We start from the raw sequence: 280954 nt of genomic DNA, 5'->3' as shown, positions 1-280954 counted from the left end.
GAAGCGGAGGCTTGATCACCTTTCCTTCGTGTGTTAACGATCAAGATCCATCTGTATTTATATAATGCAGTGCCCTATGCACCATTGGGGTGCGGATAAGGGTTTGAATAGAAAAAACATTTATGTATAAAAGACTTTTCTATCTTTTGATAAAATATTATGAAATATAGAATTTAATTTTTTTTTTAGATTTTTTTTCAGTATTAAACAGAACATGAGACACAAACCGATAATCACGTCATCTTAATTTTTGACGTATCCCCGCTCTCTGATTGGCCGATATGGGTCAGAAGAGCAAGTTCCATGTATATCGCAGAATTTGAAATACAACGCTGTTTTTAAGTCATTTTTAGCATGGTTTTCAAGTATATAAATATTTTAAACAATAAAACCCACAATTGGCATTCCGATAGAGTATTTATTTTAAAATCTTATAAAATTGGATCTGGCGAATTTTGAAAGTAGGCGACACATATCGTAGTCATACAGGAGAAAGTGACCAAGTGCAATTTTTTACAAAAACGTGATTATTGACTATTTGATATTTTACTAGCTTAATATTGCCCTGAAAAAATCCCAAAGCGATTTTAAACTTGAAAGTATAATATATTGACATGTTAAAAATGACTAACTGCATTGAAGTTTATTTTGTTGCCAAGCAAAAGTGACTTAGATGGCCCTCCTAAACATTTTACGCTTTGTTTGTTGGTCACTTTCTCCTGTGCGACTGCGATATATTCCTTATATAAATATTACAGCGTTTGGCTAGCATATATGTAATTTCTTCTTCCTTTAAGTGAGTCTCGTCATGGGCAATCGTGTATAGATGAGGCTGTCGCCTTGCTGCAAAAGGCACAGTACTGGCTCACTGATGATGGAACGGATAACTGGATCATCAACAGCATTCGGATCAGTCAAACGGCGGATGGACTTGTCAGGTACATATCGCTCACTCCTTTCAAGAACGTCACAAATCAAAAATCGTCAATTTTCAGTTGTGCATGTTTTCGGAATGCCCAGAAAATACACTATATCCCAGCAAAAGCGGCATATTTTTAACTTAATATTTACCCGCTACAGGGCAGAAAATTTTGTTTTTGCATTTTAAAGAAAAGGTATTGTTTAATATTTTTTTTAAATATACTAAATAGTTTTCAAATGGAGAAAAAATTGTTTTCCTCTTGTTCTTCCATTCTGAATAAAAATATACTCCCCAAATAGAGTATATATTAGAAACGAAAAGGTATTTTTTTTTAAACAATATCTAGCAAAACCCCTAATATGACAATGCCGTAGGATTTTCAATTATGCACAAAATCCGTATATATTTATTACGTTTTAACAGCTTTTACTTACGTCATTTAAATATGGACGGTTAGATTAAAAAAAAACAACCTCACCAGCAAAACATTGCCTTTTCAGTTAAATCGACCAAAAACACACCCGGGATAAGCCAACTGACCGCAAATGGTCAGTTTGCTCTACAATATCCAATATTCTAAAAGTTCTTCTTCTTCTGCTTTGTCAGCGGTCTCTCTGGATGCTGGATGTCACCGCTGGATGCAGACCTCTTCTATTTTCTTCCAGACTTCTCTCGATGGGCTTTTTCAATCCACACCCGCAACGGGGACAATGTCATCGGCCCATCTTTTCTGAGTACCGTGTCGATAAATTGGCCTGTCTTAATTTTTACATACTAAAGTGTATTTTTTTCCAGGATCCACAGAAACAACAACAAATACCAAGTCAGAACAAGTCCGATATTCGGATCGGCATCCATTACCAGTCCATTCCTGCACTGTACAGCTTCCCTCGGCCAGACTCAACACCTGTTTGTCAGGTAAATATCTTGTCTTCCGTAAATGGTAAATTGTTTTTGTCGCTGATCTTGTTAGAACGTTTTTATATCTCGTGTTGTTTTATTTTTCATTTATGTTTTGTTGAACAACACCTTTTATTTTCATTTGAAACTGGGATTACAGATGTTTTGCGGCTGAAATCATTCTGATAAAGAATGAATTAGTTCTGAAATGTTTATATCTACATAATGATGTTGGGTGGTTGTTATACAAACAGCTTTACCAATGATTGTTTTTAAAAGTATTCGTGAAATTTTAGTTTACAACTACAGGTTTTTCATTTCAAATAGGATATTTTACAAACTAAGTAAGATGCCTGACAAATCTAATTTGACGTTTAAGAAATCAAATTGGGCGTTATAGTATATTTTATAAAAAAAACTAGAATTTTGTAAAATATATTCATATTAGTACCGTAGAACGGGGCTACTTGATCTTTGATGTGTTACTTGAGAAATATTTAGATCTGTATTTGTCTACAATAATGAACGTATCGACACGATTCATTGCTTCCTTGACAGGTGACACTTATTGTCACGATACGTTCATTATTGTAGACCAAATACAGATTTAAATCTCGTTTTTGTACTGGGCTCAAGTAACACTTCAAATTTCAAGTAGCCCCGTTCTACGGTACAACATACAAGTATACCGTCAGTGCGAATACCTGCCCACTTATTCATTCTTATGACTAGTGCGTTAGTCGTCAAGTTGGCAAGCCTGCGTGGCGCGCTGTTATAGTATGTGCGCGGGATGTGTACCCAAGTTTTCAAACAAGATTTTACCATATATAAGTTCTTCCTCGTTTCCCGTGTGTCTTAACATATCTTGGTTTCGAACTCTTTCACCCCATGATATTTAAGCAAATTTCTAAAGCTTCACATTTAAAATTTTGCTTTTATTTTCTTTATGGTAACTTGAGTGAAGTCTGGTTTTGATGCCATTGAGAAATACTAAAAATATGTAGGATCATAGAATTTTTAGCAGATTGTGGTTATTCTTTTTACTGCTAAGGAGATCGATCAAGAATTAAAGATCGTTTTTTACAAGTATGTCATTTTGATTTGATGTTATTTTGTTTTTTAGACGCGGAGAGCGCAGGATGCATTTTGACGGTAGTGCCTTCATAGTCCGTAACGCAGGACACTCGGCCGGCTTTGATTACAAGAACCAGCTCAAAGTCTATTAGAATGTTCCATTGCCTAGTTTCACTACATTTCATTTGAGAAGGTTGAGTCAAAGTCCTTTCTTGAACTGCATCCGTTTTCCTACCTTCAATCAACTGAAATATAATAACTTTTGTATTTGAGGGATGAGTTCAAGAATGGAGTTTGAATTTCCTCATCGATGGAAGTAATAATTTTACCATACCCAGTGCAAATGTGTAATTTTTGCTTTATTAATATTATTCTTTGTTTTTCATTTTATTTGCTCCCGTGAATCAGTGCTAATTGTGTTTATTTTTTATTTAATATTTAGCTTAGTGAATTTAACAATTGAATGGTAAATTTTAATAAAATTCTCACTTTTTTCGACAATTCTTCGTACATATTCTTTTCTTTACCTAGATACTGGCGTGTGAAATGCTTTTTGTCATTCGAAAAATATATTTTAGATGTTTCAAAAATCACAGTAAAAATTTGCAAGTGTTTTTACCAAGGATTTTATACTCAATAATAACATGAAATTAAAATTTATCTTTATACAAATGTCAGATCGTAATAGTTTTATTTTATTGACCTGATGATAGAGTCATTTTCTGAAACCGGTAGTCACGAATAAGTGTTTATAAAAGTGGTATTACTCAAAGTGAACAATGGATGATAAGAAGTGTTTTATTACCATACCACAAAGTTGTCGATGCTTTTAATATACTAAATATATATTTAAATTATTAATATTATTTATGCGCCTCCGTAGTGAAATGGTCAGCACGCTCGGCTTTCATCCTGGAGGTCCCGGGATCGATTCCCAGAGGGGGTCAAATAAACATGAGTGATTTTTTCTGTGACTGGTACCTGAAGCGTAGGGCTGATCACCTTTCCATCATGTGTTAATGATCAAGATAACATTGCGTTCGTATGATGCAGTGCCCTATGCAACATTGGAGTGCGGGTAAGGGTTCGAAGAATATTATTTTTTATATCAGACACGTGAAAGAGATCACGTAAGCCAGCCAATGACAGATCTATAGTCCTTACTTCCTAATCCCCTTATCTTAATAGACTTATCCGACTCCATTACGATCCTTATGAAGAAAAAACTTTAAAAACTAGTTTATAAAAGGGTTTAAAGGATTTTAAAATAATTTTACAAGGCAATGCGAATTCATATTAATACACGGTTAAGGAATGAAGACCCAACACAAGAATTTCTTATAATAAAAATCCTTCGATAAAAACTATTTTAGGTTAGATACACCGGTACAAGCGTTGCTGGTGAGCGCGTAGCCATGTAAGCGACGCGAGGTGTTTCTAGCCGCTCGTTTTGCAATGGAAAGAGCGGTAATTGTTTGCAAAAAGCCCGCCATTTATTTGACATGACGTTGACAGACGCGCGTCAACTTTTTGCCGGTCTCGCTAGCTATAACTTTGCAAGATACGGATAGATTCGAAAAACACTGCAATGATTTCTAATACATTGTAAGTTCATGAATATATTCATATGTAACCACAATTTCAAAGTCAAAACGAGATTGAATAATAAAAATCACATGTAAAATTACAGGTGAACTCTCCCTCAGACGAATGTGTGAATAATCATTGTATGACAAAATTAAAAACGGTGATATAAGAAAGGAATGTGAGGCTGAAATAGGGTTTGGACATGTGAGCGAAAAGATAACGAGATAATGACCAAGAAAAACTATGTGACGAATGTGAGCGGAGAACAGAACGAGGACGGCCGAAAAAGACTTCATACATTTTTGATCTCAACATAGATGAAGAAGAATATTATCTGGGCATTTACAGGGCTGACGACCGTCGTAAGCCTTGTAAATTTCCAGGCAGTATTTTTTTGACAAAGACCAGTGAATTTCGGAAGAGGCATTTTACCTCCAATTTATTTGTATTCATAACTATTTTATTTTATGTTCAAAATTATTTTACTTCATACTTATTTATTTTATTTATGTTCATATTTATTTTACCTCTGATTTATATTTAGTTAGCCAACATAACATTTAGTTATATTTAGTTAGCCAACAACTGTCCGCCTCCGTAGTGTAATGGTCAGCACGCTCGGCTATCGTTCTGGAGGTCCCGGGTTCGATTCCCAGGGGGGGTCAAATATATATAAGTGATTTTTTCACTCTAATATTTATTCTATATTACCCTGGACTGGTACCTGAAGCGGAGGGCTGATCACCTTTCCTTCATGTGTAAAACGATCAAGATAACTCTGCGTTTATATGATGCAGTGCCCTATGCACCATTGGGGTGCAGATAAGGGTCTAAAAAAAGTTTTCTAAGGTTGGAAAGATAAATTAAAATATAGAGAAGAGAGTGAATGCTGAAAACTATGTGAATTATGTACTAAAATCAGTTATGGCAGATAAAATCCTATGCACCATTGGGGTGCGGATAAGGGTTTTATTATTATTAGCCAACATAACAACTAGAGGTAAAATAACTGTAGATTCACTGTACTTTGTGACTACCGGTTTCAGAATAATCGTTCTATCATCAGGTCAAATGTAGATTAAATAAAAAAAAATACGGTCCGTCATGTACACAAAAATGAAATTTGAATCGGAGAAAGAAGACGAATGAATCATAATCGGAATATGTTGAAGAGTGGACGTGAAGTTCAATCGGTTATTTACTATGTGTAAGTCTTTACACAAAGTGAACGATGAATGATGATGAGTGCTATGTAACCATACCATAAAGTTAACAATGCTTTTAGAATAAATAAAAAAAATAGTTTTTAGCGTTGGAATTATTCCGTGTGAACGCCTCCGATCACTGATCAGATCTCAGATGGTCCGCTATCAGTCGGCTTATAATAGCATCGTCTCAACTGACCCCTGTCTTCTCCTCTGATGGACGCAGATTGGACATCCACATCTACCCATCTAGATTGCCAGGGAATAAAGGGTTTCACGTATCTATCTTTCAAATGTGTGAGATCGAAATCACTAAACAACGATATATACATTTCATTGGATTTAAGTTTTGTGCTGACATTGCTTTGTGGAACTGCATTTTATATAATAAAAGAATAATATATTTACAGCTTTTTGAGTGTGTTCACAAATCCGGATTATCTTGAATTAGTAGTTATTTTTCATGTATTTTTGTCCGCCTCCGTAGTGTAATGGTCAGCACGCTCGGCTACCGTTCTGGAGGTCCCGGGTTCGATTCCCAAGGGGGGTAAAATAAATATAAGTGATTTTTTCACTGTAATATTTATTCAAAATTACCATGGACTGGTACCTGAAGCGGAGGGCTGATCACCTTTCCTTCATGTATCAACGATCAAGATAACACTGCGTTTATATGACACAGTGCCCTATGCACCATTGGGGTGCGGATAAGGGTTTTATTATTATTATTATTAAATGTTAAATCAAACACTTATTTTTTATTGCTTACATTTTTAATTAAGTTATATTTTACATTATTGTTTAAATCTCATTATAGATGGAAGTCTTGGCATTTACAGGGCTTCTGTCAAAGATTAAGTGATCACTTTACTCACGTGTGACATTCATCAATTCTATTCATGATGTACAACCACACTACTCAAATTCTTGGAACTTTTATATAATATGATTCAATTTTCGAAACATAGCGCTTCAATCACTAGAATTTCACTAGAGACATTTATTGGTGAAATAAAAGAAGCTTTTTATTGATCAGAAACTCTTTCATTTGTATGTGAGGTCCGAATCCTGGATTATAATCACATACATGAGAAACACTATAAAATATGCTTTTCAGTTTATTATTTTGACTTATAATTTGACCAGTTAATCTATGACGGTCGTAAGCCCCGTAAATGCCCAGACTTCCATATTCTTCTTTGAGATTTATTATGAGATTATGTGAAAAAATAAAAATATATTACGCGCGTGTTATTATTTTATTTTTTTATTTAACTTGACTGAGACACAGTTGTAGCACATGGGATGGGTCAGGAACAGCTCGTTGAACATAATTGATTCTTCAGAATGCTGCACTAATTAAAAGTAAATAAATTCCGAATAATAGTGGAAAAATAATGTAATTTTACATGTCGCGTGTTCCGCGTACATTGTAAGGCCGAAAGATTATTTAATAAGGCTAAGGAATTTGAAATTAAGACTTATTAAGAGATTAATCACGAAACACGATTATTGTTCGCGGAATTGAAAATAAAATTTTAATTGTTTTTTTTAGTTATAACATTCAAACTGTGTGCTAAGTTAATTAGTGTGAAGGCTAAATTATTTGTAATCGTTTTTTCTCTCTACTACTACTACAATTACTACCATCACGCTGTTTCCCCGCAAGGGTAGGTAGAGAGGATAGAACGCCACACTCTTCTGACCTGACATACACTCCTCGCCTCCTTCACATCCATACATCTAGTCATACATGCCTTCCGATTACGCAGACTTTTGACACCGCCAGATTTTAGGTTCTGATTGATCTGATCGTGCCAAGTCTTTTTCGGCCGCCCTCGTTCTGTTTTCCCTCTCATATTCGCCAGATATATTTGTGTTCTTCTCTCGTTATGTAAAATACAATATGACGTCCAATTTCAATTTGAACGCACCCAAAATGTTGTAACTAAATAAAAGTATTTTTCCATTAATTGATTCAGCAGTCACTTTACGGTAATATCTACCCTTTTTTAAGTTACCTTTTACTTAGTAAATACCAGTTTTTCCCATAATCTATTGCGACATGTTTTCCGATTCCCCATCATTTGAAAACCCGTATTTTTACACTGTTCATTTTCAAATACGGCTTTTGAAAATTACGCGGAATGCATCGAAACACGTGTCACAATAGATTTTTAGATATAATAGTATTTAGCAAGTAAAATATCAATAAAAAACCTTAATAAACTTTATAAAACAATAAAAAGTTATTTTAACCACTTTTTTCTTGGTAAATGGCCCTCCTGAACATTTTACGTTTTGTTATTGGTCACTTTCTCCTGTACGACTACGATATATGAGCATAATATTAAAAAGACGTATTTGATTTATTTGACCGGATTTTTTGTTCGTTATATCGAGGTTTTACTGTACTATCCATTGATTATCTCCTCAGCTCACCTCACGTTTGTTCCTCTCTCGCATTTCTTTCTTCTGTGCAGTTTGCACAAAAGCCGCCAGTTCTGTGCGATGTGCACTGTATACTGTATAGTGTATAGTGTATAGTGTAGCGCATCCGTAGGCTCTATAGTTCACAGCTGAGTGGCGAACACGTCGCCGGCTTTACATATTCAGACAACTTCTTTTGTTATAAAGCCGCACCTCGCCGCCACACATCAGCTACTGCGCGACTCCAAACGCAACTAGAGAACGAACCACACATGCTCGAAAAAAAATCGGGAATTTTTCACATACTCATCTTCTTAGTATGGAATTTCAAACAATTTCATACTAAAATTAATACATTTATAATTAAAATACTTTGTTTTAAAATCACTTTAAATATTTAATTATAACTTAATTATAATGTCTACTGGTTTCGAAGCTAACCGCTTTTTTATTAAGACTGATTAATAAGACTGAAAATTAATAGTATAATAATAGTATTATAAGACTGATAGTAGTAGTAATAAGTAGTAATAAGACTGATAATTAATAGTATAATAATACTGATAATTAATAGTTAAATAAGACTGATGATTAATAGTTTTAATCAGTCTTGACAAAGAAGCGGTTAGCTTCGAAACCGGTAGACATTATAATTAAGTTATAATTAAATATTTATAGTGATTTTAAAACAAAGTAACGTTTTGATTATAAAATGGAAAAATCACAAAGTTAGTGCTTCAAATATAAATTATAAAATTAATACAATTTCACTCTAGTGCAGTGCTCTACAAACTTTTTTCACCTACGACACACCAAAATTCTTCCTAGAATTCTGAAAAATTGTTTATTGATTTGGCGTTTAATTTGTAGAACTCCATTTTAATTTATGTATTATTTGTTCAATGAAACACAGATTTTTTGAGTCTACCAAGTTGTATTTTATTGCTAAAAAACACAAAAATTAACATTATGACAATTATTTCGACTAGCATTCGTTTGAAAATTTCATAACTAGGCGAAACAATTGTCACAATATTAATTTTGATATGTTTTTTTAACAATCAAATACAACTTAGTAGACTCAAAAAATCTATGTCTGATTTAACAATTAATACATAAAATACATTGAAAATTTATTTAGTTATAATTATTTTACAATTTAAAAAAGAATTACAATATTTTATTTATTGTTTCGGCATTAACTTTGTGGTAAGACATGTTACAATGATTAAAGAAAACACTTGTTTTTTACCACTTGAGTTTTATTATAGACTACATGTTTCAGAAGTTAAACTTCCATCATTCAGGTCTGTATAATAATGATGGAATAATAATGATAAATGATGGAAGTTTAACTTCTGAAACATGTAGTCCATAATAAAACTCGAGTGGTAAAAAAAAAAGTGTTTTCTTTGATCATTGTAAAGAATTACAATGTTATGAAAAACAATTTGTCATTGTGTGTTATAACACATAATGACCAATTATTTTTTGTATTTAATTACATAATGTAAAATTTAAAAAAAATGTCAAACACATTGAATTTGATCGTGGCACACCGTAATCATGCTCACGGCACTGACCTAGTGTATGGATCTGAAGCATGGAGTTGGAAAAAAATAACGAAAGTATTACTGAATGCAGTTGGAATGCGATCACTCTGATGAATGTGTGATAAAACTGTATCTGGATGTTCGAATGATGAAATTAAGAAATGCAAGGCAAGGAAAAATTATTTTTCTATTTCTACATAAAAATAAGCCGCTTAGGCTCACAGAAATAGTAGAAAAATTGAAGTATTTTTGTAAATAATATTATTAAAAAAACACAAACATTTCTCTTTTTATTTTTTCGCAGATACTTTGTGGAACATTTTACAAACTTTATAAAATAAAATAAAAATAATTTATAAAAATAAAAGTACGTGTTTAACCCTTATGACGACAGATATCCATCTCATCCTGGCGAGCAGGAGCCCAATTATCTACAAACTTTAATTATTATATTTTTAATTGAACGTAATTAATTTAAAGTTAAATAATAAGTCTATCATATTTTATAATTAAGTAATATTATTTAATTAACTTGACATTGGCAAAAGGAATATATTTTATATGCAATGCCAATATATATTTAAAAAAAAAACCCTAATGACGACAAGGTTATTATCGAAAGCGGTTGGAGAAAAAATGTACCAATAAAAAAGTGTTTACAACATTTTGAGTGTGTCCAAATACTTGTTCACAAAATCTGAATTATCTCCAATTACAGAGGTTAATTTTTTTAACAAGTATTTGGACATACTCAAAATGTTGTAAATAAATTAACTGGTCAAATTATAAGCTTAAATAATAAAAATGAAAATGGTATTTTTTGGCGTTTCTCATGTGTGTGATTATAAACCAGGATTCGGACCTCACATACTATATAAGAGTTTCTGCTTAACAAAAAGCTTCTTTACATCTCACCAATAGATGTCTCTAGTGAAGTTCTAGTGATTCGAGAACAAGGTTTCTAAATTGGTTCATATATATAGAACTTCCAAGAATTCGAGTAGTGTGGTTGTCAATAATGGGTGGAATTGGTGAATGTTACACGTGTGTAAAGTGATCACTTAAACCAGCCTATGACGGTAGTCACCCCCGTAAATGCCCAGACTTCCATATTCTTCTTCATCTTTGATGAGATGTCTAAAAATAATATAAAACTAATATATATTTTGAACGTAGGTTTGGGATTTTAATATCTGGATTAGAATTGTAGTATACATCGCTCACTCCTTTCAACAACTTCAAAGATCAAAAAACTTGATTTTCGGGAGACCGTTTTTAAAGTTTAAAAATATAATAAAATGTATTAAATATAAATATCAAACCACTTTTTGAACTTTTCACTGTGCAACAGATCTTTTTAGGTAAAACCTGAATGTTTTTTCTCCATTTGAAAAATATTTAGTTTTTTTAAAAAAATAATTAAACAATACCTTTTCTAATAGATTTATATTATCCACTGACACTTCGTAATGGAATTGCATTTTAATATATATTTAGATTAAAACCAATATTTTTAGCTTTTCCACTTTATTTTTATTTGACCAGCGTCCGGGTTTTGTCGTTACTGACATCAGTGACCAGTCTGATGATGTCGGTAACGACGAAACCCGGTCGCAGGTCAAATAAAAATAAGGGGAAAAGCTAAAAATATTGGTTTTAATCTAGTAAATACCTTTTCTTACAAATTTTATAAATATCTTGCATCGAAAATTGTAATGAGTATGTAAGTTTTTCTCTATAAAGCAGGAAAACGCATTGCCATAGCGTCTGGCGTTGGCTTTAGACAGCGGCAGACCTAAGGAACGAATCCCGTGTCGTAGGGTGATTTCATCCGCGCTGATGGATGGTCGTGTGCACCAACCGCCTCCTACCGGCCACCGGAGGTAACAATAATAATTATTATTTTGGATGATTTATACAGCGCCATTTTCTAAAAATACTACGTTATACAGATATGGATTATTTTATGAAAAAGACATTGAAAGCTGTCCCACCGCATGCCCAGATCTGATACAGAAGCATCTAGGCATCCTGACAGATCTGCTCTTGCAAAGCAATTTTTTAAACTAAGTTACGAAATTTATGAAAATGTGAAACAATATAAAATTGTATCTCGATTTTACTGTGATTGCCCATGTATTCCATAAAGTTTAATGATTTGATGTGTTTTTCACTGCAATGATATTTTTTCATGAAGCTTTGATAATAAATTGAACAAACAGAAGTTGGAGCAAGCACATGTTCTCCGATGGCAGTGGAAGTTCGCTAGATATCGGCCAACTGGCTACCACGTTACCTTACCACTTTACACCATGACTCGTCAACCCGGTCCGTACCACCAGTAGTTGGTGGTAAAGGCTTCCATTCTGGGCGGTAGACATTTTCGGTTTTACCTCAAAATCTATGAAATTTTGGATTCTGCATTCAGGCCTAGTACTCGTTAGGTCTCAATTTAATTTACTCTTAATCCAGCATTGAAGAAATAAGTATTTCTTGGAAATAATTATATGGTTTTGAAAAGGAAACAGTAATTGAAAGGAAAGGAGTTAGTAAAAATATTTTTTTCAATATTTATTCTAAAACATAAAAAAATGAAAAATACTTATGTTTTCAATACAGAAAGGTAAAATTTTACATAATTGTTTTTTTTCTTTCAACACCGTTTTTGCATTGAAAAAGAAGTTTTTATTTGAAATAATTACATGGTTTTGCAAAGAAAAGAGTTATTAAAAGGAAAGCAGAGAATAAAAATATTTTTTCAATATAATCTAAAAAAATAAAAATACATATCGCTCACTCCTTTCAAGAACGTCATAAATAAAAAAAACTTGATTTTTCAGAAGAACGTTTTTAAAGTTTAAAAATATAATACAATGTATTAAAAATAAATATCAAGCCACTTTTTGAACTTTTTACTATGCAACCGATCTTTTTTGGTAAAACCTGAAGGTTTTTTCTCCATTTGATAAATATTAAGTATATTTTAAAAATAATTAAACAATACCTTTTCTTCAAAATGCAAAAACAACACTTTCTGCCCTGTAGCGGGTAAATATTAAGTTAAAAATATGCCTCTTTTGCTGGGATATAGTACATTGTATGGGCATTCCGAAAACATGCACAACTGAAAATTGACGATTTTTGATATATGACGTTCTTGAAAGGAGTGAGCGATATGTTTTCATTAAGAAAATTGTGTTTTTATAAAAAAAATATAATTACGTCAAATGTTACCTGGGTTTAAAAAAATCAAGTTGCGGGCTATCAATTTTCCCCGCCTTAATAGACAACTGTCTGTAATGAGTTTAAAAAATAAATATAAAAAAAAAACAGATATGTTGGCACAGTAATTGTCGATACGAGTGACGAATAAAAACGATATATTTTCACAGTTGATTCTCCCGTTGCAACAAAAAGCACTAAATCGTCAAACGAATTGGAATAAACTTGTAACGGCTGTTGCTAATTGTGATCCGTTCAGCAAACCGTTAGAATCACAGCTTTTTATATAGCGGCCGTTATTTACAAGGGTATTCTCGGTGCAATTCTCAAAACGTCGTATCATTTTAAAATTTAAATTGATCGTCTAAAACTTAAGTAAAATGAAAATATACAAACCAATTTGTTCGGCCAACGGGATTATGGGATTGAGGCAAGAGCAGATACTCCTAGAACAAAATCTCGACTTCGAACCTCCGAGATGAAGACTCTCTGATCCATAACCGGAAATACATTGCGAGGCCGAGTAAGAAATACCGACATCCGGAGAATGTGTAAGACAGAGGATGTCGTGAGGTGAGGACGAAATGAAGGCGATACTGGAATGATCATGTAAACAGAATGTCAGAAGACAGACTTCCATGTATCGCCCTTCAAGGAATCCCTGAAGGACGCAGACCCCCAGGCAGACCTCCAAAAAGGTGGAAAGACAGCTGGGAGTCAACATCCCAAGAGCTACAAGCGGAGGCACAAACAGATCCTTAGGATCTAGAAAAGGAAGAAGAAGAAGTCTAAAACTTATGCAGAATCTTACTTTAGTATCTGAGATCCTAAAAAATTGACAACATATTCTTAACTTATCTGAGATACGTAAGGAATGTGTGTATGTTGGTGACACATTAATGATAACAACATAGCCGCAATCATATCCATACCCACGATGATTATGCCTGTAGAAAGAGCTACCGGTATGCTAAACAATATCATGCCGGATATTGATATGTTGCATGTGTCTGAGGGGGTATTCCGAAATGGGAGTTTTCTACTACTTAAACAAGAGTTCTTTTTTACTTACTTCGTACTTTATGTTATAAATGTATACGCCTTAAATGAAAGTTTGTCATGCATATGTTAATTATTGAAAACATCAGATAATTTAAAATGTTACAACTACATTCATCTAAATTTGCTTACAATTTTCTGAATAGCTGCCCAATGCAGTCAAGTCCCCCAAAGAATCAGTTACAGAATGTGTTTCTACGTCTTTTAGAATGCTTTATGAGCTCATTGTTGGAAGGCCAGAACTACTTTTTTGATGTTACGGCAACTAGTTGTAAGTAGTGATAAGTTATATCTCCTGCAAGAAATTTATTATTTACTTACCCTCAGGTAATATATATACATATATATATATATATATATATATATATATATATATATATATATATATATATATATATATATATATATATATATATATATATATATATATGTATATATAAATATACATATATATATATATATATATATATATATATATATATATATATATATATATATATATATATCTTTGTTAATGTTTTTACCTGTAGATGGAAGTATATGTCAAAAATGAGCGAGTGTTTTTGCCTAGAATTTTCACTCACGAATTACATGAAATTATAGTAACTTTAAACGTATAGAGTAAATCTACTAACGAGTAGGCATAGGCTATGAAACTTAAAAAGTTGAAGCCTGAGTAGGGTCATGATAAGCGATGTTGCATAAGCCGTAGCTGGATTTCAGAGTCACTTGGAAGTTAGGTATTTTAAAAAAATGTTAAAAATGTAAAAATTACGATTGAAAAACTATTATCAACAATAAAATCAATATACCTACAATGAAATTATAAAAACAACATAAATACACTACGAAAACATCAACGCCCGGTCCAGTTGTGCTCAAACCTGAGAAATCCATTTTAAGTACTCTCAACCATGTAATTTATCCCTCTTATAAGGTACATGACGCTGAACATATCCCTTAGGAATCTAAAAACTAATGTTTGGATAAGGGAAAAGCCCAAGATAACAGTTGTGGCCCAAATAATCGCGACACAAAAGTGAAACTGGGCAGGTCATGTGGCACAAATGTCTGAGGATAGATGGACGAAGCAGGTGCTTGACTGGAGGCCTAGAACAGGACGCAGAATCGTGGGTAGGTCCTTGATAAGATGGTCCGATGATATAATAAAGTGGCGGGTCTGCACTGGAGGAGAGTCGCGTCAAACAGAAAACTGTGAAAGTCCAAGAGGGAGGCCTCTGTTCAATACTGGATACAAGAAGAACGCTGAAGTAAAAGTAAGTACTATATAATTCATTAGGACTGCGATATTCTCTTCTTCTTTCAAATATTATCATCACTCAATATATCATCGACGCAGCGTTATATTGATCGTTAGTGATGGTTGATAACAAGGTTATTAGTCCTGAGATGCAAGTGTAAGTCCACGGTGATAAAAAAATATATGTTAGAATGGTTCACTTTATAAGATATTATTGGTCGCTAAAGATTTCAACTATTTAGAGATCCTTAATTTCCTAATATATATATATATATATATATATATATATATATATATATATATATATATATATATATATATATATATATATATATATATATATATATATATATATATATATATATATATATATATATATATATATATATATATATATATATATATATATATATATATATATATATATATATATATATATATATATATATATATATATATATATATATATATATATATATATATATATATATATATATATATATATATATATATATATATATATATACATTATGGACGTGGCTTTACGACGTCCAATAAAACGAAAGAATGCCTTTCATTTTATTAGCTCAAATATATATGTATATAAATATAAAAACCACATGTCGGTAAAAGGTGAAGAATGAAATTGGGGCAATTCGCGTGAATTCCGTGCAAATTCCAAGATAAGAAGGAATTGCCCACAAAAACGGCTAAAGCGAAATTTTATGTGGAGTGCTCACATTTCCGCGTATCGTAATTTTATTTAATGCTCTTGCCATGTTTTGATTGAGCGAAATAATTCCGTACTGAAAATTCACTAGTATTGTATAATTTATATTTGAAGCAATAACTTTGTGATTTTCCATTTTAAAATTAAAATTTAACTTTGTTTCAAAATCACTAAAAATATTTTATTTTAACTAAATTATAATGTCTACCGGTTTCAAAGCTAGCCGCTTATTTTTCAAAACTGATTAATACTATTTCTAGTAAGTATTCCTTCACTGAGTACAATACTAGTATTACTAGTATTTCTTCACTACAAGTACAATACTAGTATCACTAGTAACTAAGTCTCGGTAGGATATTACAGGGTTTGTTTTTTTTTCTTAGTTAGGAGTTGCATTTATTATTTACCTTGCTTATTATGTACAAGGTAAAAATCGATTATTAACTGAATTTTCGTTTCTTCTAGCAAAAACATATTTTCCCATGGATTGATCGGCAGTCACTTTGTGGTAAAATACGAATAGTAAATCTTATAACTACACTCTTATTAATTCCTACCTCTCCCCTTTTCCTTCCTGCATATTTCATTTTATACCATACCTACCCTTACCTTTTGACTTCCACTCTCTCACACACACACACACACACATACACATACACATAAACTCACACACATGCACCCTCTCTTCTATTTTCTCTCTTAATATACAACAGTATTCTTTTTAATTGGCTTCCCATCATTGTCAATTGTAACTTTTTTATTTATATTTTTTATGTACAAGCTGCAAAATTCCCAAACAAATAAATAAAAAATACATCTATCCCTTTTTAATTTAATTACATAGTAAATACCACTATTTCTTAAAATTTATTGTGACACAGCTTCAGCTTCTTTTTCAAGCACCGTATGAAACCCATTTTCAAAAACACCCATTTTCAAAAACACTCATTATCAAAGACTAATTTTAATTTTTAGTTTTACTTTATAAATACCACTTTTTCTTAAAATCTATTGTGACACGAGTTTCGATGTATTCCGCATCATATTCAAACGCTGTTTGAAAATAATGCACATTTGATTTCGCAAACGCTGTTTGAAATAGTGCGCATGATTTGTGAATAAAGATATTTGTGAATAAAATACACTATTGAGTCCATTATTTGATTTAGAAGTAAATTTGTGAAAATTGTTTATTTTTAGTGAAAACATTCGGTGGAGGTGTAATAAAGTTTGAAAAAATTGTGAAACAATTTTGCTAATGACTAGTAACGACACTCGGTCAGTGCTGGAGCTTTGAGCGGCGTCCGCCTCGCGATAAGGTGCGTATTTCCAAAGCATACAAGGCCATGGCGTACCCATAATAATTGAAAAAGTATTGAAAGATATTTCAATACTTATATACAATTGAGATGGTATGGGCACATAGGACGCAAAGATCCTGATAATATTATGAACCAGGCAACCGCCATGGATCTTCCTCAAAAATCATCTAGAGGAAGATCAAAGAATTCATGGATGTCACTGAAATACAATATGATTTGAAGGCATGGCCATTGACGTTGTCGATGATAGATGGACCTACAATCTGAGGATATGAGAGGTCGTAAGCCCTGTAAATGCCCAGACTTCTATATTCTTCCATATTCCTCTTCATCTTTTTTGAGACATTTCATTAAAAAATATATAAAACACTTAAATCGAAATTTATGAACAATAATTTAGTGATATTTAATCTGTATATTGTGAAAAAAATCTGTTTTATTTTTATAATACATATTGTTTTGCGTAGGTATATGTTTGGAGCTAAGTCCTCTTGTGATAAAATGAGATATAATGATACTCGTGTATTGTACTTTATATGATATTGAAATAGTCACAATTACTTTTCAATTGTATTTTAAAATATTTTATTATGTTAACTCAATTCTGCTGAGCTGAGACAAGCTGAGACAAGCATTATCGATCAAATTAAGAAAGGTGTGTTGAGATGGTTTGGACATGTAGAACGAATGAGTGAGGAAAGAACGGTAAAACAAATTTATGAGGCGAGTGTAATTGGAAAAAGGAGCAAAAGAAGACCGAGAAAAACTTGGCACGATCAAGTATGCCAAATACTTGAAAGTGGTCAGGTAAGGAGTCGAAACAATCGGCGGTTATGTATGAGGAGATTCATGAACGTGGAAGTGGCGAAGAATGTTTGCAAGGACAGAGTGGTGTGGCGTTCTATTCTCTCTGCCTACCTCAGCGAGGAAGCGGCGTGATGGTTAGTTAGTTAGTTAGTTTACTCAATTCTAAAGCAAGCATCCGAAATCATAACGTTTCGCTGCGCTTTGATACTCTGTGCTTTGGAAATACGCCGCATAGCCTTCATTGCAGTTTTTGTACTCCTTATGGAGAATTGTGAAATGGCCTCTCTTTCACATGCACTGACTGATAATTATCGTTAAGTTTTATCACCAAAAAAGACTCACGAGAGATTTAAGAACAGAATTGTCACCAAATTCGAATGATTTTATTGTTCTTAATTTGGGTTTGATCCGTCTGAAAAGAGCTATATATTGCAAGAACGGACCAAGAATAATACTTCCATTTTTAGTTTTTATTTTCGATGATCAGATAATTCAGAGTGAATATCAAGGACGCGTCACGTTTGTTAGGGACATTTCGTTACATGAGAGAGAAGAAAGATGTGTAACGTAGAGAGAGGGCGAAAGAGAGATATACATTCCAATGCCACGGGAATGGACCAAAAGAGAGCGACGATAAAACGCAATGGAATACGATAGTGTCTCATATTTGATCAAACATATAGCTCATATCTCTCACTCCTTTTAACAACGTCATATTTAAAAAAAAACTTGGTTTTTCAGAAGATCGTTTTTAAAGTTTAAAAATTTAATAAAATGTTTTAAAAATACATATCAAGCCACTTATTGACTTTTTATTGTGCAACAGATCTTTTTGGGTAAAACCTGAAGGTTTTTTCTCCATTTTAAAAATATTCAGTATATTGAAAAAAATCACTAAACAATACTTTTTCTTCAAAATGCAAAAACAACACTTTCTGCCCCATAGCAGGTAAATATTAAGTTAAAAATATGCCACTTTTGCTGGGATATAGTACATTTTCTGGGCATTCTGAAAACATGCACATCTGAACATTGACGATTTTTTATATATGACGTTGTTGAAAGGAGTGAGCGATATATTAATTATCACAAACCGTTAGTATCAGTAATACCAATTGAAGCACCCATCAAAGTCAATGTAAATATTGAATAAATGTGATATCTTATATGGAAATTTTGTATTTTAGTATTTTATTTGATATTCTCTTTCTGTCTCTGACACTACATCTCTCTTATTTTTATTTTTTTAAGAAGTTTCCCTATGTCATGTGTACGGTGCTGCGTTCGTATTAAAAAAGTTTTTGTTTTTTAAATTGATTTTTTTTTATTCACAAAGTTTTGAGTGTGTCCAAATACTTGTTCTCAAATGTGGATTTTCTCCACTTATTTTCACAATTTTTGGTATCTCAACATAGACGAAGAAGAATATGGATGTCTAGGTATTTACAGGACTTATGACCTATCAGCTGGTTAATTGAGTACATTACAAAATTTAGATTCACCATTCTACCAATGTACCAATGTGATTTTTTCACTGTAATATTTATTTAATATTACCCTGGACTGGTGCCTGAAGCGGAGGGCTGATCACCTTTCCTTCGTGTGTAAACGATCAAGATAACACTGCGTTTATAGGATGCAGTGCCCTATGCACCATTGGGTTTTATTATTATTATTATTCTACCAATGACATTTGACATTGACAACCATACTACTCATATTTTCGGAAGTCCTAGATATATTAATTAGTCTCATAAGACAGTACATATGAGTTCACAACAGCCATCTATGTTGGATTGAGAAAAAGTTTTATTAATTTTTAACAAGTATTTGGACATATTGAAAGCTGTTCTACCGCATTCCCAGATCTGATACAGAAGCATCTAGGCTTCCTGACAGACCTTCTTTTGCAAAGAATTTGGTTGTTTTTGTTTTTTGAACTAAGGTGTTAAATTTATAGAAAATTATAACCCGATTTTACTGTGAATTTACATTTAAAAGCTTTCAATATCTCTGTCACTGCCAATCTAAATAAATACAAGTTAAACCCTCTCATTATCATTCATCGTTGACTTTGTGTAATATCACATTAAAAAACACTTTTTCGGGACTACCAGTTTCGTAATAATCATTCCAACATCAGGTCAAATGTAGATTAAAATTAAATTGTTACGGTCTGACATTAACACAAACAAAAATTCAAAGAGAGAAAGAAGACAAATGAATCACAACGGGAATATTTTTTACAGTGCTCTTAATATACAAAATACAAGTTTGTAAAACCACCACCAGTATAATTAAAAGTGCTCCAGTGTAGGCAGCGAAAGGAATTAGCAGTATTTGGACATACTCAAAATGTTGCGAAGAAAATAATGTTGTAAATCGCTCACCCCTTTCAACGACGTCATAAATCAAAAATCGACAATTTTCAGTTGTGCATATTTTCGGAATGCCCAAAAAATGTACTATAAAAGCGGCATATTTTTAACTTTATATTTACCCGCTACAGGGCAGAAAGTGTTATTTTTACATTTTGAAGAAAAGGTATTGTTTAATTATTTTTTTTAAATAAACTAAATATTTTTCAAATGGAGAAAAAACATTCTGGTTTTACCTAAAAAGATTTGTTACACAGTAAAAAGTTCAATAAGTGGCTTGATATTTATTTTTAAAACATTGTATTATATTTTTAAACTTTACAAACGATTTCCTGAAAAATCAAGCTTTTTGATATAAGTACGACGTTTGTTGAAAGGAGCGAGCGATATATGCAGATTATTACCATGAATCTAGCAGACGCGCGTCCTTGGCCATCCGAATGCAGGCTCCCATAGACTTGGAAGAAGCGATGTGACACAGTGACCGAGCGCCCATAAAAACGTTATTTAGCAGGAAGCTGGCTGGCAGGAGACAGCCTATTGTTTGATTCCTAGTACAGGAGAAACACGCGACTCTGCGCGCCATTTCCTAGAAATTTTGGCGCCGGTCCGCTCGCGAGTTTCTTTCGTCTCGTCTGATAATTTGTCCTTCTTTTTCCCCTGTCTCGGTATTGGTATTGGTCGGATATCATTCCTGTGTCTTGTCACGACTACACGTGTTCGGCGTGACTGCATTTCTAACCGTTGATCTATAAATAAAAATGTTTTTAAGAGATTCGTCGATAATGTTGTTTTCAATCAAATGATCTTTATTTATTGATTTGCCGTTAAATTGTAGAACTCCATTTTGATTTATGTATTAATTTTTAAATCAATTACAGTTTTTTTGAGTCTACTAAGTTGTATTTTATTTACACATAAGCTTACAAAGTTGTATTTTATTAACACATAAGCTTACAAAGTTGTATTTTATTAACACATAAGCTTACAAAGTTGTATTTTATTAACACATAAGCTTACAAAGTTGTATTTTATTAACACATCAAAAATCATATTGTGACAATTTTTTCACCTAGTTTGTGTTTGGGCATGTGGATCAATTCCCTAAAATTTTACGCGTACCTTACTTAGGAGACTACTTTTCTGGAGGATGAAAAGCTCAAAAAGATTGAGAAACACTATTCTAATGATACCTTCGTTAAAGCAATCATTATTTTTAGAAATAATCGAACTTAGAGTTTCACACTACGCGTATACATATATATTTATTGTATAAAAAAGATAAGTATTTGTGTTTTCATTATTCACACAAATATTTCAATTTCATACTATTTCTGTGAGCCTGAGCGGCTCATTATTAGAAATATGAATCAAATTGTGGTAGAGTGGGTTCGAAACGAGAAACTCTGACTCAAGAATCCGCGACACTAACCACGGGACCAAACCCGACACGCCCAAATATATAATATATAAGCCATGAGAACGCAGTGCAAAAATTCGAGTCCAGATTCCATATATGACCTCTCGCTCATAATCTTCCATAAAATGACTGAAACTACCGATAAACAACTTTAGATGACATTTTAATATATTTTAATACCGGGGCTATCGTTTAGCGGCGCCTGGCGACAAAGGGTTGAATTAAATCCCGGCCATTTGAGGCGAGCATTTTTCACGCATTCAGTACCGTAATCTGTTTTATGTCCTGTTTTAATAAGTGATAATCTCGAACGGGGATAGAGTTTTAACGGCTCCGTAATAATGTATTTGGTGACATTTAATTACGCCGAGAAACCGGATATGAAGAAGGCCGCCAATGTGTTTAGTATACGATTATAACACCGGACTAAATGCCTTTAACCGTTACTAATTAAGCAGTTCTTGCTGTGATTTATTCATTTTATTGCGAACACACACGCCCCGCTCTATGTTCACATTTCCCATCACTATTGATTTATTTATCAATTCTTTAAAACTGACAATTTATCAAAAATCTTATCCCAGCCTTGCATTCATTCCTTATTTCACCATTCGAATATCTATCTACCATAATACATGTATAGGCTAAGTAGCCATGGTGACATTACACGTTCCCGTTTAACACCTTTAAGACGCCAAACTAGTATGAATATATATATATATATATATATATATATATATATATATATATATATATATATATATATATATATATATATATATATATATATATATATATATATATATATATATATATATATATATATATATATATATATTTATATATATATATATATATATATATATATATATATATATATATATATATATATATATATATATATATATATATATATATATATATATATATATATATATATATATATATATATATATATATATATATATATATATATATATATATATATATATATATATATATATATATATATATATATATGTATATATCCGCCTTTGTCCGCCTTCGTAGTGTAATGGTCAGCACGCTCGGCTACCGTTCTGGAGGTCCCGGGTTCGATTCCCAAGGGGGGTAAAATAAATATAAGTGATTTTTTCACTGTAATATTTATTCAATATTACCATGGACTGGTACCTGAAGCGGAGGGCTGATCACCTTTCCTTCATGCGTAAAAACGATCAAGATTGCGTTTATATGACACAGTGCCCTATGCACCATTCGGGTGCGGATAAGGGTTTTATTATTATAATGGTCAGCACGATTGGCTACCTTTCTGGAAGTTCCGGGTTCGATTTCAAATCACAAAAATTTTCCCGGGTATTAAATTTTTTTGTGATTTCTCACTCTTATATTTATTCAATATTACCCTAGACTGGTACCTGAAGCGGGGAGCTGGTCGTAGCAAATTCAGCTTAGTGTATATTTGACCTCATGATGGAATAGTTTATTTTGATGTCATGAAGTAATGATTTTAAGTGATATTACGCAAAGATTAGCACTGTTCTAATAAATTAATGTATGGCCAAGTAAATATGTGCATTTTACGATTATTATATGAATTTGTTGTCCGACATTTTTATCCCATTTATCTCGAGTTATCGAGTATTCTGATGCATAAATCGAGCATTGTGAGTATCCACCTCAGCGTGCGGTGTCCAGCATCCATTGCACCTAATTGACGACAAATTTCTCGTAGATATATCGCAGTCGGCTGCAGGTAATGTCCGCTTTCTTATATTATCCCCACATTCCGAGGGATTTATCGGCGTCTGTCCTCTGGCCTGTTTTATCTGTCATTTTATCTTAATGGTCATTGCTTCGGCTTCTAATTGGCTATATCATTTCAAAACACATTATTCTATGGGTCGCGAACGAATAAGAACGAAAATTCATTCGTGTACCTTTGTAAGCAATTGTATTTTGTAAAATTCGCTCACACACATACACACCCACACAGATAAACACTCTCTCTCTCTCTCTCACACTCACACACACTCACACACACTCACACTCACACACACACACTCACACACACACACACACACACACACACACACACAAATATACACCCACATACACACCCACATAGACAATCACACACACACACACACTCACACACACTCATACACACTTACACACACTCACACACACTCACACACACACTCTCACACATACATGCATACATAAATTCCTTTTCTGTGATTGCCAGACTAAAGAGCGAAAAATGTGCTGTGACGAGCTTCGGGTAATATCTTAAACTATCTATCCATCGCACTCTAAATATTCATCATTTCATCCTTTCCTTATATTATTTTCCTCTCCCCCTCCCCCCTGAACTCCTTTCCTGATCCTTCTCTCCAGGTCTCCCTTGATCCCATCAACTTTCATAAGTAATTATATAATCATTGATACTTCAAATATTTATAACACAAATTACATAGGACGACGACGACTTAAACTACACGGGCCAAATTATCACCGACATGATAGAAGCAAGTCAATCATTAAAATATGTTTATACAAATTTTATATTATACATTCAAATATTTCAAACTTGTATGCGGTCCATCATGACATATGGGATCGAATGCAGAGCGGACACCGCAGTCACAAAAAACGCGTTAAGAATATCAGAAATGAAGACTCCAAGAAGCAGATCTGCCAAGAGTCTACGAGATAGAATAAGTACAACCAGAGTAAGAGAAATATGCGAGGTCGAAGATGTCGTTAGGTGGGGAAGGCAACGAAGGAGACAATGGTATGCGCATGTGAGGAGAATGGAACCATCCAGACTCTTCCAACATTGCACTGCATGGCCAACCCTAAGACCACCACCAAAGAGATGGATTGACAGCTAGGAATCGACATCGCAGGAGGCTTATCCCTCCTAAAAACAGGCCACAAGACTTACACTTAGCAGAAGAAAAGCAAAAGAAGAAACTAATCATCACACAGATTGTTACCTACGAAGAATACGGTATATGCATTTCTACATTTTGTACATTCCACCTATCGGTACTCTCACTTTAATACCCAATATGACAAGTTTTAACTGTTTCGAAAATTCCACCGTCATCAGATTATGTTTATTTATGTTATTACAATATTTCTCACAATGTGGGAAAATATTCCCTAAGTGACCACACAGCGAGAAGTAAATTTACCTAGACGCGCGTAGAAAGGGTTGAATTGTTACATGAATACATCTGAAATCACGACCGCGTAAAATCGTCCTTTTTATCGAAAATCCAACTTTAATTAGTATTGGGATATTTCGGAATCGAATTTGCCGACAAACGTTTAGTAGTTAATACTCCGTAAAGAGGGGTAAATGCGAACAGGTGAGAAAATAAATAGTAGTTTTGTTTTTTAACTATGTTTACAATATCCACATACTATGTAAATGTTGACCATATGTAATTATGAAGTAGTCACTTAAGATGATGTTGGAGCTTTATCTTTATTATATTTATTTATTTCATCTTACACATAACTACAAATCACAGATAACGGTAGTTTTCCCGTATTGAGGACAAATTTTAAAGTGAAAAATTTAAAAAGTAACTAATACATAATTTCATTTATTGTTTCGGCATTAACTTTGTGGTAAGACATGTAACAATGATTAAGGAAAACACTTGTTTTTTACCACTTGAGTTTTATTATAGACTACATGTTTCAGAAGTTAAACTTCCATCATTCAGGTCTGTATAGTAACATATATGTTACTATACAGACCTGAATGATGGAAGTTGTTTATAATAAAATTATAATAAAACTCAAGTGGTAAAAAACAAGTGTTTTCTTTAATCATTGTTATTTATAATTTCAATGAATAAAAATTGATTATACAATTAAATATGAAATGGCCAATTAATACGATCTATTTAGCTCTGCCCAGTTCAATTATCCATGTATAAATACTACTATCATATTTCTTTATATTTTTAATGACTTTATGGATAATGATCGCAGGTTATACAAATTTATTGCATAATAATCCATGACCATTGCATATATACTGGTTTCAAGAGTTAATGCGATATGATTAAAAAATGTTCAAAATGGTGAACGTTACAGAAGTGTATATAGTGATCGCTTAAGTCAGCCAAATGCCAGGTCGTAAGATGCTCAGACACCTTCAAATCATACTAGCTAACTAGCCAGCATACCGTTTTCCCGCAACGGTAGGCAGGGATAATAGAACGCCACTCCAATCTGTCTTTGCAGATAATATTTGCCCCTTGCACTTTCATGCATCGCCTCATACATACCCGCCGATTGTACCTATTATTTTTACTGTTAATTTTACTTGGGAAATATAATTTTTCCATTAATCTATTGTGAAACGTGTTTCGTAGGATTCATTGCCATTTTTTTTTGTTTTCTTTTATTTTCAAAGTGATATTAGGATTTACATTTTCCCCACTTTACCTCGATTTAACCTTGCATAAGTATTTATATCATTTCACGCATACAAACGTCAATACAATGATTCAGTGCAAAACGGCGGACCACACGGGCAGGGAGATATCAAACAATCGGAAAACCTTTGAGTATTCGCTTCTTAGCTACTAGATTACACTAACTATATAAATTGACCATCAAAGTCCATAATTATCCTTGAAAATTAATTAGTCATGTCGTGTAGGATAATGTAGGATTGCACTTAGCTCGGTGCGAGTATAAAACGCATTGATATTTTTAAGACTGTTAGATATTGAAAATGAGAATTGAATGAAAAATACTCATTTGAAAATGTCAAACATAACTTCAAAGTACATAGTATAAAATTTCTAAAGACCACATGTAAAGAACGATACAATACAAATATACAATACAATATTCGATTAGAAAAAATTGAATGATCAATTTAAAGGACGATACTATATAATGATTTGTCCGCCTGCGTAGTATAACTACCGTTCTGGAGGTCCCGGGTTTGATTCCCAGGGGGGGTCAAATAAATGTGAGTGATTTTTTCACTGTAATATTTATTCAATATTACACTGGACTGTATCCGAAGCGGAGGGCTGATCACCTTTCCTTTATGTGTAAACGATGAAGATAACACTGCGTTTATATGAAGCAGTGCCCTATGCACCATTGGGGTGCGGATAAAGGATATTATTATTTTTTACTATATAATATTACAATACATTATTAGAAAAGAAAATAATAGATGGACCACATTAAAACGGGATATAATATAGGTATCTTCACAGTGCATTATTTCATTGGAAAAATTTCCTTAGACCACTTTAAAGGTGGACATAATTTAACAATTCATTCTTTAACTTAAAAAAAATCGAAAGACCAGATTCAAAGGGGATAAAATACATTTTTTTATTTTTATTTATTTATTTTTTTCTTCAGAATACATTTTTTTATTTGAAAATTTTCGAAAGACAACATTAAAGCGGGATACAACATATCTTCACAATACATTCTTTGATTTGAAAATTTTGGAAAAATCACATTTACAACATAACTTGATAATACGCGAGTGTTTTTGCCTAGAATTTTCACTCATGAATTACATGAAATTATAGTAACTTTAAACATAAAGAGTAAATCCACTCACGAGTAGGCAAAGGCTATGAAACTTAAAAAGTTGAAACCTGAGTAGGGTCATAATAAGCGGTGTTGCATAAGCCGTAGTTAGATTTCACAGTCACTTGGACATTAGGTAATTTAAAAAAAATACTTGACAATACATTATTTGATTTATTGAGTTGTCTTATAAAAGTGTTTACTTTTATATTTAAATAAAACTAAAAATAATACATTTTGACATCTCAATATAGATGAATAAAATATGATAGTCTCGGTATGGACAGGGCTTATGAACTATCATAGGTAGGTTAAGTGATCACTTTGTACACACGTGTAACATTCACAATTCTACCCGTGATCTATAATACAACTACATCGCTCACTCCTTTCAAGAACGTCATAAATCAAAAAACTTGATTTTTCAGGAGAACGTTTTTGAAGTATAAAAATATAATACAATGTATCAAAAATAAATATCAAGCCGCTTATTAAACTTTTTACTGTGCAACAGATCTTTTTAGGTTTAACCTAAGAGTTTTTTCTCCATTTGAAAAATAACAAATATATATTTTTTTAAATAATTAAACAATACTTTTTCATCAAAATGCAAAAACAACACTATCTGCCCTGTAGCGGGCATATATAAAGTTAGAAATATGCCTCTTTTGCTGGGATACAGTACATTTTCTGGGCATTCCGAAAACATGTACAACTGAAAACTGACGATTTTTATTTATGACGTTCTTGAAAGGAGTGAGCGACATGTGAACATGTAAATATAACTCCTTAGTGGAGAAAAACACATTTGTGAACAGTGATTTGGACACACTCAAAATGTTGGGAACAAAAACAGTATTAAAATGAAGGACAAATAAAACATTTTTTTAAATCCATGATACGTGGATCTTTTCAATATATATTTTAGGATTCTTTTGAAATAGGGTTTATTTTATTTTTCCTTACTGTGTGTATGACAAAGATCTCAGACCGCAAAGAAACAGTCGAAAGTTGTTTTATTTCAAATAAATATCTGTAAAATGTCCTTAACACTTAAGTAAGCGATATTCTGAGTGCAGTTATGCGATCCAGGAATAACGAATATTCCCGAAAGTGACATCCAGACAATGAGATATAAGCTACCGACTAACCGAATTGACAACATGCACATATCGCTCATTCCTTTCGAGAACGTCATAATCAAAAATCGTGAATTTTGAGTTTTGTATGTTTTCAGAATGCCCAGAAAATGTACTATATCCCAGCAAAAGAGGCATATTTTTAACTTAATATTTACCCGCTACAGGGCAGAAAGTGTTGTTTTTTCATTTTGAAGAAAAGGTATCTATTGTTTAATTTTTTGAAATAAACTAAATATTTTTCAAATGGAGAAAATACCTTCAGGTTTTACTTAAAAAGATCTGTTGCACAGTAAAAAGTTCAGTAAGTGGCTTGATATTTATTTTTAAAACATTGTATTATATTTATAAACTTTAAAAACATTCTCCTGAAAAATCAAGTTTTTTGATTTATGACGTTCTTAAAAGGAGTGAGCGATATAAGAATGAACGAAGAAATAACGAAACGGGTACTAAGTTACGTTTTATTGTTGTCTTTTACTTTGAAGTAAAAATGTTAATGCTAAAAACAAAACAGTTATATTTTCAACGCAAAATAGTTATTTTAATGTTACATAATAAGAGATCTGTGAAACTATTACGTTTTCTACGAGAGTACTCATATGATTTATTGTAACTGCAGACAGTTGGTAGAATTCCATATTGAATTGTTAGGTAATATATCCTAAATTAAACTCCGTTTGTTGGATTGAATTCTACATTTATTTATTCAAATATTAATACGTGACGCATTTCGTCTTCTTTGATAATGTCTAAAGACGAAACGCGTCACGTATTAACATATACAAAAATAAATGTAGAGTTCAATCCAACAAACCTTGTTTAATTTTGGATATATTACCCAACAATACACATATAATGTTTTTTGTTACTTATTTCGGTATATATTTCGTTCTAGCTTAAGTTTCTGATGTCAAGTTGTCTATTACGTTTTCGGATATTCTCATAGCAAGTTTTTCATTACTTTTTTGGTTTATATTTCTTTCTAGCTTATGTTTCTGATGTCAAGTTGTCTATTACGTTTTAGGAAACTCGCATATTAAGTTTTTCTTTACTTTTTTGGTTTATATTTCTTTCTAGCTTAAGTTTCTGATGTCAAGTTGTCTATTGCGTTTTCGAATACTCTCAAAGCAAGTTTTTCTTTACTTTTTTGGTTTATTCAATTTCAATTCAATTCAATTTCAATTCAATTTATTCAATAATTAATATATACATTACAAACAAACATTTAAGGCGTATATATCAAAAAAACAAATTAAAAATTACACAAGAAGACTCTTGTTAAATGTGTAGAAGAATCTCGCTTCGGAAAACTCCTTCGGACACATGGAACAGATCAATATCCAATGTGATATTGTTCAACATAGCGGTAGCTCTTCCTACAGGCATAACCATCGGCAGGTTGGTCCTGTGTATAGGAATCTGAAACAATCTATGCCGACGCTGTCTTAGGTAACTATCGGGAACATACAGACCAATGCTCTGGATAATTTCAGGATTATCGATCATACGGCGCAACAATCGATAAAAATGCGTAATCAAATACGCATTCCTTTATATTTCTTTCTAGCTTAAGTTCCTGATGTCAAGTTATCTATTACGTTTTCGGATACTCTCATAGCAAGTTTTTCTTTACTTTTTTGGTTTATATTTCTTTCTAGCTTAAGTTTCTGATGTCAAGTTGTCTATTGCGTTTTCGAATACTCTCAAAGCAAGTTTTTCTTTACTTTTTTGGTTTATATTTCTTTCTAGCTTAAGTTCCTGATGTCAAGTTGTCTATTACGTTTTCGGATACTCTCATAGCAAGTTTTTCTTTACTTTTTTGGTTAATATTTCTTTCTAGCTTAAGTTTCTAATGTCAAATTGTCTATTACTTTTTGGATACTCTCATAGCAGGTTTTTCGTTATTTTTTGCGGTTTGTATTTTTTTCTAGCTTAAGTTTTGATGTCAACTTGTCTAAAAATCTTATTACCTTGATCATGGGGTTCCACAATTACCATGTTTAATGACTCCTGTATCTTTAGTTGAAAAAATCAGAATAACTCGTAATATTCGTCACAGGAACCGAACAGTGTGAGCACCTTCTGGATTTTTTAAAGGAATAAATAACCTGCAAAGCCAGTTTTTTGACTGCTGGAGAATAGTAAGGATAAGGAAGGTTAATGTGAAAAATACATCACAAACACTCAGACCAATTGAAAATAAATCTTTCTTGAATTTATTTTGGAATTTATAAGTAGTGGGAATCGACACCGTGACGCTTGTTTCGCAGTCCAGCGTCTACCCAACTACGCAACGGCGCCCGTCATATTTGCTCCTGAAATGTTCTGACTTGCCTCTTATTTAATATCTATTACGCTTTGAGATAAATGCACTGTGGTTTAATTACCAATGGCAACTAGGACATAATTATTTTTTAATAGTAGAACTTTTTCTCTGCCTTTCCTTGTCCCGCCCTCTGCACGGGGTCCAGTTCGCCGGCGCTAGAGGAATATGTCTTGCATATGATTATTTACTGCGATACACATCGGCTAATGGCTGGAGCTGCTAATAAATTAAACAGATACTTTGGCCTCTTCACAGGAACGCAGTGGCGTATCACGATTTCGCAGACCATTGAATTAAAAATTTTATCAAGTAAAATAGCTCCGCTTCCGTAGTGTAATGGTCAGCACAATCCGTAACCGTACTACTGGATATATCGTAGTCATACAGGAGAAAGTGACCAAAAAACGTGATCATTGACTATTTGATATCTTACTAGCTTAATGTTGTCCTGAAAAAAAACCCAAAGGATTTTAAACGTAGAAGTATAATATATTGACTTGTTAAAAATGACTAACTGCATTGGTGTTTATTTTCATGCCAAGCAAAAGTAACTTAAATGGCCCTCCTGAACATTTTACGTTTTGGTAGTTGGTCACTTTCTCCTGTACGACTGCGATATGTATGTTTTTTTTACGACAATAAGTTAGTGAGATAAATAAATATGCGGATTTATTATTATTAATCTTTTTTCGCATTATCACGGAGCGCCCTTTGCTGTGCGGTAAGGATCAAAGGCGGCGGCTCGCGCGCGCCTCTCAATGAATCGAATCCTTTAACAATTACGCAATAATTTAAGCTTAATGGGTCCACATCTCCAGAGCAGCGAGGTACCTACCTGGTCACGAACAGAATACCTATTGATATAACGCGGAGTGATCTATATTCAGCCCAGCGCTAACAACATGCAGAATCATAACACATTTTTTTTCGAATACTTTTTTGCAATCCACTGATGTATCCGAATCAAAGTCTTGTAGGTAATCATTAGTTCTAGAAATAGGAATTACAGAACTATCGATTGTAGTTAGTAGTAGTAGCATATATGTACATATTTATATACTTATATATATATATATATATATATATATATATATATATATATATATATATATATATATATATATATATATATAAATATTTATATTTATATATATGTACATATATTTATATATATATATATATATATATATATATATATATATATATATATATATATATATATATATATATATATATATATATATATATATATATATATATATATATATATATATATATATATATATATATATATATATATATATATATATATATATATATATATATAAATATATATATATATATTATATATATATATATATGTATAATAATAAATAATAAGACCCTTATCCGCACCCCAATGGTGCATAGGGCACCGTTTACACATGAAGGAAAGGTGATCAGCCCTCCGCTTCAGGTACCAGTCCAGGTAATATTGTATATATATATATATATATATATATATATATATATATATATATATATATATATATATATATATATATATATATATATATATATATATATATATATATATATATATATATATATATCGCTCACTCCTTTTAACAACGTCATATATCAAAATACTTGATTTTTCAGGAGATCGTTTTTAAAGTTTAAAAATATAATGTATTAAAAATAAATATCAAGCCACTTATTGAACTTTTTACTGTGCAACAGATCTTTTTAGGTAAAACCTGAATGTTATTTATTCATTTGAAAAATATTACGGGTATTTAAAAAAATAATTAAACAATGCCTTTTCTTCAAATTTCAAAAACAACACTTCACCGGGTTTCGTCGTTGACGAGATCATCAGTCTGGTGGGAGGATAGATAAAATCATATACACAACATGACTGGACCTGAAAACCACGAGTTTATATGATTTTTTATGACAAAATGAATTTATATTGAGTTACAACATTTTGAGTGTGTCCAAATACTTGTTCACAAAATCTGGATTATCTCCAATTACAGGAGTTAATTTCATAATATGAAATTAACTCCTGTAATTGGAGATAATCCAGATTTTGTGAACAAGTGTTTGGACACACTCAAAATGTTGTAAATAAATTATCTGGTCAAATTATAAGCTTAAATAATAAAAATGAAAATGGTATTTTCTGGCGTTTCTCATATGTGTGATTATAATCCAGGATTCGGACCTCACATACTAATATAAGAGTTTCTGCTTGATAAAAAAGCTTCTTTACATCTCACCAATAGATGTCTCTAGTGAAGTTCTAGTGATTCAAGACCAAGGTTTCTAAATTGGTTCATATATATGTAGAACTTCCAAGTATTTGAGTAGTGTGGTTGTCAATAATGGGTAGAATTGGTGAATGTTACACGTGTGTAAAGTGATCACTTAAACCAGCCTATGACGGTCGTCAGCCCCGTAAATGCCCAGACTTCCATATTCTTCTTCATCTTTGATGAGATGTCAAAAAATAATATGAAAATAACTCCTGTAATTGGAGATAATCCAGATTTTGTGAACAAGTATTTGGACACACTCAAAATGTTGTAAGTTTATAGTTTATTCCACACATGTTTTATTTGACCAGTGACCGGGTTTCATCGTTGACGAGATCATCAGTCTGGTGGGAGGATAGATAAAATTAGATACTCAACATGACTGGACCTGAAAACCACGAGTTTATATGATTTTTTATGATAAAATTAATTTATATTGAGTTCATTTAAGCAGTGTATTTTAAAAATAATTATATGTAAGTGCATGTACGTACTTTCTGGCTACCGTTGGCTACCGTTCTGGAGGACCCGGGTTCAATTCCCAGGGAGGGTAAGAATAAATATGAGTGATTTTTTCACTGTAATATTTATTAAATATTACCCTGGACTGGTACTTGAAGCGGAGGGCTGATCACCTTTCCTTCATGTGTTAACGATTAAGATAACACTGCGTTTATATGACGCAGTGCCCTATGCACCATTGGGGTGCGGATAAGGGTTTTATTATTACATGAACGTAAATATGTGGTTAGGGTTTTCAGTATGATTTTTTTAAATTTTATCATAGATATTCAATATCTGTATGTAAATCCATTTCTTTAATAAAATAATATAAATGCATACTTAAAACCCTCACCATAACTTACATTGTAGGTTATTATCATTTTGTCAGAATGTTTTCCATGTATGTAATATATCGCTCACTCCTTTCAAGAACGTCATAAATCAAAATTTGTCAATTTTCAGTTGTGCATGTTTTCGGAATGCCCAGAAAATGTACTATATCCCAGCAAAAGCGGCATATTTTAAACATAATAATTAACCGCTACAGGGCAAAAAGTGTTGTTTTTGCATTTTGAAGAAAAGGCATTTTTAATTATTTTTTCTAAATATAATAAATATTTTTTTCAAATGGAGAAAAAACCTTCAGGTTTCATCTTCAAAGATCTGTTGCACAGTAAAATGTTTAATAAGTGGCTTGATATTTATTTTTAATACATTGCATTATATTTTGAAACTTTGAAAACGTTCCCCTGAAAAATCAATTTTTTTGATTTATGACGTTCTTGAAAGGAGTGAGCGATATGTGTGTGTGTGAACATAAAAACATATTTTATTGAGCGTACAATTTTGAGTAAACTTGATAGTATGTACATATGTTCATATATTGTTATTTGTTCAAATTGTTAATATGTGTACGTATATGTCCGCCTCCGTGGTGTAATGGTCAGCGCGTTTAGCTACCGTGCTGGAGGTCCCAGGTTAGATTCCCAGGGGGGGTGAGAATAAATATTTGTGATTTTACACTATAATATTTATTTATTATTACTCTGGAGTGGTCCCTGAAGAGCGGGAGTGATCACCTTGCCTTCATATAATTAACGATTAAGATAACATTGCGTCAATACGATGCAGTGCCCTATGCACCATTGGGTGCGGATGAGGGTTAGAAGAATATGATAAAATAAATTAACACGTTTTCCTCCTTGATTCTTCTGGAGTGAATCATGAATGAATAATATTACAAGGAGAACCCGCCATTATGAGTAGATGGTAGTCATGACACACTCATTCTACGAGAAGGAAACATACTATCATCCTGTACCATCATGACAAGATGCCTTGAAACGATATTCCCCATCTTCCAGCTAGGGTCACCGGGTCACACTGTAACTGGTTATTTTTTTAATTTTTTTTATACATAAGTATTTAATAAATGAACAAAAATATTTAAATTTTACTCATTTGATAGACATTTCTAAAATTGCTAGGTCAAAAGTCATGGGATGGTCAGACTTCTATCTTCTTTCGTATAACGAAGAACGATGGAAGTCTCATATCAAGGTGAGACACCTATAATATATGTAAATATGTGTTTATATTTTCAATTAGAATTACTAAATTTTTAATCATATGCATATTTCGTAATTAAATATTCTTACATAAATAATATGTTAATGATAAACTAATTTTAGTTCACAACGGAGTCCTCGTTACAATGAATGAAATTATAGCATTTGGCAAAAACTGTATGAAAATAGACTGAATGTAGTCGAAATGCGATCTCTCTAACAAATTTGTGGCAAAACGATCTTTGATCGATTTTCAAATGGTGAATAAGGATAGAATACAAGGCTGAGATAAGCATTATCGATAGAATTAAGAAAGATATCCTGAAATGATTTGGACATGTGGAACGAATGAGTTATAAAAGAACAGTGAAACTAAATTAAATGGCAAATGTAGTTGAAAACAGGAGCAGAAAAAGACCGAGGAAAACTTGACATGATCAAGTATTTGTAACACTTGAATGCGGTCAGGTCAGGAATCGGAATAATCGACGGGTTTGTATGTGGGGAAGAGATGCATAAATGTGGCAGAGGCGAAGATTGTCAGCAAATACAGATCGGTGTGGCGTTCCATTATCTCTGCCTACCCCTGTGAGGAAGCAGCGTGCTGGTTAGTTGGTTGGTAAGATATAAATTAATTATGTTAAAGCAATACAGTAGCACGTAAAGCAACAGCATCTCTACTCTGGTGGAGATGAATCATCAGGCCAGAGTCAGTAGGTACTGAGAGATTCGAGAACAGATACGGCATGCCTTGGGTCGAGGAAACTGATTTGTAACCAACGAGTGAAGTTGCTAAGGAGAATAGTTTCTAGTACCTACTGTGCTATCTTCATGAGTAATTATATGTCATATGATACCATACGTAACATACTAAATATAATAATATTTAGCCATCTTAATATAGATGAAAAATATATATGAAATTCTGGGTATTAACTGAGCCTATGACCTATCATAGGCAGGTTAAGTGATCACTTTACATACGTGCAATATTCTCCATTCTATCCAAGATTGACCACCCTGCTCAAATTTTCGAAACTCCTGGAAAATATTTTTTATTTAAAAAAGTTATTTCCATTGCTCATTTAGGGACACAAGATTAAGGTTAATAAGACTGAAACACAGATAAGACTAGATCTTATATCTAAATATATATATATATATATATATATATATATATATATATATATATATATATATATATATATATATATATATATATATATATATATATATATATATATATATATATATATATATATATAATATATATATATATATATATGAAAGCAGACTGAATGCATTCGAAATGCGATCCCTCAGACGAATGTGTGGCAAAACGATGTTTGATAGATGTTCGAATGATGAAATAAGGAAAGAATGTAAGGCTGAGATAAGCATTATCGATAAAATTAAGAAAGGTGTGTTGAGATGGTTTGGACATGTGGAGCGTATGAGTGAAGAAAGAACGGTTAAACAAATTTATGGGGCGAATGTAGTTGGAAAAAGAAGCAGAGGACGACCGAGGAAAACTTGGCACAATCAGGTATGTCAAATACTTGAAAGCGGCCGGGTCAGGAGTCGTAATAATCGTCGGGTATGTATGAGGAGATGCATGAATGTAGAAGAGGCAAAGAATGTTTGCAAAGACAGAGTGGTGTGGCGTTCAATTCTCTCTGCCTACCCCCGCGGGGAAGCGGCGTGATGGTTAGTAAGTTAGTTAGTTATATATTTATATATATATATATATATATATATATATATATACATATATATATATATATATATATATATATATATATATATATATATATATAAATTTATATATATATATATATATATATATATATATATATATATATATATATATATATATATATATATATATATATATATATATATATATATATATATATATATATATATATATATATATATATATATATATATATATATATATATATATATATATATATATATATATATATATATATATATATATATATATATATATATATATATATATATATATATATATATATATATATATATATATACATATATATATATATATATATACATATATTGGAGGGAACAGCGTTATTTAATTTTTAGTTTGTAAAGTATGAATTTCTAGAAAATTTGTTTATTTATTTTTAAAAACTCTTGTAACTATTATATATTAAATAAATAAAAATATATATTTGTGAAGAAGAAAAGTAGCATTGGAATCAAATTCCATATTACAATTCAGGGGACTTTTATGAAATACTTGGTGCATTACACTTATCAACCACAATATAATTTGACGTATCCACCCTCGTCCAATCCACCCTTATTGTACAACGATACAAGGAGATGTATCAACTTAGGGGTAGGACAGATACCGCACAATAATTCCAATAAAATGAATCTTGCACAAATTGCACTGCGCGTGTCTAAACCGTCGCGAATTGATCTTATGCTTGGACATTACTATTGACCAACCCAGTGGTATATTTTATTTTTATTTATTTGTTTTTATATCGAGAGGGTGTGATGTCATATGAAAATACGTCAGGTCAAAAAATATTTAAAATATTTTTTCCTTCTCTGTCCAAGCGGCCTGGCTATGGAATGAATTGCCTATACTTAATTGTAAAAAAAATGCAACTTATCTGATAACTTTTGAAAAATGTGATAACAACTTTCCTTTGACAGGCATAATAGCTGTCCAAACTTAAAACATAGTAAGGAACATAAAAAAACGTTTTTTCGCATTTTTGAACTAAGTAGAAAATTTTCTTGAACGTTTTTCGCAGAACTTTGTGGCACATTTTAAAAACTTTAGAAAATAAAACAACACTTTGTTTTAACCACTTTTTTATTGGTACAATTTATCCAACCGGTTTCGACAAGAAGCTTGTCATCATCAGGGTTTATATACTAAATTTTAAAAACATTGAAATACTCATAGTTAATTACCCTTTCCTTAACAAAAACTTCCACGCACTCTGTACACCATATGAAAATATGATTTAAAAGCTCATGAATGTTGTTTTTATTGTGCATTGCGTAGCAAATACACGTAACTCCAAATGACAACTACAAATGTAATCGCCCAAAAACAGTATGAAGCCGGTTGGATAAAGTGTACCAATAAAAAAAATTGTTGAAACAAAGTTGTTTTATTTTATAAAGTTTAAGTAGAATCTACTTAGTCCAAATATGCAACAACAAAAAAAGGTTTTTAAAAAAAAATGTCCCTTACTGTGTTTTAAGTTTGAACAGCCGATTAGCCCTTTAAACGATGAGATGAGCGATGCGAAGAATGAGACAAGGTAAGAAAAGGTGAGGTGTAAAGATGATGAAACATTTTACTGCATCCCTTAACAAAATAAACTCACAATATTTTGAGTGTGTTCAAATACTTGTTGACGAATCTGGGTTTCTCCGCTTTTTATTTTACATTTTTAACATCTCAAGATAGATGAAGAAGAATATGGAAGCTCGGTAAGTCTTGCGTAAGCCCTGTAAATAATACACAGACTTCCATATTCTTATTCATCTTTTATATATTGAGATGTCAAAATAGTTTTTTTTTCATTTAAACCCTTATCCGCACCCCAATGGTGCATAAGGCACTGCATCAAGTATATATATCACTGCATAAGTAAATTAAAAAATAGAGGTATTTACTAAATAAAACATAAAAAGATGGATTTTACCACAATGCTACTGCCGAATCCATTAATGAAATTTTTTTTTTTCAATAGGATTTCGAAGTGTAATATTATAATGTTATAAATAGTAATATTTACTAAGTAAAACATAAATAGATGGATTTTACCACAGAGTTACTGCCGAATCAATAAAAAAAGTAGTAAAAATAATTTTAAGGGTTTAAAAAAAAATCGCGCTCCATCAAAACCTAAAATCTGGTGGTGTCAAAAGTCTGCGTAATCGGAAGGCATGTATGATTAGATGTATGGATGTGAAGGAAGCTTGTGAGGGCAGAAGTGTGTTGCGTTCTATCCTCTCTGCCTACCCTTGAAGAGAAACGGCGTGACGATAGTAGTAAAATGGTATAACACAAATTGATCAATGAATGATAAGGACAGTGATATATATACCTATTATAAATATTTTTTCTTGTAAGATGTAATTTATTCGTACATATGTAGAGTGATGTAAGTGACGCGACGGGTCGGGAACGGGACTCGAACCCCAGGCAAACGAAAGCTTTAATCAAACGTCAACTGTCGCATCCACTGGACCGTGCAAATGGCCAATTTATCCTCGGCTGGTTTATAAGGGACAAATTTGCTGAGCCGAGCGTGCGTAATATTAGCAAAATACGCACACGCATCGAAAGGAACCCAATTCGGGGATTATTTATATTATATAATTTATATTTGAAGCACTAAATTTGTGATTGTCCATTTTATAATTAAAAACAACATTTTGAGTGTGTCTAAATACTTGTTCACGAAATCTGGATTATCTCCAATTACAGGAGTTATTTTCATATATTTTTTTTGACATCCCATCAAAGATGAAGAAGAAGATGGAAGTCTGGGCATTTACGGGGCTGACGACCATCATAGGCTGGTTTAAATCACTTTACACACGTGTAACATTCACCAATTCTACCCATTATTGACAACCACACTACTCAAATTCTTGGAAGTTCTCTATATATGAACCAATTTAGAAACCTTGTTCTTGAATCACTAGAACTTCACTAGAGACTTCTTTTGGTGAGATGTAAAGAAGCTCTTTATTAATTTGAGTAGTGTGGTTGTCAATAATGGGTAGAATTTGTGAATGTTACACGTGTGTAAAGTGATCACTTAAACCAGCCTATGACGGTCGTCAGCCCCGTAAATGCCCAGACTTCCATATTCTTCTTCATCTTTTATGAGATGTAAAAAAAAAAATATATATATTAGAATTAAAATGTAACTTTATTTTAAAATCACTATAAATATTTTATTATAACTTAATTATAATGTCTACATTATAATTAAGTTATAATAAAATATTTACAGTGATTTTAAAACAAAGATACATTTTAATAGTATTTATATATTTATTACAAGAAGTTATTTTTCAATAGGGTCCCGAAAACAATCCTTATTTACGAAATTTTGAGTGTGTCCAAATACTCGTTCACAAATCTGGATTGTGTCCAATTAAGAGTTATTTCTTACATTATTTTTTGACATCTCAACATAGATGAAGAAGAATATGGAATTGGTATAGATGAAGACAAACAAGAATATGGAAATGGTAGAATTGGCGAATGTGAGACGTATGTAAAGTGATCACTTAAACCAGCCTATGGTAAATGCCCAGAATTCCATATTCTTCATCGTAGATATAATAGTGCTATCCTACTTCATTTATTTATTTGTTTCATCATATGCATAATTGCAAATAACAAATTTAAAAAATGTCCCCTCACTTTTTTTTAGTCATCCTGTGCCGAGGGCACATTTTACAAATTTAAATAATTAATTAATTTTAATATAGTTGCGAAAATATTACAATTTAATGCATTTGTTAGACATTTCTGCTTTTTCTATTACTACTAGTACCATCAGGCTATTTGCCGCAGAGGTAGGTAGATAGGAAATCTTCTGTTCTGATATACACTCCTCGCTTTCTTCACATCCATACATGTCAAGTCATACATATCCTCCGATTGCGTAAACTTTTGACACTATCAGATTTTAGATTCTGATTGATCTGATCGTGCCAGGTCTTTTTAGCACACATTCGCCACACACACTTTCTTAGTCATTCTCTCGTTACCCATTCGCTCCACATGCCCATATTACCTTGTAGAACTCTTCCTTATCTTCCGTTATCTCTAGATTTTTAATGATTTCCCACACATTCCTCTGAGGGAGCGCATTTCAGCGGCGTTCACTCTGCTTTTATCCTTCTTTTGACAGTTCCATCTTTCGTTTCCATACATCAGTGTCGGTACCAGTACTCCGCTGTGAACCGCTAGTTTGGCACATTTTTAATTTTAACATACCTTAACACTTCAAAAAAGACTAAGCTCTTGTGTTTGTAGAGGGACTTACTTATGAATGAAATAAAAGTTTGTATTTTTTCTATGTATTAGTTTAAATGTATGTTTTAAAAATGTAAAACATGAGAATTTTTAATTGGTTTTACACAAAGTGCACGATGAATGATAAGGAGAGATTAGTTTTGTACTTAAATTTCTCGGTAGAACTGCATTTTATAGAATAAAATATGTAATTTTTTCCACATTAATTTATTTGAATTTTATTTGCTAATCAAATAAAATTCATGTGGAAAAAATTACATGGTTGTTATTTTATTAGATAAGGAGAGTGTTATATTACCATACCACAAAGTAAACAATGCCTTTAAAGAACAAAAAATATAATTTCACATTTTCAAATAAATCATTGATAAAATCGCATTATTTCATATACAAAAACCATTTTTCCGATTTTAAGATTTCAAAAATTCCACACAACATAAATTCAACATCTCGACACGCGATACAAAAAGTTAATTACCCTCATTGATAAGTAATTTAAAACATCTAGTTTGTGAACTGGCCCTTTTTGCTAGGGGGTGTATTTTGCTTGTTCGCTTGGTGAGGGCTTGTAGTGTTTCTAGGCCTCCTTTGTCCCGTTTTTTCCCCAATTTGAGAAATTTCATATGTTTGTCCTGTCGCGTATTATTATTCGCGTCACGCGGTCAGTGGCGAGCATTCCGGTGAGCAGGGGAAGGCAATCAGTGGCGCGTGTGCTAACCAGGGGCGCTAAACCATTTCAAGATTTGTGTAGGATAATTAAGAAAGGTGTGTTGAGATGGTTTGGGCATGTGAACCGAATGAGCGAGGAAGGAAAAGTAAAAAATAGTAATATGAAATCTAAAAGTGAAGAAGCTAAGAATATATCGTAGTCATACAGGAGAAAGTGACCAAGTGCATTTTGTACAAAAACGTGATCATTGACTATTTGATTGATATCTTACTTAGCTTAATATTTACCTGAAAAAAATCCCAAAAGATTTCAAACTTTGAAGTATTGTATAATATATTGACTTGTTAAAAATGACTAACTGCATAGATGTTTATTTTCTTGCCAAGCAAAAGTGACTTAAATGGCCCTCCTGAACATTTTTACGATTTGTTAGTTGGTCACTTTCTCCCGTACGACTACGAAATGCCTCTAACCCTTATTCGCACCAAATGGTGCATAGGGCACAGGACTGATCTTCAAGTACCAGGGAAATATTGAATTGATATACTAACTAACTAACTATTCACGCTGTTTCCCTTTTTGATGCAGTCTTATCTCGATCGTTACTGAAAGCAAGGTTATTACTCATGCGATTCAGGGACCATTCCAGAGTAATATTAAATAAAGTTATGTTATTTTTGATATTGTTCCAATTTCTGTTCCTAGAAAGAAAAATTCCGCTCACTAGGTTTTTTTGTGTTCCACTTTACGTGTGTGCTTCATACTGTTTTTTGTCTGATTCCATTAGTTGTTATTTGGAGTTGCTACGCAATGCACAATAACATTTAGGATTTAGTTTTTGGTAAGGGAATGTAATTAATTATGAGTATTTTAATGTTTTTTTGTTTTTAAATTTAATAAACCTTGACGATGATAAGGTTCTTGTCGAAACCGGTAGATTAAAGTGTACTAATAATAAAAAAAAGTGAATAAAAAAGTACCGATTACTTAGATAGTATATATGTTAGAATCCCAAACTTTAATTTTTCTAGTTTAATTCCTTAAATGAACCAAAATATCACTTTGATTTGATTGAACGATTGTGTATGAGGAGACCCAGCCTGAAAAATTGAAAATAAATATTTCTTGAATATGTTTTGAGATTGGCGTGGATCGAGCCCGCTACGCAAATTTCTCAGTCGACCGTCTACCCAACTGCGCCACGGCGCCTGTCTTATTTCTCAGATCTCTGCGGTCCACCAAAATCCCACGATTATCATTCATTATATAAATAAATCATTCCAAATCATCCCGAAATCCCTCTTTTTTTCAGTAGCATCAATTCCCGTCGGATTCAATTCGTGATATCGGGATCAAGAATTAATCAATTCCTCGGCATGCGATTACTCCTGCGTGATCCCCAAATCCACCTTCTCCCCAGTGCGCTGTCACTGGCACTGCTGGTGCCTACCCCACACACGAGGGCTGGTGTAGGGTAGGTGCCCGGCCAACGCCGGCGTCGCGACGCGTGTCAGACGCACTGGCCGCAAGAATCACGGGAATTAGAGGGATGTCTTGCGGAATGCGGCGATTGGCGTTGCTTATTGTTTTTATTAGGATACGACAATTTTCGATATTTATATGTTTATGTGTAGGTATATATACATACACACCAAATACTTGTTAAAAAATCTGGATTATCTCCAATTATAGGAGTTATTTTCAGATTGCAGATATAATCCAGATTTTGTGAACAAGTATTTGGACACACTCAAAATGTTGTAAATAAATTATCTGGTCAAATTATAAGCTTAAATAATTAAAATGAAAATGATATTTTCTGGCATTCTTCATGTGTGTGATTATAATCCAGGATTCGGACCTCACATACTAATATAAGAGTTTCTGCTCAATAAAAAGCTTCTTTTCATCTCACCGATAGATGTCTCTAGTGAAGTTCTAGTGATTCAAGAACAAGGTTTCAAAACTGGTTCATATATATAGAACTTCCAAGAATTTGAGTAGTGTGGTTGTCAATAATGGGTAGAATTAGTGAATGTTACACGTGTGTAAAGTGATCGCTCAAACCAGCCTATGAAGGTCGTCAGCCCCGTAAATGCCCACACTTTCATATTCTTCTTCATCTTTGATGAGATGTCAAAACACTATCTACTGAACAATATTTTTAAAAAAATGTTTAGTAATAGTGTTTTAGTATTAATCAGTCTTGATAAAGAAGCGGTTAGCTTCGAAACCCGCAGACATTATAATTAAGTTATAATATAATATTTATAGTGATTTTAAAACAAAGTTACATTTTAATTATACACATTGATTATTCGCGCTAATAAGAAAACCGACAGTCAAACATATAAAAATACTGCGATATTTGTGCGATAAACATATCATCAGATTTTAGACAGGATTTATTATTATTATTGCAGACACTAGAACTTTCACCCAATAGATAATATATCAATATTGAATCACAACTTGAAATGTACGAGCTTAGTGTACTTTCACAATTTACTACTACTTCTACTACTACTACTACCATCACGCCGTTTCCCCGCAGGGGTAGGCAGAGAGGATGGAACGCCACACTCTTCTGTCCTGACATACACTCCTCGCCTCTTTCACATCCATACATCTAGTCATACATGCCCTCCGATTACGCAGACTTTTGACACCGCCAGATTTTAGGTTCTGATTGATCTGATCGTGCCAAGTCTTTTTCGGTCGTCCACGTTCTGTTTTCCCTCTCACATTCGCTACATATATTTTCTTAGTCATTCTCTCGCTATCCATTCGCTCCACATGTCCATACCACCGCAAAGAACTCTTCCTAATCTTTTCAATTATTCCTCGTTCAGCCTTACATTCCTTTCTTATATCGTCGTTTTTAATTCTGTCATACAATGATTTTCCACACATTCGTCTGAGGGAGCGCATTTCAACAGCGTTCACTCTGCTTTCATCCTTCCTTTGCCAGTTCCATGTTTCATGTTTCACAATTCAAGTGAAATAAATATAAACTAAAAGAAAATGACAAAATTCTAGTATTCCAAAAATCGTTTTCCTTTTAATAAATATTATCTTGGTCAAAGATGACAGATAATTTTATAATAACATACGTATTTTCCAATATCCTTTATCTCTCGATGTCCTTCCTTTAACCCAAAGAGTCTGGGGAATTATCTAAAACTTATGTTTGGTCAACCCTCTTGGCGGAGATATTGCGTACATAAATGTGTCCTTTAGAAGGGGTGGAAAGGAGAACTGACCCCCGTATCGACCACCCCCCGGGGAGTTGGCCAAATAAATATGGCTTCAAAAGAAACGAAAATCGCTGTTTTATTGCTCTCTATTTGCTTATCTGAGGCTAATATAACTACCGACATAGCGCTTAGAAATAGGGAGGAAAATAATATGATTCATCAATTTATTTATTGGATATTTTATATAGCGCCGTTTTCGTGAGAAATCACTTCACGGGAGCTTTATAACATGCACCAAATTTAACATTTAAAACGATATAACAAAGTACTATATATAATATCTTTCGAATGTTTTTCGCAGATTCTTTGTGGCACATTTTATAAACTTTATAAAATTAAACACCATTTTTAACCACTTTTTTATTATTAGTACACTTTAACTTACCGGTTTCGACAAGAACCTAGTCATCATCAGGGTTTATCAAATTGTAAAACATTAGTAACATTAAAATATTTATAATTAAGGGAAATTTAGTAAGGGAATGTAATTAATTATGAGTATTTTAATGTTTTTAATGTTTTAGAATTTAATAAATGTTGATGATGACAAGATTATTGTTGAAACCGGTAGGTTAAAGTATACTAATAATAAAAAAAATTGTTTAAACAAAGTTGTTTAATTTTATAAAGTATATAAAATATATAAAAAAAATAATAATAAAAAAAAAAAAAAATATATATATATATATATATATATATATATATATATATATATATATATATATATATATATATATATATATATATATATATATATATATGTATATAATATATATATATATATATATATATATATATATATATATATATATATATATATATATATATATATATATATATATATATATATATATATATATATATATATATATATATAATATATATATATATATATATATATATATATATATATATATATATATATATATATATATATATATATATATGTATATATATATATATATATATAAATATATATATATATATATAACAATATATATAAATATATATATATATATATATATATATATATATATATATATATATATATATATATATATATATATATATATATATATATATATAATATATAGATAGATATAAGAGTCTACGAGATTAAGACTTAAAAGACGAGATTAAACAACGAACACCAGATTAATAACACCAGAGGAATATGCGAGATCAAAGGTATCGTTAAGGAGTCTGTACATTAAAAATTGTTTAATCGTTTTTTTTTCTTGTTCTTTTTTTTTGTTCTTGAATATCGTAGTCATACGGGAGAAAGTGACCAAGTGCATTGTTTTACAAAAACGTGATCATTGACTATTTGATATCTTACTAGCTTAATATTGCCCAGAGAAAATTCCAAAGGATTTTAAAATTGAAAGTATAATCTATCGACTAGGTAAAAATGACTGACTGCATTGATGTTTATTTTCTAGCCAAGCAAAAGTGACTTAAATGGCCCTCCTGAACATTTTACGTTTTGGTAGTTGGTCACATTCTCCTGTACGACTACGATATGTTCTGTCATTTTTTTCCATAGTGAAGTACACTTGTCGAGTTATAGGTAAAGCAAGTGTTGGATGTGGTTTGTAATGGCTACATAATTCGCATTATTTGTATGAAATTCGCTATCTGTTAATACGTAATACATATATTGACAATTTTCCATTCAAGTTTTGTTGGCAAGAACCGATCACTGGTATTAAATATAATGCAAACGGAAGCATAAGACTGTAAGAATAGGTTGTGTTGCATAACAAGTTATTCGTATTGTTCCGTAGTTGCGTGCTATGCAGTCACACCACCTTGCACTTCTATTGACAGGACAGTGTATAGTAATAAAACGTCAAAATAATCACACTTCACTGCAGACTGCAGGAAGTGGCTGAAAATGAGGATCGTTTCTTCAAAACTCGATATTCGCCTCCGAAAGCGACATAAAAAAAGTTTTAAAAAAATAAAATTATACGCGCAAGAACACATTCTGATAGAGCTGACAATACGTAGAAATTAAATTATAGATAATAATAATTAAAATACAAAAAAAACGTTATTTTATTTAAATTTGTGAATGGTATGATGGTTTGGGTATTTGAATGGAACGAGTGAAGAAAAAACAGCACAACAAATTATTGGAAATAGTAGCAGAGGAAGACCGACATAGTTAAGTATTTCAAATACATTTCTTGAATGTAGTCAGATCAGGAGTCGAAATATTCGACGGGTATGCATAAATGTGGAAGGGCCGAAGATTGTTTGTGATGACAGATTGATGTGGCGTTCTATACTCTCTGCCTACTCCCGCAGGGAAGCTTGTAATTTTTCTTGTGATAAGTAGAGTTTGAAAATCTCTTTTAACACATTTTGCGTTATTTTCTCGTATACGATGACTTTAATGGAGTCTGAGACATAATGAAACAAAATAGCAAGAAAACTATTTTCCCTTTTACTGATATGAATTAAAAAATATAAAAACTTTTAGCGTCACTATTTTACTGCCTTATGACTCAATAGCGTGACAGTTTTATTTTTTTAATATTTGTGAAATAATAAAAAATCAACAAATTTGGAAAATATTTTAATCTTGGTGAATGTCGAGTTTTGGAAGAACGGTCGTCAACCATAATATTTACTGACTAGTTTAACTGACTAATAACTAGGAACTTACCCTAGTAACGATAATCGTCGAGAACAGACGTTCACTCAATATTATATAGCCGTGTTTAACACCTTTCGTCGAAATAGTATTTATTATAGACTTCAGAATTATATATATGGTCAGAATTGCATGGAGGGTTCACCACTGCAATATAACTGAAGACAGTTTCGATCGGCAAGTGATTTGCCTTGGGAGATTTTTAACTATTTTAAAACTAATAATGATAGACGTAAGTTTATTGTTTTTCATTTTTAAACTAATTTTAATAGAAGGAAGTAAGTTAGAAATTAAGAAATTAGGAACAGAACCAAAATAGCGGATATCATGGATCGCGTAGCAAAACTCAAGCAGCAATGGATAGAACATATTGCAAGACAGGACGCCGCAAGATGGACCCCAAAATAGTTGAAATGGAGACCTAAGGAGAATAAAAGAAGCGTCGGAAGACCTCAAAAAAGATGGTCCAACGACATTGCCGCTGTGGGGTGTAGAAACTGGCTAAAATCAGCAACTGACTGAAGGAAATGGAAGGATACGGAAGAGGCAGTGTATCCAGCAGTGACAACAGAAGGCTAGAGAAGAAGATTGATAGACTAAATCCAAGACATGAACCGAAGCATTGTTACATAACGTCATGATAAACAATACCTTAGATCTCCAAAAGTGGAGATTGATAGTACTGTCGTCAAATCGGATATAAGGACTACGACACTCACTGATAAATAAAACGACAAAGACTTTGAATAAGTTATGATTCTCAAAGTTTCGTTTTGAATCAGTAATCATAGTTTTAAAAAAACGTATTTTTTAGTACTTGGCCTAGCCAAATACATCGCCTTTCTTAGCGACAGTTGTGACTGAGGGTTGCTGTCTCCTACACTGTATTTAAAAGTCAAGTTCTCACGTCTAAAATTGTTCATAGACATCCATTCTTTGAACTGAGTATACGGCTGCTCTTTATCCTTCTAAGGTGCCATGCTACATTAATATAAGAGAATAGGAGTAATGCAGGCATTATAAAGGTGGCATTTGGTATTCACCGAGTACTCGCATGTCTCCCAAGAGCTCTTATCAAGCTTGCCTCTTTTACAAGACATCATGGTACCTACAGGTGATGGACCTCAGTCAGCAGTTTGGGATGAAAAAGCTGATTTGGGAGGATGCAGGGAAGCTGGAAGATGACAGAAACTCCTGGAGACAGTTTGTGGACTCTATATGATCCGTGCAGAGAGCAGATATGCCTAAGTAGTCGATTCGTAAGTTTGAGTAAAAAAATGTATTTTTAGACTGGTTCCTTCCTATAACATGCCAATTAATCTGCAATTGTTCCAAGGAAATGAACATAACAATGATATGGAAACCAGTGTTTTAATTACACGCAAATTGCTAAAAGCAGTCGAAATTATATAACAAAGTTAACACAATATATCATCAGAATACCGTGTTATCTTATTACATCTAATTTATTTCATCTCTCTCACCCTGCTGGATTCGCGACATCAACTCCATTAATTATTTTTTACCGACATATTGTTGGAGTCAGATAATAAGCACGTGTGAAGGAAAACACAATTCCTGCAAAACTGCGTAAATTATGGTTTACACACTACTTTGGTTCTACAGTATGCAAAGAATCAAATGAGTTATCTAAAACCGAGACATAAAAAATAATAAAAAATATATTTTTTAAAGATAATATCTCCCCTATTTTTTAATGAATGTCTCGTAGGTAAATATGTAAAAATTGTACCAGTACAAAGATTTCGTGGCCGTAAATTCCAGTGGTGCTAATTGCAAATTTGATTTAGTGTTATTTGATAATCCGTGCGAAGGTGTTACCATTGAAATGCGAAATGTGTCATTATATATATCACTGAGTGAAAAAAAGATAAAAATTTAACATTTAAAAAAAGAATTTAACACTTTCAGCACCGATCTCAAGCTTGATTCTGAATGTGTTAAAGCTCAAACAATTCTTGTATTCAAATAAACCCTGTTCGTAAAAAAAATCAATATTAACAATTTAATTCATATATATATATATAAATATATATATATATATATATATATATATATATATATATATATATATATATATATATATATATATATATATATATATATATATATATATATATATATATATACGTATATATATATATATATATATATATATATATATATATATATATATATATATATATATATATATATATATATATATATATATATATATATATATATATATATATATATATATATATATATATATATATATATATATATATATATATATATATGTATATATATATATAAATATATATATATTTTATATATTATATATATATATATATATATATATATATATATATATATATATATATATATAAATATATATATATATATATATATATATATATATATATATATATATATATATATATATATATATATATATGTATATATATATATAAATATATATATATTTTATATATTATATATATATATATATATATATATATATATAATATATATATATATATATATATATATATATATATATATATATATATATATATATATATATATATATATATAAATATATATATATATATATATATATATATATATATATATATATATATATATATATATATATATATATATATATATATATATATATATATATATATATATATATATATATATATATATATATATATATATATATATATATATATATATATATATATATATACAATTATTACTTGACAACCAACGTGCGAACTGTCCCATAGATCGAAGCAAGGCACAAGTACCCAGAAAACAAAGGCACATAACACGGAATAGATACGAGGTGGAGGGAGGTTCAACCGATTCGCACCAATTAACAAAAATATATTATTACCATCCATGCATGCCGTCCGTTAGGGCACCACGTATGTATTTTTACACCGTTTATTCTGGCGATTACACTCTGCGACACTCGATGCAGCGCGTCACGCGACGCACAGAGACTTTTTTTATTATTGTCGGCTTATTACGGAATGCATTTAACGATTAATTCCATACTAGAAATGAAGACCTCTCTACTTTACGGCGTTCCAGTGCAAGCAAAAGTCTCCAAGTGCAAAAGAACTCATTTCAATAATATGAAACACGTTGATACTATTATTTTTTTAACATCTCATCAAAGATGAAGAAGACGGGGCTGACAACCGACAGGCTGGTTTAAGTGATCACTTTGCACACGTGTAACATTCACCTTTTCTACCCATTATTGACAACCACACTACTCAAATTCTTGGAAGTTCTATAAATCACTTACTACTTTCAACAACGTCATACATAAAAAATCGGCAATTTTCAGTTGTGCATGTTTTCGAAATGCCCAGAAAATGTACTATATCCCAGCAAATGCGGCATATTTTTAACTTAATATTTACCCGCTACAGGGCAGAAAGTGTTGTTTTTGCATTTTGAAGAGAAGGTATTGTTATAAATAAGTATTTGAACCAATTTTGAAACATCTACTGTATGTTAAAATTCTTTATTTTAAATCTATAGCTTCCTGAATATGCGGTCATCGTTTGAAAATGTTTTTTTTTAAGATAAATATTTGTGTTTTTATTAATTACACAAATATTTCAATTTCATACTATTTCTGTGAGCCTGAGCGGCTTAATACTTAAGAGTCCGTGACACTTACCACACCGGACCACAACCCGACACAAAATGTTATTTTAAAATGGTGAAATCAAACAGGTTTGAATTTTTTTCTTGGTCCCACCTATACGCATGTGAAATTGTCATTTTTGTACTTAGTTCCTTTTGCCTGTGCAGGGACGACATCATATTATCATGTCCGTAATTTCAGGCTCATATGATTATAAAATCGTTGCAACATGTCATTTTTATAGAATGCACGTACGTGTTATTAAAATCGTGATATGCATTGCGAACTGATACCGTGTTATTTCGGAAACAATAAGATTTCTACTTATTAGAAACACGACCGACTGCATATATAGATAACGCAGTGGTTAGCACGTTTGGCATATCATGTAATTTGTAATGTTTGATACAATTTTTGTAATGTTAGCACGTTTGGCATATCATGTAATTTGTAGTGTAATGGTCAGCACGCTTGGCTACCGTTCTGGAGGTCCCGGGTTCGATTCCCAGGGGGGTCAAATAAATATAAGTGATTTTTTCACTGTAATATATACATATGTATTCAATATTTCCCTGGACTGGTAGCTGAAGCGGAGGGCTGATCACCTTTCCTTCATGTGTAAACGATCAAGATAACACTGCATTTATATGAAGCAGTGCCCTATGCACCATTGGGATGCGGATGAGGGTTTTATTATAGGAGTTATATAAATTATTTCTACGCATGACTTAGTGGAATATCACAATGAATTACGCATATAAAATAAAGCACTTGATGAAGAAACTTTTGAGTTTATTAATAATACCATATTATTTTTTGACATCTCATCAGAGATGAAGAAGAATATGGAAGTCTGGGCATTTACGGGGCTGACGACCGTCATAGGCTGGTTTAAGTGGTCACTTTACACACGTGTAACATTCACCAATTCTACCCATTATTGACAACCACACTACTTAAATTCTTGGAAGCTCTATATATATGAACCAATTTAGAAACCTTGTTCTTGAATCACTAGAACTTCACTAGAGACATCTATTGGTGAGATGTAAAGAAGCTTTTTACTAAGCAGAAACTCTTATATTAGTATGTGAGGTCCGAATCTTGAATTATAATCACACACATGAGAAACGCCAGAAAATAACATTTTCATTTTTATTATTAAGCTTATAATTTGACCAGATAATTTATTAACTATTTATTTTATTTTTTATTATTTTTTATGCATTTATTTTTTAAAATAACTCCTGTAATTGGAGATAATCCAGATTTTGTGAACAAGTATTTGGACACACTCAAAATGTTGTAAATAATACCATATTTACGTAATAAAATTTTTGCTTAAACTTTATTTTGTTTAAAGTTTGTGTACTGAAATGATAAGTTTTTTTTTCGAAATAAACATATGGTTTTGAAAAGAAAAGAATTATTGAATGGTAAAAAAAATTGACCTAAAAAAGAAAATTTGAGTTAGTTAATAATACCATATTTACGTTATTGAATTTTTTTCTCAAACTATTGTTTTCTTAAAATTTGTGTATTTAAATGATAAGTTTTCCTTCGAAATAAACATATGATTTTGAAAAGAAAAGAGGTACTAAAAGGTAAAGCCAAGAAAGGAAAATTATTTCCATAAAATATGGACATGAGTACCAGTGGCGGTACTTCCCTAGAAGCCCAAAAGCCCGACTTGCCTAACAACTCCAAATAAAAATGACTAAATCTAGACCAAATGATTAAAAATACATAATTAATGTATGACTGTTTTTTAATTATCGCGCGCTTATATGATTATTAAACACTATGCATGCCATTATATGGTGATGGTACTTATTGGTGATGGTTGATATCTGAGGAAGATATTTTACTTTAGTGAACATTTTCTTTATTTCAAGGTGATTGCTATACCTTACAAAAGTTGCATGTATACATATTTTTACAATGATTACAATACATTGTTTATATTTATAATACTGTCTGGGTGCTTATTATACTGGGAATGATATGACGTGAAGAAATTATAGGTACATCATGTATTCACGAATGTGAAAAATAATGGACTTGCCTTACTCGTAAACCCTAGGCACGCCACTGATGAGTACCTACCCATGTACTGAGTAAGCAAGCATACTTTCAGCGCAAAGCAGACGTCCTGACGGTACAAAATCCAGTCATAACTCATTTGAATACCTGTTCTGTAGTTGTAAGGAAGTCGGAAGGGGAACTAGTTTTTTCCTCGTCGTCCTTTCCGCTTTTAGGCTGTCTTCTTCCTACAATTTTGACTGTCAAATACGTAATTAATTTCTGATGATAATTTTCACCCCACACTAGCAAGCAGCCTTTGACATGCGATATGCCATGTCCCTTGTCCTACGCCAGACCATCCATATAAGAAATACGTTCTCTCAGACAAATGTGTGGCAAAACGTTGTATGATAGATGTGCGAATGGTGATTATGAGGAAAGAATGCAAGTCTTTTTTTTTATTTGTATACATTTATTTAAATCACAATTTATACATATTTAGAACTTTTTTTTGCTGAGACCCACCAAGCCACTTCGTGTGATCTTTTTTAAATATTTTTTTTTATTGTTTTTAACGATTTTAACCTTATATAGACACAAAAAAGAGAAAAAAATTAAAAATATAAACATTTTACAATTTTCATAAAATTAACTCTTATTATTTTTTGACATCTCATCAAAGATGAAGAAGAATATGGAAGTCTGGGCATTTACGGGGCTTACGACCGTCATAGGCTGGTTTAAGTGATCACTTTACACACGTGTAACACACGTGTTACCAATAGATGTCTCTAGTGAAGTTCTAGTGATTCATGACAAGGTTTCTAAATTGGTTCATATATATAGAACTTCCAAGAATTTGAGTAGTGTGGTTGTCAATAATGGGTAGAATTGGTGAATGTTACACGTGTGTAAAGTGATCACTTAAACCAGCCTATGACGGTCGTAAGCCCTGTAAATGCCCAGACTTCCATATTCTTCTTCATCTTTGATGAGATGTCAAAAAATAATATGAAAATAACTCCTGTAATTGGAGATAATCCAGATTTTGTGAACAAGTATTTGGACACACTCAAAATGTTGTAAATTAACTCTTAATCATTTACCCATTCCTTTATTTTGCCTTTGTTCCATATTTTATTTTGACCTCTAACATCCGGTGAGATAAGTATTATCGATAAAATTAAGGTGTGTTGAGACGGTTTGGGCATGGGAGTCGAATGAATAAAGAAACAGTAAAACGAATTTGAGTGAAACTCAAAATATTGTAGAGAGTTTTTTTATTTTTTTTATTCTTAAGCGAAGCTTATTTTCTGGAAGTGATAATTGACCGCCTTTAAATTTAAATAATATATTAAATAAAATAAAATACGAGAAATATTTGTGTTTTTATTATTTACACAAATATTTCAATATACTATTTCTGTGATCCTAAGCGGCTCATTACTAGAAAAGTAGTTGGAAAATAAGCAGAAGAAGACCGAGAAAAACGTGACATGATCAGGTATGTCAAATTCTTAAAAGTTGTCGATCAGGAGTCGGTATAACCGGCGGGTATGTATGAGGAGATACATAAACATGGAAGGGGCGAAGATTGTTTGCAAACACATATTGGTGTGGCGTTCTATTCTCCCTAGCTATCCCTGCGGAGAAGCGGCGTGATGGTTAGTTCGTTTTTTTACAAAAAAAAAAAACATGGGTAGGTATTTTTTTATTTTATTTAAACTTCATGTACAGAAAATAAAAAGTACATTGGCGGGCTTATTGCTAAAAAGCAATATCTTCTAACCGACCAAAAACGGACAAGTGATATTGATCAAAACGTTTGATACCATATATAGCTGTTTGCAATCAGAGGGTAGATAGTACTTGAACATTTAAAGAAACATAAATTACAAATTGATATTTAAAAAAAAAACATAAATTACCAAAAGACGATAATAAGGAGGGCAAAGGAAGAAGGGAGTTTAGGGAAGGAGGTAGAGGGAGGAGGTTTGATCGACAGTTAGGATTCTAATGACAGATAGTAATGTCTCAGACCTTTTTAAAAGTTAATACATATTATTGTCTGATGTAATAGATTTTATCAAAAAACTAAAAAACAAAAAGATGAAAATGAAAAAAAAAATAACAAAAAAGTATTCTAGGATTCTAATGATAGTAGTGCACAGAAAGAAATCCATAGCATGTATGGAAGGAACAAGTCTCATGGACATCCCTATTTCAAAAATTACATATGCGATATGCAGCTCGTGTGCACACGGTTTCGAATCCTGTTTTATGCAAGTTTTTAACCAATAAACATGTGTGAATTTCATTTCAATAACATGTTGAAGTGTCGAGTTTTCGATTGTTATTCTGAACATGTCTGACAATTGAGCGTGTTAATAAAATTCAAAATGATCCAGTTTTTATTTAAACACCTGCATATCTTAAGTAATGCTAAGGGTTGCGTTAACATGCTATATTACCGATCACATCATTGATCTTGTTTCACGCAATAGAAGATTACTTATACATAGAAATAAAAAAAGATCAAGTCTCCCTTAATATATTAAAATATATAAGACACAAACGCTCTAAAAAATAAACTTAACGAACACTACAAACATATATCGCTTACTCCTTTCAACAACGTCATAAATCAAAAAACTTGATTTTTCAGAAGATCGTTTTTAAAGTTTAAAAATATAATAGAATGTACTAAAAATAAATATCAAGCCACTTATTGAACTTATTATGTGCATTAGATCTTTTTAGGTAAAACTTAATGGTTTTTTCTCCTTTTGAAAAATATTTAGTATATTTTTAAAAAATAATTAAACCATACCTTTTCTTCAAAATGCAAAAACAACACTTTTTGCCCTGTAGCCGGTAAATATTAAGTTAAAAATATGCCTCTTTTGCTGGGATACTTATAATAAATTTTCTGTGCATTCCTAAAACATTCACAACTGAAAATAGACGATTTTCGATTTATGACGTTCTTGAAAGGAGTGAGTAGTGGTTATTTCTCATTTTGTTGTTACCTTATGTTTTTTTCTCATTTTTTACATTTTCTCATTTGTTATATTCTCTCATTTTTCATATTTTCTCATTTGTTTATTTTAAATATGCTTCCTTATTTTAAATATGCTACCTTATTTTTTTCTTATTTATTTCTTTTAAATATGCTTCTTATGCCTATGTATTAAACGTATTTATTGTTTTTATATTTTGCCATGTATTAGTTTCGGTTATTTTTTTACAATCGTTTTTGTAACTTTATAATTTGTTCACCTTAATTCCATATCCCAAAATGAGAAATAGAAATTACTCATCGGGAATATTATACCATATATATGACTTATGTATGTAACATGTTTTGAAAAATAAATAAATTTATGAGTGTGTCTAAATACTAGTTCACAAATCTGGATTATCTCCAATTAGGAGTCATTTTTACATTATTTTTCGATATCTCAACATGGGTGAAGTAGTAGAATATGGAAGTCTGTGCATTTATGGATTAATCCAGGATTATAACCCAGGATTCAAACCTCATATACGATTGAAAGAGTTTCTGCTGTACATAAAGTGAACGATGAATGATAAGAAGAGTGTTGTATTACCATACCACAAATTTAACAATGTTTTTAATATACAAAAAAAATATTTGAAGTTATAAAATGGATTGTCACCATGTTAGCGATTCAAATATTGATTATATACGCGTATTTCATATTTATTGACCACCTTTTATACGAATTTACATCATTACATCGCAACAGTTGGTTGAATAAGACGTCACAGCAGTTATTATTTATTACAAGGTACTTATGCCGCTTGCTGTTGTAACTTGTAACAAGCTAGATTGAAAAAATATCGAAAAGGGTGTCGGCACATTATTTTAACACCTGTTCTGCAGAAATGATCCGTTGTACTTAACCCGTCGTCTGCCGTAGCTTGGCTTAAGCTTTTTATTTATTTACAACATTTTGAGTATGTTCAAAAATAACTACATAAATAAAAATAATACACCTTAAAAATAAAACTTGAAAGATTAGGCTTGTCTGTTAAGGATTTTTCGTGTGCGCGCGCTACTTGCCAGATGTCCAAACTATAACTGATATTTCAAATATGAAAAATCAAAATATTGACAGTAAAACATCACATAAAGCATGGCTGCAGTGTTGGCAATATTAAAAATTAGTAATAATTGAACCAGTGTCTTATTATCTGTTGTTACTTTGAAATAGGTCAGTAATAGGGGCTAGGTCAGTATTATAGCCACTTACCTTATGTATCTTTTTACACGCGAATGATTTATTTCAAAGTTGAAAAATTACATAGTTGTTATTTTATTCTATGAAATGCAGTTCCACCAAGAACTGTCAGTACTATTTTTGTTTTTTTTTCAATTTTTTTTTAAAAGTTTTTAACTTAAAAATATATTTTTTAAAATCTTGGTATTTACAGGGCTTATGACCTGTTATAGAATATTATATATGGACATAAAACACAATATTTACAATAGATAGATGGCTGCTGTGAACTCATATGTAATGAGATTGATCGTCCTTTTCATGGGTTCAAAAAAATTACTAGGGTGGTTGTCAATCGTGAAGGTGGTTGCCAATGTAGTTGATGTGTTACTGTGTTTTGAATCTTGTGGGTCCATAAAGCGTGTTAATTTATCAATAATATAAAGCACACAAACCACAATAAACATACTTAATAGAAACGTGTATAGAACATGAAATATTTGGGAACCAAGTACTTCAATAACCTCCTTACAGATATTAAAAAAAAAAGATATTACTATGCCATAAAATAAGTTACATATATTAATTTTATACATTTTAATCTTTAAAAAAACACACGTTAAATTAATCATACTAAAAAAAATTATCACCCACAAACACAAACAATAAATAATAATTGTCTCTCTCTTTATTGGAGAGAACTGCGTTATTCATTTTAAGATTGCTACAAAGAAAAAATGTCTAGAAAATTAATTAAATTATTAAAAAAAACTCGTGTAGTCATATCGCTCACTCCTTTCAAGAACGACATAAATCAAAAATCGACAATTTTGTTTTGTGCATGTTTTCGGAATGCCCAGAAAATGTACTATATATCCCAGCAAAAGTGGCAAATTTTTAACTTAATATTTACCCGCTACAGGGCAAGTGATATTTTTGCATTTTTAAGAAAAGGTAATGTTTAATTATTTTTTTAAATTTATTAAATATTTTTCAAATGGAGAAAAAACCTTCAGGTTTTACCTAAAAAGATTTGTTGCACAGTAAAAAGTTCTATGAGTGGCTTGATATTTATTTATAATACATTGTATTATATTTTTAAACTTTAAAAACGTTCTCCTGAAAAATCAAGGTTTTTGATTTCTGACGTTCTTGAAAGGAGTGAGCGATATGTTTATATTAAATAAAAAAAAATAATAAATTAAAACAAGTAAAATAGAGAGGGTACATTATTGTAATTTGTGATTATATGTATCATAAAATGTAAATAAATAAATAAAAGAATATCACATGTTGATGACATTGGTAGCGAACGGGTTAAATGCGATATGCATCGCGTTGCCCGAAGTTTTTTCAAGCTTGTTTTGTAAGTTTATATTCTCAGAGCTTTTGTTCAGCCACCTTGCTCATCATTGTTCACGATGTATTTAAAAATGTTGCTTGACGTTGTACGTTTGATTTCAACTAAGTTCGTCGGGAGTTCAAATATTGTCCTTAATTATTTTCTAAGTAACTAAATAACAAACCACCACGCCGCTTCGTAGGCAGAGAGAATAGAACGCCATATCAATCTGTCTTTGCACACAATCTTCGGCCCTTCCACATTCATACATCTTCTCATGCATAAGCGCCGATTATTCCGACTCTTGACATTTTCAAGTATTATACTTGATCATGTTAAGTTTTCCTTGGTCTTCCTCTGCTTCAATTACCAACAACATTCGCCTGATAAATTTGTTTCACTATCCTTTCTTCACTCATTTATTCACATCCCCAAACCATATTGACATTGTTTTCACATGTGTTAATTTTCTGGGTAATCATGCCGTGCGTCATTTATCCTCCTGGACTAGTTAGAGTACCTACTAATAGTGACAACAAGAAATACTAATACAATTCGGGTAATATTTAGTAAGTAATTAATGGTGCATGAATGCAAGGCTGAGATAAACATTATCGATACATCGCTCACTCCTTTCAAGAACGTCATAAATCAAAAAACTTGATTTTTCAGGAGAACGTTTTTAAAGTTTAAAAATATAATGCAATGTATTAAAAATAAATATCAAGCCACTTATTGAACTGTTTACTGAGCAACAGATCTTTTTACGTAAAACCTGAAGGTTATTTCTCCATTTGAAAAACATTTGGTATTTTTAAAAAAATTATCAAACAATACCTTTTGTTCAAAATGCAAAAACAACACTTTCTGCCCTGTAGCGGGTAAATATTAATTAAAAAATATGAATCTTTTGCTGGGATATAGTACGTTTTTTGGGCATTCCGAAAACATGCACAACTGAAAATTGACGATTTTTGATTTATGACGTTCTTAAAAGGAGTGAGCGACATATGAAAATGTACGTTTATAATAATTACTAATTATATAACTAACTAACTAACCATCACGCCGCTTCCCCGCAGGGGTAGGCAGAGAGAATCGAACGCCACACCACTCTGTCTTTGCAAACATTCTTTGCCTCTTCTACATTCATGCATCTCCTCATACATACCCGACGATTATTACGACTCCTGACCCGGCCTCTTTCAAGTATTTGACATACCTGATTGTGCCAAGTTTTCCTCGGTCGTCCTCTGCTTCTTTTTCCAACTACATTCGCTCCATAAATTTGTTTAACTAATTATATTACCAATATAAATACGTTAAGCGGTCGTGGCCATGTGTATACTGGGAGAACTCCATTCCAATATCCAATTCGAAATTGATGAAACCTATTTACAATTTACATTATTTGTCAGTAATATTTTATGCGTAAGTAGGCGGTCATAATTCGAATTGGTTACATTTCCATAAATAAACCAGTCTGCTACCGGGTGGGTGTGTGTTCGCTCATTACCAATATTACGTCACACTTTTACCGATGCTAAATACCGCAACAGGGTGATCACAGGGGAATTTAACAATTTATTCAGTCAATTTAACTATGTGAAAGATATCCACCATATATGTATATTACTAAATCATACACTTCAAAATATTTCATACATACATACAATCAGTTAGCTATATGTAGTATACATCCGCCTCCGTGGTGTAATGGTTAGCGTGTTTAGCTACCGTGCTGGAGGTCCGGGTTCGATTAGTGAATATGTACAAGGTTTATATTATAGATCATTAAGTGGATTTTGGTCTCTTCTAACTTTGCTTCAAAAAAACTTCGTACAATGCAATGCATATCGTATTTAACACATCAGTTACCAATGTCACCAAAAGGTGACATGACTTTATTTATTTATTTATATTTCATTTAAAAAAAATCGCGAATAGTTAGATTGATAATGGTAAAAGCCAATTAAATAATTCCACATTTATATTAAGAATACTTTTGAACATTAATAAAAAAAAAGAACAAAGGGTTGGTGTGTGTGTATGTTTGTGTGTCTTATTGCATTTCAACTTACAATTATGTGCAGTGCCCTATGCACCATTTAATGCTGATAATATTTTGTCTGAATGACTTTACCATGGATCTGGGCAATATGGTATCAGGGGATCAGGAAGACCCAGGATGTGACGTTCCGGTAGAGGAGACAATTACGAGTATATTGAAGTAATGAACACAGTGCTTACATATTGTAGACTGTATATTGATGACGCTTGGGGCCACTTGGGGCTATTGGTTATGATGCAAATTAAACAATATTTTGTTAACTGATAAAATGCAGTAAGTCACTTATTCAAACTTAAACACAAAAAGGTTTTGATCAACAAGTCAAAAAATCCAACGAATAAATTTATTAAAAAAATTCTACTGACATTTGGCTAAAATTTGGTTGCATTTGTTGATTATTGTTTTAACTACCAAGAATGATTTGAAACCTTTCCAGGAGTTCGGACGTAAATGAACGTCGATGCTAATTTTCCTTAAAGGAGTATCGACGTTAATGAACGTCGAAGTCCGTCTGTCAGTTAGTATGATGTAACTTGTATAGCAATGACGTCTGTGGATATTTGTGTGTAAGTTTGTCATAATTGAAAAATACTTCGAAGAGGTGTTTTGTTTTTTTTTTTAAATTATTTGAACATAATTTCTATCTTCATAATACATGGATTTAATGAAAAAAAAATTCATATAAAAAGAACCCACTCAAAGAAAGTCTGACATCAATTTTCGTACTCCCGGAAAGATTAAACCGCCATTACATCCAAAAACTCGATATTCTCCTTCTTCCTGGCTTCATTCCAACTTATCGTATTCGAAGACTGTTGCAGTCAGCTCTCCTCATCCACAAATTGTAGGTCTTATAACATACAACGTCACATAGGTCATGCCTACGAATCATGTTATCTTCCATTTCCATTTCTCGAAACAAACAACACGTGTTAAATGCATTCCTACCTTGTCAATATTGTGTATACAATAAACAATAGCGATCCAAAAACATTAGTCCAATTTCTATTTGTGATTTTTATTACTAAAGCTTAATATTATTTATTGATTCGGCATTAACTTTGTGGAATGACATGATTGAATTTGTACCAAAAGATGAAAACATCTGTCGTTTTCGAAACTAGTCGTAAATAAAAATAAAACTCGATAAAGTGGTATATTCAAGTGTTTAATTTTAATAAATTAAAGCTTAACGTAAAAATATCCTTGCCGTAAAAAAAAACACATAAAATTATTGACTTCATGGAATGCAGGGTCAATTTTAAACTCCCAAAACACGCCAGCTCGCATCTACTGCATCTACTGAATTTATTTAGAGCATGTTCAGACTTGACACTTACTTCGTTCGAGCGTAGCATCGTCCCCCAATCGATTAATGCGCGCAATAATTGGTCATGTGTGAAATGGGCCCGAAATATTCCACAGTTGTGTAAAGGCAATAAGCGATCACGGAATTAGCATAAAATGTAGTCGCACCCATCTACCGGGTACAACGTACGCACTTTATATACCTGTCTACGGATAAATTATGGGAACTCACAAATGCAGGTAGGGTGATCCCACAGGCGCTTCTATCTTTACTCAGTCGTGTCAAAAACGACTGTTTTTTTTAATGATGGCTTTTTGCCGGAAAGAATAATGTAAATCCTTGATTTAAAGGAAGGTTGAAAGAAAGCTAGGAAGACAGGAATGATAGGCAAAATGAAGATGGTTCAAGAATCCTTTTCACAAGGTAAAAAAAGGTCTTCTTCTTCTGCTTGGTGAAGGCCCTGCGGCCTGTTCCCAGTTGTCAATACATCTCTTTGGTGAGTCATCTACCTTTGGGCTAGCCGGACAGTGCAATGTGGGGGAGTTTGGATGGTTAAATTATATTTTTCATTTTCCATTCATTGTAAAAAAAAGTTCAAGGACTGAGTGTACGTTGTGTACATATATCCTATGTACACAACGTACACTTCATCCCCACCCCTCAAGATCCCCTTAATGCCAATTTTAAAAAAATACAAAACTTACAACGGATAAAGGATTATTTTTTAAAGTTTTTGAATGGATGAGTCCGAATGGATGAGTCCAAATGGAAACCAAAAGCTTATAAGGCCTGGTAATGTGTCGGGAGCTTTCAGAGACCGCAGAGAAACGGCCTCTAGGTTGTCAGAACACACACTCCTTCCCCGTTCCAGCAGTCGCGGTGAGCAATGCGCGTCCGCCGTGACTGTCGTGAAAGCTCTGGGTCGCATTTCAGTGGGCGCCGAATTGAAAATGACTATTGTATCAATCGCGTCGGCCCATTAGGTGTTTATTGTGCACTAAAATATGGAAAGATATTGCCCTATTCAATGGTCTCCATTTCCCGGCGATCCATTACTGCTGTGCGCATTCTTGGCCAGTCAGTCGTGCGATTGTCGAAGGAATGCAATCACTGATCGAGAGGGATGGCCATTTTTGTACTAATTTGTAGCTCTCTCTATTACCAACATTGTTTTTTTTTAATTATTTCAATATACATTTTTTTTTTAATCGGGCAGGCAGAACTGTTTGAGATGTCGCTCATTCCTTTCAAGAACGTCATAAATCAAAAATCGTCAATTTTCAGTTGTGCATGTTTTCGGAATGCCCAGAAAATATACTTACTATATCCCAGCAAAATCGGCATATTTTTTACATAATATTTACCCGCTGCAGGGCAGAAAGTGTTGTTTTTGCATTTTGAAGAAAATGTATTGTTTTTTTTTTTAATATACTAAATATTTTTCAAATGGGGAAAAAACCTTCAGGTTTTACCTAAAAAGATCTGTTACACAGTAAAAACTTCAATAAGTGGCTTGATATTTATTATTAATACATTGTATTATATTTTTGAACTTTACAAACGTTCTCCTGAAAAATTAAGTTTATTGATTTATGACGTTCTTGAAAGGAGTGAGTGATGTGGTGCTTGCTAAACACTCGCTACCCGTCAGCAGTTTGGGATCTAACTTAGGAGGATATAAGTAAGGTGGTGCCTGACAGAAGAGCCTAGAGGCAGTTTGTGGACCCCATGTGCTCCACATAGGAAGCAGATCTTCTTCTTTTTCAGCCCTCTGTCCTCTACTGCTGGATAAAGTATCTAGCCTCTTCGTCTAGTCGGTTTGCGATTGGTTTCGGTTTTCTACCGGTTTCGAGACGTACCCGTCTCTTCGTCAGGACAATCACTAACACAGCATGCAAACAATACTACCCTTCACCACCATAGCACCATTTACACACTCAAAACTACACAAAATGTCTAACACATGCGATTTTTGGTCGACCCGAAGACCAACATGCACTATAGTTTTCAATACAGACATGCGTTACGAGCCGAGGTTAAACGTACGTCTCGAAACCGGTAGACGTAAAAATCTCGGTGAGTGGTTATATACTAATTTTATTAACATTTTTGTAAAAAAATAAATAAGTAAAAATGACTAACCACAAAGTAAATGCTTTAAATATTAATAATATTGAGAATACCTACATTATTACCTATAAAGATCAAGATATCTCACAAATACGAGAGGAGAATTTATGTACTACAAACAAGTATATAAAATTGAACGGCTAAAGAATCCTTGTATATATATATATATATATATATATATATATATATATATATATATATATATATATATATATATATATATATATATATATATATATATATATATATATATATATATATATATATATATATATATATATATATATATATATATATATAATTTTATTTTTATATGAATACGAATATTGTATACATTGTATTAGTATTATAGTGTTTTGAAAAAAAAAATGGTAAAAAAAAAGATTGATAAATATAGACACTAAAACATCGCAATAGTTGAACACAAGTGTTGAAAAGGCTACCCATTTATTGACATCTTCCTTAATTGTGATAATCAAAAGCCAGCAACTTAGAGAAATAGGTAATTTCGTCTACACAACCATACCAAAGTGAGGCGGCTAAATAAGGATAGTTTCGGTTTTAGAAAACACCCCATATACTGATTGAAATTAATAATATTTCTTGCCATCTTTTCGACTGTTTCGATTCAATTTTCACACACAACCCGACACAGTTTGAAGAAAAAAAAACATGTAACGTTTAATGTAACGAGTGTGTTCTGTAAGTGTAAACCAACCCCTGTTTTTCCTCCCCTATGTCCATCACCAAATGTCACCCCCAGATGCAAAACATTTTATTGCCTGTAAATCGATGGCCGGCTATTACAATTGGTAACTCTGTACTGTTAGTGCAATGAAAACAAATACTTATTTATAAATAATTTTAAATATTTTTTTATTGTATTTATTTATTTACTGAAACACCAAACAAAATATATACAAAAAATAATAAAATTTAATTTGAAAAAATAATCCAATTACAGGTTTTCGCTTAAAAGTAATCTAAAAAAACTGTCATATACTTATATCAATATAACTATTTAATTTTATAGCTTACATTTTTCAATCAAATAATTAAATCGTCTGATTGACAATACTTCACTTAAACGTTTTAAAATATTTAATTTAAGCATTTCATTGCACATATCGCAGGCTCTGTTAAAAAATGAATTTTGATAGGACTTGGTGTGCATTTTAGGGATTTAGAATAAAGTTTTGTTTCCGGTCTGTGCTACCGGAACTCTAAAATTAATAAGTGGTAAAAGCTCTGGGCAATCTAAATAATTATTAAAGATTTTATAATATTATGTGTTGTTAATTGGGAAGTACACGAATAAAAGGGCAGTTGTATCAGTGATTTATTTAATCAAATATACTTTTATAACCGTATTTTACGGACTGTTATCTCCAAGTTATTTATTTACATAAGAATCTACTTACAAATATTTTTTTACAACTAAAATTTAATAAATCATATATCGTAGTCGTACAGGAGAAAATGACCAACTGACAAAACGTAAAATGTTCAGGAGGGCCATTTAAGTCACTTTTGCTTAGCAAGAAAATAAACATCAATGCATTAAGTCATTTTTAACAAGTCAATATATTATACTTTCAAGTTTAAAATCCTTTGGGAGTTTTTTCAGGGCAATATTAAGCTAGTAAGATATCAAACAGTCAATGATGACGTTTTTGTAAAAAATGCACTTGGTCACTTTCTCCTGTATGACTACGATATATGTAACGTCTACGGTAAAAATTATCTTTTAATTGTTTTAGATATACTTTTAAACTGTGTAATAACAATTTTAAAAAACTTGGAAACGTACTCAGAACCACAAGATCTTAAACACAGAAGCACGTCAAACAGATAGCTCTTTGAATCAAAATTACAAGTAATAAATAACAAAAGTAAGTATAAATAAGCTATTCATAAACGGATATTGGAGGTGGATAAATCTAAAAAAGATAGCGAATTTCTGTCATATCGTATTTATGGTATACATGCCATAAACAATTTTCATTTCATATATTTTTATAAATAAGTATTGTAAAATGTGCCCTCGGTACGACAAAACTCAGCGGGAGCACACTATTATAATTGGTTTTACCTGTATAACGAAAAACAAATAAATAAATACATATTTAATGACATAAATATCGATCACTGAATTGGTGCGTACACGAATCAAAAGATCCGTTCTTTCGGTGATTTTCCAAACCGATCCGAATTGTGCATTTGTCGTCTTAACGCGCTGTGAGTCAGGCAATCTTGATCAATGGTTCCCATCAACATGTCTTACTGAATCTCAAACTACGATCTTAATTGATCGGTGGCGGGGTCCCGCTATCTGAGTACTCGGAAGGATAATAAAAGAGAGGATAATTGCTTTTGGATAGGAGTATTCCCGGATTCCCATTGGCAGCTCGTTTAATGACCACCGGATCCGTTAAAATGGTTTATTCGGAGCTATTATACGACATCTAGACAAGGATTAAATTATTATTTATCGCGGTACATCGTGGAACCCATGACTAAAGCCGAATTTACACAATCCGGCCACTTTTCGTGTCGCAAACGATCAGGAGTTTATTATTGTTTGACATCTCATCAAAGATGAAGAAGAATATGGAAGTCTGGGCATTTACCAATTGACAACCACACTACTCAAATTCTCGGAAGTTCTATATATACGTATTATATATTTGAACCAATTTTGAAACATTGTGTTTGAATCACTAGAACATCACTAGAGACATCTATTGGTGAGATGAAAATTAGTTTTTACTGAGCAGAAACTCTTTTATTAGTATGTGAGGTCCGAATCCTGGATTATAATCACACACATGAGGAACGCCAGAAAATACCATTTTCATTTTTATTATTAAGCTTATAATTTGACCAGATAATTTATTTACAACATTTTGACTGTGTCCAAATACTTGTTCACAAAATCTATATATATATATATATATATATATATATATATATATATATATATATATATATATATATATATATATATATATATATATGTATATATATATATGTATAAATATATATATATATATATATATATATATATATATATATATATATATATATATATATATATATATATATATATATATATTGTATATATGTATAATATTTTATAAAAGAACCTGATCATATTGTGAACTAGGCAATCACCATGGATCTTCTTCGAAATCAGCCTATGACGACCGTCATAGGCTGATTTCGAAGTTTTTGTGAATCGAAGTGATTTCGAGTTTTTTTTAAATAATTTTATTCATTTTCCATACATTTTTTCTTTGAAATCTTAAAATTATTCAATAAAGAAACTAAGCTCTTGTGCTTGGAGAGGGACTAACACTCATTATGTATTGTTTATGTTTGGGAGCGATATAAAATATATTTTTTCATTGTGTTTTTTTTTATTTTGGTTTATATGTATTATGTTAAAGGCATTAGCCGTTCAATAAATAAATAGATGTAGTTGGAAAAAGAAGTAGAAGAAAGATGAGGAAAACTTAAAATGATAAAGTGTTTCAAAGACTTATAATCGGCGCGTATGTATGAAGGGGTGCATGAATTTGGAAGCGGCGAAGTGTGGCGTTCTATTGTCTCTGCCTACGCCTGCAGCGAAGCGGCGTGATAGAAGTCAGTTAAAGTGTAAAGCTGGAAAACAAGATATACTTTTTGTAATGAAAACAAGTCGTAACATCTTCATCCCTTAACGATTCCCTTAGATACCCACCCTCCGAGTATGTACAACCTTCTACACCAGCCCGCATCCATCACCGATGGTTCCACGCTCCACTTAGCACGACTACCGACTACCCCTGTCAACTACCCTAAAGTCTTCCTTGTTTGTCAATGCCGAAAATGAATTTGTGTGATAAATCGATTTTATTCAACCAGTTTGGAAAATCATTATCAACTTCCATTAATTGATTCGGCAGGCACTTTGTACTAATATAATAGTATATTTATCAGTTTTTAATAAAAGTTTTACTCGGTAAAAAAAACTATAACATATATACAAACACAGTGTTTGAAAATGATGTAATTATTAAAGAAAACACTTTTTTTACCGTTTGAGTTTATTTTATGACGCCTAGTTTCGGAACCTAAGCTTCCATCTTCAGGTCTAAATGCATGAATGTGGAAGAAGTGAAGAATGTTTGTAAAGACAGTGTTGTGTCATGTTCTATTCTCTCTGCTTACGTCTACGGGGAAGTTTAGTTTATCTAGTCTTGTAAATGCCCAGATCTCCAAATTCTTTTTGTTCTTTGTTGAGATGTAGTATTTTCATTTTTAGTAATTTTCGTTTTCAATTCAAATCATCTTCCTGAATTGCTTTTGACAAGAAAATTAGAAAATGATTTTTCGTCCCCCTTTTAAGAAATGTTTTTATTTCTAAAGTTGCCAAAGTATTCTTTCTACACAGTCACAACCGTTTATCGTTGCTGTCATACTACTCGTGTGTATTCCAGACGTAATATTGTATATTTAGCCAAGCTCTGAAATGAATCCAATAAAATCCAAATGAGTTGTTCATAAGGCAAACAAAAGTGTAGGGTTGTGCTTGGTGAAGAAAAAACTAATCTATTATGACGGTAATTAATTTTTTTAGAGTCAAGAAGTCATCAGGAAAGATGTATCCGTTAGGAAATATAATTTTTTTTTATGAACATAAATTGTATACATTTATTTAAATAACAATTATAAACATGTTTTTTTTTAAAAAGCAGAGACCCACCAAGCCACTTTGTGTGTCTTGTCGGTGGAGTTCTTTTTGCATACATTTTTTTATTGTTTTTAACCAATTTAACCTATTATAACACAAAAAAGAGAGAAAAATTAAGAATATAAACTTTATGTAAACAAATATGAACGTTTTATTTGTAAAGAATATGCCTTGCACCTTTGTTCTGCAAAATGTGTGCCACGACACACTGGTGTGCCGTGGTGATTAGTTGGTGTGCCGCGGAAAAAACGTCTAGTTTTGTGAAAATAGCACAATAGCTCCAAATTTTGATTGCCTGTGCTCAGTTCAGTAGGCTCACGTATTGCATTAAACATAAAATGAAAAATATGTTACCATAATATGGTAAATATGCACCGCTGAAATTTCTTAACTTGGTAGGTGTACCTTGAACAGAAAAAAGTTGCGGAACATTGTCTTACACTATTTCTCTATATAGTAACGTAGAAAATTTGAGCATTTTTCGTATCGTGTAACTATGTATTTCAATACACTGGCGGCGGAGTAAACTCATATTAAAAGTATTTTAAATACTTGATCATGCCAAGTTTTCTTCAGTCTTGCTCTGCTTCTGTTTCCAACTACGTTCGCCTCATGTATTTGTTATACCGTTCTTTCTTCATTCATTCGTCTTACTTGCCCAATCCATCTCAACAACACCTTTCATAATTTTATCGATAATACTTATCTAAGCCTTACATCCTCTCCTTATTTCACCATTCAAACAGCCACGGTGACTTAACGCACGCCTGTTCATCACTTTTAGAGATGCCAACCCATGATGAAAATAAACTACTTACTTTATTATATAATATAAATAATTATCAATGGCCATAATTTCTCCATTTACTACTATTTCACACCCAAATCTATATTAATCTATTTCTTTAATTAGTTAATTTGACGATAAAAGCTAAATAATTACCCTTCTTAGAATACCTTGACTTTTTTATTCAGAAAATATGTCAAGGTAATCACATCTATCTATTAGCCAGTAAATTGTCTTATCCATAACATAAAAATTACGGAAATCCAAGTCGGAAACCAATTTGAAAAATACGGAAATCTCGGCATAATTGGCAACCCTAATTGCGTTTTAATGCAGCCGGGTAAAAGCTTATTTGTATGACATAAAATCGGGTAATGTATTTAGCTGGAAATTCAAATTTCGTGGGAAGTGGCCAGGTGTCGCCGCGGGACGGGCCCGACGATGATTTGGGCGAATTTCCCAAATGAAAATTTGACATTCTGACAGAGATATGCTCACAGGGGTGGATCCATTTCCACAGCTCATTTGTCAGATATCATGACGTCTCGTGTTATTACCTAAATTGCAAGAAATTTACTTTTCACTGTTTATTCTTGTAATGACTCGATGAAAGTTTTTCAGCGCTTGTTTCCTGCTAGTTGATAAACATGAACGCAGCTTTGAAAGGAAATGCAACTTATACGATTATAATTGCCACTAAAAACGCAGAGCATTGTTTTTTTTATAAGAATTAACCGGTGAAGTCTCGGAAGAAAAGAAGGAAGGTAGAAATGAAAAATATACAAAAAAACATCTTAAAATAAATATTTTTCGAATTAATTTAGAAATAAGCGATAATCTAATCCGCAACGCCTGTTTTTGCTGTGAAGCAAATATTAAACAAATATTAAAATTCCATGAAGCAACAATGCAAGTGAAAACGCTATAAATGTGTTTTGTATATTAAAAGCCTTGTTAACTTTAGTAAGTATAATTTTGTAGTAACACTCTCTTTTTCATTCATCGTTCACTTTATGTTTTACACAAAATATTAAAAATATATATATACTAATACTAAAGGAATCCATTTTTTTAATTTAAGTTTTACTTGATAAATACCACTATTTCGAAAGTTGTATTTACCAAGTAAATATTAAATTAATAACATTATAAAAGATAACTGACAGCAACGTTTTGTCATAATTTCAAAGCTTTACTTGGGAGTAATTGTCCTTGCCTTGGGCAGCTCTAAACAGTGCCTCGACGGTCCAGAATCCCGTCCAATCTCTTGAATTCCATAGCCAGGAGATCTGCATTCTGTCTACACCTTGTCGACCCTACATTTTGGTTTTTACGTTTAGGTGTAATAGTTCATACATTTCTTCTGAAAGCACATAACATTTATAAGAAACCTTTGATTAAATCTCTTGTCTGGGACATACAGTTATATGGAAGCGATTCGTGGACTATCTGGCAGGCAGAATGGGGGCGGTTGGAGATGTTTGGGATGTGGGTCGTCTGTGTACCGGCCAACGTCGGGTCGGAATTGGATCTAGCTGACTAACTGAACTAAAAAAAAAAATATTTGTTAAACCCTTTGACATTTTAATTTCAAAGTTTGAAACGGGAAGCATGATAGCCATTTTCGTGAAACATTTACTATTGTTAGTTTTAATTTTGCGTGTCCTGCGCGAAACGTGACGCTGTACTAACTTTGACTTAAGGTATTCTGTCTTTTTCTCGTTTTTGGATATCATGCAAATATATTTTAATGAGGCTTCGGTTTACTTAGGAAAGAATTACAAATCGTTATTTTCCGGTTATATGATTAGTGTCATCATTATCGATTAAAAAAACTAAGGGCATACTCGGAATTACAGAATTCAGTTAGTAGGTATCTGATAACGCTAACTGAATTCTGGTTAGATCCGGACGCCTCTTTTCTTCTTTTAAATACTTAGATTTTGGATTTTATTTGGTTTTTAGAATACGTTTACTCTTTATGTTTAAAGTTAATATAATTTCATGATTGAAAATTCTAGGCAAAAAGACTCGCATTAACCAGCTTATAATGGTCGTTAGCCCTGTAAATGCCCCAGACTTCCATATTCTTCGTCTTGATATTGAGATGTCAAAAAAGTAATGTAAAAGGATAGCATCCATTTCTGACGAAGAAGAATTTATCAAACAAATTGTATCGAGAGCAATTTCCAAATTGGACCAATATGAAAGATAAAACTGTTAGCATTTACGACATAGGGCGGAACATACCCCACATAAAAAAAGCGGATAGAGTGACCACGTATTAGCGATCATTTCACGGGCCATTTAACCCTGCGAAACGTCTAACCCGAGGCGTCCCGGGGCGCTTTGACATTGTAAATTATTGTCACACAATTCGGTGGGGTAAGGAAAGCCCCCCGCGAAATTAATACCAGAATTCGCAGACGGGCGCAGTAAAGTATAGTTTTTATTACGTTGAGTAATGGCTGTTTCAGTCTTGGTTATTTATTCCGTCGACTTCGAATGGCGGGCAAGTTTGCAAGCTATAAATGTGTTTGTTGTTTGTTCGGAAAATGCATAACTTTCGTTTGTAAAAAAAATCGTAACTCTCTATTATATAACACCCTCCTGCATCATAAGGGTGTTTTCTTTATGTAATGTGCTGCATTTTTTTCAAAGATAGGAGTTGCATTTATTATTGATCTTGCTTATTATGTACAAGGTTTATATATCATTAAGTGGATTTATTTAGCTAAAAAACATATTGGGAACAGGGGGATAGTAAATTTACCATATAAAACTTAAATTAAAAATGTATAAATTTTACCACAAAGTGACTGCCGAATCAACATTTGCCCACAAATCTACGTTTGTCCATTTAGGAATTATTTATATTGACATATAAATAACTCATAAGTGGAAAAACATAGATTTGTGAACAAAGGATTAGACACACTCAAAATAGTGTGAGTGTACACATATCGCTCACTCCTTTCAACATCGTCATATATCAAAAAACTTTAATTTTCAGGAAATCGTTTTTGAAGTTTAAGAATATAATGAAAAGTATTAAAAATAAATATCAAGCCACTTATTGAACTTTTTACTGTGCAACAGATCTTTTTATGTAAAACCTGAAGGTTTTTTCTCCATTTGAAAACACTTTCTGCCCTGTAGCGGGTAAAAACTAAGATGAAAATATGCCGCTTTTGCTGGGATATAGTGCATTTTCTGGGTACTCCGAAAACTTGAACAACTGAAAATTAACGATTTTTGAAATATGACGTTGTTGAAGGGAGTGTGCGATATACCAACTACGTACATGCTACATTGATTCAACTTAATGAAAAAGCTTAAAAATTTCAAAAATATCATATAAGATTATAAAATTACTATTTAGTTGAGAACAACTACATATATACAGACACCAGTTTGATGTCGGTTACGACGAAACCCAGTTGCTGGTCAAATAAAATTAATGTGGAAAAAATTAGATAGTTGTTATTTATTCTATAAAGTAGATAGTTGTTTCCATTTTTATTTATTTGACCTGTGACCATCCCTTGTGAGTCCAGTCTCACGATGGCAGTAATGACAATTGGTCAAATAAAAATAAATGTAGAAAAAAACATTTAGTCCTTATTTTATTCTGTGAAATACAGTTCCACCAAGAAATGTCAGCACAAAGCTTAAATCAATAATATAACTTGTATTTTTGATCAGTAAGTAAGGGATAGTTCAATTAGTTTTATTGATATAAAGTTCTGATGCGTGCTATCCCGTCTGCTGGCTGAATACATAAACTGCCCGCATCCTGAAGGACGGGGAGGGTTACACAGCCCTGCAGGACACCGAACTTAGTCCTTCGAGGAGGTGAAACTCGGAAAAGTTCGGCAAAGAATGAAGGTAAATACTGCCCTCACGAACACGGGTAATCGGTCGTGAACGAACGATCAGCTACCCGTTGCAGGAATAGCAAAGTGTGTCCGAACGTGGTACCAACAACGATCAAAAACTGAAAAATCAGTTTTTACAACATTAAGGGGATTACAATGATTAAAGAAAACACTTATTTTATACCACTTGAGTTTTATTGAAGACTACATGTTTCGGAAGTTAAACTTCCATCTTGTTCCACAAAAAGCCCAAATTATGAATTATTTAGAGAATTCAAAAATCCACAAAAACCTAAATTCTAATAATAATTTATTAAATAATATATTGTTTCAAAATTCTTCACCTTTGCTTTCCATTTTTCCATTGTTTTCAAACTCCGTCCCTTGACTAACCCCCTCCCCCTAACTTTACCCTCTCCTTATTTATAGAACAATTTTATATTTTATATTTTAGTTATTATACAGAGCTGAATGATGGAAGTTTAACTTCCGAAACATAATCTTTAATAAAACTAGTCTTTAATAAAACTCAAGTGGTATAAAACAAGTGTTTTCTTTAATCATTGCATGTCTTACCACAAAGTTAATGCCGAAACTGCAGACAGTTGGTAGAATTCCACATGGAATTGTTGGGTAATATATCCAAAATTAAACAAGGTATATTGGATTGAATTCTACTTTATTTATGTATATGTTAATATGTTTAGTATTAACATATTAACATAAATAAGTGTAGAATGCAATCCAATAAACCATATTTAATTTTGGATATATTACCCAACAATTAAGGGGATATTAGCAAACACAGAATTCATTCCACGGGAGACAACCAGAGATGTCACATGTCTGTTCAAGCCCGATTTTATAAAAATGTATTTGGATATTTTTTTGATTTTTTAGGATATATTTAGAAAAAATATTTTTTGTATTTCTTTTAAACTCCTAACATTTCAATAACTGTTTTCTTTACAAAATCGTTTGATGATTTCAACGAAAAACTATTTTTTTAAATGCAAAACGGTATTTAAAGAATAAAATCTATTGCGTAAAATGTTACCTGGGTTTAAAGAAAATTATGTTGCGACTTATCGAATAATAGTGTTTTACCACAAAGTGAATGCCGAAACAATTAATAGAATTAAGAATTATTTCGAGAAATAAAAATACTGTGTGTTTTGATCCACTCACATAACAAATGTGAGTGGATCAAAACACAAAGTATTTTTATTTCTCGTAATAATATATCAATATGATCCACAAAGTTAATGCTTTCAATATTCAGAACATAATAAAATAAAAAAAATAATAAAAAAAATAAAAAAAACTCTTATCCGCACACAATGGTGCATAGGGCACTGCGTCATATAAACGCAGTGTTATCTTGATCGTTTACACATGCAGGAAAGGTGATCAGCCTTCCGCTTCAGGTACCAGTCCAGGGTAATATTGAATAAATATTACAGTGAAAAATCACTTATATTTATTTTACCCCCCTTGGGAATCGAACCCGGGACCTCCAGAAGGGTAGCCGAGCGTGCTGACCATTACACTACGGAGGCGGACAAAATTAAGAATATGTTTTATTCCAAAAAGACAATAAAGCCTCGTCTCGATTCCGTTATAAACTGCGCGATTAGTTTTTAGGAAGTTCTCCTTCGTACCTACTTACTTCCGTAATTGAATTACTCTAGTCACTCGTTGTAGCTCAGTTAGGGGGATGTGTAGGAAGAAGATTAGGGCAGTGGAGCGTCCAGGTGATACTCGACAAATTGCTTTAACTTGTTTTACGACGCACTTATCCCTCGTTTACCCCATCTTACGCTTATACAGTGATACTAGATAAATTCTCAATTATTTAATAATATTTAATACTAAAAATAAAAATATATTTTTTGCATCCCTCTAGTAGGTATATTTTATTTAAAAATAGGAAAATAAATCTCTAATGTGGATTCAATGAAGATTGTAAGACAAATCGACGTACCCTACGTAAAGTACTCTAACTACAATTTTGTCCATTTTGAGATATTTGGTGTATGTTATCAACTGACCGTTATCTACAAATGTAAACAAACAATATATGTATATATATATATATATATATATATATATATATATATATATATATATATATATATATATATATATATATATATATATATATATATATATATATATATATATATATATATATATATATATATATATATATATATATATATATATATATATATATATATATATATATATATATATATATATATATATATATAACATAAATTATGCCTAGTTTTCAGGCGTATCAGACGCTATCTACATCGAATTTTCGAAACGAACTGAACTCCTAAAATGTTAACTACTCAATTTTGACAAAGCATAAAGTTTTAAAACGATTTGAACATTATTTTATCGAATTTTTGAATGAATAATACTAGTTTAGAATTTCAGATAAAATCGTTAATTAATAAAAAGAATACGTTGAAAAAATCTTCTTGGCTGTCTCCTGTAAAGTAACAGATTTGCAGATAGAGCAAACGTTCAAACATTCACACATTCAAACATTCAAACATTCACATTCACCATTCAAACATCGATCGTACACCGTTTTGCCGCACATTCGTTGGAAGGATCGGATTTCCACTACATTCAGTCTACTTTCATACTTCTGTAGCTAACTCGATACTTCCTTTATATAGATTAATGTTGGAACCAGAACTATTTATTAGGAATTTTCCCAGAGTAATAACAGTATTTGTTGTAATATTCAACTATTCTACTATTTTTTTCAGCATATAATTAGATTATCAATTAAGTGCGTTTTGTAGGTAGAAATGAAAACCAGAATTTGAATAGAAATTGATAGTTATTTTCAGTAATTCCTCCACGCACTCGTATAGGTACTGTCACCCACCGTGAAGACATATCGAGGCCCTACTCCAGGCCGGGACACTGCTCCAGACGGGTGAGTCCGCGCGTACATTAGGGTGAGCGGGAACACTCGAGGAGGGATGGTCGTTAGGGCATTATTTATGGTTCATTCCGAACCGGCCCTGTTAACCAGTGCCACCTTGTAACAATATAATAATAATAATAAACCCTTATCCGCACCCCAATGGTGCATAGGGCACTGCGTCATATAAACGCAGAGTTATCTTAACCGTTTACACATGAAGGAAAGGTGATCAGCCCTCCGCTTCAGGTACCAGTCCAGGGTAATATTGAATAAATATTACAGTGAAAAAATCACTTATATTTATTTGACTCCCCTGGGAATCGAACCCGGGACCTCCAGAACGGTAGCCGAGCGTGCTGACCATTACACTACGGAGGCGGACAAAAATAAACAAAATAATATCTGCGTAAAATAATGTAAGTAACTATAACACTCTCCTTATCATCCATTGTTTACTTTGTGTAATACCACTTTTATAAACACTTATTCGTGACTACCGGTTTCGGAAAATCATTTCATCGTTAGGTCATTAAAATAAAATTATTACGGTCTGACATTTGTACAAAAATAATGTTTAAAAGAGAGAAAGAAGACAAATGAATCTCATTAAGAACATTTTTAAAAGTGGCCCTGAGGTTAAATTTAGTTTGTAATTTTTCATTTTATTTTTGTACAAATGTCAGACCTTAATACTTTTATTTAAATGACCTGACGATGAAATGATTACCGAAACCGGTAGTCACGATTAAGTGTTTATAAAAGTGGTATTACACAAAGTAATCATGAATGAAAAGGAGAGTGTTTTATTACCATAACACAAAGTTATCAATGTTTTTAACATGCAAAATATAATGTAAGTATATTTAAAATTCTTCTTTTTATTGAATGTATTACAGATAAAATGCTTTTTATCTTCTTCTCCTTCTTCTTCTTCTTCTGCTAGGTGAAGGCCATGTGACCTTTTTTAAGAGGGACGTTGATTCCCAGCTGTCAATCCATCTCTTTGGTAGTCTATCCGGGAGTTGTTTAGCTTGGGATTAGCCGTGCAAAGCAATGTGGGGGAGTCTTGATGGTTCCATTCTCCTCACATGCGCATACCATTGTCTTCTTCGTTGCCTTCCCCACCTAACGACGTCTTGGATCTCGCATATTTCTCATATCCTAGTGTTCCTTATTCTATCTCGTAGTCTCTTGCAAAATATGCTCCTTAGAGTCTTAGAATCTTGAAAACCTTTTATCATTCAGTAATTTAGCAAATCACTAAAATTGAAGAAAAAAAACGTCCCTCGACATATTTATTCACAACATTTTGAGTGTGTGTTCAAACGCTTATTTTTCCACTTAGGAGTTATTTATGCATCTTAATATAGATGTGGAAGTCTGGGAATTTACAGAACTTACGATCTGTCAAAGGGTGGTTTAAGTGTTCACTTGTACACGTGTAATATTTCCCAATTCAGTCAATCGTGGGTAAAGTGGTGAATATTCTCTCTAACCCTTATCCGCAACCAATGGTGCATAGGGCACTGCATCGTATTGACGCAATGTTATCTTGATCTTTAATTATATGAAGGCAAGGCGATTACTCCTTTATTGGGTGAATATTACACGTTCATAAAGTGATCACCTGAACCAGTCTATGATAATTTGTAAGGCCCTGTAAATTACCCAAACTTCCATATTCTATATTATCAAGTTTTATCCTTTGGATGCTTGAAAATTTAAAAAAAAGTGTAGTAAGAGACAAAAAACTCTTTTTAATAAAGTAATTGTATAAAATAATCACTTAAACCATCCGATGATAAGTCATAAGTCATGTCCAGACTTCCATATCCTTCTTCATACATATATGGTGAGATATCCGTAAAAATCTTGAGTATTTTTAGCACTTGAGTGCTGCCAATTTTTAAATAATCACGTTCTCCTCTGTCTCGAGTCTTGAAGATACATATATTCGCCTAGAGTAGGTACTCCGTTACAATTTGCCCCTACTCGTTTAGCGCGAGACAAGAGGGGAGGATTAATTCATTTTATTTTATCTCTCTGGGAAGGGGGGGGGGACTCAAACACCCCACACGAAGTAGTTTCACACGAGCTATCTTCGAGCAATGAAAATAAAGTTGGCATAACCCCATTACGTTTTATTTGTAACATAAGTTAATGTGTTATTGTATTTTTGCAACTGAAGGAAGAGGGGGAATTTTGATTAGAACTTACTTTATTTGATTCGAATATGCTCAACATATAACAGCCACACAAAACTATTTCACTAATGTAAAATGCTAAAAAAAATACTCCGCCTCCGTAGTGTAATGGTCAGCATGCTCGGCTACCGTTCTGGTGGTCCCGGGTTCGATTTCCAGGGGGGTTTAAAAAATATAAGTGATTTTTTCACTCTAATATTTATTCTATATTACACTGGACTAGTACCTGAAGTGGAGGGCTGATCACCTTTCCTTCATGTGTATTCGATCGAGATAACACTGCGTTTATATGAAGCAGTGCCCTATGCACCATTGGGGTGCGGTAAGGGTTTTATTATTTTTATTAAAAAAAATAGTAATACAACTTCTTTTTCTTCTTTTTCTTGGTGTATACCTTGTGGCCTGTTTTTAAGAGGGATTAACCTCTTGCGATGTTGATTCTCAGCTGTCAATCTATCTCTTTACCAGTTTTTTTTAAGTGGTCTACCTTGGAGTTGGCCATGCGGTGCAATGTGGTGGAGTCTGGATGGTTCCATTCTCTCCACATGCGCATACCATTTTCTTCTTCGTTGTCTTCCACACCTAACTGAATTTTGTTTACTGACATAAATATCCTCCATAAAAGCCATATCGAGCCAAAAAAAGGACTAAAGGTTAATATCATGGTGCTAAGTGTGGGTTAAGAAGTAAAATAAATTCACACATATTAACACATTTTAACTATCTTATTTATAAAATGATGGGTTATAAATGCAAATAACTATCCTTAAATAAAAACTAATAGATTTTTTTTAAAATTAAAATTAAGTTAAAATAAATTATCAAAACAGTTTAATTGAAAACAATCCTAGATCAATTTTATAAAAAATAAATTCATACGCTCACTTTAATCTCATACAAACTCTTTAACTGGATCTAAAATGAGTGAATAATTTTTCCTTTATTTGTGAATATAAAAATTGTTTTCAAAAGGCAAATATTTTTTTTTAAATAAGGCAGTTTCTTTTAAAATAAACTCTAAATAATAGAAAAAAAGATCATTATTTTATACTAAAGAAAGTTAAATCATAAGTTGTAAAAAATACATATTTTCTATTAATAAATAGAAAAAATCAGGTTTGTTTTTGTGCACAAATATTAGTTTTTGACCTAATAATCTTTGGTAAAATGGTTGATATTACGCAGTGTACTAAACGAAATCACTTAAATCAGTCAATGACAGGTCATTAGCTAATAAAGTCGTCATTGACCAGCAAAACATGTCCTTTTTGTTGCGGTTTCCATAACTTTTTCGAGAATCTCAAGAAACATGTTTAAAAAAAAGTAAAACTAACTAACTAACCATCACACCACTTCCCCGCAGGAGTAGGCAGAGAGAATAGAACGCCACACCACCCTATCTTTGCAAACATTCTTCGCCTCTTCCACATTTATGCATCTCCTCATACATACCCAACAATTATTTTGACTATAAAAGTCAATCGGTTAATAAATGTTGAAGTTATTTAATGTTTACAAAATTGAAATAAAATGAATACGAAAACGTGTTTTCAATTCTATTTTTTGTTGAAAATCGGGTATCTATTTGATTTTTAAATAAAAAAAATTAAAGATAAGTACTTCACGGCTGATAATTATTTTTTATACTCCTGGCAATATTTTTAACGTGCCTAACTTCACGCTCGTGAATAACGTCAAAGTTCTTTGACAGTTATTCAATTTTGTGATTGTTGGTTTGCCGCTATATTTCTGGCGATTGAATTTTGAATCAATATCTTGTTTACGTCGATTATAATCGTTAAATTTACTTCATATTTAATAAAACTTAATTTCCGGTGAGTTTTATGTGACTAAGTTGCATACTTCCTATAATATTTACTTGTCCGTGTACTGGTTTGTAAACATAACCTGTAACTTATGGATTGATGTTTTTACCCATATTTATTTTAAAATATGCTTGGATAATATATTTTTTTACGTAATACTTTATGATATTGGTAATTTTTAAGTTGACGACTCTATCAGAAGCGATAATAATCTCTACGAAATCTAAGTTCTGTATTAGTCGCAGTTGTGCAAGACGAAATTGAATTCGTGTTAGCTGCTATTTTTTTTAAATATCTTGATCCTTATTGTAGGTGTATTGATTTGGATATTCCATTGTGCATATGGTATTTATATAATCGTAATATTTAACGATGAATTAATTGATTCTTTCATTTTAACTCACATCCGCACGTAAAAGGTGTACAGGGTACTGCAAAGCATCGACTTAGTATTATATTGATCGTTAATTAGATAAACGCAAGGTGATCGGTCCTGCACTTCAGCTACCACTTAAGGTGGTAATAAAATGGTACTTATTTTATTTTATTAATAAACGAACAGAATTTAGAAAAAATATAAATCAGACACTAATTTATTAATTTTTTCATTAATTGATTCGGCAGTCACTTTGTGGTAAAATTTATCCATTTATATATATGTATTACATTTTATAAAAGAACCTGATCATATTGTGAACTCGGCAATCACCATGGATCTTCTTCGAAAGACATCTAGAGTAAGATAAAAAAATTCATGGATGCTACAGAAAGATAACATGATTCAAAGGCATGGCCTAGGTGACATTTTCCATGATAGAAGGACCTACAACCTGAGGACGAGGAGAGATGTCCCCGATAGTCTACAAAGATGACAAGTTGGGATGGAGCCAGGAAGAATTTTTTTTTTATGTATAAATACGTTTAGGAAAAGATATATGTATAGATGGTATTAGAAAAATATATATGCATAAATATATAGGTGAATATAATTAAAAAAGGAGCAGAGGAAGACCGAAAAAAATATGGCACGATCAGGTATGCCAAATACTTGAAAGCAGTCAGGTTAGCAGTCGTAACAATCGGCGGGTATGTATAAGGACACGCATAAACGTGGAAGAGGCGAAGAATGTTTTGTAAAGACGGAGTGATGGTTAGTTTTTAAAAAAACCCTTATCTGCACCCCCATGGTGCATAGGGCACTGCATCATCGTTTAAACATGAAGGAAAGGTGATCAGCCCTCCGCTACAGGTACCAGTCCAGGGTTATATTAAATAAATATTAGAGTGAGAAAATCACTTATACTTATTTGACCCCCCCTTGGGAATCGAACCCGGGACCTCCAGTACGGTAGCCGAGCGTGCTGACCATTACATTACGGATGGTTAGTTAGTTAGTTTTAATTGTTTTTAATTGTTTTTATTTTTTATTTTACAGTTTTCCTGGAAGATTGTTTGAAATGCTTGCCGATGAGGACAGTGACGCAGTTGTTGTCATTTCCGATGCGTCAAGTCCGGAGAAAAGTGAAATTGACGATATCGAAGTGATGGAATCGCCTAATAAAACAATTACCCCCACAAACAATGATAATGTTTCGTTTAAAGATTTTTTCAACAAGTACTCGTATTCAAAAAACCGACCTTCGACGTCACGCATTCAAGCTAATGCTATGCAGAACAAAATGAAATTATTTGCCAATAATGCAGTTGAAGAGCCTGCTGTCGTAGTACCTGCAGATGTGATTAACGGCTCTTCGAAATGTGTTGATACACGAATGATCAATGGCGTTACGGTCGAATTCCCCGTCAAACCTTACCCTGCGCAGATATCGTTGATGAATATGGTAAATTAAATCCCATATATTCATACAATTTATATTTGAAGCACTAACATTGGTATTTTCCATTTTATAATTGAAATGTAACTTTGTTTTAAAATCACCACAAATATTTTATTATAACTTAATTATAATGTCTACCGGTTAGCTTGGAAACCGGTAGACATTATAATTAAGTGTTTTATTATAACTTTATTATAATGTCTACCGGTTTCAAAGCTAAACGCTTCTTTATCGAGGCTGATTAATACTAAAACAGTATTAATTGTTTTAGTATTAATCAGTCTTGATAAAGAATCGGTTAGCTTCGAAACCGGTAGACATTATAATTAAGTTATAATAAAAAAAAAAATAGTGTTTTATTATAACTTTATTATAATGTCTACCGGTTTCCAAGCTAACCGCTTCTTTATCAAGGCTGATTTATACTAAAACAGTATTAATTGTTTTAGTATTAATCAGTCTTGATAAAGAAGCGGTTAGCTTGGAAACCGGTAGACATTATAATTAAGTTAAAACAAAATACATATAGTGATTTTAAATCAAAGTAACATTTTCATTATACCCTTATATTCATATTATTTATTGCTTTGGTATTTATTGTGTGGAATAACATGATGATACATTTTTTTAAAATTAAAAACACTTGTGTAATTACCACAAATTTGTTGTTGTTAATGTAACATGACTAGTTTTGAGAACTACAGGTATTCTCATCAATAGGTGAAAATATTTTTTTTTAAAAGAAGTTTGTATTTTCATCTGTCAATGAGAACATCTATAAACAAGTTGTGTTTAAGTGATAAATTAAAACAATAGTTTTATATTTTGACATCTCAACATAGATGAAGAAGAATATGAAGGTCTGGGTATTTGCAGGGCTTATAACCTGTCATACGGTGGTTATGTGATCACTTTACAAACATGCAACATTCAACATTCTACGTATTATTGACAACCACACCATATTAATTTTCAGATCTCCTAGATAAATTGATCTACAGTCCAAATTTTGTGAACAAGTATTTGGACACACTCAAAATGTTGTGAATAAAGATAACTGGTCAAATTATAAGTATTAAAAATATACTCATATTTTCAGGCATTTCCCGGTATGTAAAAATAATGTAGGGTTCGGATCTTGCATACATCCAAATAAAAGAGTCTGCTTAGTAAAAACTTTTCTCAATCCAACATAGATGTCTGTTGTGAACTCATCACTGTTTCATTAGATTGATCATATATGTATGAGTTCCAAAAATTTGTGGAGTGCGATTATCAATCATGGTGAATGTTGCATGTGTGTAAAGTGATCACTTAGCCAGCCTACGACAGGTTAAAAACCTTGTAAATACCCAGACTTCCATATTCTTCTTGATCTTTATTAATATGTCAAAAAAAAGTAACAGTAATTTGTTTCTGTTTTTAATAAAAGGCAGCTCAGGCTTACAAAAATAGTATGAATGTAAAACATTTGTGTATGTACTGTAGAGCGGGGCTACTTGAACTTTGATGTGTTACTTGAGCCCAGTATAAATAAAATATTTAAATCTGTATTTAGTCTACAATAATGAACGTATCGTGACAATAAGTGTCACCTGTCAGGAAAACAATGAATCATGTCGATACGTTCATTATTGTAGACCAAATACAGATCTAAATATCTTTTATACTCGGCTCAAGTAACGCATCAAAGTTCAAGTAGCCCCATTCTACGAAACAAGAAACATAGATATGTATATTTTTAAAGTAAGGAATATACTTTTTTAATGTAATAAAACCATTTTTTTATATTTTTTGTTTTAAGGTTATCAAAGGAATAAAATTTAGTCAGAATGCATTACTGGAAAGTCCTACAGGATCCGGGAAGACCTTGGCGCTGCTCTGTGCTTCCCTAGCTTGGCAAAAACAGGAGAAAGGTAAGTCCTTGAGCTATAATTTCATTGATATCTAAACATAGATGAAGAAGAATGTGGAAGTCTCTCTTTTGAAAGTATAGATTTATTTAATATATCGCTCACTCCTTTCAAGAACGTCATAAATCAAAAAACTTGATTTTCATTAGAACGTTTTTAAGTTTTTAAATATATAATATAACAATGTATTAAAAATAAATATCAAGACACTCATTGAACTTTTTACTGTGCAACAGATCTTTTAAGGTAAAACCTGAAGGTTTTTTTCTCCATTTGAAAAATATTTAGTGCATTTAAAAAATAATTAAACGATACCTTTTCTTCAAAATGCAAAATATAAAATATTATGTTAAAAATATGCGTCTTTTGCTGGGAAATTGTACATTTTCTGGGCATTCCGAAAACATGCACAACTAAAAATTTACGATTTTTGATTTATGACGTTCTTGAAAGGAGTGAGTGATATTATTCTCCACCTTGTAGTCTGTACATTCTCATAATTTCTTCTCCATGTTTTAATGGATAAATTTAAACATTGTGTTTCACTCTCTCTCGCTGCTCGCTGATAGTGTGTGGAGACGTGTATTTACCAGTGCTTACTATTTGATATTTTATTATTATTTTATGTTTAAGACTTTTTGTTTCTCTATTAGTGTATTTTTATATTAGATACTGTTTATATGCAGTATGTTAAAGGCTTTAGCCGTTCAATTAATAAATAAATATATAGCGCTTGCAACGGTGCCATCCATAGTTTAGTTTCGTTCAGAAACCTTCAGGAAACGTGTGTAAGATTCTTGCAGAATTATTGACCGTTTATTTATTTATCTTTATTCTAATGTAGAGATGAAGTGTACAATACTCTTAGTTTCAAATGATGTTTACATTATATAAAATAAAATAAAAAATATAAAAAGATTGTTATATAAAATCGATTACAAGAATTAACATTATACTTAAAATAAAAATTAAGTAAAATTAAAGATGTATAAAATTAAGAAGAAAAATTAAGGATAAACTTAAGAATGGTGTGTTGAGATGGTTTTGATATGTGGAATGTATGAGTGAGGAAAGAACGGTTAAACAAATTTATGAGGCGAATGTAGTTGGAAAAAGAAGCAGAAGAAGGCCGAGGAAAACTTGGCACAACCAGGTATGTCAAATACTTGAAAGCGGCCGGGTCAGGAGTCGTAATAATCGTCGGGTATGTATGAGGAGATGCATGAATGTAGAAGAGGCGAATAATGCTTGCAAAGACAGAGTGGTGTGGCGTTCGACTATTGAGAGTAGAGTGATCTTGCCAGCTCGCTAAATTTGTCGAGCGTGTCTTTGCTGTTGTAGTAAGATGACATGGAACGCTATCCCACCAATAGTTACCCACACACCCACACAGTGAGAGTATGATCATCTTTAGAGAAAAACTAAAAACGCATTTATTTTCTGAATACAACATTTTGAGTGTGTCCAAATACTTGTTCACAAATCTGGATTATCTCCAATTATAGGAGTTATTTTTCATATTATTTTTTGAGATCTCATTAATTATTCATCTTTGATGAGATGTCAAAAAATAATATGAGAAATAACTACTTTAATTGGAGATAATCCAGATTTGTGAACAAGTATTTGAACACTCTCAGAATGTTGTGAATAAATTAACTTGTTAAATTATAAGCTAAAATGATAAAAATTAAAATGATATTTTCTGGCGTTTCTCATGTATGTGATTATAATCCAGGATTTGGACCTCACATACTAATATAAAAGTTTCTGCTTCGTAAAAAGCTTCTTAACATCTCACCAATAGATGTCTCTTGTGAAGTTCTAGTGATTCAAGAACAAGGTTTCTAAATTGGTTCATATATATAGAACTTCCAAGAATTTGAGTAGTGTGGTTGACAATAATAGGTAGAATTTGTGAATGTTACACGTGTGTAAAGTGATCGCTTAAACCAGTCTATGACGGTCGTCAGCCCCGTAAGTGCCCAGACTTCCAAATTCTTCTCCATCTTTGATGAGATGTCAAAAAATAATATTTTCTAAATAATTTCCATTTTCTCCTTTTCCTAATTCAATCACAGTTGAATCGCCCTTGAGGCAGTATTTTAAGAAAATGGCGCTGTATAAATCATCCCAAAGTATTATTATTATTATTTGCGCCGTGTCGCGTGAAAATGAGAGAACGAAGAAGAAAATGAGGCGCATTTGATTAAAATTGATGAGTGAACGGCACGTCTCGAGTTATATTTCATCACATTTACGATCGCATTTAAAATAATGTTAATTTGTCGAACCGGGAGTCGCGTGTTCGCGGAAATCGACAAATGTCGTGCCTCAAATAAAGCCTGACTGTTTATTTAAATTTGAATCGGAATGAAATTAACTTTATACTGCTGTGTTAATGCTATCTGGTCTTAATAAATAGCATGCCATAACTGGTAACTCCGTATTGGGTATCCACCCTAACCCTATCATACCTAAATAGGGTATTTTTGATTTATTTTTAAAATACAGGAAGACCTCGAAAATAACGGACCTCTGTTTGACGGAATTCGGATGTAACGGACAAAAAGATCTCGTCGAATGTACAAAAATCAAAGGGGAATTCGCTGAATTCGATTTCAGAACGCGGAAGACTGACGGTTTCAACACATTTTGTGTCACAACACAGTTTCAACACATTTCAACACTAAAGGTTTCAACACGTTTTGCGTTGAAATCATTAGCGCATGTTGGTCTTCGGGTCGACCAAAAATCGCTAGCGTCAGACATTTTGTGTAGTTTTGAGTGTGTGAATTGTGCTATGGTGGCGAAGGGTGGTATTTTTTGCATGCTGTAGTAGTGATTGTCCTGGCGAAGAGACGGGTACGTCTCGAAATTGGTATATAAAAACATAAAAATCTCGGTGAGTGGTTATATACTAATATTATAAAAATTAAAAAAAATAATAAGAACCTATTTATTGATTTGGCGTTTAGAACTCCATTTTAATTTATGTATTAATTTTAAATCGAACACAGTTTTTTTGAGTCTACTAAGTTGTATTTTATTAACAAAAACACATAAAAAATTATATTGTGACAATTGTTTCGCCTTGTTAGCGAAACAATTGTCACAATATAATTTTTTATGTGTTTTTGTTAATAAAATACAACTTAGTAGACTCAAAAAATCTGTGTTTGATTTAAAATTAATACATAAAATAAGAACCTTATTGAAATATATCTGAAAATTAAGGGTTAGGTCTGGAAAGTTAAATTCTTCGCGGTCGCCCGTGGCTGGTTACTCTCGACGCGTTTACGTTCCGCCAAGTCTTAGAATAAAATTATAAATGAATAACCATTTCTCCCCCTCCCCTCGCGACGAAGGGTGGTTTCGAACCGTTACTTTTGACAGTTTAAGGGAGTCGAACAGCCACGATGGCTCTAAAATCGTAAACTCCCCACCCCTTGACGCGCTGAAATAAATGTCTCGAAAAGTTATGACTTCTTCTTTTTCTTCTTCTGCATGGTGTAGGCCTTGTGGCCTGTTTTTAAGAGGGATCAGCCTCCTGCGATGTCAATTCAATTCAATTCAATTCAATTTATTCAATAATTAATATATACATTACAAACAAACATTTAAGGCGTATACATTAAAAAAACAAATTAAAAATTACGCAAGAAGACTCTTGTTAAATGTGTAGAAGAATCTCGCTTCGGAAAACTCCTTCGGACACATGGAACAGATCAATATCCAATGTGATATTGTTCAACATAGCGGTAGCTCTTCCTACAGGCATAACCATCGGCAGGTTGGTCCTGTGTATAGGAATGTGAAACAATCTATGCCGACGCTGTCTTAGGTAACTATCGGGAACATATGTCGATTCCCAGCGGTCAGTCCATCTCTTTGGTGGTCTGCCCGTGAGTCGTCTACCTTGGAGTAGACCGTACAGTGCAATGTGGATAAATAATACCATAATACCATAATAATAATACCATAATAATTCGGTGAGTGGTTATATACTAATTTTATTAACATTTTTGTAAAAAAAATAAATAAGTAAAAATGACTAACCACAAAGTAAATGCTTTAAATATTAATAATATTGAGAATATTAAAAATATTACCATCTTGAATAAAAAAAAAATCTCGAAGGCAAAGAAATATATCGACGTGCCCTACGTAAAGTGCTCTAACTACATTTTGGTCAATTTTGAGATATTTGGTGTATGTTATCAACTGACCGTCATCTACAAATGTATACAAACAAAAATACACGAAAAAAAATATGCCTAGTTTTCAGGCGTATAAGACGCTATCTACATCGAATTTTCGAACTGAACTCCTAAAACGCCAACTTCTTAATTTTGACAAAACATAAAGTTTTAAAATTATTTAATACACTATTTTATCGTGTTTTTATATGAATAATACTATTTTAGAATTTCAGATAAATCCGTAAATTGATAAAAAAGGAATATGTTGAAAAAATCTTCCAAGCTCTCTCCTATAAAGTAAGAGATTTGCAGATAGAGTACTTTACGTAGGGGCCATCGATATATCATAAATAGTCTATGGGTATTCGTTAGGTATCTGTAAGTTATGGCATCAATGTTGTCTGATTAAACTCCCTACTGACCTTTATCTGCACCTAATGGTACATAGGGCACTGCATCGAATTGATTCAATGTTTAATTGAACATTTTTATGACTATCCTAACAGCACGCCATAGTTTGACGTTGTCGACGACGACGATTCTCTATATTGAGATGTCAAAATAATGTAAAGAAATAACTTTATCAACTAAAATATAAAAATAAAAAAGACAGTCGTTTGAAAATGCCGTAACTAGGCGAAACAATTGTCACAATTTACAATATTTTGAGTGTGTCCAAATAATCTGGATTATCTCCAATTACAGGAGTCATTTTCATATTATTTTTGACATCTCATGAAAGATGAAGAATAATATGGAAATCTGGGCATTTACGGGGCTGACGACCGTCATAGGCTGGTTTAAGTGATCACTTTACACACGTGTAACATTCACCAATTCTACTCTTTATTGACAACCACAATACTCAAATTCTTGGAAGTTCTTTATATACGAACCAATTTAGAAACCTTGTTCTTGAATAACTAGAACTTCATTAGAGACATCTATTGGTGAGATTTAAAGAAGTTTTTTGCAGCCTATGACAGTCGTCAGCTCCGTAATTGCCCAGACTTCCATATTCTTCTTCATCTTTGATGAGATGTCAAAAATAATTGTCACAATATTATTTTTTTTATCTGTTTTTGTTAGTAAAATGCAACTTAGTAGACTCAAAAAATCTGTGTTTGATTTCAAAATTAATACATAAAAAAAACTCGTAATTGGAGATGATCCAGTTTTGTATCAACAAATAAGTATTTGGACACACTCAAAATGTTGTAAAATTTTAACAGTATTACTGAATACTGCCGAACGTGAATCTACCACGTAGTGTGATAGTTTAACGTAAATGTACCGACTCTTCGCTCTACGTACTACGGAGTACCTCTGTTTAAACCGAGGTTGAATTTACGTTATAAGTTAGAACTTAAAACCGGTAAATTTACGTTTTCTAATCACGCACTATCTGTAATCTACGTTCTGTTATATTGTTCGACTTTTAATTGCTATTCACGATTTTACTAAGCGCTTCAAATTCAATGGATAAAATTATTATTAAAATTCAAGCGAAGTGTTTATTTAGGGGACTTGTGCGCAATTATATGCACTGAACTCTTGATTTACACGGTGGACACCTTGTATACGATACCGTGTAAAAAAAGTATGTATATTAATATTTTTAAATATTTGGTGGATAAGTTTTCTTTGTATGAATATCAAGTGCGAAAATGAATATCATTGTTAACAACATTTTGAGTGTGTCCAAATACTTGTTCACAAATCTGGATTATCTCCAATTACAGGAGCCATTTTCATATTGTTTTTGACATCTCATCAAAGATGAAGAAGAATATGGAAGTCTGAGCATTTACGGAGCTGACGACCGTCATAGGCTGGTTTAAGTGATCACTTTACACACGTGTAACATTCACCAACTCTACCCATTATTGACAACCACAAATTTATTGAAAGAATTTGAGTAGTGTGGTTGTCAATAATGGGTAGAATTGGTGAATGTTACACGTGTGTAAAGTGATCACTTAAACCAGCCTATGACGGTCGTCAGCCCCGTAAATGCCCAGACTTCCATATTCTTCTTCATCTTTGATGAGATGTCAAAAATAATATCATTATTTATTATTTTATCTTAATTTTAATTAAATTAAATTACATAAAAATTGAGTAAGTGTCCTCCATAGTGTAGTGGTTAGCGCGCTAGGCTACCACGCTGGAGGTCCTGGGTTCGATTCCCAAGAGGGTCAAAATAAATATTAGTGATTTTTCAGCCTAATATTTATTTAATATGACCCTGAACTGGTACCTGAAGCGGAAGGCTAATCACCTTTCCTTCGTGTATTTAACGATCAAGATAACACTGCTTGTATACGATGCAGTGCCCTATGCACCATTGGGGTGCGGATAGGGGTTAGAAGAAGAGAAAAAGAAGTGTAATATTAAAAAAAAAATACAAATTCATAATTTACACCAAGTAAAACTTATTATTTTTTTACATCTCAACAAAGATGAAGAAAAATATGGAGGTCTGGGTATTTAAGTTATGTACTTACGATCATAGACCGTTTTCTTCATCTATGTTGAGATGTCAAAAGATAATATGATATATAACTCCGTTAATTGTTGATAATCCAGATTAGTGAACAAGTATTTGGACACACTCAAAATGTTGTTACGTAAAACACTTACCCTTTTTTTAAATCTCTGAATGTTTTTTAATACTTATAACATTAACGTGGAATTGTTTAATTGGCTTTTTTAACGTAACTATTTTTGTTCATGTTATGTAATGTTAACTAACTAACTAACTAACTATCACGCCGCTTCCCCGCAGGGGTAGGCAGAGAGAATAGAACGCCACACCACTCTGTCTTTGCAAACATTCTCCGCCTCTACCACGTTCATGCATCTCCTCATACATACCCGCCGATTATTACGACTCCTAACTTGACCACTTTCAAGTATTTGGCATACCTGATCGTGCCATGTTTTTCTCGGTCTTCCTTTGCTCCTTTCTCCAATTACATTCGCCTCATAAATTTTTTTAACCGTTCTTTCCTCACTCATTCGTTCTACATGTCCAAACCATCTCAACACACCTTTCTTAATTTTATCGTATTTATTTAATTTTATGTAATGTTTATTATTGTTAATGTAACTATTGTTTATTATGTAATTTTTTTATGTAGTAAATGTAATGGTCAGCACCTCCGTAGTGTAATGGTCAGCACGCTCGGCTACCGTTCTGGAGGTCCCGGGTTCGATTCCCAAGGGGGGTACAATAAATATAACTGATTTTTTCACTGTCATATTTATTCAATATTACCCTGGACTGGTACCTGAAGCGGAGGGCTGATCACCTTTCCTTCATGCGTAAATGATCAAGATAACACTGCGTTTATATGACGTAGTGCCCTATGCACCATTGGGGTGCGGATAAGGGCTTTATTATTTGTATTATTATGTAAAGCTGTACAATTCCCGAACAAATAAAATAAAAATTAAATTAAAAACGGATAGACATTCCTACAAAATGACTGCAGAATCAATTAATGTATTATTTCAGTTTCAAATAGAAGTTTGTTTGAAGTTGCGCCTGAAAACTACCCTTTCACTTCGCAGTGTAATGGCTTGGGCGGCGCTGAAGCCATCTATGGGATGTTAGATTCGATTTTATCGGAATTTCATGCTAATGTTTCCTTTAGTTCGAGCAAGGGTTGATATCCCAACTTCTCCCGGTAGCTAAATTTCATTTCCGTTTTTTTTCTTCTTCTAACGATTCCGGAAGGATGAAGCTCAGGTGTCACACCTAAAATTTTACTTATTTTAAATAAAATTTTGGATTAATTCATTATTTAAATCAGATAAATGCTCAACTTCTTCCCTTCTAACTCTTATCCGCACCCAATGGTGCATAGGGCACTGCATCGTATAGAAGCAGTGTTATCTGGATCATTAAATACACGTACGAAAGGTGATCAGCCTTCCGCTTCAGTTACCAGTTCAGGGTTATTTTAAATAAATATTAGACTGAAAAATCACTAATATTTATTTTGACCTTCTTAGAATCGAACCCGGGACCTCCAGCATGGTAGCCTAGCGCACTAACCACTACATTATGGAGGCTCAACTCACTCTATTTAAAAAACTCTCCTTATCATTCATCGTTCACGTTGTGTTATACCACTTCTAAAAATACTACTTCATGACCACAGGTTTCGGGATAATCATTCCATCATTAAGTCATTAAAATGAAATTGTTACGGTCTGACATTTGAAAGAGAGAAAATAAAATTTGAAATAGAGAAAGAAGACGAATGAATCTTTCTTTCTCTTCAAATTTTATTTTTGTGTAAATGTCAGACCGTAACGATTTCATTTTAATCTATATTTGACTTGATGATGGAATGATTATTCCGAAACCAGCAGTCCCGAAAGAGTGTTTTTTTTAAAAGTGGTATTACACAATATGAACGATGAATGATGAGGAGAGTGTTATATTACCATACCACAAAGTTAACAATATCTTTTAATATACAAAATATGTTTTTTTATTGCTTCTTAGAATACGCTGTTTTCGATCGCCAACGCGCTAACCACTGCCCTACGAAGGCGGATAAGATACGAAAACCACCCTCTAGTTTATGATGCAATAATTTCTAGATATCCGCCTCCGGTTCTGGTTTGAGATTGTTCCAACTCCAGAACATTCTGTGTCCACTCCACCTTAACATATAAGGGATGTAACACCCTTCGGCGGCCATATTATACGTACTACCCCTTTCTTAAAGGCGACACGTTCCCCGAATACGCCCTTCCCAACCCTTACAAGCTTCTCTGAGGAATAAACTCTTAATTTTTTTTATTTTATTTAAGTATTTAATGTGGTTACAATGTTTTTACAATTTTAATTAATTTTCTAAACATTTCACACAATATTAAAATTAAGAACGCAGTTCTCTACAAAAAAAGAGACAGCTCTTGTGGTTGGAGAAAAACATACACTTGTTGTACAATTTACAATTAATTTTTATTGAAATTATTATTATTATTATTATTATTTCTTTCTTAGATTAACATTTATACTTATGCTTAGTAAATTTAATAATGATTAATGAAAACACTTGTTTTTTACCACTTGAGTTTTATTATAGACTACAATTATTTAATTTTTTTATTTTGTAATTATTTTTCGGAATTTGCAAATCGCATAATAGATACTAATCACTCATTTCACTCTCATAAATTAAAATTATTACACCTTGTTCCATATAAAGGCCAAATTATGAATTATCTTGAAAATTTAGAAATCCAAAAAAACCTAAATTCTAATAATAATTTATTAAATAATATATTGTTTCAAAATTCTTCACCTTTGCTTTCCATTTTTCCTTTGTTTTCAAACTCCGCCCTTGACTAACCCTCTCCCCCTAACTTTCCCCTCTCCTTATTTATAGAACAATTTTATATTTTAGTTATTATACAGACCTGAATGATGGAAGTTTAACTTCTGAAACATGTAGTCTATAATAAAACTCAAGTGGTAAAAAACAAGTGTTTCATTAATCATTGTAACATGTCTTACCACAAAATTAATGCCGAAACAATAAGTAAATTTCATATATTATAAATTATAAAATGTGAATTATAATATGAAATCGAAATAACGATATTTATTTCTAATACATTTTGACATCTAAAATGAGAGGAAAAAAATATAGAGGGCTGGGTGTTTATAGGGCTTACGATCTGTCACAGGCTGGTTTATGCGATCACTTTAAACACGTGTAATTCACCATTCTAACCATGATTGATAACCACACTACTCAAATTTGCGGAACTCCTAGATATAGGAACTTGGAGATTTTTGAACTACAATAATATAGGTAAAACATTTTTGAAAGATCCTCACCGATTTTTTTTACACACCAGGAGACGCCTGAAAACATAATATTTAACTATATTTGATATATCTATTGATATTTAATTATATCTGTCCGCCTCCGTAGTGTAATGGTCAGCACGCTCGGCTACCGTTCTGGAGGTCCCGGGTTCGATTCCCAGGGGGGTTTAATAAATATAAGTGATTTTTTCACTCAAATATTTATTCAATATTACACTGGACTGGTACCTGAAGTGGAGGGCTGATCACCTTTCCTTCATGTGTAATCGATCGAGATAACACTGCGTTTATATGAAGCAGTGTCATGATAGATTTCAACAATTTATTTTTTTTCATTCAAACCCTTATCCGCACCCAATGGTGCATAGGGCACTGCATCATATAAACGCAGTGTAATCTTGATCGTTAACACATGAAGTAAAGGTGATCAGCCCTCCGCTTCCGGTACCAGTCCGAGGTAATATTGAATAAATATAAGAGTGAAAAAATCACTTATATTTATTTGAATCCCCCCGGGGAATCGAACCCGGGACCTCCAGTACGGTAGCCGAGCGTGCTGACGATTACGCTACGAAGGCGGATCGACCGCGGACTCGAATTGACCGACATCAAATTGATATTGGAAATACGAAGATAAAAATCGTACAAGCTTTCACGAATCAAGTCACAAATGGTAGAATAAAAAAACCATAAATAAATAAAAAATAAATTAATAAAATCCGCACGAATTTATTGAAATTATCATGAATGACAACCGGGAAAATTTTCAGATCATCCCTTGTGATAGGGAAATTATCAAAGTCATTTATATACGATTTTTCTTATTAAATTCTTATCGTGATTACGAGGGGGTGTATAGCCCGGCCGAATGAGAACCATACGACACGCGATCTATTTTTTAAATTTAAGTAAAACCATTAATATTAGATTTATGGTGCAGACTAATCGTACGCTTCCGTTTTATTTTTATTTTTATTATTGCTGATAATTTGAAATGTCTCCGTAGTTTGTCTCATCGTAGCGCCGTAGCACTAATAAGTAGCGGGTGGCACAAAACCGAGCGTACAATAAATGCAATATACCTACCTTTCATAACGAGCACAATTTGTTCCAGAATCTTACTCGTAAAGCGAAACACTCGTTAGCATTTTTTTCTTGTCGATCGTTAAGGGAGCAACTTTTTCACATTTTTTCGTTCGTTGTGCGAATTACTCGTTTTGAGAGGTTCCATTGTATAAACATATATATATATATATATATATATATATATATATATATATATATATATATATATATATATATATATATATATATATATATATATATATATATATATATATATATATATATATATATATATATATATATATTTATATATATATATATATATATATATATATATATATATATATAAATATATATATATATATATATATATATATATATATATATATATATATATATATATATATATATATATATATATATATATATATATAAATATATATATATATGTATATATATATATATATGTATATATATATATATATATATATATATATATATATATATATATATATATATATACATATATATATATATATATATATATATTATATATATATATATATATATATATATATATATTATATATATATATATATATATATATATATATATATATATATATATATATATATATATATATATTTATATATATATATATATATATATATAATATATATATATATATATATATATATATATATATATATATATATATATATATATATATATATATATATATATATATATATATATATAATATATATATATATATATATATATATATATATATATATATATATATATATATATATATATATATATATATATATATATATATATATATATATATATATATATATATATATATATATATATATATATATATATATATATATATATATATATATATATGCAATAACAATTTACAGTTAAAAGGTTTTGCAATAAAATAATCACACACGGACTTTAATTAATTCACTTTCTACCAACGAGAATTTTATTTACAATATTTAAAGTGTCTCCAAATCTTTGTCCACAAATCTTTAATGACCCAGAATTATTTATAACAAATATTTATAAAAAAATCTTTATTTGGAACAAACTCAAAAATTTTGTATTTCAGATACATAACGTATTTTTTCATAAATGAATTTGTCACGTATTTCGATGCATTCTGCATCATTTTAAAACACCGTATTTGAAAATAAGCGAAGTGCATTAAAACACTTGTGTCTCAATAGACTTGTCACAATAGAAACAGTAATTTCCGTGTAAAATTTAAATTAAAATTGTATTACGTATTGTTTTAAGGGGGTTGTTTTTATAAAAAATGGTTGGTGGTTTTGTCCGCCTCCGCAGTGTAATGGTCAGCACGCTCGGCTACCGTTCTGTAGGTCCTGGGTTCGATTCCCAGGGGGTGATCAAATAAATATAGGTGATTTTATCACTCAAATATTTATTCAATATAACCCTGGATTGGTACCTGAAGTGGATGGCTAGTTATCTTTCCCTTATGTGTTAATAATCAAGATAACATTGCGTTTATATGATGCAGTGCCCTATACACCATTGGTGTGCGGGTAAGGGTTTGATTTGATGTTTTTATGAAAGGCTATAGATTTCCTTCCACCCGTTACAATCATATGATCATATTTCTTTCCACCGTATCTGTTCGATCAATCTAACTCGTTTGAAGGAAGCTTTCGGGTAAAGGGGAATGCCGGATCTGATTGTTTATTAAGGGGAAAGGTTTATTAAACCGGAATTAGCATTTTGATGTTAGCCTACGACATGTTCCAGGCAACCACCCCTATTCTCATCCCCCGACAAACAAAAATAGTCATTTTTATCTGTATTTTAAAAGCAATCAGCAATAATGCGTTGCAGTCAAATAAAGATAATATTCAGGGTTTATTAAGTGAACTTTAGAAGTAATTCAACCTCTTCATTTTTAACATCCAATTTTATACAAATAATAATAAATTATTTACAATATTTTGGTTGTGTCAAAATACTTGTTCACAAATCTGGATTATCTCCAATTAAAGGAGTATTTTTCAAATTATTTTTTGACAAAATAAAAATAAAAGAGTTTCTGCTCAACAAAAAGCTTATTTTCATCTCACAAATAGATGTCTCTAGTGAAGTTCTAGTGATTCAAGAACAAAGTTTCTGAATTGGTTCATATATATAGAACTTCAACGAATTTGAGTAGTGTGGTTGTCAATAGTGGGTAGAATTGGTGAATATTACACGCGTGTAAAATGATCGTCAGTGATCGACGGTCATCAGCCTTGTAAATGCCCAGACTTCTGAAAGTCTAATTTATTATTAATAATTTTAATATGTATGTCAAAGAAATTTTGGGTATAGTCACAATTTTTTTCTATTGTAAAATTAATATTCTTATGTAATGTGTTGATGTGGGTGAAAAATTAATTTAATTATCTATCAATTATTTATTTTCAAACTCTGCCCCTTGACTAACCGCCCCCCCCCCCCTAACTCACCCCTGTCCTTATTTATTGAACAGTTAATTATTTATTATGTTCTAATTTACATTCAGCGCCCTTGAGGTATTTTTTTTACGAAAATGGCGCTATATAAGTTATCCAAATTTATTATTATTATTATTATTCAGACATAAAGATGGAAGCTTAACTTCCGAGACTAGTCGTCATAAAATAAACTCAAGTGGTAAAAATCAAGTGTTTTCTTCAATAACACTGGCCAACAATGATTTTGTAACTGAAATTTCGATGACTGATTTGGAATAAGTTGATCGTTCTTATTCAAAGTCTTTATGGTGACAAGTTTGTATCACGTCAAGTTTTGATGTTACAGTCATATTATTGTTTGTATGGACCCCATACGTTGAAACCGCAATAATGGTTGGTATCTAGACATGTTTTAGTCTAAGGTCTAAGGGATTAAAAAAAGTATTGATAGTATTTTTTTATTTTATTATTATTTCTTAAGTTAACTTATATTACAACTAATATAAACTATTATTTACACTTAATTTATATCATCTATATATATATATATATATATATATATATATATATATATATATATATATATATATATATATATATATATATATATATATATATATATATATATATATATATATATATATATATATATTATATATATATATATATATATATATATATATATATATATATATATATATATATATATATATATATATATTTACATCTCCTTACAGTAAACAAAACATTTATTTTTAAATTCTTTCAGACTCTCCATTCTTCATACATTCAGGCATGTCACCATACATTTTCAAACCCTTATACATTAAACAATTTTGTGTAAGTAATTTTGTATTTCATATTATGGAGTAACAGTGGAAAAATGTGAACTTATATTGAATACGATAGCATTATAGTTTTATATATATTTATACATAAATAATTTGATATACTTTAGTCAATATCAGAATTAAAAATATCCATAATGAAAAAATCTGACTTGCTACATTTTTGAATTCAGCTATGCAATGTGCATAAAGATCAGGTATTTTCATGCCAGTTACAAAATAAAACTTGTAAATTACAGTGTTATTACCGATAGGAATAAAGATTTCCCAAAATAAATTGAAACTTTGATATTGATATAACATGTAATTTGGCAGAATTGGATTGAATCCATTAGAATAATACATAGGTACGTCAGGAATAGAATTGAACATTCATGGCAAGTTAACGATCTAAAAATACTAGAGTAAAAATAAAATCGTCCTTATGGATAGTGATGAATATCGCAAGGTTAAAGACCAATTTGTCTTGTCACGATACAAAATATCATGTTGGGGGACATTGTAAGGGGATGTTCGCAAAGACAGAACTCATTCGCCGGCCAACCGCCGAAGATGTAACACGTCTTTCCACGCCCGATAAAAAAATGTGTATCGAATATTTCTATGTTTTTTAGAATATACCATACTTATATAGAAAAAAATATTTATATTGTAAAACACTCATCATCTATTGTTTACTTTGTGTAATACCACTTTTTTAAACACTTGTTCGTGACTTCCGGTTTCGGAAAATCATTCCATCGTCAGGTCATTAAAATAAAATTATTACGATTTGACATTTCGCTCACTCCTTTCAAAAATGTTATAAATAAAAATCTTAATTTTTAGGAGAACGTTTTTTAAGTTTAATAATATAATACAATAAATTAAAAATAAATATCAAGCCACTTACTGAACTTTTTTCTGTGCAACAGATCTTTTTAGGTAAAACGTGAAGGTTTTTTCTCCATTTGAAAAATATTTAGTATTAAAAAAAAATTAAATAATACATTTTCTTCAAAATGCAAAAACAACACATTTTGCCCTGTAGCGGGTAATATTAAGTTAAAAATATGCCTATTTTGCTGGGATATAGTACATTTTCCGGGCGTTGACATGAAAACATGCCGAAAACATGCACAACTAAAAATTGACGATTTTTGATTTATGACGTTCTTGAAAGGAGTAGAAAAATAAAATTTTAAAAAACTATACCACAAAGTAATCAATGCTTTTGTTATACAAAAAATAAATGAAAAATATTTTATATAAATTTCTTAACTCTAACCATTCAATAACTCTTTTCTTATGAAACCACAAAATTATAACTAACTAACTAACTAACCATCACGCCGCTTCTCCGCAGGGGTAGGCAGAGAGAATAGAACGCCACACCACTCTGTCTTTGCAAACATTCTTCGCCTCTTCCACGTTCATGCATCTCCTCATACATTCCCGCCGATTGTTTCGACTCCAATATTACAAAAGTATAACAAAAAATCACAAAATTATTTTGACTAAAAATTAATTTTTCAATGCAAAGACGGTATTTTAAGAAAAACATCAATTACGTAAAATGATACCTTGATATAGGAAAATTAATTTGCGACTTAACGAATACTGGGCCTACAGGATGTTACAAAATTATGTGTCGTATTGAATATTATTTTTAAGCCTGACAAAAGGTGTCGCATTGCATGGTGCAGTTTGCGTCTTGGATGATAATATGTCATCACAAAAAATGGGAAAGTTTTCTGCATTTGAAAGTTATGCCTTTTGCAAATTATTATGCACGAAATTCTGCGCCCACGGTGGATTTAGTTTTAAAATGTTTTGCACTCCCCGTATTCACAGTCGCATGTGGAGGAGGAATTATATGTAGAGAAGGGAAAGGAAAAAAAACGTTACCAGAGCAGTTGAAGTGCTGTTCAGCGCTGCCTTAGACAGGGACAATATATCTCAAGTGATTGTTGATATAGAAGGGACCTGACCAGGACATATATAGAAGAAGAAGGAAAGGGAGAAGTTGTAATCGCTAGGGTATTCGGGGTTCCATAGCCGTTCTCGTTCTATCTTGTGTAACTTATACACTGCTAATACTAGTATCTTGAGGTAATACCGTGAACAACCATGAGCTGTCATACACCGTCATATCATGACGTAGGGTGAATGCTTGGCACTTCGAGAGATGCTCTTGGGAAGAAATCTTCTTTCTTCCATCTGAGTCAAATAAGTTAAACTTTTATTCGAAGAATACGACCTTCTACCAAGCCTCCAAGGTGCAATTTTTTTGTTCTTTTGTCGAATTTAACCTAGCCTTTTACATTTTCTCCATTAAGAATCGTTTTTTCACCAAACTCCGCACGAGAAAAAAAAATCTAGCTGTCTTCTGGACACGATTTTCTCAGAAAATGTTAGAGCGCTAGCAGATTGTACTTGTTGTGTATTTTGGGTGCTGTTAAAAAACGATTTTCCATGACCGTTTTTTTTTCATACGATCTTTTCTAGAATTTTTTTCCGGTCTACAGATTCATTATCTTGAAAAAAAATATTAGACTTACCACAGTATATTTCGAGCACCCAACTCGACAAGTTGATTAGTCCATTTGATCGCGGCACTATTTTTCCTATATCTTCCCGTGTTTTTTATGTGATGTTTACGTTAACGCCAGTAAAACAAGACAGGTGTAATATTTAAAACTTAAAATTCTGTAGAAAGATTACCGGTAATATCCTTAATGCGACATACAAAAGAAACATTTATAAAATTATTTCTTACAAGAGCAGTTCAGCAAAGTCAAGGTTGCGGTAATAGGTAAATGCGATGGTTTTTGTGTCCGTAACTGTATATATTTTTTTACTTGTAATTATATTACATTGTGAAATGCAAAAAAATATAAAATAAAGAAAAAAAATATATTTAAGTAGTATTTGAGCCCCTGGGTGACGTTTGATAACTGTGAATACCAGGATACTGAAGTAGTTGCCTAGCCGAAAAGTGCCGCCCGGTTTTGACGCCCTGATTTGCATGTGAAATGTATCGCCAAAGTTTCGCGGCCATACTTTACTAGCAGTTTTCGCAGGAAATTAAATTTATCAAGTCGTCTGCCTGTAACGGCATAATCCATGCACAATGATTAATACTGCGATTCCTTATACTGCACTCGTATACAGGGTGTTCAAAAATGTCCCTCGTCGGTGAACAAAATTTTGCGTTGAAAAAGAGGATCAAGCTGAATATTATAAATGGTCATTCAGTCCATTCATGGTGAAATGGCGAAACTTACTGACTACAAATCAACTATCAACTGTCATATTGACAGTCTGTAGAAACAATGTTGCCAGATTAAAAACCAACTTCTAAAAAACATTTTTTTACTTTTATTCTGTGCAAGAAATTTAAATAAATAAATAAAACAAAAGGTTGCATATTAAATGTCAAAAGAAAACCTGATTTTTTGAGTCTTCTAAATTGTATTTTATTCAACAACAAAAAAACACATGAAAATAAATTTTGTGACAATTGTTTCGCCTTGTTATGGCATTTTCAAATGAATGCCATTCGTTTGAAAATGCCATAACAAGGCGAAACAATTGTTAAAAAAAATAATTTAAGAATATATTTTTAGATTAAAACCAATATTTTTAGCTTTTCCACTTTATTTTTATTTGACCGGGTTTCGTCGTTACCGACATCATCAGACTGGTGCATGTCGGTAACATGATGATGTCGGTAACGACGAAACCCGGTCGCTGGTCAAATAAAAATAAAGTGGAAAAGCTAAAAATATTGGTTTTAATCTAATAATATATTAAAAATGCAATTCCGTCACGAAGTGTCAGTGGATAATATAAATTATTAATAATTTAAGAGTTTTTAACAATTTAGCAGGCTCAAAAAATCAGTGTTTGATTTTAACATTTAAAAAATATATATATTTGGCAGTCACCCAGTGAAAAGATGTTTCTGCCAGCATCGAGTATTATTTCTATTTACAAACAAAATTGTAATAATAGAAAATAATAAATAAAATATATAAAACCCTTATCCGCACCCAATGGTGCATAGGGCACTGCGTCATATAAACGCAGTGTTATTTTGATCGTTTACACATGAAGGAAAGGTGATCAGCCCTCCGCTTCAGGTACCAGTCCAGGGTGATATTAAATAAATATTACAGTGAAAAAATCACTCATATTTATTTTACCCCCCCTTGGGAATCGAACCCGGGACCTGCAGAACGGTAGCCGAGCGTGCTGACCATTACACTACGGAGGCGGACAGAAAATAATGATTTAAATAGATGATGAAAATAATGATGGAAAATAATGATTACAATTAATACAAAATTTCATAGTTTAAATGCGTTAAGCTTTATCATTTTAGAAATTATGACCTTAATCGTATGTAGAATTACGTTAAAAAAGAAGGGAAGACACAATATAAGTATGTATAATTAAAATGTAGCTCTATAAATTAAACGCCAAATCTATTGATACAATAAAGTTCGTATTATATTGTTTATGGTACCGCTAAGTTCCTAATTTGTGCGACAATATATATTTTTTCAAATGGTTTAGAAATTAATCTGAATAATACAAATGTGGTATCCATAGATAACGATCGCTTCTAGATTTCTGCCTTCTTTATGCGGAGGAAAAATTAGATTTACTGTCATCGCGTGTAGGCTCAACCGGAGCTTATTAGCATTTTATTATTGTTCAGGCATTTTGTAATAGATGTCGAGTCTAATTCCCTGATTACAATCTTGGTGACTTTAATCCTTTTACATATGGATTTGAGAATTACTCGCATAAATCACAAGAAACCAATTTTAAACAATACACACATCGTTCACTCCTTTCGACAACGTCATATTATATATAAAAAACTTGATTTTTCAGGAGATCGTTTTTAAAGTTTAAAAATATAATAAAATGTATTAAAAATTAAATCAAGCCACTTATTGAACTTTTTACTGTGCAACAGATCTTTTTAGGTAAAACCTGAATGTTTTTTCTCCATTTAAAAATATTTAGGATATTAAAAAAATAATTAAACAATACCTTTTCGGGTAAATATTAAGTTAAAAATATGCCGCTTTTGCTGGAGTATGGTTCATTTTCTGGGCATTCCGAAAACATTCACAACTGAAAATTAATGATTTTTGAAATATGACGTTGTTGAAAGGAGTGAGCGACATGTCACCAATAGCACACTTTATGAAAACAAAATCGCACACCTGTTTTGATCAAATTGAATATTACACAATATAGCTTTACGAGTATAGTGGAACCTTCGAATAACGAAGAATTCGCATAACTAGCAAAAAAAATTGAAAAAGTTGTTCCCTTAACGAGCGACATTTCGTATAACGAGTTACAGAGAAAGGGTAAATCCCCTTTTCACGACATTAACTTGTGAGCCTGGACTTCTGCGCCAGTCAAAACAATTTTTTTCGCATAACGAGTGTAACGCTTAACGAGTAAGATTCCGGAACGAATTATCCTCGTTATGACAGGTTCCACTGTATATTTTCCATAAAGTCGTTATATTACGAAACTAAGTATAAATCAGCTTTTCTTAATCGGATAATGGAGGTGGGTAGATTTGATATATATCATCATTCATATCATACCATCAGCCACGTCATCCATAATTGAATAACTCATGATAGACCAATAACTAATCAATATATATACATAAATTACAAATTACTGCTGTATTAATTAAACAAATACTTTATAATTTATATTTGAACCACTAACTTTGTTTTCCATTTTATAATTAAAATGTTACTTTGTATTAAAATCACTTTAATTATTTTATTGTAACTTAATTATATGGTAAAAATAAACTAATATAAGAGTTTCTGCTTAATAAAAAGCTTCTTTACATCTCACCAATAGATGTCTCTAGTGAAGTTCTAGTGATTCAAGAACAAGGTTTCTAAATTGGTTCATATATATGGAACTTCCAAGAATTTGAGTAGTGTGGTTGTAAATAATGGGTAGAATTGGTGAATGTTACACGTGTGTAAAGTGATCACTTAAACCAGCCTATGACGGTCGTCAGCCCCGTAAATGCCCAGACTTCCATATTCTTCTTCATCTTTGATGAGATGTCAAAAAATAATATAATTATATGGTAATGTCTACCGGTTTCGAAGCTAACCACTTCTTTATCAAGACTGATCAATACTAAAACACTATCTACTTAAACAAAATTCAAAATATTCTGACGGTTAGGGAAAGAAGCTTGGGTAGATCTCAAGTGGCTTTTTTATTTTTGTGTTGATTAGCAGTCACAGTCAAAAGGGATCAGGGATGATGAGTGATTGGAAACATATTTAATAACGGACTTTTAGCAAAATCATTAACTTGGGTATCTATTAGTTGTAAATTATTATTAATTGCTTTTTTAATTTCTAATATTTCTAAGTAATCTAATTTGAGTCCTCTATTGCATGTGTGTACGTTTATTTTATCAAATGAGTGATTATTTTCTATTAAGTGATTGGCACTTGAATTTTGTTTAAGTAGATAGTGTTTTAATATTAATCAGTCTTGATAAAGAAGCGGTTAGCTTCGAAACCGGTTGACATGATAATTAAGTTATAATAAAATATTTATAGTGATTTTAAAACAAAGTTACATTTTGATTATGCTTTGTATTTTATTAAATATTTACGATCATTACAGGGTTTTCGTATTAAACTTCTTTTCCTTGATATTTCTTGGTTCTTCTGTTTTTCTTGTTTTTCCACGTATTTTTCTAACCCTCATTTGTACACAATGGTGTAATGGGCACTGCATCAAATTAGTGCAATGTTAAGTTGATTGTTAATTATGGTACATGTATGAAGGCAAGGTGATCAGTCTTCAGGTATTAGTCGAGGATAATATTAAAAAATCACCCTGTCAAAACGCACTACTGCTGTATATAAATAAATAATTCTTTCAAACAAGCTCAATAGTTACATATATAATGTTAAAATTGAAATTAATCTAAATGAAATAAAATATGATATGGTAAAAGCAATATTTTTTGGCAATGTAATATTATGTGCTTTGCAAAGCTTTTATTACGAATAGATTCAGAAATACCAAGGAGATAAAAGTAATCTTACTACTGCCATCTGTGATCGAGTGTTAGCACTAAAAAATCCGGGACGCGTTCCTTTCTGCGAAAGCGCGCTCTGTGAACGAGTAGCAAAGCTACCTCACCTATTTTTTTATAATACTTAATATTTTATTTATATAAATAAAATATATATTAATAAACAAATAAAATTAATCACAAATAAAAAGATATTAAGAAATAAAAAATATAATATACTTTCTCATTAAAATTCTTTAAAAAATCATATAAGTACTTGAACATACCACATAATGAGTTTTTTTTAATAATCAACATGTCATTCCACAAAGTTAATGCCGAATCAATAAATAATAAAATTCTTTCACGCCAACTAAAAAAAAATGTTTGTTAAATAATTTTATATAATTTTCTTAATACAGTTTTTTCTCTTAAACAATTTTTTAATCACTTTAAAATGAAAAAAATATACTTTGAAATGACATGACGATTTAAATACAATAATAACTTTACAATGCATAAATACTCGTTTCAGTATCGTTTTGAAACCATTAGTAATTATATTCAAATTATCCATTAAAGTTTTTGGCACAAAAAAAAAATTAGATATGTTTTTTTTAATAAATATTTTCTATACCAACTTTAAAAAACTGATTTATGTGAATTAAAAAAATACACTTAAAAATACTATTACTATTTCAATTCATCAATACATACTATTTTAACAACTATTCGTATACATAGATCAAGTATTTCAAATACTTCAATGTCAGGAGTCGAAATAACCGATGGATATGTATGAGGAGATGCACGAATGTTGAAGAGGCTATGTTTAAGATGTTGAGACCTCTAAAAAAATGTAAAGAGTACAAAGTTATATTATTTATTAATTGAGTATTTATTTTGTGGAATGACATGTTGATACATAAAATGAAGCACTTGTATTGGACTACTAATTGAGTTCTATTTTACACGACTAGTTTCGAAAACTATAGATGTTTTATTTATTGATTTGGCGCTTAATTTGTAGAACTCCGTTTTAATTTAAGTATAATTTTAAATCCAACACAGATTTTTTGAGTCTACTAAGTTTATTTCATTAACAAAAAATACATAAAAAATTAATATTGTTACAATTGTTTCGCCTAGTTATGGCACATTCGTTTGATAATGCCATAACTAGGCGAAACAATTGTCACAATATTAAGTTTTATGTGTTTTTGTTAGTAAAATTCAACTTAGTAAACTCAAAAAATCTGTTTTATTTTAAATAAATACATAAATAGAGATGTTTTCATCGACAGGTGATCACAAAATTTAACGAGCAAAAAAGCATTCGGGTATTGATAGAGGTGGTGGTATTATAACTAGACGGGAGAGTTAAGGGGGGAGGGGAATTGGTTTAATGGAAACATAGACAATATTGGTGAGGAATTTTGGAAAAGCACATTATTAATTAAGGTTTTATGCAGTAAAGTTGTGAGATGGATGTCTCTTCAGTGCATGTTAGACCTCGGCTTTTATTGCCTGTTGGACCTCGGGTCGACCAACAACGCATGTGATTAATATTTTATGTAGTGGTTTAATGAGAGCACAGAAAAAAAATTATGAGGGACTTTCGAAAAGCATATTATTAAACTAAATAACTAACTAACTAACCATAACGCCGCTTCCCCGTAGGGGTAGGCAGAGAGAATCGAACGCCACACCACTCTGTCTTTGCAAATCCATTCTTCGCCTCTTCTACATTCATGCATCTCCTCATACATACCCGACGATTATTACGACTCCTGACCCGGCCGCTTTCAAGTATTTGACATACCTGATTGTGCCAAGTTTTCTTCGGAACTTTCGGAAGCAAATACTGTAATAACCTTACTACAGATATAAAAAACAGATTTAAAGACATTAAATTCTAAAAAATAAATTATACTCGTATGCATGTTAATCGAAGGAAAAAGTACATACAAAATTTATAAAATACATATTTAAAAAAAATATAATAATCACCCACAAACATAAACAATAAATAGTAAGTGTAAGAATCTCTACAAGAACAAGAGCTTAGGCTCTTTTTTGCGTGAACTGCGTTATTAATTCTAGGATTGTATACTAGAAATATTTAAAAAATGAATTAAATTATAAAATTGTAAATGAAAATTAATTTTAGTTTTACTTTGTAAATACCACCACTTCTTAAAATCTACTGTGACACGTGTTTCGATGCATTCCGCATCATGTTCAATCACCGTATGCAGTGATGACGCGGAATGATGTGGAATGCGTCGAAACACGTGTCACAATTAATTTTAAGAAATAGTGGTATTTACTAAAAAATTTACTAAAACTTAAATTAAAAACGGCTCAAAGTGACTTCCGAATCAATAAATGAAATAATTCATTTATATTAATTTATTGTCCATACATAATTATTTTACGTAATTAATGAGAAATAAATAAAAACATTATTTATTGATTCGGCATTAACATTGTGGAGTGACATGATTATTTTATTAAAATTAAACACTTGAATATACCACTTTATCGAGTTTTATTTTTATTTACGACTAGTTTCGAAAACGACATAATTATGTTTTCATCTGCTGGTACAAATTAATTGGTTTTATGTTTTAATTTGTACCAGAAGATGAAAACATCCGTCGTTTTCGAAACTAGTCGTCAATAAAAATAAAACTCGATAAAGTGGTATATTCAAGTGTTTAATTTTAATAAAATAAAAACACATTTGAAATAAACAATATTTTTTTAAATAAAATTCATTCATAACGTAATTACATAAAACGAAAGATTTTCTTTTATATTAGCTATGATGATGATATATATTATGAAGAAAAAAAAGGTTTTATCAGTACAAAGTTTGCAAAGTCGAATTCGCAAGCCAGACGCGAAAAAGCGCACGGCATTCGGCGCACACGGGACGTCTCAAAGGGCAGCAGAGTCACGAAAATCCGAAATGACAATTGGACCACCCCGAGCCCAATACGGTCGGGCACAAAGACAAAAGCCGGCGGACCCGCGTCGCTGGACCATTGTCCCATCTCTGCGCTGGCGGCGCGTGCTGCGAGACGGAGTGAGCCGCCCTAATCTCGACATTCTGCGGTATTTTCTAACCTTTTAAACGCGTTAACTTTGTTCCTAAGAGACGCTCGTGCGCGGCTGTATTTCGCCGTTTTTTAAATTTTTACTTTTATCATGTATTTAGTTATGAAACGATTTATTTTCCTAAACAAAAACGCTCAATGGGATTCATTGTGCCTTTTTGGTACTCTATAATACACGTGTGTCACATTATTCTTGAAATATATCGTAATATAAACAAATTAGATCGTAACATAAATAAATCAAAGCACGCATCGTGTGTCACTCTTACCCACTGGCGATGCGTAACGTCAAGAGTGAGACAGATATAGGGCATGATTATGGCGCGGATTAATTACCGACCGCAAGAAAAATTAGGGATCTGTTGTTTTATTTATCCTTGTGATGTTACAAATTATTAGTCAGATATTTCAACAGATGTCATAAGGCCGAGGATTGACGTATTATTTTATCCAAAGTTCCACACCATGAAAAAATTCCTTCAAGTTGAACTGAGGTTCGAAACTTGGAGCAAAGTGAAAACACAAACTTAATATTGTTTGTATGAAGTACTCCGGTATGTATCGACGAAAGGGACTGTCTTTGTTCTATACTTAATGAGGTCTAAAAAATTCAGGTTTCAGCAGTCACTTTGTGGTAAAATTGATCCATTTTTAGTATAAGTTTTCCTTGTTCACAAATCTGGATTATTCCCAGTTGGGAGTTATTTTTTATATTATTTTTTTGACAATACAGATGAAGAAGAATATGGAAGTCTATGACGGTTCTTTAGTATGTAACTATTTTTCGGCATGTAAATATATCGGCTCAACGCAGGCTGTGCCTAAAAATCTAAAATGCAGATAAATTACATGTGCTTTTATTATTCAAGAAATAAATTAATAAAATAGAAATTCACTTTATTTTTTTAAAATTATAAATAAATAATAAAAATAAATGTATTATCTTTGTGTCGTTGGTTGTGGTCCCGTGGTTAGTGTCGCTGACTCTTAAGTGAGAGTTTCTCGGTTCTAACCCACTCTGCCACAATTTGATACATATTTCTAATAATGAGCCGCTTTGGCTCACAGAAATATAATAATAAATATATATATATATATATAAATAATATATATATATATATATATATATATATATATATATATATATATATATATATATATATATATATATATATATATATATATATATATATATATATATATATATATATATATATATATATATATATATATATATATATATATATATATATATATATATATATATATATATATATATATATATATATATATATATATATATATATATATATATATATATATATATATATATATATATATATATATATATATATATATATATATATATATATATATATATATATATATATATATATATATATATATATATATATATATATATATATATATATATATATATATATATATATATATATATATATATATATATATATATATATATATATATATATATATATATATATATATATATATATATATATATATATATATATATATATATATATATATATATATATATATATATTCCTCTTCATCAATGCTGAGATGTCAATACTCAACCCTTTTTTAAAGTTCAGCTTTCAGCAGCCTACTTGTATTTTTTTATCAGCGATCCATGCATCGTACATGCGTGTATCAATGGCGGACAGCTTCCGCGACCCTTCTGCGTTAGGGGCGAGGATAAAAGAACCCCCCTTCGTTCGGGGGGATATTAGCCCGTTTCATTAGCGGGCTCGCAGGCGCCCCGCTGACTTAATAAGCGACAGTTTTGTCACAACCCCCCGTGAGGACGTCAAAATGGCGGCCTTTTCATCCCTTACGTTTGTTTATTTATTTTATATTTTTATTTTTATTTCATCATTCGCATAGTTATAGATTATTAGTGAAGTGCCCTTACTTCCCGTTCTGAGGGCACATTTTACAATATTCATTTACAAAGTTATATTAATGAAAATTGTTAAATAACTTTTTGAAATAAAACAACTTTGTTTTTATTTATTGTTTCGGCATTAACTTTGTGGTAAGACATGTTACAATAATTAAAGAAAACACTTTGTTTTTTACCACTTGAGTTTTTATTAAAGACTACATGTTTCAGAAGTTAAACTTCCATCATTCAGGTCTGTATAGTAACTAATGTTATTATACAGACCTGAATGATGGAAGTTTAACTTCTGAAACATGTAGTCTTTAATAAAAACTCAAGTGGTAAAAAACAAAGTGTTTTCTTTAATTATTGTAACTTTGTTTTTCATATTATTTTTTGACATCTCATCAAAGACGAAAAAGAATATGGAAGTCTGGGCATTCACGGGGCTGACGACCATCATAGGCTGGTTTAAATGATCACTTTACACACGTGTAACATTCACCGATTCTCTCCATTATTGACAACAACCCTACTCAAATTCTTGGAAGTTCTATATATATGAACCAATTTAGACACCTTGTTCATGAATCACTAGAGACATCTATTGGTGAGATGTAAATAAGCTTTTTACTGAGCAGCAACTCTTATATTAGTATGTGATGTCCGAATCCAGATTTAATAATCCAGATTTTGTGAACAAGTATTTGGACACACTCAAAATATTGTAGAACAACTTTGTTTTTCATATTATTTTTTCTCATCAAAGATGAAGAAGAATATGGAAGCCTGGGCATTAACGGGACTGACGACCATCATAGGCTGGTTGAAGTGATCACTTAACATTCACCAATTCTATCCATGATTGACAACCACACTACTCAAATTTAATTCTTCATATTATCTACTTTCACATTCCTTCCTCATCTTTGTTGAGATGTCAAAAAATAATATAAAAAAATAACTTCTAATAAATCCAGATTAGTGAAAAAGTATTTAGACACACTAAAAATGTTGTAGGTTTTTTTTATGCCAATATCAATTTGATGGTAATTAAATGGGCATGATGAATCGCTTCTTCAACCAGCCGTACCTACCTGGTGACTTATATTCCGACTGATTTATGAATGGCCTCTGGTTCGAATCCCGCGGAGGCATAAATACATTGCTTTCCCGGCCGGCGTACAACAGCGACGGCGGCATCTATTGATATGCAAAATCCTCTCTGCATAATATAACTGCATACGTAATAAGTCATAAGATTATCTGCCATGTGTTTATTCCTGCGGATAACACCCGGTTGTACTCGAATCTAGGGGAATACCTCGCTCAGTCCTGATTTGATGTAATACCTGGTCGTCCTCGAATCTAGGGGATTACCTCGCTCAGTCCTGATTTATTATGTCCGGTAAAAAAACTAACTAAACAGCACGCCGCTTTTCCGCAGGAGTAGGCAGAGAGAATAGAACGCTACGCCAATATGTCTGCACACAATCTTCGCCTCTTTCACATACATACACCTTCTCATAAATACACACAGATTATTCCAACTCCTGACCTGAAGGTTTTCAAGTATTTGAACTACTCGATCATGTCTAGTTTTCCTCGATCTTCCTCGACTTCTATTACCAACCACATTCGCCCCATAAATATGTTTTACTGTCCTTTCTTCACTCATTCGATCCACATGCCCAAACCATATCAACACTCCTTTCTTAATTTTATCGATAATGCTTATCTCAGCTTTGCATTCATTCTTTATTTTACAATGCGAACATCTATCATACATGGTTTTATAGATAAAGAAGAACATAGAAGTCTGAGCATTTACAGGGCTTACGACCGTCATAGGCTTGGTTAAGTGATCACTTTACACAGTGAAACATTCACCAATTCTCCCTATGGTTGATATGATTTATGTAAGCTGTATAATTTTCAAATTTAAAAAGAAATATTTTTTGTTTAAAAGTGATTTTTACTAATAATGGTATTTTAAGATAATTATCACAAGTAGCTTAAATTTGAATCCGTTTTTCTTCAATTCTCACAGGAAATAGATTTACAATGAATTTATAGCCGAATGCTTTCGGAATCCTTGTCCGGGGGGCGTTCGCAAAGAACTAATATACACAAAGTGATGTGCTGATCTTATAAAGGCGCACATGCAAGCTGAACCCATACGAAACTACAACTAAAAACATACAAACAGCACCATTGTGTCCCACAAAACGACAATACTACTCGACAATGCCCCCAGAATCGGATAAATGCCGAAAAGTTTGAATTATCTGGGAAAAAATGTCTGAAAAGAGTTGTCATCCCGGTATTGTCCCGGTATTGTCTCCTTTGTGCCGGGATGACATGTTGTTGTTATTTCCCATTCAGCGGCCTAGTTATCTTGCCAATGGGGAATGCCGGGTACAGTGGGATTACACAATTGTCTGGTCAATTTACGAATGATCGTTTTAAACGTTGAATGCTCTTTTTTTGTGGATGACAACACTTGAGGCAGACATTCATGCATAGGTCCTTGTCAGCATTCGATCTATGAATGGATTTTAACGTAAATCTATTACGTTATATGAGTGGTTTCATTTCGATTATTGTTATTTCATTCGTAAACACGAGAAAATAATGCATTTAAAACTAATTAACATTTTTTTTTGAAGTTTTACTTTATTATTGTTATTATACAATTTTAAGTTTTACTTAAAATTGTTAAAGAAAAACACTGTTTTTTTAAACACTTTTTAGAGTTTAAAAATGTGAAAATTTTGTTAAAGTTATGAAATATATTAAAAATAAATATCAAGCCACTTATTGAACTTTTTACTATGCAACAGATCTTTTAAAGTAAAACCTGAATGTTTTTTCTCCATTTGAAAAATATTTAGTATCTTTAAAAAAGTAATTAAAAATTACCTTTTCTTCAAAATGCAAAAACAACATTTTCTGCCCTGAAGCGGGTAAATATTCAGTTGAAAATATGCCGCTTTTGCTGGGATATAGTTCATTTTATCGGCATTCCGAAAACATGCACAACTGAAAATTTACGAATTTTGATATCGTAGTCTTACAGGAGAAAGTGACCAATTGCATTTTTTACAAAAACGTGATCGTTGACTATTTAATATCTTACTGGCTTAATATTGCCGTGAAAAAATCCCAAGGAATTTTAAAGTTGGAAGTATAATATATATATTGACTTGGTAAAAATGACTAACTGCAATGATGTTTATTTTCTTGCCAAGCAAAAGTGACTTAAATGGCCCTCCTGAAAATTTTATGTTTTGTTAGTTGGTCACTTTATCCTGTACGACTACGATATATGACGTTGTTGAAAGGAGTGAGCGAACTATCATACATCGTTTTCATCTTACAACATCATCAAATTCGTTTCTTGTGTCCATGCGACCCATCTCAAATTATAATTAGTTAACCATTATTAAACTCTTCAATTTCCTGAAAGGACCTGTTTAAATATCCTAAAATCGCTTACACGCAGTATACCTCTCTGAAGTCTCTCGTCTGTAGGGTTATCACATTATTTCATTAATAAAAATAATTTTGGATAATTCATATAGCGCCATCTTCAAGGGTGTACTCTCAAATATACAAAGTCACTACGCAACCGGCTGTCCACACGTGTTGTCCACGCACATTTTTTTAGAACAAGTATTGGAATTTCATCAAACCCTTGGTGAAATTACAATACTTAATCTAAAAATAATGGTGCATAGGGCACTGCATCATATAAACGCAGTGTTATCTAGATCGTCAACACTTTAAGGAAAAGCGATCAGCCCACCGCTTCAGGTACCAGTCCAGGGTAATATTAAATAAATATTAGAGTGAATAAAAACGCTTTTATTTAATTAACCCCCGGGAATCGAATTTGGGACCTCCAGTACGGTAGCCAAGCGCACTGACCATTACACTACGGAAACGGACATTCATCACGGGTATACTCTCATATAAACAAAGCCAGTAAGCGACCGGCTGCGCGTGAAGCCACACGTATTGTCCACGCACATTTTTTTAAGAATATGAATTGGAATTTGGCTAATAAATCATTTTTGTTCTTTTTTTAACACTCCTTTCTTTTAATTCCCTGCAGGGGTAGGCGGATAGAATTGAAAGCCACACCACTACGTCCTTTCAAACATTATTCGCCTTATTCACATTCATTCATCTTCTCATACATACACGCCTATTATTCAAGTATTTGACACACCTAACCATGCCAAGGTTTTTTCTTGGTCTTCCTATGCTCTTTCTTCCAACTACGTACGCTTTATAAATTTGTTTTACCGTTCTTTCCTCGCTCATTCGTTCCACAACTATCTTAACACACCTTTCATGATTTTATCGATGATGCTTGGTTTTCAAAACTTAGGTCATAAGATAAAATTTGCTTTCAATGCAAGTTCCATCAAGAAATATCAGCAACATGTGTGTCCAAATACTTGTGCACAAATCTGGATTAGTTCCTTATTTATTTTTTTACATAAATGTTAATAATCTTAGTATATAACCACTCAACGAGATTTTTATGTCTACCGGTTTAGAAACGTACCCGTCTCTTCGTCAGGACAATCACTACCACAGCATGCAAACAATACCACCCTTCACCACCATAGCACCATTTACACACTTAAAACTACACAAAATGTTTAATCCATGCGATTTTTGGTCGACCCGAAGACCGACATGCACTAAAAGTTTCAGCACAAGCATGCGTTACGAGCCGAGGTTAAACATGTACTTTGGATTATTTCCAATTATGTATAGGAGTTATTTTTTATACTATGTAAAGTGATCACTTAAACCAGCCTATGACGGTCGTAAGCCCCGTAAATGTCTAGAATTCCATATTCTTCTTCATCTATGTAAAATAAAAACCATCTCTGTCGATACGTCAAAATAATAAGGAATATCATTAATTAACTAACTAACTAACCATCACGCCGCTTCCTCCCAGGGGTAGGCAGAGAGAATCGAACGCCACACCACTCTGTCTTTGCAAACATTCTTCGCCTCTTCTACATTCATGCATCTCCTCATACATACCCGACGATTATTACGACACCTGACCCGGCCGCTTTCAAGTATTTGACATACCTGATTGTGCCAGGTTTTCCTCGGTCTTCCAGTAATAATATCATTACTTTATAAAATAACAACTTTGTGTACCAATAAAAAATTTGGATAAAAGCAAAATCGTTTTATTTTATTAAGTTTATAAAATGTGCCACAAAGTATCTGCGAAAAACATTCAAGAAAAAAATATCATTACCCACTTTTTTTGTTCTTTTTTTTTTTTGTTGTGGCAACCCTGGACGTGTGTCAGCTTTGCATAGATTCCGGGCAGACCCTCCCGAGAGCCGCTTAGGCCCGCAAATCGAATGAGCCCCACACAAAGCGGCGGCAGATTGTCCCACATGACCCCGCCTCGGCCGTCTCTCCCGGACGAATTAAGTCTCGGCTAAGAACGGTCACGTGACCTGGTCCATTTCACCCCATCGTCCCCTATCTTGCAGGTACATCATTATATATATATATATATCGTAGTCGTACATGAGAAAGTGACCAACTAACATAACGTAAAATGTTCAGGAGGGCCATTTAAATCACTTTTGCTTGGCTAGAAAATAAACAGCAATGCAGTTAGTCATTTTTAACAAGTCAATATATTATACTTCCAAGTTTAAAATCCTTTGGGATTTTTTTCAGGGCAATATTAAGCTAGTAAGATATCAAATAGTCAATGATCACGTTTTTGTAAAAAAATGCACTTGGTCACTTTCTCCTGTATGACTACGATATACAAGTGCCTGAACGGCAAAAGAGCGTCCGTCAATCTTGCTGGCCGTTTCTAGGCCCCAACATGCTTCCGTTATCTACAATTCATTCGTCATTCGAACCCTTATCCGCACCCCAATGGTGCATAGGGCACTGCATCATATAAACGCAGTGTTATCTTGATCGTTAACACACGAAGGAAAGATGATCAGCCCTCCGCTTCAGGTAGCAGTCAAGGGTTATATAGAATAAATATAAGAGTGAAAAAATCACTTTTATTTTAGTAGCCGAGCGCGCTGACCATTACACTACGGCGGAGGTTATCTAGAGGGCAGAACTGATAGAGATTGCATCTTTCGGTCATGTCGTATTCGATTGAGTAAACAATTTTCTTTCTGTCTCTGTTGTGTAATGGTTAACGTGTTTAGCTACCGTGCTGGAGGTCCCGGGTTCGACTCCCAGGAGGAGGTGAAAATAAATTTTCACCTCCTCCTGGGTTTATTAAAGAGTGATTTTACACTCTAATATTTATTTGATGTTACCCTGGACTGGTCCTTGAAGCGCTGGAGTCACCTTGCCTTCATGGATGTAACGATCAAGATAACACTGGGTCAATACGATGCAGTGCCAATAGATGTTCTTATAGTGAAATAAGGAAAGAATAGAAGGTTGAGATGAGCATTATCGATAAAATTTAGAAATGTGTGTTGAGATGGTTTGAAACAAATGATTGAAGAAAAAACGGTAAAGCAAAATTATGAATCGAATGTCTTTGGAAATAGGAGCAGAGGAAAACTGAGAATAACTTGGCATAATCATGTATTTCAAATACTTGGGCGTGGTCAGGTCAGGAGTCGGAATAATCCACGGACATGTATAAGGAAATACATGAATAGAGGAGAGGCGAAGATTGTATGCAAAGACAGATTGGTGTGGCGTCCTGTTCTCTCTGCCTACCCCTGCTGGGAAGCGGCGTGATGATTAATTAGTTATAAAAAAAATATCCACCCATTAAAAAAATGTCGTTCAATCACCCCATATTCCTTGAATGTATATAATGTGCCCATGTACAAAGGCAGGTAGGTACATAGATATTACATGGGCGAGTCACCCTTGCGACATGTCACTCACAGTTCTCTCTAGATTAGACAAGGGTTGGAGGGGTATGTTTGGCTGTGACGTCAGTTGACGCCCCAAACTCGATTTCATCTCGCGTAAAACTCGGGAGTACAGAGACAAGAGTTTCGAAAGGGTGGCTAAAAACCTAAGGCAACCGAACGTAATTGCAATTAATAAAAAATAAAATAAAAACTTCAAAAATTGTTTATTTTTTTTGGTGAAGGATTCTTATTTTTTGGAAACGAACTGATTTCAGTTATATAGGTTATGCAAATAATTAATTTTATTTTTACTAATAATGTACGATTGTATCCAATCAATTCTTTAAATTGTCTCAGAAAGAAACTCATTCGAAAGCTGTTTTTTTGTTACTAAAAATATAATTTTGCAAACTTTATAAAATAAAATAACTTTGTTTTAACCACTTTTTATTAGTATTTATTTAACTATGAGTACCTATTTCAATGTTTTAGAATTTAGTACATGAACCCTGATAGTGACAAGTATATTTATATACTCGTATATATAGATATAAATATATATATATATATATATACATATATATATATATATATATATATATATATATATATATATATATATATATATATATATATATACATATATAAATATACATATATATATATATATATATATATATGTATATGTATATATATATATATATATATATATATATATATATATATATATATATATATATATATATATATATATATATATATATATATATATAAATAAATATATATATATATATATATATATATACATATATATATATATATATATATATATATATATATATATATATATATATATATATATTTATATATATATAAATATATATATATATATATATATATATATATATATATATATATATATATTTATAATATATATATATATATATATATATATATATATATATATATATATATATATATATATATATATATATATATATATATATATATGTTTATATTAAAACACACCATTTTTGAAGTAAAATTCACTGCCAGCAATCTCAGCCACTGCCCGCCTCTGAATCGAGAGCCAACTCAAGTACAAGTACGAGTATGTGCCCGCTATCACCTACGATGGCGGCGCGTGCATATTTTATCACCCCCTAAAATCCCGCCTGCAATTTCATTAAGTCCCCGTTCATCCCTCGAGCGTACGCCGGGGGTGGGGATGTCGCCGAGCCTTCTACCCCTGCTTGCTTATCTGCCCCCGGGACAAGGGGTAGATACTAAGCCCTCGTAATTAATACGGGGTGGCTCCGGCTGGGGTGAATCGTTTTCATTAAAACGTAAACGGTTGGATGGAGCCAAAAATCTCTGTGAATCAATTAGGCCCACACCCGGTGGTGGAGATTTCAGACGTGTGATTCGGCGGCTTCATTGTGAACTAATTAACTCGACGCCACTGGATTATATATATCATCTACTTAGTGATATATAAATCACCTTTGAAAAATATGCCTCACCCTGGAAAAATCTTTTTATCAGGTACGCTTACATTAGTGGTGATTTCAGACGTGTGATTTTGCGGCTTTAATTGTGAACAAATTACTCGACGCAACTGGATTACATAGGTCCTCACCTAAAAGTTACATTTCCAATATATTGTAGCACAAAAAATCCTTTATATGCAAATCTATTCTGTTTACTGTATTCTTATTTATTGTAACTGCAGACAGTTGGTAGAATTCCATATTGAATTGTTAGGTAATAAATCCAAAGTAAAACAAGGTTTTTGTTGGATTGAATTCTGCATTTATTTATGTATATCTTAATACGTGACGCGTTTCGTCTTCTTAGGACATTATCAAACACTGCTGCGTTTGGTGATGTGTTTGAGATAATGTCCTAAGAAGACGAAACGCGTCACGTATTAAGATATACATAAATAAATGTACAATTAAATCCAACAAAAACCTTGTTTTATTTTAAATATATTACCCAACAATTATTGTTTTTTATCGGAATCTTAATTAAAATTGCATTAAATCACACAAAAACGTAACAATTTTACAAGCTAGAATTTCTGATTACTTAGAAACATTTATAATGGAAATGTAACGTTTTGGCGAGGACCTCCACATAAATATGTGGAGGTCCTCGTAACACTGGTTTTAAACTATATATAGATTTTTTTCTGAGGGAGATATATTTTTCACATGTGTGTTAAATATCACCTAACAGAGTATATACTCTGTTAGGTGATATATAACACACCTGTGAAAAATATATCTCCCTCAGAAAAAATCAATAAATAATTTAAAACCAGTGTTACATTACCTCACACCCAGTATAGATTTCAGACGTGTGATTTTGGCGACTTCATTGTGGAGGTACTAACTCGACGCCACTGCATTACATATCGCTCACTCCTTTCAAGAACGTCATAAATCAAAAATCGTCAATTTTCAGTTTTCATGTTTTCGGAATGCCCAGAAAATGTACTATATCCCAGCAAAAGAGACATATTTTTAACTTAATATTTACCCGCTACAGGACAAAAAATGTTGTTTTTGCATTTTGAAAAAAAGGTATTGTTTAGTTATTTTTTTAAATATACTAAATATTTTTCAAATGGAGAAAAAACCTTCAGATTTTATCTAAAAAGATCTGTTGCACAGTAAAAAGTTCAAAAACTGGCTTGATATTTATTTTTAATACGTTGTATTATATTTTTAAACTTTAAAAACGTTCTCCTGAAAAATCAAGTATTTTGATTTATGACGTTCTTGAATCTTATATCATCTGCTAAGTAACATACTCGTATAACTAACCTGTATTATATCACTTATTTTAAAAAAAACATACGACTCACTCACTCCGAAGAAAAACATGCTTTTGAAAAATTTGATTCATAGGCTCTAATTTGATCAAATATATTTTATTACTTCCCTTGCCGTGTTTATCGATACTTTAATTGAACGATCACTTTAAAAATCAAATGATAAACTGCTTCATTAGCTGTTTATTGAAGACTTTTTGCGTGTTTCTTTAAAAAAAAATATTTATGTATATACGGGAGAAAAAAAATATTCAAAAGCTCATCATTTGCGTGCATCTAGTATTTATAATAGTCTTAATATTACATACATCTAGTAGTTAAAATAGTCTTAAATTCACGTAGGTACATCTTGTAGCAAAAATAATCTTAATATTATTTGCATCTAGTAGTAATAATAGTCCTAATTTCACGTACATCTTATAGTAAAAATAGTATTAATATAACAAACATCTGGTAGCAAAAATGGTCTTTATTTTACGTACATCTATTAGTAATAACAGTCTTAATTTTACGTATGTTCATCTAGTAATAAAAATAGTCTTGATGTAACCTACATCTAGTAGTACTAATAGTCTCAATTTTACGTAAAACTATTAGTAATAATATTCTGAGCATCTAGTAATAAACATCCAGTAGTAATAATAGATATATTATTAGATTAAAACTAATATTTTTAGCCTTTCCACTTTATTGAAATAAAGTGGAAAAGCTAAAAATATTGGTTTTAATCTAATAATATATTAAAATGCAATTCCATCACGAAGTGTCAGTGGATAATATAAATCTATTACTAATAATAATAATAATAATAAATCCCTTACCGCACCCCAATGGTGCATAGGGCACTGCTTCATATAAACGCAGTGTTATCTCGATCGATTACACATGAAGGAAAGGTGATCAGCCCTCCACTTCAGGTACCAGTCCAGTGTAATATTGAATAAATATTAGAGTGAAAAAATCACTTATATTTATTGAACCCCCCTGGGAATCGAACCCGGGACCTCCAGAACGGTAGCCGAGCATGCTGACCATTACACTACGGAGGCGGACAAAATAATGGACTTAATTTTTCCTACATCTACTAGTAAAAATGGGTTTTTATTTTACGTACATCTGGTAGCAATAATAGTCTTTATTTCACGTACATCTGGCTACCTGTGCTTGTAGGCAGGAACGTAATTTGTATACCTGCATTAAAGTTGCCGGCTTATTACGTAAATACAATACAATGCAACATCTGTCCATTATTCAGAAGGATACAACTCCAACTCTGGCCACCGCATTTTACCCGCTACAAAAAATACTGCTTACAAAATTGAGCTGTCTTAAACTTACATCATGTAGGTCCAATCTTACAAACAAATGTTTAAAAAAAAAACGAAAATTATCTCGAAAATATTTCATCGGAAATTTCGTCAAGAAATTTTTTTTATCCATAAAATACATTATAAACTTATCTAAATAAATAAAATATATTAACATTTTTTTTTTACAAAATACATATTTAAATATACAAAATACTTATCGTTATCGTTTATATCGTTTTTACCTGTCTAATAAAGTAGATGCTTGTGTTTAGAGAGAGAGTTCGTTTTACATTTTTTTTTACAATCAAAGTAAATTAAATGAATAAAAAAATATTCCTTTTGAGTGAGTCTTATATGTTTTTTAAATTTAGTTTTAAAGGTTTGATAATTTTTTATAGATTTTAAGTTTTCCGGAAGTTTATTTAAGTGTTGTTTTACCCACGTACGTATAATGATTTAACGCTGCTGTTATTTTACATCTGTGCAATTTTAAATTTTTAGGAAATCTAGAGTTACTTGTATTTTGCACTTCAGTTGTTTTTTCATTAAAAGTTTGTAAGATAGAGGCTTCATTAAAAAATTCTTAAATTGTTGGTACATTAAGTTGTTCAAATACTAATTTTTAAGGGTAAGATCTGGGCTTTTTAAGAATTATTTTTGCAACCTTTTTTTGAATAATTTAGAGCGATTTTAAATTTGTCCTATAAGCTCCTCCCCAGCCTACAATTCCTTACTGTAGAATCGATTGTATTAAAGCATGATAGACCGTTTTGATATGTTTTAAAGATAGAACTTTCCTTATTTTAATAAATATATAAATGAGCTTCCACATATCTATTTAATTTGTTTATTTGTAAAAATAATTAAAACAAAAACCACTTAATTTCAGGTTTTATTTTTACAACCAGTTTCGACAAGTATCCATATTACAGGTGTCTCAACTTGAGATAAAGCATCTTTCGTTCTTGTACGAAAAAGATGGAAGTCTGAGCATTCCAGGGCTTACGATCTGGCATTTGGCTGGCTTAAGTGATCGCTTTATTCACTTGTGTATCATTCTAATTTCTGCCCATTAGTGAACATCCATATTCCGTTAATTTTTTGATAATGTTTATATGCAACGATGTTGGATTATTTTAGTATGTTAGCTGTTTGATAATTTTGACTGTGGCGCCTTCTGTTGAAAAATTTACGAAGAATATAGCTTACTCTTATTTATATAATATTAATATATTATCCGTAGGGTGAATAGTCCTGTGTCTGGTGGAATAAATACAATTTGAAAATTCATACATTCCTGAAAAAGACAAAGTATTCGTCGAAACCGTTCGGAAAAAAAGTTTCATTAACTGATTCAGCAGTCACTTTGTGGTAAAAATCTATCCAAAATATCTATCTATTTTAAATTTTAATTTCAACCACCTTTTTATTATAAGTACACTTTAACCTACCGGTTTCGATAAGAACCTTGTCATCATAAGGGTTTAATAAATTCTAAAACATTAAAATACTCATAGTTGATTAAAATGTGCTACAAAGTATCTGCGAAAAAAAATCAAAAAAACAATGACCGCTATTTATTAGTAGAACTTATCAAGTAAAAATTTAATTCAAATTGTAAAAATAGTGCCTGAAATAAAGTGGTTAAAAAGGGTATTTTCGTTCCATAAGGTTTCTTAAAATGTGCCACAAATTTCAGCTGAAAACAATCGACGAAAAAAAGTTTTTCTTATTTAAATAATAATTATTCTCAAATAATATTCTTTACGTTTTCTTGGCATTACAAAGCCAAAGCGATGTTAAACGATCCAACTAAATAATATCTAAAAATTTCATTAAATCGTGCCGACATTGCTTTTCGAAATATTTTTCGCTCGGATGATTTCAAATTTTTTCATAGTTATTTGTAACAATGCCTTTATCCCGTGTATCAAGATGTAACAATAAAACAAGATAAACAATTATTTTTTACCCTCATTCTACAATATGATTCCCAAACATCCTTCCAACAGCCTCTTTTGTCCGATCCATCTTCTCTTCGGCTGTCTCATCCCCCGAAATATCATCCGTTCCTTAATCAGATCATTTTTTTCTGATCTTTTGCCCGAAGCAATTGTTGCGTCGTGAATGCTCCCGAAATTATTATTCCCGAATCAAAGAAATATTTCCGTTTCCAAATATAAAGCGATTCTTCAATTAGTCTCAATTTATCCTTCAAACGTTTCGCGTCGTTTTAAAACACATTTATTACTTTATAAACACAGTTATAAAACTAATTAATATCATTCTGTGAACAAATCAAATTACCAATGTTCATCATCATCATCATCAAACCCTTATCCGCACCCCAATGGTGCATAGGGCACTGCATATAAACGCAGTGTTATCTTGATCGTTAACACATGAAGGAAAGGTGATCAACCCTCCGCTTCAGGTACCAGTCCATGGTAATATTGAATAAATATTACAGTTAAAAAATCACTTATATTTATTTTGACCCCCCTTGGGAATCGAACCCGGGACCTCCAGAACGGTAGCCGAGCGTGCTGACCATTACACTGCGGGGGCAGACAAATCTTACATATACTTAATTACAAATTATAGTAATACGCCATGCTGAGTTTTCCCGTGCCGAGTGCACATTTCACAATGCATTGTTATGACACGCAATCAAATAAGACATGGCCGAATGATGCGATCTATTTCAGATCTACCCACTTCCATTATCCATTTATAAATAACTCTTTCATACTTAGTTAATTTTTTAATGACTTTGTGAATAATGGCGTCAGGTTGTACAACTTTATTGCATAATAATCAAAGCCCTTTTGACCAAAAGAGGTAGAGGTTTTGTTCGATGTGTTTCTGTGTTTAAGTTCGTGTAGTTCTATATATCGCTCACTCCTTTCAAGAACGTCATAAATAAAAAATCGTCAATTTTCAGCTGTGCATGTTTTTGGAATGCCCAGAAAATGTACTATATCTCAGCAAAAGAGGCATATTTTTATCTTAATATTTACCCGCTACAGGGCAGAAAGTGTTGTTTTTGCATTTTGAAGAAAAGGTATTGTTTAATTATTTTTTGAAATATACTAAATATTTTTCAAATGGAGAAAAAACCTTCAAGTTTTACCTAAAAAGATTTATTGCAAAGTAACAAGTTCAATAAGCGGCTTGGTATTTATTTTTAATACATTGTAGTGTATTTTTAAACTTTAAAAACGTTGTCCTGAAAAATCAAGTTTTTTGATTTATGACGTTTTTGAAAGGAGTGAGCGATATGTTACCATGAAGTGTGTAAATTGTGATATGTGTGCTTTGTCGGGAGGTGCTTTCTTGTGTTATGCGAGAGTTATTCTCAAATGTACTTTGGGTTACTCTAAGTGGAAAAATCGACGCTTTTTAAAGGTTGGTAATGATGTCACCACACTTGTATGTTATTTATTGATTCGGAATTGACTTTTTGATTGCAATGTCATGTTGATTTTTTTGTTTTATATAATTAAACAATAAAATAACCACTTAACGAGTTTAATTTCATTACACACGAATAGTTTCGAAAACATCTGTTAGTTTTTGAAACTAGGCGTGTAAAAAGTGTTTCGAAAGACGTGTTTGATTATTTTTAAATAATATCACCAAATATGAGTGTGTATCGATTTTTTAATATAGTTTGCTGAATGTATGCAATTAAATAACATTATTATTTAAACTTCTTGTAAGTACCATATATAAAAAAATATGTACATTGGCGGACTTATTGCTAAAAAACAATATCTTCCAACTAACCAAAAATAGACTAGTGATATTGGTCAAAACGTTTGATATTATATATATAGCTGTTTGCAACAGGGGGTAGATAGTAATTGAACATTGAAAATTGAAAAAAAACATAAATTACAAATTAATGTTGTATTAATTAAGCAACTACTTTATATTTTGTCCGCCTCCGTAGTGTAATGGTCAGCACGCTCGGCTACCGTTCTGGAGGTCCCAGGTTCGATTCCCAAGGGGGGTAAAATAAATATTAGTGATTTTTTCACTGTCATATTTATTCAATATTACCCTGGACTGGTACCTGAAGCGGAGGGCTGATCACCTTTCCTTCATGTGTAAACGATCAAGATAACATTGCGTTTATATGACGCAGTGCCCTATGCACCATTGGGGTGCGGATAAGGGTTTATTATTATTTATTATTATATTTTACTAAATATTCATGAAGATTACAAATTTATATTTTTATAATAATAATAATATTATAAAAATATTATAACTTACTAACCGTCACGGCGCCTCTCCGCAAGGGTAGGCAGATAGAATACATCTGCCGACCCTATAGAACCACACACCACTCTGTCTTTATTAACAATCTTCGGCTCTTCCACATTCATGCATATCTCCTCATACATACCCACCGATTATTCCGACTCTTGCCCTGACTAGTTTCAAGTATTTGTACCTAATTCTTTATTATTGCAAGTTTTTTTCGGTATCCTTTGTTCCTATTTTCAACTACATTCGCCTCATAAGTTTGTTCTACTTTTCTTTCTTCACTCATTCGTGACGCATCTACTGTGGTAAATCTTTTGTTCTGTTAATGTTAAATTTCTACGTAATATTTTTTCATTATTTATTTTGTATTAATTAACGCTGTGTTTGAGTGTATTTCAATGTGGTTTTGAGTTTAAATGTTCTGACTTTTATAATTATGGCAGCTTTTCTTAGCTCGTCGAGAATATTTAAAATGGAGTGAACAGTTACAGTGCTTTGTTAATTGAAAAAATATTTTCTTTAAACATAACTTTTTTGTGTGTATATTATGTTAAAATATCGTAGTCATACAGGAGAAAATGACCAAGTGCATTTTTTACAAAAACGTGATTATTGACTATTTGATATCTTACTAGCTTAATATTGCCCTGAAAAAAACCCAAAGCGATTTTAAACTTGGTAGTATAATATATTGACATGTTAAAAATGACTAACTGCATTGATGTTTATTTTCTTGCCAAGCAAAAGTGATTTAAATGGCCCTCCTGAACATTTTACGTTTTGTTAGTTGGTCATTTTCTTCTGTACGGCTATCTATCTAACTATAAATATAAATATATATATATATATATATATATATATATATATATATATATATATATATATATATATATATATATATATATATATATATATATATATATATATATATATATATATATATATATATATATATATATATATATACATACATATACGTACACAAACATAAATTTCCTTATCATTATCGAACTGTTTTAGTGCGGACAAATCAAACCATTGTATTTTTTAACCCTTTGTGTGCGGCCGATTTCTATGGGCACTAAACCGTGGATCTCTTTCAATTAAGAATTATTATAATAAACGCGAAACGTTTTGTGCCGCATTTAACCCTTTCCGGCCGAGTGCCGTTTATGATTGACGTCTATAGACGGATCACCTAATTTCTCCGACGCGTTTGATTGGCGTGTATTATTTATGCCATTCAATAACGCTGTTTTTTTTCTTCTACCATTTATAATTTGATTCATGAAAGCTTGTACCATTTTTATCTCATTTCCAATATTAATTTGATGTCGGTCAATCTTTAAATTAGTTTCATAAAATGCATGAAAATGATGCGAAATGCATCGAAAAACGTGTCACAAATCATAGACCTATTTATCTATGCTGAGATGTCACAAAATAATTTTAATTAATTAATTTTTAATTAAAAAAAGAGAAGTTTAGGGTTATTATTATTAACAAAAATTCTTGAATTTCATACAATTTCTGTGAGCGTAAGCAGCTCATTATTAGAAAAAGGTATTAAAATGTGGTAGAGTGGGTTCGAACTGAGAAATTCTGACTCAAGGGTTCGCAACACTAACCACGGGACCACAACCCGACACGATATGTTTCATATTAAGTTGAGACACCCATAACCCTTGATTTTTGTCGATATTCGAGTATTGCCATGGTATATCTTTAAGGGAGTTTTAAATTCAAGTTGAATTTGTAAAACTCCGTTTTAATTTATGTATTAATTTTTAAATCACACAGATTTTTTGAGTCTATAAGTTGTATTTTTATTAAAAAACACAACATAATTTTAATAACGTTTAATAATAATGTTTTTTAGTAAAATGCAACTTATTAGAATCAAAAAATCTGTGTTTGATTTAAAAATTAATACATAGATTTTAAATATATTTGAGCGTAAATGACAAACATCTATGTATGTATGTACATACGACAAAAAACACTCCCCCTGTACGCTTTCATATCCACCCTATTTTCTACTTCTTATATAAAACGCCCATTTCCTCTACAATGTTAATTTTCACCCCTAGATCCGTGGACTAAATCGAATTTTCAAACGCCCCGCTTTCAAGGGTGCAAAACAATCATCCCTTTCAAAGGTGGATTTGCTTGATCCACTTATACTGCGAGATTTTTGCATCATAATGAATTGCTCGGATATAGTTACTTACAGAAGAATACTCATCAATAATCATTCATAAAACTAAATACTTTTTTTTCGACATCTCATCAAAGATGAAGACGAATATGGAAGTCTGGGCATTTACGGGGCTGACGACCGTCATAGGTACGACTACGGTATGTACAATGACAATTGAGAATACACTTACAGTAATCATCGCTATCATACAATCGATTAAATACAATACAATAGATTTTCAAAACAATTCGTCACATAAACGACAGTTACATACTAGAAAGAAATCTGGAAATTCTCGATTGCGAATTCTCTCTTAGTTAAATATTAGTATTTACTAAGTAAAACTTAATTATACTTTGTGAACAAGTACTTGGACATTTCGCTCACTCCTTTCAACAACGTCATATATCAAAAAAACTTGAGTTTTCAGGAGATCGTTTTTGAAGTTTGAAAATATAATAAAATGTATTAAAAATAAATATCTATCCACTTATTGAACTTTTTACTGTGCAACAGATCTTTTTAGATAAAACATGTAAGTTTTTTCTCCATTTGAAAAATGTTAAGTATATTTAAAAAAATAATTAAACAATACCTTATCTTCAAAATGCAAAACCAACACTCTCTGCCCTGTAGCTGGTAAATATTAAGTTAAAAATATGGCGCTTTTGCTGGGATATAGTACATTTTCTGGGCATTCCGAAAACATGCACATCTGAAAATTGACGATTTTTGATATATGACGTTCTTGAAAAGAGTGAGCGACGTGTGAAATGATGCGGAATGCATCGAAACTCGTATAACTCAAATTAAAAATTGTAAACAAGTATTTCGACACATTCAGAACATTGTAAAGATTTTTTTTGGATTTAAATTTTTACTTGGCAGTCACCCAGTGAAAGGATGTTTCTGCCAGTGTCGAGTATTATTTTTATTTACAAACAAAAAATAATATAAAATAAAAATAACAATTCATACAAAATTTCATAGTTTAAATGCGTTTAGCTTTATCATTTAAGAAATTATGCCCGCAATTCTAGAATTAGGTTCAGAAAGAAGGGTAAAATTTCATTTCATTTTTTCATTTTTTTCTTACCATGTGGAAGCAACGCGCGATGCTGGCGTCATTCGCGCAGAAGCTCCGCGTAGGTACTCTTAATTTATGCAACCGAGAGATGATGTATCACTGCAATCAGCTAATGCATTTTTTGAATCTGGCAACCCTCGCGATTGTCGTCGCATCGCGCAACTTGAGCGAAGAGGCTTTTTGTCTACCAGCTGGGGAGGAATATTATCGGAATTACCCACTATCAGAAAGAGAGACTCGCTCACTTAATCCACGTTAGGGATATTAGAAATTTAAATGGCAATCACCCTGGGGGATGTAATGACACACCAACACACGCACGACCCCCTCCCTTATGTGCCATGCCATCCTCCTCGTATGTAATGGCTTCACCCCATGTGTGCTCTCCAACCCCGAACAACCCAAAGCCAGGGGTTTTGCAACTTCGTACATTATAGAGCTTATTTTTATTTATGTATTAAATTTTAAATCAAACAATGATATTTTGAGTCTACTTTGTTGTATTTTATATTATTTTTTGACATCTCATCAAAGATGAAGAAGAATATGGAAGTCTGGGCATTTACGGGGCTGACGACCGTCATAGGCTGGTTTAAGTGATCCGAACCCATTCGGGGATCCAGAATAAATGATCTGAAAAAATACTTTATGGAAAGAAATATATGTACTTAGTGATCACTCATATTGTCTGATTTTGTTTTTACCTTATATTTTTTATATTTTCTCGTTTGTTATATTTTCTCATTTTTTATATTTTTTCATTTGTTTACTTTAATATGCTTTTTACCTTATGTTTTTCTCATTTATTTCTTTTAAATATGCTTCGTATGCATATTTATTATACCTGTTTATTGTTTTTATATTTTGCCATGTATTCGTTTTGGTTATTTAAAAAAAACTTTTTTGTTACTTTATTATTTGTATTCCAGTCTTGTTAATCTTAATCCCATGTCCCAAAATGAGAAATAGAAATTACTCATCGGGAATATTATATGCATATATGACTTATGTATGTAATATGTTTTGAAAAAATAAATTACTTTTTTATGTTTAATTCACGATATTTTCAGTGTGAACAAATATTTGGACACCCTTTAAAAATATGTATAAAACGACATTTTAAAACATGTCTTGTTTTTATTCATATTATTTTGAGTGTAAACACAGATTGAAACATGCTTACACTGTTATTTTTAATGTTTAAGACGTTTTGAAAATGCATCTTATTTTTAATCACGATGTTTTGAGTGTGAACAAATATTTGGACACCCTAAAAAAAATTATAACGACATTTTTATATAACACATATTATTTTAATCACACCATATTTTGAGTGTGAACAAAAATTTGGACACACTTTAAATATTTTGAAAATTCATCTTGTGTTTTCTTTTATTATACAAACAAATAAATTATTCATATCCATTACTTATTTCTGTTCATATAAGTAGCTGTGTTAGTATTATCTACAAGAAAAACTGTCTTGATTTATATTTCTCGAAACTAGTCGTGTCTACATTAGTAAACTCAAAAGTGGTCTAAAATATCGTAAATATAAGATTTATTCATCGGGCCTAATGATATACCTTGTGGTACGCCTAAAATCAGATATCGTTTCAAGTATCTCGAGATCTGTTGGAGTTTGCGTCTTCGGATCTCGCTCGACAGCCCTTGTAACTCTCTGATGCCCTGGTACTCCGAAGTCCTAGAAAACACACAGCAGGCCTCGGGGTCGATTCCGAACCCCTGGTTTCGACACCCCATCTGCCACCCGACGGGCTGGCCGGGAGGGGGTGACACAAAGAGCTTTTGGACGCCATTTTGTCGTTTGTCGTAGTGGAGTCAATATTATGTGTACGTAGACTCACGAGCATATGGGGTTCAGAGCTATACCGGGGTATTTATAGTAATACATTAGTCATTTTTCTTTTTTTCTTTGGTTCTTCTTCCTTACTCCATCCCAACTTCCTTTATTCTAAGTTGGTATACCTTACCCGAATATGATGGACGATGTTGTAAATGGTAAAATGAAATACAACGACTCCCACAGGATTGACCGGTCACTCGTGTCCGGAAGGGACTGATTGCAAATCCAAGCTTATCTGTAATTATCAATAATAATAATCTTCTCCTGCTTCCTGGTTCCATTCCAACTTATCGTCTTTGTAGACTGTTACGGACAGCTCTCCTCATTCTCAGGTTGTAGGTCCTTCTATCATGGACAACGTCACCTAGGCCATGCCATCGAATTATGTTATCTTTCTGTGGCATCCATGAATTTTTCGGTCTTCCTCTAGATGTATTTTGAGGAAGATCTATTTTTCTCATTTTCTTTTAAAAATTCATAAACATAATTAACATATTTTTGCAGAGACCCACAAGCCACCTTATGTGTCTTGTCGGTGGAGTTCTTTTTACAGACTTTTTCTTAAATTATATTTATATGTTTTAACATAATATACACACAAAAAAAGAAAGAAAAAAAACTTTTTTACTATTTTCATAGTTTTAACTTTTGATCATTTACCCATTCATTTAATTTTCCTTTGTTTAATATTTTATTTTGGCCTTTTACCTCCGCCGGCAACAAATTAAAAATTCTCGGAACTATATATTGAAGTGTTCTACTCCCATATTTATTTTTAACTCTTGCATCAACATGTAGTAAATACATGTAAAAAAAACATGAATCGGCTTGATAGTTAGTTTTGCGCTTACGTTATTCTGTTATTTCTTTGAACCCATGTGTAAGAAGGCTGGTGCCAAAACGTATAAAGGAGCCATCTGGGCAAACACAGTATGTGCAACATTTCACATACGAGGTTATTCGCTACGCCGCGTTTACCGATATTGGGATGCGGTGGCTTCCTTGTATTTTTCCACTTTATATAGAGCCAGTAAATAAATAATGAAGTGTGTACGATATGAAAGCTAATTGTACTGTGAATATATTTTTCCTTCAATTTAAGGGCGGTCAATTATTATCAATCAATCAATTGTGGTCAATCGGCGGGTATTTTTAGGAGATGCATGAACGTGGAAGAGGCGAAGAATGTTTGCAAAGACAGAGTGGTGTGGCGTTCTATTCTCTCTGCTTACTCCTGCGGGGAAGCGGTGTGATAGTTAGTTAGTTAGTTAGTCAATTATTATGCACAACTTTTTATTCTATCCAGGTACTTCTTGTAGTTTTTTTTATATATTTTAATTTTATTTAAGTTTTACTTAGTAAATACACATGTTATGTGTCATAATAGATTTTAAGAAACAGTGGTATCTGCTAAGTAAATCTTAAATTAAGAATGTATAGATTTTACCACAAAGTGAATGCCGAATCAATTAATGAAACTTTTTGTAGTATTTGTACATATCGCTCACTCCTGTCAACAACGTCATATATCAAAAATCGCCAATTTTCAGTTGTGCATGTTTTCTGAATGCCCAGAAAATGTACTATATCCCAGCAAAAGCGTCATATTTTTAACTTAATATTTTCCCGCTACAGGGCAGAAAGTGTTGTTTTTGCATTTTGAAGAAAAGGTAATGTTTAATAATTTTTTTAAAAATACAAAATATTTTTCAAATGGAGAAAATAAAAACCTTCAGGTTTTACCTTTAAAGATCTCTTGCCCAGTAAAAAGTTCAATAAGTGGCTTGATATTTATTTTTAGTACACTGTATTATATTTTTAAACTTTAAAAACGTTCTCTTGAAAAATCAAGTTTTTTATTTATGACGTTCTTGAAAGGAGTAAGCGACATGTTACATGTCTCAATAGATTTTAAGAAACAGTGGTATCTGCTAAGTAAATCTTAAATTAAAAATGGATGGGTTTTACCACAAAGTGAATGCCGAATCAATTAATGAAACTTATGTAGTATTTGTACATATCGCTCACTCCTTTCAAGAACGTCATAAATCAAAAATCGTAAATTTTCAGTTTTGCATGTTTTCGGAATGGCCAGAAAATGTACTTTATCCCAGCAAAAACGGCATATTTTTAACTTAATATTTACCCGGTACAGGGCAGAAAGCGTTGTTTTTGCATTTTGAGGAAAAGGTATTGTTTAATTATTTTTTTAAATATACTTAATATTTTTCAAATGGACAAAAAACCTTCAAGTTTTACATAAAAAGATCTGTTGCACAGTAAAAAGTTCAATAAGTGGCTTATTTTTAATACAATGTGTTATATTTTTAAACTTTAAAAACGTTCTCCTGAAAAATCAAGTTTTTTTATTTATGACGTTCTTGAAAGGAGTGAGCGATATGTAAGTATGGTATTTGGTTGCACTCAAAATGTTGTAAATGAAAATATCATTTACAACATTTTCAGTGTAACCAAATACTTCTACAGATGAAAAGTAAAACATTAAAGTTTTACTTTTAACCTGAAACCTGACAGATGAAAACGTCTGTTAGTTTTCGAAACTAGTCACGTGTAATGAAATAAAACTCATTGAAAGCTATGATACAAGTGTTTAAGTTTTTTTTTTTTAAATAATCGAATGTGATTCCACAAAGTTAATGCCGAATCAATAAATAATATTAAGAATTGTGTATAGCATGAAACTAAATAAAACACTCCTGATAATCCATTGTTTACTTTGTGTAATACCACTTTTATAAACACTCATTCGTGGTTTCGAAAATTTAAAAAAAAATTATACAAATGTCAAATCGTAATAATTTTATTTTAATGAACTGATGATGGAATGATTTTCCGAAACCGGTAGTCACGAATAAGTGTTTATAAAAATATGTGTGTCGGGTTGTGGTCCCGTGGCTAGTGTCGCGGACTCTTAAGTCAGAGTTTCTCGGTTCGAATCCACTCTACCACAATTTGATACCTATTTCTAATAATGAACCGTTTAGTATGAAATAGAAATATTTGTGAAAATAATCAAAACATGTAAGTAAGTATATTACTCTTTTTTTAAAAAAAAATATGTATTGCATGAAATCAAATAAAACACTCTCCTTAACATCCATTGTTTACTTTGTGTAAAAACCACTTTTACAAACACTTATTCGTGACTACCGGTTTCGAAAATTTTATTCATTTTTTTAAAACAAATGTCAAATCGTAATTATTTTATTTTCAAGACCTGATGATGGAATTATTTTCCGAAACCGGTAGTCACAAATAAGTGTTTGTAAAATATTACACAAATAAACAATGGATGATAAGGAGAGTGTTTTATTACCATACCACAAAGTTATCAATGCTTTTAATATACAAAATATGAAATCAAATAAATAAATAGCATGCTTTTGTGCTAATAATGAGCACGTATATCTAGACCGTACTCTAGTAGCTTAGGTACTACCATTCAATTCCTCCATCCCTTAGATTTTGAGGTTATGTTAAGAGGTCTGTATTGGTTTGTCGATGCTTTCAATCTCCCCGGGAGAGGGATGATACACAGGTCGGCATTGGGGTGTCGGGGCGCCTTGTTTTGCGCTCTCCAACCCCCGAAACCAACCCCCCAAAACCACCCTTAGCCGGCCAGAGAGACAGCGAGCCGGCTTAGAATTTTCATCCCCTTACAATGTCATCTGTCTATATAACGTCAGCATATTGTCATAGACTATATTTTAATTGTAGTTAGTGTGGCATTGGATTGATGGTTACGTTGTAGTTTTTTATAACTTTATATACTCATATAAAACTGACTTAATTACCTAAAAATTTAAAAAAATATATCATCTACGAGATACCAACATGACTTAACGCCCAGTATTCGATAAGTCGCAACTAATTTTTCACTAAATGTAACATTTTACGTAATAGACTTTTGCTTAAGCGGAGGGCATTTATGACTAGATGTATGGATGTGAAGGAGGCGAGGAGTGTATGTTAAGACAGTAGAGTGTAGCGTTTCATCCTTTCTGCCTACCCCTACGGAGAAAAGACGTGATGGTAGTAGTAGTAGTAGAATTTTTCTTAAAACACCGTTTTTGTATTGAAAAAATTAAGTTTTTCTTCGAAATAATTGTATGGATTTGAAAAGATAAAAGTTATTGAAAGGTAATATGTTTAAAAATAAATTAATAATTTGCGGGTATGTATGAGGCGATACATGAACGTGGGAGAATGTTTGCAAAGAAATAGCGGTGTGGCGTTCTATTCTCGTTAGATTGTTAGTTATAATTTATTTTTTTAAATTTATTATTATATTAAAACCAATATTTTTAGCTTTTCCACTTTTTTTATTTGACCAGCGACCAGGTTTCGTCGTTACCGACATCATCAGACTGATGATGTCGGTAACGACGACACCCGGTCGCTGTTCAAATAAAAAAGTGGAAAAGCTAAAAATATTGGTTTTAATGTAATAATAAATTAAACATGCAATTCCATCACGAAGTGTCAGTGGATAATATAAATCTATTAGTTATAAAAATATTTTTCTATATACTTTTCTAAATAAGTTATACTGTATATTTAAACTATGTAATATATTTTGTACAAATTGTCTACGATCGTTAATAAAAATATGTATATTTTAAAAATAGGATATTCAATCACAGTCGCAAGCCCCGTAAATATCCAGACGTCCATATTCTTCTTCATCTTCGTTAAGATGTCAGGAAATAATTTTGAAAGAGGCCGTTTTATTTTCATCTGTGTTGGGAACAGGAGGGATAATGCTAGCAAGGATTTGGATATACGTAAAAATGTTTTGAAAGATTTTTTTTTCTTCAGAAATCACATTGTCTGTCGTATCTCCTCGACCGTTTGAGGGTTGGATGGGGGTCTGACAGACCCATGATGAAGATGAAGTGCTCGGGGTCTGAACGACCCTCGAGAAAGGGAGGCTTGAGCATACCAGCCCGCTAATTTGAGTGGATGGGGTTTATTTTTACTCTCCACGCTGACATGATGATTTTATTTATACATCTTTATTATAAACCTTATGTTGAAGTATGTAAGCCTCGAAGGTTCAAATAGGACAAATTTATAATTTTTTTTTTTTTTAAATTACCTAAAGTCCAAGTGACTCTGAAATCTAGCTACGGCTTATGCAACACCGCTTATCGTGACCCTACTCAGGCTTCAACTTTTTAAGTTTCATAGCCTATACCTACTCGTGAGTGGATTTATTCTTTATGTTTAAAGTTACTATAATTTCACGTAATTCGTGAGTGAAAATTCTAGGCAAAAACACTCGCTATATATAAAGTTCTATAACTTTTTCCTATAAATATATATTTATATATATATATATATATATATATATATATATATATATATATATATATATATATATATATATATATATATATATATATATATATATATATATATATATATATATATATATATATATATATATATATATATATATATATATATATATATATATATATATATATATATATATATATATATATATATATATATATATATGTATATATATATATATATAAAAATATATATATATATATATATATATATATATATATATATATATATATATATATATATATATATATATATATATATATATATATATATATATATATATATATATATATATATATATATATATATATATATATATATATATATATATATATATATATATATATATATATATATATATATATATATATATATACATATATATAAATAAAATCATCAAACTAAAAATTAATATAAAAGTGCCAGTCATAAGTGCATAATTTTGCACCATTTTGCAAATAGAGGTATTTTTCCTTCTACACTTTAAGATTTAAGAATAATTGAGAAAATATCTATGTATGACCATTTAATCTTTTTAAAATAAACGAAAATGAAATTTAGCATTTAAAAAAATCAACGAAAAATATGAATTTGGAGGTCTAGTTATTTACAGGGATTACGATCTGTCATAGGCTGGTTAAGTTTTACTTTATACACGTGTAACCTTCATCTTTCTACCCAGGATTGACAACCACGCTTGTCAAATTTCGGAAGTTTTATTTATGCTTCAATTGACACCTTTCACACGCTAGTTCTCGGCACCATCTATGCTTGAGTTGAGTAAGTTTTTGAATTAGCAGAAACCTTTATGAAATATATGTAAAATTCCTTCCGAACTATTTTACATACAAGGAGACGCTTGGAAATATAACATCATTAATATTTGACCAGTTTGATCGCAATGTTTTAAGTGTGTTGAAATCCTTGTTCATAAATCTTGGTTTGTGTACAAAGGAGTTATTTATATCGATATTTCAACATAGATGAGGAAGTTTTATTCATCGATGTTGTGATATCAAAATAAATACCATAACTCCTAAGTGGATTTTTTTTATATGTGAATAAGAATTTGGAGACACTCGAAATATTGAGAATATATATTTTTTTAATGTTGGTAGTACTCGTATTACGCGCCACTGACTTCCATTCATGCCGTCCTGCGAGGCAGTGGCGTCGCGCGGTAAATACAGCGGCTTTGGGCGAGGCGAGGGGCGTGCGTCGAATGAGGTTTTTACTCAGCTAAATTAAAATATGAAGCACCCTCCCGCTGCAGTCATTGTTCACCTGTAGGGGGTGGTGTGGGGGTGCACTATGAATACAAAATACCCCCCTCTCTCCCGCGTATCATCCGCCACCCCTGTCCTGGCTTTACCCCCGTTAGTGAATACGGAGGGAGGCGCTATTACACTGCGCCACTGGTGACGCAAATTAATTATGGTTCTACTTACTATAATACATTACTTACATAATGTATGGTCCGTATTGTATCAAGGTACTGTGCTTCAGCCAAGATATCGCGTAGCATTCTTGAATATATTTGAATTAATATCGCAAAGTGCCTTCTCCATTCAGGACGAATATCTTTAACGCCAATTTGAGGTCCTTTTTGTTAATATAGTGTTTTATTTTATTACGATGTTCATTAATTACCACTTTAAATAACTTTTCTTAATCTTTTCGACTTACTTGTTCCCATTTTTAATTCTGTCGTACATCGATTTCCACACATTCGTATGAGGGAACGCATTTTAACGGCGTTCACTCTGCTCACGATATCCTTTTATGAATGCTAATTTAAAGGAACTGTGAAAGCAGAAGTTTAAGAGTATTTATTCCCGTTTGAATTGAAATGCTTTATTCCTTTATTTCTGAGTGCATTTTCCAAGATGACTCTGATATAAATATATATATATATATATATATATATATATATATATATATATATATATATATATATATGTATATATATATATATATATATATATATATATATATATATACATATATTTATATATATATATATATATATATATATATATATATATATATATATATATATATATATATATATATATATATATATATATATATATATATATATATATATATATATATATATATATATATATATATATATATATATATATATATATATATATATATATATATATATATATATATATATATATATATATATATATATATATATATATATATATATATATATATATATATAAATGTAAATAAATTTGGTGCGTGTGTGTTGTGAAAATGTATGAATAAGCTGTAGACGGATTTTGAGACGAATCTCCAACTATCAAAATCCATCCAATAATTAATTTTAAAAAACATTCATATTCTTGGTTCAATTTTTTATATAATATTTACCCTCAGTTTCTAATTGTTGAGTTTGTCTTGATTCAAATATTTTTTAAATTAAAATCAAACACCGAGTGTACTAAGTTGTACATATCGCTCACTCCTTTCAAGAACGTCATAAATCAAAAATCGTCAATTTTCAGTTGTGCATGTTTTCGGAATGCCCAGAAAATGTACTACATCCCAGCAAAAGAGGCATATTTTCAACTTAATATTTACCCGCTACAGGACAAAAAGTGTTGTTTTTGCATTTTGAAGAAAAGGTATTGTTTAATTATTTTTTTTAAATAAACTTAATATTTTTCAAATGGAGAAAAAACCTTCAGGTTTTACCTAAAAATATATGTAGCACAGTAAAAAGTTCAATAAGTGGCTTGATATTTATTTTTAATACATTGTATTATATTTTTAAACTTTAAAAACGTGCTACTGAAAAATCGAGTTTTTTGATTTATGACGTTCTTGAAAGGAGTGCGCGATATGCATTTTTTAACATAAAAAATCATTACAATTGTTTCGCCTTTTTAGGGCTTGTGTAAAAAATTATTTCATTAATTGATTCGGCAGTCATTTTGTGACCATATCTGTCCATTTTTAATTTATATTTTACTCTTTTTTTGACAGCTCATCAAAGATGAAGAAGAATGGGCATTTACGGGGTTGACGACCGTCATGGCTGGTTTAAGTGATCACTTTACACACGTGTAATATTCTACCCATCATTGACGACCACACTACTCAAATTCTTGGGAGTTCTATATAAATGAACCAATTTATTTTCTTCCATATTCTTCTTCATCTTTGATGAGGTGTAAAAAAATTATATGAAAAATAACTGCCAAAACTGGATGTAATCCAGATTTGTGAACAAGTATTTGGACACACTCAAAATGTTGTTGGTTTTACTCGTTAAATACCACTTTTTCTTAAAATCTATTGTGACACGTGTTTCGATGCATTTCGTATCATTTTCAAACACTGTGTTTAAATAGCTCAGTGCATTTCCCAGTGCAATTATTTCATCCACGTCGAGATATCGATGGCGGATGTTTTCAATTGCGGGGTGGTTTACAAGGATACCCAGCCTCTGGGGGTAGTTTTGGCTAGTACCTCGTGACGTGGGGAAAATTAAGTCGTCAGGGGTGTATCGGTTAGGATCTGTCCCCTCCGAAGTGCGTCTGAATGCCCAGAGGATTTGATGATACGCTTGCTAGATTTTCCAAGTCTCCCTACACATAACCTGGTTTAAAACCTTTTAGTAGCGGTTCTCCTATTGGACAAAGCGAGGATTGAGTTAACCCTTACTTTGGTCAATTTTGAATTCTGTTTGAGTTTTGTTTGATGGGTTTAATTCATCGATTGGTACTCTATATTTAGTATCATATCAACTAACTAACTAACTCGTGTCGGGTTGTGGTCCCGTGATTGGTGTCGCGGACTCTTGAGTCAGAGTTTCTGGGTTCGAACCAACTCTACCACAATTTGATACCATTTTTTTTATAATGAGGCGCCCAGACTCACAGATATACGGCTGTCCAAACTCAAAACACAGTAAGGGATATTTTTATGTAGTACGTTTTTTTAAACATTTTTGGACTAAGTAGATTCTACTCCAAGTCCAAAAGTGCAAAAAAAACGTACTACAAAAAAAATGTCCCTTTCTGTGTTTTAAGTTTGGACAGCCGTATAGTATGAAATAGAAGTTTTTTTTGTAAATAATAAAAAAAAATATATTCTTATTTTTTTAAACTAACCATCAGGCCACTTCACTGCAGGGGTAGGCAGAGAGAATAGAACACAACGCTACTCTATCTTTGCAAATATTCCTCGCTTCCTCCACATTCATATGTACATCTCCTCAAACATAACCGGCGATTATTTCGACTCCCAATTGCTTTCAAGTATTTGACATACCTGATCATGCCAAGTATTTCTCGGTCTTCCTCTACTCCTTTTCCAACTACCTACATTCGCCTCACTCACTCATTCGTTCCACATATATGTAGTGTCATACGATTTATCAAATTATTATTTATTTATTTATTTAAACTTCATGTACAGAAAATAAATAAGTACATTGGCGGGCTTATTGGTAAAAAGCAATATCTTCCAACCAACCAAAATTACGTTCTAAATACATTTTTATGTGGTCTCTGCTAAAAGCTTACTCGAATATACCATCGATACTGCTGCGAATTCGCACATGAGGTGACGTATGAATTATATAATATTTATATTAGTCGACCGGGCTCACCACATTTGGCGACCGGGCTCACCACATTTGGCGACCGGGCTCACCACATTTGGCGACCGGGGTCACCACATTTGGCGACCGGGCTCCCCACATTTGGCGACCGGGCTCACCACATTTGGCGACCGGGCTCACCACATTTGGCGACCGGGCTCCCCACATTTGGCGACCGGGCTCACCACATTTGGCGACCGGGCTCCCCACATTAGGCGCCCGCGCCACAGTTTGCCCACCCCTGACGCCGCGGATGTTGTTATTCTGTCATCTTTATACTTTCCGACTCTTGGAGTACCGTCACACCGCGTGCACGTAATAATGCCCCCCGGCACTATTTCGAAATGGCATCGCTCGCGTCGTCGAGGGGATGACTCGGGGGGGCTCGGGGGGGCTCGGGGGGCGGCCCAGGGGACCCCCGAGAGGGGAGGGCTGCAGTAATGCGATTTCAGCCCTCTTCATGCTGCGGCGGAAGGATGCAGTTATGAAGTCTGTGATTCTTCCGCTGGATTGGCGGAAGGAAGCTACGCGTGAAAGGGAGCTGAATTTTACAATCTTTACAATATACCATGCACTAAAAAAGAAATATTTCTACATTATATGTTTTTTTAGGTGGTAATTGCATTTTTTTTTACCTTGCTTATTATGTCCGCCTCTGTAGTGTAAAGGTGGAGACTGACCGGAGCATTTCGTCGTAACATAACGTCGTAACATCGCTCGCGGCGAGCATCAGCGAGCATCCGAAACTATGGATGGAGCGCTCGGCTCGGTGTACAGACTGCCTGAATGCTCGCATCGTAACGTGTTACGTTACGATGAAATGCTCCGGTCAGCCTCCGCCTTAATGGTCAGCACGCTCGGCTACCGTACTGGAGGTCCCGGGTTCGATTCCCATGGGGGGGGTCAAATAAATATAAGTGATTTTCTCACTCTAATATTTATTTAATATTACCCTGGACTGGTACCTGAAGCGGATGGCTGATCACATTTCCTTGATGCAGTGCCCTATGCACCATCGGGTGAGGATAAGGGTTAGGAGAAGATTATGTACAAGATTTATAGATCATTAAGTGTATTTTTGCTTCTTCTTATTTAAATAAATATGTTTTATTTTTATCGGTGTTGGGAAAAGGAGGGATAATCTAGTGTGGGTCTATCAGGAACTTCTCAGCATTTTATAACTAAAATGTAACTTGTTTTAAAATCACTATAAATATTTTATTTTAGCTTAATTAGAATATCTACTGGTTTCGAAGCTAACCGGTTCTTTATCACGACTGATTAATACTGATTAAGGCTTCGAATAAAAATTACATTTTAAATTAATGTTTTACCTAGTAAATACCACTTTTTCTTAAAATTTACTGTGACGCGTGTTTCGATGCATTCCGCATCATTTTCAAACACCGTATGTGAAGCTAATTCTAAATTTTAGAGTTGGGTCCTTGGGACGTTGGAGGTTGAAGAGGGGGTAGTAGCTGTTTCTTATTTTTATTTATTTATTTAATTTTTTTCTCTTTTTTTTATCAGTGGGATCATAGACAATAGGGGGGGGGCTTTAGTCACTGTCATATTGTTAATTATGGGTATAATTTGTATTGTTTCATAATGTTGCAGTTTATGGCTTTTCGTGTGAATTATTTTTAGGATTTCTACGTTATTGTGGTTAAATTTGTGATCATTATCTATTAAATGGTTAGCGAATTCCGAAAAATTATTATTTCTCAAACATAATTCATGTTCCCTGATTCTTGTTTTGAATTTTCTGGAAGTCATACCAATATACGAACTTCCACATTCGCAGTTTAATTTATATATGCCACTATTGTCTAATATATTTAATTTATTGTTTCGGCATTAACTTTGTGGTAAGACATATTATAATGATTAAAGAAAACACTTCGTTTTTTACCACTTGAGTTTTATTATAGACTACATGTTTCAGAAGTTAAACTTCCATCATTCAGGTCTGTATAATAACTAAAATATAAAATATAAAATTGTTCTAAAAATAAGGAGAGGGGAAAGTAAGGGGAAGGGGTTAGTCAAGGAACGGAGTTTGAAAACAAAGAAAAAATGGAAAGCAATGGCGAAGAATTTTGAAACAATATATTATTTAATAAATTATTATTAGAATTCAGGTTTTTTTTGTATTTCTAAATTTTCAAGATAATTCATAATTTGGCCTTTATATGGAACAAGGTGTAATAAATATTAATTTATGAGAGTGAAATGAGTGATTAGTATCTATTATATGATTTGCGAATTCCGAAAAATAATTACTAACAAGACCGCTACGATGTTCTTTAATCCTAATCTTTAAATTTCTCGCAGTTTGGCTAATATATTTTTTATCACAATCTCCACACGAAATTTCATAAACACCACTTTTTTGTAAAAAATCAATTTTAGATTTTGAGTTATCGAGGATTTTATGTAAATTATTATTTGTATAATATGCAGGTTGGATATGGGAGGGTAAGATTTTCGAAATATTTTTAGTTATTGAACCCGTATATAAAATTTTTCGCCAAGATTTATTTTTGATTGAATCATTATTAGGAGCTGAATATATGTATTTTTTTGTTAAATTAAACTCAAGTGGTAAAAAACGAAGTGTTTTCTTTAATCATTGTCTAATATATTTTCAGGATTACTTTGTGTTCTAAAAATTGTCGTCCTCACCTCATGATATCCTCAAAAATCACGATTACTCGATAAATGGCGACTACTTATTTTTCGCAGAAAGAGTTCGAAAGCTGATGTCCGACGATGTGCTGGCTTCCATGTGTGGAAGTGAAGAAGGCCCACAGAAGTTTCCAGAACCTTCGAGACCAGAACAGAAAACTGTTTCACCCAAAGACTACATTCAGAATGCACCACCTCCTCCAGTCATTACTCCAAGTAAGTCAAATTCTTTATTTTCCAATTGTACTACTACTACTATTACTACCATCACGCCGTTTCTATGCAGGGGTAGGCAGAGAGGGTCGAACGCTGCACTCTTGCCCTGACATACACTCCTAGTATCCTTCATGTCCATACATCTAGTCATACATGTCCTCCGATTACGTAGACCTATGACTTTTTTCTTCCCGTCCTCAGCCAGGATTATGCGTAAAGCCTTTTATTTCCATTATAAATAATCACTAAATCCAGCCAAAGGGAAGAAAGTAGACTGAACGACGCGCGACGTTGAAATTCGTTCTCTTAGAGGAATGTGTGGTAAAAAACAGAATCATTTAAAAATCTTTTTCTTCATATTATTGATAATCACTCAAGCCAGCCAAAGGGGTGAAAGTAGGCTGAACGACGTTGAAATGCGGTCTCTCAGATGAATGTGCGGTAAAAAACATTAACAGAATAATTTGTAAAGCTTTTTCTTTCCGTCATGAATAATTCTGTCTCCCGACCGTTTCTTTTGGTATGTGTGTAACGGGAATCCACAAGGGCACACTCCGGCTGTCCAAACTTAAAACACAGTAAGGGACATTTTTTTGTAGTATATTTTTTTTGCATTTTTGGACTAAGTAGAATCTACTTAGTCCAAAAATGCAAAAAAAACGTACTGCAAAAAAAAATTATTTTACTGTGTTTTGAGTTTGGACAGCCGACTCGCTCCTAGAGCCTGACGACCCCACTTGACTCCCGCGCGCACAATGCCGTATCCCGGCTAACGGGAGCATTCGGGATGGGGCAACTTTTAGACACTGGATAATATGGACCTTTATTTTTTCCTTTTCACTCGCCATCTTCCTCATACTCTCGTGTTTTTATTTCCAGTTTAATTTGGCAAATTGAGCGCCTTCATAAATGTGCGCGTACGTTTTTTGTCATGGATAATTGCATGAAAGAACTGAAAGATTTAAATATTTATTTTTATATGAATAATTGCCTGAAAGAACTGGAAGTTTAAATGTTTATTTTTATATGAATAATTGCCTGAAAGAACTGGAAGTTTAAATGTTTATTTTTATATGAATAATTGCCTGAAAGAACTGGAAGTTTAAATGTTTATTTTTATATGAATAATTGCCTGAAAGAACTGAAAGATTTAAATGTTTATTTTTATATGAATAATTGTCTGAAAGAACTGAAAGATTTAAATGTTTTTTTTTTATACGAATAATTGCATGAAAGATCTGGAAGTTTCAAATGTTTATTTTTACTTGGATAATTGCCTGAAAGAACTGGAAGTTTAAATGTTTATTTTTACTGGTATATTTGCATGAAAGAACTAAAAGATTCAAATGTTTATTTTTATATGAATAATTGTCTGAAAGAACTGAAAGATTTATATGTTTTTTTTTATACGAATAATTGCATGAGAGATCTGGAAGTTTCAAATGTTTATTTTTACTTGGATAATTGCCTGAAAGAACTGAAAGATTCGAATTTTTATTTTTATACGAATAATTGCATGCAAGAACTGAAATATTCAAATGTTTATTTTTACTTGGATAGTTGCATGGGAGAACTAAAAGATTGAGATGTTTATTTTTACTTGGATAATTGCATGGGAGAACTGAAAGATTCAAATGTTTATTTTTACTTGGATAATTGCATGAAAGAACTGAAAGAGGTAAATGTTTATTTTGACATGGATAATTTCATGAAGATTTATATGAGTATTTTTAATTGGATGAAAGAACTGAAATATTTAAATGTTTATTTTTTTGGATAATTGCATAAAAGAACTGAAATAATGAAATGTTTATCTTTATATGGATAATTTTATATAGATAATTGCATGAAAGAACTAAAAGATTGAAATGTTTATTTTTACATGGATTATTTTATATAGATAATTGCATGAAAGAACTGAAAGATTGAAATGTTTATTTTTACATGGATTATTTTATATAGATAATTGCATGAAAGAACTGAAAGATTGAAATGTTTATTTTTACATGGATTATTTTATATAGATAATTGCATGAAAGAACTGAAAGAGGAAATGTTTATTTTGACATGGATAATTTCATGAAGATTTATATGAGTATTTTTAATTGGATGAAAGAACTGAAATATTTAAATGTTTATTTTTTTGGATAATTGCATAAAAGAACTGAAATAATTAAATGTTTATCTTTATATGGATAATTTTATATAGATAATTGCATGAAAGAACTGAAAGATTGAAATGTTTATTTTTACATGGATTATTTTATATAGATAATTGCATGAAAGAACTGAAAGATTCAAATTTTTATTTTTAAATGGATTATTTGATATGGATGAGAGAACTGAATTTTTTTTTAACATGGATTAATTTATACGGATAATTGTATAAAGTAATTGAAATATTTATGCATGAATGTGAAAGAGTCGAAGAAAGTTTGCTAAGACTGAGTGGTATGGCGTTCTAATCTCTTTGCCTGCTCAATTATTTGACCACCACAACTAGTTTACATCTTACTGGATTTCTACTCATTGTAAGACTTTTAAAGAAATCTGTGTCTTTCAAAACTGATTAAAGTATTCGTCTCTCTTTTAGTTCCAAGTTTCTATGTATCCATATCAAATCGGGTCCTATCATGTACTAGCAGCATTCGCCATACTCGTCTTTCTTGGTCGTCCACTCTATTCCAGCGGACACCTACACACGCACAATCCCATGTACACCCTCGACACCCACCACTACACGCTCAGGCATTAGTATCGATCACCAGAACACCGACAACTCACACTTTCCCGACCGAATCCACCCCCTAAAAGGAAAAACAGCGCTGGCACTTTGTAAATTCTGCATTTCCAACACCCTGCTATGAAAAATCACGCTACAAACGTAACGGACCTTTTTGCTCGAGTGTAAATTTTGCTAGATCATGTTTACGTTCGATGTAAACCTGCCCTCTTTTGCTCGTGACAAAGCTCCAAAGGCACTTAGTCAAAAACGTTTTTGGTCTCATTTTATCGTCGTACAGTTTCTTTGTCTTTTTTCTTAGGCGCCGCTATTTTCGCTGCAGATTTTCTCGGTTTTTTTTCAACGGTGGCTATACAAACCTCATCCGATCTTCAGTTTCCCCCCTGCTACGTGTTTTCTTGTCCGCCCCCACCCCCCGCCCGCCCTCAGCGGGCTGCCAGGTATATAAGGGACCCCTCTGTACATAATGTAAGCACCCTATGTGTGCACGGATGGTAGTGGCACATAGCGCGAAGATCTTTTGGGTTTATGTACACAACACTGGCGAAAGAGTCCTGCGCCGATGCGATATGTGAATCGTTTAGTTAAAATCTTTGAATTAATAAGGCAAACTAGCGCATCAGACATTGAGGTACATACATTTGTTTTAAAATGCCATAACTAGGCGAAACATTTGTTATAATGCCAGATATGTATAAGTATACATAAATATAATATCAGAGAAATAAAGAGTCTTTTTATTTCTCAAAATAATATATGAATATGATCCACAAAGTTAATGCTTTCAATATTCAGAACGAAACATTTGTCACAAAATTTATTTTTTATGTGTTTTTTAACAATAAAATACAACTTAGTAGAGTAAAAAAATCAGTTTTCCATTTAACTTTTTATATATGCGTACATAGATCCTAAACCTTCATTATGGGTAGGTTTATACGACAATGTATTGCACTTTTTCGTAGTATTCGCTTTTCTTATAACAACTTACTTATCGATATTTACCATAATATAACTATACATAGAGAGAAAAGTAAAGTATTTTTTGGTTGGTTCTAAGATATTGCTTTTTAGCAATAAGCCCGCCAATGTACTTACTTATTTTCTGTATATGAAGTTTAAATAAATAAATAAAGCATATTTATGAGGCGAATGTTGTTGGTAATAGAAGCAGAGTAAGATCCGAGAAAAACTAGGAACGATCAAGTTTTTCAAATACTTGGGTGTGGTCAGGTCAGAAGTCGGCGGGTATGTAGGAGAGGCGAAGATTGTTTGCAAAAACAGATTGGTGTGGTTTTCTAGTCTCTCTACCTACCTCAGCGGTATATTATATTTAATATTACAGCCTATATAACAAAATTGCAGAGCTCTGTTCGAGTTTTTTGTATTAATATTAGAAATAGAGAAAAAATTATGCATTACAAAGTTTCATAGCCTATGCCTACTCGTGAGTGGATTTACGCTTTATGTTTAAAGTTACTATAATTTCATGTAATTCATGAGTGAAAATTCTATATATGGGGCGTATCCCTTTATGTATCTGCTTTATAGAGCAGTAATAGTAGTAGTGTGGATGTCATTCGTTACCAACTTACTCTAACAACGTTTTTACGAAAGCGAATTTTGCGAAGAAGGAAAGAATGTAAGGCTGAGATAAGCATTATCGATAAAATTAAGAAAGGTGTGTTGAGATGGTTTGGACATGTGGAACGTATGAGTGAAGATAGAACGGTTAAACAAATTTATGAGGCGAAGGTAGTTGAAAAAAAAAGCAGAGGACGACCGAGGAAAACTTGGCACAATCAGGTATGTCAAATACTTAAAAGCGGCCGGGTCAGGAGTCGTAATAATCGTCGGGTATGTATGAGGAGATGCATGAATGTAGAAGAGGCAAAGAATGTTTGCAAAGACAGAGTGGTGTGGCGTTCGATTCTCTCTGCCTACCCCTGCGGGGAAGCGGCGTGATGGTTAGTTAGTTTTTAGTTAATTTTGCGAAAGAATATGATGAATGAAAATTAAAATTAAATAATAATCACAATTTATAAAATGCATCGGCGCACAGTCCTCCGGAGTTGGCGTGGCGGCCGACGCCCGTAGGTGTGTTCGCGCCGCGCGCCCGGCCTTCACGCCCGCGCCCGTCGCTAGGCAACCCCCCCCACCCGACACCACCCACCCCACCCCACGCCACCCCACCCGACACCACCCGCCCCAACCCTTGCCCGACCCCCGTGCCAATGCGCGACAACCGAGCCGGCAGAGAGCGGCTTTTTTTTCTTTTCTTTTTTTATCCTTGGTTATTTACAATCGCTTCGATATTTTTTTGTTTGTAAACTATGTCTGTGTTTATTCAACGGTGTTTTGTTTATTTTTATTTATTTATCGATTAATTTACATTGTGACTTTTTCGTGAGATGTCACTATTTATACTGTTTTTAAAACAAAGTTTAAAGCAAAGTTACACAGAGTAAAAAAGTTTTATTTTTATTACAATTTTTGCTTATAATTAAAATGTAACTTTGTTTTTAAATCACTTTTAATATTTTATTATAACTTAATTATAATGTCTACTGGTTTCGAAGCTAACCGCTTCTTTATCAAGACTGATGAATCAGTCTTGATAAAGAATCGATAATCTTCGAAATTATAATTAAGTTATAATAAAATATTTATTTTGATTTTAAAACAAACTAACATTTTAATTATATGTTTTTTTAATGAAAATTCAAACAATTTTTTTTAATGGGGAAGAAAATTTTTGTATTTTTTCCTGTTCTGCATCTACATATCAACTATTCCAATATGTATTTAAAATTTTCTCGCATATCAATTTCTTTGCCAAACTTAAGGGAAATCGATTGTCAACAGAGAAATTCATCATTGTGCACGTAATAAAATACATGTGGAGCCGATAAACACAACTAAGTTTGGAGTTGAAATCTTGACATATCGCTCACTCCTTTCAAGAACGTCATAAATCAAAAATTGTCAATTTTCAGTTGTGCATGTTTTCGGAATGCCCAGAAAATGTACTATATCCCAGCAAAAGAGGCATATTTTTAACTTAATATTTACCCGCTATTGGGCTGAAAATGTTGTTTTTGCATTTTGAAGAAAAGGTATTGTGGTATTATTTTTATAAATAAATTAAATATTTTTCAAATGTAGAAAAAACCTTCAGGTTTTACCTAAAAAGATCTGTTGCACAGTAAAAAGTTCAATAAGTGGGTTGATATTTATTTTTAATACATTGTGTTATATTTTTAAACTTTAAAATCGTTCTCCTGAAAAATCAAGTATTTTGATTTATGACGTTCTTGAAAGGAGTGAGCGATATATTGCCTTTATCCAAACTAACCAGCTGCCTGACATGTTATATAAAATAGAACCCAGGCAGGGATCCAAAATGAATGAACTGAAAAAATACTTTATTGAAAGATATCTGTGTTAGTGATTGGTTATATTTTCTTATTTGTTTCTTTCAAACATGCTTCGTACCTTATGTTTTTTTTATATGCATATTTACTATACCCACGAATTGTTTTACATTTTATATTTTGCCCTGTGTTAGTTTCGTTTAATTTTTAATCCTTCGTTTTTAAACTTGCTTATTTGTATTTTAGTCTTGTTAACCTTAATCCCATGTCCCAAAATGAGTAATAACAATTATTCGTCGGGTATGTAATATTTTGTTTCATAAATCGATTATGTACAACATTTTGAGTGTGTCCAAATATTTGTTCCCAAATCTGTATTATCTCCAATTAGGAGTTTTTTTTACATAATCTTTGATATCTCAACATAGATGAAGAAGAAAGAATATGGAAGTCTGGACATTATAGCGCTTACGGTAAACAGGGTTTTCGCTCGTAAGCCCTGTAAATGCCCAGACTTGCATATTCTTTCTTCTTCTATGTTGAGATGTCACAAAATAATGTAATAAATCAATTCTGGAGATCCTCACCAAAAAGTTATATTTTCAATATTGCACAAAAATCCTTTAAATGCAAAATACTTGATTTTCATGGTAAAATTCAATCATTATCGGAACCTTATATGTATATATATATATATATATGTATATGTTTATATTTATACATATATATATATATATATATATATATATATATATATATATATATATATATATATATATATATATATATATATATATATATATATATATATATATATATATATATATATATATATATATATATATATATATTTATATATATTTATATATAAATATTTATATATATATATGTGTGTGTGTGTGTGTGTAATGTGTTTTAAAAATAATGAATTATACTCCGTTAGTAAGGTTCCGATAATGATTGAATTTTACCATGAAAATCGAGTTAAAAAAGTCGAGTAAAAAACCGCCATTCAATTGGCCGGGAATGGGCTATTAGCCTGTGTATAAATAAACCGGGAATTGAATCGGGAATGTAAGGGAATGTATGGCCGCGGTAGGTAGCGTGGAGGGTCCCGGTTCCCGGCACAAAGAATGGTGAGTGACGTCACGGGAACACTCTCCCGTCGATATTGGCCGGAGAACGGAGGATGTGAAGATCGAACTCGTATGTGAATGGGACTTGTATTGAACCCATACAAAATTAAATGGGGCTGCCAACAATGCCATAAAACATATCGCTCATTTCAAAATAAAGCCATCTTTTGAGCAAAACAAAACGTAAATATCGTAGTCATACAGGAGAAAGTGACCAAGTGTATTTTTTTACAAAAACTATTATTCGACTATTTGATATCTTACTAGCTTAATATTGCCCTGAAAAATCTCAAAGGATTTTAAACTTGGAAGTATAATATATTGACTTGTTAAAAATGACTAACTGCAAATGAGTTTAAATGTTCTGACTTTTATAATTATACCAGCTTTTCTTTGCTCTTCGAGAATATTTAAAATGGAGTGAACAGTTGCATTGCTCTGTTAATTGAAAAAATATTCTATCTTTTTTTTATACAGAATTTTTTAGTCATACAGGAGAAAGTGACCAAGTGCATTTTTTACAAAAATGTGATTATTGACTATTTGATATCTTACTAGCTTAATATTGCCCTGAAAAAAAAACCCAAAGGATTTTAAACTTGGAAGTATAATATATTGACTTGTTTAAAATGACTAACTGCATCGATGTATATTTTCTTGCCAAGCAAAAGTGATTTAAATGGCCCTCCTGAACTTTTTTTAGTTTTGTTAGTTGGTCACTTTCTCTCCTGTACGATTACGATATATAAAACCTGTTTTTTTTAGTGTATCTAAATACTTGTTCACAGATCTGGATTATCTCCACTTAGAGGTTTAATTTTATATATTTTGGATATCTCTTTTTATTTAAAGGAAAAACCCGCAAAGTGTCTATTTTGGATGCTTGTCTGCAGGTAGTATAGTAAGGATAGGGAAGATAAATGTAAAAAGTACATCACAAACACCCAGACCAATTGAAAACGAATCTTTCTTGAATTTATTTTGCGATTTGCGGGAATTGAACCCGCGAATACAGTTTCGCAGTCGAGCGTCTACCCAACTACGCCACGGCGCCTGTCAAGAATATGGAAGTCTGGATATTTACATGGCTTACGACCTGTCATAGGATATATTTAATGAGCATTTTACACACTGCAACATTCACCAATTCTACCCATGATTGATAACCATACTACTCAGTACTGTGTTTGTCAATCACGGGTAGAATGTTAAATGTTACATGTGTATAAGTTAATCACTCTAACCAGCATACGGCAGATCGTAAGCCTTGTAAATACCCATAATTCCATATTCTTCTCCATCTATATTGAGATGTCTATATTATGTTCGCGTTCTATCGTGTCAAATCACCATTTTTTCTCTAAAATTCCAAACTATATTGAATAATCTGGACAATTTCCATGATTGTTAAACGTAATAAAAAACAGTCCAATTCGATTTGATTACATCAATTATCATACATAAATTTTAATTGGATAGTTACTCAAAGCAATACATATGAAAATTTCCCTTTTTTTTCGATTATTTTGCCAGTAGTTGTAGTCGAAGCCATTACGCCTTAGGGCGCTTGTGCACTACAGGGAATTTCACTGTCCGGCAGTCCGGTTTATTCGAATAAAAGCGACTAAGTCAGTATGGCGTGATCGAGTTTACGCGCACCGTGATCGCACATCAATCGATCGCACCGATCCGGAAAAAGACGGACAAGTGCACAAGCCAATCATCCGTTTTTTTCATGCTAACCGGACTGCTGGACAGTAAAATTCCGTGTAGTGCACTTGTTCGTCTTTCTCCGGATCGGTGCAATCGATCAGTGTGCGATCACGGCGGGCGTGAGCTCGATCACGCTATACTGACGAAGTCGCTTTTATTTTAATAAACCGGACTGCCGGACAGTAAAATTCCGTGTAGTGCAATTTTACTGTCCAGCAGTCCGGTTACCATGATAAAACGGATGATTAGCTTGTGCTTTTGGCTGTCTTTCTTCGGATCGGTTCGTGATCACGTTGCGCGTATTCGATCACGCTAAACTGTCGTAGTCGATTTGATTTTTTTTAAATGGGCTGCTGGACGATAAAATTCCGCGTAGTGCACAAACGCCCATACTGTTCTTCCAAATTTAACCTGCGTGTTGCGAATGCTGCGGAGAAATGTAAAAAAAATACGAATAAACACAAATTGATGGCGCCGAAATGATAAAGGCACGGTAATAGAAAAAGTAATGACTCCTCAAGGGTAACGAAGGGAGATTTGGAAAAATAAAAATGAAACGGGAATAAATGAAAACCATAACGGAGACGCCGCGTCATAAATCTTTTGACGCCACCGACAGGCTGTCACGAATCCTTTGGAATATATTTCTGATTATAATCTGAGCGATAGCGGTGGATGGCTTCGACGCTATGAGTGCAAGGTGGCTTAGAAATAATGCTCACTTTTAAAAAAAACACATTCTTACAGCCTTGTGTTATATGCTGTGAACATCTAAAAAAAATCTAACTTAAAAACAAATTAAATTAAACTAAAACTTTAAAAAATGTAATCTAAAAAGATTGCAAGGTTCTTGGCGAAACAAGGTGAAGAATAGTACCAATTTTTTATAACCCTTATCCACATCCAAAGATGCATAGGACACTGCTTCATATGAACGCAGTGTTATCTTGATCGTTAGAAAATATGGAAGTTTGGGCATTCACAAGGCTTGACCGTCATACGCTTGGTTTAGTGATAACTTTACACAGGTGAATATATTCACCATTTTACCCATGATTGACAACCGTACTACTCAATATTCGGAAGTGATGTTAAGTCTTGTCATTTTAAGCCTTAAGCTCTGTGAATGCTGAGACTTGATCCATGTTGAGATATAAAAAGAAACATGATGAAACTTGTACGATTTACATAGATTTTTGGAATCATTTCTTCTTCTTTCCATGTTCGCTCCCTAGGTGGAGCATATAGCCAACACGAGACGTCTCCAAGTTACTGTCACGTGCCATCTCCTTGGCTTCCTCCCAGGTCAGTCCGGCGTCTCGAAGTTCTGCTGAGTATAGTCGGTGAATGGTCGTCAGCGGCCTTCCGGGGCGCCGGAATCCTCGGGGTTGGAAGAAGAGACATGAGGGGTTGATGCTCTCAGGTGGCATTCTAAGGACATGTCCCAACCATGTCCACCTTCTCCTCTTCAGGACTTCCAGTATGAGGGGCTGTTGAGTTCTTCTCCTCATATCGTCATTCCTGACGAAGTCATACCAGTTTATACCCAGTATTCGCCTCAGGCACCTATTTTCGAAACTTGCTAGTTGTGGAATAATTTAACTAAATAAAACATTCGTGTTTTCTGGCCACCGATTCCTCCGGCGTTGGTCTCGCTTGATCGGTCGTCATTAGCAATTCATCGGTTAGAGCGGCATGTCATAAAAATGTCAAACGGAACGGCGGCGGGGATGTCGCCGCGGTTACTCGCGCTCAAAGGGTTAAACGGGTATTGCCCTCGCGCCAACCCACCCACTTATCCGCGCGCACAGCGCGCCCGCAAGGGGTTAGATTATTGGCTACTAGATCGGCGTGATAAGACTCGAATGGCTTGCACGCGTTGATTCCTATTACGAAAAAAGCGAGAATTGTCGCCATGACAGAGTGGTGTGGCGTTATATTCTCTGTCTACCACTACGAGAAATCGGCTTAGTGGTTCATTAACTATTTATAAATTTGGAGTTTAATTTGTAAAACTCCGTTTAAATTGATGTATTAAATATTAAAATCAAACACTGATTTTTTGAGCATACTAAATTGTATTTTTTTTGTTGTTAAAAAATACATAAAAAATAAATTGAATGTCAATTTTTTCGCCTTGTTATGGCATTTTCAAACGAATTTTCCCTCCATTTAAGTTTTTGTATGTAAAAAAATCTCATCTACATGATTTTCAAAAAAAAATCAATTACTTGTTTTCAATATCCGCATTTTCCCTCATCTCAATTTTTATTTCAGTCTCTTGAAAAACGTCTAACAGGGGTTTCACTGTTCATATATGATATGATTCATACATAATTTTGGAAGTCTGATACAGCTTCCTCGCAGTTATACGAATGCATCCAACCTTTTGGCAGCTGTTCCCAGTCGACATGCTCTCTCTCGACAGTCAAAAGAATAATTACTCAATACTTAAATATCTTAATAAATTCAAAGGACCAGAAGGAAGGCTCAAAGGCACCGCTGACCCTTGTCGGTACCTCGGAAGGATGTTCGCGATACGTCATGATCCAAATTGCCGACTTGACAGAGTCAATTTCGGCCATCCCTCCGAGGACCGTTTGATCGAAATATGCTCGCGGTTCTGTAATTGCCAGGTGCGGTGATAAAAGAAAGGGTGGTCACAGTATCTGCATTGAGATGTCAGTCAATAAGTCAATATCCGAGATGTTTTCATCCAGGATTCTCTTGTTTAGCTATAGTAGGACTGGCTCAGATGAATCCGCTTGTCGCCGGCGGTTTTTCCAGGTTTTCGGGAGATAATTTTACTAATTTCACCGTCATTTTCCGTGAGTTCTCCAACATAACAACAATAAACTCCCTATAGAAATTTTAAAAAAAATAATTAAAATAAAATAAAATAAAATAAAAATAAGATAAAAATATTTATAAGGTATAAAACTACTTAAGAAAATAAATTATGCCCATTACATATAAATCTTGGAAAAAATATAAAAAATACTATTATACCATTAATTATATAAAACATTAAACCTTGAGTGTATGGTAAGTCCCTCTCCAAGCACAAGAGCTCAGTCTCTTTTTTGGAGAGGCACAGCGAATCTAAAACATTAAGTTTGACATATCGTCTACTCCTTTCAAGAACGTCATAAATCAAAAATCGTCAATTTTCAGTTGTGCATGTTTTCGGAATGCCCAGAAAAAGTAAAAAAAAAACTTTATCCCAGTAAAAGGGCATATTTTAACTTCATATTTACCCGCTACAGGGAAGAAAGTGTTGTTTTTGCATTTTGAAGAAAAGGTATTGTTCAATTATTTTTTTTTAATGTACTAAATATTTTTCAAATGGAGAAAAAACCTTCAGGTATTACCTAAAAAGATATGTTGCACAGTAAAAAGTTCAATAAGTGGCTTGATATTTATTTTTAGTACATTGTGTTATATTTTTAAACTTTAAAAACGTTCTCCTGAAAAATCAAGTTTTTTTTATTTATGACGTTCTTGAAAGGAGTGAGTGATATGACACCGGATAATATTACAGATATCTCGACAGAACGGTACAGTATTAAAGGAAGTTAACGAAATAAGTATGTACATTACCAATAATTCCTGTCTGCAGTCTAGCAGTAACGATTTGGTTAGGATAGGTTTTTTTAGTTGGTAGTAGTTTTTATTATTTACCTATCTTATTATGTAATGTCCGCCTCTGTGGTGTAATGGTTAGCGTGTTTAGCTACCGTGCTGGAGGTCTCGCGTTCGATTCCCAAGGGGGGGGTGAAAAGAAATATTGGTGATTTAACACTCTAATATTTATTTAACATAACCTTGGACTGGTAACTGAAGCCCAAGAGTGATTACCTAGCCTTCATGTAAGTAAGGATCAAGATAACACTGCGTCAATATGATGCAGCGCCCTATGCACCATTGGGTGCGGATAAGGGTTAGAAGAAGAAGAGAATTATTAATATTTATTCAACATAACCTTGGACTGGTCACTGAAGCCCAAGAGTGATCACCTTGCCGTCATGTAAGTAACGATCAAGGTAACACTGCGCCAATATGATGCAGTGCCCTATGCACCATTGGGTGCGGATAAGGGTTAGAAGAAGAAGAGAATTAAGTACAAGGTTTATAGATTCCATTAGTGAAATTTGGATACTTCTAGCTAAAAATGAATTTATTCTGTATTGTGGAAAAGGAAGGATAATTTCCTGTGGGTGAATCGGGAACTTCTCAGCATTTGCTCATTGCTGGGAGGAAACCACGTAGAACACCTCAGGAGAAGCCTGACTGCTATCTAGCGTAAACGGGCCTTCTGTCACACTAGAAGAGGGTTCGACATTTTGTGTCCTAGCTTGGTTTATGATAGCACTGTCCTTCACTAGTTTTATCATGTATGATGCCACCTCTCGTGAGAGTTCCTTGTGAACTAACACGGATCCGATGTCGGATAGGTCCTCACCCAGGCTTCTTCAACCAGTCATATTTTTTTTATAAACTAGCAAAAAAATCGCAACGTTTGTTGTCACAAAATATTGTCAGGTATGAAACCTGACAAAAATTTGGCAGTGTATCCGGTACGCATTAAATATTTTCGGAACAGATATCTTTTCTCGTGCGCGTAGGTCATACGGGTTAGCACGGAACGGTGAAAAGAAAAACCGCGCGTATCACGTACGTTCGTATGTGTAGGGTGGTCGATGCCCCAGGTTAAGTTACATTACAATTTGGTTAGGTATATATTGTATTTGTAAAAACTTTATAAAATTAAACAACTTTGTCTTAACCACTTTTTTATTGTTAGTATACTTTGACCTACCGGTTTCGACAAGAGCCTTGTCATCATCGGAGTTTATTAAATTCTAAAACATTAAAAACATTAAAATACTCATAATTAATTACATTCCCTTACCAAAAACTTCCACACAACAACCGGTAGGTTAAAGTGTACTAATAATAAAAAAAGTGGTTAAAACACAGTTGTTTAATATCTTTATAAAATTAAAAACATAAAAACAAAAGAAAAATATTAACATTCAAGAAAAGTTCTTTAATTTTATATTTTTTTAATTAATGTTTTACTTAGTAAATACCATTTTTTCTTAAAATCTACTGTGACACGTGTTTCGATGCATTCCGCATCCGGTGTTTGAAAATGATGCGGAATTCGTCGAAACACGTATCACAGTAGATTTTAAGAAATAGTGGTATTTACTAAGTAAAACATCAGTTAAAAATGGATAGATTTCACCACAAAGTGACTGCCGAATCAGTTAATGAAATAATTTTATAAAGTTTATAAAATGTGCCACAAAGTATCTGCGAAAAACATTCTAGAAAATATATTTGTTTATTTAACTAACTTACCATCACGCAGAGGTAGGCAGAGAGAATGCTACACTAATCTGTCTTTGCAAGCAATCTTCGCCGCTTCCACATTTATGCATCTCCTCATATACATCCCTTGATTATTTCGCCTCCTGACCAGGCCACTTTCAAGTATTTGACCCACTTGATTATGCCGAGTTTTCCTCGGTCTTCCTGTTCTTATATTACCAACAACTTTCGCCTCATTGAAAGCTGTCCCACCGCATGCCCAGATCTGATACAGAAGCATCTAGGCTTCCTGACAGATCGGCTCTTGCTAAGCAATATTTTTTTTTTAACTAAGTTGCGAAATTTATTGAAAATTAGAAACAATATCAAATTGTATCCCGATTTTACTGTGAATTTACATTTAAAAGTTTCCAATATACCTGTCACTGCCAATCTAAATAAATACAAGATTGTAAGTCCATCACCAAATTTTCTAGAAGTACCCCAGTGTAGGTAGTGAAAGGGATTAGTGTTTAGTTCAATTAGTCTGCTAGATCCGATTCCGACTCGCCGTTGGCCGGTATACAGACGCCCACAACCCCGTCCAGCACAGCAGACAGACACAAAACAGTGCAAAGACAAAACTTTCGCCTCATAAATACATTTGGTTTACCATTCTTTTTACTAGCTATATTATGGTTAATATCAGGTAGTGAGTAGATATACCACCCTTCCTCGCCGACCCCCGGCTGCATCAGCCTATATCGATTACACGACATTGTTTCGCGCGAGGCGGCGGTCTCTGTGAAATGTATACCTCCTACCTCCTGGGGCATTATGCCGCCCGCGTCTGGACTCGCTGGAAAAGGCGCACATAACTCGACAATACATACTCGAAAATCGTGTTTTGTTTTCTCCTAAATACTCGTACAATAACTAATCGTAAACAGGCATTCAATTGTCGTCACATTTAAACACGCTGTGTATTTATATATCGCTCACTCCTTTCAAGAACGTCATAAATCAAAATTCGTCAATTTTCAGTTGTGCATGTTTTCGGAATGCCCAGAAAATGTACTATATCCCATTAAAAGAGGCATATTTTTAACTTAATATTCACCCGCTACAGGGCAAAAAATGTTGTTTTTGCATTATTAAGAAAATGTATTGTTTAATTATTTTTTTAAATATCCTAAATATTTTTCAAATGGAGAAAAAACCTTCAGGTTTTACCTAAAAAATCTGTTGCACAATAAAACGTTCAATAAGTGGCTTAATATTTATTTTTAATACATTGTGTTATATTTTCATACTTTAAAAACGTTCTCCCGAAAAATCAAGTTTTTTGATTTATGACGTTCTTGAAAGGAGTGAGCGATATATGGACTAACAGCGAAAGCTAAACTGGCAGTGTATTATATTGTCTCTGTACCAAATCTTATGTATGAAAGTGTAACATGGAGTTTGCAAATAAAGGATGAAAGATTACTGAAAGGAATTGATTCGGCATTCACTTTGTGGTAGTTATCCATTTTTTATTTAAGTTTAATTGATAAATATCACTATTTCTAATCTACTGTGTAATCCTCATCATTTTCAAACACCGTCAAAATGATGCATCGAAACACGTGTCACAATAGGTTTTAGGAAATAATGGTAGGTTCCTACATATTTACCAAGTAAAACTTAAATTAACTAGCAATGCACAATGCAGTCCTGGTTCCAGCCCTAATATTCAAAAGTGTAGCATAGAGTTGTCAAACGAACGATGAAAGTGGACTGAATGCAGTCTAAATGCGATCTCTCAGACGAATATGCGGCTAAACGATGTATGATAGTGAATGATGATAATGGTGATAATGATAGATAATGGTGAAATAAGGAATGAATGTAAGGCTGAGATGAGCATTATCTCAGCCTTGGATTTATCGTCCGTTTTATCTGAAGTTCGTTAAATGGAGGTGTGTTATATCGAGGTTTTACTGCAATGTGCATATTTGGCTCTTTGGTTAGTAAGTTACATATCGAGGTTTTACTGTAATGTGCATATTTGGCTCTTTGGTTAGTAAGTTACATATCGAGGTTTTACTGTAATGTGCATATTTGACTCTTTGGTTAGTAAGTTACATATCGAGGTTTTACTGTAATGTGCATATTTGGCTCTTTGGTTAGTAAGTTACCTAGTAGCCCATATTAATTTTAGAGTACCTCAAAGACGTACGCGTTCTACTCACCTTCTTCATGTTCCAAAGTGCAACACAGTTTTTTCACAAAATACCACCCTTAATAGAATCATAGACTCATACAACAAAACATTTAATGACATGGATATTTTCGGGAAAAGTGTAGCTATAATAAAAAAAGAGGTTAGTAGAAATTTGTCATACTCTGTTTACTCTCCACCAATAACCTAGTTATGTTATGGGTGGGGGGTGAACGGTGCATGACAATTTTTTTCTGTATATATAATGAATGTGTATATGTATGTATGTATATATATATATATATATGTACATATTTATATATGTATATATATATATATATATATATATATATATATATATATATATATATATATATATATATAATAATAATAAAAACCCTTATCTGCACCCCAATGGTGCATAGGGCACTGCGTCATATAAACGCAGTGTCATCTTGATGGTTTACACATGAAGGAAAGGTGATCAGCCCTCCGCTTCAGGTAACAGTCCAGGGTAATATTGAATAAATATGACAGTGAAAAAATCACTTATATTTATTTTACCCCCCTTGGGAATCGAACCCGGGACCTCCAGAACGGTAGCCGAGCGTGCTGACCATTACACTACGGAGGCAGACAATATACACCGCAGGACAAAAAAATTTACGAGTTTACTTGCTACCGCACGCCTTGACTTTACTGAACTCTTTTTCTAAGAAATCCTTTATCGATACCTCTTTCTTTTGTTCAATAAATTAAAGACACTTTGCGTCACCTTTCTACAATATTTACATTTTAAAATGTCTCAACAATTTTGTTTAACCCGCGTTTGAGGGAACATAACACAACAATCATGGAAAGTGCAAAGCAAATGTCGATAGCGATAAAATCCAAAATAATCACACTGTCGCAACAAAACATATCTAATTGTAAAATATCTCGTCGAGTTGGGTATTCAGAAGGTGCAGTGAGGTTTTTATTTAAAAAATTCCAACAAACTGAATCCATAGAACGGAAAAAAGGAAGCGGATGGGGGCGCGCGACATCTGCCCGAGATGATCGCTTGATAAAAAAAATTGTTATGCGCGATCGATTTTTAACGGCACTTAAAATACACGCAGAGGTGCAGTCTACTAGCTAATCAACATTTTCAGTAAAAACAGTGTTCAGGCGGCAGTTGGAGCATGGTTTCCAAGCACGAAGTCCCGCAAAAAAACCATTACTGACGAAAAAAATGCAGAAGGCTAGACTGGATTGGGCGAAGGAGCACCAGAATTGGACCTTGGAGGATTGGCAAAATGTAATTTTCTCCGATGAATTAAAATTCAACCTTTTTGGTCCAGACGGCATAAAGATAGTTCGACGAAAACTTGGGGAAAAATACCATCCGTCGTGCGTCCCTCGAACCGTTAAACATTCACCCTACGTCATGATTTGGAGGTGCATGACAGCGTACGGTTTGGGACCTCTAAATTTTATACAGGGTACGATGAATGCCATCCAGTACAAAAAAGTGCTGAAAAACCATCTTATTCCAACAATCGAGGACATTACGCAGTATACCGCGGACCCGATTTTTCAGGACGATTTGGCGCCGTGCCATAGAGCCCGCACTGTGAGTACAAATATTTATTTTTTAATGCACTTTGTAGACCACTTGATAAATAATTTATTGTTTTTCTTACAGATCATTGAATACAAGGATAAAATTGGCTTAAAATCGTTGACGTGGCCCGGGAATAGTCCTGATTTGAACCCGATAGAAAATTTATGGGCGATTATGAAAAAAAAAGTTGGGAAAAAAAATAAAAAAACATTGAGGAATTAAAAAAAACTTGATTCAAGTTTAAGAAGAAGAAATAACATCAGAAATTTAAGATTCGCTTTACGCTTCGTAAAATAATAGAATTTTACATGTTATAAAAAATAAAGGTGAATTCACTAAGTATTAAATATTTTTAAATGTTATAAATATGTTTAAATGTAAAATACCTTAATTTAAAATAAAGCGATTAGAACCTTCTTCTTAAATATGAATAAAAAAATTACATGTCTTTTATTACTCCATCACAAACACTTGACCATAAATGAACCGTTATGGGTCTCTAAGGTTCGGATAATCTGATACCTGGTATATAATGGCAATTTCTAAGTACAATTCATGAGTAAGATCTTTCATTTTAACCTTGAAGTAACGAGTAGTCATCACATATGTTAAACAATACAAAAAAAACTAATTAAATATCAAGAATAATTCATTATGTGTCAATTTTAGTTTTTTTGAGGACTCGTAAATTTTTTTGTCCAGGGGTGTATATATATATATATATATATATATATATATATATATATATATATATATATATATATATATATATATATATATATATATATATATATATATATATATATATATATATATATATATATATATATATATATATATATATATATATTTATATAATATATATATATATATATATATATATATATATATATATATATATATATATATATATATATATATATATATATATATATATATATATATATATATATATATATATATATATATATATATATATATATATATATATATACATATATATATATATATATATATATATATATATATATTTATATATAAATATATATATATATATATATATATATATATATATATATATATATATATATATATATATATGTGTGTATGTATGCGTATGTATATGTATGTACCTATGTATATTTATAAATATATTTTTTAACTTCTTACCTAGAAAAAAAAATCCTTTAACCACCCTTATTAATTCCTCTCCTTTCCTTCTCCTTCCTGCTAAATCTATTATTTTGTATAATACCCTTTTTCGTTTTTTGTTTAATCTCTGAATGTTTTTTAATAGTTTTGTGGAATTGTTTAATTGGCTTTTTTTAAACGTAAATATTTTTTGTTAATGTAATGTAATGTTTATTATTGTTAATGTAACTATTGTTTCATATAATTTTTTTATATGTAAGCTGTACAATTCCCGAATAAATAAAAGAAAATAAAATAAAATAAAAATAAAGTTTGCCGAAGTCTGGCCCATAGAGATGCGTACGAGTACAAAGAAAAATCAGCTGAAATTATTGTACAAACAAAACGAATAAAACATTATTTTTTTCATGTACGCTTCGGGGCAGGTTTGGTTAAGTACATTACGTCAGGTAAGTTAGGTTAGGTTAGCTATGTAACGGTTCACTTGAGATTTTGGTCCTTTGAATTGCCCGTCGGAAACTATGCGGTGAACGGGCCAATTTTATGTAAGCAGATATTGCCGATTGATCCCTTTGTGCGCGTGAAGGGGAGTGGAAACGTACAAACGTACAAACTCCCAGATCCCGGACTTCGATACCGGGATTGTATTCATTACAAAGGAACGAGCGCCCGCTAAAATGGACGGGCATCGCAACAAACGCAAAGTGACGCGGGCCATTCAGGAGATGCGGAATCATCTCACAAGGATCGAAATCCTGGAGGCAAAAAAAAAACGTTTTTTTTTTCAAATGAGATTTGATAATTTTGAAATGAAGCGTTCGATACTTTTACCTGCCGGCACTAAAGTATCGAATTATAATATTATTATATAATTTATATTTGAAGCACTGTGTGATTTTCCATTTTATAATTAAAATGTAACTTTGTTTTAAAATCACTATAAATATTTTATTATAACTTAATTATAATGTCTACCGGTTTCGAAGCTAACCGCTTCATTATCATGACTGATTAATCTAGGTACTATTCTTAGCCCGTCTCTTTCAAACACCTTCCAGGTGTTCTTACTGCGCCCTAGTATCTGCATGGCTGTATTGTAAGGGAACGCGATAAGTCACGTGATATTTGATACTAGATACCCTCCACGCACCGATCGCGTTACCCGTGTACACTTTCGCTTCATTGCGTCAACAGATTGGCCACATCGAATCGTGTTCTGCTGTGCCCCTGCCTATGTCAAAACGGAATCATGAACTAAATAATAACCATTTTTAATTTAAGTTTTAAAGTTTGGTAAATTCCACTTTTTCTTAAAATCTATTGTTGTAATATCTAACCATTTTCAATTTAAATTTTATTTGGTAAATACCACTTTTTCTTGTAATCCATTACTGTAATATATAACCGTTTTCAATTTTAATTTTTCTTGGTAAATACCACTTATTCTTATCATATATTATTGTAATTTCTAAACATTTTCATTTAAAATTGTACTTGGTAAATACAACTTTTTCTTATTATCTATTATTGTAATATCTTACCATTTTTACGTTAAGTTTTACTTGGTAAATACCACTTTTTCTTAAAATCTATTGTGACACGTGTTTCATTTTCAAACACAGCATGTGAAGCTTATTCTAAATTTTAGATTTGGGTCCTTGGGATAAACCATCACGCCTCCACCTTGCAGGGATAGGCAAAAAGAACGCCACACCAATTTGTCTTTGCAAATAATCTTCGCCTCATCCACATTCATTTAAAAAGTCAACTGAGTAGTAATAAAAACACAAATATTTTTCTTTTTTTAAAGAAAAAAAAAGCATTGTTAACATTCCGCCAAAGTAATATAACTTCATTCTTATTCGAACCCTTATCCGCACCCCAATGGTGCATAGGGCACTGCATATAAACGCAGTGTTATCTTGATCGTTAGCACATGAAGGAAAGGTGATCAGCCCTCCGCTTCAGGTAGGTACCAGTCCAGGGTGATATTGAATATATATTGGAGTGAAAAAGTCACTTATATTTATTTGACCCCCCTGGGAATCGAACCCGGGGCCTCCAGAATGGTAGCCGGTCGTTATATAGGCGGTTATATAATATAACACTCTCGTTTATCGTTCATTTTGTGTAAAACCACTTAAAATTTTAATTGGTATTACTCAAAGTGAACGAGGACTGTGCTAAGACATCGATACTAGTTTTATTAAATTTGTTTTTTTTTCTATCGTCGATACAGTTCGCCTGAGGGGGTGGGGGGTTCGAGGGGACCCCGTCGCCCCGGGTGTCGCCATTGGCCGGCCCCGACACCGCGCCGCGCTCCCATTGGCCGGCCGGGTGTCGGCCCGCGACACTGTCGCCCCACCCCCCCGAAGGGCCCTTGTACCACCGAGAAATCTGGAGAATACTCTCGAATAAGAAAGGAAGAAGATGTAAATCTTGTAGATAGGTTGGAGCCTATGAAGGGTCATGATAAGATACTCGCCATAGCACATCATTCTTCAACAATTCCTTCTCTGTCCAAGCGGCCAGACTATGGAATGAATTACCTCTCCTTGTATCAAATGTACCTTCTCGAATACATAGAAACATGATGTAAAACTTGTAGATAGGTTGGAGCCTATGTAGGGTCATGAGAGACTCGCCATAGCACATCATTCTTCAGTAATACCTTCTCTGTCCAAGCGGCCAGGCTATGGAATGAATTACCTCTCCTTGTAAAAATGCACCTTCTCTAATAACTTTTAAGATGTACATATTTTTTTTTGAAATCTCATCAAAGATGAAGAAGAATATGGAAGTCTGGGCATTTACGGGGCTGACACCGTCATAGGCTGGTTTAAGTGATCACTTTACACACATGTGATATGATCAAACTCACTACGAAATGTCTTAAGTTTGATCATATCACTCACTTCTTTCAACAACGTCATAGGTATTTCAACAAAAAAAAATTGTTTTTAAAGTTTAAACTATTATAAAATGTTTTAAAAATAAATATCAAGCCACTTATTGAACTTTGTACTGTGCAACAGATCTTTTTAGGTAATACCTGAAGGTTTTTTCTCCATTTGAAAAATATTTAGTATATTTAAAAAAATAATTAAACAATTCGGTTGTCCAAACTTAAAACACAGTAAGGGACATTTTTTTTTGTAGTACGTTTTTATTGCATTTTTGGACTAAGTAGAATCTACTTAGTCTAAAAATGCAAAAAAAAGTACTACAAAAAAACATGTCCCTTACTGTGTTTTGAGTTTGGACAGCCGAATACCTTTTCTTCAAAATGTAAAAACAACACTTTCTGCCCTGTAGCGGGTAAGTATTAAGTTAAAAATATGCCGGGGTATAGTATATTTTCCGGGCATTCCGAAGGCACAACTGAAAATTGACGATTTTTGATATGTGACGTTGTTGAAAGGAGTGAGCGATATATCGCCTCTTCGCATTTAAAGTGTACAATTTCCAAAAATATTCGAAATTGAACTAATATGCGGAAACGTTTGGTATCACCAGTATGCTTCTCTTAAATTTTGACAAAAGTGCGTAGTTCAACAAACGCTCGCCGTATTGCGAATATTTATTCCATATGTAGAATAATAATTTCCTAATTTTACTGAAAGAAATCAATATTTCATAAAATATTACTGTGTTACTGCTAAAAACATTAATGTCTTCCCAAAATTTAATCGTAGGTATAAAATAAATTAAATATAGATGTGCGAATAGTGAAATAAGGAAGGAATGCAATGCTGAGATAAGCATTATCGATAAAATTAAGAAAGGTGTGTTGAGATGGTTTGAACATGTGGAACGAATGAGTGAGGAAAGAACGGTAAAACGGATTTATGGGGCGAATGTCAGTGGGAAAAGAAGCAGAGGAAGACCGAGAAAAACATGGCACGATCAGGTATGCCAAATACTTGAAAGTGGTCAGGTTAGGAGTCGTAACAATCGGCGGGTATGTATGAGGAGATGCATGAACGTGGAAGTGGCGAAGAATGTTTGCAAGGACAGAGTGGTGTGGCGCTCTATTCTCTCTGCCTACCCCTGCGGGGAAGCGGCGTGATGGTTAGTTAGTTAGTTAGTTAAATATCCATGTTCAAATTAAATCGTAAAAATTTTCCAACAATTTATCTGGAAAAATTATAAAACTGAATACGATGATTTTTCTGACCTACGTTTCGGCTATTATAAAACAAAATTAATATATAATTTTATCTTACTTTGAGAGAGATAATGTAACTAGCAAAAAATTCAAAAAATTATGTTGAAAATATCATTTTTACTATAAATATTACACGTTAAACATTTAAAACGCTATCCTGTAAAATTGGTATGTTTTGAGATTATATAGTTATAATGCGAGAAGACGATATATCGGTCACTTCTTACAAGAACGTCATAAATAAAAAAATCGTCAATTTTCAGTTTTCGGAACGCCCTGAAAATGTACTATATCCCAGCAAAAGAGGCATATTTTTAACTTAATATTTACCCGGTACCTACACGGCAGAAAGTGTTGTTTTTGCATTTTGAAGAAAAGGTGTTGTTTAACAATTTTTTAAATAAACTAAAAAAAATTAAATGGAGTAAAAACTTTCAGGTTTTATCTAAAAAGATCTTTTGCGCAGTAAAAAGTTTAACAAGTGGCTTGATGATTAAAGAAAACACTTCGTTTTTTACCACTTGAGTTTTATTATAGACTACATGTTTCAGAAGTTAAACTTCCATCATTCAGGTCTGTATAATAACTAAAATATAAAATATAAAATTGTTCTATAAATATGAATGATGGAAGTTTAACTTCTGAAACATGTAGTCTATAATAAAACTCAAGTGGTAAAAAACGAAGTGTTTTCTTTAATCATTGTAACATGTCTTACCACAAAGTTTATGCCGAAACAATAAATAAAATAAGTGGCTTGATATTTATTTTTAATAAATTGTACTATATATTTTTTACTTTACTTAACTTTAAAAACGTTCTCCTGAAAAATCAAGTTTTTTTTTAATTTATGACGTTCTTAAAAGGATTAAGCGATATAGGAATGACTTAGAAAATTTGATTAGTGTGTTTTTTTAGCTTTATATTAGTAGTACGATGATATTGTATTATTTCCCGAATTAATAATGGATCCAGCTCGTGAAGTGAAGTATTGGCTAGTAAATTAATAGGAAAAATCACAAGACTATCGGTAACATTCTTATTGAAAACTGTAGAGATGTAAAGGAGATATGAAGGTTTAAACTTCAGATATTTCAATAAAACGAAAAACGGACGTCCGTATACGTCATCAAATTTAAGTCATCGGGTGTGTTATGGGGCGTATCCCTTTATGTATCTGCTTTATAGAGCTATAATATTAGTAGTGTGGATTCGTTTCTGTGACGTCGTTCGTTACCAACTTACGCTAACGTTTTTACGAAAGCGAATTTTGCAAAAGAAAATGAAGAATGAAAATATTGATTATATCGGCTGTTATTAACACAAAACGAGTCTTACACAATCCTTTATAGGTTGAGTATGTTAAATTAGATATTCCTCCCGAGTGATAATAAGTACCCTTTTAAATAATGTAAAGAAAACAAAATGGCCGAGATTATCACGTGAAAAAAGCGCTTTTAATTTAAAAAAACGAACTCATTTATACGGATATTTATTTCTGCGCACGTACGAGAACTCGAGTGGGTAAGTACTGGTTTAAAGTACCTACCCACTTTAAGCCAGTACCTACCCACGTTTGTGTTTAAAATAGGCCTCGTTCCCATTGATTTAATTGGCCGGATCTCAAGTCGTGGGAGGTCGCTCGTTGACTTGCCCGCTTCGCAAGGTATTCCGAAGTGAGGTGAACATTTTCATTAATTAAAGGAATCGGACGTAAGTACATTTTTAAACACAAATTCTTCAAGCCGGTAAGGTCAGACTTGCGGAATGTCTTTAAATATTCAATTTATGGTACGAAGTAGACCAAAGAAAAAAGAGCATTTAACTTGGTTATATTTGTTAGGATGTATTTGGAAAATATTTAATTTGTTGTATGAAATACACCATAGAAAAAAGAGCATAAAACATGGCAATATTTGTTAGATCTCACTTACGGTAATGTCTTTGTAGAATATTCAATATGACTTAGTTATACGGGTATTTGATAGGTCAAACTTGCGGAAAGTCTTTAGAAAATATTAAATTTGTTGCACGAAATAGACCATAGAAAAAGAGCATACCTTTGACTTAGTTATACAGGTATTTGTTAGGTCAAACATGCGGAACGTCTTCGGAAAATATTAAATTTGTTCTACGAAATAGACCATAGAAAAAAGAGCATACCTTTGACTTAGTTATACAGGTATTTGTTAGGTCAAACATGCGGAATGTCTTCGGAAAATATTAAATTTGTTGTACGAAATAGACCATAGAAAAAAGAGCATACCTATGACTTAGTTATACAGGTATTTGATAGGTCAAATTTTCAGAATGTCTTTGAAAAATATTCAGTTGCACAAAGTAGACCATAGAAAAATATCAAATAATTTATTGCGTTTGATATTGATGCCGAATGCATCGAAACACGCGTCACAATAAATTTTGATATTTACCTACTGAGTAAAATGAAAAATGTTTTGAGATCCCCGTGTCTGTAAAACGACGAGTCGGTTTCTCATACATTTATTAAAATTTATTATGACACGCGTTTCGATGCATTTAGCATTATCATTGTGCGTTTGACAATTCTACTGACTGCATCTAAACACGAGTCACAATAAATTTTAATAAATAATGATATTTACCGAGTAAAATAAAAAATGTTTTGAGATCCCTGTGTCTGTAAAACGACGAATCGGCTCCCCGCGCTTCTATAAACGCCTCAAAATTAATTGGAGGGGCAAGACAAGGAGTGCGCAAAGCGATTGTCGGAAGCGACCCTTTGTGCGCACTGCCCGCTTCGCGGAAGTCGGCATCACCGGCCATTTCCGTTTCACCAAGCCGCCGAGGGATGTATTCCGAGAACGGAATCAACGTGTGTTCGGTATTCTTGAATACCACATCCAATTTTATCGTTTCGCATTCTGCGCAAGATTCTGCGGTATTTATTTATTTTTCAAAACATATTACATACATAAGTCATATATATCGTCGTCATACAGCAGAAAGTGACCAAGTGCATTTTTTACAAAAACGTGATCATTGACTATTTGATATCTTACTAGCTTAATACTGCCCTGAAAAAATCCCAAAAGATTTTTAACTTGGAAGGATAATACATTGACTAGTTAAAAATGACTAAGTGCATTGGTGTTTATTTTCTTGCCAAGCAAAAGAGACTTAAATGGCCCTCCTGAACATTTTACGTTTTGGTAGTTGGTCACTTTCTCCTGTACGACTACGATATATATTATTCCCGATGAGTAATTTCTATTTCTCATTTTGGGACATGGGATTAAGGTTAACAAGACTGGAGCACAAATAATAAATTTACATAAATAAAATTATCCAAAACTTATACATGGCAAAATATAAAAACAAGAAACAGGTATAATAAATAGGCATAAGAAGCATATTTTAATGAAATATATCGCTCACTCCTTTCAAGAACGTCATAAATCAAAAATTGCAAATTTTCAGTTGTGCGTGTTTTCGGAATGTCCAGAAAATGTACTATATCCCAGCAAAAGCGGCATATTTTTAACTTAATATTTAACCGCTACAGGGCAGAAAGTGTTGTTTTTGCATTTTGAAGAAAAGGCATTGTTTAATTATTTTTTTCAAAAAACTAAATATTTTTCAAATGGAGAAAAAAACTTCAGATTTTACCTAAAAAGATCTGTTGCACAGTAAAAAGTTCAGTAAGTGGCTTGATATTTATTTTTAGTACATTGTATTATATTCTTAAACTTTAAAAACGTTCTCCTGAAAAATCAAGTATTTTGATTTATGACGTTCTTGAAAGGAGTGAGCGATATGTGAAAAACATAAGGTAAGAAGCATATTTAAAATAAACAAATGAGAAAATATAAAAAATTAGAAAATATAACAAATGAGAAAATATAAAAAACATAAGGTAAAAACAAAATACGATAATATGACTAAACACTACATATGTATCTTTCCATAAAGTATTTTTTCAGATCATGTATTTTTTCAGATCCACGAATGGGTTGTATTTTATATATGTCAGACAGCTGGTTAAATTGGGTATAGGCAATATATTTTAAGGACCTTACTCCAAATTTAGTAGTGTTTATTTACTGAGAATTTTTTAAATTTTGCTTGGTAAATACCACTTTTTCTTAAAATCTGTTGTGAAACGCAGGGGCGTGCCATCCATAAGGCAGAAAAACAGTGCCTATCCATACTTACCCGCGTGACAAATAAAAACGCAACCAGTACCTATTGCACTGAGTCGAATCGACGCAATGTTGTCATTGCGTCAATTTGATTCAGTGCCCTATGCACCACGGAGTGCTGATAAGAGTCTAGAGCAGTGGTTCTTAACCTGGGTTTGATCGAACCCCAGGGGTTCTGTGAGTCAGTCTCCCGGGTTCGGCGGAGGTCAAATATACACCTGACTTATATCACGATATATGAAAAATTATACGTAATACGATATATGAATTTATTCAATAGATCTAGTTTATTATTTGATAGGAATATATCAATCTTGCTATCAAAATAATACAAAAGCACAAACGCTAAAACAATGCACGTACTCCGTATCGCACATTTTTTTCGACCATAGACATCAACCAATAAGGCCGCCAATAATTTAGCAATGACACCAACATTAAAATTACTCCATCGTTTCAGTGACGTCATTCATTGCCAACTTACGAAAATAACGTTTTTTCGAAGGCGAATTTTCCAAAAGAAAATGATTAATGAAAATAATAATTATATCGGCTGTTATAAACACCAAACGGGTCTAAAACAATCCTTTATAGGTTGAGTGTGTTAAATTAGATATTCCTCCCGTCTGATAAAGATCTATTGTAACGGTAGTAAAGTAATGCCTCGCATTTCTGAACTGGTCTCTGAAAGGCAACAGCGGAAGTCACACTGATTTGTAGTAAATATTCATTAGTTTGTTCTTATGTGAAAATCATGTTCAAATGGTTTTGTTATTTATTTTTAATGGTTCTGTTCGTTTTGTGCACCTATGTATGAATATATACCTATTATTATTATTATTTTTTTTTTTTGACTCATCAAAGATGAAGAAGAATATGGAAGTCTGGGCATTTACGGGGCTGACGACCGTCATAGGCTGGTTTAAGTGATCACTTTACACACGTGTAACATTCACCAATTCTACCCATTATTGACAACCACACTACTCAAATTCTTGGAAGTTCTATATATATGAACCAATTTAGAAACCTTGTTCTTGAATCACTAGAACTTCACTAGAGACATCTATTGGCGAGATGTAAAGAAGCTTTTTACTAAGCAGAAACTCTTATATTTGTATGTGAGGTCCGAATCCTGGATTAAAATCACACAAAGTAACTCCTGTAATTGGAGATAATCCAAATTTGGTGAACAAGTATTTGGACACACTCAAAATGTTGTAAATATATACCTACGTTTTGAATTTGAAAAAATCATATTTTATTTTTCAAATTGAGGGTTCGCGGTGAACGCGTCTAAAGTGTCAGCAGATTTGAAGGTATCTCGTCGGGCGGATTCTCGTGTAGGTACCTCTTTCCTCTTCTGTAATCTGGGGAGAAGGATTTCATCTAGATTATGATCCGGGAGCCGGAGGGTTAATGCTCAATTTCAGTCCTCCGAGACGCTTGGCTTTTAACCCTTTATCTACCTACAGCCAAGTGGGCGTCTACCAGTGGCGACCAGCGACTGAAATAGCCTGAAATGTTTTTCACTTAAATTTGAAGGTACTTCAAAAATTAAGTGTATGAAATTGGTTTCCTTTCATTTTTTTCTGTCGAGGCGGGATATTTGATATCCCGTTTAATTTAATTAATTTAATTTTCTTTAAACCGAGCTAACATTTAATGTTATCATATTTTTCTTCATAAAACGTCGTTTGTGTATTGGAAAAAAAATCTTTTAAATAAATAAACACCGTATGATGAGGAAAATGATGCAAAATGCATCGAAACACGTGTCACAGTAGATTTTAAGAAATAGTGGTATTTACTAAGTAAAACATTAATTAAAAATGGATAGATTTTACCACAAAGTGACTGCCGAATCCATTAACGAAACTGAAGTAATAGTTGTAACATGTGCTGCAATAATTGTGGGTTTCTTAACAATAAAATACAACTTAATAGACTAAAAAAAACACATGAAAATCAATATTGTGACAATTGTTCGCCTAGTTATGGCATTTTCAAACGAAACCTACATACCTATCTACTAACCTACCTACCTACCTACCTACCTATCCAGCGCATCCCTAGTTGGCTAGTTGGCTAGATCGTCAAGTTTACGCAGTGGTCGACAGCTATGTATCTCCAAGGGTCTGACTATCGATTTGGGGGGAGGGGGGGGTCTATTTAGACCTTCTTCCCTACTCCACCCGAGAGCGTCGGTGGTGTGGTGGGTGGTGGTGGGTGGTGGGGGATGCGTTGCGGCTTTATCGGGTGGAGTGAAGGGTGGGGTGGGGGGGGGTCAGCCCGGCGCGATCGCTAACACCTGAGGGCGTCGTCGCCATGGTGACAGAGCCTACCACCCGCCCCTCCCACCCCGTGACGTAACATCCTATCTACAGCGGAAGTACCTACCTAAACAGTATACCGATACCCTTGAGTGGGACTTGTACCTACTCTATCCTACGAGATTCGATAGATGCGACCTATATATAACATATTTTTCCTAGCGCTTTGCACAAGCAATTTATCCTCCTCCGTAGTGTTATGGTCAGCGCGCTTGGCTACCGTACTGGAAGTACCAAATTCGATTCCCAGGGGGGAGGGGTGAAATAAATTTAAGTGATGTTTCACCCTAATATTTATTCAATATTACCCTGGAGTGGTGTCTGAAGCGCAGGGCTAATCACCTTTCGTTCATTTGTTAGCTAACGATCGAGATAACACTTCGTTTATATGATGCAGTGCCCTATGCACCATCGGATGCAGATGAGGGTTTGAAAAAGAAGAAGACATCGGTTCTTGAAAGTTATCAGAGATTTATGTATATATTAAATGTTTAAATCAAACACTGATTTTTTTAACCTACTAAGTTGTACTTTATTAACAAAAAACACATAAAAAATTAATATTGCGTCAGTTGTTTCGCCTAGTTATGACATTTTCAAACGAAGACATTCGTTTTTTGTTGATTAAATACAACTTAGTAAACTCAAAAATCTGTGTTTCTTTAAAAATTAATAATAATAATAATAATAATAAAACCCTTATCCGCACCCCAATGGTGCATAGGGCACTGCTTCATATGAACACAGTGTTATCTTGATCGTTTACACACGAAGGAAAGGTGATCAGCCCTCCGCTTCAGGTACCAGTCCAGGCTAATATTGAATAAATATTGCAGTGAAAAAATCACTTATATTTATTTGACCCCCCTGGGAATCGAACCCGGGACCTCCAGAACGGTAGCCGAGCGTGCTGACCATTACACTACAGAGGCGGACAAAAATTTATACATAAATCAAAACGGAGTTCTACAAATTTATTTATTTATTTATTTATTTTCATAATACATAGATACATTCAATATACATATTCATTTCATATACACATTTATTATACGTATTACGGCTCTTTAGGCATGGCCTGTGTTGAGCCGAATACTGACATGGTAATACAAAGTTTATATACTTTTTTTTTAAATTTTTAATATATATATTTTTTTTAATGATAAGATTATAAACATAACATACAGGAGATATAAAAATAATTTATGTTTTAAGGTTTTTCAATGTGATAATTACATTATAATTAATTAAACGCCAAATCAATATATATGTACAGAAAATATTGAAAAAGTATGTTCTTCATGCTTCATGACACTTACTCGTATTACAAATTGGTTTACATGTAATTCTCGTGTATAGCTATTGGAGCGTTGAAAAAGAAGCCATTTTAAAACGGTAATCCCCAATTAAAAAAAAAAACGTAAAAAAATCAATAGTTACAAATTAAATTAATAAACATTTTGACATCTCAACATAGAAGAATATAGAATATTTTGTAAATTAAAAGCATTGTTAACTTTGTGGTATGGTAATATTTATTTATTTATTGAACGACTAATGCCTTTAACATAATACATATATCGCTCACTCCTTTCAAGAACGTCATAAATCATAATACTTGATTTTTCAGGAGAACGTTTTTAAACTCCGTCCCTTGACTAACCCCTTCCCCTTACTTTCCCCTCTCCTTATTTATAGAACAATTTTATATTTTATATTTTAGTTATTATACAGACCTGAATGATGGAAGTTTAACTTCTGAAACATGTAGTCTATTATAAAACTCAAGTGGTAAAAAACAAGTGTTTTCTTTAATCATTGTAACGTTTTTAAAGTTATAAAATATAATACAATGTATTAAAAATAAATATCAAGCCACTTTTTACTGTTCAACAGAACTTTTTAGTTAAAACTGAAGGTTTTTTCTCCATTTGAAAAATATTTAGTATATTAAAAAAAAAAATTATACAATACCTTTTCTTCAAAATGCAAAAACAACACTTTCTGCCCTGTAGCGGGTAAATATTAAGTTAAAAATATGCCGCTTTTGCTGGGATATAGGACATTTTCTGGGCATTCCGAAGACATGCACAACTGAAAATTGACGATTTTTGATTTATGACGTTCTTGAAAGGAGTGAGCGATATATACAGTATCTCATATAAAATTACACTAATGAATACACTAATAGAGAAACAAAAATTCTTAAACATAAAATAACAATAAAATAAAAAAAATAGTAAGCACTAGTAAATACCTAATATGCGTAAATCACAACCAGAACCAAAAACCTTCTGAGAACATCGGCTAAAAAGTTTAATGAAAATCGCAAATGGGGAATGATTTTTGTAATTAAGATCTTCAAACGCGTCACTTCCGTCGGCGGAAATTATCGGTAAACAAGGCTTCCGGAACCCAAAACTCCCGCCAAAAATAGCATGATTAGGTAATACGCCAAATATTAAATACTGCTTATGAATATTTACGGTGAAAAGCGAGAAAACTAACAACGTGACATAATAATCCGATGAAATTAAAGAGTTTCTGCTCAGTAACAAGCTTCTTTCATCTCACCAATAGATGTCTATAGTAAAATTCTAGTGATTCAACAAACACAATGTTTCGAAATTGGATCATATCGCTCACTTCTTTCAAGAACGTCATAAATCAAAATTCGTCAATTTTCAGTTGTGCATGTTTTCGAAATGCCCAGAAAATGTACTATATCCCAGCAAAAGCGGCATATTTTAATCTTAATATTTACCCGCTCTAGGGCAGAAAGTGTTGTTTTTGCATTTTGAAGAAAAGGTATTTTTTAATTTTTTTTAAAAATAAAATAAATATTTTTTAAATGGAGAAAAAACCTTCAGGTTTCATCTCAAAAGATCTGTTGCACAGTAAAAAGTTTAATAAGTGTCTTGATATTTATTTTTAATACATTGCATTATATTTTTAAACTTTAAAATCGTTCTCCTGAAAAATCAAGTTTTTTTATTTATGACGTTCTTGAAAGGAGTGAGCGATATGTATAGAAGTATTTGAGTAGTGTGGTTGTCAATCATGGGTATAATTGGTGAATGTTACACGTGTGTAAAGTGATCACATAAACCAGCCTATGACGGTCGTAGGCCCCTTAAATATTATAATAAGCCCTAGGTGTATCATTTTGGTAAACTATCCAAAATACGTAATGATTAAAAATAATAAAAAGTACTTAATATGCTCATCGAACGACAAAATATAAATAAATATGATTTTTTTATGGTATATTTGTGATTTAATCAGAAAAAACTGATTTCTCTTAATTTGACAAGGGGCTCGCGCGAGCCCCTCCGAGCCCCCTGCAGCCCACCGCTGTGTAAAGTGATAACTTAAAACCAGCCTATAGCCGCTCGTACACTACATTTTACATACACGGAATTTTACCCTTCTTCAGTCCGGTTTTTAAAAAATGAAAGCGACTACGACAGTTTAGCGTGATGGAATTTACGCACAACGTGTTCTCGCACCGATCCGAAGAAAGATGGACAAAAGCACAAGCCAATATAAGCCAATCATCCGTTTTATATGCTAACTGACGTGCCGGACGGTAAAATTCCGCGTAACGCCCTATGGGCGTTTGTGCACTGAATTTTACCATCCGGTTAGCATGATAAAACGGCCTGGATTGGTCTTTCTTCGAGCTTGATTGGCGCGTGATCACGGTGCGCGTAAATTCGATCACGCTAAATTGTCGTTGTCGCTTTTATTAAAAAAAAAACTGGACTGCCGGACGGTAAAATTCCGTGTAGTGACGGTCGTTAGCCCGGTAAATACCCAGACTTTGACATTTTTCTTCATCTAAATTGAGATGTCAAGAAATAATCCTCGATATCTCGTTTTGCGACGCTGTCAGCCATTTCGTCGTGGCGAGGCGTCATTGATTTTGCGGTCGTCTTCCGCGGCACGGGATCTTGCGTAGGTATCGCTCTTTATTTTGGTCCAGGCCCGGGAGGGCGAGGGGTGGGGGCGCAGGGGGTTGCCATGGCGACGCAGCGCCCTAGCTGACGAATATCCATCCCCCCCTCCCGCTAGGCGACCAACCCTGTCACCGTGTACTGCCTACAACCCCTGGTGGTGCCCACCTCTAGGCAAAACCTAAAATCTTACAGAAGAATCAAATAAATAATAGAAAATAAACTCTCTGTGAAAATAGTACAGAAAACAATAATTAAAGTTATTTTGAAATTTAAAAAAAATATATCCAACCAAATTATTATTCACAAAATCAAGTTCCAAACATAGAGAACATTTTTTAAAAAAAACGCAATTTTTCAATTACTAAAGGGTGACAAATATTTGAATTTAAAAAAGTTTTTCTTCTTAAAGAGATTCTTAAATGATTTTTCAACTCCAAAATGTAATACCAAACAATTTGAAAAATACTTCAAATATTTGGGAATTAAATATTTCAATAAACTCCCTAAAGAAATTATAAAAATAGAAAATATAAAAATTCTTAAGAAAAAAAATGAATGCCCATTACATATAAATCTTGAAAAAAAGTATAAAGACTATTATACCATTAATTATATAAAACATTAGACCTTGAGTGTAAGTCCCTCTCCAAGCACAAGAGCTCTGTCTCTTTTTTGGAGAGGCACAGCGAATCTAAAACTATAAGTTTGCCATATGTATAAATGCTTAGAAATTGTATTATGTTGTACTTAAAGATGTTACTATATTAAATAAATTAAAAAATAAAACCTTAAATATGATCTCTTGAATTGATTCGGCAGTCAGTTTGTGGTAATATTTATTTTATAATTAAAATATAACTTTGTTTTAAAATCACTATACAAGTGATTTTAAAACAAAGTTAAAATATATAAGTGATTTTTTTCACTGTAATATTTATTCAATATTACCCTGGACTGGTACCTGAAGCGGAGGGCTGATCACCTTTCCTTTATGTGTTAACGATCAACATAACACTGCGTTTATATGACACAGTGCCCTATGCACCATTGGGTGCGGATAAGGGTTTTATTTTATTTTTTATAAATATTTTATTACAGCAAAATTATAATATCTACCGGTTTCGAAGCTAACCGCTTCTTTATCAAGACTGATTAATACTATTACACTATTTACCTAACAAAATTCAAAATATTTTGGCCACTAGGCAAAAGAGCTTGGGTAGATATCAAATGGCTTTATTTTTTGTGTTGATTAACAGTCACAGTCAAAAGGGATCAGGGATGATGAGTGATTGGAAACATATTTAATAACGGACTTTTAGAAAAATCGTTTACGTATTTAATACTTTTAAGTTATTATTAATTGCTTTTTTAAGTAATCGAATTCTCTATTGCATTCGCTAAGTCCTATGTTGCATGTCGCTCATTCCTTTTAACAACGTCTTATATAAAAAAAACTTGATTTTTCAGGAGATTTTTCGTTTTTAAAGTTTCAGAATATAATTAAACTAACTAACTAACTAACTAACCATCATGCCGCTTCCCCGCAGGGGTAGGCAGAGAGAATAGAGCGCCACACCACTCTGTCCTTGCAAACATTTTTCGCCTCTTCCACGTTCATGCATCTCCTCATACATACCCGCCGATTGTTACGACTCCTAACCTGACCACTTTCAAGTATTTGGCATACCTGATCGTGCCATGTTTTTCTCGGTCTTCCTCTGCTTCTTTTCCCGCTGACATTCGCCTCATAAATTTGTTTTACCGTTCTTTCCTCACTCATTCGTTCTACATGTCCAAACCATCTCAACACACCTTTCTTAATTTTATCAATAATGCTTATCTCAGCTTTGCATTCCTTCCTTATTTCACTATTCGCACATCTATCATACATCGTTTTGTCACACAGTCTTCTGAGAGATCGCATTTCGACTGTATTCAGTCTACTTTCATCCTTCTTTTGCCAACTCCATGTTTCACTTCCATACATAAATTAAATATATTAAAAATAAATATCAAGCCACTTATTGCACTTTGTACTGTGCAACAGATCTTTTAAGGTAAAACCTAATTGTTTTTTCTTCATTTGAAAAATTTTTAGTATATTTAAAAAAATTATTTTACAATACCTTTTCTTCAAAATGCAAAAACAACACTTTCTGCCCTGTAACGGGTAAATATTAAGTTAAAATATACCGCTTTTGCTGGGATATAGTACATTTTCTGGACATTCCGAAAACATGCGCAACTGAAAATTGACGATTATTTTATATATGGCGTTGTTAGGAAGTGAGCGATGTGTGTAATATATTAAGACCTTTATTTTTATCAACTGTGTGAGTTCAGAGTTCTGAATCAGTCTTGATAAAGAAGCGGTTAGCTTCGAAACCGGTAGATATTATAAATAAGTTATAATAAAATGTTTATTGTGATTTTAAAACGAAGTTATATTTTAATTATAAAATGTAAAATCACAAAGTTAGTGCTTGAAATATGAAAAATATAATATTTATTTATTTACTTTCAATTCATGTTCAGAAAAAAATTACATTGACGGGCCCTTTGCTAAGAAGGAATATCTTCCATCCAACTATTTTCTCCGGGCTTCCTCTGCTGCTATTTCCAAACGCATTCGCCTCATTCATTTATTTTACCGTTTTTTCCATACTCATTTGTTCCATGTATCCAAACCATATAAACCATACACCATGCTTAATTTAACGATAATGCTCATCTCACAGCCTTGCATTCTTCCGTTTTCGTTTTGCCGCACATTCGTCTGTGTGATCGCATTTCGATCGTATTCCGTCTATTTTCATCTTCCTTTTGCCAACTCTATGTTTCGCTTCCATAAATTATCACATATTTAAATTTTTGTATTACTTTCAGGTGGTAAAACCAATAAGAAATCTGTCTACTATGATAACTCTGATGAAGAAGCTGAATTATTCCACGAAAAGAGTAAAATAATATCGTCAGGTGAGAATAAAATGAATTTACGAATATGAGCATATACCTTCATGCACACATCTACACATATGTATATCACTCACTCCTATCAACAACGTCATATATCAAAATTCGTCAATTTTCAGTTGTGCATTTTTTCGGGATGCCCTATACTAATGTACTATATCCCAGCAAAAGCGGCATATTTTTAACTTAATATTTACCCGGTACGGGGCAGAAAGCGTTGTTTTTGCATTTTTAAGAAAAGGTATTGTTTGATTATTTTTTTAAAACAAGTATACCAAATATTTTTCAAATGGAGAAAAAACTTTCAGGTTTTACCTAAAAAGATCTGTAGCACAGTAAAAACTTCAATAAGCGGCTTAATGTTTATTTTTAATACATTGTATTGTATTTTTAAACTTTAAAAACGTTATCCTGAAAAATCAAGCTTTTTTATTTATGACGTTCTTGAAAGCAGTGAGCGATATATGTAACCTCGGAAATCTGAACAAGATTTTGAAAAAAAAATGTAGGAAAGCATTGAAAAAACACGCATGTATATATATATATATATATATATATATATATATATATATATATATATATATATATATATATATATATATATATATATATATATATATATATATATATATATATATATATATATATATATATATATATATATATATATATATATATATATATAACCTAATTTTATTTTAAAATTATTGAAAACTTGATAAAGTATACAGTACTGCACCTACCTGCATTGCTACTCAAGTACTGTAATATTAGATTGAAGAAGAAAAAAAGTAAAAATAAGAACTAATTACACAATTTTTACAATGTTTACTCTTGATCATTTGATCCTTTAAAATGATAATTGTTTTTAGCTAAGAAGCACAGTAAAAAGGCTGTATACTATGATTCTGACGACGAAACGAAGTTAAAAGAAAAAGAGGAGAAAATATTATCAGGTAACAATAAAAAACTATGAAATTAACTTAACATGCATGTCGTAGTCATACAAGAGAAAGTGACCAAGTGCATTTTGTACAAAAACGTGATCATTGACTATTTGATATCTTACTAGCTCAATATTGCCCTGAAAAAATCCCAAAGGATTTTAATCTTGGAAGTATAATATATTGACTTGTTAAAAGTGACTAACTGCATTGACGTTATTTTGTTGCCAAGCAAAAGTGACTTAAATGGCGCTCCTGAACATTTTACGTTTTGGTGGTTGGTCACTTTCTCCTGTACCACTACGATATATTAGGTAGACTAGGAATCAAAGCATTATTGTGATTTTTCACCCTAATATTTATTCAATGTCACCCTGGACTGGTACCTGAAGCGCAAGACTGATCAACTTGCCTTCATATAATAAATGATCTAGATAACACTGTGTTGATGAAATGCAGTGCTCTATGCACCATTCGGTGTGGATAAGGGTAAGAATGAAAAATTAATTCATATGTAGGTACATACATATACTTTTTCATTGAATTAATTAATATGAATTTGACACTTTTACTAACTAACTTACTAACTATCACACCGCTCCCCCGCAGAGGTAGGCAGAGAGAATAGAACGCCACACCACTCTGTCTTTGTAAAAATTCCTCGCCTCTTCCACATTCATGCTTTTATGCATACACGCCGATTATTCCGACTCCTGACCTTACCACGCTCAAACATTTTAAATATTTGTTCTTGCCAAAATTTTCTCGGTCTTCTTCTGCTCCTATGTCTGAATTGATGAGAAAACAATTTCAGGTGGTGATTGCAAGGAGGTTCAGAGGTTCGCCGTAAAACGTCAAGAGCTCTCTCCAGGTAATTTTTACTTTTAAAACTTGTTACTAGTTTAAAATCATCTCTTATTTTTTCGTAAATGTTAAATTAAACGCATTAATTTTAAAAATACTTGTGACTTATATTTTCACAGAATCCTAATGTGTTCGGTGATCGAATTTTTAGAAAATTATCAATAGATTTTTGTCACGATGTTGGTTTATTGGCTAATAAATTAACATAAAAAATCACAAGACTATCGATAATATTCTTATTGAAATCTGTAGGGAACTAAGGGAGATATTAAGGTTTAAACTTTAGATATTTGAATAAAACGAAAAACGTGCGTTCGCATACGTCATCAAATTTCCGTCATCGGACGTTTTATGACGTCATATAGTTTATTGTCTATGGTTTATATAGCTGTTATAGTAGTAGTGTGGATTGTTTACCACTACACTACCATTTGTGTTATACAAATATGAGGGGGGGGGGAGGGTGGACCATAGACATCAACTAATAGAGCCGCCAATAATTTTGCAATGTTACTGTGACGTCATTCATTACCAATTTACGAAAACAACGTATTTACGAAGGTAAATTTTCCACAAGAAAATGATGAATGAAATTATTGATTATATCGGCTGTTATAGGCTGTCATAGGCTGGTTTACGTGATCACTTTACACACGTGTAACATTTACCAATTCTACCCATTATTGACAACCATACTACTCAAATTCTTGAAAGTTCTATATATATATATATATATATATATATATATAAACCAATTTTGAAACGTTGTTCTTGAATCACCTTAACTTCACTAGAGACATCTATTGGTGACATGTTAAGAAGCTTTTTACTAAGCAAAAACTATTATATTAGTATGTGAGGTCCGAATCCTGGATTATAATCACATACATGAGAAACGCCAGAAAATATCATCTTCATTTTTATTATTTTAGCTTATAATTTGACCAGTTAATTTATTTACAACATTTTGAGTGTGTCCAAATACTTGTTCACAATATTCTGGATTATCTCCAACTATATAAGTTATATTCATATTATTTTATGACAATGTCATAAAACAATGGGTAGAATTGGTGAACGTTGCACGTGTGTAAAGTGATCACTTAAACCAGCCTATGACGGACGCCAGCCCCGTAAATGCCCAGACTTCCATATTCTTCATCATCTTTGATGAGATGTCAAAAAAATAATACGAAAAATAACTCCTATAATCAAAGATAATCCAGATTTTGTGAACAAGTATTTGGACACACTCAAAATGTTTTTAATAAAATGTTGTTTATACCGAAAAGTAAAGAATATTCATAAGATATATTAGTGAATTGAAAACGAACGATTTTTGCATAGAGTTTAAGTAATTATAGCTAATTTTCTAATTTTTAGCTAGTGCGATGGTTTTTGTGTCTACGGGTGTGTATATAATAATAATAATAAATCCCTTACCGCACCCCAATGGTGCATAAGGCACTGCTTTTTATAAACGCAGTGTTATCTCGATCGATTACACATGAAGGAAAGGTCAGATCAGCCCTCCACTTCAGGTACCAGTCCAGTGTAATATTGAATAAATATTAGAGTGAAAAAATCATTTATATTTATTAAACCCCCCTGGGAATCGAACCCGGGACCTCCAGAACGGTAGCCGAGCATGCTGACTATTACACTACGGAGGCGGGTGTATATATGTAATTTTATTAGCCTTTACGAATATATCCGAGTCTAATCAAGTAATATGTTATATTCACATTTTTCTCTTAATTAATTATCCTTAGCATAATTTTCGACCCTTCTAGTCAACCCTTGAAATTGCTGTTTAAAAAAAATACCTCAATATTTTTCAGTCACTGCTCAACAGCCAGGCACTCGAGTTTTTTTTTCTTTTTCACGTGAAGGGTCCCCCTTAGAGAGACGAATGTCCTTTTCACATACCGGGTTACGTGCAGGAAGTCGTTTGGGTCCTGAAGGAATGTCAGGGAGGGGAGTCCCCATCCAGGAAACTCTGGAAAAATCGCATTCATCCGAAAGGAGCGCAATTAGCGAAATGCACTCGTTTTAGCTAAGTGCGCATTCATTTCCTTGATACGGCAGTTTCTCGACTGCGTCGGGGGTGACGCTAGGTACTGGGTACCTACCCGCTCAATTCTCATCCCTCTCAACCCTTTAAGGCAAGGGTGGCCAACCCGCGGCCCAAAATTCAGGTTTTCAGGTTTCCTTTTCAGTTTTTGGAGAAATGATTGTCGCTTCATGTTTGATACAATTACTTAAAAAATTGGGACTTTTCGATGTGAGAGCAATTTGAATAATGTCTTCGGCGTTTAATTGATTTCTGTCCTTGGTTTTTATGTTCATTAGAGTGGAAAAGCCTTGTTCACAAAGGTAGGTTGCTGCGAATGGCAGTAACATTTTTTACCGCCTTCTCGTGTACAAATTTGAAAGCCTTCGCAGCTTTTGACAACCAAAAAGACGACAGATTTAAAAATAAAAAATAAAATTTCCTTATAACCCCAAAAAAATCATTTTTACCCCATTTGGGGTAATTTACCCTTGGTTCACCGACCGCTGGTTCAGAGAATACGCCTCTTAAAACGCTTAAGAAACCTTAAAAAATAAATTAATTCAATTAGTGTAATAGGTGTTGTTTTACCGATAACATAGCAGGTCATAATTAAAAATATATATATATATATATATATATATATATATATATATATATATATATATATATATATATATATATATATATATATATATATATATATATATATATATATATATATATATATATATATATATATATATATATATATATATATATATATATATATATATATATATATATATATATATATATATATATATATATATATATATATATATATATATATATATATATATATATATATATATATATATATATATATATATATATATATATATATATATATATATATATATATATATATATATATATATATATATATATAAATATATATATTCATAACCAATAATAAACAAGTTTGCCTGCATAGAATTTTCAGGTACAATATCCATAAAGATTTCGAATGTTTTAAAGCAATATGCAATAAAAGTTGCCTTCGGAATAAATAATAACAATGGAAAAATGAAAAATAAACCCAATGGATAAGTTAAGTATTTAAAATAAAAAAGATCTGGGTGCTCTCAAATAATGTGGACATGTTTTTTTCTTTTCAGATTCCGGTGTCCCGAGTTCAATGGAGCATGATGAGAGTGTGACGATTCACAAGAGACACAAGATGTCCACCAGTCCTGATGCGTGTGACTCTTCGAAACCTGGTGCTCCATCATCACCAGCAAAAACCCAACCCAACTGCAAGAGATACCAGTAAGCAAACATCAAAATGTTTTTACCCCAAACTGTCCTTTGTTTGATCATTTGCTCAATTTGCCCGTACCACATACGGGTGAAACAAATGGGCCTTTGCTCATTTACCCGTACTAAGTCTTATTCTCAGTCTTATTCTTCATTACTTAAGGTTCTGACCCTTGCGGAAGCAATGACTCTTCTCCAGTTATCAAGGGATTCGCTGCACGTAGCGCTCCCACCACCGAGGTGCCTGCTGCTGACTTAACTTGATCAGTCCATAGTATAGGGGATCCTCCTCTCCCTCTCTTCTCCTCCAGGCTACTGATCACAATCAGTCGTTTCAGGCTATCCTCATTGCCACGCGCAACATGTCCAAAAAACTGGACAATCCGTCGTGTACAGGTAGTTGCAAAGAATGGGCTTTTGCTGATTTCGAATCATGTTATCTTTCTGCAGCATCCGAGAGTTCTTTGGTCTACCTCTAGACATTATTCGAGGAAGATCCAGCGCGATTGACTGGTTTACAATATTATCAGGTTCTCTGCGTTTCTCCTTACTACTGATGTCTGTCACACCCAGGCTTCCGAGAATGCGTGAATTTATTATTATTATATTTTGTATATTAAAAGCATCCTTATGTTTGTGGTATGGTAATATAACACTCCTTATCATTCATTGTTCACTTTATAAAATACCACTTTAAAAAACACTATGTCGTGACAACAGGTTTTCGGAATAATCATTCCATCATCAGGTCATATGTAGACTAAAGTGAAATTGTTACGGTCTGACAAATATACAAAACTAAAATTTGAAAGATAGAGAAGACAAATGAATTGCAATGGGAATATATTTTAAAGTGGACTTGTAGTTAAATTTAATTGGTTATTTAATATGGGTACGTCTTTATTGATTGCTTTACTTATTTCAAATTTTTCTAGATTATCTAAATGAAGACCAGTTTTAATTGCATGTAAAATTTATATACCTGTTGATTTATGAAAATCATGGTCTTCAGATACAAGGTGATTATTATTACTTTAATGATATGAGATGTTTCAGCATTCCAAAGATATACTTTGGAACCAGGACTCATAAGCAGCTGGCGCAGGTTGTGAGTGAGCTGAAGAGGACTACATACGCCAAGAACCTGAAGATGTCCATACTGTCCAGTCGGGAGCACACGTGCGTCCAGCCGAGGTCACATCAGTACAGGTCTAAGACTGAACTGTGCAAGCACTTAATGGACGAACAAAAGGTGACTTGAAGTGGATCTGTGCTGACTACCATACGCTATAATACATTTTTTAACATTCAACATAAATGAAGAAAAATATAGAAATCTGGGGTTTTACAAGGCTTACGACTGTCATAGGCTTTGTCGGGCGATCATTTGACACACGTGTAACATTCACCAATTCTACCCATGATTGACAACCACACTTCTCAAATTTTTCATTAATCAATTTCGTGACACGGTATATATGAGTTCACAACAGCCATAAATGTTGGATTGAGGAAAGCTTTTATTAAGCTGAGACTCTTTTATTTGAATGTAAGTTCCGAACCCCTGAATATATTCATACACTTAGAACTGCCTGGGAATACGATTTTTCACCCTGTAAATACCCAGACTTCCATAATCTTCTTCATCTATATTGACTTCAACACCTTTCTTAATTTTATTGATAATGCTTTTTTTCACCCTTGCATTCTTTCCTCGTATCACCGTTCGAATATCTATCATGCGTGGTTCTGCCGCAGTGGGAGATAGCATTTAACCGCATCCGGTCAACTTTCATTTCCATAAATCATGGTTGGATAAGAATAAAAATAAAAAAATTATCCCGACCATATCCGGTTCTCATGTAGAGTATATGGAGTCCACAAACTGTCTCCAAGCTTCTCTATCGGTTGCCAGCTCCCTCGCGTCCTCCCAAGTCAAGTCCGCTTCCCGAAGTTCAGACAAAACTGCAGACGAATTGTCAGCAGTGTTCGTCCTGGGCAGAACGAACCGAATGCCTTGTAAAAAAGGGAAGCTTGATTGAGGCTCTCGGGAGGCATGCGGTGTACATGGGCTAGCCAACTGAATCGCCTTTTCTTGACGAAAGTTGTAACCAATATTTACTGCGTCCTATGCCTTATCATTCCTCAAAAAGTCAAACCACCGCACGCCTAAAATTCTTTGCAGACACCTATTCTCAATGTTCACGGCTGCTCTGGGCCCTTGTCAGGTGCCATGTTTCACAGCCGTATAACAGAACAGGAGCAATGCAGGAATTGTACAAGCGGCATTTGGTCTTCACCGAGTATAAATCCGATCTCCAGACAGCCTTCATACTGTTAAATGCGTACCCTGCGAGTCCTAAGCGCACTCCCAATTCCTTTTGAAGGCTGCCATTTTCAGTCACGTACACTCCCTAGACTTGAAACTCTCGACCTTTTTGATGAGCTGGTTACTCAACATCAAGGGTTGTTGGACATCCAGGCAAGAGTTATTGTACAACACATGGGTTTTTGCAACATTTATTGCAAAGCCCCATGTGCGTAGAATACCTATTTACCCTGTCGACGATTAATTGGAGACCCTCAATGGAGTTATCAATTATAACAGCATCATCTGGGTACTCTAGGTTGCAGAGTCTCCGGGAGGGGGAGATGGTTATACCTCGGTCAGAGTTGTTGCACGACACATGGGTTTTTGCAACATTTATTGTAAGCCCCATGTGCGTAGAATACCTATCTACATTTATTTGTGTTTCAGCGCAAGTTTGAGAGAAAAGGTAGCTCCGGCTGCAGCTTCCGGGACAACAAGTCCCGGCTGCTGAGAGCTCTCCCGGAGGTGTGGGACATAGAAGACCTGGTGGCCTTGGGAGAGGAGAGGAGCGCCTGCCCGTACTTTGCGGCCAGAGATCTGGCGGAGAATGCCGACATCGTCTTCTGCCCGTACAACTATCTTCTTGATCCGCTCATCAGGAGTTCGGTAAGCTTCATTATTAACCTTTCCCTCCCGGCGACATGTATTTACTACAATTCGACTTTAAAAATGAGAATATTAATACAATATAACGGCTTCATAATTTTTGTATTCCTCTTTAATATAATTATGTATGACATGAAAGTATTATATATAACTAAAATATAAAGTTTTTAATTTGCAGCGAAAGAAATAAATAATTTGTGGAAAAATTGGGGATAGAATAACCAAAAACAAAATACATATCACCATTGCACGCGGTAGTTTTAAGCACCGTAAGGGAAAGGTTACAAAAAAATTCAGAAATAAAATATTCAATGCTTGAAATTTTCGTTTCGAATGCTAGTTCTTAATTCATCTCACATTTTTCATCTCACATTGAGACACATAATATTGATATATCATCTGTAAGATGAATAATCCAGTGTCTGATAATAAATAAAAGCGTCGGGTTGTGGTCCCGCGGTTAGTTTCGCGGACTCTCGAGTCAGAGTTTCTGGGTTCGAACCCACTCTACCACAAAGTGATACCTACTTTTAATAATGAGCCACTTAGGCTCACAGAAATAGTATGACACGAACTATCTTTGTAAATAATAAAAACACAAATATTTCTTTTACAATATAAAAAATATAAATATAAATAAATAGATCTGTCACAATCTGTCCTCCTATCTTCTCTGTGTTATGCTAATATATGTTACCTTGACGCTAGCACGGAACTTATTAATCGTCTGGAGCGTCTTCAGAATCATGGTATTTGCTTTATTTTTAACTTAAGGAAATATGACCATGTTTCACCCTGTCGCACTGAATTAAAATGCCTTCATTTTAAACAACGCATAAATTCACAATCTCTCGCCCTACTATATAACATTCTTCGCGACCCCAGTGCACCAATTTATCTTGTAGAAAACTTCGTTTACCTTTCTGATCATGGTCTATCCCTTTGCTCTTCCCAAGAGAGAACACTCTCCATTCCTTGCCACAACACAGCATTCCTCAGTAATTCCTTTACTGTCCAAGCGGCTAGACTCTGGAATGAACTACCTCTACACGTAAAAAATGCACCTTCTATTTTAACCTTCAAAAAACGCCTGAAACATCATTATCTTACCTTAGAACCCTAACTGTCCATCTCCTCCTCCCCTGACCCCTCCTCTCTTCCTTAAACTTGCTACCTGATTCTACCTATTTATCATTAGAATCCTAGAATACTTTTTTGTTATTTTTTTTTTTTTCATTGTCATGTTTTTGTTTTTTAGTTTTTTGATAAAATCTATTACATCAGACAATAATATGTATTAACTTTTAAAAACGTCTGAGACATTACTATCTGTCATTAGAATCCTAACTGTCCATCAAACCTCCTCCCTCTACCTCCTTCCCTAAACTCCCTTCTTCCTTTGCCCTCCTTATTATCGTCTTTTGGTAATTTATGTTTTTTTTAAATGCCAATTTGTAATTTATGTTTTTTTAAATGTTCAAGTACTATCTACCCTCTGATTGCAAACGGCTATATATGGTATCAAACGTTTTGATCAATATCACTAGTCCGTTTTTGGTCGGTTGGAAGATATTGCTTTTTAGCAATAAGCCCGCCAATGTACTTTTTATTTTCTGTACATGAAGTTTAAATAAATAAATAAATAAATATATTCTAGGCGAAAACACTCAGAAAGAGCGGTCCTTATAAGGGCTAGTTCTCTTTTTAATTAATATAATAAATTGTTTATTTTTCCATAGGTGAAGTTATCACTGGATGGACACATAGTTTTGATAGATGAAGGGCATAATGTGGAAGATGTGTGTCGGGATGTGGCTACGCTCACCCTTGAACTCGCCCAGGTAGAGTTGGCAGTGAAGGTCAGTACTAAACTAACTAACTAACTAACTAACTAACCATCACACCGCTTCCCCGCTGGGGTAGGCAGAGAGAATAGAACGCCACACCACCCTGTCTTTGCAAACATTCTTCGCCTCTTCTACGTTCATGCATCTCCTCATACATAGCCGCCGATTGTTACGACTCCTAACCTGACCACTTTCAAGTATTTGGCATACCTGATTGTGCCGAGTTTTCCTCGGTCATCCTCTGCTTCTTTTTACAACTACATTCGCCTCATACATTTGTTTAACCGTTCTTTCTTCACTCATATGTTCCACATGTCCAAACCATATCAACACACGTTGTTGAGAACGTTTTTAAAGTTTAAAAATATAATACAATGTATTAAAAAATAAATATCAAGCCACTTACTGAACTTTTTACCGCGCAACAGATCTTTTAAGGTAAAACCTGAAGGTTTTCTCTCCATTTGAAAAATATTTAGGATATTAAAAAAAATAATGAAACAATACCTTTTCTTCAAAACGCAAAAACAACACTTTCTGCCCTGTAACGGGTAAATATTGAGTTAAAAATATGCCTCTTTTGCTGGGATATAGTACATTTTCTGCGCATTCCGAAAACATGTACAATTGAAAATTTAAGATTTTTTATTTATGACGTTCTTGAAAAGAGTGAGCGATATAGGTGTGGCATTCTATTCTCTCTGCCTATCCCTGCGGTGAAGCAGCATGATGGTTAGTTAGTTCTTTTTCTCTTGTCATTTGTTGAAAGATCACATATTTATATTATCAAATCTAATTTTTAGGATCTTGAATTGCTGATAGAGAAAAAACCTTTCCATGCAAATGATGACAACACTTTGTTTTATTATTTTAAGAAATATTTCTGCAACTGGATAGATTGGTAAGTAACTACATAAGATTACCGTATTTTACAGACTATGACGAGGTCCCGGCTTCGATTCCCAAGGGGCTGTAAAATAAATATATGTGATTTTTTCATTAACTAACTATCTGATATTAATTCAATACTATCCTGGACCTGAAGTGGAGGGATGACGCAACTGAATTTTACAAGCAATTTTTTTGAAGATAAAAGTGTCTTGTAAAAGCTAGTTATACAGTAGCCATGATACTAGTCGAATGAAGCATATCAAATCTCAAATGAGAACAAGAATCACCGATGAGCATTTGGAAAACTGTTTGCGTGTAGCAACAACATCAATCGTTAACGTATCAACATTGATGCACTTAGTTCTGACAAACCAAGCTAGCAGTTCACAACGGCGTGCTAGTACCGACACTAATGTATGGAAGCGAAACATGGAACTGGCAAAGGATGAAAGCAGAGTGAACTCTGTTGAAATGCGCTCCCTCAGACGAATGTGTGGAAAATCATTGTATGACAGAATTAAAAACGACGATATAAGAAAGGAATGTAAGGCTGAACGAGGAATAATTGAAAAAATTAGGAAGAGTTCTTTGCGGTGGTATGGAAATGTGGAGCGAATGGATAACGAGAGAATGACTAAGAAAATATATGTGGCGAATGTGAGAGGGAAAACAGAACATGGACAACCGAAAAAGACTTGGCACGATCAGTTCAATCAGAACCTAAAATCTGGCGGTGTTAAAAGTCTGCGTAATCGGAGGACATGCATGACTAGATGTATGGATGTGAAGGAGGCGAGGAGTGTATGTCAGGACGGAAGAGTGTGGCGTTCCATCCTCTCTGCCTACCTGGAAAAGGCGTGATGGTAGTAATAGAAGTAGTTCTGATAAACAAAATCAGATGTCTCACAAATTAAAAAATATTTAAATATTTATTTTTTGTATTGCCCAACTCTTATCTTATAAGTATATTTGATTCACATTTTTCTTATATCTTCTTAAAAACAAATATATGTTTCATGTTTGCTTTGAATAATTAAAGAAATTTTGTTTTACGGCCCGGTAAGAAATCTGATTTCTAAAATCTGGTCCGACTGCTGAAAATGTTGTCCACCCATGATCTTTTGTTATTATTATTAATGTTATGTTATTATTATAGGTTCCATAACCACAAGCCTCTGCTCCGCAAGCAATCGAACTACGAGTCCTCTTACTTGATGTCAGGTGCAGAACTAGCCGATTCATTGAAATCTCATGGAATTGGTTTTGACACGTTTGAAGGTAAAATATAAAATATTATTGGATACCCATTCACGCCTTTCAACAACGTCATATATCAAAAATCGTCAATTTTTCAGTTGTGCATGTTTTCGGAATGCCCAAAAAATGTTCCATATCGCTCACTCCTTTCAAAAACGTCATAAATCAAAATACTTGATTTTTCAGGAGAACGTTTTTAACGTTTAAGAATATAATACAATGTATGAAAAATAAGTATCAAGCCGCTTATTGAACTTTTTACTGCGCAGCAGATCTTTTTAGGTAAAACCTGAAGGTTTTTTCTCCATTTGAAAAATATTTAGTAAATTTTAAAAAATAATTAAACATTACCTTTTCTTCAAAATGCAAAAACAACACTTTCTGCCCTGTAGCAGGTAAATATTAAGTTAAAAATATGCCTCTTTTGCTGGGATATAGTACATTTTCTGGGCATTCTGAAAACATGCACAACTGAAAATTGTCAATTTTTGATTTATGTCGTTCTTGAAAGGAGTGAGCGATATGTGAAGTATTTCGAAATACTAGTTTACCTTGGTCTTCTTCTCCACTCTACTCCTTTTTCCAACTACATTCACCTACAGTATCGAACAGATTAATTGAAACAAAACTTTTTTGTTGTATTTTCGTAAAAAGTTTTGTAACATCTTTTGTTTATTAGTTATATCATAAATTAATATTTCATATGATCTCATTTGGGCTCAGTCAAAGATTTTACTCTTTTGGCATCTATTATATAAGGTTTTGGCACGTGGATGCCATTTTTTCGACCATACCTGAATTATGGATATAATGAGCTTTTACACCGTAGTGCAATCAATTTTGGAGAGCCAATTCTTACAGATTGCCGATAGATTTTCAATTAGGTTTGTGTCTGGCAAAATTCTTGACCAGTTTAACACAGTTCACTGTTTTTGTGTGAAAAATTTCATCATTTTTTTGGAATTGTAGCAGGGGGTTAAATTCTGCTGAAATATTCCATTACCATTTGACCTTGGTTCTTTTACCTCTGGTAGCATCTTTTCTAGTAGAATTGGCTGATATTCCTCGCTATTCATCATCTCAGTCACTGAAAGAAGCAGCCCTGGTCCATAATATGAGCAACACCCTTAAAATATTTTTTTAAAGGGTGTTGAAAATATGAAAAAAATTGTTTTGTTTCAATTAATCTGTTCGATACTGTAAGTATGGATGCAACGCTGAGACAAGCGTTAAAAATCATTAGTATAAATTTTTTAACGACTCCATGTGACAATATATTGGTTGAAATGTAGTTGAAAAAGGAGCAGAGAAAGATCGAGAAAAACTTAGCACGATCAGATATCGCTCACTCCTTTCAAGAACGTCATAAATCAAAAAACTTGATTTTTCAGGAGAACATTTTTAATGTTTAAAAATATAACACAATGTTTTAAAAATAAATATCAAGCTACTTATTAAACTGTTTTCTGTGCAACAGATCTTTTTATGTAAAACCTGAAGATTTTTTCTCCATTTGAAAAATATTTAGTTTATTTAAAAAAAATAATTTAAAAAATTCCTTTTCTTCAAAATGCAAAAACAACACTTTCTGCCCTGTAGCGGGTAAATATTAAGTTAAAAATATGCCGCTTTTGCTGGGATATAGTTCATTTTCTGGGCATTCCGAAAACATGCACAACTGAAAATTGTCGATTTTTTATTTATGACGTTCTTCAAAGGAGTGAGCGATATGTCAAATACGTGAATGCGGTCGGGTCAGGAGTCGAAATAATGGGCGGATATGTATGAGGAGATACATGAATGTGGAAGAGACAAAGAAAGTTTGCAAAGACAGAGTGGTGTGGCATTCTATTCTCTCTGCCTACCCCTGCGAAAGGCGGCATGATGGTTTATTAGTTTAATAATAATAATAAAAAAATGGGTGTTTTTTTTAGACTTGAGAATGAAAGTGAGGCAAGTGGTTGAGGATATACAAGAAATTCCGGAAGAAAGGACACAAAAGAGGTACCTATCTGGAGCGACAACTGTTCTACTGGAAAGTATCTGTGTTGTATTTGGTAAGTTACTTACATACATTTGCTTATTTCTCTTCATACTTCTTAGAGACAAAATGAAGAGTTCACGCATTCTGGAAGCCCAGGTTTAACAAACATCAATAGTAAGGTAGAGAAAAGGCAATTGAGATGGTATGGCCACATAGGATGCAGAGAATCTGATCATATTGTGAACAAGGCAATTGCCATGGATCTTCGTTGAAAGATATCTAGAGGAAGACCAAAAATTCATGGATGCTACAGAAAGATAACATGATTTGAAGGCATGGCCTAGGTGGCCTCATACATGATAGAAGGATCTACAACCTGAGGGCGATGAGAGCTGACACCAACAGTCGACAAAGACGATAAGTTGGGATGAAGCCAGGAAGAAGAATAGAAAGTACACATAATTACAATTTACAATAATGTGCCCTCACCAGGTTTTCCCGTGCCAAGAGCACTTTTTGCCATGTCTCAAAATCTGGAAAGACCGGGGTGTGAGTAACAGCATCAAGATAAAGCCTGTCAGGGGCTTGGTCCACTCCATTTTTCTCCATGCTGCTGAAACATGGACCTTAAAAGCAGCAGAAAAGAGAAAAAATCTACTTATTTGAAATGTGGTGTTGGAGGTGCATGCTACAAATCCCATGGACAGCTAGACGCGCAAACAAGTCCATTTGTCAGTAGTTGCACTCGGATCTCTTGACTCTGGCCAGTGCCTGTACACGATGGATTCTTCAGTTCTTTAAACACCTTGCGCGTGGCAATGAGGATAACCTGGAACGACTGGTTGTGATCGGTAGCCTAGAGGAGAAGAGAGGGAGAGGAAGATCCCCACAGGATAGACCGATCAAGTTAAGCCAGCAGCAGCCACCTCGGTGGTTGGAGCGCTATGAGCAGCGCAGTCAAGGGATAACTGGAGAAGAGTCATTGCTTCCACAAGGGTCACAACCCTCAGTAATGAGGAGTAAGACGGAGAAGAAGAAGTTTCGAAAACTACAGATGCTTTCATCAACCATTACCATTTACATGATTGTTTTACCTATTTTTGACAACCACACTACTCAATTTTGTACAATTTCGTGACACAGTATATGTGAGTTCACAACCGCCATCTTTCTCGGAATAAAGAAAGCTTTTACTAAGCAAAGACTCTAGGACAAAGGATGTCTGGGTTATGTGTTCTGGGAATATGTGTTGGATTTTGTGGTTCTATGTACGTTTCCATGAAGTGTGTTAATGATGATTTGTGTGCTAACGTAAGTATATTGAATGAACAAACTATTAACAATCCAAGACATATTACTTCATCTAATTGTTTTTATTTGTTCTTTAGATTATTTCTTCAGGAATGCCTGCGGAAGCTTGGATGTTTATAAAGGAATATTAACGAAAAAAACTAGCTGGCAGAATCAAAAAATGCCAACAACCGGTTGGCTGGGAAAAAACATGAGGAAAGATGTAAGAATTTTCAAAGTATCATCATATATATAGTAAAATTTTAACTTCTTTTTCAAACGCTCATCCGCATTCGATGGTGCATAGGGCACTGCATCATATAATCTTGATCGTTAACACATGAAGGAAGGGTGATCAGCCCTCCGTTTCAGGTACCTTAGAGGTCTAGGGTTTGATTTCCAGGTAGGTCAAATGAATATAAGTGATTTTTTTCACTCTAATATTAATTAAATATTACCCTGAACTGGTACCTGAAGCGGAAGTTAATGATCAAGATAACTGTGTTTATATGATCAGTGCCCTATGCACCATCCGGTGCGATAAGATGATAATAATCTTCTTTTCATCTCACCAATAGATGTCTGTAGTGAAGTTCTAGTGATTGAAGAACAATGTTTCAAAATTGGTTCATATATATAATTAATAATAAAACCCTTATCCGCACCCCAATGGTGCATAGGTCACTGCTTCATATGAACACAGTGTTATCTTGATCGTTTACACACGAAGGAAAGGTGATCAGCCCTCCGCTTCAGGTACCAGTCCAGGGTAATATTGAATAAATATTACAGTGAAAAAATCATATATATATACATCGTATAAAAAATCACTCACATATATAAATCGAACTTTTAAGAATTTGAGAAATGTGGTTGTCAATAATGGGTAGAATTGCTGAAAGTGATCACTTAAACCAGCCTATGACGGTCGTCAGCCCCATAAATGCCCAGACTTCCATATTCTTCTTCATCTTTGATGAAATATCAACAACAAATATATATTTATCGATATTGTCATTATAGGGAAGGAAAGGTTAATTATTGAATAAATGGAATTGAAAGACGCTTCGTAGGTGACATGATTGTTTTTCTTTCAGAAAGAACCCGTCGATTGCATGACCCTGAAGGTGGCCGCGATGAACTCGGCGCTGGTGTTCGACGAGGTGTCCCAGAAGTCCCGCTGCGTGATCCTGTCCTCCGGGACGCTCACCCCCACCCTGAGCTTCCCGGCCGAACTGGGCACCACCTTCCCCATTACTCTGCACACGCCGCACGTCATATCTCCCAGCCAAGTAAGCACTCCTCTTTGACGTTTGCTCATCTGAGGTATCTCATTGAGGTATCTCTACATGAGAGAGTACGGCTATTATCCTTGGCTCTACCCGACCCAGTTTCTCCAGGGTATGCTTGGCTACAATAGTTTAGAGACTAGAAGGAATGTGTATTTGATTACGCATTTTTATCGATTGTTGCGCGGTATGATCGATAATCCTGAAATTATCCAGAGCATTGGTCTGTATGTTCCCGATAGTTACCTAAGACAGCGTCGGCATAGATTGTTTCACATTCCTATACACAGGACCAACCTGCCGATGGTTATGCCTGTAGGAAAAGCTACCGCTATGTTGAACAATATCACATTGGATATTGATCTGTTCCATGTGTCCGAAGGAGTTTTCCGAAGCGAGATTCTTCTACACATTTAACAAGAGTCTTCTTGCGTAATTTTTAATTTGTTTTTTTAATGTATACGGCTTAAATGTTTGTTTGTAATGTATATATTAATTATTGAATAAATTGAATTGAATTGAATCTCGGCTGAGATGCCATATCAGGTGACTCGGTGAGCAACTGGAAAACAATCATCATTATTTTAAAATGATACAATTCGGACCTCCAGCATGGTGCCTTAGAACGTTAGCCACTACACTATGGAGGCGGACAATATACAAAAAATATATACAATTTTTTTTACAAAAATACCATTTGGATTTTATTGGAATGGTTTAATTTTGCACAAGGCACACTCCTTTCAACAAGGCACTCCTTTTAACAACGTCATATATCAAAAATCGTCAATATTCAGCTGTGCATGTTTTGCGGAATGTCCAGAAATATACTATATCCCAGCAAAAGCGGCATATTTTTAACTCAATATTTACCCGCTACAGGGCAGTAAGTGTTGTTTTTGTATTTTGAAGAAAAGGTATTGTTTAAAATTTTTTTTAATAATAAATAATAAAATATTAAAACCCTTATCCGCACCCCAATGGTGCATAGGGCACTGCGTCATATAAACGCAGTGTTATCTTGATCGTTTACACACGAAGGAAAGGTGATCAGCCCTCCGCTTCAGGTACCAGTCCAGGGTAATATTGAATAAATATGACAGTGAAAAAATCACTTATATTTATTTTACCCAACTTGGAAATCGAACCCGGGACTTCCAGAACGGTAGCCGAGCGTGCTGACCATTACACTACGGAGGCGGACTAAATATTTTTTTTTTTTTTTAAGATGCTAAATATTTTTCAAATGGAGAAAAAACATTCCGGTTTTACGCAAAAAGATCTGTTGCACAGTAAAAAGTTCAATAAGTAGCTTTATATTTATTTTTAAAACATTTCATAATATTTTTAAACTTTAAAAACAATCTCCTGAAAAATCAAGTTTTTTTTATATATGACGTTGTTGAAAGGAGTGAGCGAATTGTATTAGACCACTAATTGCGTTTTATTTCACACGATAAGTTTCGAAAATTACAGATGTTTTCATTGCCATCCATGAAGCGCCCTTGAGGTAGTATTTCTAGAAAATGGCGCTATATATATATTGTCCAAATTTATTATTTTTATTAGTGCAGCAGCTGGCACCTCAGTGGTTGGAGCGCTACGTGCAGCACAGTCAAAGGATAACTGGAGAAGAGTCAATGCTTCCACAAAGGTCACAACCCTCAGCAATGAGGAATAAGACGGAAAAGAAGATTATTATTACTACCATTTACATAATTATTTTACACGTGATTGCCAACCACACTTCTCAAATTCTTGAAACTTCTAGATATATTGATCAAACTCGTAAAACAGTATGTGCAAGTTCACAATAGCCATCTATGTTGGGATGAGAAAAGCTTTTATTAAGCGCAGACTCTTTCCATTGTATGTTAGGTCTGAAATCTGGATTATATTCATATACTGAGAAATGCTTGAAAGCATGATTTTTAATTTTGTAGAATTGGTGAACCCATATGTCATGATGGACAGCACTTGTGTGAGACCCATCATGACATACGGGTTCAAATGCAAAGCGAATATAGCAGTAACAAAAAACATGCTAAGAGTGTCAGAAATGAAGACTAAGGAATATATCTGTCAAAAGTCTATGAAATGGAATAAAGAACACCAAGATAAGAGAAATATACGAAATCCAAGACATTGTTAGGTGGGAAGACAACGAAGAAGACAATGATATGCGCATGTGAGGATAATTGAACCATCCAGATTTTCCCACATTACACTGCACGGCTAATCCCAATGTTGATGACTCCCGGGCAGACTACCAAAGAGATAGATTGACAGCTGGGAATCAACATCGAGAGGCTAATCTCTTTAAAAAACGGGCCACAAGGCCTATACCAAGCAGAAGAAGAAGATTTTATTTTATTTATTTTATTTTATTTGGGATTTTTACAGCCAAAACAATATATTATACAACATTAATTTACCAAACTATGGCCAATTACAAAAAATCCTCCGATAATGCTATTCTTATGTTGGTTGGGGTGAGTGAGTGTGTGTGTGTGTGTTTGTGTTTGTGTTTGTGTGTGTGTGTGTGTGTGTGTGTGTGTGTGTGTGTGTGTGTGTGTGTGTGTGTGTGTGTGTGTGTGTGTGTGTGTGTGTGTGTGTGTGTGTGTGTGTGTGTGTGTGTGTGTGTGTGTGTGTGTGTGTGTGTGTGTGTGTGTAGTACCTATTTAAACAGTTGGCTTGTTGAACAAACGGCAACGATCAATCATTCACCTAATTTCCTGCTTATGTCATTTTTTATGGAATTAGTGCTTTTCCCAAATATATCTACGTCATTAAACATTTTATTATAAGTATCCATAATGCGGTTAATTGTAGTATTTCTGGCAAAATCAGTGTTACATTTAGGTACTTGAAAAAGTTGATTATAACGCGTTTGCCTTTGCGGTACCCTAAAATGGATGCGGGTAACCAGTTCTGGTGAATCTATATTATCAGAAAGGATATTAGCTAGTAAAACCATATCAGCTATCGTACGTCTATCAGCAAGAGTTTGGATTTTATGGAATGAGCACGCTTCGCGGTAGTCGGCAAAAAAAATATGTTCTTTACGATTTAAGATTTTTACGAATTTTTTTTGTATTCTTTCAATTTTATCCGAGTGATTTTTATGAGAAGGAGACCAAATTGGCGACGAAAATTCAAGTAAACTACGCACGTAAGAAAAATATACCGTTTTAAGAGTGATCGTTTTATTAAAAGGTTTAATTGTGCGTAATAAAAATCCAAGTGTTCTGAGTGCTTTGTCGGTTATGCTCTCAATGTGGTGAAAAAGATGAAAAATATGTTAATATTTATTAGTGTTCTTTTACAGGTTTGGGTGGGGAGTGTAAACAGTGGTCCCGATGGCATACCCCTTGAAGCAACTCACAAGAACACCTCTCAGCCCGACTGGCAGGATGCTTTGGGTGAACTGCTACTGTGGGTGTGTCAACACGTTCCTCACGGTGTACTATGTTTCCTGTCCTCATATCGGCTAGTGCAAATCCTGCAAGAAAGGTTAGAGCTATCACCTCATTATATTATTGACCGCTAACTTCTTCTTCCTGGCTGTATCCCAGCTTATTGTCTTTGTAGACTGCTGGGGTCAGCTCTCCTCGTCCTTGGGTTATAGGTCCTTCTGTCCTGGACAACGTCACCTAGGCCATGCCTTCGAATCATATTGACTGCTAAAAGACATGTCCCGGTGTTGGGTAGTCACTACACAATAAAAAATTATCAATTTTAAATCGGTAAAATACAGACATTTATAGCTAATCCCCTTAATTAATTATAAATTATGTCTAAAACTATAATAATTTAGATTTATTTGCTGAAAACATTAAAAAACCATCTGGCAATGCTAAGAGAACAAGCATAGGTCCATCGGGAGCACAAAAGCAACTGCCGCCTGCCGCTAGTCCGCCAGAAAACATTGAGCTTTGAGCTCCTCACACTTGCACAGTCCAAGTATGCAAAAGTGAGGTGCGAATATAGTGTCGCGGTTCCCGTACACTCTTCACGCGCTGTTTGTATGCGAATTTTTTTCCGATATTCACAAAATACCTCCGATGTACCCGATAAATTCTGATTATTATTAATATTGTTTTTTAAATCAATGTGTAAATATGTTATGGAGGAATACCTAAAATCTTAGCCTTGTATTTATTTATTATATTCATAGAGATATTATGGTTATTAGAAGCAATGTGTACTAGGTACACAACACCGGAGAGGGAGGGTTAGTATCCATAAAATTTCATATCTGTGCCACATTCTGTGGGGAGAGAGGTACAATTTGCGGATGAGGGTTTGAAGAAGAAGACCATTGCATGAGTGACAGTTCCAAATGGAATATATCTTGTCTTGAATTCAAGAATTCACAGTTATGTTGTATTTTTTACAGGTGGCAGACCACCGATTTGTGGAGAAAGCTAGAAAATGAAAAGACAATATTTACTGAGAGTAAAAACATGACAGAACACGACCAAATAATGACAGTAAGTATCCTCAATTCAATGTTAGGTATATAGGTATAATTTCTGTCCTTGCGGTACACCAGTCTTCATGTACCGCAAGGTTCAGTTCTACGTCCTCTTCTATGCCTTCTCCACTCTAAAGATGTAGAAAACATGATAAAATCATATTTTATTTATTATTTCTGCATTCGTTCTGTGGGAAGACATGATGATATTGTAAAAGAAAAACACTTGTTCTTTACCACTTGAGTTATATTTATTTAATTATAACAACTAGTTTAAGAAGCTGTTTCAATCTTCAGGTCTAAATATAAACATATCTTTATTTACACTTATGTTTAGACCTGAATATGGAACTGTTAATAAAGATATGTTTATATTTAGACCTGAAGATGAAAGCATAGCTTCCAAAACTATTTGTTTTAATTAAATAAATATAACTTAAGTGGTAAAAAACAAGTGTTTTTCTTTTACAATAAAATCACACGGAGTCTCTTTGAATTACCTAACGTCCAAGTGACTTCGAAATCTGGCTACGGCTTATGTAACACGGCTTATCATGGCCCAGCTCCAACTTCATAAGTTTTATAGCCTATAACTACTTGTGAGTAGATTATCTGTTCCATGTGTCCGAAGGAGTTTTCCGAAGCGGGATTCTTCTACACCTTTAAGTCTTCTTGCTTACTTTTACTTTTAATATATACGCCTTGAATATTGTTTGTTATGTATATAACGTGGTAATATTTTCCTTCGTAAATTGGGTGTAAATAATATGTAAAGTGGGTGTATAATAATAAAATAAACAATGTGTTGCTTTGTAATTAAAGTTTATTCTTAATTTATCTTTAAAATATTTTTCTATCTATCTATCTGATTCTGACAGTTCAGAATATTATATTTTTTCTATCTGACGTCTTTTGTTTTATTCAGTGCGACGCATGCGACATTTGGTGGTAGAACTGTTTTATGTAGGTACTATTTGTAATTTATTCTTAATTTATCTTTATAATATTTTTCTATCTATCTATCTGATTCTGACAGTTCAGAATATTATATTTCTTTTATCTGACGTCTTTTGTTTTATTCAGTGCGACGCATGCGACATTTGGTGGTAGAACTGTTTTATGTAGGTACTATTTGTAATTTATTCTTAATTTATCTTTATAATATTTTTCTATCTATCTATCTGATTCTGACAGTTCAGAATATTATATTTCTTTTATCTGACGTCTTTTGTTTTATTCAGTGCGACGCATGCGACATCTGGTGGTAGAACTGTTTTATGTAGGTACTATTTGTAAGTACTTAATAAAATGTATAGGTAGGTACCTAGGTATTTTATTACATGTATATATAATTTTTTTTGTTGAATAAATAAATTGTTGAAATTGTTGTTTAAAGTTACTATAATTTAATGTATGTAATTCATGTATAATTTCAGCAGCAGGAAAAAATATGGAGTAGACCAAACTCCTGACAGGCTTTATCTTGGTGTTGTTACTCACACCCCGGTCTTTCCAGATTTTGTCTAGCTTAGACATGGCACTTTTGGCCATGGCGATACGGCGTCTAATCTCTCCTTCAAGTTCCTTCATTGCTAATTTGAGATCCAAGGAACTGAAACTCATTTATTATCTCCAGATTATATCTGAAGCCACACCTAATTTAATTGGTAGCATGCACTATCCAAACACTTCCTTCTCATACAAAATTTACATTGGACTTTTATTTCATTTTTTTAGGATTACTATTCTTGTGTCGGAGAATGTGGCGCCATATTGTTTGCTGTATTTAGAGGCAAGGTGTCAGAAGGGATGGACTTCAGAGATCACCAAGCGAGGGCTGTTATTACTGTAAATATACCATTTTTATAAACTTGCCTAAGCGAACGTTAGGAGATATTACTGTAAATGAATATTCTTCTTCAAACCCTTATCCGCACACGATGGCTCATAGGACTCTGCATCATATAAATGCAGTGTTATCTTGATTGTCAACCATAGATTTAGAGAGAAATTTTAGTTTTGTATTTTAACGATTTGTACTTAGTTTTGATACATAAGCCATGATATTAATGATTATTAGGTGATTTTATTAAAACTCAGTACCTACTTGGAATCACATATAGATTTAGATAGCAAATTTATTTAATTTCAAATCTGTACTTGTCAGCGGAACATAACACATGATTTTAATAATTATTAGGCAATTATAAAGTACTTAGTACCTAATTAAAATCATACATTGATTTAGCGAGCGATTTAAGTTTTTTTAAATTTATTTTATCAATACTTACAGGTAATATCTGTTATAACATTACTCGTGTCCTTTCTTCTAGGTTGGAATACCTTACCCGAATATGAAGGACGATGTTGTAAATGGTAAAATGAAATACAACGACTCCCACAGGATTGATCGGTCACTCGTGTCCGGAAGGGACTGGTTGCAAATCCAAGCCTATCGGTAATTATCAATAATAATAATTTACAACATTTTGAGTGTGTCCAAATACTTGTTCACAAAATCTGGATTATCTCCATTACAGGAGTTATTTTCATATTATTTTTTGACATCTCATCAAAGATGAAGAAGAATATGGAAGTCTGGGCATTTACGGGGCTGACATCTCACCAATAGATGTCTCTAGTGAAGTTCTAGTGATTCAAGAATGTTTCAAAATTGGTTCATATATATACAACTTCCAAGAATTTGAGTAGTGTGGTCGTCAGTAATGGGTAGTATCGGTGAATGTTACATGTAAAGTGATCACTTAAACCAGCCTATGAGGTCGTCAGCCCCGTAAATGCTCAGACTTCCATATTCTTCTTCATCTTTGATGAGATGTCAATAAATAAATAATAATAATTTTCTTCTTCCTGGCTCCATCCCAACTTATTGTCTTTGTAAACTATTGGGATCAGCTCTCCTCGTCCTCAGGTTGTAGGTACTTTTGTCATGGACAACGTCACCTAGGCCATGCCTTCGAATCATGTTATGTTTCTGTAGCATCCATGAATTTTTTAGTCTTCCTCTAGATGTCTTTCGAAGAAGATCTATGTAAATCACCTGGTTTATTATATGTTCAGGTTCTCTACGCCTTTTGTGCACATACCATCTCAATTGCCTTTCTTCTACCTTACTATTGATGCCTGTTACAGCCAGGCTTCCACGAATGTATGAACTCTTTATTTTGTCTCTAAGACACACTCCAGCTGACCATCTAAGCATTCGCATTTCAGCAGCTTCTAGTTGCCTAGAGTAGGTGTTATACATCGTACAGCATTCAGAGCCATAGAGGAGTGCGGGTCTGACAATTGTTCGGTAGACTTTTCCCTTTAGCTTGGCTGGCATTTGGTCACAAAAGACTCCTATCACGTGTCAGAACTTCATCCACCCCACACTAATTCTATGCAATACATCTGCTGCACACCCTCCATGGTTATCAATATTAATATCGATTTAGCTGTAAAAGGATAAAATGAAGCAGAAGATTGAGTTTCTTCAATTGATTTTGTTGCTGAAATTGATTCGTCTATGAAGAAACATCTTTTGAAATCAACCGTTTTCTAAATTGGAGGCAATTTTACATGTATGTTATGAGAGAATTTAGAATAATATTTTATACACAACCATTTTTGGGCTGTTCAACGTATGAAGAGCTGAAGAGGTTGGCACAAAATAGACCGGAATGGCGAAGGAAGTATCATTTGTTCATTCAACCAATCTACAAGATTGAGACCACAGACGACGAACATTTTGGATGTAAAATACACAGCCGCCAATTTCAGTCACTGGCCGTCTCTGCTCAAAACTAATTGTGTTTGTTTTTTAGGGCCCTAAATCAAGCCCTGGGAAGATGTATTAGGCACAAAAACGACTGGGGAGCGGTCATAATGGTGGATTCTAGATTTCGGCACGACAGTTATACAACGCATATATCCAAATGGGTTCGAAATTTTGTAAGTATTTTACTACCAATGCTTTTCTGTTAGTGCTTTTCTTACTTATAAGACAAAACCTGCTTTAATGTCAAAAAAAAAAAACAATAATTTGATTTAATTTCATTACTTGATTCGGCAGTCACTTTGTGATAAAATCTATCTATTTTCAATTAATGTTTTACTTAGTAATTACCACTATTTCTTAAAATCTACTGTGGCACGTGTTTCGATGCATTCCGCATCAAAATATTCCGCATCAGATTAAGCCTAGCAGTCTCAAACAGGGGATTGAAATCACCCATATATGAATTTTAATTCAATAAGTTAAGTATTATATAGGCTATTTACTCCATATTTTTTTGTTATCTTAAAAAATAGTATTAAAAAAAAGTTTATAAGCTCCACATGTATTTTACTGTGTCCTCGTGTATTATAATGATGAATTTTTCTGTTAAAAATTGGTTTGGTGTTGCTGTGAGTCTTTTCAAACATTATTTGAAGCAATGTATTTAATAGATTTATATTATCCACTGACACTTCGTGATGGAATTGCATTTTTAATATATTATTAGATTAAAACCAATATTTTTTGCTTTTCCACTTTATTTTTATTTGACCAGCGACCGGGTTTCGTCGTTACCGACATCATCAGACTGGTCTATCAGACCAGTCTGATGATGTCGGTAACGACGAAACCCGGTCACTGGTCAAATAAAAATAAAGTGGAAAAGCTAAAAATATTGGTTTTAATCTAATAATATATTAGCAATGTACACCCCAGGACAAAAAAATTTACGAGTCCTCAAAAAAACTAAAATTGACACATAATGAATTATTCTTGATATTTAATTAGTTTTTTTTGTATTGTTTAACATATGTGATGACTACTCGTTACTTCAAGATTAAAATGAAAGATCTTACTCATGAATTGTACTTAGAAATTGCCATTATATACCAGGTATCAGATTATCCGAACCTTAGAGACCCATAACGGTTCATTTATGGTCGAGTGTTTGTGATGGAGTAATAAAAGACATGTAATTTTTTAATTCATATTTAAGAAGAAGGTTCTAATCGCTTTATTTTAAATTAAGGTATTTTACATTTAAACATATTTATAACATTTAAAAATATTTAATATTTAGTGAATTCACCATTATTGTTTATAACATGTAAAATTCTATTCTTTAACGAAGCGTAAAGCGAATCTTAAATTTCTGATGTTATTTCTTCTTCCTAAACTTGAATCAAGTTTTTTTTAATTCCTCAATGTTTTTTTATTTTTTTTTCCTAACTTTTTTTTTCATAATCGCCCATAAATTTTCTATCGGGTTCAAATCAGGACTATTCCCGGGCCACGTCAACGATTTTAAGCCAATTTTATCCTTGTATTCAATGATCTGTAAGAAAAACAATAAATTATTTATCAAGTGGTCTACAAAGTGCATTAAAAAATAAATATTTGTACTCACAGTGCGGGCTCTATGGCACGGCGCCAAATCGTCCTGAAAAATCGGGTCCGCGGTATACTGCGTAATGTCCTCGATTGTTGGAATAAGATGGTTTTTCAACACTTTTTTGTACTGGATGGCATTCATCGTACCCTGTATAAAATTTAGAGGTCCCAAACCGTACGCTGTCATGCACCCCCAAATCATGACGTAGGGTGAATGTTTAACGGTTCGAGTGACGCACGATGGATGGTATCTTTCCCCAAGTTTTCGTCGAACTATCTTTCTGCCGTCTGGACCAAAAAGGTTGAATTTTAATTCATCGGAGAAAATAACATTTTGCCAATCCTCCAAGGTCCAATTCTGGTGCTCCTTCGCCCAATCCAGTCTAGCCTTCTGCATTTTGTTCGTCAGTAATGGTTTCTTTGCGGAACTTCGTGCTTGGAAACCATGCTCCAACAGCCGCCTGGACACTGTTTTTACTAAAAATGTTGATTAGCTGGTAGACTGCACCTCTGCGTGTATTTTAAGTGCCGTTAAAAATCGATCGCGCATAACAATTTTTTTTATTAAGCGATCATCTCGGGCAGATGTCGCGCGCCCCCATCCGCTTCCTTTTTTCCGTTCTATGGATCCAGTTTCTTGGAATTTTTTAAATAAAAACCTCACTGCACCTTCTGAATACCCAACTCGACGAGATATTTTACAGATATGTTTTGTTGCGACAGTGTGATTATTTTGGATTTTATCGAAATCGACATTTGCTTTGCACTTTCCATGATTGTTGTGTTATGTTCCCTCAAACGCGGGTAAAACAATATTGTTGAGACATTTTAAAATGTAAATATTGTAGAAAGGTGACACAAAGTGTCTTTAATTTATTAAATAAAAGAAAGATGTATCGATAAAGGATTTCTTAGAAAAAGAGTTCAGTATAGTCAAGGCGTGCGGTAGCAAGTAAACTCGTAAATTTTTTTGTCCTGGGGTGTATTTGTTATCTCATATAAGGCGAGATGTTCAATCCTGCTTAATGTCTTCGTACTTGTCCAACATGCATCTCTATCCAAACATTATATAAATATTTTTTTTAACTAGCTTGCAGACAAACACCACGACTGGGATAGTCTCACAAATGGCCCCAACAGCTTGATCAAATTTATGGAGCACATGAAACTTACTCAACCTGACACAACGAAGATGGGTTTCAACTAATTCTTCACTCACTTGTGCATTGTCATTGTGATGACTGCAATCTACAGGATCAAATCTTCTTTTATCTTTTGGTACTGTCTAGACCCGGGGTTCCCAAAGTGTGTGCCGCGGCGCCCTGGTGTGCCGTAGAAAGTAAAGAGGGGCGCCGTGAGTCGATCCTCTATCATTATCCGAAATCACAAATATTCTCGGGTACCTATAAAGCAACAATTTCTATTTTGAGCGCTCGCATCTTTAAAGAACATAGGCACATACTCATAAGTAGGGCGCCATGATAAAATACTAAAATTGTAAGTTCGCCGCGAGCTGAAAAAGCATAAATTAAAGTCAGTCATAAATTAAATTTATTATTTCTCAAAATAATATAGTTACTGAACTTTATAAAGAAGGGTATATCAAATTTAAACAATTTTAAAACTAATTTTAATATTTACATTTATTGAATTCACCAAACAGATTTTGTCTTTTTTTCTTTTGTTAATTATTATCAAATAACTGACTACCTCATCTTGTTGTAGAATGATAATCATAAGGTGATGAATATTATTTTCAACCAATTAAACTAGTTAAACAATCAATATAACAACACAAATTCATCACATTGTGGAAAGAAGGTGTGCCCGCTCTAGGATTCGATCGTGAGTCCTCTGATTACCACTAAGCTAAAAGCATTTGTGAGATTAAGAATACCATCTAATATTTTTACTTATTTTATGTTCAGCATTTTAATTATTATGTTATTTTTAAATATTTTTTCTCTGAATTTTTTTGTCATTGTATATGAACCTCAACAAATTTGGTCCTATGTTCCTTCAGTTTCTAAATTCTTTCCTGGAATTTCAAGATTCTAGAAATAAGGTTTTTTTCTATTTTACAAAAATCTATTTTTTTCAGAAAATTTTCTATTAATTTTGTTTTTACTAATTAATCATTTTGACTGTTATTTTTTTTCTGTAAAATATTTGTCAGTGATTTATTTTAGCAAAATAATGCCATTTTTGCTGTGATAAACCATTTTTAATTAATTGATGTTAATGATTATATTATTTGTTTGTTTTTAAGTTTATTTTTTAAATAAAAATGAAAAAAACATGTTTTTTTCTTGATTATTTTTATCTCCTTGAAAATCCTTTTGGAATGGTTATGCAACATACATAAATGGAACTTTTTGAATTATTCCTTTAATGTTGCCATGGAGAAAAATTAACAAAAATTAAATATGCTGGTATGTACTGCCATCACACTTCCTGTAAAGATGGAACATCACACAGTTCTGTCTTAAAATACACAAAGTTTCCATACATCTTACTATGGACGCCTTCTGGTTTTGTCTATATTTGTTTTTATGACATTCATTTTAATGTTCGTATTACATATATTTAAAAATACATATCGCTCACTCCTTTCAACAACGTCATATATCAAAAAACTTGATTATTCAGGAGATCATTTTTAATGTTTAAAAATATAGTAAAATGTGTTAAAAATAAATATCAAGCCACTTATTGAACTTTTTATTGTGCAACCGATCTTTTTCGGTAAAACCTGAATGTTTTTTCTCCATTTGAAAAATATTTAGTATATTTCAAAAAATAAGGAAATCCCAGCCGCAGTCGGCATCAGGCAAGGAGACAGTCTTAACCCTTTCCTATTCAATATTATCATGGATAGGATAATTGAAGATGTCAAAGAATTGGGGCTGGGCTATACCATAGGGGATAAAAATATTGACATGGTATGCTATGCACATGACGCTGTTCTTATTGCCGATTCCGAAGACGATCTCCAGAGGCTGCTTTATAGATTCCACCTTTCATCTCAAAAATATAACATGAAAATCTCAAGAGCATGGTCACTTCGACACACCCAATACGATGCAAACTTGCAATCAATAATGAAAGCATAGAGCAAGTTATACAATTCAAGTATTTGGGTGTCGAAGTGTCCAGTAGCGATAACCTCTACAATGAAGTAAGAGAGCAAGCAAATAAGGCCTCTGCTGTAGCTGGATGCTTAAAAAATTTTGTATGGAGAAAAAAATACATGCTGAAAGAGAGTAAGGTGAGGATCTATAAAACCTGCGTAAGACCGATCTTGACATACGGCACGGAAACAAGAGCCGACACCGCGAGAACAAAAAGCCTTCTTAGGACATCGGAAATGAAGACTCTACGACCCATTGCAGGCCTAACACTTCGCGACAGAGTTAGAAACTCAGATATAAGAAAAATCTGCAATGTTGAAGATGTGCGATGGGGAAGAGAAAGAAGACGTTTCTGGAGAGATCATGTGAGAAGAGCGAGTTTGGATCGAGTGGTGAGGGTGGCAGCGGACAGCAACATAAGCGGGATCAGACCCCCAGGAAGACCACCTAAATGATGGAAGGATAGCTGGTCTTCCACCTCCCAGGAGCGACCCGAGAATGACAGGACCCAGTCCTAAAAGAAGAAGAAGAAGAAGAAAAAATAAGTAAACAATACATTTTCTTCAAAATACAAAAACAACACTTTCTGCCCTTTAATGGGTAAATATTTGGTTAAATATATGCCGCTTTTGCTGAGATCTGGTACATATTGTGGGCATTCCGAAAACATGCACAACTAAATATTGATGATTTTTTATATATGCATTGTTGAAAAGAGTGAGCAATATTATGTTGATGCTATTTTTTAAATTTATGAATGCCATTAAATCAGATATTTATAAAGTTTTTAATCAATATTATTTGTGATAAGCATACCAGGAGGCGTAATACATAATCTTCATGGATGTATGAAAAAATACATAGATCTGGATCCTGACTTTACAAGCTAGTTCTTAAAGGAAATGAATCGATAAATTAGTTTGATATTTACAATGTTTTCTGTTTGGGTCTTAATAATAGCGAAAAATCAAACAAACAGTATTGCTAACCAGAGTCAAAATTTGTAAATGTGAGCACAAATTCAGGTAAATTTCTCTTCCTAACAGATTGATTGCGTGCAATAACAATTAATAAAGGGATAAAATTGTATCAAACGATTTTATAAAACGAGCTCTCAACACATGTGTGCAAAAAATCATCAATCAATCTAGAAACTTTGAGAATAAAATTAAATCCTTTTAAATTTTCTTCGAAATTTCATTGGGATCAAATGTATAATGAACAGTTATTTAAAAAAAATTAAACAGTTGTATAATACCACTTACTGAGTTTTATTTTATTGCACAAGACTAGTTTCGAAAACTACAAATGTTTTCATTTACAAGTGATTACAAAAAGTAGTCAAAACTATTTCTGTGGTTTCCAAAACTAGCCGTATTTTTTTCTAACCCTTATCCGCACCCAACGGTGCATACGGCACTGCATCGTACTGACGCAGTGTTATCTTGATCGTTACAGGTTAGTATTAAATAAATATTACAGTGTAAAATTACTAATATCTATTCCTACCCCCCTCCCCCTAGAAATCGAACCGGGACCTCCAGCACGGTAGCTAAACCCGCTAATCATTACACGACGGAGGCAGACTAAAATTAAACGTTTACTTTTCAAAACAATCAATATTTTATTTCCACCAAGCCGAATCAATAAATAATAATATAATGAACAACATACCCCGTTTAAAGTTGGTATTGCTGATATAGATAAGCGGTTTATGTGTATATTTTGGAACAAAACATCAAAACAATGCGCGCAGAGATTCATTGCGCACCCGATGACATAAAGCGGCCATGACAGTTGAATGTTGTCAAGGTGTGAAATGTGTGAGATTTGACAATGACTGAGACCTCAAACAGCGGTAAATATCCACATAATACCCCAAAAGTACAATATACTTTGGCACTTTTATCCAACGCGTGCAGATTTTGCGCAAATTGGTTGACATGCCATCGGAAAAACAACGCTCGACACAAAATGTGTGGGCGATCAATCATTAGTCAATCGAGAGGCAATGGAACGTTTAATGCTGTGATTTTGTATGTTTTTGATAGCCAGTTGCATCGTTCTTGGTGTTGCTTGCTAGGAATGTTGTACATTTGTTGTTTGTTTACGAAATTTAATGTTGTTTTCAGCTTCGAACCCCGAGGAAGGGGGTGGGGTGTGTGCGGGATGCTTGAATCAGCTTTTGGAGGAAGATTACGTATCGGCGCTCGGGCAGGAGTGGCATATGGAATGTTTTCGGTGAGCATACATTTTTGTCGCATTAAATACTAAACTCACCGACGTCTAACAGTCGATTTTTAATTTGCTGAAAATTCAAAAACAGCCAAACTCTCTTATAACGACCTCGGGAACAACTTCATAACGTCATATTTACAAAGCCTTGCCAAACGCCCCGGTTTGACCAAGATAGTCCCGGTTTTTAGACAAATCCCTGGGTGTTCTTAATTAAAAAACAGCCAAACTCTCTTATAACGACCTCGGAAACAACTGTTCATAACGTCATATTTACATAGCCTTGCCAGACGTCCCGGTTTGACCAGGATAGTCCCGGTTTTTAGACAAATCCCGGTGTCCCAGCCAGTTTACTTCTTAATTCAAAAACAGCCAAACTCTCTTATAACGACCTCGGAAACAACTGTTCATAACGTCATATTTACATAGCCTTGCCAGACGTCCCGGTTTGACCAGGATAGCCCCGGTTTTTCCCAGTGTCCCACACCGGGATAATCCCGGTGTGGCACACTAGGATTTGTCTAAGAAAACGGGATTTGTATGTGTGGGAAGCCAGTTTACTTCACGTCCCGGTATTTGATTATAGAAATAATAATAATTAACTGTGAAGGACTATTTGAAATAATTACTTTGTCAGTAGTCCGCCTCCGTAGTGTAATGGTCAGCTCGCTCGACTAACGTTCTGGAGGTCCCAGGTTCGAGTCCCAGGGGGGAGTCAAATAAATATAAGTGATTTTTTTCACTCAAATACTTATTCAATATTACTCTGAACTGGTTTAGAGTTTACTCAATTTAAAATTTATACAGTAAAAAAAACGAGCAATAAAAATAGTATGTATTTGAAATTTCTTGAATGTTCTAAAATAAAACAACTTTGTTTTAACCACTTTTTATTGGTACACTTTATCCAACCGGTTTGGACAATAACCTTGTCATCTTCTGGGTTTATGTACTAAATTATAAAACATTGAAATACTCATAGTTAATTACCCTTCCCTTACCAAAAACCTCCACCATATGAAAATATGATTTAAAAAAACTCCTATGTTGTTTTTATTGTGCATTGTATAGCGAATACGTCAACTCCGAATGACAACTTGTGAGCTAAATTGAAATTGAAATATTTGTGTAAATAATAAAAATATTTCTTTTATTAAAAAAAAAATAAAATAAGTGTTAAAAAATTTTTTTTAAAAATTAAGTAATTTTTTTTACTTTTGATTGAATTTTCCAGGTGTTCAGCATGCGATGCCGCTCTCTCCTCGTGGTATTTTGAAAAAGACGGTCTCCTGTTCTGCCAGGCGGACTACTGGGCCAGATATGGAGAAGCGTGCCAGCACTGCACGCAGGTATGTCCACTGATGGGTCTCTGCTTATGTTTCTCACTCGTAAGACATGTCGCTCACTCCTTTCAACAACGTCATATATCAAAAATCGACAATTTTCAGTTGTGCATGTTTTCGGAATGCCCAGAAAATTTACCTCCCAGAAAAAGCGGCATATTTTTTATTTAATATTTACCCGCTACAGGGCATAAAGTGTTGTTTTTGCATTTCGAAGAAAAAGTATTGTTTAAAATATTTTATTAAATATACTAAATATTTTTCAAATGGAGAAAAAACATTCAGGTTTTACCTAAAAAGATCTGTTGCACAGTTCTAAAGTTCAATAAGTGGCTTGATATTTATTTTTAATACATTGTATTATAGTTTTAAACTTTAAAAACGTTCTCCTGAAAAATCAAGTTTTTTCATTTATGACATTCTTGAAAGGAGTGAGCGATATGGCTTTTGCAAAATGGAACCATTTCACTAAAATCGAAATTGTAAATTGTATTTTTGTAAAATGTTTTGTATATTTCTTTGTATATTGTCCGCCTCTATAGTGTAGTGGTTAGCGCTCTAGGCCACCATGCTGGAGGTCCGGGGCTCGATTCCCAAGAGGGTCAAAATAAATATTAGTGATTTTTCAGTCAAACATTTATTTAATATGACCCTGGACTGGTACTTGAAGTGGAAGGCTGATCACCTTTTCTTCATGTATTTAAAGATTGAGATAACACTGCTTCTAAACGATGCAGTGCCCTATGCACCATTGGGTGCGGATAAGGGTTAGAAGGAAGGTTTTGTATATTAACACACCAAGGGCGTTTGTGCACTACACAAAATTTTACCGTCCAGTACTTTACATAGCGTTTTAAAACGATGATTGGCTTAGATTGGCTTGTGCTTCTGTCCATCTTTCTTCGGATTGGTGCCCTTGAGCGGTGCATTCGATCACGCTAAACTGTCGTAGTCGCTTTTATTTTTCAAAACCGGACTGCCGGACGGTGAAATTCCGCGTAGTGCACAAGCCCCCTAAGGACAGGAAAGGTATTTCTACCCATCCGGTCGATTGATGCTTAAGGACGGGAAGGGTATTTTTACCTTCTGCGCCGGCCTCATTTCAAAGTCAGAAAAGAAGAAATTATTTAATGTTTTTAAATGAATATTGTGTACTAATCTTTTTGATAAGGTCTAAACTATATGTGCACAATTATCAAATCCCATCGCCAGCGGTCCACAGACGTAAAAAACACCCTTAGTGTGTTAAAAGTATTGTTAACTTTGTGGTGTGGCAATATAACATTCTTTTATAAAATTATTTTTTTAAGTGGTATTACACAAAGTGAACGATGAAGGATAAAGAAAAGGTGAAACAGTTGTCACAAATTTATTTTTATGTCTTTTTTTAACAATAAAATTCAATTTAGTAGACAAAAAATCAGTGTTTGATCTTCACATTTAATATATTATTATTATTTTATTTTATAATTTGTTTTTTTAATTATTAGATTAAATACATTACATACAATAGATACAATAACGTTTTAACAATTTCAATAATAATTTACAGTATAAAGGTTTTACAATAAAATAATTACACCTGGACTTTAATTAACTCACTTTCTACCTTGTCCCTTCCAATGAGAAGCAACCATCGACGGACACTGTCCTTAAAGGCATGATCAGTACTGGAATTCTTAATGGTTACGGGCAGCAAATTAAATATGTTTGGCGCATGGACTGAAAAGGTTTTTTGCGCAAAACTTGTTTTAACGGATGGACCAACATAGTTAATATTTAATGCTGCCCGGGTAAGAATATTTTGTTAAGTTCTTACCTTATCCATTTTATTCCAGAAGTGAATCAATGCTTCTTTGATGAACAAAATTAACATGGAATTCTACAAATTTAATGTAAAATCTATAAATAATTATTGAATCCAAAATTAGAATCTAGAATTAGATTGTTGTATAGATGGTGGTTACCTGCGCACTGGAGAATCCGGTAAATTTGATTTACTAAGATGAAGGATCTTATTCCAGATCATTACTGGTCCCGTCATGGCAGCAGGAGACCATCGCTTCCATCCGGAATGCTTCTGCTGTGAGCTGTGCAATGCATTCATCGGGGATGGTGAAGCGTACGCCCTCATTGAAAGATCCAAATTATATTGGTAAGTCTGCCACAATATTGCTAACATTGTTGAGTTAGATTATAATTGCATAATGAAGCAGCTAAAATTAATAAATCTCAGTGAGTACTGATTAATTCATTACTGGGTAATTACTGATTTGGTCCTGTTATATAAGATTCTTAACAATTTTTTGGACAGTCTCAGGGCTGTTTAGGAAATCAGTCTCCTAAATCAAATAAAGCTTAGCGTGCGTCGAAGAGGTACTAGGCAAAAATCTATATTTGCAGTATTTTTACATGATGGAAACTATGCCATGTTCTCTCTGATTCTGCGGCTTCACATGTTAGCCAATGCTTTTGAAAGTATAGATTTATTTAATATATTGTTATCCACCTTGAAGTCTGTACTTTCTCAGCATTTCTTCTCCATGTTATAATGGATAAATTTAAATGTTGTGTTTTACTCTCTCGCGCTGCTCGTCGATAGTGTGTGAAGGAGACGTGTATTTACCAGTGCTTACTATTTGTTATTTTATTATTATTTTATGTTCAAGACTTTTTGTTTCTTTATAAGTGTATTTTTATATTATATACTGTATATATGCATTATGTTAAAGGCATTAGCCGTTCAATAAATAATTACTAAATTCCAGAATATACATTTTTTCTTAACACATTGTTTTCGGGCGGTTTTTTCATAAACCCCGACCCTAATTATACTCGAACAGCCTGCCGCCCGACCCTCAGTATACTTTGATTCACCTTCTTCCTGTTCCATAAATCCCCCATTTATGTAGTACTATTTTACACCCAGATCTACATTCATCTCTTTTGAAAATCTTGACTTGTTTTTGTCAACATTCATCTTCTGTTCGTGTCATGTCAGATCCCCTTGATGTCGACTATCACTTGAGAGTAATTGTCCTTGTCTTGGACAGCTCTAAACAGCGCCTCGACGGTCCTGATCCCTGTCCAATCTCGTATATTCCGGAACCAGGAAATCTGTCTTGCCCACACCTTGTCAATGCTATACATATTTTGCTTCTTATGATTTTTTTCCCCTTTTTTTGCACCCTGCTTATAAATGCAAGGTCATGCTACGTGTAAGGGATTCTTGCATTATAAGTATAGTGCTTTCCAGTATGCATTATGTGGGAGAAAAAAAATAGGGTAGAGTAGCGTTAAGCCACTCCACTCCACTACACTTTAGCTTCGTAAATATTGGTAATAGTGATTATTTTATGATTACGTGCAATAGCTCGTGCATATCTCCTCTCAGCACATGTCCCAGATAGGACACCTTCCGGACCTTGATATCAGTCAGCAACTGTCTCCCTGATCTTGCTCTTTGGAGCAAATTTTCATTGCTGACCATATCGGTCCATGGAATGGATAGCATTCTACAGTGTAGCCACATTTCAAATGCCTCATTTCATAATTATCAGCAAATCCTTACTAACTAATTAACCATCACGCTGCTTTCTCTCAGGGGTAGGCAGAGAGAATCGAACGCCACACCACTCTGTCTTTGCAAACATTCTTCGCCTCTTCTACATTCATGCATCTCCTCATACATACTCGACGATTATTATGACTCCTGACGAGACCGCTTTCAAGTATTTGACATACCTGACTGTGCCAAGTTTTCCTCGGTCTTCCTCGGTTTTTTTTTTCAACTACATTCGCTTCATAAATTTGTTTAACCGTTCTTTCCTCACTCACATGTTCCACATGTCCAAACCATCTCAGCACACCTTTCTTAATTTTATCGATAATGCTTATCTCAGCTTTATCAGCAAATCCTTGCACACAATATACATCTTTGACACCATTATTTTCATGTTCACAGTGGGGGTTGCTATGAACGGGTGATGCGACCGCTGGGTAGGGGTGCGGGCAGGAGGCACGCCATCCAGCTGGTGGAACTGCCTCCGCGTACCCCCCTGGGGGCTCCCCCGCTCCTCAGGCTGGCCCCCGACCCACACAGAGGCCTAACCATCAAGCAGTGAGTACCAAACATTGCGATTTTTCCCGCCCCGGTTATTTTGTTGACGCTTTCCTAGCTACCTAACCAGTAACATTACATGAAAGCTCTTTGGCGCGATTCATCATAACACTTGATATAATAGTCTTTCATATGTCGCTCACTCCTTTCAACAACATTCATAAATAAAAAAACTAGATTTTTCAGGAAATCGTTTTTAACGTTATAAAATATAATGAAATGTATTAAAAATAAATATCAAGCCACTTATTGAACTTTTTACTGTGCAATAGATCTTTTTAGGTAAAACCTGACTGTTTTTTCTCCATTTGAAAAATATTGAGTATATTTAAAAAAATAATTAAACAATACCTTTTCTTCAAAATGCAAAAACAACACTTTCTGCCCTGTAGCGGGTAAATATTAAGTTAATAATATGCCGCTTTTCCTGGGATATAGTAAATTTTCTGGGTATTCTGAAAACATTGTGCATGTTTTCAAAATGCCTGAATACTAATAATTGACGATTTTTTATATATGACGTTGTTGAAAGGGGTGAACAATATAATCTAAGAAAGAAAAAACACGGAATAAATAAAATATTTTTAATAGAAATAAATTTTATCACCAACAAACATAACTAACAAGTGAAGTCCCTCTCCAAGCACAAGAGCTCAGTCTCTTTATTGGTAAGAACGGCATTTTTAATTTTAAGATTGTAAGTAGAAATGTTTAGAAAATGAATTAAAATTATAAAAAAAACTTTTGTAACCATATTAAATAATTATAAAAAAATATGATTATGTTAGGTTGTGGACATGTGGTAGTGTCGCGGACTTATTCTGAAGTCGGCGGTTCAATCCCACATATGCCACAACTTGATGTAAAACAGTAGGCATATGTGATTGAAAAACGCTCAATAGATCATACTTGTGTGCTAGCTATACTCGGACACGCGTTACTGAGGCTTAGTCTGATTAAATGGAAAATAATGAAAATTGAAAGGATTCATTTCTAATATATTTTCATAAATCCTTAAAAATATATAAAATCTATAAAACAATAATGCAATTTAAAACGCCAAGTGCTAGCTGCTATCCAGAAGCACGCTGTCCGCCACGAGCAACATTTGGTTTTGCTGTTATATTCAACAGATAGCGTTGCCATTGCGCTCAAACTGTTTTTTTTTAAACACAAGCTTTTAATATATCTGTCACAGGTATTTAAAAAGTCGCGCGTATTCAGTTTTTATTTCTTCTTCTTTATGAGCCCTCTGACCTCCACTACTGGGTATAGGCCTCTTCCCTTTCTTTCCATTCCTATTTCAAATGGAAAAAAATGGATTAAAATACAAAGTCAAAATTTCAAAGCATTCTGAATGAATTTAGATGCGAGGTTTTGAGCTGATAATCGTTCACATTTGTATTTATATAGATGGGTAAAAACACTGAATTGTCAATCATCATCTCATCTGTAGGGTGAATAATCCAGTGTCCAATATAATTAATAAAAAAAAAAAAAACCTTATCCGCACCCAATGGTGCATAGGGCACTGCGTCATATAAACGCAGTGTTATCTTGATCGTATACACATGAAGGAAAGGCGATCAGCCCTCCGCTTCAGGTATCAGTCCAGGGTAGTATTAAATAAATATTACAGTGAAAAACTCACTTATATTTATTTTACCCCCCTTGGGAATCGAACCCGGGACCTCCATAACGGTAGCCGAGCGTGCTGACCATTACACTACGGAGGTGGACAATATTACTAATAATATACTGGTGGACATAATTAATAATATTAATATATTTTTTTAATTAAACACTTGAATACTTTCATGAGTTTTATACATATTGTAGTCACACAGGAGAAAGTGACCAACAAACAAAAGGTAAAATGTTCAGGAGGGCCATTCAAGTCACTTTTGCTTGGCAACAAAATAAACATCAATGCAGTTAGTCATTTTTACTAAGTCAATAGATTATACTTCTAAGTTTAAAATCCTTTGGGATGTTTTTCAGGGCGATATTAAAGCTAGTAAGACATCAAATAGTCAATGATCACGTTTTTGTAAACAAATGCACTTGGTCATTTTCTCCTGTATGACTACGATATATATATATATATATATATATATATATATATATATATATATATATATATATATATATATATATATATATATATATATATATATATATATATATATATATATATATATATATATATATATATATTCGACGAGTTTTGAAAACTTACAGATGTTTTCATCATCTGGCAAAAATTAAAACTAACGAACAAAAAATACAATTAGGGGTATATATAGGTTAATAAATATAGGGGAAGGGGGAGGAGGTTAAGGAATAAGATATTTTGTAAAAGGAAATATTGATAATAATGGTGACATATTTTGAAACAGTATATTATTAATTAACGTTTTATCTGAATTTAAATTTTTATATATTTCTAAATTTTATAAATTATTCATGACTTGACCTTTATTTGTAACAGAGTGTAATAATTTAAGTGTATGAGAGTCAAATGAGTGGTTAGTTTCAAGTGTTTAATTTTAAAAAAAGATTATCAACATGTCATTCCACAAAGTTAATGCCGAATCAATAAATAATATAATATTAATATTGCTATGTAAAATTTAAATTCAAAATATCCATACAGTGAAACCTCTATCTATCGTTTTTAAAGGGACCTATTAAAATAAACTATGAATGCGGGAAAACAATGAATGCGGGATTAAGAGGTCAATACGCAAATAGATACGACCGAGTAAAGATACCGTCCTCCCAATCTGCATAACCATTCGTAGGCTAAAATTCTAAGAAGAATACATGTTTCAGATGCAAATATATTTATTAACCGGATCCACGCGGCTCGCATAACCGTATGTGTTTTTACAAGACATGCCCCATACGCGGCTGACATAAGCGTTTGTGTTTTCACTTTGCTCCAAGTTTCGAACCTCAGTTCAACTTGGAGGGATTTTTTCATGGTGTGGAACTTTGGATAAAATAATACGTCAATCCTCGGCCTTATGACATCTGTTGAAATATCTGACTAATAATTTGTAACATCACAAGGATAAATAAAACAACAGATCCCTGATTTTTCTTGCGGTCGGTAATTAGTCCGCGCCATAATCATGCCCTATATCTGTCTCACTCTCGACGCTACGCATCGCCAGTGGGTAAGAGTGACACACGATGCGTGCTTTGATTTATTTATGTTACGATCTAATTTGTTTATATTACGATATATTTCAAGAATAATGTGACACACGTGTATTAAAGAGTACCAAAAAGGCACAATGAATCCCATTGAACGTTTTTGTTTAGGAAAATAAATCGTTTCTTAACTAAATACATGATAAAAGTAATAATTTAAAAAACGGCGAAATACAGCCGCGCACGAGCGTCTCTTAGGAACAAAGTTAACGCGTTTAAAAGGTTAATAGAATTTAAGAAAATACTTTTGTTTTTTAACTGTTTTATTTTCGAAAGTCAATAGTATATTTTCGGCTTTGCAAATAGTATTTTTTTCAGCATCGGTTATTGAATGTGCGTTGTAGAAAGTTTTCTTTCAAAGAGTGCGCACGCTTTTGGAAATGCAGGTACAGGCAGCGACTTCTTTTCATCAATATCGACCTCTCCTGCTATCGGTTACACAAGCTTTCGATAGTTTCTATCCCATACGTTGCCGTTGAATGTAAGAAAATTGGAAATAATGTAAAAAAAACAGACAAAATGTATCAAATATGCAGCTTAACTCGAACGATAAATGCGGTAAATGGTGATAGAAAAACGATCGATGCGGTTTAGTTTAGTATGAAATTAAGTCGGGATAGAGGAAATAAATGACACATCCGGGAAAACGATTATTCGAGGAACGATAGATAGAGGTTTCACTGTTTTTCCATTTTAGGTATGAATTAGGATTTAAGCATATCATTGGTCCCATTAACTTTAACAAAATAAAATGTGAACACGACTAACTTGGCCTTTGCAGGTTGTTGTATGCGATGCAGGGGAAGCTAGCGGCGCTGGCGAGATCGCTTCTGCGGGCCACGCTCTCTTTGTGTATACAGATCACCCAATATAGGTACAGCCGGTAATACGCGGTGAATGCTATTAGGCACGCCCTCACTGCACGATGGTCCCTTCCTCTCCCGTCACCTGTCTGGATTCCTGCTTGCCCGTTACAATATGGTTGTTCGCATGTTTATGTGACGTACACTCGACTCGTTTGCTTTGTGAAATACCACTTAAAAACACCACGACCACTGATATTTTCGAATATTTCTAAATTTGCCAATCACCTTATATCTGAAGTCCGCCTCCGTAGTGTAATGGTCAGGTCGCTTGGCTACCGTTCTGGAGGTCCCGGGTTCGATTCCCAGGGAGGATCAAATAAATATAAGTGATTTTTCACTCTAATATTTATTCAATATTACAGTGATTTTTTCAACTAATACTTATTCAATTTTTTACCTGAAGCGGAGGACTGGTCACTTTGTGTGTTAACGATCAAGATAACGCTGCATTTATATGATGAAGTGCCCTATGCACCGTTGGGGTACGTACAAGGGTTTGAAGAAGAAGAAGTTATATCTTAAGATCATAATTTTGATAAATCTTGCATGTAAAATTTATATGTAAATGAAACTGGTCTTCGTTTAGATAAGTTATTCATTTATCTTCTTTCTCTCTCTTTTCTTTGAATAACAATAATAATTTTTGTTACTTATAAATAGACTATAGCAATTTCACTTAAGTGTATAGTTTACCTGATGATGGAATGATTATTCCGAAACCGGTGCCATGAATTAGTTTTTTTAAGTGGTATTATTACACAAAGTGAACGATGAATGATATGGAGTTACACGGGGTCATAAAAAAATAATGCCAGTATTTAAAATAACTGTTATAAAAAAACTATTAAAGGTAATTCAATAGTTTTTTTTCTCAAAATGTGCGGATTTTTTTTCAAGTGTGCACCGTTTGTCACTCTGCAGATGTCTAGTAGTCTGTAGTTGTATTCTTGCCATGTACGTGCAATCATTTCAGGAGTAACTGTCAAGATAGCGGCAGAAATTCCAAGGTGATCCAAATCCCGGATCTTTTCTGCGTACACAATGTTTTTAATGTACCCACAGAAAAATAAATCCAAAGAGGAAAGGTCAAGACTTTTTGGAGGCCAGCAATGGGGGCTCCTTTACCAATCCAGCCGACGGGAAAGCGTGCGTTCAATGTACCGTGTACTTTGCATGCGCATATCAAGGTCACGCCACCTCCAAAACAAAACTTACCAGCTAGCGTTCAGTGACAGAAGCACCCGTTTAACATAAAGGGTTTCGATGCTATATATTTTTTTAAATTTTGGCATTATTTTTCGATGAACCTGTATTACCATACCACAAAGTTAACAACGCTTTTAAATTACAAAATATATACTGAACTGAACATGGTAGTATACACCATGTAAAATGGGGAGTTCAGTGTGTATTTTATGCTGTATATATTGTTACGCATTGTGAATTAACTGGAAATTAATGTTTTATTTTTAATCTATATAAGATCACCTTTCCTTCATGTGTAAAAACGATCAAGATAACACTGCGTTTATATGACGCGGTGCCCTATGCACCATTGGGGTGCGAATAAGGGTTTCATTATTATTTATTATTATATTAAAAGTAAGCAAGAAGACTTAAAGGTGTAGAAGTATCCCGCTTCGGAAAACTCCTTCGGACACATGGAACAGATCAATATCAAATGTGATAATTTTCAATGTGGCGGTAGCTCTTCCTACAGACATAACCATCGGCAGGTTGGTCCAGTATATAGTTAATTCACAATGCATTAAGATATAGAATAAAACATTAATTTAACATTAAATTAATGTTTTATTTTTTTCACCGTATTATTTTGAAATTGTATCAAAAGTAGTTCAGTGTATTCTGTATTAGTATTTGGACACATTTTTCTGTTTTTTTTATAACAATTTTGGCTTTTGTGGATCCATGGTAACTGTCGCAAATACTAGTAGACTGAGATTTTTTTAGTATCTAAATTGCAATAGATGTACACGGATATGGAAGTCTGGGCATTTACCGAGCTTAAGACTCGCCAATGGCTGGTTTGAGTGTCGTAATCATTTTATACATGTCGCTCACTCCTTTCAAGAACGTCATAAATCAAAAATCGTCAAATTTCAGTGGTGTATGTTTTCAGAATGCCCAGAAAATGTACTATATCCCAGCAAAAGTGGCATATTTTTAACTTAATATTTACCCGCTACAGGGCAGAAAGTGATGTTTTTGCATTTTGAAGAAAATGTATTGTTTAATTAATTTTTTAAATAAACTAAATATTTTTCAAATGGAGAAAAAACCTTCAGGTTTTACTTCAAAAGATCTGTTGCGCAGTAAAAAGTTTAATAAGTGGCTTGATATTTATTTTTAATACATTGCATTATATCTTTTAACTTTCAAAACGTTCTCCTGAAAAATCAAGTTTTTTGATTTATGACGTTCTTGAAAGGAGTGTAACATTCATCATTCTCTCCGTGATTGACAACCACACTACTCAAATTTTGTTATATTCATACTTCAGTTGAAAAGATCTTACGTGTGCTATTTCTTAGGCAATATCCATAGTTGAAATGAATGTAAATATATGTAGCATTTTTCCTGATTTTTCTTTTTCATACTAAAAGACATTAAAATATCATTTTTAATTTTTATTAAACTTATTTTCTGATCAGTTATTTTGAGTGTATGCCACATAAAGTCTAGACCAGTATTTCTCAAAGTGGGCGATAGTAATAATATAGTGGGCCCCCTTGTAGGTGTTCTAGATTCAAGAATCTAGAAGACTTTTACAGGGCATAAGAAGTCCAAAGAGACAGATGGAAGTGCTAAGAAGTAAGATATATATTTTTATTCCTTCCTGCTTTCTATGATGGGATATTCTGTCGATTTTATTTTCCACTTTGATGAGAATTTTTTAAAGTGGGGTGCCGGACTAAAAAAGTTTGGGAACCTATGTGCTCCTGACATTGTAAATCAATGATAGTGCTTAGTTATAGTACTGATGATTAGTACTTAGCGCAAGTGCTTATAACTGTCTCCAATGTGCGGTAGCACTTTAGTTGACTTCCTATCGCTCACTCCTTTCAACAACGTCATATATCAAAAGACTTGATTTTTCAGGAGATCGTTTTTAAAGTTTTGAGAATATAATGAAATGTATTAAAAAATAAATATCAGCCATTTAATATGCAACAGATCTTTTTAGGTAAAACCTGGGTTTTACCTAAAACAAGGTTTTCTAAGGTCTCCATTTGAAAAATATTTATTATATTTAAAAAATAATAATTTAACAATACCTTTTCTTCAAAATCCAAAAACAACACTTTCTGCCCTGCAGCGGGTAAGTATTAAGTTTAAAAAATGCCTCTTTTGCTAGGATATTTGCATTTTCTGGGCATTCCGAAAACATGCACAACTGAAAATTGACGAGTTTTGAATTATGATGTTCTTGAAAAGAGTTAGCGACATGTATTTGTATAAGTTGATAAAGCAATAGCAAGGTAAGGTTTGATTTTTGTTTATACAGTAAAAGCTCATTGATTCAAACAGCTGAAATTCAAATTATGCCATGATTTCAGAAATACTTTGAAATATTTCATACAAAATATTCCACTATTCAAAATTTTAATGAAAAAAAATCACTAAATTTTTTAAACTAAATTACGAAAATAGCAAAAAATATTTATTTTTTATTATTTACCAGCTGTATCTGGGCACGTGTTGCTGTGGCTCAATCTGGTTAAATGGAAGAGAAAGAAGAACATATAAAATCGCGCATATTTGAACTAAAACGTAATAATAAAATTTCAAAGCAATCTTTTATGAGATTTAAGATTTTGAACAAAGTAACATTTGCATTTTTATTTATTTATGTGAGTGTATTTTAAGAGAGTTGTATTTTTTTCAAATTTACTATTTTTAAATTAAAAATATCTTTAAAAATTTTGCCCCTCCCCTTTATCTCTATTTTGAATTGACAAACTTTTACTGTTTTATGTATTTGGTAGTGTTTGTGTTGTAGTCCTTGTGTGAACTTGTATTGCATTTTACGAGTTGTAATTTATCTTTGTGTTCTATTTAGTCTAGTTGGCACTGCACCTCCTTTATAATTGTTTCTAGTATTTAAGTGTCCTGCATAAGTAAGTTTGTACAAATGTATTGCTGTATATTAATATTTATGTAAAACACTAATAATAATAATAAAACCCTTATCCGCACCCCAATGGTGCATAGGGCACTGCGTCATATAAACGCAGTGTTATCTTGATCGTTTACACATGAAGGAAAGGTGATCAGCCCTCCGCTTCAAGTACCAGTCCAGGGTAATATTGAATAAATATTACAGTGAAAAAATCACTTATATTTATTCTTACCCCCCCTGGGAATCGAACCCGGGTCCTCCAGAACGGTAGCCGAGCGTGCTGACCATTACACTACGGAGGCGGATGTAAAACACTACTAAGAGTTATTATTCTAATAATAATAAAACCCTTATCCGCACCCCAATGGTGCATAGGGCACTGTGTCATATAAACGCAGTGTTATCTTGATCGTTTACACATGAAGGAAAGGTGATCAGCCCTCCGCTTCAGGTACCAGTCCAGGGTACTATTGAATAAATATGACAGTGAACAAATCACTTATATTTATTTTACCCCCCTTGGGAATCGAACCCGGACCTCCAGAACGGTAGCCGTTCTGGAGGTTATTATTCTACTAAATGTTTATTACTATGTATATAAAAAAAATTATCACATTATAATGTTGCTATTAAAAACTAAAGTAAAGCCCTCTTTGAAATCTAAAAATCAGTAATTGATTTGCAAAATATGAAAATTATGGAGTGCTGAGGGTTACAATTTATTTAATTTTATCCTGGACTGGTATCTGAAGCGGAAGACTGATTAGTTTGCCTTCATATGATTAACGATCAACGTAACATTGCATCAATCTGATGCAGTGCCCTCTGAAAGCTCTCGCCACATTCCCAGGTCCGGTATAGAAACTTTTGGTTTTCATTCGGACCCATACAAAAACAAAAAATATATTAAATTTATATTAATATTTTATCAAATATGAAAAAAAAATTACGGTCAAAGATAAAAAAGATTAGTAATGCTTTCAAAGTCCCAATCACTGATGCAGTGCCTTATGCACCATTGGTTGCGGATGATGTTAAGAAGAAGCCATTTTTGTTTTTCTTCATAGTGTAATGGTTAAAATATTTGCCTGCCTGCCATTATGCCTCGGGTTCGATTCCTGATTGGATTAACTTACTAGTCTGATGTTGCTGCTGATTGGGACTTGAATCGCAAGGCTGATGATCCTGCCTTCGCTGCATAAATGATTGTGCCCTATGCACCGTTGGTGCTATTTGAAGCTAACACACTATGGATGGGAAAGGTATTTCTACCCGTTAATGCTTAAGGACGGGAAGGGTATTTTTACCTTCTTTGCCAGCCTCATTTCAAAGTCAGACAAGAAGGAATTACATATTTAATGTTTTATATGAATATTATGTACCAATCTCATTGTTAAGATCTTAACTATATCGCTCACTCTCAAGAGCGTCATAAATAAAAAATCTTCAATTTTCAGTTGTGCATGTTTTCGGAATGCCCAGAAAATGTACATCCCAGCAAAAGCGGCATATTTTTAAGTTATAATAATATTTACCCGCTACAGGGCAGAAAGTGTTGTTTTTGCATTTCGAAGAAAAGGTATCGTTTAATTATTTTTTAAAATATACTAAATATTTTTCAAATGGGGAAAAAACCTTCACGTTTTACCTAAAAAGATCTGATGCACACTAAAAAGTTCAAGTGGCTTGATATTTATTTTCAATACATTGTATAATATTTTTTAACTTTAAAAACATTCTCCTGAAAAATCAAGTTTTTTGATTTATGTCGTTCTTGAAAGGAGTGAGCGATATGTACATGATTATCAAATCCTGTCGCCAGCAGTCAGCAGGTGTAAAGAGCACCCATCCTAAATGTGTTAATTGTGTGTTGGTGTGATTGCAGCGTGGACGTGTCGTGCGGTTTGATGGCTCTACACATCGGGGATAGAATCCTGGAAATCAATGGGACTCCCGTGAAGGATCAGCCCATTCCGCAGATTGAGCATTTGATTTGCTATTCCGATTCAGTTTTGCAGGTATGTAATAATAATATATAATTTGGATAATTTATGTAGCACCATTTTCCTAAAATACTTCCTCAAAGGTCCTGCCTTTAAAGATGTATATAATGATATGATATGTCATCAATCGTTCAATGGAGTATCAAGTAGGAGCCTGCTCTGGGCCCTTGTAAGGTGCCATGTCTTATAGCTGTATAAGAGAATAGGAGCGATGCAGGCATTATATAGGTGGCATTTGGTTTTCACCGAGTACAGATCTGATTTTTGCTGTTATCAGTCCATGGAATGCATTGCATTCTTCAATGTAGCCACATTTCGAATGCCTCTAGTCGGTTCTTAGTGCCGACTTTGATGGTCCACGATTCAACTCCGTATAGAAGTACTGACCAGACATAACACGTAATCATTCTTTGCCAAAGCTTCAGATTGAGGCTGTCGTAAACAAACTTCACCGTAACCAATGTTTTTTATTTATTTTCTATTTATTTAATGTAGTTACTTTTTTCAAATAAAATTTGATGCAATTTCTATACATTTATACATATGGCAAACTTATAATTTTCGTTTCGTTGTGCCTCTCCAAAAAAGAGATTGAGCCCTTGTGCTTGGAGAGGGACTTATACTCAAGGTTTATTGTTTTATTTGATTAATGGAATAATAGTCTTTTTCTTTTCTTTTACATATTTTTTTAAATATACATGTAATGGGCTGTATTTTTTCATTTCAGTTAACTATTGAACATGACCCGGACAATCTGGCCATCAAGCCGCCACAGCAGAGTCTGCGCACCGCCGGCAAGATGCAGAGCGTCTCCGACAGCACCAACAAGTCCCCTGCCAAGGATCCGGAAGCCGCAAGCCTCCAGCCCGGAGTCCTGGCCTCCGAGAAGGCTGACTCCTCCGCCACAGGTGGTGCAGAGACTCCCAGAGCCGGCGAGGCGATTGAAGATGCTTTGGGGGAAAGCCAGAGTGCCAAGAGCGATGCGGATCTGGAGCACCTTTGCCGTGATGCGCTGGGCAAAGACAATGTAGTGGTTGTCAAAAACGGAGTCAATTTACCTCAGCTTTCTGGCGGTACGTTCGTATATTGTGTATATTTAGATTTGTCTGTACTTCAAACCAGTCACTTACTTATTACCTAGTACAGGCGGACTTCAACTTTCGTACATAGTTGGTTCCTGAAAATGTGTGAAAAAAAAAAATAATAATAAAAACCCGAAAATCGTACTTTAAAATTTGTTTTCATCAAAAATTACCAACTTAATATGTATTGAATAAATAATAAACTAGTCATGAGGTAGTTGTATTTCAGATTTTTTTTCGTTTTTCTTCATAGAGAGTTCTGTAACATTAAGTACTATTATGGATTGCCCTACGTACTGGAGATATGCGTTCTTTATTGGGATCACATTCTTCCATAATACTTAAAAAAGCTTCATTCATACATTTTACTGTGAAGGTTTTGATGATTTCTTCATGTTCTTCTTCCTCACTTTCAATTTGTATATCATTTTCATTCTCTTGTCGGTCTATTAGAAATTCGTTAGTCAAGGTTTCAGAATGCGATTCAATCATCTCATTAACATCTTCACTGTTAACATCCGGGTTTACTTCGTTCATTAGGTGAACTATTTCAAGTGCGATCAGAATTTATGAAATCATCCATCATTTGTGGGCATAGTTGTTCCCATGAACCTTTTATGTCATTGTTGACTCTTTTATTTCAGCCCATGCGTCTCCAAATTTGTTTATTACGTTCCATAAGTTATAATTCAGCACGTACGTAACACTTTTAAAACATTTTGGCATTATTGCCCAAAAAAAAATTTTTATTTTTAAATCTGCGAAAGATGAGGTCCGCCTGTAATACATACTTATTTATCTACCACCAATATAGTACACAACAACTAAAGATGAATATTAAAATCTCGGCATTTACAGGGCTTACCCAGTCTAACATATTTTTCTTTATCCACGTTGATAAGTGGCAGTCCCAGTATGTACATATATGGCAGTATAGTCTATGGTTTGGTTGTTGGTGTGTTCCAGGCGTGGCGCGCGAACGGGTGTTTAAGCGTCGGGGGGAGGAGGGGGGCGGGGGCGCGCGGGCCCGGCCGCGCTGGCGCCGCGCCGCGCCCCCCTCGCGCCACATCACCCCCCTCACCGACAAGGAGCGCTCCTCCAGCATGTCCCGCCTGCTCGACGGGTAAATCAACTTCTTACATTTAACCTTCCCCTCCCGGTGATACCTTCTTCCATTTTAAAAAGAACTATATGTGTTTTATATCTAGTTGACACACCTACAATATCGACGTCTCATCCGTAGGGTTAATAATCCAGTATCTGAATAAACAATATTAATATTGTTCTAATATCCTCCCTGATGATTTGTTTTAATAATAATAATAATAAATTTGGATAACTTATATAGCGCCATTTCTTGTTAGATCCGTTAGTGAGCATATGGAATCCGATGGAGGTGGTGTCTTGTGCGACCTATCTAGGACCAGGTCATTCCGTGTAGACGCGCGACCCCCTCCCACTGTATTCCGGGCTGCTGACCTCCTTCAGGTAATTTCTTCCTCAAAAAAATACTGCATTCTGACGATACGGCCATTTCCATCCCTTTATTGATATGACTATTAACAATATTAACACATTGTTTGCGGGAAACACTTAAAAGCATCTTTTACGTACTGTTGGTAGAGAGATTAACACGTGTCAGTACGTCACGCCCGGTGGACGTAATTTCATATATTTTTTTTATGCTTTAAAAAAATTTAAAAGACTATGATATATATATTTATATTTTTCATTTATTTATATATAAGTCACAAAGAAAATACTAAATTACAAACAAATAGAAAAGAATTCATGAGGATACATGTATGGATGACTAATTACCTTTGTTGTAGGAAAATATAGGTCCCGCCCATTCCAGGGCGCAACATATATTTACAGGATGTATTCATATCGCTCACTCCTTTCAAGAACGTCATAAATCAAAAATCGTCAATTTTCAGTTGTGCATGTTTTCGGAATGCCCAGAAAATATACTATATCCCAGCAAAAGAGGCATATTTTTAATTTAATATTTACCCGCTACAAGGCAGAAAATGTTGTTTTTGCATTTTGAAGAAAAGGTATCGTTTAATTATTTTTTTAAAATAAACTAAATATTTTTCAAATGGAGAAAAAACCTTCAGGTACCTAAAAAGATCTGTTGCACAGTAAAAAGTTTAATAAGTGGCTTGATATTTATTTTTAATACATTGTGTTCTTGAAAGGAGTGAGCGATATGTCCTACCCGTACCCGATATTGTTTACGTTTGACGTATCTATATGTCCCGCCTGGTTAACAGGTTAAAGGAATGAAGCTCACCTATGTTCAAAAGGAATACGCTTAGTAAATACTTCACCAATCCCTCAACTGATGGCGTAACAATCGAGCATACTTTGGAAATGTAAAGAAAACCTTACTGGCATGCAGACAAGACAAGACCATTGCATATATGTATATAGGTTTCAAGAATTAATGCAATATGCATGTTCAAATCATTCTACCCCTTAGGGTAGAATGGTGAACGCTACTCAACTGTATGAAGATATGTGATCCAGCCACATGCCAGGTCGTAAGCCCCGATATGCTCTGACTTGTATCTTCTTTCATATAAAAAGGGAATAATGGTACATGTTTCGTATGATGTTGAGATACCTTTATGAAATGGATTATTTTTGTTTAACTAAAATCTTAATTCCAGGGGGAGCTTTTAGGAAGTGGATTCTTCGGGCAGGTGTTCAAGGTGACACACCGGGACACTAACGAGGTGATGGTCCTCAAGCAGCTCTACAGGGTGGATGAAGACGCACAAAAGAACTTTCTCAAGGAGGTAATCACTTTTTTTTCATCAACTTTCTCTCATATGCCGCTATGAAGCGCAATGGCGCTTACTGGCAATTTTTAGCCTTGTTCATTCTAAGTATCTAAAAATTAGGCATACTCCAGGGTAGGATTTAAAAAACCCGAGTGGTGAAGAAATATTGAGTGTAATAATAATACGGAGCTGGTGAAAAACAACATGTTATCTGTGGCATATACACATTGACTGCGCGAATCGTAGTCTGAACGATTGGAATAATGCAGTTCATAATTACTGTCTCTCTTCAACTCAGATGTAGCACTCCGTAGTTAGAGTGAAATAAATACAATATCTCAGGTAAATATACATAACAAACGGTGACACGGACCGTTTGATCACATATCAAATAATACAATATATTTATCAAAACAATAAATTGACAGTGTTTTAAATATTTTAAAACTGAGTTGAAGACTTTAATCAATATGAGTCAAATTGAAATTATATAAAATTTGGATCAAATGATTACACAAGTTATCGAGTGAAATGTTGTTTGCGGGGGATTTAAAATCTCTTATTAGGTCCGTGTGGAATAGTCGCAAAAACTCATGCGGTTTCTTAGTACATATATGTAATACAATGTCTGTATTCATCAATACCTGTGATAAGATCTTAAACACCTTCTTGCATATAAAGTTGAAGACTGACCGGAGCATTTTGTCGTAACACGTTACGATGCGAGCATTCAGGCAGTCAGTACACCGAGCCGAGCGCTCCATCCATAGTTTCGGATGCTCGGTGATGCTCGCCACGAGCGATGTTACGACGTTATGTTACGACGAAATGCTCCGGTCAGTCTCCACCTTTAATGAATATAGTTTGATGCAAATGTGTTGTTTGGATGTGCAGGTGGCGGTACTGCGGTCGCTGTCGCACCCGAACGTGCTGCGCTTCATCGGGGTGCTGTACAAGGAGCGGCGCCTGCACCTGGTGACGGAGTACGTAAGCGGGGGCACCCTGCGCGCTCTGCTGGAGGGCGCCCGGGCCCCGCCCTGGGGCGAGCGCGCCGGCTACGCGCGCGACATCGCCGCCGGCCTCGCCTACCTGCACCGCATGAACGTCATCCACCGGGACCTCAACTCCCACAACTGCCTGGTCCGGGAGGTGAGCCCTGACCCTGCGCTTTGTGGTCCATTCACGTATTGGATGGCCACTCCCAACTACTGCTCGTGTGTTTCCACTTGTTTGCTTCTTCTTCTTCTTCTTTTTGTAGATTCTAGGGATCTGTTTGTGCCTTCGCATGTCGCTCTTGGGATGTTGACTCCCAGCTGTCTTTCCATCTTTTTGGAGGTCTGCCTGGGGGTCTGCGTCCTTCAGGGTGGCCTTGGAGGGCGATACGTGGAAGTCTGTCTTCTGACATTCTGTTTATATGTTCCTTTCACTTGTTTGCATTACAACATAATAGAAAATCAACCCAACCTACCTTGCCAATTGTCACTTGACACTTTTTATTGATATTTGGACCAAATTTTATCTTTTTGTATTTATTATTATTTTTTATTTAATATTTATTATTAAAGCTAGACTTGATTAATTGTTAGTGCGGGGTGGATGATGTTCCGAAGCTCCCGACAGGAGTCCTTTGTGACACAAAAATGCCAGCCAAGATAAAAGGTAAAGTCTACCAAACAATTGTCAGACCCGCACTTCCTTATGGCTCCTAATGCTGGACGATATATAACACCTACTTAAGGCAACTCGAAACTGCTGAAATGCGAATGCTTAGATGTTCAGCTGGAGTGTCCCTTAGAGATAAAATAACGAGTTTACGCATTCATGGAAGCCTGGCTGTTACAGGCATCAATAGTAAGGTAGAGAAAAGGCTATTGGGATTGTATAGGCACATAGGACGCAGAGAACCTAATTGTATTGTGAACCAGGCAATCGTCATAGCACTCTATGTTTCATATTATTTTTTGACATCTTATCAAAGATGAAGAAGAATATGGAAGTCTGGGCATTTACGGGGCTGACGACCGTCATAGGCTGGTTTAAGTGATCACTTTTCACACGTGTAACATTCACTAATTCTACCCATCATTGACAACCACACTACTCAAATTCTTGGAAGTTCTATATATATGAACCAATTTAGAAACCTTGTTCTTGAATCACTAGAACTTCATTAGAGACATCTGTTGGTGAGATATTTCGACAAAAATAACATAATATGATAAAATACAAAAAAATTAACAATTCCAATTATAGGTTTCCACCTAACAAATCTAAAAATAAAACAATTTAAAGAAACTGTCGTAAAAGTATAACTATATAGAACATTTCTTTATCAACTGTTCAAATAGACATCAACAATTTTTCTTTTAAACGTATTAAAAGAAACATTATTGATGTCTATTTCATTAAGCATTATATAGCACATATTGCAGGCTCGATTTAAAAATGAATTTTGGTAGGACTTGGTGTGCATTTTAGGGATTTTAAATAAGTTTTTGTTTCTGGTCTGTGCTCCCGGGACTCTAAAATTGATGAGTGATAAAAGCTCTGGGCAATCTACATAATTATTTAAAATTTTACACAGAAAAATAAGGTCAGCATTGTTCCTGCATGTTACGAGCTTGGGTAAATTCATAAATGGAGCCATCCGTCTAAAATTACAATATGAAATAAATTTTGACTGTATAGATTCTATTCGATTAACATATTTTTTGTATTGGAAGTTTCAGAAGGGAGATGCAAATTCTAACTGACTTCGAACATATCGCTCACTCCTTTCAAGAACGCCATAAATCAAAAAACTTAATTTTTTAGGAGAACGTTATTAATGTTTAAAAATATAATACAATGTATTGAAAATAAATATCAAGCCACTTATTGAACTTTTTACTGTGCAACAGATCTTTTTAGGTAAAACCTGAAGGTTTTTTCTCCATTTGAAAAATGTTTAGTATATTCAAAAAAATAATTAAACAATACATTTTCTTCAAAATGCAAAAACAACACTTTCTGCCCTGTAGCGGGTAAATATTATGTTAAGAATATGCCGCTTTTGCTGGGATATAGTACATTTTCTGGGCATTCCGAAAACATGCACAACTAAAAATTGACGATTTTTTATTTATGACGTTCTTGAAAGGAGCGAGCGATATGTAAAATTTAAAATTCTAAGGGTGCGAGATATATTCTTATACTAGTATACTCTATGTTTCACTCCGTTTTCCAGGATAAGACTGTCATCGTGGCGGACTTCGGACTGGCCAGGATAGTGAAGAGGACCGGGGTGTCAGGAAGCCTGGAGAGGTCGCAGCGCGGGTCCGCCCGGGAGAGAAAGAAGCGTTACACGGTGAGAATGTAGCCCGCACCTTATTGTAACACACCGAACTCCCCATTTACCCACCATTTTGTTTCCAAGTTGTGTAATGTAAGACTCTTGCGCGTTTGGCTCTCTTTGCATTTGTTGGCTATTTTATTTTTTCAAGATTAGAAAATGTTTTATTAATTGTTTCGGCATTAACTTTGTGGTAAGACATGTTACAATGATTAAAGAAAACACTTGTTTTTATACCACATGAGTTTTATTAAAGACTACTAGTTTCAGAAGCTAAACTTCCATCATTCAGGTCTGAATAATAACTGAGATATTATTCAGTAGTATATAGTTCTATAGTTATTATTCAAACCTGAATGATGGAAGTTTAGCTTCTGATATTAGTAGTAATATTAGTACTTCTGCTTGGTGTAGGTCTTGTGGCCTGTTTTTAAGAAGGATTTGCCTCCTGCAATGTCAATTCCCAGATGTCAATCCTGTCTACCTTGGGGTTGGCCGTAAAGTCGAATTTGGGGGAGTCCAGATGGTTCCATTCTCCTCACATGCGCGCATACCATTGTCTTTTCTGACTCTAGATATCCAGAGCCTGTTTAATAATTCTGTCCAAATTTTCAAGTTTACTGAAAAGAAATATCTAATTATAATTTGCTGAGTTTTTTTTTTTTTGAGATTTGTTTGACTTTTTTTTACACCATGCTATTTGTGAATTGTAAAAAAAAGGGAGTTGAGTGTAGTTTAAAGTTTAACTGGTGCATTTTGTTGCAGGTTGTGGGGAACCCCTACTGGATGGCCCCCGAAATGATGAAGGGCTGCGTGTACGATGAGAAAGTGGATGTTTTCTCATTTGGAATCGTTCTTTGCGAGGTATATTTTATCATTTAACTTAACACATTGTTTGCGGGAAGCGCTTAAAAACATCTTTTACATACTGTTGGTAGAGGACGAGAGACACCAAAAAACATTGTACAGATCGGAATTGGGTCTAGGTTACTTGTGATTAGTATATTGAGGGTCGGGCGGCAGACTGTCTGAGTATATTTTTAATTAATGTTTTACTTAGTAAATACCATTATTTCTTAAAATCTACTGTGACACGTGTTTCGATGCATTCCGCATCATTTTCAAACACGTGTCACAGTAAATTTTAAAATTTCTTAAGAAATAGTGGTATTTACTAAGTAAAACATTAATTAAAAATGGATAGATTTTACCACAAAGTGACTGCCGAATCAATTAATGAAAAATGTCTGAATACAATTAGGGTCGGGATTGATAAAAAAAACCGTTTGACAACACTGTGCTATTTTAAAAAAAAATTATTCCCAACAGAAAAATATGCACATTTGCCATATTTCCTTAGTATATTGTGTTGCAAATAAAATAAGAACTTAGATTGCCCACAACTCCTTGAGAAAATTCAAATTCGTATCACTCAACATACTACTCGGGAGCGAGAATTGTTTCAACTTGGCATATCAAGCTAAAACTAGCTAACCCCCACAGGGGTAGGTAGAGAGAATAGAATGCCACACTACTCTGTGTTTGCCTTTTCCACATTTATGCATCTCCCCATAATACCCGTTGATTACTTTGACTCCTTTCAAGTATTTGACATATATGGTTAATTAGTTAGTTTTATGTGCTTTATATTCTTTATATGCGATATTCTTATCCCTCTCCTGATGATAATGCATCTCGCACGTGTGTTCAGATCATCGGGCGGGTGCATGCAGATCCGGACTTCCTGCCCCGGAGCTCCGACTTTGGATTGAACCAGTCGTTGTTTAGGGACACCTTCTGCCACGGGTGTCCGGAACACCTCTACAGCATCGCTTTCCTGTGCTGCAACCTGAACCCGGACCGAAGGTATGTCGTGCCGTTGTCAAGAAAAATCACACCGTGATACAACAGTTTGACCTCCACCATAGTAGCCAAATGTGCTAGCCACTATACACTATGGAGGCGGACAAAATAATATAGGAATAGAGTGATGCCTCGCATAACGTACTTAATTCCTTCCAGGAGCAAGTTCGTCATACAAAAAGTTCATTATATGAAATGAGTTTTTCATGTAATGAATTATTGTTTTCAAACGAAGAGTAATATTTGTGTTTTTATTATTTACACAAATATTTAAATTTCATACTATTTCTGTGAGCCTAAGCGGCTCGTTATTAGAAACAGGTATCAAATTGTGGTAGAGTGGGTTCGAACCGAAAACCCGACACATAAATATAAACTTTAAGTGATTTCAATTCAAACACATATCCGCACCCCAATGGTGCATAGGGCACTGCATTATATAAACACAGTGTTATCTTGATCGTTAACACGAAGGAAATGTGATCAGCCCTCCGCTTCATGTACCAGTCCAGGGTAGTATTGAAAAAATCACTTATATTTATTTGACCCCCCCTGAGAACCGAACCCGAGACCTCCAGAACGGTAGCCGAGCGTGCTGACCATTACACTACGGAGGCGGACAAAAGTAATTACATACTAATAATACTATTTCTGTGCTAGGTAATAAAAATCCATATTTTATTAAAGACTGATACCAGTTGTAAGAGTGGGACAGTCTCGAGTTATACTCTTATAATAAAGCTTTAATGAAAATTTGACAGATGTCACTATAAACCTTAAATATTGCAATATAATAAGCAAAAAATAGCCTCCCGCTGTAACAGAAAAACTTTTAGTTATTGTGATTAGTCTAGATTGTAATTAGATTAGCGAATGGTAGACTGGACTGTAAAACTCCTCTCACATAAGATGTGTTAATAATAGGAAAAATGGTGAACTTGTTATTGTTTTAGACCCCCCTTCGAGGTGATGGAAGTGTGGCTGGAGGCGCTGACCATGCACTTGTCGGTGCAGTGCCCCCCGCCCCAGGACCTGCTCGCCGACATCCTGCACTACAGCGGCTCCCCGGACAGCCCCCCGCCCGAGAGCGACTCCTTCCCGCCCACTCTCACTAAGGTACAAACTGCACATGTACGAACCTAAATTGGAAACCTAAGCCATCTATGGATCAAAAAGCTTAGGCCACCAGGGACATCGAGACCATTTGAATGACTTAACCCTTTCCGGTCCCGCAAAATTAAAAAAAATCTAGGTAGACAGTTACTTTCCTATTGGAAAAAAATAATATTTTGTTCTCTGCTCCGCATATTGTTGTAATAGATACGAATGACAAAAATGTAAGGTTGGAATTTAAATAAATAATACTAATGATGAAAAAAATGTGGAATAACATCCGACATGGGACCTAAGATGAAAAAATCGATGTCGAATGAGATTCGACATTGGACCAGTAAGGATTAATTTTTTTTTAAATTAAGTTTTACTTAGTAAGTACCACTATTTCATGAAAGAAGTATTTAGTGGTATTTACTAAGTAAAACTTAAATTTAAAATGGAAAGATTTAATTGAATCGATTCATGACTTAAATTTTATTCAATGGTGATGTAATTGATTTTTTATTGCTTAGTATAAAATTTTATATACACATATATGTATTTATGTATAATTTTCATTATCATTACGTTGTATAATTTTTTTTCTGAAAAATTATTATTTATATAAGTCATTTTAAATGTTAAAATTATTATAAATTGTAAAGCTCCCTTGAGGTGTTGGCTATTTTTATTATTACAACAGACTGCTTAGTTTGGTGGCTGAGTGGCAGACTGAATACCCCAAAGGAACGGTGTTTGAGTCCTGAAATAAGTATTTTTTTGTGATCATCATATGTTAAATCACTCATTTGGTTTTTTTTTATATCGGCGGCGAAAATACCCAAAGCCGAGCAATAATGGTATGAAAAATTACTTCTTCTTATTATAGGCCTTGCGGCCTGTTTTTAAAAGGGATTAGCCTCCTGCGACGTCGATTCCCAGCTATCGAACCATCTCTTTGGTGGTCTGCCACAGTGCGATGTGGGGGAGTCTGGATGGTTCCATTCTCCTCCATACCGTTGTCTTCTTCGTTGCCTTCCCCACCTAACGACATCTTCCATCTCGCATATTTCCCTGATCCTGGCATTTCTGATTCTATCTCGAAGACTCTTGCCTGTTATGCTTCTCAGAGTCTTTTAATCTCTTTTAATCTAAGTGCATTTTTTGTGGCAATTTAATAATTAGAATTAATACATGTCAGTTTGTTTGCGAGGTTTAATATAATTTATATTTTCAGTCGAATTCCGGAGACGTTCTCAAGATGGAGGCCAAAATCAAAACCTCGTCACTTCCTCAAGCGGCGCGAGGCCTCGGGCCCAAGTGCATCTCGGCCAGCCACCTCTGCCTCTCCAGCAGGCCCGTGGCGCAGAACAACGTGCTCAGCAAGAGCCAGAACGCCCTCACCTCCACCCCGGCCGGCTACATCCTCAGCACCGACGACAAGACCATCAACATCACCAAGGTGGACGACGTCCGAGAGTGGCTCGACAGGCCCATCTTGCTCCGGAATGGAGGAATCACCAAGGAGAGCGCGGCGGAGAAGCGACAGTCGGCTGACAACCTAACCGGCGACTCGGACTTCCTCCAGAGCAAAGCCAGAAAGGTTGTTCACCAAGACCCTTTAACCGGCTCCGAATCCTACAAGAAGGTCACTCCGCCCGTCTCGTCCGACCGAGTCTTCAACTTTATAAAACCCGACCTAGAAACGGTCAAAGTCCTCAAGTCTAAAAGCCATCATTGCAACACGGATTTCGAAAAAGAAGGCCACAGTGACATACCCAGTTATCTCAGGAACCAGTCTGTCGAAGAGCTGGAGACGGGAGCCAAGATGCTTGTGGATACGTCTCGACCTTTCCGGCATCGTTCCACGCCCGATCATTCCATAGATGACGATGCGGACTTGAGTACTGACTCGGATGACACGTGCGAAGAAGTCAAGATCAAGCCCGAATCTCCATCGGCATTCAGAAGAATTTTCAGAAGCGATAAAAAGTCCTACACAGTCAACGCCAACTCTCCCACCCCGAAATCTAACGAACCAGATAATGGTAAAAAGAAGGTACAGGTCGCTAGTAATATCAAATTGCTACAGCAAAATTTCGAGCCTAAATCGGACGCTTCAACGCCTCCCGAAAAACATCACATGTCTTTCAATACATTCGCAAAGAAACTCATGTCCCCGAAACTGGGACGAAAATCCATGTCGATCAATAAACCCCTTTCCAAGATATTTAGCAACAATTCCAATGAACAAAGTGTCAATCTTCCAAAAGAATGTAAAAGCGACAAGAGTCCCAAAGGAAAAAGTACTTTTTTCGTCAACACTCCTCCGCACGCAGATCCTTCCGATAAAATCGACCATCCTCCAGAAACACCCTCGTCCCCAAATTGCAAAATCAAACCTAATAAACAAGATACCAAATTGAGCTACAAAGTCTGGCAGCCGGAAATTAGTAAGACGATCGAAGAAATCCCTCTCAAATCGGCGACTCCTGCCAAATGTATGACTCCCCTACTCAGGAGGCATAACCGCCAAGTCGACGACATGTCTTCCGTAGGGAGATTCAGCTATCGAGAGAAGAGGTCTTCCCCATTGAAATACACACTACCAGATAAAAATTTCGAGTCTAGGACAGAGAGATATCGGGGCGTAGGAGATAAATCCACTGCGCATATTAGTAATATTGTCAACATTCAAAGGACCAAAATTTCAAAAGATAACGCTCTGCCTCTCGCGAGATGTAATAATTTCAAGAACATTCCTTCTATGAATGAATGCCAGAACGCAATGCCGGAAAACAAACACAACCTTGACATAAATGGAAAAGATGATCCAACTGTACAGGAATCTCCCGCCCAGACGTCCGGAACGGAAAGCGTCTCGAACGATTCCGGAAATTTAGTTTTACTCGGTGAAGAATCTCAGAATGATGAGGCGTCCAGGAACGCTGACGAATCTCATAAAACCAATTTCGCCAACACGGTCAAGTGCTTCGAGAAGGGCATCGCGAGCGCCGACCTGAACTCCACGGGCAACTACGTCAGTCTGGCCAATCTGAGGATCAACTGCCCCAGTCTGGGCAGGACCCGGGAGTCTCTGGTCAAGAGGAATATTTCCAAGTTTGACCCGAACGGCACGCTGCGATGCAAGCCCAACCGCAAGAGCCCCGAGAAGGGCCCCCTTAACGGAGAGACTTCCGCAAACACTGCCTTAGAGAGTACCATTTTGTAAGTCCAAATTTTACCGTAATTTTAAGTATATACGTGATGTTTTCCGGTGTATGGCCCTCTTAGTATCAAAGAAACACCATCCTTTTTCCAATTTTGAATTATGTTTTCATTTAGCTATCAAAGTAAGCAATTTATTTAAAAATATATTTGATTTAGTTCATTCAATTATAAATAAAACACACCTCCACAAGGAGGTCCTCACCAAAACATTACATTTCCATTATAAATGATTTTAAGTAATCAGGAATTCTAGCTTGTAAAATTGTTACGTTTTGGTGCGATTCAATGCTTTCATATTGGATTGGTCACGTTTTGTCGCAACTTTAATTTAGATTTCGATAGAATACAGTAAACAGAACATATTTGCATTTAAAGGATTTTTTGTGCAATATTGGAAATGTAACTATGTATTTGGTGAGGATCTCCACACTTGTTTTTTACCACTTGAGTATTATATTGTTATGACTAGTTTCGGAAGCTACAAATGCTTCCATCTAGCTTCCTAAACTAGCCATAACAATATAATACGCAAGTGATAAAAAAAACAAGTGTTTTATTAATAATTTAATCGCATCTGGTAAGATATGATTGAATTATTGATGTGGTATCGTAGTGAATGCCGAAACAATAAATAACATAGTTCAATTCAAACAGAGTTCACAAATTTACTAATATTTCTATTATCTTACATATTCTTTTGCAAATAAAGCATGGAGTAAAATGCAAAATATTTCAAATAACACATACACACATTTTACACACATTTTTTACACACATTACACATATTTTTACACACATTACACATATTTTTTACACATATTTTACACACATTTTTTTAATAGAGCAAATGATTGCGATATGAAATGATTACATCTCATAAAAATAACCCAATTTGTAAAGCAAAGATGGTCCCAGTTTTGAGTCCCAGAAAAGGCATTTTCATGACATAGTGATTTCATATTGCTCTATTCCAACAGTTCCAAAATAAATGTTATAAAGTATAATAAATAATTGCCGTAGTTTTATAAATTTCTGTTCATTTTTAGCTAAAATTTATACAAACATATCGACTGTGTTTAGAAAAAAGGGTGTAACCCTTAGCATTGGAAAAATAGGCTTTTTTTAATTTTTATTAGAGAACTTTAAAATTTATTATGAAATCGAAAACATGAGTTAATTATGTGTTTTGTCATTTAAGGTGCTGAAAATATAATTAAAAGAAAAAATATAAGTAAAGTTTTTTCTTTGCTTTTGAAACTACTTATATTCGTTTGTTGATACACAATTACGGAAATGCATTTTTTTTAAACTTAAATATTTAGATTTTTTTTCATTGGTCTATTGAGTATTAATATGTAATGAAGAAATTACAAAATTTGTTTGGGTTTTTCCCAAAATCAATGCTAGATTTTGTCATATTTTAGTACTTAAATTGTTTCTTTTCATTTTAGATTGTGTTGTATTTATGTATTGTAAAATAAAGGCTCACAGGTGAAACTAAGTATATGAGGACGACAATAATTTTTAAAATTTCTACGGGTTTTAGTAGAAATTTAGCATGGTCCTTTAGGATACGTAGTTTGCTAGATTATTCTCAAATAAGGGATCGAGTATACTTGTCTTATGATAACCGATTGAAATTCTGCCCTGAAAGATTTGTTATACAAGTGTTCATTTTATATAGTCTATGAATTTGTGTGCTGTAAAAAAATAATTATGTATATGACGCTTTTTTGTAAGCAGACCACTAAGACGTGGCACTTTTTGCTCCAGATGTTATATTGTGATATAATCAATATTTTTCATAGATGTGTTTGCTTCGTAAAAGCCTTAATAAATATAATAAGTATATTATCATTATATTGTACGTGTGGAAATTTCAAAGGACACCAGTGTAAATAAGAAACGTCTGGTACAATTTTCACTTTTGATTGTAAAAATATTTATCAAAACTAATATTTGCATCAGAATTTTTTAACACACTAAGGACAGGAAAGTATTTTTACCCGTTTGGTCAATTGATGCTTAAAGATGGGAAGGGTATTTTTACCTTCTGCACTGGCCTCCTTTCCAAGTTAGAAATGAAGTAATTACATATTTAATCTTCTTCTTTCTGTAAATCCGGGATCTGTTAGTGCCTCAGCATGTCGCTCTTGGGATGTTGACTCCCAGCTGTCTTTCCATCTTTTCGGAGGTCTGCCTGGGGGTCTGCGTCCTTCGGGGTTGCCTTGGAGGGCGATACGTGGAAGTCTGTCTTCTGACATTCTGTTTATATGTTCATTCCAGTATCACCTTTGTTGTCGTCCCCACCTGACATACATGATATACAATGTTTTTGTATATCATGTTGGTACATCTCTTTGTTAAGGTTTTAACTATATGTACATAATTATCAATTCCTGTCGCCAGCGGTCCGTAAGCATAAAAAACACCCGTCCTAAGTGTGTTAAGAATTATAGCTATCTGGAATTATGAATGAATAACTGGGAAACGAATTGTAATTGAAAAGACCATGAGAGATAAAAATGGTATGTTTGATCTAATTAAATGTGACAATTATTTTATGTAAAGGAATTCTAAATTGATAGAATATAAAATCCTTGAGTTTCCAGTTATTTGATTTTTTTTTTGGATATGCATTATCTATGCGTAAATTATACATTTGAAAATGTAGATGGTAGGAAAAAAACTGTCAGATGTTTACTTGGTACATATACCACTACAAATTATACTATCAAACAATGATAATTTTTGTGCATTAAGACACGTGTCACAATATAGTTTAATGATTGGTGGTATTTACCAAGTTATGGACAGATATTACCACAAAGTGACTGCAGAATCAATTGATGTTTTTTTTTTTTACTTAAGTATCACAAATATTTTCACCGTCCCTAATCAAGCACCATCCAACATTGTTTAATAATCAATGAGTAAATGTTCTTGTATCCTTAGACTCGAATACTGTATATGATGTCTTTATCATAAGTAATGCAAAGATCTATAAAAATAATAATGTAGGTAAATGTTTGTTTGTTCAGAATCTGAAATCTAAAGTAATTCACAGATTGCTATGAAATTTTTACACAACATTTCATAGGAAGAACAGGGAATATTTTTATTTATCTACTTAAATAAAAATGTAAATGTCTGCATATTCAAAACCTTAAATCCTTTAAAAAGTTATTACATAACCGATTGCTTTGAAATTTTGGCACGTAAAAACATGTTTTTATTTTATTAAACAGTTTTTTTTGCCGCAATGACAGCGCCATCTGTTGAAAGTAACAGCAACATACGCAATACTAACCATTGCTTATGTCGAACAGGGTGCTACTTGACAGCTACTCTCACTTAACATTTCATAGATTATTTTTTTTCATTGCTTCACAAGCATTTTGAAATTGAACATATTACAAATATGCGCTTTCCATTTTCTATCTTTTCCATTTAACCAGACTGAGCCATAGCAACGCTTGACTGGGTAAAGCTAGTATGTAATGAAATAAATGGATACCTCTCTCCTTTATCAACACCAGCTGGTGTATAGGGCACTGCTTCCGTTCAATGGAATGTTATCTCGGTTATTAATTACTTGAAAGCAATATTATCTGGTGTTTGTGCAACATTCCAACATTGCAAGATTCAGGGTAACATGTGCGTACTTTTTAAGTTAAACCAATTAGGAATCAAACCGGGACTTATTTTCTTTTGATTGGTGCCCAAATGTGGTAATTAAATTTTATATTTTGTAATGTTTCATTTGAAGAAGCCTTGCCCGTGAGCGACAGTGCTTTTTTTCTGCACAAATTTAAGAAAAATACACATTTTACACAGCTAAAATGCATATTTATAAAAATGGATTCTAAAATACCCATTTTAATTTTGTGTCTTTTTTAACGGTTTTCCGGTAGATGGAGTAAACTGAATTATTCCTAACTAACACCATCGGGGTAACAAATGTTCTAATGTCTGTATTTTATAATAATACATTGTTGTGTAGTGCAGTAAGAATGTAACATATTTACCAGATGTACAAGTATGAAATGCTGATTTTTTCCCAAAAAAAAATGTTAAATTCGGAAGAATGTGATTGATTCAAAATATGCTCCGTTGCTAGTTGCTCATTTTTCCCATTTTCAGATAACTTTTTGATACTATGCCAGTAAAAATTTTCCTCTTTTGCTGTGAATCATTCATAAATTCATTTTGTTCACATCTTGGAAGGAACTAAAGTGGTACTCGGTAATAAGTGCGTGGCCTATCCATGCAAACAAGTGATGATCGGTAGGAGGCCAGTCTGTTGGGTGACATATCTGATGCAAAAACGTGTCAGATGTAGTTTCCCGCCTTTCTATCGTTCAGCTCATGTGGTATCCGTCTGCCAACCTTCTAAATCTCTCCCATCTCTCGCAGGCAATTGAAAACAGTATGTTGACTAATATTCAATTACTTAGCGAGTTGTTTCTGTGTTTGAGAATTGTTTTCCTCCAGCAATGCTTGCAATTTCACAACTTTTTACTTTTTTGGCGGTTTTCCATGTTCGTTGTCTGCAACATGGATATCATCACCTTTGAAACGTCAATCGTTTGCACGTATCATGTTCACTACAAGCTTTTCCAAGTGATCAGTATGGTTTAGCAGCAGCTTTCTTCAAGTGAAAACAAAATATTAAATGTCCTTGAATGCCTTTTTTTTGGCACAAATTTCCACATATTGAATACAGCAAAACAATACTTTGTCAATACTTTTATCACTTTTTGATGGCAGAACAATATAGCATATAATATATCGCTCACTCCTTTCAAGAACGTCATAAATCAAAAATCGACAATTTTCAGTTGTGCATGTTTTCGGAATGCCCAGAAAATGTACTATATCCCAGCAAAAGAGACATATTTTTAACTTAATATTTATCCGCTACAGGGCAGAAAATGTTGTTTTTGCATTTTGAAGAAAAGGTATGGTTTAATTATTTTCTTTAAATAAACTATATATTTTTCAAATGTAGAAAAAACAGTCAGGTTTCACCTAAAAAGATATGTTGCACAGCAAAAAGTTCAATAAGTGGCTTGATATTTATTTTTAATAGATTTTATTATATTTTTAAACTTTAAAAACGATCTCCTGAAAAATCAAGTTTTTTGATATATGACGTTGTTGAAAAGAGTGAGCCATATGTCAAATTTCTTTCTCCACATTGCATTTGCGTGCCATCTGTTGCCTGAAATCCGCACTTCATACTTGTATTTCATATTGCATACCAGATGCTTCATTGGGTATAAAATGATGATTTTGACATGAATTATTTTGTGATGTATCTGTTTTAGTATTATGTTCAGGTCAACTCTTATGGTGTTAGGTCTAATTGGATGATACACCATGATTTTTGTAACTTTACTGAACACAAGATTGATAGGTAAGATAAATGAATGCATTCCGCTTTGAAGATGTATCTCTCCGACTGGAAAAGCCAAATTGGCGACAAATAATATTGTTATGTTGAATCTCTTAAAGACCCTAGTGTAATAAGAAATATGGTACTGTTAAGGAATTATGCAATAAGCTAATGTAAAGCTTAGTTAACATGACTAACATTATCTGTGATATTGTTTTTTAGATATATTTTTAAAAAAGGTCACTTATAAATGCCATAATATAGAATGTATAATATTTTGTAAAGAGAGTTCATGTGGTAGTAGTAGTAAATGTTGTCTATAAAATCATTGTGTACTTTTTTATATTGTCAAATTTTTATATCGGATTGAGCAAATCCAGTTTATTTTGATTTTTATGTTTACATTCCATTTTTGTATGCCTTTTTTTATTTACAACGCGAAATAAATTAATGGGATTGAAATGTTCATCGAAAATATATTCAAATAATAAAAAACACAGTTTTATTTATTTAATATTGCTACCCTTAAAGGAGCGACTCGGAGTGGACGACACTGCCCCCTGAGCTGACCCCCTAACTGAGGAGAAAGTGAATAAAGTATTTTATCAGGGGGCCATAATTATTGTGATTTTTCTTCCACTACTGATGAATTTTGGCAAATTCTTCCCATTCTGAGTGATGCTGATGCTGCTAAATCCTCCACGGAAGCAGTGTATCAAAAAAGTTATGGAACCAGTGCTGTATACAAATGCACAATATAATTTAATATGCTTTTTGGACATATCTATTATTACCTTATAAATTAAATTTGATGTTTACACAACAAATTGGACGTTTTACAAACCAAATTAGACCTCAAAAATATAATTGGACGTTTTACAAACCAAATTAGACGCCTCACAAATCAAATTGTAAGTTTTACAAACCAAATTGGACTTTTTCAACCAAATTGGATGTTTTATAAACCAAATTGGTCATTTTATAAACAAAATTAGACTTTTAACAAATCAAATTGGACATTTCAATTAAATAGGACGTTTTAAAAACCAAATTGGACTCTTTTACCAAATTGGACGTTTTATAAACCAAATAAAACATTTTAAAAATTAAATTGGACTCTTTTACCAAATTGGACGTTTTATAAACCAAATAAAACATTTTAACAAATCAAATTGGACATGTCAACCAAATTGGACGTTTTACAAACCAAATAGTATGTCTTACGAATCAAATAAGACATTTGGTTAGAAATGTCCAGTTTGGTTTATAAAACGTCCAATTTGGTTAAAAACGTCCAATTTGTTTTGTGAAACGTCCTATTTGCAGTGAAAAACATCTGTAAGGTTGTCTTAGGGAAAGGATATAAAATAAGTAAAACACAGCAAGTTGGAGATGTATTAATTGTATATATGTAAGTATAATATTCACATTCCTGATGGGTTGATAGCGATCCCTTCTCATCCACCAACAGTCATATTTAACACAGTAAAGGCCTAAACATTACCCTCATATCTTATAATCATACAGCTCACAGCTGATTTATTCGTTTACATTTTTCATTTAAACCAAATATTAGACAATATAACTTCTTTGTTGAAGATTTCAACGATACTAAGTTCACCAAGAAAAAAATGTTTTACTATGAAATTAAATATTACAGAACAGTACTAGAATGCCATCTGTGGGTTCCTCTATTAACACATTAGTTACGGCAATGTTTTGATAAAACTGTATCTTGAGGCGGGCGACATTAGACAGCTGTCCGGAAATATAAAATATGTCAGTGAACTTCATATTTTGAACTCGAAAACAATACAAAAACGGTTAAATGGTCTCTAACGTCTCAAAATAAAATCATGTTAGTCCACAAATCACAAAAGTAAAAAAAATGTTAAAAACACTAATAAAATATTAGAAAATAACAACACAGTTTAACAACCGCCGAAAACTCAAAATCTGCGAATAAAATATGATTTATGGGCTTTCCCCACACGCGTTTATTGCTTTGTAAGTACCAACTGCCGACTTAAGTAAAGGACAATGATCTTTGTATTTTATTTCATTTTAGGACAAAGAAAAAAACGCACCGTCTGTATCCATTGTTTAAAGTTAATTTGTAACATTTCCTTCAAAACAGATTACGACCATTAGCTATGTTTTGAACCAGTAAATATCAGTATTATTTTTTATATTACAACGACATCTATCCACTACACAACAAAAGCAAAAAGGCCAAGAGATTAGAAGTTTATGACGTGTTTTTTGTATACTAAATTGAAGGTAGCCGAAATGCACAAAAATGTGCACCCCGCCACCACACAAGGTTTCTGAAACGCACAAATATGTGCACACCGTACACAATGTGTTAATTATAGTTCACTTTTCTGAAGGAAAATGATCTGATCCATTCACTATTACGTCAATATGTTTATTATAAAGTGACCAACTTGCCATGAATTTCATTCCAGTAATCACACTCAGTAAGTAACCATACATACATACTTGTTGATATGTATATATTTTAATTGTATGTATAAATATGAAGTGTGTATATTCTTTTAACACAGTGTACCCATGGCCAATAGATATACCCGATTGAATTAAATAACAACTTCTTTAAAATATCATTCCTTATTATTTTTTGACATCTCATCAAAGATAAAGAAGAATATGGAGGTCTGGGCATTTACGGGGCTGACGACTATCATAGGCTGGTTCTTAAACTTATGATCACTTTACACACATGTAACATTCACCAATTCTACCCATTATTGACAACCACACTACTCAAATTCTTGGAAGTTCTATTATATATGAACCAATTTTGAAACATTATTCTTGAGTGCAGCCCCGTAAATGCCCAGACTTCCATATTATTCTTTGTCTTTGATGAGATGTCAATTAATAATATGAAAATAACTCCTGTAATTGGAGATAATCCAGATTTTGTGAACAAGTATTTGGACACACTCAAAATGTTGTAAATAAGTCATTACTTATTCAATATTTCATTTCAAAGCTGATCGCGCCAATCAGTTCATGAATTTCGTTACGTTTTGTGTATTTTAAGCTCCTAATATATTTTACAATTTGACATAACAGACCGAAAAAATGTAACAAATACTATCCCAATTGGCCAACCGAATATGTTACATTTACTCATCAGTCACATTTCTAGATTTTAATTGAAATATGCATAAACATTGCATAAGTTTTTTAGAGTAGACATGGGCAATCAAATAACAAAAACTAATTAAATATGAATCATTTCAAGATTTAGATAGACTTACTTATATAAATTATTCTTTATTGGTGAACATGATATCGTGAGATTTTTTAAATTAATACTTGTCTTATTTTTCAGACAAAATTATATACATATTTAAATTCACATCACACAAGTTATTCAAAACAAATCCATATCCATTCTCAATAGTATTTGAAACAAATACAAAATCGGAATATGATATTCAAACAGTCTTAAGTTAAGTACGAAATACATACTGATATTTATTCGGCTGTCCAAACTTAAAACACAGTAAGGGACATTTTTTTTGTAGTAGGTTTTTTTTTGCATATTTGGACTTAGTAGAATCTACTTAGTCCAAAAATGCAAAATAAACGTACTACAAAAAAAATGTCTTTACTGTGTTTTGAGTTCGGACAGCCGTATTGTTTCTAGTGAAAATTTATTATTTCACAATAATCAAAAAGAGCATAATTTGATGTGCCTTTATTTTCAACAGCACATTCCAACATTATCAACCCATCCTCAAATCAAGTTTCACTCTTAAATTTCACTAAAAAGTGGGAGAATTGATATTACATTGTGATATGTAATTATAAACGTGCTTCTTATTCATAAAAATATTACAAGACTTTTCCGGTTTCATAAACAAATATGGGAATGGACTTTTAATCTACAGTATCCGTAAAGTACATTTATCAGACAGGACATTATTTAAATAGAAAAATATCATTAGTATATGCAATTTAAGAGAATCAAAAGGTGGCAGCAGTAGTCGTGCCATATGGAATATTTTAGTAACATACTCACTTAACCTTTCCCTCCCGGTGATATGTATTTACTACAACTCGACTTTTCGAATGAGAATATCAATATAAAATATAATAGATACGGGCAAAAAAAAAATTATTCCTTCGTAATATAATTATGTATTATATGAAAGTATTACGATATAAAGTTATTCATTTTCAGCGACGGAAATAAATAATTTGTGAATAAAATCACCACTAAATAAAACGTTTCTGTGTGTGCGTGTGTGGCGTGCTTTGTAAGTATACACGCATGTCGTAACATGTTTACCACGCCAGTAGCACGCAGATCGTTTTGCGCGACGGTCGTGTCGCTACACCAGTTTTCAGATAATATCAGGGCTAACATTACAAAATTGTTACATCACCTTTCAACTATGGTCAATAAAAGCAACATTTAAGAATATTCACATTTTTTACGTTTTTAAACCATATTTTCATATGGCGTACAAAATACATATCACCAAAACGCGCAGGAATTTTTAGCATCGTAAGGGAAGGGTTAAAAAACCATTTAGAAAGCATTTTCTTAAGAAAACATTTTTTTTTTCATTAATATTCTTAAGACATTATGTTGTGAAAAATCAAAAAGATACACTGTGATTCTCATTAAAATATCTTTGTTAGAGGAATGTTTATAGGCAATAAAAAAATTGATTTGTTTGGACCAATCTCTTAAAAAAAAAATGAGTGTGAAGTGCTTAAAATGTATATTTTTTAAACTATTGTCAAGGATCTGAAACTTCAATCATCTGCGCCAACTATGAATTGTAGTCATTAAAACAAACCAAATCTGCCCCACATATTACAAGAAAATTGTAACACGTATTACAAGAAAATTGTATATATATTAAAGTATCAAGGTATGATGCTTTTTTGTTAGTACAAAAATCACCGTTTCTTGTGGCCATAAACTGGCATCAGTGCCATCTATGGGTTATTAATTAATATAGTTACTTTCAAAAGACGAAACGCTTCAACTTTTTTGTGAAATCGAGTATAATATTGTCCTGTGATCGTATCAATTAAACACTGTTTTTTCTACTGCCCATCCTTGATTGAGGACTCTTACACTAATGATATTCTTTTACTTTGGGGAATTGTTATAAGAGATATATTACATATGAATATTTAATAATTTAAGTATAGGTAGGTACGTACTGTATTCTACAAATATACGAGAATCTACGACAAAATTATTGTGCACATCATTACATGTATGTATAAATATTACATTAACCGTCGATAATATATTATTATTGAGCTTTGCATTTATTGAAGTATTCGTGCATCATATAAATGTAACTATCAGGTTGATTAAAAAAATTCTGTGAGAATTTTTATCTTTTGCATTGACAGGACAAAAGTGTATCTCAAAAGATAAAAAGACAATGTCGGAACAGTAGGAATTAACACTGTTCTCAACCATTTTAGTACAATATAAAATTATAAAAATTATTTAAACAGGCTTATTAAATCATTCAAATAAACACACACAATATGTATTATGTTTGGTACACACACACACACACACACAAATGTCTTCACGGATGCATATGGTGACTAATATTTTTAGAATTGCAACTTGGCAACACTCACGCAAATGTGTGCCATGGATATAGCAGGAATTGATATCTTAGGGGCATTGCACTAATGTGTAAAAGCAACTAGCCGTAACTCAAGTTGCGGCTGTTTGGCGTAACACGGCTCTCATAACTGGCCTCTATCATATACAATCACAGTTTTTGCTCTATCTCTTTTCTTTACCGAGATATTCATTATCCAAATAGCCGCAAAATTGTATTAATTTGATGCATGTGTTGGCAAAAAGCATCGTTTTAAGTTAACTTTAAACTCGTTTATCTCAAAACTACTGTTTTTAACTTGCGGCTATTTGTCTTTGCACATTAGTGTAGGAAGGTCCCTTCACCTTGACTCATTGTGAAAGAGATAGACTGATTACTACCACTTTGACTCATTGTGATAGAGATAGACTGATTTCTACCACTTTGATGTGCGACCAAAATCTGATAATTAACACTTAAACCACTATGTACGACACATTGGTGTCAAATTTTAGCCATGCGCTATCAACTCGGCTGTCCAAACTTAAAACACAGTAAGGGACATTTTTTTGCAGTGCGTTTTTTTTTGCATTTTTGGACTTAGTAGAATCTACTTAGTCCAAAAATGCAAAAAAACCTACTATAAAAAAAATGTTCCCTAATGTGTTTTGAGTTTGGACAGCCGAACTGCATACGCCACACTGATGTCTTCGGCTATAACCAACTTTGCTTATAAAAAAAACATTTATATTTATGCTTTGAAATATCACTATTACATTGCAGGATATACGTACGAAATATTGAGTGACATCTGTTGATTTTTTTATATTCTATCATTAATCGATATTTTATCTTGCTATCAATAAGTGAAAATTCGAAGCATAAACATATGTTAAGCATAATGATAATGTTTTTTTTGCAGTCAAAATTGCGTATAGCCGAGAACAACATGTGGTTAATGTGTTGTGTGTCCGAAAAACATGCAGTTTCCTAAGAAATTGTGCGGTCGGTAAAGTGTTAATGGATCGCCACAAAATGCAAAGCTAACAGCACTTTAGACAATACCAAAAGATAGAGTCAAAACTGATCGTCTGATATATGCATCCGTGAACACATTCGTCCGTCTGTAGCTCACATTACACATTAACATTAGAACTAGCAAGGCGGTTATTTTGACAGACCAAATGATTTTTTATTATAAAAAGGGAAAAATCTTTTTGACGCTAAATGATTCTTTTGTAAATAATCATAGTGCGCAATTTAAATTTTGTGTCAAACACTTCAAACTTCCACTCGTTTTTGTGTTATTAATATATGTTGCCAGTTCTAGTGTCGAAGTGTTAAAAAATAATAATAATGTTTCTCGAAATTAATACAAAATAGTCAATATTACATCATATACATCAAAAATCATTGTTATAAATACTGTTTAATAGCTGATAAAAAATAATAGCTGATTTTTTAAATATGAATATTTTTTTATGTATTATTTCGAGAAATAAAAATACTTTGTGTTCTGATCCACTCACATTTTTATTACCCAACTAGTTTCGGCAACAACCTGTTGCCCTCTTCAGGGTTTCATTTATTACTAATTCAAAACATAATATTAGCGAGTACGGCCAGCAAAGCAAAAATGTATAAGAAACAGACAGTGAAATACAGATTGGTGTGTCTAAATATATATTTTTTAAATAAATGTCTAAAACATAAAGTGATTCCGAAGTTCATTAATTGCTCTTACCCCTCCTTAAAACACCATTACCCCCACCCCTACCCTTTTGAAACCCAACAACTTGTACACTGTTTCTTTTTATATATATTTAGTAATAAATGTAACCCTGAAGAGGGCAACAGGTTGTTGCCGAAACTAGTTGGTTAATAAAAATGTGAGTGGATCAGAAAACAAAGTATTTTTATTTCTCGAAATAATATATCAATATGATCCACAAAGTTAATGCTTTCAATATTCAAAACATTTTTTTATGAATAATATCATAATAATTATAATAGAATCGGAATAATTAAAAAATAAACAGATATACTGTAGCTTATAACTTTTACATAAAACTTAGAATGAAAAATTAAAATAGATATAAAAAATAAATGTTTATGAATAATTTGTTCGAAAGACTAGACATTATTGCGGGTTATAAAACATAAATGCGTTGTATATATTTATAAATTGATTAGGCTGAAAACCATTTCAACCTTGTGTCAGGGATTCAATAGTCTAGACATTAAACGTATAAGTACACAGTTTCAGACATGTATTAGTTTCTTAGTAAGTACTACTACCCTAGTTAGGCTAGCCACGAATATTAGACAATTAGGCTACCAACATCCAACATTACACGCTAGGTTCGTGAGATATCATAGCCTAAACATAGATCAGACATGTGTTTCTTTCTAACATTGAGGGAAGATGCATACAGACTACATGGTCACAACATGTAATTCTCTGCTACACTTCTACGGCATGCTATCACAACATAAAGAACTACAACACGCTACAACGCACATGCAACCTCAAGCAAATCATTTTAAACTTTTGACCTCAGAATTCAAATATCAAAATGTCATATTAACCCTTTCCAGTCCCCAAAAAAAATTTTTCAAGTCAATCTATCGACTACTTCACGATTTTTGCCGATAAAAACTGTTTTTTTTTTAATTATAAAAAGATATTCAGTTTTTTTTCAATTTGCACGAATCAAAAGACCGTATTACCCTTAAAGTCGTAGTTTCCCTACCATTGTATTAGATATTAAGTCAAAAAGTTTAGAATTATCTGGAGATGATTGCTGCTTGCTTCTAAAACATTCTAACTACAAAAAAATTAATAAAATTGTAAATAAAAAATAAAAAAAACGCACACTTAATCTTAATTAGCCTTAATTTACTCACGCAATGTTTTTTTTTTGCCTTTTTAGGGTCATTTTGTACTTGGCAGGGAAAACACTGGTTACTTGTCAACCGAAATTACACTATGTCACGGTAGGTATAAAGTGACATCATTTTTTTTATCAATGCGTGATTAACTAATAACTATTATTATCAGGTTGACTACAGTGTGGGATGTGACTAAATGAAGGCTGAAATTTTTTTTTTCAAAGTTTTCTATATAAATGATTGCTCTATTTAGGTTAGTAAAAAAAATTATTTACTTGCAGTTCTAAGAACATATTAACACATCTTATGCGAGAGGCAAGTTTTGCAGTCCTCAGTTCGCCAATCGCAGTTTGCGGGAGACTGTAATCACGATTACCAATTTTTTTGCTATTATATTGCAATATTGAAGGTTTATAATGACATCTGTTGAATTTTAAAGCTTTTTTATAAAAGCATAACTCAGATCTGTATTTTAAAAATTATTAAGTGCGCTTTAGAAACTTTTTTTTTAAAACCCTTATCCGCACCCCAATGGTGCATAGGGCACTGCGTCATATAAACGCAGTGTTATCTTGATCGTTTACACACGAAGGAAAGGTGATCAGCCCTCCGCTTTTGGTACCAGTCCAGGGTAATATTTAATAAATATGACAGTGAAAAAATCACTTATATTTATTTACTCCCCTTGGGAATCGAACCCGGGACCTCCAGAACGGTAGCCGAGCGTGCTGACCATTATTACACTACGGAGGCGGACGAAACTAATTCATCTTGTTGATTGTTTATATTTTTTACATTTTTTTTTTATCAAAAACATTTAAGCTTATTAAATGATTTATATGCTGTCATGATTAATATATTACCCGAGCGGAATACACCTGCGAGTGGTCCCGCATGAGATGTGTTAATGAAATATGTAAGGTGGAAAAAAATTGTCGATCAATATAGATGATACGTCTTAACGTATTTTAATGTAAGATCTAAATCTGCCAAATTTTAAAGATGAATAATCAAAAGTGGTGTGGTTTATTTAGGTGGACCAAACTGTGAAACTAGCATCGGGGGTTCAATTCACGCCAATTGCAAAATGAATTTTACTGATTTTCAAGTGGCCTGGGTGTTTATTGAATTTTTTACATCTACCTTCTCTATTCTTACTATACTACCCAAAGACAGGCCTCCAAAATAGAGGCTTTGCGAGTTATATGTTTTTTTTTTTTAATAATGTGTATGTAACATATTTTTATAGAATTTTGAATGTGGATGTACTATGATATATAGATGGCACTAGTAGACAGAATAATAATTGTATGAAGATAAAATAAATGATAAATGAGTGAAAATATATTTTTTAAAGTCACATATCGCTCACTCCTTTCAACAAAGTCATAAATCAAAAACCGTCAATTTTCAGTTGTGCATGTTTTCAGAATGCCCAGAAAATGTACTATATCCCAGCAAAAGCGGCATATTTTTAGCTTAATATTTACCCGCTACAGGGCAGAAAGTGTTGTTTTTGTATTTTTAAAAAATAGTATTGTTTAATTATTTTTTTAAATAAAATAAATATTTTTCAAATGGAGAAAAAACATTCAGGTTTTACCTAAAAAGATCTGTTGCACAGTAAAAAGTTCAATAAGAAGCTTGATATTTTGATTTTTAAACTTTCAAAACAATGTCCTGAAAAATCAAGTTTGTTGATAAATGACGTTGTTGAAAGGAGTGAGCGATATGTATGTATGTGCAAGATATTAAAAAAATACTAATATCACACATAGCTCATAGTAAAAGTTGAAATATACACCTAATGTATGTAAAATACATAAATATCTAAATACAATGTAAAGTAGTCAGAATACATAGAGAATGATTATGTATAATTTTATTATCGGTGCGATAAAAGTGTACAAGTGTGAAATAAATTACAAAATTTACGACTAGCAGGATTTTTAAAAGGTATCAAAAAGTTCTATTTACATAATTGTAACACTAGTTTGGCACAAATGTTAAATAAGTCTTGGGAAGAATACAAAATTGATCATCTCAGTGCCTCCTGAATACATCATTCTTAACATCAATCATGATACTGTTACTCTGTATTATTTATGCCGTTATTGGCATTATTGCGTGAATAACTGCGTCCATTATCTGGGCTACCTACCCACTTCACGCTTTATGATAAATGTTGCCAATGAACAAAAATGTCCACCATTTTGTAACTTCATGCTTTAGGATAAATGTTGCTCTTGGGAAAAAATATGTGGAAATTTGCACAATCATGAGTGGTAGGTAGGTACTGAGCCATTTAAAATATAAACATGGATATATTATACACTATCATTATGGAACTGTAAAGAAGGAAATATTAATTTTTATAAAGTGATATATTATTAGATTAAAACCAATATTTTTAGCTTTTCCACTTTTTTTTATATTTGACCAGCGACCGGGTTTCGTCGTTACCGACATCATCAGACCAGTCTGATGATGTCGGTAACGACGAAACCTGGTCGCTGGTCAAATAAAAAAAGTGGAAAAGCTAAAAATATTGGTTTTAATCTAATAATGTATTAAAAATGCAATTCCATCACGAAGTGTCAGTGGATAATATAAATCTATTTTATAAAGTGTTTAATGTGGATGGAGCACAGATGATGTACGCCGTAATACAGTCCAAAATGTTAAATGGCATAATAACATTTAATGATATTAAAAAAAATTGTGATAAAAGGTTTCAAAACATTGTATAGATGTCAATGATATGCTTATTTGTAATTACATAGTTCTAAATCAAAAATCCGAATAACAAATCTACAATTTATTTTTTAATATAATTTCAAAACAAAAATTGATATTGGAAACCAGTTTACAAATAACAAATGTTGCAACATCGCTAAAGGTTCTTTGTCATGGCTTGCATTTGATATAGAAGGCACTGCTTATAAATGATCAAGGAATTAGTTCATTATCAATCTAAGTAGGTACTTAAAACATTGTTCAAATAACAAATACTTTTTATGGCAATACATAAATTGATCAGGTTGTAAAAAATATGTATATGAAAACTTCAAACTGTACACAATTTAAACATAAATTAAAATCTATTATTTAAAATTATATTGCAGGTTAATTGAAACCGTATTTTCAATTATAAATATGTGAAAATTAAATTAGTTTTATTTTTATAAAATAAAATAAAACCTTTATATAATAATAATACATCAAATAAATAAAAGAAACCTGGTCGCTGGTCAATAAATAAGGGTGGAAAAAAGCTATCGAATTATTGTTTTATTGTTATTTGTTATATAAAATGCAGTTCTACTATGAAATGTCACCAAAAAACTTATATTCTTAGACATTCATTTAGGCCATTAATATGAGTAAATAAGTAAAATATTTAAAAGTTATATATTTTTATAACTATATAGAGATAAATATAGGCATGTTATATTAACAAATCATATGAATGCTTTGAAATAAAAAATGATATATTTTATTAAGAATAATAAAAATATTTATAACTTCATATATAAAACTCTAATTAGTATGAATAAACGCATAAATATAAAAGATTCTAACATTAGATATGTACTCATTTTAATATAACAAATTATAAACTACATAAATAAAGCAATCATAAAAATAAACCGCATAAGTTTAATTTCATGAATGTTTTTTTGCTGATACTTTGTGACACATTTTATAAAATAAACGATAAATTCTCAATCTTTGTTTATAAAGACTTTTGCTTTGGGTACTTTTTTCCGACCGGTTTCGAAAGTACCTTGTCATCTTCAGGGATGGATAAGAACTATCCATCCCTGAAGATGACAAGGTGCTTGTCGAAACCGGTTGTAAAAGAAAGTACCAAAAATAAAAGATGTTACAAACAAAGTTTCAGAAATGATCGTTCATATTGTGTAACACCAATTAAAAACTCTACTTTGCGACTACCCATTTCGAAATAACCATTCCTTTATCAGGTCAACTATAGACTATGGTCTATACAGGTTATTCTGAAACCAGTAGTCGTGAAGAAGTTTTTAAGTGGTATTACATAATGTGAATGATGAATAATAAGGAGAATGTTATATTACCATACAACAAAGTAAACGATGCTTTTAAAATACAAAATACAAAGTTTGAGTTTTATCATATGAAGTGTTTATTTGGATGAAATTATTCCATTATTATGTAATATTGCTTGCTTGCTTTTATATTAAAACGTTGAGCCAATCTTCAATAGAGTTATCTATACCTAAATTAAGATAATTAATCTCCAGTAGGGTGAATTGCATTGTAAGAATAATTGTTAATGGTGAATCCAAGGATTGTAGGAAGAATTGTTAATGGTGAGTCCAAGGATTGTAGGAAGAATTATTAATGGTGAGTCCAAGGATTGTAGGAAGAATTGTTAATAGTGAGTCCAAGGATTATAGGAAGAATTGTTAATGGTGAGACCAAGGATTGTAGGAAGAATTGTTAATGGTGAGTCCAAGGATTGTAGGAAGAATTGTTAATGGTGAGTCCAAGGATTGTAGGAAGAATTGTTAATGATGAGTCCAAGGATTGTAGGAAGAATTGTTAACGGTGAGTCCAAGGATTGTAGGAAGAATTGTCGTTTTTTCGTTTACAGGCGTTGCAAAGGCGTTTACCCTTCTAGTTGTTAGGCACCGCCGCGATCCGTTCCTTGAGGCTGATAAACCTCCCTTGAACCTGTTGCACTTGCTGTCTCAATGTGTCGCTGACTTGGCGTTGTAACTCTTGCACCTCCATTATTTCTCTTCGTAAGTTTTGGTAGTCATTCCTGACCTGGATCATCATAGTTGACATTCAAATACAGATAGATACAAATTTTACAGAGATTTAACCCTTCACTGCATGACTTTTTTTTGCATGACTGCATGACTGCATTGACAGTTCGTCTTCGAGAGACAAGTTATTATTTTGGCGTTCATAGCGCGTCTTTTGGCTAAGTTATGAACTATATACGTGAGTTATGAATGTACTAATCAGTAACAATAAAGAATGGTTGCTTTTATTTTTAAAGGACGTTTTAACACTAACTTTTGGGCATGTAACAAATTTGATACACTATGCAGTGTAGGGTTAGATGATGATAATAACACTTTTTTCATTAAAAACCCTTATCCGCACCCCAATGGTGCATAGGGCACTGCATTATATAAACACAGTGTTATCTTGATCGTTAACACACAAAGGAAAGGTGATCAGCCCTCCGCTTCAGGTACCAGTCCAGGGTAATATTAAATAAATATTACAGTGAAAAAATCACTTATATTTATTTGACCCCCCTGGGAATCGAACCCGGGACCTCCAGAACGGTAGCCGAACGTACTGACCATTACACTACGGAGGCGGACTAATATATATATATGATAATAACACAGCCAACAAATCTCAATTTTGAGATCGATTTTTACATCTGATACCTGATTTTATATAAACCGACCATCCTCGATTGAATGGCATGGTTAGTTTTTTACAGAGATTCAATTGACAATAACAATACAGGCCAATAAATCTCAACTTTGAGATCAAATTTTCACATCTGACACCTGATCATTCTCAATTGAATGGCTTAATTAGTTTTTTTACAGAGATTCAATTGACGATAAAAATACAGGTCAATAAATCTCAACTTTGAGATCAAATTTTCACATCTGATACCTGACCATTCTTAATTGAATGGCTTACTTAGTTTTTTTTTACAGAGATTCAATTGACGATAAAAATACAGGCCAATAAATGTCAACTTTGAGAACAAATTTTTACATCTGATACCTGATCATTCTAAATTGAATGGCTTACTTAGTTTTTTTTTAAAGGATTCAATTGACAATAACAATGAAGGCCAATAAATCTCAACTTTGAGATCAAATTTTTACATCTGATACGTGATCATTCTAAATTGAATGGCTTACTTAGTTTTTTTTTCAGAGATTCAATTGACAATAACAATGCAGGCCAATAAATCTCAACTTTGAGATCGATTTTTACATCTGATACCTGATCATTCTTAATTGAATGGCTTACTTAGTTTTTTTTAAAGGATTCAATTGACAATAACAATACAGGCCAATAAATCTCAACATTGAGAACAAATTTTTACATCTGATACTTGACAATTCTAAATTGAATGGCATACTTAGTTTTTTTTCAGAGATTCAATCGACGATAATAGCACAGGCCAACAAATGTCAATTTTGAGATTAAATTTTTACACATAAAAAAATCAATGACAACATTTATGATGTAACAAAATAAATAGACAGTATCTTAAATTCAATTCTAAAATGATTATCTAAAATACAAATTTGTCCTTTAAAACATGTGAATGGAATTTGAGAGATGGTAGCTATGATGGATATGGTTTCTTTTTGTATATTGAAAGCATAGATGGAATTTCAATACATTTAATAGGGCATTCGTTTATTAAAACTAAAAATATGTAAATTGTTGTGAAATTTTATAGTGACTGTTTTTTTTTAATGAATTAAAGTATAATTATCATTTGGATTTTCTTTTTGTATTAAATCTATGACCCAAAGTTTTAATACATTTTTAATTATTTTTTTTTAATTAATTTTTTTAATAAATAATGAAAATAACTGTGGATAAAATTACTTCTATGCTTTCTTTACATGCTAGACCATGAACTGATGGTTTTTTTTTGTAAATCGTGAAGAAAATATTGATTTTTGTTAGTGAGTTTAATAAAAAAACACATGTAGTTGATCTAAAAAAATTATTGGATAAATTGTGAATCAGAGTTTCAAATTTCAAAGTCAAATCATAATAGGAGTGTCTTTACATTTCATTTGAATTATTTTTTCTTTCAAATCTAGCTCTAGATCAACGGTTCTCAAAGTGTGTTCCGCGGGAACCTTGAGTAAAGCGTAGTGAGGGCTCCGCATTAAATGGAAACAATTTTATGAACTTGCAGTGGAATTTATACAGTTATATATTGTGTATTATATGTTTTTTATTTTTTATTTTAACATCCCAATTTTTTTATTTATTGTATTTCAAGGATCTTATTTGAGTGTTTTGCACTTTATTTTTATTATTTTTATTTGTATACATTGATTTAAATCACAATTTGTACATATTTAGAACATTTTTTTTGCTGAGACCCACCAAGCCACCTTGTGTGTCTTGTCGGTGGAGTTCTTTTTCAATAAATTGTGTATTGTTTTTAACAATTTTAATTTAATATACATACAAAAACATTTTACAATTTTCATATTTCAATTATTATGTGTTGTTTTGTAAACTGGTGTAAATGCCAGTAATGCACCATGTACATAACTATTTTTGTATGATTTTCATCAAATGATTATAATGAAATAATGGACGTAAAACCAGGTTTAGTATGTTTTTTTTCCCTCTCTCTAACGCTTATCCGCAACCAATGGTCGATAGGGCACTGCATCATACAGAAACACTGTTAACTCAATCGTTAAATACTTGAAAGAAAGGTGATCAGTCTTGCGCTTCAAGTACCAGTCAACATTAAATAAAAATGAGGGTGAAAAATCACTTACATGTATCTCAACCTTCCCCTCGGGAATCGAACCCGGGACCTCCAATACGGTAGTCAAACGCACTGATCATTAATTATATTATGGAGGCAGCAGTTTCAAAAAGGTTCCATCACCAAAAATCATTGAGAAGCGCTGCTCTAGCTAATTTACATTGTCATTCGATATTCAATTTTTTCTTAAAAGTTGTTCATTTTTAAAAGTGATTTTTTTCAAAGTTGTCACCATTAGTTTTATAACAATTTGTCAGATATCCACATAGAACCGATTTGACTAGTGAAATTTTAAAATCTAATTTTTCTTGATGTTTGGATGATATACCTATTTGCCACTCAGTGTGAATGACATGGACAAGCCACCTATATGTAAAAAAAAAGGTTCATGATTCAAACTTTGCACTACGAGGACTCATTAGAAGAGCGTAGAGAGAAATGTTTGGGTAACTTCCCAAAATTTACAAAAAGTCATATGTTTTTCTCTCTCTCAACAAAAGCAATAATAAGCTAAAAAAATCCTGAATTTTCGACACACTTGCAGACACAATGGCTTTATGTTTTCATAATATTTAAATGTGATAGCATACAGGATGCCTTCAGACCTTATTTTTATTCTTGTAGGTAAGCATTTTAAACTAAATCCTTGCCAGGAAATCATATCATAGATATTTGCAATGCAACACACACACGTACGCGCACACGCACACGCACACAAACACACTTATGACTCAATTTAACTAACACTTTTACAACATAATTTTTTTTTATTTGTTCGGAAACTGTACAGCTTTACATAAAAAAAAAATAATAAAAAATTAATACATTAACAATAATAAACGTTAATAATAATAATTAACCCTTATCCGCACCCCAATGGTGGATAGGGCACTGTGTCATATAAACGCAGTGTTATCTTGATCGTTTACACATGAAGGAAAGGTGATCAGCCCTCCGCTTCAGGTACCGTCCATGTTAATATTGAATAAATATTACAGTGAAAAAATCACTTATATTTATTTTACCCCCCTTGGGAATCGAACCCGGGACCTCCAGAATGGTAGCAAAGCGTGCTGACCATTACACTACGGAGGCGGACAAAGGACATTAACAATAATAAACGTTACATTACATTAACAAAAATAGTTACATTAATAATAACAACAACAAAACCCTCATCCGCACCCCAATGGTGCATAGGGCACTGCGTCATATAAACGCAGTGTTATCTTGATCGTTTTACACATGAAGGAAAGGTGATCAGCCCTCCGCTTCAGGTACCAGTCCATGTTAATATTGAATAAATATTACAGTGAAAAAATCACTTATATTTATTTTACCCCCCTTGGGAATTGAACCCGGGACCTCCAGAACGGTAGCGGAGCGTGCTGACCATTACACTACGGAGGCGGACAAAGGACGTTAACAATAATAAACGTTACATTACATTAACAAAAATAGTTACATTAATAATAATAAAGTTAATAAATATGCTGCAGAAAAATATGTGCAAGCTATTATTTTAATTGAAAATAAATAAAAACTATGCTTCAATTTTTATCACCGTGTGCCCGCAAATGTGTCTATGTATGAAATACAAAATAACATCTTCAATTTTAACAATGGAGACTTCTGATAAAGTTTTTTCAGTCTTCTGGGCTGCCATAACTAACTTTTTCATTGATTTTACGTTGATAAAAAAAGCTAGGAAAGCTATAACTAAAAAGTAGAATTACAAATCGTCACTCACCATTTAATTCTGGTTCCGTTATAGGTAAGAATGTTAGCAAAGCAAAACATTTTGTTGTTTTTTTTCTATAAATGACCTAAATTATTGGACCTAGTATTATAACCATTTCATAATAAAGCACTATTCAAAATTTAATCTAGTAAATTTCAAATGTTTAATTTATTTTGTATACCACCAAAATGCCTTAAAAACAAACAGTATTTGGTACAACTCTTTTTTAATGTTAAAATGCAGGACTAAACCACAGATAAAAAGATGATTAATACAGCCATAGATTAATGCGCAGATAGTGCATTGAAATCTTTAAATGGCGGTTCAGATATAATATACAAAGCTGATATGACTACAAAACGGGGTTTGGGGTTAGTAGTGAAACCTGTCTGAACTCAACCATAGAAAATCATATTTAAAGAAAATATGTTTGCATCGTTTGAAATTAGAATCATTAAGGCTAGAAGCACAGATAATTTTATACTTTATGAATATTGATAGATATCATTTCCCTCCAAACTACAATTGAAGGCTATCACAAACTAATTGCCTCAGCACCGTATCAGCGTCACTTCAACTTGAGTCGTGCTTTTTAGAAATGCACACTTATCAGCACAGTAATATAAATGTCTCATCTTCATAACTTATGGTCAACTAGCATTTACTGCGTTTACATCTCGCTATTGCCTTGGTTTTTCTCATTTTATTCATCTTCATCAAACCCTATAACTATGATAGCCATCTCACACAGTGTAAATTGAGAGATTATTGGAAATAATTGTGCGCTCTTCTGACCTGTCTATGTGTGTTCAACCACAAACTATGATTATAAATTTTTTAATTTAAGTTTTACTTGAGGCGAATGTAATTGGAAAAAGGAGCAGAGGAAGACTGAGAAAAACATGGCACGATCAGGTATGCCAAATACTTGAAAGAGGTCAGGTTAGGAGTCGTAATAATCGGCGGGTATGTATGAGGAGATGCATGAACGTGGAAGAGGCGAAAGATGTTTGCAAAGACAGATTGGTGTGGCATTCTATTCTCTCTGCCTACCCCTGCGGAGAAGCGGCGTGATGGTTAGTTGGTTAGTTAAGTTTTACTTAGTAAATACCACTAATTCTTAAAATCTATTGTGACACGTGTTTTGATGCATTCCGCATCATTTTCAAATACTGTAATGCGGAATGCATCGAAAACCATTATGCGGAATGCATTGAAACATGTGTCATAGTAGATTTTAAAAAATTGTGTTTTTTACTAAGTAACACTTAAATTAAAAATGGATTGATTATACCACAAATAACTGCCGAATCAATTAATAAAATTTTATAAGCTGACACACAGCCGTAATCGTGGCTAGATGTACTGAGTGGTGAAAATGCCAGGCTATCATAAAAGCTGAAATGGTGCTGAGGCGATTTCTGTGCCTTAAACTGTACTGCGTACTGAATTTGATATTCGTTTGAATTTAGAATTCACTAAAATATCAGAGAGAAAATCCTATGAAATGGTACCCAGTAGGACATAGATTAAATACCATAGAGCAGTGGTTCTTAACCTGGGTTCGTTCGAACCCCAGGGGTTATTAACGATATTAAAAAGATTGACTCCTCAACTTGTTACATATATTTCGGTATCGGACTTTTCTGTCTCCAACAGTCATTTTATATTTTAAGCGAAAAATATTTTTAGATTGAATTAAAACAAATGTTTTATAAATATTTATTTTTAAAACATTGTTGAGTGTTTGAATCCCACCCAGTCCTCACCCAGGTGAGTCAGTCTCCAGGGTTCGGCAGAGGTCAAAACACACACCTGACTTATTGTACGATATTATGAAAAATTATACGACGTATGATATATTCATTTATCCAATAGATCTAGTATACTATTTGAAAGGAATATATCAATCTAGCAATAAAAATAATACAAGAGCTCAAACGCTAAAACAGTCCACATACTCCGCATCGTACATTTTTTTACTGGGATAGGACTTCAAATAAGTCATAATAAATGTACTAGATCTATCGTCATAACGCGTCGCCATTGTGAAATGTGCATTATTTTGTTTTTGTTAACTAACTACTACCATCATGTTGTTTCCCCCGCATACAGAACTCTTTCTAATCTTTTCAATTATACCTTGTTCAGCCTTACATTCCTTTCTTATATCTTCGTTTTTTATTCTGTCATACAATGTTTTTCCACACATTCGTCTGAGGGAGCGCATTTCAACAGCGTTCAATCTGCTTTCATTGTTTTTGTTTTTATATGAAAATCATCCATAATGGTTTTGTTCATTTTGTGCAAATATGTATAAATTCAATTATTCAAACCCATATCCACACCCTATGGTGCATAGGGCACTGCATCATATAAACGCAGTGTTATCTTGATCATTAACAAATGAAGGAAAGGTGATCAGCCCTACGCTTCAGGTACCAGTCCAGGGTTATATTGAATAAATATTACAGTGAAAAAATCACTTATATTTATTTGACCCCCCCTGGGAATCGAACCCGGGACCTCCAGTATAGTAGCCGAGCGTGCTGACCATTACACCACGGAGGCAGACGACGTTATAAAAAAAATGTTAAAAAAAAATCCAATGAAGGGTTTGGTGAACGCACATATCGCTCACTCCTTTCAAGAACGTCATAAATAAAAAATGGTCAATTTTCAGTTGTGCATGTTTTCGGAATGCCCAGAAAATGTACTATATCCCAGCAAAAGAGGTATATTTTTAACCAAATATTTACCCGCTACAGGGCAGAAAGTATTGTTTTTGCATTTTGAAGAAAAGGTATTATTTAATTATTTTTTCTAAATATACTTAATATTTTTCAAATGGAGAAAATACCTTCAGGTTTTACCTAAAAAGATGTGTTGCACAGTAAAAAGTTCAATCAGGGGCTTGATATTTATTTTTTAATACATTGTTTTATATTTTTAAACTTTAAAAACGTTCTCCTGAAAAATCAAGTTTTTTGATTTATGACGTTCTTGAAAGGAGTGGGCGATATGAAACTGGTGGGGTTCGATACCTCCAATAAGGTTAAGAACCTCTGCTATTGAAGGAGATGAATCAAGTATTAAACCAATTGCACATTATCACAATTAATCCAAATACGCTATACATAATGTAAGTATAGCATACAGAGTATTTTAATAATCTTCAATTCATCTGTTGTAAAGATCCAGCATTGCATCATTTGAATATGTGCTACCAAATGTGGATTAAACAAGTTTGATTAGTTTTTAATGCAATATAAATATAAAATCAAACCTCTGTTACGGATTTAAGTAGTTTTAAAACAGACGTCTCGGGATTTTGATCTGGTTCAGACATTTGCCTTTCCACTGTGTCAATTTTACAAGCCATCATATCAAGACGCTCATCAGTCCGTTTTACCTTTAAACAAATATATTTACACTATTGTTTATTGTAACTCGCTTTAAATTTTAACTAACAGAAATGATGAATGTTTTAATTCATGCTTAATCAATATCATTTGAATATGTCAGTTAAAAATCGTTTATTTTTAAATGAAAAAACTGACAGCTTGTCAATAATAATTACAATTTTTACTCACGGAATTCTCTAGATTTACAACTGCCGCTTCCATTATTAAATGTAAAATATATTTCTAATAATTGCACTTATTTTCACATTCATAAACCGCTTACAAAATACTGGAAATGTTTAAAAATAAAGCTGATGTCAGCTATCAACCTCCCAGGGAAATAAATTAAAAATGTCAATTGTCAAATGTCAAAAGGTTATTTCTTTTTTTACTGTAATGTTGTTATACAAAAAAACATCTAGCCATGTGAATGTGATAAATAATTTGGTTCTTACTTTTCTATGATTTGTAAAATAAAATAATTATAAAAAATATTGTGGAAAATTTTATATTCTACTTAATTATCAATGTTTTAAATTCACATTTGTTGAGATATTATGCCGTTAAGTCCCAATACTCATTCATACGTTAGCCGACGTTTGCAAGGGTTATCAGGGCAATGTGTAAATAAATTAAATAATTCAGTAAATGTAATGTCAATTATAAAAATGAAACATTTAATTTTATTTAATTTAAACCAGGTGATAAGATGATTTTAATTCAAAGTCTTCATCTCTATTATTGGTGGAATAATATCTATAAATAAATTACGGCACCTTAATTATAAAAAAAATTGTTAATATTAATAATAATAATAAACATATCCGCTCCCTAGGTGGAGCATATGGAGTCCACAAACTGTCTCCAGGCTTTTCTGTCGGCTGCCAGCTCCCTTGCATCCTCCCAAGTCAGATCCGCGTCCCGAAGTTCTGACGAGAACTGCCGACGAATTGTCAGCAGTGGTCGTCCTGGGCGGTGCGAACCTGATGCCTTGTAAAAGAGGCAAGCTTGATTAAGGCTCTCAGGAGGTATGCGGAGTACATGGCCAAGCCAACTGAATCGCCTTTTCTTGACGACAGTTGTGACCAAGATTTGCTGCGTCCTACGCCTCATCTCTTCATTCCTCACAAAGTCAAAGTTGTTAATATTAGTAACATTTTAAGAACAATTCAATGACATATTTTTCAAAAAGTTTGAGATGAATTCATCCACACTCTTCAAAATTACATTGACTATCATGCAGGGAGTTTTAATATGGAAAATCAGGATCGAGGATAATGGCACTTGTGGAAACCTTAAGGAAAATGAAAGACATTTTTGTAATAAAAATAAAATTTCTCTGATAACATCCCAAAAAAACAAATCTACCTTACAAAACACGACAAAAATAACACACATTATAAAAAAAAACCCTAACACTTAATCAATACTGAGATCGTGGAATCGTGTTTCAACCATGGCTCTCTTTTTCGACTTTTTGGAGAATGCATATCTTTGTTTCTCTTCCGCTTCAAAGTATCCTTTCATTGACACTAATTTCTCGTAATTTTTCTTAGTTAGGACTGCAGACTCTGCCTGGTCACCTCCGTAATGCGCTGGCAGACATTTTTTAGGCAACTCTGTTTTGTAGAATGTTTCATAATCTACATTAGGTGGAAAATTATGGAGCTGTAAAAATAATCAACTATTAATAGGAATAATGGGTACATATCAATATTATCCAAATTGTATTTTTATTATCAGGTTTTTTTGACGGGGTCATTACGATGTCATCACACAAACTTTGTTTTAAGTAAACTGTGGTGGGTAAAACAAAAAAAATAATTCCAAGTGTGATTTAAGCGTTTCAATACAACCACAGATGACAGTACAAGTACCATTTTAAAAATAAATGTCACTGGGCTTTAGTTATAAACACGGGCCTTCATGTACGCCCAGACTCCTTTAAGAAAAGTTTCGTTTGAATGGCCATGTACGACCATACTGTATAAATCGTGCAAAACACGTGTGATTTTATAACAAAGTTATTTAGTATGTTATGTTATATATACTAGTTCAACTTTTCCCTCCGGTGCTAAAATAAAAACACGCGTCCCGGTGTTGGGTAGTCAATACACAATAAAAAATTAGCAATTTTTAATCGGAAAAATACGGACATTCATAGCTAATCCCCTTAGTTAATTATAAATGAAGTAAAAAATTATAATAACTTAGATTTATTTGCTGAAAACATTAAAAAACCACCCGAAACGCTCACGGAACAAGCATAGGTCCACTCTTGTCGGAAGCCCAAAAGTGACTACCGACTGCCGCTAGCCAGAGAATATTGTCCTTTGAGCTCCGCATGCTTGCACAGTGCAACTATGCAAGAGTGAGATGCAAATATAGTGTCGCGGTTCCCACACACTTTTCACGCGCTGTTTATACGCAAATTTGTTTCCGATATTCACAAAATACCTCTGATGTACCTGATAAATTCTGATTATTATTAAAATTATTTTTTGAATCAATGCGTAAATATGATATGAAGGAATACCTAAAATCTTAGCTTTGTGTTTATTTTATTTATGGAGATATTGATGGTTATTAGAAGCAATGTGTACAATGTACACAACACGGAAAGGGAGGGTTAACAGATATTAAACTTTTCTTACCAATGCAAGAAGTTCCTTTTTCATGAATGGTTTTAATAACGCTAGTATTTTATCGAAGAACGATATTGTATTCATGACATAGGCTTTTCTAATTCTCATCGGCATTCCTTCCTGCACATAAGTGAAGAATTTCGCAAGAGCACTGTAAAGAAAAATAAGAAAAATTTCAAAAACATTATTACAAATAAACTAAAAGGTACTTCACAATTACATATCCCTTTGGTAGTTACTGCAAACAAAATTGTACTTAAGGCGTGTTTCCTCTGCACAGTAAAATTATTTTTTGACATCTCTTCAAAGAACAAGAAAAATATGGAAGTCTGGGCATATATCGCTCACTCCTTTCAAGAACGTCATAAATCAAAAAACTTGATTTTTCAGGAGAACGTTTTTAATATTTAAAAATAAAATGAAATGTATTGAAAATAAATATCAAAACACTTATTGAACTTCTTACTGTGCAACAGATTTTTTAAGGTAAAACCTGGTGGTTTTTTCTCCATTTGAAAAATATTTAGTATATTTAAAAAAATAATGAAACAATACCTTTTCTTCAAAATGCAAAAACAAAACTTTCTGCCCTTTAGCGGGTAAATATTAAGTTAAAAATATGCCTCTTTTGCTAAGATATAGTACATTTTATGGGCATTCTGAAAACACGCACAACTGAAAATTGACGATTTTTGATTTATGACGTTCTTGAAAGGAGTGAGCGATATATGAACCAATTTTGAAAACCAGAACTCCCAAGAATTTGAGTAGGGTGATTGTCAATAAGGGGTAGAATTGGTAAATGTTATACGTGTGTAAATTAACGATTTATTATTATTTGTATCCTTTCGTATATGTACATATATAGCTTACTCCAATGAACATTGGTAAGATTTATTCCATATTTTTAGGAGAAAAAGCAAATGAACATTTCAATCTTAACAAAATTTTGAGTATGGCCGCATACTTCTTCACAAATCTGGATTATCCTATATGGTTGTTAATCATGGGTAGAATTGGCGAATGTTACCCATGTGTAAAGTGATTACTTAAACCAGCCTTTGATGGTCGTCAGCCCCGTAAATACCCAGACTTCCATATTCTTCTTCATCTTTGATGAGATGTCAAAAAATAATATGAAAATAATAAATTGTTTATTTTTCCATAGGTTAAGCTATCACTGGATGGACACAGAAAAAATAACTGTTATAATTGGATATAATCCAGATTTGTGGACAAGTATTTGGACACACTCAAAATATTGTACAGTAATACCCTGCTAACACCACCCCCATTGATGCTATTTTGCTATATAAACGCTGTTAAATAGGGCGGTTCAGTAATTTACTGAGGAAACGAAAAATGCAATCTTTTACTAGGGGATTTCTTAATATATATTTATTTGGTCGCGTGTACAGTGTGTTGACTTCCAATAAGTTGATACCGTATTGGTAGTGTGTAAAGTGTGCGCATTCCCAATAAATTTATATATGTACTACATTACTGTATTGTCGTTCGAAATGCATAACTTTTTATATCGCGACTATCTCGCTGAGATATGCCAAATGGATCCATCCTCTCTACCGCTGCAGGGAAACAGAGTGATGTTAGTAGTAGCAATAGTAAGAATATATAAAAGATACCTTATGTTAACTCTTGTAAGGTGCGCCAGTTTGACTCCTCTCATATCAAAGAGAAAAATAATACCCTTGACCGGGCCTATGTCATGGATGATGAGATCTGAAAAAATGTACAATTTATCAATTAACCTTTCCCGTGCTGACCATCGGGTCATGTAGCAAAGTACCAACATACCGGCATTGACTATGTGGTAAGACATGACGAAATTTAAAAGAAAACACTTGTTTTTTACCACTTGAGTTATATTTATTTTAATTTAACGACTAGTTTCGTCCGCCTCCGTGGTGTAATGGTCAGCGTGTTTAGCTACCGTGCTGGAGATCCCGGGTTCGATTCCCAGGGGGGGTGAAAATAAATATTAGTGATTTAACACTGTAATATTTATTTAATACTACCCTGGACTGGTTCCTGAAGCGCAAGAGTGATCACCTTGCCTTCATGTAAGTAACGATCAAGATAACACTGCGTCAATTTGATGCAGTGCCCTATGCACCATTAGGTGCGGATAAGGGTTATAAGTAAGTAAGTAAGTTTCGGAAGCTATAGTTCCATCTTTAGGTTTAAATACTAACTCATTCGCACTTATGTATAAATGTATGAAATTTGCGAGTGTATAGTAAGCTTGGCTTCCCTCGACGACTCGTGTTTATACTCGATTGTACCAAAGCGAGTATAAACATGAGCTGAACGTGAATGCTATAAATAAAGAGAACAGTGTGTACCTGCAAAAACAAGTTTCGAATTATTTCATATTCTTGATAAAGTTTAAGCGTTTTCAAAATTGTTATTTTGTCAGCATCTCGCGATTATTTGCGATATATTCAACACAGTGAACGTGTTTGTGTTGACGCCCAAGTAGTGTGAGCTTGCATATCCGCTATAAAGCTTTCCATTTGTGGTCCAGTTCGTATTTGTATGGAAATCGTAGCCAGCTGAGTCACAGATTCCACGTCCTATCCAGCGCGCAGCCGAGCGCTGACTAAGCGAGAGGCTAGAACTTGGATCAAACGAGAGCGGAGTAATCTAATTATCTCGCTCTCTTCTTGTGGTCGTACCACATAAGAAAAAACATGTCGCTACCAGACAAAACTTAACGTCCTGATACATAATTACGTAGAACTCGCTGTACAGACTGTTGGTCCTTTTAAATGATTTTAAATTATGAAAATAAAACTGGGAGAATTTTCTTTAGAATAATTTTTGAGATTATAAAAAAATATGGAGTAAGAAGCTCTTATAATACTAAAGTCATCGAATTAAAATTCATATATGGGGGATTTAAATACCCCTGTTCGAGCCGGCTAGGTTAATCGAAGATAATTTCAATTACTATAATTATATAATATTTACAGTGTGGAGGAACAGACACATGAGAAAAGAAAGTAAATTGAAAATATACAAAACATGTGTTTGACCTATAGCCACTTATGGGATTGAGGCAAGAGCAGATACTTCCAAAACAAAATCTCTACTTCGAACCTCCGAGATGAATACTCTTCGATCCATAACCGAAAACACATTGCGAGACTGAGTAAGAAATACCGACATCCGGAGCATGTGTGAGACGGAGGATATTGTGGATATCCTCCAAAAAGGTGAAAAGACAGCTGGGAGTCAATATCACAAGCGGAGGCACAAACAGATACTTAGGATCTAGAAAAAGAAGGAGAAGAAGAAGAAGATACAATATTTAAGGTGTATCCACATCCTTGTTCACAAATCTGGCTTTCCCTGCTTAGGAATTACTTTTAAATTTTGACATCTCAACAGAGATAAGGATGAATATGGATGTCTGGGTATTTACAAGGATTTGAACATACCCTAAATTTTGTGAATAAAATAACTGGTCAAATTATATGAAAATCATGTTTCAACCAGGCGATTGTCATGGATCATTCTCGATAGACATCTAGAGGAAGATCAAAAAACTCATGGATGCTACAGAAAGATAACATGATTCGCAGGCATGGCCTAGGTGACATAGTATATAATAGAAGGACCTACAATCTGTGGACGAGGAGATTTGACCCCGACAGTCTACAAAGACAATAAGTTGGGATGGAGCCTGGATAAGAAGAAAAATGTCATGAGCATTATTGCTGGGCAAATATATAAAGTGTCTCACCGAGGGTCATGAGAAGAATTTTGAGAGACTGACAGAAGTTGTACTGGTCTGCCGCGTATTCCACGAGCCCGTGGTATAATATTGGATACCCTTCTTTGGTTACTTCCGGCATGACACAATAATCTCTAAAAAAAAATAAAAGCTTAGATTAATCAATGACATAATTAATAACCTGTTAACCGGGCGGGACGTATAAATACGTCAAACGTAAACAATATCGGGTACAGGTAAAACATAGGAATACGTCCTTGAAATATATGTTGCGCTCTGGAATGGGCGGGACCTATATTTTCCACCAACAAAGTCATCCATACATCGCAATCTCCTTTCAACAATAAAAAATTGTCAATTTTCAGTTGTGCATGTTTGCAGAGTACCCAGAAGATGTATTATATCCCAGCAAAAGCGGCATATTTTTAACATAATATTTACCCGCTACAGGGCAGAAAGTGTTGTTTTTTCATTTTGAAGAAAAGGTTTTTTGTTTTTATTTTTTAAACTTACAAAATATTTTTCAATTGGAGAAAAAATATTCAGATTTTACCTAAAAAGATCTGTTGCACAGTAAAAAGTTCGAAAAGTGGCTTGATATTTATTTTTAATACATTTTACTATATTTTTAAACTTTAAAAATGATCTCCTGAATAATCTAGTTTTTTGAAAAATGACGTTGTTGAAAAGAGCGAGCGACATGTCTTGACATGAATTCTTTTCTATTTGTTTGTAATTTTGTATTTTTATTTGTGTTTTATAAATAAATCAACGAAAAAGTACATATTTCATAGTCTTTTCACTTTTTTTAACCATAAATAAAATTGATCATAAATACGTCTACCGGGCGTCTTAGTGAAAGATTTGAATTTTTTTGTTAAAAATCATCTTCATTCGGCATCATTTTCAAACACCGTAAATAATGCGGAATGCATCTAAACATGTGACACAATACATTCTAAGAAATAGTGGTAGTAACTAAAAGTAAGTAAATATTAAGTATTTTTTTTATTAAAAATACGTAAAAATTGTCGTTTAAAAGCCAACTAGACATTATTATTCTTCTAACCCTTCTTTCAACCCATCTTCTAACCCAATGGTGCATAGGGCACTGAATTGTAAAGAAGCAGTGTCATTTTGATCGTTACATACATAAAAAGGTGATCAGCTCTGCACTTTAAGCACCACTCTGGGCAATACAAAATAAATATTTATTTTGATCCCTCTGGGAATCGAACCAGGGAGCTCCAGCACGCCAGCCTAACACCCTAACCACACACTAAGGAAGGGGATAAAAACTCTGGATTCCGTAAATTAATACTACTATTAAGGGCATTTGTTTTCAGGGGTATGCAGAGAGGATGGAACTCCACACTCGCCTGTTCTGACATACGTTCCTAGCTTTCTTTAGATATCCTTTTGGTTACGTAGACATATAAACGAACCATACAAAATGGCCATGTTTTAATGTATGGCTTTCGTACCCAGTTTATTTTAGTCAAGGTCAATTTTTTTCTTAGTATTAACAATGTGACGTACAGAGACATCTCTTGGAATAATTATAACGTACGAAGATATGATAATTTTCAATTAAAAAATAGCAGTATACTGAGCGCTGCTATGGTAATACGTACCCAGCAGTTCAAAGGCTAGCAGCAAGGACACATTATTGTTAATTTAAATTGTAGATGTGCATACGATGAAAAATAAATAAATAACATTTCATTTCTACAATTTCGTTTACATATTAAGGGAATTTTTTGTGGAGACCTACCAAACTACCTGATATGGTTCGTCAAAGGAGTTCTTTTAAAACACATATTTTTCTCAACTTTTTTTGTAAAATTGCATATATGTACACAGAAAAGGAAAGACAAATAAAACTATTTATTGATTTGGCGTTTAATTTGTAGAACTCCATTTTAATTTATGTTTTAATTTTAAATCAAACACAGATTTTTTGAGTCTACTAACTTGTATTTTATTAACAAAAACACATAAAAAATTATATTGTGACAATTGTTTCGCCTTGTTAGGGTATTATCAAACGAATGTGAAGATCAAATGGACTACGGTCCTTATGTAGCTATACAATTCTAAGTGACAGTTTTAACACGTGCAGCAATAATTTATGGGAGACAACAGTAGCTATTGGGGGATGTATGTAGGTATGTACCCTTATATCTTCTTCCTTTCCCAGAAAATAGATATAAGGGTACATACCTACATCCCCCATTAGCTATCTGTATAGCTACATAAGGACCGTAGTCCATTTGATCTTCACATTCGTTTGATAATGCCCTAACAAGGCGAAACAATTGTCACAAAATAATTTTTTATGTGTTTTTGTTAATAAAATACAACTTAGTAGACTCAAAAAATCTGTGTTTGATTTAAAAATCAATACATAAAACAAATAAAACTGTTGTACAATTGATAATGTATGAAGTCATGATAGCTAACTCATTTCATTATTTTGCCTTTGCTCCAAATTGAAGTTTTCACTCATGCTTTATTTTTATATAACTAATAATTTTTGCCCGCCTCCGTAGTGTAATGGTCAACAGTTCAGCTACCGTTCTGAAGGTCCTGGGTTCGATTCCCAGGGGGGGGGGGTCAAATAAATATAAGTGATTTTTTCACTCTAATATTTATTCAATATTACCCTGGACATGAAGCGGAGGGCTGATCACCTTTCCTTCATAAGTTAACGATCATGCGTTTATTTGATACAGTGCCCTATGCACCATTGGGGTGCGGATAAGGGGTTTGAAGTGAAAAAGAAAGTGAATCATTTTAATATTTAAACCATTTACTTTAAAAATATTTTTTTTTTTACTTTGTTTACAAGTATGTTTAAAATGTTATATTACTGACCGATATGGTCAGCATTGCAAATGGGCTCCAAAGAGTAAAGGTGGAGACTGACCGGAGCATTTCGCCGTAACGTAACACGTTACGATGCGAGCATTCGCATAGTCAGTACAGCGAGCCGAGCGCTCCATCCATAGTTTGGGATGTTCTCTGATGCTCGCCGCGAGCGATGTTACGACGATATGTTATGACGAAATGCTCCGGTCAGTCTCCACCTTAATAGCAGGGAGGGAGACAGTTGCTGACTGATATCAAGGTACAGATGTCCTATCTGGGGAATATGCTAAGAGGAGAGAAGTACAAGCTATTGCGCCTAATCATAAAAGGCAAAATGGAGGGTCAACGAGATGTGGGCAGACAAGTCTCCTGGCTCCGGAATATACGAGATTGGACCGTCGAGGTGCTGTTTAGAGTTGCCAAAGACAAGAAAAGTTACACAGCCTTTTACATGGGAAAAACATCGCGTAAATTCCATATCAGAATTAAAACAAGCATCTAAGGTGCCTTAATAATAACAATTTTCTGAATTCGGTATTCACCTTACATCTGAAGATCATAATTTTAACAAATCAACGGGTATAGAAATTTAACATGTAAATAAAACTGGTCTTTGTTTAGATAATATAGAAAAAATTAAAAATTAGAAACATGTACGGCATAGACTTACCCATAATACATAACCAACTGAATTAAACTTCAATTCACTTTTCAAAATATTCCCATTTTAATTTGTTTGCCTTCTTTCTCTTTTTTAAAAATTTTGTACAAATCGCTCACTCCTTTCAAGAACGTCATAAATCAAAAATCGCCAATTTTCAGTTGTGCATGTATTCGGAAATGTACTATATCCCACCAAAAGCGGCATATTTTTAACTTAATATTTACCCGCTACAGGGCAGAAAGTGTTGTTTTTGCATTTTAAAGAAAATGTATTGTTTAATTATTTTTTTTTAATACTTAATATTTTTCAAATGGAGAAAAAACCTTCAGGTTTTATCTAAAAAGATCTGTTGCACAGTAAAAAGTTCAATAAGTGGCTTGATATTTATTTTTAATACATTGTATTATATTTTTAAACTTTAAAAACGTTCTCCTGAAAAATCAAGTTTTTTGGTTTATGACGTTCAGGAGTGAGCGAAATGTCAAATTGTAATTTTTTTATTTTAATGACCTGATGACCTCGTAGTCATTAGACCTGGTAGTTATTAAAGTGGTATTATACAAAGTGAAAGACGAATGATAAGGAGAGTGTTAAGAGCAATTACTCCCAAGTGATAATCGACTCCAGGGAGATCTGACATGACACGCACAGAAGAAGAAGAATTAAACTTACAATCGGAGGCCAGCCTCTATCAAGGACGGCAGAGTCATGTCTCTATCGTCGAACATCTCCGGACCCTTGTCTCTGGTGGAGTAGTACACCTTGATGCACTTCTTGGTGTCTTCCATGACCAGGTTGCAGGCGGTGTGGAAGCAGAGGAGCATCTTGTCGCTGATGTCATGCGGTATCACGGAGCTGGAGTCCGAACTGACCACCCATTTCCTCAGCTCCGAGATGTCGGACTCCTTGAGGGCTGGATCCTTCTCGAAGCAGGCTTTGTAGTCCCAAGGAAAATCGTAGGCCATTTTGGATCCCAAAATTAATCAATTTCAGGAATACCTGTAAATGAAAAAAAATTTTTATACATATATATAAATATAAAAAGGGATATACTTAAAGATTGGTGATTGGAGGATTGCCTTATTTTTACAAGGTGAATAATCTCATCGAAAAGGGTTTTTTTTTTGTATCTTAAAAGCATTTTTAACTTTGCGGTATGGTAATATATCACTCTTCTTATCATTCATCGATTACTTTGTGTAATACTGCTTAAAAACTCTTTTTCACTACTAGCAGTTTCGAAACAACCATTCCTACATCAAATCAATTATGGACTATGGTTGACCCAATATATTGAATAAAGTTGTACAACCTGCTTCCGTTATTCATAGTCATTAAAAATAGAATCTTAGTATAAAAGAGCTATTCACAAATGGAAAATGGAGGTGGGTAGATCTGAAATAGATCTATCATTTGCAATTTTCTTAAAATATTTTATGAATAAATATTGTAAAATGTGCTCTTGACACGGTAAAGCGATATAGTCTACAAATTCAAATTATAAATAGGGCATACTTATCTTAATTATTTATAAGACGGCGAAAGCATAAGGTATGCTCAGGTGCCAATTTTAGACAACATATTTGACTTGGTGAAATTATTGAGTACATTGTCAGCAAAGAGCGGAGTGTCACAACAAAAAATAAAATGCAAATGACATAATAAT

At 33.1% G+C, this 280954-nt stretch overlaps 5 protein-coding genes across 9 annotated transcripts in view; 3 read left to right on the top strand and 2 right to left on the bottom strand.

The window, feature by feature from the left end:
* fest (wurstfest) overlaps window positions 1–3406 on the top strand; it is a 9606-nt gene extending 6200 nt beyond the window's left edge. The window contains exons 7-9 of the mRNA XM_088256468.1: window positions 798–938; window positions 1718–1840; window positions 2946–3406. Coding sequence (XP_088112594.1) covers window positions 798–938; window positions 1718–1840; window positions 2946–3048 — 367 coding nt within the window. The 3' untranslated portion in view covers window positions 3049–3406. The remainder of the gene's footprint in view (window positions 1–797; window positions 939–1717; window positions 1841–2945) is intronic.
* A 77586-nt stretch (window positions 3407–80992) lies between these two features.
* LOC148311516 (Fanconi anemia group J protein homolog) lies at window positions 80993–209635 on the top strand. Its single transcript, XM_088256507.1, has 22 exons — window positions 80993–81147; window positions 82574–82979; window positions 84781–84892; window positions 144700–144858; window positions 181632–181721; window positions 182591–182674; window positions 183477–183533; window positions 186740–186890; window positions 187935–188130; window positions 189637–189855; window positions 191595–191714; window positions 192506–192603; window positions 193750–193871; window positions 195785–195907; window positions 197223–197347; window positions 198222–198416; window positions 201742–201926; window positions 202813–202906; window positions 204628–204738; window positions 205224–205348; window positions 206718–206844; window positions 209373–209635. The coding sequence occupies exons 2-22, from the start codon at window positions 82596–82598 to the stop codon at window positions 209487–209489; spliced, it is 2994 nt and encodes a 997-aa protein (XP_088112633.1). The 5' UTR covers window positions 80993–81147; window positions 82574–82595; the 3' UTR covers window positions 209490–209635.
* Window positions 209636–213189: 3554 nt separating this feature from the next.
* On the top strand, window positions 213190–242875 carry LIMK1 (LIM domain kinase 1). Of its 2 annotated transcripts, XM_088256505.1 has the most exons (17): window positions 213190–213271; window positions 213546–213654; window positions 214883–214997; window positions 217016–217146; window positions 218956–219111; window positions 223112–223204; window positions 229223–229355; window positions 230068–230413; window positions 231389–231545; window positions 231787–231910; window positions 233101–233229; window positions 234109–234363; window positions 236441–236560; window positions 237311–237409; window positions 238257–238411; window positions 239362–239524; window positions 240741–242875. In XM_088256505.1, exons 1-17 carry the CDS (start codon window positions 213250–213252, stop codon window positions 242733–242735), a joined length of 4302 nt encoding a protein of 1433 aa, XP_088112631.1. In that variant the 5' UTR covers window positions 213190–213249; the 3' UTR covers window positions 242736–242875. The 2 variants fall into 2 exon arrangements, with proteins under 2 accessions (XP_088112631.1, XP_088112632.1); XM_088256506.1 differs by lacking the exon at window positions 223112–223204.
* Window positions 242876–260795: 17920 nt separating this feature from the next.
* LOC148311514 (uncharacterized) lies at window positions 260796–269749 on the bottom strand. Of its 2 annotated transcripts, none has more exons than XM_088256509.1 (3): window positions 269541–269749; window positions 269234–269359; window positions 260796–261460 (listed from the first exon to the last, which is right to left on the bottom strand). In XM_088256509.1, the coding sequence occupies exons 1-3, from the start codon at window positions 269571–269573 to the stop codon at window positions 261308–261310; spliced, it is 312 nt and encodes a 103-aa protein (XP_088112635.1). In that variant the 5' UTR covers window positions 269574–269749; the 3' UTR covers window positions 260796–261307. The 2 variants fall into 2 exon arrangements, with proteins under 2 accessions (XP_088112635.1, XP_088112634.1); XM_088256508.1 differs by having other exon boundaries at window positions 261166–261460; window positions 269234–269380; window positions 269541–269690.
* Window positions 269750–270665: 916 nt separating this feature from the next.
* LOC148311513 (alpha-tocopherol transfer protein-like) overlaps window positions 270666–280954 on the bottom strand; it is a 26489-nt gene continuing 16200 nt past the window's right edge. For 2 of the 3 annotated variants that reach the window (XM_088256503.1, XM_088256501.1), the window contains exons 2-6: window positions 279961–280287; window positions 275763–275887; window positions 273640–273736; window positions 272006–272147; window positions 270666–271019 (exon numbers count right to left, since the gene is read on the bottom strand). In XM_088256503.1, the coding sequence (XP_088112629.1) occupies window positions 270771–271019; window positions 272006–272147; window positions 273640–273736; window positions 275763–275887; window positions 279961–280253 (906 nt within the window). In that variant the 5' untranslated portion in view covers window positions 280254–280287 and the 3' untranslated portion in view covers window positions 270666–270770. Of the gene's footprint in view, window positions 271020–272005; window positions 272148–273639; window positions 273737–275762; window positions 275888–279960; window positions 280288–280803; window positions 280932–280954 lie in introns of those variants that run through there. The other variant, XM_088256504.1, reaches the window with a different exon arrangement.

Source organism: Brachycentrus maculatus, unplaced genomic scaffold (assembly GCF_059751285.1).
Source record: "Brachycentrus maculatus isolate JH-2025_06_01 unplaced genomic scaffold, ASM5975128v1 h1tg000061l, whole genome shotgun sequence".
Classification (NCBI taxonomy): Eukaryota; Metazoa; Arthropoda; class Insecta; order Trichoptera; family Brachycentridae; genus Brachycentrus; species Brachycentrus maculatus.
Note: the sequence above shows the minus strand (reverse complement) of the source record. Positions and strands in the feature narration are given on the sequence as shown.

Coding starts and splice junctions, on each gene's coding strand:
- LOC148311514 (XM_088256508.1), bottom strand. CDS start 269,573: ATGGAAGCGGCAGTTGTAAATCTAGAGAATTCC. Junction 269,381..269,540: donor TTGTAAATCTAGAGAATTCC/GTGAGTAAAAAT, acceptor AATAAACAATAG/TGTAAATATATTTGTTTAAA. Junction 261,461..269,233: donor TACTTAAATCCGTAACAGAG/GTTTGATTTTAT, acceptor ATGATGATCCAG/GTCAGGAATGACTACCAAAA.
- LIMK1 (XM_088256505.1), top strand. CDS start 213,250: ATGACTGAGACCTCAAACAGCG. Junction 213,655..214,882: donor TGGCATATGGAATGTTTTCG/GTGAGCATACAT, acceptor TGAATTTTCCAG/GTGTTCAGCATGCGATGCCG. Junction 234,364..236,440: donor ACAACTGCCTGGTCCGGGAG/GTGAGCCCTGAC, acceptor TCCGTTTTCCAG/GATAAGACTGTCATCGTGGC.
- LOC148311516 (XM_088256507.1), top strand. CDS start 82,596: ATGCTTGCCGATGAGGACAGTGACGCAGTTGTTGTCATTTCCGATGCG. Junction 82,980..84,780: donor AGATATCGTTGATGAATATG/GTAAATTAAATC, acceptor TTTTGTTTTAAG/GTTATCAAAGGAATAAAATT. Junction 189,856..191,594: donor ATCCGCTCATCAGGAGTTCG/GTAAGCTTCATT, acceptor ATTTTTCCATAG/GTGAAGTTATCACTGGATGG.